The sequence below is a fragment of the Lichenostomus cassidix genome, chromosome 3 (genome assembly GCF_008360975.1).
Source record: "Lichenostomus cassidix isolate B80296 chromosome 3, HeHo_3.0, whole genome shotgun sequence".
NCBI classification, from domain to species: Eukaryota; Metazoa; Chordata; class Aves; order Passeriformes; family Meliphagidae; genus Lichenostomus; species Lichenostomus cassidix.
In genome coordinates this window covers 109753600-109984594 of record NC_139483.1, presented here as the reverse complement: position 1 = coordinate 109984594, position 230995 = coordinate 109753600, and the positions used below count along the sequence as shown (strand labels likewise).

At 47.7% G+C, this 230995-nt stretch overlaps 2 protein-coding genes and 2 long non-coding RNA genes across 5 annotated transcripts; 1 reads left to right on the top strand and 3 right to left on the bottom strand.

Moving 5' to 3' along the window:
• Nucleotides 1-3981: 3981 nt before the first annotated feature.
• On the bottom strand, nt 3982-186459 carry XKR6 (XK related 6). The gene is made up of 3 exons (XM_085057144.1): nt 185647-186459; nt 45046-45242; nt 3982-26444 (listed from the first exon to the last, which is right to left on the bottom strand). Exons 1-3 carry the CDS (start codon nt 186378-186380, stop codon nt 25480-25482), a joined length of 1896 nt encoding a protein of 631 aa, XP_084913270.1. The 5' UTR covers nt 186381-186459; the 3' UTR covers nt 3982-25479.
• Nucleotides 137290-185529, bottom strand: LOC146440471 (uncharacterized). Of its 2 annotated transcripts, none has more exons than XR_014851160.1 (2): nt 168338-185529; nt 137290-140483 (listed from the first exon to the last, which is right to left on the bottom strand). It is a non-coding gene; the product is annotated as an uncharacterized LOC146440471 (long non-coding RNA). The 2 variants fall into 2 exon arrangements; XR_014851159.1 differs by lacking the exon at nt 168338-185529 and adding an exon at nt 142752-144195.
• Nucleotides 186460-192059: 5600 nt separating the features above from the next.
• On the top strand, nt 192060-194997 carry LOC146440469 (uncharacterized). The gene is made up of 3 exons (XR_014851419.1): nt 192060-192756; nt 194198-194322; nt 194754-194997. It is a non-coding gene; the product is annotated as an uncharacterized LOC146440469 (long non-coding RNA).
• Nucleotides 194998-216932: 21935 nt separating this feature from the next.
• On the bottom strand, nt 216933-218536 carry DEFB108B (defensin beta 108B). The gene is made up of 2 exons (XM_085057453.1): nt 218459-218536; nt 216933-217176 (listed from the first exon to the last, which is right to left on the bottom strand). Exons 1-2 carry the CDS (start codon nt 218514-218516, stop codon nt 217043-217045), a joined length of 192 nt encoding a protein of 63 aa, XP_084913579.1. The 5' UTR covers nt 218517-218536; the 3' UTR covers nt 216933-217042.
• Between the last annotated feature and the right edge of the window lie 12459 nt (nt 218537-230995).

The window sequence follows — 230995 nt, the reverse complement described above, 5'->3', positions numbered from 1 at the left end:
GTGATCACAACACAGAGTTGTGCAGCCAAATCTGATTTGCCAAATCTGTGGATTTTAAACCCAATCTGAAGTTTCAAACACCTCCCTAGGCCTCACTTGATGCAAATTCCTTCAGTGCTCTTGGCTATGGGTTTTAAGAAAGCCCAAGGCTGAATTCCTAGAGTGAGCATCGGAGCTGGGGAAAGATTTGGGGATGAAAAGAAAGAATTACATTTTAAATCAGCCTTGGACTGGGGGGGGGAAGCCAGAAAAAATTAGCCAGAAAAACTCCCCCTAGCCTGAAAAATGAGGAATTATTGCAGGAAAATGCAGAGAGCTCTGAAGGTGCTGAATTCTACAGAAATATATTGCTTATCAAAGGGAAATGCTCATAAACACAGCATTATTAAAACACAGGCAGCACTGTGGAGTCGTTATTTTTTTTTAAATGCAAGTGTAACAAGGCCATATGCTGTCCTTGAGGCTCTGCTGGCAGCATAACAAAGGCAAGGCATGGACCAAAAAAATTCTGGGCTCTTCCTGGAACATTCTGATCCCCTCAGCTCCCATGGAAAGCGGGGATGGTATTTTTGGACTTAATAAGCAACCTTTGGCACCTTGCAAACTTGAAGCCTCTTGCTTTGGTGTGTACCATGGGATAAGAACAGGGTGCAAGTCAGAAGGATGAAAAGGGCCACAAAAGTTTGTTAACACTGGGATAAAATCCATTTTTAGACATTTCTGAGCATTTCCTAGTCACATTTTGGGAGCTGGCATAGTCTGAGGTAATACAAGAGGCATGGTTTGAAGGGGGAGGTATTTTAATAATAAAATATATATTTCTTGTAAAAGATATGACCTCTCCCCCAAACCTTGGCTCTCTCTTATTAAGCAGGGACTTGCTTTCAGGTTCAGTCTGATATCACCTCCTCTGGACTATTGCACTGTTGCTTGTCATGACATTGAACCAGCAGCTGACAAGGTTTGTGGTGACTTTATCCACAATAAATAAAAAACTCCACTGTGACAGTGGTTCTTTGTCCCAGTGACAGTGTCCCTGAGCCTCCACAAAAGGGTGTCCACAACCAAAATTGTCTCCAGACCTGCTGCTAAATCCTCACATGGAGGAATCTTTGGGTCAATATTCACTGACTGCAGCCAAAACTGTGCCAAGAACTGAAAAACTTTTGACAGCTGAGTGCCAGATCCTTCCAGTGGAGACAAGGAATGCAACAGGAGAGGGAGAATAATCTGTATGCCTTACAAAGTTTAGAGTTTTGCTGCTTCAAAGCACATCCAAATGTTGCTCAGCCACTCATCCTGCATCTCAGGAATGGCGATGAAAAGACCCCAAGCAGTTCCACCAGCAAAGGAGTTTGGTTGCTCATCTTGAAGACTGAACTTGGCTGGGCAGTGAAAGGCTCATCTGGTGCTCAGGAAGAGCTGTACCAAATTTCCTGCCAAGTGATGTCATTGGTGCTGAGCTAATGATCCAAAGATGGATTGGCACCGGGAAGAGCTGAGTGTCCTCACAGCCAATGCCATTAACACTTCAGAAAAGGAACTCCAGGTGCATATTTGAGACTCAAGCCAGCCTTGGAGATGGGACAGACCCCCTGAGGAGGGGGAAGAGCATCCTTTCAGCTCCTACCAGCCTTACATCTCCTCCTAGCATTATCTAGTCCAGGTCAGGAAGGACTGTGTGGTGATGGCCTGACAGCTTTGGTGAGTCCAGGCTAATTCTCCTCAGGCTTAGGATGATCCAACACTTGTTTGAACAAGTGTCTTTTCCTGACAGAACAGACATAATTCACAGTTGCCCCACAGGGCTAACTGTCCTTAGCCTCCTTTGCTGAGTCCATATTTTGGAGGAGAATTTCAGTGGGCTAAAATTGCAGCACTTTTTCTATGTATTTTAAGTTCTGGAATCTTTTGGATCTTCTGGTGGTGCACTGAGCTCTCCTTCCTCACATGAGCCTGGGCATGTCCTGATGCCCAAGCCTAGAGCCATCAAGGGACCCTCAAACCATGGCTTCACCATCATTCCTTGGACACAATTCTGCTTCTTGACTGGAGCTGGGGAGGGAGTGAGCCAAATCTGACTTTGTGCACAGCTTTGTGCCTCCAAACAGCAGGAATAACATAGAGAGAAAATGAAACCAAGTCCTGCAGCCTCTGTCACTGGTCTGCTGCCTAAAAGATCTCAGGAAACCCTTGATCCAAATCAAATGGGTCTTGGCTTCTGTAAAGGCTCCACAGTCTCAACCTTTTACCCAAACCTTCTCTTTAGCATTTGAGACAGCAGAAGACATTCCCAATGCTGTTATATCCACTTGTTATATCCCATCTGTCATGCAACAGGAAACACAGAGGCAATTCCTGCTCAAACAGCACTCCCTGCTCACTGATGGATGCTCTGCTCCAGGCCAGGATAAAAGCTGGGTCAGCTCCCTGGAAGCTGGTAAAGATTTCTCATTTTTAGCAAGGTGGAATAAGAAGAAAAAATTTGCTGAGAAGCCAGCTTCCAAAACAAAAGGAATCTTTATAGACATGAACAGTCCCAAAACCTGGAGAGGAGCAGGTAGCACAGCAGTGAGCATGAAGAGATGGAAGAGACACTGGAAGATTCTCAAAAAAGCAAAGCTGATGCTCCAGAAGGACTTAGAACCTCAGAGTTGGCATTAGCAAATCACTGCAGTAAGACCACAGCACCAAACCAAGCAGATGTGACAAGAAAATGCTTCCATGACCAAAACCAAAGGCATCCCATTGGCACCAGTGGAAATAATTGTGGGAGAAAGGGAAGAAAACCTGAGCTCCCTTCAAAGAGATGAAGAAAAAGAAATGCTGAAGGTTTTCCCAGTTCATCAAACCACCAGCAGCCCTCTGAACAGCTGAGGACACAGTTAATGCTGCTTCAGACACTGAGTTCATCCAGCCCTGAGGATCCACCAGGTCCCTCATTAACATTAATTAGTGTGACCCAATCAGATCTACCAGGGATTCCATGACCTGCTCCTTCCCTGAGCACATTTCACTGCAGGTGAGAGAAAAACCAAACTGTCTCTTCCTTTTACTGGATAGACTTTTTGCCACTCAATTAAAAGATCTTTTTGACTTCACAGCAGGGATTGAAGACAATAACCACAAAGTACAAAATCCAACCCTATTTCTGAGGCAAATAAAGAACAAATAAGGCCAGGAATTCCATGCGATTTCTGAGCAGAAATGAAACAGCTGCATCTCTCCCTTCTGCCTAATGCAAGATGATTAATGAACAGATTGAAAGGATTGTGTATTTCATGTCAAAATTTGGGGATTACAATAGGCAAAGATTGAAATACCATAATGGACCTTCAATCAAATTATAGCAGTTTAACAATAAATTGTGCTTTTTGGTATCTCAAGCCCCTCTCAAACTTCATAAAGTCTCATTACTTCAACATAAACCTTTCAAAAAAGCTCAGTAGAATGACAAAATGCCCAAATTCAAACACACACTTTGAAAGCATACTTTTCATATAGATATTTTTCTCATTGTTAGATTATTTCTTTTTTCCAATTCAACTCCAACCTGTAATTCCATCTGCTACACAACTTCATGAACACATCTGTATTTCATTCCAGAAAGACAAAATACTACACCATAAAAATAGAAATAGGTGGGAACAGGCAACAAAAATAATCAAACCAAACCAAAGAACAAGCCAGATTTGTACAGACACCAGATCAGAATGAGGAAAAAAAATGCTGTTTGTACTGAACAATTGTGCCAGTTTTAGAGAGAAGACTATGCAGAAGGGGTGTTGTGAAACCCAGTCTAAATCTGTGTTTTGCAGTCCTGTCTTGTGCTTTAAGTGAAACCCAACAGCATCTTCTCCACAGAGATTTATTAATCTTTGGGTTTCATTTCCTGCTTTTTTCTTTCTTTCTTTTTTTTCCTCTTTTTTTTCCTCTTTTTTTTTTTAAATTTTTGATTGTTAATTTTTTTTTTTCATTTCCTAATGGAACAGCTGGATTTATGTTCAGTAACAATTTTTCTCCTTGCTCATAAAAACAAAAATATGTCATAGTCCATTTGTGTCCAATTCCTTCTGGTCACTAATTTTTTCTTTGCTTTGACAAAGCAGTGGGGGAAAATGTTACATTCCCCACAGTCTGGTGGAAAGGAAATGGTGAGGATTCCCCTCATGAGATCCCTGTTAATATTTCCTCACCAAACTAAGAGTCCCAGTATTTGTTTGTTTTTTTTTTTTTTTTAAATTCTGGCCTTTGTGAGCAGTGTGGGGTTTGGAGAAGGATTGCTCTGGACAGATATGGGATTTGTCCCCTCGCATTTCTGGCAGCAGGATCAAGCTGTGAGGCTCCTGGAAAGGCTCTTAATAAACAGATGAGAGGTCCCATCCACCTCAACAGCCCTCCCTGATGCTCCTCCCCACACTGCAGGGATTTCTCTGCCAGATGTTGGTCATTGTGGTGTTCCTGGCTTGTCACAGGGTCCAAGAACATTTTCCACCACATGAGCACAGGGCAAAGTCTTCCTCACTTGGCCACATTCCTCACCCCTTTCATTGCCAGAGCACAAGGAACCGTGTGGCTCAGAATGATGTACATGACCCAAAACCAAGGGGTTTTCACTTGCCAGGATGTTTGTGCTCTGACCATGGGAATTTGGCTTCAGCCCATCAAGGTGAGGAATCCAAGGTAAGCCTCAAATCCTAAATTCCAGTCATACTGAAGGAGATGCATCCCACGTGCATCACTTAGCCAAGTGGTGAATTGTCCTGGGGAACTCTTTTTTCTCACTCCACTCCCACAGAAAGATTAGTGACTCTAGGTCAGTGGCTGCCATTAGATGGACAATTCTCCAATGAATGTGGTCCCAAGGTTCAGGGAAGTGCCACATTCCAGTTATTTCAAAGAATGGACCCCTCTTCACTCAAATGGAAAGAGAAGAACATATTTTCCCTTCATCAGTCCTAACAGCCCTTCTTTGTCTGCTCCCTCTCAGCCTCCTGCCAAATTCAGTGTTGAGATCAGACAAACCAAAATTGAAAGATCAGGACTGCAAATCATTTTCTTTCAATTTTGCTGTTTGATTCCAGTTACAAACAGGCTGTATTTGGGGAAAAGAAAAAAAAAGCAAATTCATGTTTGACAATTCTGGTGTCTATCTCACATCTCAAAAACATCACTTCAGTGGAAAAGGAACAGAAATAATAACCATTCACTCATGAACACAATATCGATTCCAGTGTACAGGAAAATAGGATTCAGACAGGATTTTACAACTAAGAAGGGAACGTTACAATAAAGATTATGACATTTTATGAATATTCGTGTTATAGCTTTGAGCTTTATTGCAAAGCAAAAAATATATATTTGTATATATATATATATATTTTTATCTACATATCACCTCTGACATTGTATACAACACTAAATCACAAGAAATCAAAGAAATCATAGTGAGGTAGATACAAAACAAAGGGATGTTGAAGAATCCAGCTGCTAAATTTGGCTTAACGCAACTGTCATTAACATCTGTATATCCACCACAGCAGTGAGCTTTGATTCACAGCTTGATCAATGGATCCTACTAACATTGATATTGATATTAGAGCCCATTTAGGAATGATGCCATCTGGGGAATGGGGAGGAAAATAAATCAGAAGTTTTTCCTACAAACCAGTCGTCTCCGAGGGAAAATTTTCCATTGATTTTTCATGACTTTTAATGTTGATAAAACAGCTCTGAGAAATAGCCTGTGATCTAGGGGTAGTGCCTGAGGGCAAAAAGGGAGGACTCTCCAGCTGGGGAATGTATTGAGGTTGAAGACAAGAAAAAGCAAAATAAACCATTCCCTGTTCCTTTTAGGTGGCTGAGAGGAAGCAGCACATCCCAGGAATGCTGGAGGCTGCATCCACAAATTTGTACTTGGGAATATCAGCTTGGACTTGTCCATGGTGGCCAACCAAACAAGGCTTCAGCAGAAGGGCAGCCCCTGGACGGATCCTGCTGCTCTTTTCAGGCAACAGCAGATATGTGGCAAGAAAATTGGTAGCACTGAAGTCACCGGGTGCTGGTGGGACCGATGCTGGCACCTGGTGGGGTCTGGCTCCTTGCTCTGCACTCCTACAGGAGACTCGTTAAGGCACCTGCATGGCTGGGGCTCTATGGATAATTCTCAGCACAATATCCCAGGAGGGATTTGGGATAGCCTTGGGATTTTAAATTTAGTCTGTCAACCCAGGACAACATGTACCTTCCACATGTGCTTCCTTCCACAGGCGGAAAGACACGGAGATGAGAAGCTGTGGGTTCAATGTTAGCCAGGGGGAACCAGGCTGGATCCAGGAAAACATTTCCAATGTGTTTCCAGCACAAACATGGTTGGTAAAAGTTCTTTAGGCCATTGGACCACCTTCATCTATGAGTTGGCACGTGCAGCAAAGGATGGACATGGGACCCTCATGGAGCCATGAATTATCAGGGATGTGAAGGATCTTTCAGTTCTTTATATCCAACACAGACAAAAGCAAGTTAGATTTTCTGGACCAGAAGCCTCTTTGCTGCTGCTCAAACATCTCCTAATCTTCTTGCAAAGGTAGGAAGTGGCATCCTGGAAGGAGCATGATTCCCCAGCTGTCCTGCAAACAGTGGCAATCCCAGCTTTGTTCTCCTATCACTTACAATGTCATGGTTGGATTAAAGAAAATGAGGAGAATTGACCAGAGCAAATTGCCAATGAGCAGGAGAAGAAGCCAGTGTGACTGTTACCAGCTCTCTGTGTGAATTGAACAATGTGACTTCACTGTTGGAGAATTGCCTTATCCTTTAGGAAAACACACAGAAGGTTATTGCTTGAGCATTCATTTCCAAAAGACTTTTTGGGAACCCCTAGAGGGACCAGAAGAGAGTCACAGAAAGCGTGTGGCACTTCAGAAAATCAAATTACCCCATTTCTTGAGAGGGTCCCACACTGAATTGCAGCCTGATACCTTTAGTCCTGGGATGTGGATGTGCCACTTTGGCAGGGGCTGCCAAACTCCTCAAATTCCTGACCCCAGAGCTGTGGTGAAGGTGATAATTTTGAATGTTCAGTAGCAGAACACAAAATTCTCATAAGAAGCCATGGGTGGGAAGTGTTTTGGAAGCATGGCAACTCCTGTCCTCTTTAGATGGGTTTCAGCTCACCTAAATGTAACCAAAGGCCACACAACTGGAAACCAACTGGGATGAATCCCTACCTGGGGGTGTCTCTTGAGTGTGGAATGCACTTAAATAACTCATGAGATTCCCAGATATTTGGGCTAAATTAGAGGGTTGGATGCCATGCTCATAGAGCCAAGAACTTTGGACAAACATCCCCACCTGGGGGAATGTGTGTCTAGAAATACACCCTCTCTTAGGGTCTGGAAGCTGGAAGTCTTCATGCATGTCTACAAAGTGAATTTCTCCTGTTCTTTCCCAAAGACATGGTTAAAAATTTCAGTTTTCATGTCACCAAAAAAGCCATTTGGATCTGAAGCACAATTCTGTTTTTATTGTGACTCTAAAGGGTGCCTTGCTTGGCTTTGAAGGGGCTGGGTAACACAGAAAGGAAAAATGTCTTGCCAAGCATCTTCCAAAATTTCTTCCCCCTAACAGATTTTCCTGGTGAGTCATGGAACAAGCAGCCTTTGCAAGTTACTTCCTTTAAGAATTGGAGTGTATGAACTTAAAAGATTTTAGCTGCAGGATTACAGATTGAGTCAAACTTGCCTTCTAGGTTCCTCTGCTCACTGAATTTAGCAATTAAGAAAGTATCCTATTTTTTTTCCTTAAAACTTTAGTAGAAACTGGGGCAGAGGATGACTTGGCCTCTCAGCACTGAATTTTCAGGGATGAAAATTCTGACTTAAAATGGGCCAGGAGGGAAAATACTCTCTTTGAAAAAATACTGATTAATCATGAAATTATTCATTAATAATCATTAACTCAGCCTGCAGATGCTGGCATTCAGTTTTTCCACTACAGTTGTGTTCAGGTAAACGTGGCTGTAACTTCAGCAGGAAGGCTGACATGAATTTCTTGGTGAGGATCCAAATGCAAAGGTTTGGCTGGAAGAAGTACCCATGATACCACAGAATGATGTGGACATATTTGTTCCTACTAACACATGGAAGAGATGCCATAAATCCATTCCCTTCATCCTTCCCACTTTTACCAGCTTCAGAAAGGGCCCTTTTGGTGTCTGCAGCTGTTCCTTAGCCACTTGGAAGAGCTTCACTAAGTTAGGTGTCCAGTGAGTCAGAAATGGGGTTTCATCTGTCCCACCCCACGAAACTCAAGGTCAATCATTGAATCACAGAATATCTCAAGATGGAAGGATCCAGAAGGATAAGATTCTTCATAAGGATCCAGATCATGGGGTTTGTGTGCTGTATATGGGATAAGAATGGGTTGACAGCAGCAATCTAGGATTTTGCCCTTGGCCAAGCTGTGGTTGAAGAGAGCCCAATACAGGGATTTGAAGAATGTCACCACGGTGGGCTGTGGCTCCCAAGGATGGGGAAGCCTTGAGTGGAAGGAAGGAGAAGCACAGCAGAAAGATAAAAATGAGGTGATGAAGATCAAAGGAAGCAGCAGTGAGCTTCCTGAACAGAAGAGAGCTGGAGGACAAGGGGCAGGTTGGTGAAGAACTCACCGTAAACTGGCCCGGAGAGGAACCCCGCGGGATGTGCCGAGGAGGACCGTGAGTGCAAAGTGCTTAAAGGCTTGGTGAGCATTGGAAACCCCCGTGTGACAGGCACAGAGAGGTGGGAGCGATGTCCTCGAAGCCTCAGGGGAGCCCGTGGTGGGCAGGGGACAGGGCAGCCACCTCTGGTGGCCGCGTGGTTTCCTGAGCTCATCACTGGACGACCCTGTTTCCTCACCAACGCTCTCTCTGTGGTTTCATGGGGTGGGGAATGAAAAGTTATAAATCCTGAATTCCCCCAGGAATATGCACTGAGAATAACAGGGCAAAGGGTGAATTTTACCCGGTAGAGCCAGGCTATTTCTGACAGCTTAAAGAACTACAAAACCTCTATTTGGATGGTGTAGATGGGCACGATCCTGGGTTAGGATGTGTGTCTATATTATACACACGCTCACGTGGACACAGGTTATTATATATCTCTATAATATATAATATAGTATATAATACACACACACACACGTGAGATACTCGAACACCTGAACTCCTCTTAAGTCATGGAATCAAAAGGCTCTCCTTTGAGGCTCGGGGGACACTCACTACATTTTCTATATAGACAACTTTGTACATACAAGTCGTAAAGTGCGTTAAAAAGCGCGTAAAATTTTCTATGTAGAAAACTATGTACATATAGCACACACATGTACTAAAACACTTGGAGTTAAGCCAAATTTCACCTTCATCTTCACATCCCCAATACCTACAATACAAAACCGGAACTGAAAAAAAATATACATAAGGAAACAAATTTAAAAAAAAAAAAATCTAAAACCCAAGAGAGAGAGAAATGAATCAAGAAAGAAAACCAAACCCAAAAAACAGTCAACAGAAGCCTGGCACATGTAGAAAACATCAATTCACTTAGAGAACAGAAAGAGGGTCATGTCTGAACCTCCTTTTTCTTAAAAACAAAACCAAACCCCTTTTGTTTGTCTGTTTGTTAGCTCTTATTGTTTGAGAAAAGTCACAGTAGCACTCTCACCTTGAACCAGAGTTTGGAACTTTTTGTGTTTCTTTGTACAAAAGAAAAAACGGTTTAGGTTATGGAAAATAGTTGGGAAATTTGAGGTTGGAGAGAGGAGATAGAGAGAGAAACTGGAAGATTGCATAGTTGTGAACAGTGGCTTCTCATCAAGGTGAAAAAGTGCATCATCTGATAAAATAGCATTTGATTATTATTTTTCTTTTTGTTCGGTTCCATACTTTTTTTTTTCCTCAGTCAACTGTACATGTCACACATGAAAAGGTATTTACAGCACACACACATGCTAACATTTAACGTCTGACACTGAAACAGCCATTCTTTAAAGGTTCCATCAGAGTTTGTTCCATGCAAATTTGTATTCTTTTTAAATACATTTTTTGCTACATCCTAAGACCACAGACTTGTCTAAGCCCATCTCATGTAATTTTGATCATTAGCAACACAAAAAGGGGAAAAGCACCAGAATGGCTCGGTTTGGTCACCAAACCTCTGCTTTGACTTCTTTCTCTTTTTAATTTTCATTCCTTCATTCACTGCTGGTTGTTTGCGTTTTAAATTTTTTTTTTTCTATTGTTGTTGTCATTTGTTTACATTAATTTTCCAGAGATGGGAAAAAACAATTGACTTTTTCTTTTTTTCAATAAGTGTTCTTGAGGTAAGAGTTATGCTCAGCACCTGGGACAGGCAGCAAAGCTTTCAAAAGCATTTGAGAAATGAGATGTGAGGCCAAACACTGCCACCAACATCGTAAACTAATGATGAAACAAATAAAATTGAGATGAATATTCCAGGTTTCTAGGAATTCTAGGTTTTCTATTCCAGCTAAACGTCCCACCCTCATTCAAACTCTCTGTCCTTTCCACAAAAATCACAAATGGAATGAAAAGGAAATAAAAGCAACTTGGCATATTCCCTCTTGCCCCAGCCAAATGAAAAAAGACAGGTGTTGTGCATTAAAAAAGATACTTCAAAAGCTTTTCATGCTTGCTGCCTGTCTCAAGTGCATTTTAATATGTCTGATCATTTACATTTGTATAGGAAAGTCATATTTGTTACACTTTATACAGGATCACTTCATTTTTCTCCTTTTTTAATCTTTTCACTTTTTTTTTTTGTCTTTTGGATAATGAGTTGGTTATAACAATCTACAGTAAGGCTGCACAGGAAGAATACTGTGTGTTTTATTATTTCTTTTTATCTCTAAGAACCAAAGTATATAAAATGAGGTTTGATTCTAGCACCTTTTACAGTATTATTGGTGTTGTTCCCTTTAGGAAAAAAAATACCTTCACTCCACATCTGTTCTATAACCTCTCTCTCTAGTTTCAGCAATACTTCAAAGGTAACAATAAGGGGATGATTGACCCAACCCAGCAGTCCTTTGACAAAAAAACCTCTCCTTCTGAAGTCAGGCAGAAGTGCTCGTGTGAGCAAAGCCTTTGCCAGCTTCCCTCCTGCCCTCCAGCAAGGGCTGGGGCAGCATTTCGCTCGGAGCACCATGGAAAACCGAGCATCCAAAAGAGGAAAAAAATACACCGAGTTGCTGGGGCAGCTGAGATGGAGAGGATTGACAGTGGATGGTTTTGCTCAGGGTGAGGGAAATAACACCAGTTGCCACAAGGTGCAAAGGAAAGGCAAGGATGCTGCCCTGGGATGCTGCCCTGGGATGCCACCCCACTGACTCCATCGTCCTCCTTCCACAGCAAGGGGAGACCTCCCCATCCTGTGTTAGGAGGAAGATGTGGCCCCATGGCATCCACTGGGCAGATTCGGAAAAATTTTGAGAAATTTCTATGATGTGAAACAGCATCTTTCACTGAGAGCATTTCTGGGAGTCAAGAGGGGAGAAGGAAGCCAGAAAAAAAAAATCATGGGAAAGAGAAGCTCCTTGCCAAGGTTGTAATGCTTTACAGGACGTTGAGCTGTTGGTTTCACTCGAGCAGTGTTAATCCTGCTGAGGAATGGTCCATTCCCCAGACAGCGGCATCAGAACCTCAATTATATATATATAATTATAACTATAGCAATATATCTATCTATCTATATTTATATAAGTATACATTAAAGTCTGTTACTGCACTGGCACCTTATACAGAGGAAAAGTACTGGCGTTGCTGCTGGATGCAAGTGGTTGCCTTGATTGAAGTCCTGTGAAGGGTGAGCACCACAAGAAAAGGCACCACGAGGCTTTGAGAGTTGAAATGTTGCTGCCCTATCATAGCCATCATCAACAAAAATAGAGAGCTTGGTGGAGTTAATGAGGGCAGGTGGGGCCAGGCCAAATTCTGGCCCCGCTGATGACAGAAAAAACAGGGTTTTCCCAGAAAAAAATACTGGGGTTTATGCAGGGTGGCTGATGCCTTGGTGAGATTGAGACCAGAATTTGGTCTTTTATGGGGCACGTTGAATTTGCGAGCTCTTAGGTAGCACTTTGGACACTTTTTAACAAAATTCCTTCCTAAATTCCAATGTTCTCATCGTGCTCTGTTCAACACACCTCCATTGATGGAAGAAAAGCAGGACTGAACTTTGAGTACTCAAGGAATAATCTAACACAAAGAGGGCACAGCCTGCCTTGGGCTGCCCCTGGCATGTGCTGGATGCCTTCAGCTCCCACTAAACCAGGGGAAGTCAAAGGCACTCAGTGAGTCTGATCTCATCCCTCTGCAGAGCCCTGCCCTGAATATCTCAAGCTGTCACTCCCCAGGAGCCCAGAGAATAAATTGTCCTGGGCACAGGCAACAATTTTGATGGGTTGACAGAAGTCCTGCCAGGCTGAGGCAGAGATAAAATCTGCACCCGTCTGGTTTTAGCCCATACTTCTCATTCCCTTCTTATTCAATCAACATTTCCGCTGTGCTAAACTTTTGTGTTGGCCCTTGCTCTATTTCTTCTGCTCATAAACTCACACTCAAGCACATTGCCCTCCAAGATGTAAAAAATAGAGGAAGATCTGGGAATAAGCCAGAGCACATCCTGCAAAACAAGAGTTGCTGCAGACACTGCCCATCACCAACAGGCTCCCCGTGCGTAACGCCATTGCTTGGCGATCGAAAAAGAAAACGAAGAGACTCGCAGGCACTCGATGCCAAGTTAAGAGCACAGGTTTTGCATCGTGTTGACACCTGTCAGCCCATCCCATCTGAAAATCCCGAACTCTTCCGACAGCTGCTGACAAGCAGCCTGCCCCCGCTGTCGGCGGCATCGCGCCGAGTCAAGGACAACGCCGATGAGTTTGGCGGAAATTCGCTTGCTGGACATAGAGGAGGGGCAGATCTGCCCTCATCCACTTCTGGCCAGCTCAGAGCAGGGGTTGGTGGCAGCCCTGTGTCACCCAAGCACCATGTGTGGGGTTTGCTGGCAGAAGCCAGGACTGGTGACACCACTGTGGGGGACAGAGTTGCCTGTGGCAGGACTTGGTGTAGTTTTCCTTGTTCATTCAGATTGATTTTTGGGCATCTAATTGGGATCCCAGTCTTTCTAGAATCCCAGGAAGGCTGGCTCAGGTGGAGAAATGACCTATCAAGGAGCCAGCCTGTCCTAGATGAACTGAAAATCCTTGATCCGAGCTTGGATGGATGGGCATCTTCACCTGCAAGCTGTGCTGGGTCAGAACGGCACTGGAAGGACAACTTCAGATGAAGGACCTGGGTTCAGAATGGGCCGAGCTTGGTTTATAAGGCAAATTCAAGGCATGGGCATGACTAAGTTTCAAGCTTAGTTAAAAATAAAAGAGTACTTTTTACTGGGAAAGCTTAGGCCATTATTCCTGCCTGATGTGCCTGATCAAGAGGGTCTAGGGTGAGCAGAATTCTTCTTTGGAATTTTTTCAGCCAGACAGGATTTAGGGTGGGAGAATAAGACACAGGGATGCCTGTGGCATGAATTCTTGGGAATGCACCTGAGGACCCACGTGCTCTTTCCATCTCTGTGCTTAACAACTTCATGGGCTAACAGGACTTTGCTAAATCCCTGGTTTCTCTCTTGACTTCCCTGAATGCTTTCCACAGGGAGAGAGGGGCATTTCAGGGGATGGAGAAAAGCACTTCCCAAAATCTTATTGTGACATTTCAGATCTACCTGCCTGCTTGTGTCTGCAGGGGAAGGTGACACGATGGATTTGTCCTGCTCTGCTTACCACCACCATGGTCCCACAGCATTTTTGATGTTAAAGTCTGGAAGGAGTTCACCAACATTGCCTAAATAATCCTCCCATCGCCCTTGTGAGGGAACCTTGGTCCCTCCCAGTTCAGAGATGAAACACAGAGCAAAACATTCCCCAAACCCCTAGGTGCCCTGCTCTAACAGCTTATTTTTACCACTTTTTAGTGATTGGGGAATTTGTTCTCCTTGAATAAGATTTATGTGAGGAATCAAGTGCAAGAGTGTTTTCCAGGTTTTGAGTGTTGACGAGTTCCAGTAGTGATTAGTCGAATTTCAATGTTTATGGGAAAAGTGGCACTTCTGCAATAGAAGTATTTAAATTGTGCTATTCTCTGTGACTGTGCCAATTTTCCAGTCCTATCAAAATTCACTAATCAAAACAGCTCCTAGGATGACAGCTCATTTGAGAGGTTTCCGTGGACTTTTAGGATTCCTTTCAATCGGAAGAGCTTTGGAAGAAGTAGGATTGACAAAGATCTTTAAATACACATTGCAACACCTGGGGTAAGCGTGGCAGAGATCCAGGGATGGAGGTGGGATTGGCCATGGGAGCCAGGCAGCAGACTGACCATTCCCATATCACACTCCCTGGAAAACAGGACAGTGGCACCTGGGAACATCTTACACCTCCCAGTAGACACAACCCTAAAATCCCATTGGCTTTCCCAACCAACAGCCCATGGCAGAGATGGAAATAGAACGTGGATCTTCAGGCAGCATGATTTTCATAATAAATCCAAAAATATTCACACCACAGGAATGACATTTCCTCGCAATCAGAAAGTCATTCAAAGCCTCCAAAATATGGAGCCTTGCTGTGATAATCCTGGTTTTAGGGGAACATCTCGACCATGGAGCATGCTGTCACATTCCCAAGAACATCCCTATTAGTCTGGAACATGGAACACACAGAAAACCAGGCAAGAACTTCACCCCATCTGTTGTCTCCTACTGGTTTCATACTGGGTGGCCACATCAGTGTTAGTGGAATGATCTGAACTCAGACCAGTGACAGGAGTCACCAGACTGAGTCGTGAAATAGTCCTTCCCTGAGTAAATTAAACACTTTGAAAACTAATTCCCGTTCCTCATTGGAACAAAAGGCTGGAATGGTAAAATTTTGCAAAGCAGAAACAGTAGCTAGAATCATTGTTTTTTTCTGATAGGAAAGTATTTTCCACAAGAAAAAGCCACTCAAGTTTTAGATCCATTTTGGGAGGGGGGTATATTTTGTAGCTAATGGAAAACTTTGATGTTCAAGGTAAAATTTCTTCCCTCTCACTCTCCCTACATGGAAAAGATGGGAGACAAAGAAATTTGGCTGTGATACCTATTTAAACACTGTTTCAGAAAACACACATCACAGCTCTCCTCCAAATGACTGCAATTACATCCAATTTAAGGCTTGTTTAATTTCTTGAGTAGTTCTGGGAAGTCTATGGGTAAGTGCAAACCAGTCCACTTTCCCTACTGCTTATCCATCATGAATTTGTTGACTGATACCCAGATTTCAATAATTACTGAAAAAAAACAAATTATATGGGAATGATGTGAAACTGAAGCAATTTGAGGGAACACTTGCTCTCCAGTTTCTCCCACAGTGTCAGCTCACAGAATCACAGAATATCCTTAGTTGGAAGGGACCCACAAGGATCATAGAAGTCCATCTTCTGGCTCTGCATTGGACAACCACAAGAATCACCCAGCTAAAGTCAAGAATTCAGCCAAGAAGTCAAGAAGCTTCATCTTCAGGCTACTGAAATTCTTTTGGGTGCGTGTCCCTGTGTGTACTCGCGTGCCCTCAGAAACTGAAACCAACCCCTCGAGAGAACAGATTGCAGGTGTAATCAGCTGGCATTTGTCCTGGATCTTCCCTGGTTAGGAAGGAACAGTGTTTTTAGAGTGGAAGGAGGGGAGGAAAGGCGGGGGCGGCGTGCAGGTGGTGTTCAGCTGGGGCTGAGGGGAGGAGGTGCTGGCACTGGCAGCGAGTTTTATTGGTAAATACAGCTAGAAGGGAAAATATGAGCTTCTTGTCCTTGTGACTGATGAACGGGAATGACATCTGGAGGCAAAACAATAATCATTCCCTTCGAGTGGCATTTGGCATTTGAATTTTAAGGGCCTGAAATCAGATTTGGAGGGTTTAATCCCTGCAAAGGAGGCCTCCATTTGCGGTATGTTCTCATTGCAGTGCTGATACTGGCGAAGGGAGAAACCTCTTCCTCAGCTAAAGCCAGGGACTACAAAGTCCCCACAGAGATCAGGGGTAGGCTACACTCAGATGGCTCCTCTTGAAAAGATACTTCTGCTTTTTCCCAAGTTTTGCCTGGGTTTTGAAAAAATTCTACAACCTCAAAAATGAAATCTGTTATCACAGGTTAAGAAAAAGAGCAGTAGGGCCCCATTTGGGCTCCCCACCACCTGTAGAAATGACTATTTTTAGCATAGATAGTGTAAGGAGGCACCTGGCCATCAGTGGAGCTTTACTGAATTATCTTGAAGCTGCGTTTGGCCCTCATGTTTGGTCTGATTTTGGCTTCCAAATTTCTTAAGAAGTGGAAGATCATGTGGGACAGCATTTCCTCAGAAGGACCTTAAGCTTCTGATGGTCTTTTAATTAAAAAAGAAAAAGGCTCTACAAGGAATGTTTATTTCAACCCTGCTTGCAAATCCCAAATTGCTAGCACCTCTCACCAGGAATGACCTTCCTCATCTCGAAAAAGCCCTTTGGAATTCACAATGTGTTCATATATATTAAAACATATATACTGCTGCAGTAACATGGCATGTATGCTCACCTATATTTCCACGGGACTGGGGATATAGACTCAGACATACATGTTGATTAGTCCCTTTAATTCTGAAAATTCATAGTCACCCACTTCACTTCAGGCTTAATTTAGATAGGAGGAGGAATTCTCTCTCTTCCTGGATTTTACTCTCGCTGCTGAAGTGGGTCATACCAAAACAACCAGGTGCAAGTGCAGCCAGGTGGTTTCCCTGTTAAACAGCACAATTTCAGGAGAATTAAAGGGTGATTTATCAATAAAATGAACTTTTTGTCTTTTTTTTTTAAATATATATATATAATGCCCTCAATACCTTATAGGCTATATCCTATTTAATTCCACGAGGTGGGCGACAATGATCTTTGAAAGCAGTCTGCACCTACATCTTTTTGCTCTACCAGACACACATGAGACTTCAATTGCTTTCAAAACCACACTTGCCCTCTCTCAACCCTCTCAGTCCATCCCTGTTCAAGACACAGATGTGTGGTGCTTTTTAGGACAAAGAGGGAATATCTGTTTGTTGGCCAGCATTTGGTTGGGTCAAACAAAGCAGTTAGCATAGCACCGAAGGAGTTACATTGCTGTTTTTTCCCAACTTCAATCATTTTTTTCTTTTTTTTTTCTTTTTTTTTTTTTTTTTTGGAACAGAAGCAGTAAAAAGAACCCAGAAGCACCGAGCTGAATGCTCAAAACAGGGCAAAGAAACAGCTGGGGAGAAGGACGGGGAAGGAGCAGACCCAAAGCCGAAGCGGATGAGCAATGGCTCATCTGCAGGAGTGGGGCCTCTAAATTTGCTCTGCCCCAGCAGGAAGATGTGCAGCTGCCTGGAAATTCAGGTGGAAGAGCCTGGCCCCTGTAGCCAGAAGATTTTGAACTCCCTCCCCATGGTGGGTACAGAGAAGGGACAGGGAAGGTACGTGGCAGACCAAGCCAGAGCTTCCTTCTTGCTCCATGCAAGGCAAGTCTTGGGCTAGAGAAGAGAACAGCCACCTGAAAAACCCCCCAGGGATCCCAAACAGACCAGACTCCACAGTCCTTACTCAGGAGAGAAAAGGAGACCCAAAAAATAAAATGCAGGAGTTTTGCCTGAGTAAGGAGTGCGTGAGCAGACTTCACAAAGCTTCTCTAAAAGGGAGCAGGGAGTCCTGCCTGGCATTGCATTCTCACAAGAGACATCATATAATGGTCAGGACACTTAGACAATAAAAACACTTGGCTCAAAAGCACAAACAAAAACCCCTAAGCCCCAGGCTTTCTATCACATGATTTCCCCTTCTGAATCATCTGACCTCTGGTGACATTTGGAGCAATGGACTGGATCCCTTCCCTCGTTCTAAAGAAAGTTATCCTGGCTTTCCCCCCAGTGGCTTGGGGCTCAACCAGGGATGAATCCACCTCGATGGACACGGAACCAACAGCCAGCACTCCCACAGGTGGCAAGGGAAGCTTTTCCTGTGGGAGGAAGGTGAAGGAAGCCTGGTCTGGTCTCTGTATATGTGGCACAGGTTTTTTCTCCAGGAAAGCAGGGACTTCGGGAAGGTTTGCGCGGGAGCAGTGTTGGGTCTATTTTATCCTTTCACATCCCACCTTCGCCCTTCACATAAGGAAACAGTTCAAAAACAAACAAAAGAAAGAAAGAGCTACTGTACAACCAAGTAAACTGCAATTATTGTGCTGTCTTAGGCAGTCAAGGAACTTAAAAGGCAAAATCAGAAAGAATAAAAAGATATTTTTTCACATGTTTATCAGTTGAGACACTAGTTTTCCCATGCCTACAAGAGTCCTCAGCAATACCAGCCTCCCAAATAAGGTCCAGGCTATTCCAAAACAGCGTGAGCAAATTTTTCACTGTATTCAGATGGAAGCTGATGACTGAAAGATTAGTGCACATTTAACCGTGGCTGATGAGAGCAACTTTTAAAGAAATTCAAGTATTCATCAGTAATCTGTTAGGTTCAGAAATACTTTTGTCATCTTTAGTTTCAAGTTTTCAGTAACAGCAAGGAAAAGGGAAAGGTCACCTGTTGTGTAAGAAAATAATATTGCAAACAGTGCTGTTAACATTTGACCAGGAAAGCAAGGCTGTTCAGTTGGTGCACAACAATTTTCTCCGTTCCTTGCTTTTGGGGAGAGAAAAGACTTCAAATCACTTTCCCAACACGTGCACCATCAAGTTTCCCTTCTGCATGTTGTAACCCACCCTTCACTGCTCATCTCCCACAACAGCACAAACCCAGCAAGAATGAAATTTTCACGGTGCACTTCCAGCACCTCTCACACGCATTAACTTAAGCCTCACAACACCCCTGTGAGGTAGGTAAATATTATTATACCCATGTACAGATGGGTAAACTGTAGGCACAGAAAGGTTAAATCACTTGCCCAAGGTTACACAGCAACTTCGTGGCAGAGCTGGGGTCGAAACCCAGGAGTACTGTCACCCAAAAATCTGCAATGACTTTTAGACCATGGCCACTTTCTACGCTTGCTGTAAGAGACCATCTGACAAACACAGCATTGCACAAATCCAATTAACTCCGCGGATTACAAAGTGCCTGGCTTTCAAACAGTTGCCTTGCTGCATGTGTCCCAAAGGAATGGGGAGGGCAGAGGGAAGTTTACGCTCTCAAATGATTTTTTTTTTTTTCTGTTTGCAGGGCTTGGTTTTGGTTTGGTTTGCTTTTTAGGTTTTGAATATATGACTGGAAATCATAGTCCACATTATGTTATCAACAGCATCACTTTCCAATTGGGTTCTGTGCATGTCTGAATGTACACTGAGGTCCAGATGGTTTATGCAGATTTATTTTAATTGTCACCAATTGCCTCCCTCCTCATCAGCGAAGAGCCAATGGAACATATGCAGCGATCTGTCATCTCATTTTCCCATTTTTCTCATTATCCCACTGTCTGAGCTTCAAGTAAGGAACAAGGGTTGAACACAGGCAATACCCAGCACAGCAGGAAGGCTCCTCCCTTTCTTCACATCCCACCTCAACAGGAAAGAGTCACCACACCATTATTCCCAAGTTCAAACACAACAGAACAATGAAGCGATTCTGAACGTGCTCATGGAGAATTAAGTGGATTGCAACAATCTCTAGCGGTACCCAAAGGTCTGGAAATGCGTTCTGCACACAGTGAAAGGTTTGCCCACGTCTATTTGGGATAGCCTCAAATCTCCTTGTTCAAACCAGGCTGAGATTCTCTGCACCAGAATACACCTGAGCTCCAAGGAAAAATAAAACCAGCAATCATAACCCTGGGAAAGCACCATTCCCAAAGCCCCCAGGGCTTGGGACAACTGCCAAAAGAACAGCATGCAAGCTCCAGCAAGCAAAGGGTTCACAACGGAGTTCACATCATCCCTACCGTCCTACATCAGCTACCTCAGCTTCTGTGGGGATTGGCACAGACCTTATTTTGTCGTGGTTATTCGGGTTTTCGTTTTCTGGTGGGTTTTATTTTGCAGGACCACATTCGGTCTGAACAGAACCCAGAGAAAAGCAAACCCAGTAAAAGAAGGAAATATCCCAGGGAAAGCCTGTCTCCACAATTTTCCGCTGACTCCGGCAGCTTCCAAATTGTCTCCTGCCCAAGCTGCCCAGCAAGCAGGCACTAAAAGGTTTTGCAAATGCACAGTAGTAAGTTTTCCTTTTCAAAGCACCTCTGAGCTTCAATGAAATCGTGCTGGACTAACCTCAGACCACATTTTCTTCAGGAGGTTTAGTCATGCTGCAGGTGTGTGGGTGACAGGTGGGGCATGCAGGGGCCAGGGGTGGGATAAATTGTGAAGTGAATCTTGTGTGTGCAAAAATACATCTGAAGAGCACGGGGTGATTGCAGTCTGAAAGTCAATAGCAATGCTCCCCTCGTGAGCCAGGTTTTAGCAGACCATTCACTAAAGCTTGGAATTAATTTTGCCCTGTTTCATCCTGTCAGCTTTAAATAAAAATACATGCAAATGACTGCTGACTTTTGGCAGGTGCACAAAGGGATGGGGTGAAGCAGAGAATTAGCTCCAATCCCAAACACTGAAAAAATATATATTTACACTTGAAATCGGTGGCTCACTTGCACTTTCCACTGGTAAATATTCACCATTGGCTCCTCTTCTGCAGTTCTGGTTGGATTTGCTGCAGATGAACAATGCCTCATGTGGGTGGCAAAGCATGACAAGGGCATGGGCAGGGACCTTGTAATTCCTGTGTTTCCACTGTTGATTTGGTCTGGTCTGGATGATTCCTGTCTCCGAATTAGCCGCCTATGGATGTGTAACACTATCACAGTAAACATTGCCATCCATCTGACATGGATGGAGGGATGGATGGGTTGACATCCGAGCCGTAAAAGTGACGCTGTTTGCAAAACAACCTCAGCAAAAGGAACAAAGTGAACTGAAAAATAACTTGTCCATTGAATCAGGCAGAAAATAGAAAAATGCCAGATCGGAGCTGACGTACTCCACCACGTCCTGAATCCTGGTCTGTGGCACAGAGTTACATCTTTATCAGGAAATTCAGCACTTCCAGGATCCATTCTGGCCATGAAGCCAACGGAGGAGTGCTGGCCCCATCCTCACTGCTAAATCTTCCACCCCTGATAAGGAGCAGCTGCATCCAAACTGCTGACTGGGGACATTCTCTGGCCAGTGCCAAAGCCTGGGCAAGTTGTGCCTGAGCCCAGGGCCCTTGGAGTGGATCAAAACCATGCCAGGGAAAATTTGAACAATATAACAGTCGGGATGGTGGAGCCCTGGTGCCTCAGCACTGCCCTGGCATGGTACAGTTGGCTGGTTTAGATGATCCCAAGGTGAATCCAGCAGCACAGATGTGCCAGAGAAGGTGCCCACTGATCTTCTGATGTGAATAATAGAGGCTCAACCTTCTCCATGGCAGTTTGAAAAGCTCCTCATGCAGTATCTTCTGGCCAGAAGGTGGGGTATGGTATAAAGAAGGTACCGGGGAAGAGCTGAGGAGTTAAAATCAAAGTGAAACCGAAACAAGTCACTGACCATCCTGCAAAAGTGAGCACCAAAAAATCAGAGGGCAAAAAAATAATACAGGAGGAGAGGACGAGACTCTCAGCACTGGGATTAGTACCAATAAAGAGCCGGGGCAGTTCTCCACCCCAAGCTTTTGGCTTGGCAAAAGGCGCTGTTTGGCAACAAGATCACAGGTAATCCCAAAAGGAAATGGTCACCACCCCAAACAGGAACACGTTGGGAGTAGTGGCAGAGCACGTGCTTTACGTTAAGGCTGTAATGAAGTCCTGGAAAAAGAAATAGTTCTTCAGGGTCGATAACAGGCTGTCCCTGGAAATCCTTTGCTAAATGAAGATGCCGGCAGATATCATTCAAAGAAAGGAGAAGCAGAGGCAGAAAGTTTATGTAAGTAATGGCACAGTCTCAACTCGCAGTGGAGGCACCTGCCTTTGTTGTTATCCACACTACGAGCCACAAAGGAGGAGGACTTTGGAACAGGGATGTGTCAAGCCCTTGGTTAAGCTGGTTTGGTTGTGAGAAGTTAGCACTGCATTGAGAAGTAAGGACACTTCCAGAGTGTTTTGCCCCTCCGCTCCCTGCGCGGGGCGGAGGCGACGGCTGTTGGTGTTGTGGTGTGGAGTAAGATCCCGTTCCTGAGGGAAGGCAGGCTGGAGTTGCTCATGAGAGGCAACACTGAAGGGTCTCCTCCTCCTGGCACCTGGTGATTGTGCCTTGGCTCGTTGTCACCGTCCTGCTGGGAAGGGTCCGGCTGTTCAACGGGGCCGGCGGTCAGCACCACATCTCCAGACCTCAAGGCTGACAAGTTTGGGGAGCAGGACCTTCTTTACGGTGCTTTTGGAAACAAGAATGCCACCTCCTGGAAAAACGGTCCCCGAGGAACAGCGGGGCTGTTTGCCACCCATTCCTTTCTCATGCTTATGCCAAGGAGATGCAGATGTGTGGAGGACAGTTCTTCACGACCAAGGGCAGCTTTTAAAAGGGGAATTGGAGCAAGGTGAGTCTACATTAACATTAAAGGCAAATCAAAAGAAAGTCCTGATGGGAGAAATGCAGGCCTGTCTCTGGAGGATGATAAAAACACCTTTTGGTTTTAGGATTCGGTAGGTGGGGACAGCGAGTTCACTTCACAAATTACCTCTTTTTATGGAGACAGCACACTGGTCAGGGGAGAAACAGGGTGAGATGTTAGTAGGACACTTGAGAAGGGACTGGTTGTGGGGCACAGACAATGGAGAAGGGAAATGAAAGCTTTTCACAAATATATATCAGTTCATGTATATATATATATACATATATATGTATTTATGTGCACAGCAAACAAGGGACTGGGGAGTTAGATAGGGGATGACAAGACCAAATCCCTCCCTTTGCATGAAAATGTGACCATCACATTGGTTGTAATCAGAGCCCAGAAACATCTGCCTGAAATGGAGTTTGACTGGGAATTACAGTACCAGTGACAATTTGGCTTTGTATAAACTTTGCCGTGTGTCTATAGTTTGGCGTGAAGGAGTCCTGCCCTCCTTGAAAGGGACAGACACCAGTTAAAAGTTTCCTTTACAAAACAAAATGAAACAACTGAAGAAACCCCAACGTTTTCTCAGAACACTGCAAAGGATCACTGATTGAAAAAAATGTTTCTCTTCAGGTATATTCAGGCGAAGAAAGCATTCAGCTTCTTTAAACTGTTATATAAAATTGGTACTAGTTTCTTTAAATACTATCATAATTAAAAAAACCAAATGATTCCTCAAATTAAAAAAAAATCATAATCATAATTAAAAAATACCCCCCCATGCTGATCTTCTCTTCAGAATAGGTCAGCATGGGAGTTTTGCACCCTAGACAGTTACAGTATTTCTGGAATAAAAAATTGCAATTACACACAGAAAATACTACAGCATTCACTTAAAAATATCTCATTTTGTTGTTGTTGTTTTTCCCCTCCCAAGTAGAGGGATGGTGGGATTGAAAAGATGCCCTGAAACGGGAATATTCCTTTAAAGGAGCAATACTCTCGAAACGGAAAAAGGGTGTCGGATAGACGCGAACCCGGTGATTTAACTCGGAAAAAAAAACAAAACCAAGAGATTCCAGCACAGAAACAGAATCCGAGAAGAGATGAGAATGTTCAGACACCGAGCGGGTTATTTGGAAATGTCAAGACAACCCCACAGCCCTCGGCAGGACCGTCTGGGCTTTGCCAGCATCGGAGGTGGCAGCATCTCCTGGTGGTGGAAGGCTAAGCTAAACCACGGCGCTCTCGCTACGCTCTTGGATTTCCTCTGGTTGTTGTTTCTCGCCATGTACTTACAGTAGAGGGTGACACGAGACAGTTTTTATCAGCAGTTCCCCACATGTAACCGAGTCGAAGAATTTTCTCAGCTAAATCACAACAACAACATCAACAAAAATACAAAGCACCAAATCATCTCGAGACGTGAGTCAGTTTTACAGGTTATTACCGTTTGAAGAAGTTTTGTTGGTTGTTTTGTTGTTGTTTGTTTTTGTGTTTTTGTGTTTTTTTTATCCCGACTTTTCATGTTTTGTTTTCCTTAAAAACAAAACAGAAACAAAACAAAAAATCAAAACCCAAAAATCCCCAAAATGGAACGAAGGATGCTTTACAATCACTTTAAGGCTCGCACTGAATGAGACATGACAGGTCTTACACGAGATTACAAATAATACATGTATGCCTTTCACAGCCTTAAAATGATACAGTAGGTCAAATTATTTTGCCAGTCACTGATCAAGTATTGTGCCTTTAAATTGACTCGCTTTTTGCTACCATGCTGAGTTTTATTATTACTGAAATAATTATTAGGTATGTGTAAATGTACTTTTGGATCATGTTTTTGGTTTTGCAATTTTGATAGTTTCTCATTTTCCAGAAATCAAGGTGGCAGGCCTTATTCTGGGCTCAGGCTGTTGGTATTGGCTCCACTGGAGACAGTGGGGCTTTAGCACATGTTGGGAACAAGATCAGATCCTGTATTTTCACACTGATCTGGTGCAATCCCACCTTTTTCCAGGGTCCATTTCCACAAGGAAAACGGTTCCAGGGTGGGATCACCTTTATAACACGACTCGGTCAAGGCTTGGCCCAATGGTGTTATAAATTCCTTGCCAAATTATCTTACAGACCTGATTTTGTCTTTCAGCTGTTGGAAAAATCAAACTCCATTGGGGTTGTCTTGGCTTTGCTTTCTTATCTTTGCTTTCTTATCTTTAGACATTTGGAGGGTTTTTTTTCTGTTAAATACAATAAGAGCAACAGGATTTATTTTTTTCATACGTTTCTCTCTTTTTGTTTTTGTTATTAATTTTTTTTTAAATTTTAAGGTTTGCATTTCAGTTGGATGGTTGTTTGTTTTTTTGTTTTTTTCCTGGCATATAATCATCAAAGAGTTTTGCATGAGAAAGGTGACAGTACTTAATGAAACTCAGCACCTAAGGGCATAAGGCAGTTGTAGGTTTGTTTGTTTGTTTTTTTTTTTTTATTTTTCAATCAGCACCAATCCCATAAATAATGTTCTACACTTGGTGTACGGTATAAAACTGATGTGGAGATGCCTCCTTCTCCACCTGTGAATCCTAGGTGTGGAAGTTGAAATACTGTTTCTTGTGTGTAAAAAACAAAAGAAAAGTTTTTCTTTTTGTTTTTACTTACAAAACATAGAGAATATCTTTTTTTTTTTATACATACAGCAACCAGAAAGAAAGCTTATCTGAAGGTTTGTGTTTGTTTCATGATCTGTGTTTACCGTAAACAAAAATAAGGTCCCCTCTTTTACTTTTGCTTTAAGGAGCTTTAAAGTGAAGATTCATATTGTAGCAACTCATATAAGAGAGGTCCATCTCTATACCTAATACCTACAGCTGTGGGGGTGATATATTGGAGGATGTTGATAGTTCTTCTTAACCTCCTGTCTACAAAATGAGCATCCCAGGCAGGATATCTTTTTCTTGGGATGTCAATCTTAATGAGAGGCCCCTCGGGGGGGTAGGGTCGCCCAGATGGAGTAGATGGTACCATTGCTCTCACCTGGAAAACGGGCAAGCAAGTGTCAGCTGTGAGTTCCTCCTGTTGCTCCGTGACCGCTCTGGTGGGCGTAGCCTGGGCCCCCCGGTACCCAGGGGTTTGGGGTGCCATGGGCTCAACATCGGGGGGCAAAGGAATGCCCCAGAGCAGCTCGGCGCAACAGGAGCTGGCAAAGATCTTAGCTCTTGGCCCCATGGGATGCAGCACACCATAATATAACAGCATCAAAGCTATCCCAGCAGCAAAGCTAAGAAAGACACAACACAGTGCTGGCACGGCATAGAAGTCAGTGGTGTCAGGATCTCTGTAAAAATACCAAAGGAGCGTCAAGGCAGCATTCTCCGTCAGGACCACCGTGTAATACGCAAACATTCGGTATCGAGTCCGCCCTTCCTTGACATTAAACCAGCAGAAAATGTACACAATCCCTACCACCATGTTGAAGAGGATCTCCTCCCACTTAGACATGCAGAAATCTGTCCCACCATGGATGATCCAGAAAGCCATGGCACACCAATGGACCACTACAAAGATCCCAAAGTAGAGCTGGAAGATGGAAGCAAAGAGAGCAAAAGAAATAACTCGGGATGAGATGGTGAAGAGGCGCCAGAAGACATGGATGAGGGCCCCTCTGTAGCTCATACTCTTCTTGTCGTCCCTAGAGTCCCGAAGAAGCTTGTGATAGGAGGCTAGCACCCAAGCCAGGGACATCAGGGAGGCCACAGAGGACACACCTGCCGGAAGACACACAGATCCACTGAGTTAGACAGGAGCTTTGGTGGAAAACATCATCTGCTCACTAAATTATTGCATCTGGGGCAGGCTCTGGAGCCTGAAGGTTCAACTCACGTCAGGTTGTCCTTACAGTCTGGAGGAGAGAAATACAGAGATATCAGTGTGGGAATTGGAAATGGTGCTGTATACAGGAGTTCTCTGACTCATTGTCCTTATTTTCCTGAGCTGCTGGATCTGCCACCCCACCCCAGCTCCTCTTACAGGGAACAGGCTCTGTGCTCATCCTGACTGGATTGACATTTCAGAGTTTCAAATCCAGATCCCAACTAAACGCTGCAGCCCAAGTGTGAAAGTTACTTTAAGGAGAGAGGAATCTCTCTTGGAATACACCACGACAAGAGCAGGACACCTGTATTCCCTGCAACTGCACAGATTCTATTTTATTCTAAAATACTTTTATTTAAGCAACAGTCCCATTGATTCTGTCTTACTCAGGAGTCCCCGTTTGCATTTCGCTTTGGGAAAAACAGGCTTTTTGTCCCACACAGATAAATATATAAATCCAGAAAGCAGCAAGACTCATCAATGCCCTCCAAACAGTCCCAAAACAGAGAATCAGATTTCTCCAGCAAATCTCCTGCCTTGTTTCTAGGATAAACCCAAGACCTGTGTTGGAGGTAGCTTATCTCCAGCCTGGTCTCCTGGCTGGAGCACAGATCCAAGTCACAGGCATGCCAGGGAGGGCACAGCCTGCACCAAGGTCACCTTCTGCTCCCAACATGTCCCCCTGGACCCTGGCATGGGCAGACACCCCATAATATTCCAAAGGGGCCTGGTCTTATTCTCCATCCCAACCAACACTTAAACAGTTTATTTCCTCCAGAAGATAAAAGAGTGACCCCAACACACTTCAGAGGCTTTCAAAAATACAATTCCATTGATTATCCCAAGGGTAGATTGAACAACTCATGGAGCAAAGCATCGCAATAAAAATTAATTGAGAGATTCCTGGGAAAAGCAAGAGCCCCTGGAATTTTATTCCTTTGCTCCCACTGCTGCTCACTGGACAGCTGCTCTGCAGGTGAGGAAACAGATGATGGACAAAAATCCATGTTTGGGAAGCTCAGTAATTTGGTAGCTATGGTTGGACAGGGCCTTAGCCAAAGATTTATCTGGGAGCATCACCTTTAAAGTCCAAAGGAAAGACTGCTAATGGTTCCAAGCAAAACAAACAACAAGAAATGCCCCTTCATCTGTGACGTGTGACTGGGAGATTGGTCCAAGTCTCATTTGGATTTTACTGCTTTAGGAAAATCCAAGGAACATCTTGCTGCAGCTGCTCAGAGTTAAAAAGCTAAAATGCATGAAAAAAACTAAATTTCTTCTTGTCCTGTTTTCTTTTCTCTCTGCCCACAGGGATCTGTCTTCCAAGGGAATGCAAATAAGGTCCACTGGCTCTGCAGACCTCACTCTGTAGAATTAATGTTCTTTTTTTTGAGGAGCCCACACCACAGTGTGGCAGGGTTACATTTCCCCCCTTCCAACCTATCCATGTCTGGAGGACAGGTGATGGAGAAGGAAGCCAGGAAGAATGGCAGACTCCAGCTCTGTCCCCATTGGAATTCTCAAAGCTTGCAAAGTCCACCAAAACTATACATTTTGATCAACTCTTAACTCTCCCTCTGAATCCCTTGCCTTTGGTCTCACACGTGCATTGGAATTTCAGACTGAATTTTAAAAAACAATGAACAACAAAGCAGTGAGACCGGTGGCCTTGTCCAACAGAGAAGCTTTAGGCCACCAGCTTTAGGAAAATCACAATTTCCCCCAGGTTATAAGTCCTCTCTAAGAAACACCTGCACATAGGACTTGGGGATTCTAACCACAGACTCACAGGATGGCTGGAGTTGGAAAGAAGCCCTGGAGATCATCCAGTCACTCTGGCAAGGCAGGATCACCTGGAGCAGGTGGCACAGGAACACATCCAGGTGGGTTTGGAATGTCTCCAGAGAGGGAACTCCACACACCCTCCCTGGGCAGCTGTTCCAGTGCTCTGCCTCGCTCAGTGTAAAGATTTTTCTCATCTTGAGATGGAACTTGAGGTTTATTTTATGGCCATTGCTCCTCATCCTGTCTTTGGGCAGGATAAAAAAAGTTTTGCACCCTTCAGAGATACTTATATGGATTATTGAGATCCCCTCTCAGTCCTCTCTTCTCTAGACTGAACAGACAGTGCTCCCTCATCCCATCCTCAAAATGGATGGAAACTTCTGCATGTGAACAGCCTCATACCTGAGCAGATGCAGATTAGATTAATTTTTAACCTACAAGATGCATTACATTTTTGGTAGACTTTATTAACTGTTTTGGAAGGATGAGTAATGCCACAAACTTCTGTTACGTGTACAAGTACTGTTTGCTGCACTATCTTTTACCTATTCACTTTTAAAACTTTCCATGATTAGCAGGGGAAAAAAAAGTCATCTATTGCCTTATTTTAGTGCTGTTTGACTAGAAACTTGTACAGCATTAGCTCTACCTGCACAGGGAAACTCAAGCAGCACCAACCCACAGGAGACAGATGTGTCACCCGGGCTTAAAAATGTTTCTGTTGAGCTCATTTACTCCAGAAAAGAGAGAGGAATAAAATACACCCAAAACAATCCCCCAGTTTGCACATAAAGGCTTTACCTAATGTTTTCAGGGCAGAGCCCTGCACTAATCACAGCCTTTGCTGTAAATTGCACGGAGCTGGCTCAGAGTGCGTGCGTTGAGTCACTCGCACGGGCTGCTGACAGTCATCTGAACGTCTCCTCCAGCCAGCAGAGAGAGGCAGACACCCCCAGAAAGTGATTCAGCCTGTCCTAAGATCCGTGTGTGGGACAGGGAGGGGTTGACTCATGCTCCCAAGGTGTCTGACTCCATCCCTTGCCAGGGGATGTGCGAGCGCCAGCAGTAAGGGGGGATGAGTTTCCCCCTTAAAGAACAGCTCATTGTCTCTTCATCTGCACCAAGATCTGAGGGAGGCAGCGAAGGATCTCTGGACATTTTGACATGTTTTTGCTGTTGTTTAAAAAGTTCACAACTCCGTGTTGAATGTGAATTTTGGCAGCCTGGTGATGAGCAGGATCTGGACCTGGGTGTAAGGAGGGAGATCTGTGGGTGGATGTCAGCAGGAACCACTGAGTGATGTAAAGACTTTTCCTGTACTTCTGCTGTGTTGCCACAGAAATTATTCCCTGGCTATTTCACACAAATGACACAGCACTTTTGTCACCTTGACCACGGTTTTCTCATTCCCAACTTTCCCTGTGAGTTCTAGCCCATGACATCTCCACACAGTTTACAATTCCCACAGACTGTGGGATAAACTGTCCCTGTTTTTACTCCCACCTTCTCCAGACCTTACTTCTCAGCAACTGCAGAGATCTCTTCGATTATAACTAAAACAAAAAGTCCTGGAAAGTTGGATCACATGAGCAGTATTTTAATTTGATTCTGACTTTTGCACATGGTGACTGACGCACCTTCGTGGAGCACGAGTAGGTTTCAACTCCCTCCCAAGTTTTGTTTATCAAAAGGATGAGGTTGGGTAAACACTGAAGTCACTTCAAAAAAAAGCCCACTCCCCCTCCTCCCACTCTGTTCTCAGTCTTGGGAGTGGAACATCCCCAACCTGCACAACTACATCTCAGTTGTCATTCTCAAGCTAGGAGGAAATCAGCTCCTGTGGGGCTGGAAGCCTTGTGGCTGCAGCTCTGGGATCTGCATCCCACCAGCATAGACTGGGATTCTCTTTAAACCTCTCTGCCCCAGAAAGCCATGAGTGACCCACAGGCCAAAGTCAGCACCGTCAAGGAGTCAAATCCCTGTGTTTTGAATGACACAGCACAAGAAATAATCCCCCAGATTCCTTTGGGAGTGAGCCCTGAAGTCCTTACAGTGAGACATCACCTACATCCAGCACGGGGAGGCAGAGCTCTATAATGTCCCATTTGACAGATGAAGCACCAAGACTTGAAGGATTTACCCAAGATCTCATATAAAATCCAAGATAAAGCAGGGAATAGATCTCCTTCACATCTCAGTGTGCTTGATGATGCATTTCTGACAGGATTCAGCTCCTCCTGTAGAGACTCACCCCAGGGTGTCTGTGGTTGAACCATGTCTTTGCTCAAAGGAGAATCAAGGCTTAGTGACACCACCACAGGTGGGAATCCAGCAACTTCTGAGATGTTTTAGGATATTCCAGATCTCCATGTGGAGCTGGCTGATGTGACAAACTTGCATACGAAGCACAAGAACATTTCTGAGCTGGGAGATGGAGAGAGGGAAGGCACTCAGGGCATCACAAATGACACCAGGTGAGACTCAAAAAAAATTCTGCCTTTCTCAGGAAGAGCTCATGATCAGTCCTCAGTGGAAAACCCACATGGCACAGAGGCTGTGCAACAGGAAATGATGAAGAGAGATAAGAAAGCAGTGGGAAAAAAGGCAGGTATATAAAAGTTAAATTTCTGAGAATGGGGAATAGATTGTCTGAGAAGGGAAAACAAGAGCTGTTGCTTTGGATCATGAAAACATGGGTGGACTTGAGTATCATGCAGACAGTGATGTGAAACCAGAGGAGAGGAGCCTGAACCACTTTGAGTACAAGGGAATCTGCTGAAGCTCACAGGGACACTCTGAATTTCATCCTGTGTTGGTTTTCCCTCTCTGGTTCCTACCCATAATCCAGAAAAAGAAAAGGTCACCTCAGATTTGTAATGAGGCTCTTTGGAAAAAAAACCCATCCACATGAAAGAATCAAAGCAATGACTCCCCTTAAATTGCCACTGCTGTTTTTAAAGCCCAGGATCAAAAGCAGTGCAAGGAAAACCATCCCTGTCTATCTGATCTGTTCCTGCTATGCAGTTATGCACGGTTTTGCAACCAGTCTAATAGAAAAATCACACACACACACACGAATATTTAAAATTAACAATATACCCACTTTTGTCTTACTCTCAGTGCTGCCCAGCTGAGGAGAGAGGTTTTTCAGTAGGGTTAGGTGCAGTTTTCAGCACAAATCCAGCTGCAGGTTGTTGGCTGCCCATAATTTGGGTGCAGCTGCTGTAGCACATTCCCTGAGCATTTCCTGTGGTGCCTTTCCCTTTAACGTTGATAACGATGCCTAAACAGTGCTCTATTTCTTTTTTGACATTAATTCTCCTTAAGACTCCACTAAAACAAAATGGGAAGATACCAACATTTCTCCTGGGTGTGCAGGATGGCAAATATTGACTCTGACACAAAACCTCCCCTCAACCCCTGTGCAGAGGCAGCTCTTGCTTCATGCCAAGTGCCACGTTTCAGTTCATCCCCATCCCTTGCTGCCTGCTCAGGCCCCTGTGCTGTGAACCCTGTTATCCTGTTTTCCCCTTTGGGTGGCACGTTCCTCCCTGAAGCTCAGTAGGAGCTGGGGAACAGCCTTTCATTTTGATGCACACAGAGGGAAAATGCATTTATACACAAAAGGGATCAAGCCAGATCCTGATTTTGTAACAAACGTGGCCTGAAAGTCGCTCCCCCTTGTTTTTTAATCTGATTTAATTTGTTTGTGTCAGAGTAAAAGGGGTCAGAATCAGACCTCAGGTCTGATTTTCATTGTTTCCTGATGGATTTTGATGATTGATCTTTCTTTATTCTTCCCCATCAGAGGAGGGAATGACTTGGGTCTTTTTTCCTTCGTTTTCCCTCTTTATTTGTCCCTTTGAACATGGAAAAATATGGAGCACTGCCAATATATAAATAATAAAGGGCTGTACAGATCATTTTGCCATTCATTCTCCTCACTGGATTTCAGGGCACTTCCTTTAACAGTTTCTCCATTGTGCCACCAATCCAGTATGGCAGATGAGCACTATTCCACCCATGGTGAACATAATTCACAAGTCTGACCCAGGAGTGGCCTCCTTGCATCAATGTGACACCTCTGTGCTCTGCTAAGAGCTGGAAAGACCAGGGATGAAAATCCAGAGCTTGACACTGGGGAGACTGGGAAGAGGTGCCACAGCATTGTCTTGTCCTTAAAAAGAAAATATTTTGGTTTTATTGGGCAAGGGGTGAGTTTCACATCCCCAGCACCTGCTCCATTGCTAGGGAGCTCCTCTGGGACTTTCCTCCAAGGAGTACCACATCCCCATTGTCCCCAGGACGGAGCTCCCATGGGACACAGCATCACCACTCCATAAGAAACAGAAAACTGCTGGTGACTGGGAAAGGCAGGAAACAAAGGGAACTCCCTCCAGGGACAAATTTCCAAGTAGGTTTGGATTACAAGAAAGTCTTCTACCACCAAATCCCAGTAGAACCCTACATGAGGCTTGTGCTGAGTTTCTATACAGGACAGTCCACATCCAAGCTGTCACAAGGAGGACTCTTCCACATTAGACCAGAGGCACATCCATGTTCCCAAACCTTTCCTCGCGAGAAAATCCAAAGCAAGGCAGCTCCAGAGCAGCTCACTCACATGGAGAGCTGCCCTCCTACCCCCTGACAGTTAAAAGCTGGCTCATGTCCTGAAACGTTGCCTCCTAAAACCTTTTCCTTCTGCTAATTTAAGATGTCCTCGGTGACCTCAGAAATGCTGAATCCCTCCTTAGTGCCTCCCCCAGCCCACACCTCAGCACTGCCTTGAGGAAGCACCCAGAGGTCAGCAGGGACTGTGTTTCCAAAGGCCTTGCTTTCCTCCCCTTTCATGCTGCAGCTTTCAGCTGTCCCCAGTGCCCCCTTTTCCCTGCTGCAGGAGGAGGTGACCAGCCACACTCGTCTGATCTGTGCTCTCATTATCTCGGCTGCTGCTGTCGTGTCTCCTCCTATCCATGTCCTCTGTGAACTCGGGCACTCCGAACCAGCTCCGACCCTGCAGCCATCCAGTCTTGTAGCTTCTGCTGGATGCAAGCCAGAGACTGATCCTCTGCAGGAGGCACGAGCACCCCGGGCCAAGCAGAGATGGGATAATCCTCCCTCTGTTTTGGATTGTCCTCGAATAACCTCAGTGAAGTGTCAGTCTGCTGTTTGAAATGTTGGCCATCGCCCACCACATCGGGACTGGCAAGCCTTCCCCCCCGATTTAAAACCCTCTGTATGAAGATGTCCCATGTATCAACCCTGGTGCTTATTTCACCCCAGGAATGCTGTCTGAGACATGGGATGAGTTCTCAGGAAATGTCTCTGTCTCTCTGTTGACTCTACCTGGTGAATCATGGAATTGTTTGAGAGGGAAGGGACCTTAGAGTCGTCATCTTGTCACAACCCCCTGCCATGGGCAGGGACACCTTCCACTATTGCTCCAAGCCCTGTCCAACCTGGCCTTGGACACTTCTAGGGTTGGGGTTCAAACTAAAATAACCAAAGAAGGAGTGGAAAAGATGAATAGCAGGTAACAGTGGTTTGGCATCCACCAACTCCCCGTAAGAGCTCAGGGGAGAGACTGAGTCTCAGCAAGGTGAAGAGAGGAGAAAGGAGGATTGATGAAACCTGTTCCTGGCTCTAGGAGGAGCAGAATAACCCACAGTGGCTGCTGCAGAGCAGGAGCTGACAGACTCAACATGGCATATTCAAGTGGCACAACAGAATGAATTTACACCACTGAAGGCCAAGCAGGCATAAAAACCCCCTGACACCCTCCTGATGTAAGAAAGATGCCCTGGTTGGCCACAGGACATCCTAGAACAGCCAGAAAGAGTTACCACCATCCTCGTGTGGTAGGGAAAAGACAACATCCCTCTGTTACATCACTGAGAAGAAGGCTGGTGTCAACAGGCCCTTATCAGCATGAAAATCCTCTATTTGCTTTCCATAACAGCCTTGCCCCTTACCCAGAATGCTGACTGCAGGTATCTCAGCTTTTACCAATTTATTTTACCTAAAAACCTATAAATAGGCTTTTACCTATTTATTTATGTAGGGAAAAAAGCTGCTGATACCTGTTCCAGAGCTGGAACATTTCTGGCAGCACTTGGGGGAAATCCCAGTCTTTGTAGAGGCACAGATCCACAAACAAGCCTCACCTCACTTGGCTAGCTGGGGTCTTTGATCCTGTGTGGTGACTTCTCACCACAGATTTGCTCATGAAAACCAGCAGAGAGGAGGAGGACACATGAGGAGAGAACCTGGTGGTGATAGCTGAACCACAAATGAGAAACAGAGCCCTGTTTGTTGACCCTCAGCCCAGCTGGCAGAACCTGCCATGCCCATCCTGTTAAACTCCCTCAAGGGTTGTATCCAATCTGCCTGATGGGAATGGTTCCTGGACTGTGTGAATTTGCTTTTTTCATGCCTGGGATAGCTTTGGGAAAGGGTTGGCTTACAAAACTGCACCAGAGACCAACTTAACACAACCATCTGAGTGCCAGTGCTTGGGCTCCAGCACAGTTTGTGCTACAAGGATAGATAAAACCTGATCACAGTCCTCTGTTTATCACAAGCAAAGTCACATAATCCCCTTCATCATGTTAAAAATAATGTGGAAGACCTTTGGCTCAACTCCTCAACTCCTGGGGATGAAGCCTCTAATATTATCGGATTTTCCAGGCTGGGCAGAGGAAATGAGTCCAGGTGGCTGCTGTGTCTGGACAGCTCTGGGGAGCCCAGGCATGGCAGGTAGAGCTTAGGTAAAGTGTAATGCAGATGTGGAGACTGATTTCTGACAGAAAAAATGTTATTTTAGCAGGATAGGGTAATCCTTCCAGGAATCTGGTCTCAGCTATGCTCCCAAAATTACGCCTGAGGAACACATGATTCCATTCCTAGAGCTAGAGAAAAATCCTGCCTTCTGGAGAGCAGCCTCCTCTGAAATAACTCCATCCAGCAACCAGAGTCTCTGATGGGAGTCTAATGGTGGAGTTCAAGGAAATGAACTCCACAAACACACTTTTCGGGAGGAACAATGCATGGCAGGTGTCTAAGAATTCCATTCAGGAAGTTGGAGTGAGTTTTGTGATTAGACTCAGTCCCAAAGAAGCCCAAGGAGCAGAGAGACACACACAATCTTACTTTTGGAGCTCCTGTTGGTGTGGCATTAATGAGTAAAATTATTTATTCATAACACAACACTATTTTGTTTGAAATGGCTCTTCCATTTTGAAGCTTCCCTTAAATGTCAAGAAAATGTAAATAAGAGAATTCACTGTTTTCTTTTCACCAAAAGCAGGGTTTTTTCCTCACTGAAAGAAGCCCCATTTCAGCAGATGCTACTTTGAAGGTGTCCATGCAGAACAGTTCTTTCCTTTGTGATTTTCTGAACCAGAATTCTTTTTAACCTTACTGATGGTGTTTTCAATGCCAGTGTGGGGCTGCATGGATGGTGTTTCCAATCAGAAGAGGTGCTGTTATCACTTAAATTGGGGTTCCTGTGGACCAGTGATCCCAGCAGCAAGAACTCAAGTGTCAGTATCTCTCCAGGATCTTCCCACCAAGCCCAAGTGCACCTTTTCCCAGTGCATCCTCCAGAGGACACAAATCCCACAAATCCCTGAATCTCATGTGGGCAGACGTGGCACTGAAGTTGACAGAGACACTCAGAACCAACAGCCGTGCTCATCTCTGTCTTTTAACGACCCAGAGACATGAAGGAGAGATGGTCTGCCCTGAGCCTGGTCTAAATCCCTCCAGGCACCAATCACCTGGGTTAATTCTGCATTAGAAATGTGCTGGGAAAGCAGCAGCCAGGATTTCCCGGGCACAGATTAGCTTGTTTGGAAATAGAGCATGAGAACTGCTCGACGTGTCTATTTTTGTCAAAAGCTGCATGAATTGCCACTCTTTTCAGGCCGAGGTGCCCTCTGCACAGTCATCACTGTAATTATAAAGACTTTTGAGTTAAATCCCTGTTAATCTGAAGCCTTTAAGTGCTGTCTCAGAGTGACACTGGAAAAGAACCCCACCTGAGCCCCTAAAATTGAACAGCCACCGACAAGAGGATGTGAAGCTCCTCGAGAGACCCCAAGAGGTTTCATTGGAAATGCTGCACCAGGGTATTCTGACAACAGTTCCAGCAAGGACAGGATTTAACTCTGTGCAAGCAGAGCAAAATTCCCCTTTGAAGGCAATGTTAGAAGGCAGGAGAGTCACACAAACCTGGCTCAATCTGGCAGGAACATGGCCAGCAGAAGAGTGCACAAACCATCTCTAGAAATTTCCATTGCTATTTCTTGTTGAGATTTAGTTTTTGTCCCTTTGCTAATTAAAATGGTCTTTCGAGAACAACAGGCCCAAAAAAAATCCCACCCCAAACATGATTGCTTCGACTGGGAAGAATAAGGTGGCAAAATCCAAGAAGAGTCATTCTTGGAGGACAAATCATATTGCACATTCATCAGCTGGTTCTTTGTGAAGGGCACTTTACTTACAGCTTTTAGTGGCCAATTCTTTGCTAAGATTTTTGAGTGCATCAAATCCAGAGAGTTCCTTCCTGTTTAAAACCTGAAAATACCAGAAGGAGTCTCCTACACTGTGATTTTTCAGACCTAATGATATTTGAACTCCACTGTTAGGAACCCTTAGAGGAGACACACACCTTGTGGAACTACTGGAATGCACTGAAATGAGGGTGGAAAAAAAACCCTTTTGCTAAGAAAAACAACACATGGCTCCATTTGGAATAAAATCTTTCCTCACCCATTTCTGAGTAGGGATGGTTGGCACGGAACAGCACAACTCCACCAACATATAAAATATATGTACATTTTAACACTATAATTTGACGTCCGTTACAGCACCTCTATCCTGAACCATTCTTTTTTTGTTGTTATTGTTTTAATTCAGATGAGAATTAAAGAATGAGAATTAAAGCCATTGGGAAGAATGTAAACCTGCCTCCCACAAGTCGAAAGGATGTTGTAATCCTGCAAATGGGGGCTAAAATACTCTGAAAAAGAGGGGAGCAGCACCTCAGTGCTGGAAATAAAAGCCCAAGGCATTCTGCTGTCTGCTTGAGAATCCCTTTTCCCTTAGCACAGGTCTGGGGCAGATTTGGACTCTGTGCCCAGAGATCAGCAACTACGCCAAGCCTAATTCTGTTGACTGCTATGTTCTGTCCCAGCCTCCAAAACAGGGTGGCCCAGAGTGCTTGGTGGGAATTGTTCTTGCCATCACCTGAGCCAAACATGGGAATTGTTTGGGTTGGTGTTGGCTGCTGGCAGCTAAAAATGTGCCAAGGACTGTGCTGATAATTGAAGCAGAGGATGAACAAGATCTGGTGGCTGTGCTCGTGTTCTGATGTGTTTTGGTTTGTCAGCAGGGATGAAACCCAACAGACTTGTGCCCAGATTGGGGAAACAACATCTCCTGCCAGGGTTTTGTGAGGGAACTTCCTGCTAAAAACACAGCTCCCACGGGCAGCTCCTTGGAGATGAGACAACATCAAGGCAGTGCTTCAGAGAGGCTGTGACAGCACCAAACAGGGACCCTGCAAACCTCCTCTGGTAGATGGCTTGGCCTGGACACAGAAAGCCTGCAGGCAATTGGAGAAATAAGTTCATCCCACTTCTGGGAATACTTTTGGCCTGATGAGGCCAGAAAAGGAAAGGAAACCCAGCTTGGATCACACTCACTGGTCAAGGAAAGAGGTCTTCATTCAGAGATGTGCCAGCAGAGCACACTTGGTAACCTTATGGTTTACAAACCTTTGATGGTCTGTGTGGGGCCTTTGGTGGAACTGCCTCAGCCTAATCCCAGCAGAGGGGATTGGTTTTTGGAAAAGAAGGAGTGTCTCAACATTCCTGGAGAGTACACAAGGCTGGCATCAATGAGGAGAGTCTGGCAGAGCGTTTCTGTGAGGGGGAGTGACAGAGTGACAAAAATGGATGTGGTGCAGCTGGTGCTGTCTCGCAGTGGGGTAGCTGAAGGCACCAGGGACACTGATTTCCAAGGATAACAGCAGGAACCCTCTTTCTTCCTCTGCTTCCCACGTTTTGTTCACTCTGCAAAGATCTAAGTGATGGGTAGCAGGCCAGAACTCGGTGTCCCCCTGTTTAGTCATGCTCATCCTGGCTCATCCCCTGGGGATTTTGCCTTTTGCAAATGTCTTTGGGACCTTGATGTCCATCAGACAGGGGCTCCTGTGCTGCTGCCATGGCTGTGCCTGGTGGCTGTCCCCTGTCCCCCCTCAGGGACCCTCTGTGTGGAAGATATGAATGTTCTGAGGGCACCGAGAGCATGAGGTTGGTCAAATGCCACTTAGGACAAAAGTCGTTTCAGGACATTTCTCCTGACTCAGTAATTCTGCTGCACGCCCAGCCTTGGGACTGTCATCCCAAGCTAATCATAAAAAAACAATTAATGGTTTCTGAAGCAAGAGAATTCTTTCCTCCAAAACTCAGCGATTTTGAGTTGCATCAACCTGAACTGCTCCACCTCCATTAGGGGTAAAAGCACAGAGTAGTCCCTGTCCTGCAGGGATATAGAAACATCTTTTCCATGTTTGTTTGCACATCCCAGAGGCTATGTGTTCCCTGTTTATCCATCCTCTCCTAGATGCCTGATGAGAACTCCAAACTGGAGCAACCTGAAGCCAAAAAACTTGGATTCCCATGTATTTCACCAACCAATTGCACAGCAGGGTGCAGCCACCTTTCCCTACAACTTAATCCCAAATTTCCCTTGAGAGGTGTATCTCCAGAAAGCCCACAGCATGGAATCACCCCAAAAAAGCCTGAATTTCCTGCCTGGAATCTGCCTGACAAGAACTCAAACCTCTCTCCATGCCTCAGTTTCCTGGCTGGCTCCTGGGAACAGCATGAGCTAATGCTGGTTTATGCTCTGATGATGTAACCCCTTCCCAGTGATTACCACAGTCTGACAAAGCCTAAAATTGGCAGCACTGGCCCCCTGCCAGCACTGTCCCGTGAATGGTGACTCATCTTTCCTGGCTGTGCCGTGTCCTGTGTGTGACGGCGACACGTGGTTCGGAACAGACGGGCTTTTAGCAGCACTCCAAAAATAAGAGCCAGAGACATGGCAAGGTGGTGGACAGAGAAGCTGCAGGTGGGGATGGGAGAAGGGATGACGTCTCTCTTTGGGTTGGCTCCAAATCCCATTGGAAAAATCATTTATAAAAAGCCGTCCCTGGCTCTGAAGGCTCCTGGATCCCACCGCGCCGGGACAATACGGCTGATGATGGGACAAGCTGTCCCATGCCAGCGTGCCTGGGGCTTGGCCTGCTCTCAGCATGCCAGAGCAAGGCGTCCTCAGTGCCACTGCCAACTGTGGAGATGGCTTTTTGATGCTGCTGGGAATTGGCCAAGGACCAGCGGCTCGTTTCCAGCAGGGCACCAAATTGCTCCCTGTCATCCGGCTTTGGTGGGAAGGAGGGGAAGGCAGGAACAGAGCCATATGCCCCAGGCTGGCAGAGCTCTGGAGTCATATGAGTGGCCTCCCAGGCGAGCTGCTTATGAGTTCAGAGCTATCTGGGCCTCCTTGGGCTGCAGGTGAACATTTAAAGGGAAATTGTGGTGGAGTCAGGACAAATTTTAGGGCAGATTATCCCAGATCCTCCCTGCCCAGCGAGAACACAAAAGGGCTCATTCCCTTTCCCACATGGCAATGAACAACTGATTTTCTGCTTGTGTCTCTTCTGTCACAGGAAACCAGGGCTGGGTGATGGATGTCTCACACTTCTTTTACTCCCCAAGGAATAACATGAGAAAAAGGGAAAAAAGAATATGCCTTTGGGCAAAGTTTTAGCATCTCTTTTTCCTCATGATCTGTCTCCAAACCTGAGCCAAAGCCCAAGTGTGACTCTGGTAGATCTTGTCCCTACCCCAATCTCCTGTTGGTGAGGACTTTATAAGGCAAAGACTTCTTTAGTCATACAATTCAGTTTTCTTGGTGCATCTTAGGAAAAAATGCATCAGTCTGGAAGAGGATTTCTGCTTGGGAGAAAAAGGATTTTCCCAAACAGAATTTGCAGATGCCATATTGAATTTTGCACTGATCCTCATGGAATCTGGTGGCTGTGTAGAATGAACCCTGGTGTATTTATGAGGGTAATTCTGATTACAATTTTGTGCTGTGAGGTCACAGAGATTAGGTCTGGAGTTTTGGATTCCTGCTTGAGCATTGCTGGACATACCTGCTTGGCCCAGGCCAGCATGAAGGATCTTGCACTAACTTTTAGTGCTCCTTCAAGTGGTGAAAAGGATGAAATTTCAAATCCAGTGAGTCTCTTCTCCACTTTCATTGGAGACATTGGGACTTTAGTCTCTTCAGTTATGTTCAGTCCAGTGTTGATGTCATTTGAAAATCACATCTTTGAGCACCTAGAGGCTGAAGGTCCCTTCCTAGCTTGGTTTACCAGTTAAGTCTTCTAAACCAAGTGACAAGGAAAATCATCTTTAGTGTGGCCCTGCAAAAAGGGATCATAAATGATCAGAAATGGTCCCATGATCTGGTACAGAAGAGGGAGAACATGACAAAAAAATGGGCTTTGCTTTGGGAGGGACAAGACTATTTGCAAACTCCACCAGGATAACTCTGCAGCCAGCACACATCTGTAGCTCAGATGTCTGAAACACATTTTAATGCCTAATTTGTATCAACCTGCTTAAAAAAGCGACCCCTAAACCCCCTTAAGTTAATGTTGCTTTTCCTTAAATACAAGAGCAGCATCAGCTTGCCTTTGTGGAGAGTGCCGACACCTCCCAAAATCCTGGAGATTCCAGCAGGGCTTTGCAAAAAGAAGGCTTATGCTGCAAATTTCTTTCAGATAACCTGTAGGGTTACAGAGGAGTTGGACACAGCATCTGTGGAGAGATGTGGCTTTTTCTGGAAGGGAGAGACCCTGTGCTGAAAACTGCAGCCTCATGCAGGCAGAAACCTTTGCGTGAAGAATTCGTGACATGAGTGGAAGGATGTTGCAAATTCTGCTAAATCTCATTAAGCCTTAAAGAAGCCACGTGACAAAAAAAATTAAAAGCAAACTTCTTTACGAGGAGATTTATGCCAGAAAACCTGGAATCCCTCTCACCTCCCTGCCTGCCTAGAGGTTGGGTGTCTCCTTTAAGCTGGTTTTATCTGCCCCTTCCCACTCAACGTGGAGGAAGCAGCACCTCTGCAGGGTGAAGTGGGTTAAGGGTGGTTTGTTCTGCAAGGAGTGGGGTGGATTATCTGTTCAGAGTGATTATGGAATGAGGATCTGAGTTGCTGGGCTTTTTCTGTTGTTAATGCTACGTTTCACCCTGCAAATATGTAATTTAAATCCAGGGGAAGTGCTCTGGCCATTGTTGCCCAGGAGTCTGAGAGATGGATACCCTTTTATCCTCCCCCAAACCTCAGACACAGCTGAGTGAGGGATCCTCTCCAGCATCCCATCCTCTCCTTCAGCCTAACCCTAAGGAAAGGTCTAACTGCATCACCCAGCTGCTGTCCAGATTCCCTGGAGAAAGAGGCTGCTGGAGGTAAAGCATCTCATCCTACCTCCTTCAGCTGCTTTGGACAAGGGCTGATCCATATTTTGGATCCATCCTTTCTTCCTCACCTCCTGTTGACTATTTTAGGTCCACCCAGCAGAGGCTGTGGCAGATGAATCCTTCACAGAGACCCTGCCTACCAACACCAGCTCCTTCCACGTGGATATTCAGGAGCTGATGTCAATCCATTTGCTCCACCAGCCAAAGAATTCCAGCTCAGGCTCCTAGTGTGGACTTTGCACTGCTCACCTGGTGGAGTACATGGAGTTCTCACCTCTTTGCTCTCAGTGCTCTTTTCTGCTCTGCCTCAGGCAGGGGCAGCTAAACTGGGATCTGCTCTGCCTTGTGCTGGGGATATGATCAAGGAATGAATCCTGACCTCCCTGAAATCCCAGGGGTCTTGCCCCAAGCTTTACTGAGGTTGGGTCTTGAGCTCAAATTCCAGCCCCAGCACTTCTGCTGCTGGAGATTCTCACTTTTGGATGAAACTGCTCTGTTCTTTGAGTGCTGAAGAGGCAACAGACAGGTTGCCTAATCCTCTCACACAGGTACCTCTCAGGGTCAAATTGTTCTTGCAAGGCATGGTGAGGGTTTTGAAACCCAGGAAATTAGGTATTTTCCTGATTGTATCCATTTCTACTCACTCTTCCAAGATCAGCCCTTCCTGCCACCATGCTGGGTGGCAGAAATGCTTTGGAGGAGATGCTCTGGGTCTGAGTAAAGACTTGCAGTATGTTCACTCTTCTTTCCTCAACAGCTCTCTGAGCACAGGAATTAGAAGACAAAAGCAAAACCTCCTGATAGCCATTCCAGCAACTCCCTTTTTAAAGCTCCTTAAATAGAAGTTGACCTATTTGGGGGAAAAGTGGAGCCTGGGCTTGGCGTTGCAATCTAAAGAGCAGGGAGGGCTGGGGCTTGGAGGAGGGATGTGTGCCACAGGAAACGGTGAACTGACCTTGTCTGGCACTCAATGAATCCAAAAGAGTCTGTGGGGGATTTATGGGAGCAGCTGGAGTCTGGACACATCAGGAGGGGTTGTACCTGGGTTTTTAAGCTTTTCCCCGGGCTGTTTTTGCAGCGTGGCTCCCTCAGGGATGCAGCTGATGCTGTCCCTGTTTAAAGGCAGAACTGGCCCCTTCCTGTGACAAGCCACACTCCCACATCCTCGATGAGCCAGGAGAGACTTGATTTGATTTTTAAACACACTGCCTTCCTAACAGCATCCATCTCCCTTTGCTTCCCACCTGCTTTGAGGCAAAAACCTTTGATGCTCCCTTTCACAACGAGCTCCTCTCAGCATTTAATTTGCTTTTATATAATTACGGACCGGCCGGGGGGGAGAAGGAGGAGGAGGAAGAGAGAAGCACGGAGCGGGCACGGCGGAGCTCTAGGAAACCTTGCGCCGGAGTCAAGGAGCGCTGAGCAAGCTCTGCCGCTCTCATCCATCAGCGCCCGCATCCCTGGCACAGGAGGGGAGGGAGGCAGCGAGAGGATGCTCTGGAGACCCGGAGAGCTCGGCTGCTGGAGCGTGGCAGGCAAAGAGCCCTCCAGGGCTCGGGAAGGCAGGCGGGGACGTGCGCTGCCTTGGAAGAGAGCGCAGCCGGCTCGGCGCGCTGGAGGAGCAGAGGAACTGCAAAGCCGAGGAAGGGAGGGGAGGGGGATGCTGGAAAAATGATGCAGCTCGTTCAGTGGATTAGGCAGCCTGTGCCTGGAAGTGGCAAAGTGGAAGAGCCGCGGATTTGAGAGCCTGGAGGGATTATTCGCCCGCCTTGTCTGAGTTGCAGCACAACAGAGGCCAACAAACTTCACCCGGCGCTTTCTGCGGCGAGGCCAGCAATCTGCAGAACGCCCTGGCAAACCTCCTGGGCTGTGATTTCTGCATTTTTCAGTCGGGTTAATAACGTTGGAAGCAGCAGGAAAAAGGGGGCTGGCAAATGTGAGCCATTCTAGCAGGAGTTGTAGAAAGGCATATTCATCATGTCAGCACTTTGGAGGCCTGGAGAGCTCGTGATGAGAGGTTTCAGGAAAAGACTGCATAAATAGGAGGAGGGAGGACTCTATAAACAACCCTGATGGACATGCTGGAAGTACAGAGGAAAGGGAGAGCAGTTGGACCTCCTGATGCTGTAGATAGTGGTGACCTTGGCAAAGCCAGCAGCATTTAACCCCAAATTTAATTCCAATCTCAGTTCCCACCTCAACTCGAAAAAGTCCTCAGAAATGACAGCGCCCAGCCAGGCTGTCTTTGGGAAGCTGAGTGTCACCCCTGGTGTGTGAATTGAGCAGGGGCTGAATAACCCAGCAGCTCCTCAGCTGGCACCACTGCTGGTCCTTGGAAAGGACGATTGTCCCTCAGGCTGGTCACCCTCAGGCTGCCAGGATGGCCATGGGCTGGGAGAGCTGCTCATGCCAGGGCTGGGACATGGCCATGTCCCTCTCAGCTGGGACAGATGCCTCATGCTCAGCAGAACAGCAGCTACAGGCAATAGAACTGGCAAAATATTCCCTGTGGTGGCTCCCAAGCCTCATCGCATCTGTCTACCTTTGAAACCTCCACTACAGCTCTGTCCCTGCACAGTCCCTTCCGTTGCCTTGCCCCTCTCTTTTCCTGGACTTGGTGAGAACCATGGTACCAATGACAAGACCTTAAATCCTGGGCACTCATCAGAAAAGGTCCTACAGCATTTAGCTATTAAAATAATTCCCTTTTAGTACATTGACACAATCAGAGCATTGCATAGGCATTGAACCATTTGTCCTCACAACACAAACTCAAATCTGGCCAGTTTTATCACCCTACTTATGCAAGGAGGGAAACTGAGGCAGGAAATGGCCATGTTTGCCCAGTGCCAGGTGGCAAACGACACAGCAGCAGAACCTGCCTGCCTCCTCCTTACAACACCATCATTCCTTTAGCCTGGACTGAGCATGGAAGAGCTGAATCCCATCTTTTCCTTGACACTGACTTTTTTTCTCTCAGAGGAACGAGCAGAAATTTCACCCAGCGAACGCGGCAGAGATTTGTCCCAAAGCGGCAACCCCCGACTTCCAGCCAGGGTTGTGGGAAGTGACCAACACATCCATCGGCTGCTGAGCACTGGGATCAGAAGGGAGAGGCTGGAAAGGTGGGGAGAGGGGGGCCACTTACATGGTAATGTTTCTGCACGGTTCTTTTGGATCATTATGCAGAGCTGTAGCACCAGTTGAGGGGCGCTCTCGAGGAACGTTTCCAGGAGGCGCAGCATGTTTACATCTGCATATTCGTACATCATAGCCCAGTAGAAACGCCGCTGGTGTTCCTTCCGCCTCTGGCTCTGGATCCCCAGGTACATAGTTCGGATATACCTGTGGGAAACAGGAGGGAAAAGTTGAGTGTGAGGTGTTGGCGGGCGGCAAAACCTGTTTGGGGGGGAATGGGGATCTGAGGAGACGCCGGGATCTGCATGGTTCTTCCACTCTCTCCTGCGAGATCTGAGGAGCACTTTTAGAATCCAAACAATCATTAATCCATCCAAGGTTTCCAGTTGTTGGAAAAGACCTCCAAGATCATCAAGCCCAATCTTAAACTGGATGCCACCCCGAGAACAAAACGATGTAAGAAAGTGCATTTTGTATTGCACAAGGGGGGAAACTTAAACTGGTGCCATCCAAATGTGAAGCCTGGGGATAGGAAATGCTTGTAAAGCATGAGAAAACAACTCCCTCACTTAATTTTCATGAGAAGAGAAGATGCTTGACAAATACTGGTCCTAACACTTGGCAGTGGCTTGACAGATCATCTAAACCCCTTCAGCACTCTGGGAAGGAGCTTCTCTTACAGACCCCAGAGCTCAAGAAATGTTTGGACAACACTCTCAGGCACATCGTGGAATTCTGGAAGTTGCCTAGGAGTTGGACTTTGATGATCCTTGTGGATCTCTTCCAGCTCAGAATATTCTCTGATTTTATGATTTGACCCTATTTCATCACAGGTGGAGCAATGAAACACCACCTTCACCTCCAGCACGTGTGACCCACGGCTCTGAAAGGCCACAGTTTGTCACTGTCAGCCTGGAGACTTTGGGCAATGAGGGAGCAGAAGGAGGTGTCTCATGCATGGACAGGCACAGCTCTATCACTGCCCCTGTTTCCATATCAGATGGGCAAGGAGACCTGTAAACTTCACCCTGGGGACACAACTTTCCTTCAGGAGACAGTTGGGCAAGCTTTGGAAATGTATTTGATCGAGGCAGGGCAGCACAAGGTACCTCAGGAAAAGAGGTACCTTTAGGAAAAGACTTGCAACAGCATCCTTTCTAATGCTTGTTGATATCACAGAACCCCTGAATGATTTGGGTTGGAAGAGACCTTAAAGATCATCTTCTTCCAGTCCCCTGCCATGGGCAGGGACACCTGCCACAATCCCAGGTTGCTCAGAGCTCCATCCAGCCTGGCTGTGGACACTTCCAGGGATTGACAATCTAATATTAGGTTTTCTTCCTTCGCATCCTGAGCGGCGGCTGTAACCTCATTTGGGATAGGAATCATTTCACCTAATGCCGACCCTAAAGTTGGTCATCTGAGCCAGTGAATTGTTAGAAATGTCCCCTCCCGGGACTGTTCATCTGTCCCAGCTCCGCTGCCAGCACGGCAGCGGGAATAAGCGCCTTCTGGAGGCTCTGGGAGGAGCTCACGGCACAAACTGGGGTTTGGCCAAAACGATTAGATCATTCCCTGCCACTCGGGCGAGACTGCACAGCCGGGGAGAGCAGGAGGGAAGGACGCAAGCCGGGACAGCCTGTGGATCTCCAAATTACCCAGGGATGGGGAGCTGGGAGAGAAGCAGGGGCAGCTCTGCAAGCCTTGCCCTTTCTCCAGCATCTTGTCCTTCCTGCCCGCTCGCAGCTGACAGGCACGGGAGGCGAAAAATCCCGAAAGAAGACTGCAAGGACACCAAAAAATGACGCAGGAAAGCCACCAGATGGGGCTCGGCACTCGAGAAAATGCTACGCCAGTCGCATACGACACTGGTGACACTGGTGTGACATCCACAGCAGACCCCGAGTGGGATGGAGATGGCCGTGGGACACCTGCTGTCCCAAAATTCCCAAATCCACCACCTGCACTTGGAATTTCCATGGAAAACCCCAATCCCAGAAGCTACAGCACCACTCAAGGACTCTGCCTTTCCTTCACCCATGCCAGGAATTAAATAAATGCTGGAAAGGCAAAGTCAGGGAGAGTATCATGGCTCAAGGAGAAAGCAGAGAAAAGGAGAATGCAGCTGGTTTTTATTATGTCAGCGACACAGGACCACCAAAAGCCAAGTGGTGATGCCCATCAGGTGCTGCCCACGGGCAAAGAGAGCATCACCTCTGCCAAATTCCACCAAATCTGTTCTGGAGTCTTGGATGGTCTCCCCACCCCCAGAAGCTCCCATTCCTGCTGGAACACAAAACCTAAATTACTCTTGGGAAGGCTAAACCACTAATTTCTCATCATCTCAGCCATGGACAAGAAGAATGTATTGGTTTTCCCCCTGCAGCAGTCTTTTACCTGTTTGCACATGGTTACCATGTAAACCCTTCTTTTTCTCCAGACTAAAAAAAAAATCCCAGTTCCACAGAATCCTAGAATTATTCAGGTTTGAAGAAAATACCTCTAAGATCATCGACTTCAACTGTTCCCCCAGCACTGCCAAGGCCACCACTGTCCCCAAGTGCCACATCAACATGGCTTTTAAATCCCTCCCAGAATGGGGATTCCATCACCTCCCTGGGCAGCCCTTTCTAGTGCCTGACCACCCTTTCCCCGAAAAAATTCTTCCTGATGTCCAACCTAGACCTTCCCTGGTGCAACTTGAGGCCATTCCCTCTCATCCTGTCCCTTGCTCCTTGGGAACAGTGCTTGACCCCTACCTGGCTGTCCCCTCCTCTCTGGGAGTTGTAGAGGGAAAGAAGGTCCTCCTGAGCCTCCTTTTCTCCAGAAAAAAGTTCTTTCAGTGCCTTCTCACAGCTCACATTTTCTACACCTCTACTCTTCCACACTTCTGCTCCCAACAGCTGTCTTCAGTTTTGGGTTGGTTTTTTTTTTAAGACCATCTTTATTTTTTCAAGCTCTCCAAGTTTACTGAACCAAACTGCAACAATGACAGTGAGCCACTCAAAAAAATTAAGAAGAAATTGCCAGAAGGGACATGAATGCCTGCAGTGATTTCTCCTGGATCTCTGGAGTTAGGGTGAGTTTCCAGGGATTCACCACCATCCACACAGTTTAAGCATAAATGTTTCTTACTGGCCACAGTGGGATGATGTGACACCAATCCACAGAGGCAGAATGCATGGAAAAACATTAAAATACGTGGGATTAACAGAGTGTCCATCCATGGCAATAGCACAAATACTGTTCTCCCTGACTGTTGGCAAGGGTCACCTGCATTGTGCCTGAAAATTGAGGAAAACTGAGTCAGAGAGCACCAAAAAAGGTGCTCTCAAGGTTTTTATGGCATCAAACCCCAAATGTTTTAGTGCTCTCCCCTGTCTCTAAACACCACATGAGTGGAGTACAGCCCTACCTGCTCATGCTCCTCCATCCAGGGTGGACATAATTCCTTCACACCACAAATCCCAGCCCAGGCAGGAATACCCCAAAGGACAAATCTGTTCCTATCCTATGGGACTGTGAGCTCAGGAATCCCATGGCAAATGTTGGGCAGTGGTAGCAAAGCAGCTCCAAGGACCATTCACAGCTGAAAGTGAATTAACTGCCATTTTTACTCTTTTGGCTTCATTAAAAAAAAATGGTGCTCTTTCTTCAGCATCCTTCAGACCAAAATCTGGCAAAGAGGAAAGGAAGGACTAAAATCCCATTCTTTATTGATGATAGTTGATTATGAGGTTAACTGGGAGGTACTGTGAGAATAACTGGGAAAAGTGGTATTTCTATGTCATAGGATTTCACCAATTAATAAATACCTGTTTAATTAATCAGCATAAAATTTCACCCAGCATTGATAATTCTTAACCCTTTTTCCGAGCACCAATGTGCAAAACTGACATAACCAGTTTTAGTCCAGTTTATCTGTTCCATTGTGTTATTTTATTTACTTCTTTGAGGGTCTTTCCAACCTTTCCTAACGCTGGTTAAGTGTAGACAAACTCGGAAGAAAGAAGAAAAAAACCAAAATCAATGTCATTTCACCTGAAATTCGTTGTTCTCGGTCAAGCTGGTGGCAAACAGGTTTCTATAATTAGACTTTCAAATCCATATTCAGGCCTGATCTTCAATCTTTAGCAACACGATGCTTCCTCTTATGTCAGTGAAAGCCATTCACTGCTCTGTGCTTTCGAAAATCAGGCTAATTTATTTATTTAAGAGCTTAATTTTGGATACAGGAGCCTAACTTTGGGCTTTTTTTTTTTTTTTGGAATGCTGGCTATTTTTACATACCAGTGTGTATATTTGTGTGTATTTTTAGTTCTAAGCCTCATCACAGCTTCAAGAGATAGACCTAATTTGGGGTTGGGAGGGGGATTGGGGTGATTTTTTTAAATTTTTTTGGTTTTTTTTAGTGCACAAAGGATTGGCTGTCCCCTCCCTCCTGGCAGGATTCCCAGAATTCCTGTTGGTGTAATTACCCTCACGCTTATTTACTACGTATGTCGCAGCAGCACATGAACTACTCAGGTCAAAGTCACTGCTGTCCCTGAGCCAAAGTGCTTTTTTAGGGAGCCAAATCCATCCAGTGTGGTCAAATAACCTTTGGAAAGAGCCACAGCAGCCCACCAGGAGGGAGAAGAGGAGATGCTCCTGCTGTAAAAACACAACCCACCCTGAGCTCTGTGGAAAAAGCTGCTCTGTGTGGATGACAGGGAATTCACTCTGCAGGCTGAGGCTCTGTTTTTGTATCATTAAACGAAGCAGACCCAAGATGAGCCTTTGTCCTTGGCCAGCTGGCAAGGCTCAGCTCAGTGGGGCTGTGTCCATCTAGTTGGCCTTGGCTGAAATTTCCAGGGATTGTGTTGAGGATTGAACGGGGTGAGCTATGGCAGGGTTGTGGCTGGGCTTTGGCATGGCTGGATTTACAGAGGTGACTCCCAGTGTCACCAGGAAATGCAGGAAGATATCCCTGGCAATGGGCTGGTTGAGGGGAGGAGGTGTGGATGTGTAAAAGGGTTGTGGGAGCACAGAAAGGCACATCAGGCTGTGCTTTGGGGACAGAAGAGTCCTGCTGGCCTGTCCCACACTGACCAAGGGCAGGAATCTCAGGCTGTGACAGTCTGATCACTTCTCCTGAGGCCAGTGGACCAAGAGCACAAGAAATGAGCTCTGTCATCCTCCAGAACCAGGAAACTTTCTCCACATTCAGCACTGGGAATGATCCCTGGCCCCTACAGAGTGCTGAACCCTGCACAGGTTATGATGACCTGGGAGAGTCCCAGTAAGCCTGGACCAATCTAATGATTAAATTCACAATTTGGCATGGAATCACAGAATGTCCTGAGTTGGGAGGGACCCACAAGGATCATTGAGACCAACCCTGGCCCTGTACAGGGCATGGTGAAGCTGCAGTGGCCATGAACAGGTCTGGAAATTACCTGGTTTATTAGTACAGGTATATGGAAAATGGATTTTGCTCACTCCCAGCCTCCTGGGGGGGGTGGAATGTTGGAGAGACAGTTCTGATGCTGTGGGAATGCTGCTGAGTGGTAGCCAAAACATTGGGGTGTTACCAACACCTTCCCAGCTCCAAATGCAAAGCACAGCAGTGTGGGGGCTGTTGTGGGGAAAACAAACTCCATCTCAGCCAGACCCAACCACACAATCACTGAGTCTGTGAGGCTGGGAAATATCTCTAAGATGAAGTCCAACCATCAACCCAGGACTTCTGTGTTCAATGCAACCACGTCCACCAATGCCATGTCCACAGGTTTTGAGCTCTTCCAGGGATGGTCATTCCAAAATGTGATGGTGATGCCACAATACGAGGCTGTTTCCTCTCATCCTGGCCCTTCTTCCCTGGGTCTGACCCCTGCCCTGGCTGTCCCCTCCCGTCAGGGAGCTGTGCAGAGCCAGAAGGTTCCCCCTGAGCCTCCTTTTCTCCAGGCTGAGCCCCTTTCCCAGCTCCCTCAGCCTCTCCTGGTGCTCCAGACCCTTCCCCAGCTCTGTCCCTTCCTTGGACACACTCCAACCCCTGAATGTCTCTCTTGTCAGGAGGGTCTCAGAGCTGTCCCCAGCACTGGAGGTGCCCCAGCAGTGCCAGCACAGGGGACAGGCACTGCCCTGGTCTAGCTGGCCACACTGCTGCTGGATATTTCAGCTAGGAAGCCCTTGGACTTCCTGGTCCCCTGGTCACTCTGCTGGCTCATATTCAGGACCTTGGTGATGAGCACCAACCTTCTCCCTGGTGTTCCCTCCTGGAGGAAGAGGATGGGAATGGGGTGTGTCATTCAGCTTAGGGCTCACCCTCCTGCCACCTCATCCTCTGGCAAGAGGCCTCATGCACTGGAGGTGCTCCCAGATTAAAATCCCACCCCGGGGAGGGGAGGAAAGGAGGAACTGCTGGGCTGGAAGGCTCAGAGCAGAGGCTGCCTGAGCATCCCCTTACGATGAGGTTATGTGAGGCCAGATCTCAGCTGGAGTGAGCTGGCATCCACAGGGCTCTGGCAATTTACACCAGCTGCGGCTTTGGCCCGCTTTTTTTAATTTTAATGAATTATTTTCCTTCTAACAGATATAAAAGGAATAGGAGACGCAGCGCTGGAGCGACAGGGGAGCAGGAAAGTGAAACGCTGTGTATTAAAAAAACAGAAATCAAACTTAGATCTGCCATCACCATTAACGTGTTCAGTATCAATATTTGTTAGTTGTTTTCTTTGTTTTAATGTCACATGTCAGTGATAAGGATTCACAGATGGATTACTGTTGTTGCTAGTTAGAGTATCAAAATAGGAATTACAGAGTCCCATCCAGGTGTTGATGCACCACAATTTTGTCTGGCTGCTTCCATGGCATCAAACTCCTCCAGAACAAGGGTCTGCATCTGAGCTGTCTCTAGGGAATTGTTCCTGGACTGGAATGATCCTCAAAGGGTGTGCAGGACTTATTTACACCACTGCTGGTTGTGTGGGGCCAAAACCATGCTAAACTGGGGAATATCACTTTCCATATCAAAGTCAAGCAAGGGATTCTTATTCCTGCACAAAACCTTCTTCTAATCCAGCCTCCTCACAGGTCATCCCAACCACACACACCTAAATCTCTCATCATTTCATGACCTTCATCAGGGCTCTGAGTTCAGCACTGGGGTTCTCAGAGTTTTCTGACAACTTTTGGGGAATTCCTCATAGGGTTTGTCCCAAAAAGTGAATAAAATGCAACAAAAAGTGTGTTCATCAAGGGGTTTAGTCCTTCTGCCTTGCAGCTTCTGATCTAAGTCTTACCTACTTGTTTCTATCAGATCCTATTAAGCAATTAACAATTTGTGTTAGAAACTCTTGCTTTTTGCCAAATGTGCAACAGAAATTTATATTTAAATTTCATTATTGTCCCAGTCTCCTGCTGCACAGGAGAAACTGCTACAATTTCATATTCTAAGGCAGCCTGAAGCTGTTTTAAAGCACAGATGGCTTTACTACACACCAACCTCAAAAGATGCATCTGATTTATAAAACTTCTGTTGGGAAGGATCATATTGTGGAATCACAGAAGACTTTAGATTGGAAGGAGATTTTAGAGGTCTGTGGACCTCTAGTTTCTCCCATCCAAGTGGGAGTAACTTGGAAGTTAGAGAAGGTTGGTCATGGTCTGGAGTGGTTGAATTTTGAAAACCTCCAAGGATGGAGATTTCTCAGCCCCTCTGAGCAACCTATTCCATCATTTAACTCCAATCCCTGCAGAATCATGGGATTATCTGGCTTGGAAAAGACCTTTTGGATTACTGAGTTCAACCATGGTCACCACCAAACCATGTTTTCAAGTGCCACATCCACACGTTTTTTGAACATTCCCAGGGACAGGAAAATTATTTTCAGCCCAAGATCACTTCCACTACTCGAAGAGAGTCTGCAAATTAGCCCCTCCTTGGATAGAGTCAATTCCATCAAATAGTTGGAGAGAAATAATCAAATCATGACACTGTGGGATTTTTAGGAGCTGCTTCCTGCAGCTTTGGTATTTGCAGGCTGATTTAACTCATGGCTGATCATTTGGGGGCTCTGATACACCAAACAGCACTGTGACTGAGGACTCCAGAGCAATGTCCCCAGCTCCTCTGAAATTATTGCTTTGGTGGCAGTGCCAGGCAAAGGGGACATAAACCTACATCCCCTCCTCTGGGGCATGGCTTGTGCTTTTGGTTCAAATCCCTTTCTCCTGATAGCTGAAGTGGCTATTTGGGACTTTGAGAGCCCAGGCAGGACTGCAGGTGTGATTCCATCCTGCTGACAGACACTGGGGTCACAACCTCCAGCAGATGCACAGGGCAGGAAAGTGGGGCAAGGGCATCACTGCAGATAAAGCTCCAGAGGCCAAAGGTGGGGGAGCTGCTCGTGTTGCTCCATCTGGAAGATGTTTCTGGGATTCTTCACTGTGACTGTTCTCCTTCCCCAGCTGCAGAGTAATTTTCTCTGACTCACAGGCTGGAAGATCACAACCAGAAGAAGAGAAACAAATCCTAAGGAAGTGCCAGCCCAAAACAACCCCACTTTTTGGCACTGATTTGTCAATCTTTCCCCAGTCTGGCTGTCACTGAGCTATCTGTCCTTAGCCAGAGCCTGGTCAGTGTTTATTTGCAAAAATAGTCCTGAAGGTATTGTTGACATATTCACCACAACCCTGATTTTGGAAGCAGCCAGGCAGCCTCTCCTTGCTCCATCCCCATGGGCTGCAGGGCTCCCCTGGATATCCAGGTTGCAGAATCCCCATTTCCAGATCTCTGCTCAGTAAATCAGTACAGAATCAGAGAACAGCTTTGTAGTAGGAGCTACCATTGTTTCAACTCAGGCTTGTAGAAATCATGTTTGTGTTTTCGCTTGTCAATTATTTTACAAGATGTAGAGCTCTAAAACAAACCTCAAGAACTCTCCAGCACCATGGCATGAGTTCCCTTTTATTTTTATTTTAAAGTGGGAACAATCTCCATGCTGCATGAAGGAGGAGGCAGAGTAGCAGGGGCTGCCTGAGAGGGTATCCAAGTGATGGGTGCTGCAGAGACATGTCACAGCATCTATCACACGTGGGATGGCCCTAGCACTGAGCCAAATGCTCTCCTTTATCACGGATTTCCCCCCTAAGTTACTTAGGAATACTCAAACCCCAGTCCCTTCCCTATTTTGCACATGATTATTTCCTTAAAGGATACTCTGACACTCACTGCTATCGCCTCTGGCAAAGCCTTCTGTTTTAAATCAAAGCTGTTAAACAGCTTTACACAGGGACAGGCAAGTTGGACTGAATTTTTGCTTCAAGTGTGTTTGTGGAAATAAAGTTTAGTGTCAGGGCTCTCCTTTTGGAAGTAAAACTGGTCCCAGTCCAGTTAGTCTTGCAGGAACTGCTGAAAGCATTGAAAGTAAGCTGAGGGGGTTTGATTGGCTTGTCTTGGCTCTGAGCAAGGGAATTTTCAGGAAAATTCCCTGAAATGCCAAAGAAAATCCCAAATAAGTGCCTGAGGACTCCCAAAATGTGAGTGTTCAAGCTCAGGATGCTCAGAGCCACACAGGAATAGTCACCTCACCCTTTGAACAGGATGGGGCACATTACAGTGTTTAACCCAGGTGGTCTTGAGAAGTGATTTAGCATCTTGTGGACTCAGCAGAGCCATGGGATACCTCAGGAGAGGAGAGGCTGGCATTGCTCTGGGACATCAGTCAGTGACAGGGACACACCTTCATCTCCTCCCAGAGATCCCCAAGTGGAGGATGCAGAGCAGGAGAGGGGAAGTCCTTGCCTGTTACTGTCAGTGGGTCCCTTGGAGATCTGATCTTGGAGATGGAGACACACTGGGGTTTTCTCTTCTAAGGTTTCTCTCTTCCTGAGGGGTGTAACAAACCATTTTGGGACAGGGGTGCAGACACCTGAACAGACACTGCAGATTGCCTGCAGTCTAAACCCTCAAAAACTGATGTGAATCCCAGGATCACAAAATAAAAACTGGGAGTTTGTTCCCTCACTCAGAAGGAGACATTTCCATTTCCACAGTTAGGCTGTTGGAGAAGACGAGGGGGTCATGTCTGTCACTGGGAGATCAGGGAACTGATCAGGATTCTAGGAGAGCAAATTCACTGAATTTGCAGTATTTGCTCATCAGGGTGACTGATGCCTCAGCAGGACCTGAAATCACCAGACAAGACTTTTCCATGCAGCAAAGCCTCTCCTAACCCCCATGGAGAGTGGCTTTGTAGCACTGAGGAGGTGGATCCTCCAGGATTTTCTTACAGCATGCCAGAAAAACACCAGCCGGTAGGGGTTTGGGGGGAAAGGATTCTGCTTAGGTAAAGAGCAGCTGATTCTTGAGGAGCTGGTGCAGCTGAAAAGAAGCTGCTGCCTGCAGCAGAGCTGCCAGGGTCAGAGCTGTGGCTCTCTGCCAGCTGCAGCGCGCTCTGCCCGCCGCTCGCATCCAGGGCTCCCAGAAAATCCTGGGGATGCTGCTCAGGGATGTCTCATCCCACCCCAGCCTCTCAGGGGACCATCAGGGACCTGGAAATGTGCGTTCAGCAGCACATCCCCAGCTCCTGTGTGCCGCAGGGGTCAGAGCATCCCTGGAGCAAAGCTCTTGATGCGGCGGCTTCGCACGAGGGCTGAGACAGTCGCCTTCGCTTTGCCATCCCTTTGAGGAGAAGGAGCTAAAAATTGGGTGAGCGCCTGTGAAATCCTGGAAGAACAGCCTCAGATCATGGCTATTTTTAGTTCCACAGAAGCTGCGCATATATTAGAGGGCCTGCCTTCCTCTCCGGGCTCGGAGAAATCACACGGTGTCCTCCCAGCCTGCCAGGAAAGAGTTTAACCCTTGTTGTCCCACCGCAGTCAGCCCCAGCCAGCTGCAGCTCAGCATGGACCCTGATGGGGACCAGGACAAGGACAGAGAGGTCTTCATGGGTGTTTTGGCTCTTTCAAAGTGAAGGAAGAATTGGGGGGTGTCTTTGCCCCATTCCTCACATTATCTGCGGTGGGAGGAGCAGGGAATGGAAGAAAATTCCAGCACAGAAATGGCATCTGGCTGCCACCACCATTAGCCCTGGCTGAGGAATTGTCACACTGCAGGCTGAGAGGGGCAGGGAGCAGTTCAGAGTTTGCAGGAGCCAAGAGTTGAGGTCTCAACCCCAATGACCTCTCGTGATGGCCAGGAGAGGTGTCACTCATGGTCTGCCACGTGTCACCTTCAATGCACCCACCACAGAATCACAGAATGATTTGGGCTGGAAGGGAATTTAAATCTCATCTCATTCCACCCCCTGCCATGGGCAGGAACACCTTCCACTCTCCCAGGTTGCTCCAAGCCCAATCCAGCCTAGCCTTGGACACTTCCAGGGATGGGGAAGTTAAGCACCACGAGCTACTTAACCCAAATCTGCAATCTTTGAGCCACGCAATCTCCTGGGGAAAAAAACCTCATCACACCTGGGCTCCTCAGATCCCTGGTGTGGCATCTCCTTCCTCCTACTGGCTGTGCCTCTGCTGCTCCAGACACATCCAGGAAAACCACGGCTGGGACACATAAAGGGAATGAGGCCAGGGATGAGCTCACCACCCCTCTCAAACGTGCCATGCCTTTCAGCGCACAATTAACAAAAAATAATTGCAACACTTATTCCCACACTTTTTTCTCGGAGGGATGAGGAGCAAAGCCTGATCCCTGTGCTTCACACCCACAGTGCCTGTCAGCTCCGCTGCCCGTGCACTTTAACATTTTCCAGCTCTTTAATATTTATTACCTCTGCTGCTTTGTATTACTCATCAGCTATTCCTGGCCAGAGGAAATGTACTGGCGGGTTCTGGAGCGTGCACGTTCCCTGGTTTTTGAGGGGGCTATGAGTACAACAGCTCCTCACAAACACACGCTCTGTGCTCACCCAGTTCAGCCTCCTGATGCTTTAGAGAGACAAGAGACTCAAACAAACCATACCATCCCCTCACAGTGAATTTGCAAAGCCCACCACCAGGGTTTCTTCAGCCATCAGGTGAGGAGACACAGCCTTTTTGGAAGGTATAGGAGCTCTTCCATGGGCATATTCTGCTGATCCCAGCAGAAACATCCCTTAGGAAGTTCACCTGAGCATCCTTCCCTGCTTCACTCACAGTTGTTTTCCAAGTCTCCTCCCAGCCCCGTGATTAACCACAGATCTGCCAGCAGCTTTGCCTACTTGCAGGATTTCTGCCAGCTGCTGGGGGCTCCCAGTAAGGATATATATCATAAAATGCAGCAAGTCAAGCTATGCAGGTGCCTGTGGGTAGCTGCACTTGCAGCTGTTTCATTTAAGAGGTTACTCAGAGTTAAGACTGGTTCTAAACAATATTGCAAAATGAACCACTTTCCACTGGTCACGTTCAGAAGAAGAGCCAGCCCAGGCACAGCACCACCCTGCATCACAGCATTTTTATATTTTCCCTCTTCTCCTACTAATTTAAAAGGTGCTTTCTACTGGAAGCTAAATAAAAGTGAAGCCACCTGACCATGTCCTCACTCCACCACCCTCTGGGTGCAGCTGAGTCTTCTCGTGCCAGCAGCCAGTTTATCCAAGTGACACAAATGGGGTCACAGGAGCTTTCTACCAGCGAGCAGCATCTGGGAGGAGAGGTATGGAATCCTGCAGCTCAGCCCAAGGGAGGGATGTTCATGCACAGTTAGGTGCAGAAACGGAGGCAGAGAGGTTAAGTGACTTCCCCCAAGCGAGTGGTGGCTGGTGGGATTTAATTGAGAATGGAATGGAATGGAATGGAATGGAATAGAATAGAATAGAATAGAATAGAATAGAATAGAATAGAATAATTTCAGTTTTAAGGCAACTGCAATGACCATCAAGTCCAGCTTCCAGCTGGGGATGTCCTTTTCTCCCTGTCACTGCTGGATGGGCTCCTTTTGGAAGTGCTTAACCCAAAGGAAAGAAAGCCTTTCATTTTCACACACATCCTTTCGACCTCCTGCTACTCCAAATGCTTCCCCAGCCCATTTGGATGCCTCTCACACTCCTGCTCCAGCCCAGGCAGCTGCCCTGCCCTGCGTGGAGCATGTTTGCATTAACATTGACTGTCATAGCTGCTTGGACGAGATCTATCCCAGAAGCACCAATAAATTGCTGAACACATTGATCCAGACGTGACTCAGGAGCCACCACTGAATAATCTCCCTCAGCACCTTCCCCTGGCTGAGGCTGGGCACAGTTTCTGCTCCACTCAGCAAAGCAACAGAGGTCTCTTCCATCTTGCACTTCTCCAGGGGCAGGGCAGCTCCAGGGGCACGTGGGGGCTATTGATTTCTGTACTGAATGGATGGATTTTCCCCTCCTGCGCTCACACCTCCTCCCTCTCCCGCGGAATAATTCAGCGCCTCTGTCATTTGCTGCCCAAATGCCTCTCCAAAGTGCAAACATGCAGCCTTTCCCTGCTGGAATTGCGTGCTGCCTGCCCAGCCCTGACCTTGGCTTCCACTGTTTTCTCCTGATCTCCTCTGATCTTGCCTCCAGGAGGGATGATTTAAACCAGTGCAGTGAGGCAAGGATCTCAGGCAATGGAGAACGTGAATGCTTTCCTCCCCAGAAGGAAGGTGTGTGGCCAGAACTGCTGGGACAGCTCAGGCTGTGTGTTGGAGGCTGCAGAATTGGCTGGGAAAGGTGGTGGAGCTTCTTGTTGGGATGGACCTGGAGGAGATTTCCACAATCCAGGGATCTGCTTTCAAACAGCAGATGTTGTGGTTGTTGCAAAATTGAAGGAATTGCAATTGTGGGGGTTGTAGTTGTGGGTTGAAGAAAAATTCTGGTGTCACTGGGGTCAGCTGAGAAGTTGCCCAGAGAAGCTGTGGACTCCCCAACCCTGGAAGTGTTCAAGACCAGGCTGTATGGAGTTTGGAGCAGCCTGGGACAGGGGAAGCTGTCCCTGCCCATGGTAGGGGGTTGGAACTGGATGATCTTTAAAGTCCCTCCCACCCCAAACCATTCTAGGATTCAATAAGGAGTCTCACCCCTAGCCCAAAATACCTTTTCCCAGCCTCCCCCAGCCCCTCCCTGGATAATCCCCTCCCACCACCCCCTTGTCCCCAGCCAGGTCCCTGTAGCTGATGAAGTGCCACAGCCCAGCTCCAGCTTTTGGGACCCTTCTCTTCCCATCACCCCCCCTTCAAGTGACCTGTCCTGCACCCTGCTGCTGGTGGCTCTTGGCCATGGCTGAGGGGACAGCTCTGCAGGGGAGGGACGTGCCAGCTCCCTGTGCAAGTACTCCAAAGATCCCTGCAGCAGTGCCCAGGTGCCTCCTGCCCCTACAAGTCCTGCCTGGCCCTCCACAGCAGTCAGGACCTCAGACATCGTGGGATGTGGCATTTGTCACCTCCTACGTTTGCAGAGATGTTGGAAAGACCTCCCAAACAACAGACCCAGCTGGAAGGAGCCCTGAGAGATGTCCTGTCCATAAACCTGGGATTGCAGAGCATCCCACCTGCCACTGTAGGGAGCTGGGATTTGACAAAACTCCCACATTACAAACTCCCAGTCTGGCTCAGGTTGTCCTTTGCCTCCACAGTGAAGGCCTGACTGGTTAAAAATTTGGAGCTGATTCTGAGCGTGTCAGCCCAGGACACAAATCCTTCAAATCCTAGTCTAAAACTTCAGGTATTTGAGCCCTAAAACTTCAAGTTTTTGAGACCCAATAACGACAGCAGGCAGTCACAGGAAGGCTTGTCCCACACCAATGACTGGCCTAGATTACCAAAATATTAATAATTTCATCTTCCATCCTGCCCTGCCTCCAACAGACCATCTCACATGTTGGCCCAGACCTCAACACCCAACTAGGAACAGTCCCTGTGTTCCCTCTCCTGTCACCCAGTAGAGTGTCCAGGTGGGTTCAGAGCCCTTTTTTTAGCTTCAAACTCCTTCCTGTGGGTTCAAATCCCTCCTTGTGTGTTCAAATCCCTTTTTCATTGGTTCAAACCCCTTCCAATGGGTTCAACCCCCTTCCTGTAGGTTCAAATCCTTTCTTGTGGGTTCAAATCCCTCCTTCTGTGTTCAAATCCCTTCTTGTAGTTTCAAATCTGCTTCCTGTAGATTCAAATCCTTTCTTGTAGGTTAAAACACTTTCTTGTGGGTTCAAAACTCTTCTTTTAGGTTCAAATCCCTTCTTGTGGGTTCAAACCTCTTCCTCTAGGTTCAAACCCATTCCTGTGGGTTCAAATCCCTCCTTGTATGTTCAAATCCCTTCTTGAGGGTTCAAATACCTTCTGGTAGTTTCAAACTCCTTCTTCTAGGTTCAAACTAATTCTTGAGGGTTCGAATCCCTTCTTGTAGGTTTGAATCCCTTCTTGTGGCTTAAACCCCTTTCTTGTGGGTTCAAATCCCATTTTATTAGTTCAAATCCTTTCCTGTAGGTCCAAATCCTTTCCTGTGGGTCCAAATGCTTCCTCTGGGTTCAAATCCCTTCCTGTGGGTTCAAATCCTTTCCTGTGGGTTCAAATCCTGCCTGCAGATTCAAATCCTTCCTGCGGGTTCAAATCCCTTCCTGTGGGTTCAAATCCCTTCCTGTGGGTTCAAATCCCCTTTTATTGGTTCTAATCCCTTCCTGTGGGTTCACACCTCTTCCTGTGGGTTCCAAGCCCTTCTCTGCTACACGTGAAGGCAGAGCTTGACCTTGGCCATGGAACATCCCAGACAAACTCATCAACCCCCCCCGAGTCAGCCGAGGAGACAAAGCTCTCAGGTTCCCGTGTTGGGGCTGCTGGGCAGGATATCCAACCCTGGAACACCTCCTGGGACACAGCAGCGTGTCAGGAAGGCTCTTGTCTGCTGGCTCCAAGGGTGGCCCGGAGAGGATTTTGCCGGGGCTCGATTCCCTGCCGCCGGAATCGCTCCCTCGGCCGCGCGGGGTGGCCGAGTGCCAGCGGGCTGGGTTTCCACCGTGGTCTCATGAGGACACTCTGCTGGAAAGAGGATGCTGCAGGCTTGAGTCATCTCCAGGCTCTGGAGGGAATTAAAGTCTCCACTTCCCACCCCCCTGCCGGCGTGTCCTGCCGCTTGAGGTGACGGATAAAAGCAGGACACGGAGCCTGCGCCTTTTAAAGCAGCTTTGGGATTGAATCCCTATCCCCATGTTTTCCTCATGCAACCTCTTCCCCTGGCATGTGTGGAATATTTTGTGTCATATGTTTCCCCCCCTCCGATACCCCGAGGTCCTGGGGTGGCCCTGGATGCTCCAGTTGGTCACAGCTTTTTTTGGTGGAGCTCAAGCTCATGTGACTGGAAATCTTTCTGGAGCCACCGAGGCTGACCCAGGTCTCCTCAAATGGGATTTCCTCTCTCACTTCGACTGTTCAAAAGTGGGAAAGCTGATCCAAACTCATCATCTTGGCTCCATCTTTTATCAACAGCGAGAAAAAGACAGATTTCCAGAGAGCCACTCATCCCATCTCCAGATAAGTGTCTGCAACACCTCCCACGGATTTCCTGTCTCCTTCCCTTGACTACAGAAGGGTCCAGACGACCGACTGAGAGCTGATGGCTGATACCAGATGTCTCCCATCTCCTTGGCATCACTTCCCTATCAGATGCCTCTCACCTCCTTGCTGTCACTTTGAGGAGTCATTTTGGGGAATCACTTGTACTTCCCCCATGGAAAAGATTTGGGGCACATGGAGGCTGTGGCAGTACCACACCAACAGGTAGGAAAGAAATTTTCCTGCAGGGAGCAAAGGTTATGCTAAAATGGAATGCATTCCCATCTGACAGCTGGAATGGGAGCTCCCAGAGCTGGCTGGGATGGTTTTTTATTCCCTGTCATCTCTTAATTTGGCTTTTTTATTTCCCCTGTGGAGCAAATGCACAGCTTTGGGAAGATGACACATGTCATGAGTCGTTGCTGTCTAGAACAGACCCTATCCCATAGTTTCCATGTCCTTCCTCACCCAGAGGAGTAGCACTGGCTTAGAAGGGAAGTCCCCATGGAGATCAATGCCATACATAATCACAGAATCACGGAATCATTGAGCTTGGAAAAGTTCTTAAAGATTGCCAAGTCAAACTGTTAACCCAGCAGGGTCAAGTCTGCTGCTGAGCCATGTCCCCAAGTGCCACATCCACACATCTTCTAAATCCACCAAGGAATGGTGAATCCACCACTGCCCTGGGCAGCTGTGCCAGGACTTGACAATCTTTTCCATGAAGAATTTTTTTCCTAATATCCAATTTAATTCTCTCCTGGCACAACTTGAGGCTGTTCCCTCTTGTCCTGTCCCTGTTCCCTGGGAGCAGAGCCTGACCCTGCCTGGCTGTCCCCTCCTGTCAGGGAGTTGTGCAGAGCCAGAAGGTTCCCCCTGAGCCTCCTTTTCTCCAGGCTGAGCTCCCCCAGCTCCCTCAGCCACTCTTCATCAGACTCGTGCTCCAGACCCTTCCTCAGCTCCATTTCCATCCTTTGGAAACACTCCAGCATCTCCTGCTGGCTTCTCCAAGGCATCCCTGAAGAAGCAGAAGACCAAGGGCAACACTCACAGGCATCTGGCTCTGTTTCAGAGGATATCAAAGACATCCATGGACAGCTGGAAGGTGGGATACAGGGCATGAAGAAGACCTCTGCCCTTCTAGACCTACATCTGAGGGTGCACTGAGCCTATAAGAGCATTTTGAATGGTTTGGACAAGGGGATGGATCTCCTGGGCTTTAGTCCAGAGGGGGAATCTCTACAGCAACAGGCCATGAAACCAGGCAGGCCAACTCCACCCTCCCACAGACAAGGAAGAGGTGTCTCCTCCTCTTCCTCACTCTGTTCATTGCTCCATCTACATCTTTCCCATGGGAATCTTGTCCTTGCTGCCCAAACCAGCTGGAAGAATCCTTTGCTGTGAGACTGACAGCACAGTCTGCATGTCCCTGCAAGCCACAATTACCAGGACCTTCAGGGCTGCTGGTCCCCCTGTCACCAGCTCAAAGATGTCACTGCTCAGTGCTTGGAGAAGGGGGCAGAACCCAAAGAAGGTTTGGGAGCTCCTTTGGTGGGTTTGTAGCAGAAAAGAGCAGAACTTGGACAGAATAGATCTCCCTGGACAGATTTGCTTACTATGGGAGCAAAGGGAGAAGGCTGGGAAGGGTGAGGGAGCAGGATAACAGTCATGGAGTGGAGCCAAGGCACTGCCCACAAATCCCTTGCTCTGGTGTTGGAGCAGTTTTATGATTAAATGTAACCCCTCCCATTTTTTCCCTTAGGACTTTTTATCAGTTCTGTAGCAAACCAATTCTAATTCATATTAGTCATTCCCAACTGGTCATTCAACTCTTGCACACCATCAGAGTTATCCACAAACAGATCCTGTTTTCCTCACCCATTCAACCTGCTGATCACTATTTTAGACACTCTTCATTTCAGAAATGGGCAAAATAACTCATCCCTGGCTGCAGTGCAGGGTTGAGAGACTCAGGCAAGGAACCCAGGAGTCCTGACTCCCAGGTATCACTGATATTTATATGATGGCAATGTTAAAAGGCTTCTGCTGAGATCAGAGTTGGATTGTGCCGAGTCCGGAGCACACACAGAGCAAGAGACAGCTCTTGCCCTAAAGGATTTACAATCTAAACTGACAAGGACAGAACCACAGCAAAGGAAAGGATGTGTTATTAACAGCAGGGGACTGAGGCACTGAGAGATGCAATAAATTGCCTGCAGTCACACAGGGAGCTTGTGGAGGAGCCAAAACCTGACCCTTGGTTTCCCACCGATGCTGCCTTGTCTCAGCCATCAAGGAAGGAGCACACTGGGAATCTGGGTGAGTTGGGAATTTTGCTCATGGGTCAGGTGAGGTCAGGAACTCTGCCAAAAAGCACAGCCCAGCACAAAGGCGTTCTTGCCCCTGCCCCAGCCTTATTGATGTGTGACTGGGAGGGAGGAGAAAAGCACCTTCTGACACCACCACCCCCAGGATCATCATCATCATCATCATCATCATCATCCCAGTTGGTTTTTGTTCACTCAGACAGGTCCCCTCCAAACCCTCTTAGAGGGGTCAGGGCTGATAAGCCACTGCAGGGACTTTTACAGACTGACAGGAATCACAGAGTCATTGAATCATTAAGGTTGGAAAAGACCTTTAAAGGTTGACAAGCCTAACTATTAACCCAGCCCCACCACCATGGTCACCACTAAACCAAGTGCCACATCCACACCCTTTTTGAACACTTCCAGGGGTAGTGACTCCACCACTTTCCTGGGAAGCCTGTTCCAATGCTTTATGAGCCTTTCTCTGAAGAAATTTTTCATAATATCTAATCCAGGAAGGGTAAACTGAAATCACTTTTTGTCAGGGGAAACCTGCCCAAAAGAGTGGGTTTCAGGGGACACCTGTGTGAAAGAGTGACCCTCAGAAAGTTTGGTCTTTTGGGCATAAAACTGTGTTGAGACTTGATAATTTCTGAGTCTTGTCAGGACATTAAAGTACAATTAGATTGTCTCACTTGTCTGTGCACACCTGAGAGAAAGCATGTGAGGAAAAGTAAATTCCCTTTGCCTACTTATACAGAGGCTCCTACTACATTTGCCATGGCCTCAGGCTTTGCCTGGGGAGGTTCAGGTTGGACATCAAGAAGAGTTTCTTCACTGAAAGGGTTGTCAGGTATTGGAACTGCCCAGGGAGGTGGTGGAGGCTCATCCCTGGAGGTGTCCATGGATGGCCTGGATGTGGCACTCAGTGCTCTGGGCTGGGTGACAATGTGGGGATTGGTCACAGGTTGGAATCGATGATCTTGATGGTGTTTTCCAACTTGAATGACCCTGTGATTCCATGGTTGTTTAGATTTTGCTTCTGACATAATTTCCTGTACCTTTAGCCTACCAAAACTCCTTAGCTCTCAGAGGTGAATTTGAACCAGAGCAATGATGCAAAGGAGATTTCTACCATTCAGTGGAACCCCAAAATCTGAAGAGTTTAAGATTAGGTATGGTAGAGTTTGATTTCAGTTGAAAACAATCCGTAGATTTAGGTTCTTGACTTATCACATCCAGCCCTGTGTCTCACTTGGGTGCTTGTTGTCCATCCCTGGTCCATTCCAGACATTTGTCATGGAGTCATAGAATCATTTAGGTTGGAAAATACCTCCGAGATCACCAAGTCCAACCATCAATCCAGCACCACATGTTCACCACAAAATCAGGTCCCACATCCCTCAGACAAGCACAGTCACGATTTAGGAAATTTGGGTAAATTGCCCATGGTCTTGCACAGCACACCCCGTATTTCTGAGATCATCCTGCCTCCATTTGGACATAGATCCATCTTTTCATGTAACTGCCTCCCTTTCCCCCTTTCCCTAGGATCCAGGCTGGATTAGGAATGGTTTTGATATCAATAAATATCTTAATTCAACATCTGTGTGTGAACCCTCAGATGCAGCCACGGCGACGGGGAATTCAAATGATCTGTCTCATCTCATCCTCCTTGCAGGAACAAACATTCCCATGAATTATTTGTGTCCAATCCCTGAGTCCCTGTGTGCTCCTGAGTGCAAACAGGCACTTTCCTTACACGATATTTATGGAGAAGAAGCACCAGGTGAGGAATGAGCAGTTTTAGGGCTCGTGTCATTTACTGGGCCAAGAGAAAGAATTGTTTGTAGCATCGAGCTTTGTTCCACTCTCTGGGACCTCATATAAAGTAATTAAGTGAGAATTTCAGGGTCATTCTCTGGCCCTGAGGCCACCAGGCAGACTCTGGCCACATCCACACTCTGGAAAGCTCCGAGCCTGGAAAACTGGATGGGCACATCCAGAGCCTGCAGGGAATGGGGTGAGCAGGGGGAAACAGACAGCAGGGAGCTCTTCCATAGCTGTGCTCTCATCAAACAGGAAAGACAGGATGTAATAATGCCTTATGTCGATTTATTGTAAACATTTCATCTTGTCAGTGTTCCATGGGAAAGCATCAACTGTGCTGTGAGCTGAAGGCAGTCTGAGAGAGCTGCTGCCTCCACAAAGCCTTGGTCCTGCACAGGATGCTGTCCCAGGGCACTGAGAGCCTCCTCCTCCCTGGACAGTCCCTGGAGAAGGGTAAAACGTTCAGGATGTGACCCCACAACTCTTTATTTGGGCTTTAGGAAGGTTCTCGGGTCTAATTTCCATCACAACACAGAGGGATTGTTTATGCATTTAGCTCCCTATCCATCCCAGCATCACAGTTTCTCCAGCTCAAGATTTTGTGTTTGGGCTTTGCAATCTGCCCCCCTCCCTCTCCCCTGGCCTCCCTCGGAGAAAGTTAATTTAGGACAGCAGCCTTCCAGTGAAAAATGGTGTTTCTTGGGAAGCACCAACTGAGGGCAGCTGTCCATGCAGGAAGGGGTGATCCTTGCTTTTAGGAATATCAAGGACAAGTCCCCAGGAGGCAAAATCATGCCTGAAATTCCTGCTGTTACCCTGATCCAAATCAGGGAGCTCCTTGGTGATTGCCGCAGCACCATCCCTGCCAGAATAATTTTGAGAAAAAACAATAAATACCCAACAGTAACATGGCTTTTTTTCATGGACCAGCTTGTTCTCAACCAAGAAAATGTTCCTTAATAACAGGATTCCACCAGGATGGTGTTACCAAAGCCTGACAATGCCACTCAAGAGCCCCTGATCTTAAATAAGGTATTTTCCTTCCCAGCAGTGAAAACTGCAGTGCCTTCACCCACTCCTCTGAATAAATGGGAGTGTTTCTGCAAGCTTGCCATGGTAATTTAAAATCAATTTTACTTTGGTTTCCCATTATAACTTTTGCTATAGGAAATTAACACTTTAGTAAATCACCTATTGCCTGCAAAAAACAACAGAGTGCAATAAATGGTAGTGCCTGTGAGGTTTGGTTGGTTTGCAATGAAAAAAAATCCCAATGGATATAATAATGTAATGGTGTGATAACCGAAATATGTATTTTGGTAGAATCAGAGAATGGTTTGGGTTGGAAGGAGCCTTAAAGGCCATCCAGTGCCACACCCCTGCCATGGACAGTGACATCTTCAACCCAGGTTGCTCAGGGCTCTGTCCAACTTGGCCTTGGACAGCTGCAGGATGGGCTGAACCCTTTGGATGTACCCTTTGGAGGAGCCAGCATGCTGAAAGTGTCACCCCTGGGTGTGCAGGATGGTCACCAACCCCATACCCAATGCTGGGGGGGATGATGAAGGTGATAAATAGATCTCACTCCAGCCTGTGGCCCTGCAAACCCTGATGGAGAAGATCTGAACCCAGGTCTTCTGCTGTCTCAGCTGGCTTCACCAACCCCTTACAGGGTACAGCAGAGAATGCTGTTTACCCTCCTGGCTTTGGGAAATGATGCTCAAACCCCCTGGTGATACTTTTGTGAAAGCCAGAGCTGTATCTCCCATGGCAAATAAATAAACTGCTCCATTGCTCCTGGAGTTATGGGGCTGATTTGCCTGTTTTCCCAGCAGTGAGAAGGAATTACAGAATATACCAGTTAACTCCAGCTCTTCCCATGACCACCACTTTAATAAAAGCCATGTAAAAGAGATTATTAATCAAAAAAAATCCCCTGTCTCTGAGTTCCCCCATTTAAATTGGCACAGCCATTCAAAAGCCAGGCGTTTCCTGCCGTCCAAACCTCCAGATTATCCAGCCCAGCTCTTTAAATGCACAGGACAAAAAAAAAAGGTGTTAGGCTGGGCCTTCATCTCCTCTCCTGATGATTCCAGCTTTCAGCCCTTGCTGTCAGCAGTCCCCTCCCAGCACCAGCAGAATCAAAGGTGGAATCAGCTCCGACACGAGGAATGACAAAAGCTCCGGAGCCACGAGTCATTAGGAAGCTCCTGCCTCTCTCCCAGTTGCACGTTAATGAGCACAGGGAGAGCTGGGGATGGCTTGGCTCTGTGTTTGAGAGCCAGCTTGGGAGTTGGAACCTGCCGTTCTGTGGCTTTCACAGGAAAAACGCTTCCTTCCCAGAATCCAAAAATCCTCGTCAGAACTGGTGTGTGCAGGCGGATCTGAAGGATGGGGATGGAGGATGGATGGGGATGGAGGATGGATGGGGATGGAGGATGGATGGGGATGGAGGATGGATGGGGATGGAGGATGGATGGATGGATGGGGATGGGGATGGAGGATGGATGGCTCCTGCAGAGCCCAGTTGCAGAAAACTCCTCTGATCTCTCCATGTATCTTCTCTCATTTCCTCTGAGGCATTTTGGGGTGGATGGGTGAATTTTAAGTGTGAGATGACTTTGGGATGAACACCAAGAGTGCAGGGCGTGAACAACAAATGGACAAGCCAGGGTGGATGTTGAGTGTGGATTTAACAAGAACCTCCTCAAAGGTCTGGAGATCCTGGATGGGATAAAGAGTCTGGTTTGCCTTTCTCAGCTTGGGACTCCTTGTAAAAACAAAAAAAATGTAAAATTGGGACAGAAAGGCTTTGCCTACACCTGCAAATCTGCTTTCCAGCTCCTGATCTCACTCTTCCCTGTACATGCTGAGGTATGGGAGACACACCTCATCCCCGATGGACATCCCCAGCCTTCCACTTCAGAAGATGGAGTATGGAGACAGAAGACTGTCTTGGTCCCAAAATAAAACACTTCTCATGAATTCCAGGATCACAGGATGGGTCAGGTTGGAAGGGACCACAGTGACTCATCTGGTCCCAGCTCTCTGCTCAAGCAGGGCCATCCCAGAGCTCTTGTCATGGGATTGTGTCCAGACAGATCTGGAATATCTCCAGGAGGGAGACTCCACATCCTCTCTGGACAATCTGTTCAGGATAAGTTCTTCCTCCTGTCCAGGAGGAACTTCCTAGGCATCAGCTCCTTGCCTGTTCCTCCTGTGCCATTGCTGGGCCCCATGGAGCAGAGCTTGGTCACTGCTCTGAGCCCTCCCTGCACACAGGGACAGACAGGGATGAGGTCTCCTCTCAGTTGTCACCTCTGGAGGCTCAACAACCCCAGCTCCCTCAGCCTTTCCTGGGCAGGGAGATGCTCCAGGCCCTTCATCAACTTTGCCACCTGCTCTGGACTCACTCCCTGTCCCTCCTGTCCCGAGGAGCCCAGAGCTGGACACAGCACTCCAGATGTGCCTCCCAGGGCTGGGCAGAGGAACAGGATCACTCCCTGACCTGCCAGAAATGCTCTTCCTGGTGCACTCCAGGATCTCATTGGCTTTCTTGGCCCTCAGGTCACTGCTGGCTCATGGACAGCCTGTTGTCCACCAGGACACCCAGATCCTTCTCCACAGAGCTGCTGCAGCAAGTCACTCCCAGCCTGTGCTGGTGCCTGGGGTTGTTCCTCCCCAGGTGCAGGACCTGCATTTCCCTTTGCTGGATTTCAGGCAGTTCTCTGCCCACCTCCCCAACCCACTGAGGTCCCTCTGAAGGGCTGCACAGCCCTCGGGGTGATCAGCCACTTCTCCCAGCTTTGTGCCATCACTGAATTTCTTGAGGAGGCACCTGTCCCTTCATCCAAGTCATCAGTGAACAAATCAAACCATTCTGGGGCCAGTATTGAGCCCTGGGGGACACAGCAAGGACAGGTCTCCAATGAGACCCTGTGCTACTGATCATGACCCTCTGGGCTCTGCTGTTCAGCCAGTTCATGGGATCACAGAATCATTAAGGTTGGAAAAACTCCCAAGATCTGACTCCAACCAGTGAGTTAAGACAGCCAGGTCCAGCACTAAACCATGTCCCTGAGCACCACATCTGTGTTACAGCTCTCAGTCCACCTCATCCACTCCTCCAGTCCACATTTCCTGAGTTTTTCCAACAGATATGATGGGACAGACTGTCAAAAGCCTTGCTGAAGTCCAGGTACACAACAGCCACTGCTCTGCCCTCATCCATCCAGGTGGTTGTCTCATTGCAGAAGGCAGTTGGGTTGGTCAAACATGATTTCCCTTCAGTGAATCCATGCTGACAACTCCTGATTGCCTTTCCCCACACTGGTGTTTTCCCACTTAAAGCCTTGCCTTCTGACAAATGGGAATCTCCCTTCAGGGGACAGCAAACAGAGTCACAGGAAAATGCCTTCCTAGTGTTAATGAGCATTTTGCAGATGTGCAGAGACCCCAGCCCCGTGGGTGAGGGCACAGTGACACACAGAGAGCTCTGCAGAGCCTCCTGGGAGCTAGCAGGGTGTCTCCTAGACTTCCTGGTGCACAACAATTCCTGTGGGATTGATCATGCCATTCCACAACACTACAGAGTTGGATGGACAGGCAGGTGGAGAAGGAAAAGCAGTAATAAATTGAACCTTCCTTGCCCCATCCTCTCTCATCCCAAACCAGTGAGAGGCTGCCTGTGCTGGGGGTGCCACATCCAAGACAATGACAGCTGACAGTGCCTTCGAGGGACACTGTCAAAGACTTTTAGGCTCATCATTCGGCGAGGGAAAGATTTCCTGACTGATTTTGTGGGAAGGAGCCCCTTTGCAGACATGCTGTGAGTGCCACCTGCAGCCAGTGTGGCTTCACCCCTGGTTCCCAGAGCCTGACACAGCTCCAGGATGGTGCCACCACCCCTGAAGGGGAGGTTTGGGTCACAGAGGCAGGAGGAGAGGTGGGATGAGGAGCCAGGGAGGAGGATTTCGGTGTGGAACACTTTTGTTGGGTGGAAGGTGGCAATGCTGTGGTGCAGCCACACCTGGTGGGTTGGGGACATGCCCTTGGCTTCTCCTTCTGGTCCATGGTTTTGTCGTGGTTTGGGTGCTGCAGGAGATACTGGCAGCACCTTGGGGTTGGTGGGAAGGGGATGCTCAGGGCTCCAGGTTATTCCTAACTCCAAGATCAGATGTGTGATGTCAGCTGGGAACCTCTGCAGCCCAGAGAGACCAAGGGGCAACTGCAGAGGGTGACTGCAGAGGGTGACTGATGTCACACAAACAGCCTCCTTCAAAGTCATCCTCTGGAAGAAACACTCTGGGATGGGGAGAGGGAGGATGAAGTGGGACATCTTCCACTATCCCAGGTTGCTCCAAGCCCCAATCCAACCTGGCTTTGGACACTTCTAGGGATCCAGGGGCAGCCACAGCTTCTCTGGGCAACCTGTGCCAGTGCCTCACCACCCTCACAACCAAGAATTCCTTCCCAATATCCCATCTATCCCTGCCCTCTGGCAGTCTGAAGCCATTCCCTGTGTCCTGTCCCTCCATCCCTTGTCCCAAGTCCCTCTCCAGCTCTCCTGGAGCCCCTTTAGGCACTGGCAGGAGCTCTGAGCTCTCCCTGGATCCTTCTCTTCTCCAGGTGAACACTCCCAGCTCTCCCAGCCTGGCTCCAGAGCAGAGGAGCTCCACCCTTGGAGCATCTCCTTAGCCTCCTCTGGTTTTGCTCCAGCAGCTCCACATCCTTGTGCTGTTGTTCCCCAGATCTGGGCAGCTCTGTAGGTGAGGTTTCACCTGAGCTGGGCAGAGGGGTAGAATCTCCTCCTACCCTGCTGCCCATGCTGGAGAACCAGCCCAGGGCTCAGGGGTTTCTGGAGTGGGGCAAGTCCAGCTTCCAAACCCCCTCCTCAGGCTGAGATAAATTATCAGTTAATTTCTATTAAATACCTCATTTGCAAATCTCTCCATTGCCAAAGCACCAAGTGGGGTGAGCACACACTTCTGGTCCAACCATCCTCCTATTCAGAAATTGCCTCCACATTCACCCAAATCCACTTTCCCACACCAGACCTTTGCACCACTTTCATCTTTCCCAGGATTTTGCCCACAAATCTCTTTATGTAACGATTGTGGAACTAATTAATTTTTAAACAGTTTTGATTTAAAAAAAAAATTTATGAGCCACACAGGACAGTGCATTCCAAGGAAAAAATGAATGGTGAACAAACAAACCACGTATATAAATACATACTTTAAACATAGATATGGGTCATATGTGTAAATTTATATGAATCTATGGCTTATTTATTCATTTGAGGTGTATATGCCTGTAAATAGAGAGGTATGTGGCATTTATAAATAAAAGAATAAAATCTGATTGATGAGCTATATATCTATATGAATAAACAATATATGTTTATGTATATCATATATATGACCATATACGTGGTTTATTTATTCACTTCTACATCTGTGGAAACAATTTCCTTCTGGCAGAGAGGTGAAATCAGGAACTGCTGTCTGATGTAAAGATGGGAATTCAGTTTTGAGGTCAAACTGGAGTAAATAAATTAGTATTTTGATAGTTTTGTGTAAAAGATCTTTGGAATTATTTGGGAAAGCTCTTTTTAGAAACTTATGAAATGTCACTTCTCAGCAAAACTCTTCCTGGTTGTATTTAATGCTTCTAAACTTCACATTCAGTGAGTGCCATTTGTAGTGACCCATTGCTGTATGATATAATATCATGGCACAACAAATAATAACAGAAAACAAAGTAAAGTAAAGTAAAATAATAAAATAAAATAAAATAAAATAAAATAAAATAAAATAAAATAAAATAAAATAAAATATAAAATAAAATAAAATAAAATAAAATAAAATAAAATATTTAAGGCAGCTGTAGCTTCATACAGAGAATTATTGTCATTGGAAAGACAAAGGGTTTGCTCACAGATGATGCAAGGAAGCAGCTAAAGATAAGGAGAAAAGTCACTCCATCAAGTTCCTGCTCCACATGGAGGCATCCAGAGACCATGGCCAAACTCTGTCTGTCCTTCCCCGTCCCGACATTCCTTGAGACATTATAAGAGCTGAACTTTGCTCAGGTTCTGGCATCTCCTCAGCCCTGCCATTCCCCCCCTGCCTTTCTCTGGTTTCCCTCCCGAGCTGCAGACGATGGGTCTGGACAGAGTCTCCCCGGAGCCACGGCAGCAGAGATCATATCTCTGCTCCTGGATGCTTGGAAGGGAGGGAGGGAGGGATGGAGGGAGGGAGGGATGGAGGAGCCTCTCCTGATGTGGATGTGATACAGGATCAGCTCAGCCACCCCATCCCCAAATCCCATCCCTCCATCCCCTTTTCCACTACTCCTGTCCCCTGGTCTTCATTCTGGAATGAGGTGTAGCTTTAAATTTGACCTAAATAGAGCGTGGAAATGACTCATTTGATTACAGACAGACTCACACATGCAGCCCAGGCTGAGAGGAAGGAACCTCGTTCATATCAATTCATGAATCCGAGCTCAGACGTGGATCTGACAAACTGTGCTTGCAGAGATGTTCTCCTCCTGCCACTCCTGCTCTGGGATTTAGTTCAGCTCTTGGTGATCTCAAGACTAACAGGCCGGGGGGAGTATTTTATTAATGAATTGCTGTTTGGGGAAGGGGGAAAGCAGCCAGAAATCTCCTCCCTGGACTGAGTGCAAATCAGGGCAAGGAGGAGCAGTTCACCACTGAAGATGTGGCTGAGGCACCCAGGAGAGCTGGGGGATGATGCCACGAGAAGAGGTGAATATCTTGTTGTGCAGGAAAGGGAAACAGCCAGGATCCAGCCCTTTGCCTCTCCTAGAAAATCACTAAAGCAAGCAATAGTAATTGGAGAGCTACTTGTAAGCCAGGCATCTTCTCCCCTGCTAAAAGCTTTGCCTGTAGCGCTGAAGGAGCGGCTTGTGATAAATATATATATATTAAAAATATCTGCTCTGACAAGCGTGAAGCTGGAGAGCAGAGAGGCAGGGGAGGAGGTAAGGCGGGTAGGAAGCATAAATCAAAATGTTTTGCTGCTCCTAATTAAATCCACCAACCTGTTTGTAACAAAACCCACTCTCGGTCAAGGGGAAGAGAGGAGGACGAGGAGCTGCTGCTGCCTGATGGCCAAGGTGGCCAAAAGCTCCCTGAGCCTCACTCAGGAGCACAGCAGCCTGGGAGTCTTCACACTGGGATTTGAGCTTCAGGAAAACCTCCAGCCATCTGTGCCAGAGGAGGCAGAGCAGTGACAGCCAGGCAGGGTGGGAAGGGGGGAAAGCATTGCAGGGAGTGCTGGGAACCTTCTCACTGCTCCACATCCTCTGCAGCCAGACGGCTGCAATGTGCTGCTGCCAGCCCTGCAGCCACCGCGGCTTGTGCAGCTGGGAATGGGTCAGGGAGAGCAAAATCGGATAAAAGGGAGGGCTGGGAAGGAGAGAGAGCAAACAAGGGATCGTGATGCTGCTGCACCGCCCAGGATGCTGCCTGCAGTGTGCTTGTGGTCCTCACTCATCTCCCAGAGGAGATACAGAGAAAGAAAAGGTTCAGAGAAGGAGAGCAGGGGGATGGAAGTTTCTATACGTTCAGAGAATGGTTTGGGTTGGAAGGGATTTTAAAGATCAAACCATTCCACCCCCTGCCATGGGCAGGGACATCTTCCACTGTCCCAGGTTGCTCCAAGTCATGTCCAGCCTGGCCTTGGACACTTCCAGGGATCCAGGGGCAGCCACAGCTTCTCTGGGCAACCTGTGCCAGGGCCTCATCATCCTCACAGGGAACAATTCCTTCCCAATATCCCATCTATCCCTGCCGTCTGGCAGTCTGAAGCCATTCCCTGTGTCCTGTCCCTCCATCCCTTGTCCCAAGTCCCTCTCCAGCTCTCCTGGAGCCCCTTTAGGCACTGGCAGGAGCTCTGAGGTCTCCCTGGATCCTTCTCTTCTCCAGGTGAACACCTCCAGCTCTCCCAGCCTGTCTCCAGAGCAGAGGAGCTCCAGCCCTCAGAGCATCTCCTCCTCTGGACTCATTCCAGTAGCTTCACATCCTTCTTATGCTGAGGATTTCAGGAAAATGTGTCACAGAGACCAAGATTCTTCAGTCCAGAAAAGGGAGAGCTGATGCCATGCAAAATAAAGAGCTGTAAAATTCAGAGTGCTCTGCAATGAAAGATTTCCTAACAAGGGCCAGGAGTTCCATATGGGATGGTCTGGTGGCAGTTCAAAGCTAGCAAAAGGAAGGCTCCTTTTTTTCTAGAAAGCACAGTAAAACTGGGCAACTCCTTTCAATAATGCCGAGAATTTAGACAAAAAAAACTAACAGAGAAACTCAACCTCCAAGGAACATTTTGTTAGTAAATCAACAGCAGCACATCCATCTCAGGATCATCCCCAGAAGCATCCCTGTGTGCTTTCCTTGTTCTTCCACCCTCCTGCTGCTACTCAACCTGCTCTTGGTGGACTTTAAACCAGGCTGGCCCAGCACAACTGTTGTTTTTTTCAGTCCCAAACATGGCTTTTTTCCAAGTTTCCCATCAAATTCCACCCAAAAGTTGAGTTAACACCTGCAGGGGAGCCTGTGCTGAGCCTGATGCTTGTGACTGAAACTCCCCTGACATCCTGGGCAGGGATGGTTTTACCCTGACTTTCCCAGGGCAACCTCAAAACCTAAATCTGCCACAGTTTTAGCCCCAGAGCTGGTCAGGGAGGAGCTGTGTGGGATGATTTGTCCACATCCCACGTCCTGCCTACAAAGGCCATCACACACCTGATGTGTTTTGGGGACACCTGATGGTGGTTGGAGACATCAAAGCCACCTGCTGTGATCTCTTCATCAGGATGAGGTGCAGCTGCTCCAAGATCTTATAAATAACCTCTCTCCCCCCTGTCCTGACCTTGCTCTCTGCTTTACATCCTGGCTATCAGATGGATTAGGGAATCTTTGTGGGAAGTGAGTGTTTTTCTAGAGCTCACATGGATTGTGAGTGGAAATCTGCTGAGCTGTTGGGAAGAGAGGAGGAGGTAAAGGAGAAAGCTCTGGAGAAACACACTGATGCTGCTACTGCTCTTCAATCCAGCCAAAATAAACACTGTGAAGCTCCCACAGGTTGGTGGAAGTGCTAAATATCACTGTGAAGTGGGCAAAGTGAGAGTGACAATTAGATACTTAATAAGTGACTGTTGAAGGGTTGATTTGTTTCTTCGAGGTTGCACAGGGTGGGAGGTGGTGTAACAGGTAAGAATGAGCTTTGGAGGGATTCCCCTTAGCACTTGGGATGGGGAATTTCACTTGAGAATGCCATCAGATCCCTAGCTTTGGCTTCCAGAGCTATTCAGGCTTGACTTATCCACACAAATAATGGAGGAAAAAATACCCACAGTCCCTGCTGGTGATTTGTTCCCATTACTGCCTTCCCACGCTCTTCAAAGACGTGGAACTTGTTCCAAGCTGGAATTTGACTGACATCCCTCTCCAAACACTGGAGCTCCCTGGGTGATTTTATCTCCTCCACAGAGCAGAGATTGCCTGGCTGAGGGTGAGTAACCAATGGTGCCCATTGCAGGAGTGACTGTGCTTTCAGAAATCAAAAGTTCACCCACTGGGCCTCTTCTGACTCGGGAGACAGGAGCCATGGGAACCATTGTTAGCATTTCACAGGAGAGTGGGTTGATATTTTTAATCAACATTTGCATGCTTAAACTTCGCTTCTATTTTATTTTTATCCACCTCCTTTCTCCTTGTACATTTTTCCAGCGCACAAAAGGAAAGAAAGGAAGAGAACTTTTTAATTAAAAACTTTTGAAGACAACTGCAGCACAAAGCCGCTCTTTGTACTGCAGGAGATAAATCACTGCAAACATTTGGAAGAGGCCAGGCTTTGGTGTGTTGTGCCAGTGAAATCACACATCAGGAATGATCTGGAGTCCAAGTTTGGCTCCAGGAGCCACCAGATGAACTTGGTTGTCACTGCTTATCAGGCTAAGGGACCAAACCAGTGTGATGCTGGACATGTCTTGGCCAGGAGCTTGGAAAATTGTGGTTTGGTGGCAGGGGGTGGAACAGGATGAGATTTAAGGTCCCTTTATTGCAAGGCACCTTTAAATAGCAAAATGCTGAAGCTGCAACAGCAGCAAGTAATGAATAATGCAGGGAGCTGAGCTGAACCTCAGGTGAGTAAAATGTGTGCCTGGTTGTGAGGTGCTTGCCCCAGGTCCTTTCTGTGACAAGCTCAGATAAACCTATTTGTGCTCCTTAAGACAAAGGTTTCCTTCCATTAACTGTAAAGGAGAGCAAGGGAACGCTCAGAAATATCTCCAGTTTGTAGATTTTCTTCTGCTTAGGTTCTCTTACCTTGTTTTCCTTCAAGCCCAACCATTAACCCAGCACTGCTGTGTTCACCACTAAGCCATGTCCCTGTGTGACACATCCACACTCCTTCTGAACACTTCCAGGGATGCTGATTCCACCACTTTCCTGGTGGTGGAATCCCTGGGCAGCCAATTCTCATGCCTGACCATTCCCACTGTGGTGTCACAGTGGAGCTCCTGCTGTCTCTGCTCTGCTGGCAGTGATGGAACAACTCTATGTGGGCTCAATCCACACAAGTCCACTGGGATGGAGAGCTGTAACCATCTCAAAGGGAGATTTATTTTCAGGAGAAAACAGAGAGAGGGAAAAAAAAAGCCCTCCAGTCTAGACTAATGATAAGGTTTCCTCAACCCCTCCTCAGCTGGCTCCCTGAACATCATGAACTGTCAAAATTGCAGTGAAGGTCTAGTCCTGCTTGCAGGAACTTTGAAGCAGCATTTTGGTCTCCAGACCCAATTTCCCTGAGCAGTTTGGCAGCAGTCAGTCCATCTCATGGGTGAGGCAGGGAGGGATGCTCCCCTTCCACAGCCTGGCCAGGAAGATCCTTGGATCTGGTGGCTCCTATCCTGGCCTTGACCCCCTGTGGAGGAGCATTTGGCTGTCAGATGAATCACACAGTCAGCTCAGCTTGTCACCATCCGTGAGGTGAACTGTGATAAGCCCAGCATCTGATAAAAGCTGTCCTCAACCAGGGTGATTTCCCACACTGTTGGCAGCAAAGGAACAGAATGGGATGGGACTTTTCCAAAGGATTCCTTGGGCTGGCAGAGAAGGGAAGCAGGCAGGATCAGTAACAGGGTGCAGCAGCCTGAAACCCCCACAGCTGAATCCTCACATCTGCCTTTGCTCAGACACCAGGAGTGGTGGATTAAGGGTGACTGCAAAGGTTTTCTGTCACACATTTGGCCTTGTGTCCTGAAATATTCAGGTGGGAAAGCAGCTCAGCAGATCTCCTGTCTGGTTGGGGTTGCAGAGAATCAGAGAAGCATTGAGAACTCTGGAGGTGTCTGAGCATCTGCTGGGAGCAGAACTGTGTCCACCACCTGATCAGCTCAGCCAGAGCTTCACAACATCCATGGATGGATGGACAACATCCAACAGAGGTTCCACAGAGATGGACATTCCCCACTTCCCTGAGTGCTTCTTCCAGTGCTGCACAATCTCCTGTTGTTCCATCTGAGCATCCCAACATCTTGGAGAAGCAGTCATGGAATAACAGAATGGTTTGGGATGGAAGGGACCTTAAAGACCATCCAGTTCCACCCCCTGCCATGGGCAGGGACACCTTCCACTATCCCAGGTTGCTCCAAGCCCTGTCCAGCCTGGCCTTGGACACTTCCAGGGATCCAGGGGCAGCCACAGCTTCTCTGGACAACATGTGCCAGGGCCTCTCCACCCTCACTGGGAAGAATTCCTTCCCAATATCTAATCTAAATCTCTCCTCTTTTAAAGGAGAAAATGGCTCAACTGAAAAAGGGAAGCAAAGAGTGAATTCTGGTATCAGTTTTGCATTCGAAATAAAATGGCATCAAAGAAAGAGCAGAAAAGGGTAAGAATTTTAGGCTGACATTTCACAAATCAAGTGTTTCAATCTCCCATGTCAGCAGCTAGCTCGAAGGAAAATGGGAAAATCACCCTGAAACAAAGAAATTTTATTTTTTTTCCAATACCCAAAAGCAGAGGGGAAGCTGCACTGGGAAAGGGAGGGTCTGTCTGCTCAACATGGAGAGAGCAGGAGAGCTTAAAATCATGTAGTAAAATCAGGGATGGATGCCTCTTCCTCCAGTTTTACTCCTGAAATTTCCATCCGTGCTTGAATTCAGGCATGAGCAAGATGTGGGTTTGCCTCTCTCCACGCTGCAGCCCAGCAGCAAACCAGGAGTTCAGAGACCACAGCAGGCATTATGTCATCCTGCGAGGAGGAGCTGGGCAATCCTGCAACGACTTCTTTCCAAGCCCTTTTATCCAATCCCTCCTCTAGCAGCACTGCTGAAGAAATGGGGAAAAAAACGGAGCCTGGCCCCAGGGGAAGGGTGTTACAAGAGGAGATCCCACGCCAGGATGTCCCCATCAGCATCCTAAAATGAGGAGAGCTGCGGTGCAGGGTTGAGAGGGGTGGAGGTGCCTCCCTGGCTGTTGTTCACCTGCCAGATCCCTCCTGCTTGCAAAAAAAAAAAAAAAACCTGTGTGCAGCAAAAGGTGATGTCATCCCTTCCCTACTCCTGAAATCCAGCTCCTTGCTGCCTGTGGCTCAGGGCTGGTGTTATTAACAGTCCCTTTTGGCACATCCTGTGTCCTGATGATTTCTTTCTTTCCATTTATTTTATTTTATTTCCCACCCCTCTTTTTCTCCTTTTGCTGCACGGTGACCAGGCTCCTGAGACTCAGGTTGATTAAATTTCAATGCCTCGCAGCTTCCCTGGAGTCCACATAATTTATGTAAATACGAGAGATAAGAAACGAGGGGGAATCACAAGAAAAAAAAAAAAAAATGGAGCATTAAGCCGCCAAGATCCATTAAATTCTCCATCACCCTTTTCAGAATCTCAATGTTCAGCTGCACCGCCCCCGTGTTTTCCCCCTGCCACGGCAGCGTGGATCAAATTAACACTCCTCAGGCTGGGGAAATCCACGGGATCAATCCCACCTCCTGCCTCACATCGGGATTTAGCCCTGCCTGCAGTGCATCAGCGCAGGGAACAGCCCTGTGCGAGAGGCAGGTGATGGAGCTGGTTGCATCCTCCTTGCCTGGCTGCATCCCGGGGCAAAGCCGAGCAGCTGGAGCTCCCTCCGGGCAGGGATGACTCCGGGCACATCCCGAGGGACAGAGGTATTCCTGGGTAATAAGGTGAGCAGGGTTTCTCTGGTTTGGGATACTCAGCAGAGCCTCTGCACTCCCTCCGGGTTTTTCCATGCTGCCAGATAAGGGAGGATTAGTCTGAGCCTACAGGCGTGACCTGAACTTTGCCCCAAAGAAGCCTTTCAACCCCAATTCCTGGAAGGTTGTGTTGGGAAGGAGTAGGAATTGGGTCAGCAGCCTGTTGTCCTGCTCTGTGCAATCTGCCCTTCCTGATCAGCCTGATGGGTGTAACCCCCTTGTCCAGCCTGTCCATCACTCAGTTGGGTAGGTTGGGCTTCAGAGCCAGCAAAGATCTCCCTGGAATAGTGCCAGGGAAATTGGCACTGCAGTTTGGTGGTCTGGCTTGGTAAAATGTCCCCAGGGTTGTGGGATGGTTTGGGATGGAAGGGAATTTTAAAGATCATCCCATTCCACCCCCTGACATGGGCAGAGACACCTTCCACTGTCCCTTGACTGTGATCCAAGCCCTGTCCAGCCTGGCCTTGGACACTTCCAGGGATCCAGGGGCAGCCACAGCTTCTCTGGGAAACCTGTTCCTAGCAGTGTTTTGGCCCCCAGTAAGAGGAAAGCCCAGAAATGATTCTTGAGGTTGTTTTGGGAGGTGGCCTGGAAGAGAGATAATTCCCAGTTGGCAAAGTGGATGGGGACACTGTTTTGGGAAGGATGAAAGGACATGAGGGATGGGAAATGTGGCAGTAAGGGCATGGCCAGGATGTACCAATTGGCCTCAGAGACAGAAAACACATCTGGAAATCTGTTCCTAAGGTGTAAAAGCACTTGGCAAAGCCCATCCTAGGCCTGGGGCAGGCAAATGGACACACCCATGGACCACCTCTGCCTGCTCCCGAGCCAGGCCCGGCTCTGTCACCACTGTCACAACACTCCTGGTCAGCAGCAGGGCTGGGAGGGCACCTGATCCTACAAGTGACAGTTGAGGCCACTTGTGACAGCACCAGGAGCCTTTCTCAGCAAGTGTGACAGACAGAAACACCTCTTTGATGGAAGCAAAGTCTCTCTGATGACAATATGATTTCAGGATGCTGGAGCTTGAGGAAAAACTGCAAATGCTGAGTGGTGAGGACATCCCAGGAGCAGAAGTCACTGGCTGTCACTCAGCCCTGTCCCTAACCTGGATGTTGTGGTATTACCATGGGTGTTTCTGCCTTCAGTGCTTTGCAGAGTCAATCCTTGGTGCCTGTGCCCAGGGCACAATTAACTACTCCAATAATCTAATATCAACTTATAGATCTTTCAATAGTCATCCAGGATCAAGATCTAATTAAGACTACAAATGAATTAATCATGTGTGATGAAGTCTTCTAAGAAAATTACACCCAAGATTTCCATTCTGTCTGAGCTGCAGATACTTCTGACAGAGGCCCAAAGCAGAGACTAAAATAGTGGTGATTAAATGGAGTGATGGGCAGGAAAAAAACAAAGCTTTGTAGGTTTCAAAGAAGGAGGCTACCTATAATCTGCAGCTTGGAGTGCTGAACTTTTTGAGACAAATTTGATTTGACAGATTCTCTTGAAATATCTGATAAATTTACAAACCACTCAGTGACCAGCAATCGAAAGAGACCTATTGAGTCTCTCAATTTGCCTGAGCAAAAAATCTAATTTTGAGCAGTGGGGCAATGAAAGAGACACCAAGACCACCCTTGATCACAGACAAAAAAGGGCCAAGAAGAAGTGACAGTCTTTCTGAACTTCCAAACCAACGGTGGGAACAACCCAGCCCTGTAAATAAAGTGTGCCTGACATTCCACAGGGTTTGAAAGGTCTGTTCCTTGGCTTCATCCAGTGCCATGGATGCATCATTTGCTGTGCTCTCATGCTAAAAATGACTGTGGTCATTAGGAACAATTTATGCTCAGGGAAATAATTACGGTCATTAATGGGGCTGCAAAGCAGAGGCTATCAGAGCAGGAGGAGAGTGGTGGCAGCTGCCCTGTGATGTGACAGTGAGCTGTGATGGACAAGCATGGCAATTACGGTGTTCTCAGGATTGGGGCATCCCAAATAACTCAGCCTCAGGTTCAGGAGGCAGCCAATCACTGATATGTCCAATGGGAAAAGCCAATGGGATCACAAGAGCAGCTACAGCAGTGCTGCACACAGTGGTGTCCCCAGATGTCACCAGTGACCACAGCTGGCAGTTGTAAGTCTGCTGATGACTTTCAGGCATAGGCAGGACTCAGCTGTGTGCAGGAGATGGCTCAGACTCTGGTGTAGCTCTCCCAGTGGAAAACAAAGGTTGAAGGAAATCTTTAAGCATCCAATGGGAATGACATTTTCAGGGCAGGTCACACGCTGTGACCCAGGGAATTCTGATCTGAGAAAATCAATGAGAACAGGAAGAGCTGGACTCCTTGTGGGTCCCTTCCAACTCAGGATATTCTGTGATTCCGGGTGTTATTTCCAGGAAAGTCCTGCCTGGATTTCCTGTTTCTGTGAAAAGCATGGGATTATTGGCAGTTAGCTAATCAAGCTCATTTGGGCTGTCGGGACAGCCTCCTAAAGATTTAATATATTACTTAAAAGAGTGTATTTGGAAAGGACATTGGTCAGTGAAATTGGCCAGTGGTTGATTGATAACACAAATATGTTGATTGATAACACAAATATGTGCTGTTTTCACTGGCACCAGCTAGGAAGGGAAGTTTAATTCAGCCCATGGCTGTTTTTATTTAAGGCAAATCTCTTCCATCCCCTAAACAGGAGTCTGAAATCAGCCTTCCTGGGCACTCTGGCCACAGGCATGAGTTTCAGGCCATGGAGGACCACAGTTTTGCTCCGTGGAGGGCAGCAGGGATGGCCCAGGTGTGATCAGACCACTGAGCAAAGCCCCAGAGCCACCTTCTGCTACAAATCCAGGGACAACCACACTCATCCAGGCACCTCCACTTCGCTGCCACTCCTTGAGTCAAAACTCCTCCCTCTCCCTTCACTAACTCCAAACCCACAGACCTAACCCCTCAGTGACCAAGTTATACCCTTGGTGACCAAATTCCCAGCTGCCCTTAGAGGCAGACTGGAAAATATCTCTTCAGTGGAGAAATGATTGATCCTGTTTGTTCTCCCTTCTGTCCCTGTGTTGCTTGCAAGTCTCTGGTCCTGCATTGACTTCCAGGCTGAATTTTGCCAACTCAGCAGCTGGGATCTTGTTGTGATTGAACTTGATAAATTAAGCAGCCTTTCAGGGCAGGGGATGTCCCTGGTGTTTATTTAGTGAGCCAGACTAAATCAATCCACAGCATTGTACACAAATGGGGAATTTCGCTGTCCTTGCTTGCCTTGGGATTCCCCTTGGTGACAGGCAAGGTGTGACCAGAGGGAAATGCACGTGGGCAGGGAGTTGGTGGGGGAAGAAAGGGCTAAATTATCACAAAAGATTATGTTCTTCCAAACTTCTCGTGTGGTTGAATTAAGCAAAATGAATTAATTGGTTTGGGAATGATGGTGTTATGGCCATTTGTGTCCAAGGGTTCCTTGGGTGGGAACAAAGGACAAACAGCATTGTCCCACCTTCAGTAAATCCCTGAGTGCCAGGAGGATGAACACATTAATATATACAATAATATTACTATAAGTAATATTTTAATCTATATATAATCATATTAAAGATGCAAAGTGCCCAGATGTTACCAAAATACAAGTGGTGATGCTTTTGACTGCAGGATGAGCAAGAGAGGAGGGGAATTACCACACTGTGGTGAAACAGGAGACAAAGGTTAAGTGGCTACTCAGGCCTTGGTTCTGCCTCCCAGGCTGCAGCATTTCTCTAAATAGTTCATTTAATAAATAGGCCTTTTGGTTTTGGAGCTCTTCCCTGCTGCATTCCAGCAGGTAGGACATGGAACATGGTGGCAGGAGGCAGCATGGCCAGACTGGCAGCATGGAAAGGCTTAATTAACAGGGCAACAGCCCAGCAGCCAGGAAGGGAATCTGAAGAGGCAGCATGGAGAGATTAAGGCAGCCAGGAGATTTCCAGGGAGTCAATCCATACAGGCTTGGGAAGAAGAACTGAGGCCAACTGCAGAGATGAACATGGATGGTAATGATCACAGAGTCACAGAGTGGTTGCTGCTGGAAGGGAATTTAAAGATCATCTCGTTCCAACCCCCTTGCCATGGGCAGGGAACCTTCCAACAGGCTATATGTAAGGAAAATATCTGTATTTTTATCACTGCAGTGCTGGGGACAAAGTTATACAAGAAGTGAGTAGGAGTGGTGCCAATGGAAATTCCCAAACCCCACCTAGCTGGTGATTTTTGAAGGAAAAATGGGGGAATTGACTGAACAATCTCCTGAGGGTCTTTCCAAACTGAAATATTCTGTGACTCTGGGAAATGCCTGGAGTGGGGAAGGTTTTGTCCAGTCAAAGCCATGCAGTCCAAATCCAAAGGGGAATGTGGGCTCCAGGAATCCTTACAAAGCAAAGGGCAGGCAGCTCTGCTTGGAAAGACAGTCAAAAGTCTGACAGCAAAGACAAAATGCAAAGAAATTTCACAGACTTTCCACAGGGAACTAGACAACAGCTCAGCAGGAAGACCAAGAAACAAGCCTCTCCTTCCCATCGAGAGCATGGACATTCCACAGGAGCAGGGAACAGAAAGCCAAAGCAGCCAAGTTTGCAGTAACAACCCCCTGGCCCCTCCAAGCCAGGAAAAAATGTGCCAATGGGAAGCTAAAAATACCAAAAACATGAAAAGGAGAGGTGTAATAGCCCACACAGAGCAGAGGAAGCCAAGCTGCAGAAGGACGAAGTATCCTCAGGCTGTTTTCCTGCCCGAGGCAGCAGAGCTGTGCTCACCCTGGCTGCCCTGCAGAGGATGAATTTAGGGCTGAAACTGTTCCATTTTAGAAACATTACAGCCTTTTGCTGTGCTGGTGCCCAGGGCAGAGCAGGCAGTGGCTCTGGGTCTGTTCACACTCGCAGGACCAGGTGGAAGTGGAATCTCCACAATCCCTGCGGGCAGCAGAAAGTGGATGAGGCTCCTTCCCTCTGCACTCTGCTCCTGCCACCATGCAAAGAGAGGGAGGCAGAATGACCTACTTGTGTCATGGCCTGAAAGACTCTTTTTGCTCCAGCCAAGGCATCTCCACGCTCTGAGGCTCCTGCTCTGCCTGTTGGAACTGTCTGGAAGGATTGTGTTACTCCCTTCTTCCGTCCCCTCCTGTCCCCAACCCGTCCCCTTGGCTCAGCTGGAGCTGGGAGGGCTGCAAAAGCATTTTGGGAGATCCAATGGGAATAGAAAGCAGAAGCTGGATCATTGTCACCCCCTGGTTTTGCTGTAGGAGGGGGAGAAGCATCCCTTGACATGAAATTCCTGAGAAACAGGGATCCAGGTGCTCTCCTTGATGAGAGATATGAATGCACTGGTATCATCAGTGCTCCTCCAGGGTTAGGGCAGGAAAATTCACATCATCCTCACCTCTGTCCCCACAAGGAAGGATGGGAGAGCTGGCCTTTTGGGGATATGCCTTTTTTTTTTTGGGGGGGAAGACATTTATTTATTTATTTATTTGTTTGCCTGCTTAGCCAAAAACAGGTGAGGGATGAGCTTTTTTAAAACTCTCAGAATCAGCAACTCTGCTCCTTCACTGATTTTGGAGGTGTAACCCCTGTTGTTCTGTGGGAGCTGAGACAGCCCAGCTCTGCAAAATCCAGCCCTGAAAGCTTAAGTTCTGTTAATCCTTATTTTTAAAAGATTTTTATAAAAGCTGTTACCACACATTATCATGGGCTTTTGGCACAGCCCATGCAAAACCAGACATTTTCACTGCATCTTGTGAGACACTCACAAAGAACCTATTGCCTGTGTTACTGAGCTCTTGTATATATTTCTTGGTCCTTCACCTGCAGCTGCAGCCTCACGGTTGTGACAGATTTAATTTAAGGTCCTTTATTTCCAGCTATGATGTGCTCTCATTTAATCAGCCCTGTCCATCCTGCTTCCCACATTCCATGTGGCTGATGGGACTCTGGGCTGCTGCTGGAGCTGGGAGACACAAGGAGCAAAGCCCACAATTAGACAGACAGTTAATGATGTTTTCCCTCTCCCATGGGTGAAGAGTGGTTGTCATATTGACTTCCCTGAGGAAGAGGCTGAAGGAGCTGGGGTTGTTCAGCCTGGAGAAGAAAAAGCTCCAGGGAGAGCTTAGGGCCACTTCCAGTGCCTAAAGGGCACTTGCAAAAAAAGAGGGAGAGGGACTTTTTACATGGGAAGATGTAGGAAAATGGGGAATGGCTTTAAACTAGAAGAGGAGAGATTTAGGTTGGGTGTTAGAAGGAAATTCATCTGTGGGTTTGAGGCCCTGGCACAGGTTGCCCAGAGAAGCTGTGGCTGCCCCTGGATCCCTGCAAGTGTCCAAGGCCAGGCTGGACAGGGCTTGGAGCAACCTGGGCTAGTGGAAGCTGTCCCTGCCCATGGCAGGAGGGTGGAAAAAGATGATCTTTAAGGTCCTTCCATCCCAAACCATCCTGGGATTCTGTGGTTCCCTACCATTCAGTGTCCCCTGGACAGAAGTAGTTGAACACACTGCACACCTTCTGGAAGCTGCTCTGCCTTAGGTTGGGTCAAAATGGAGATTCTGTTCAACTTTTGTCCACTTCTTGCCCACTGAGACAAGGCCTTGTGAAGTCACATGTGCTGCCCTTCAGGACACATGCTGGGAGAGGGGCCATGCTACTCAGGATTGTGTCCAGGTGGATTTTAAGTCTCCAGGGAAGGAGATTTCACCATGAGAAACACAAGGAATGTGTGGCATTGTGAGCTGGATCACCATCAGTCCATCCCTCCTGTCCACAAACACCTCGAGCTGTGAGGTGCCCAGAAATCCTTGAGAAAGAACTTCCCTGAGTGGTGGATTCTCATCACAGCAGGTCATTTTGCATTTCCTGGGAGAAGAGGAACTTCCCACCACCTCGGGATGCTCCATCCACCACCACCTCCTCACCCAGTGAGCAGAGCTCCTCTCCTCTCTGCAGACCTGGCTGAGAAAGCCTGGCCAGTGCAGTTCCCAAAGCACATTAACATCATCACCATAATCATTCCCGCCGGGAGCACATCAAGAGGAAGTTAATGTGAAGAGAAGGGCCTCCCCATCATCTGTTCCAGAAGTGACAATGATCCCTGGTCAGCCTGATCTCGGGGGGACTGAGTCTCACAGCCACAGGGCAGCTGTGCAGAGGGTCTGACCCTGCTGCACTCGAGGAGGTCACCCCAGGCCTCGTTAGCTCCAGCCTCCCTGGGGACCTCAGCTGTCTCACTTGGTCACATCACAGGGGCAGCAGACAGATGATGTACAGAGAGTTCCCCTCCCTAATTTCATATATTTTGTGTTTCACTAATCCTGGTGCTTTCTGCTGCTCCAGAGCTCCCTGGGTGTCACAGCTCCTGTCATTTCTTACAGCAAAACCTGGATTTGGCTTCAGACCATGTAGAAGCATTTTCCTCTCGGATCTTCCACCTTTAAGGCACCACCCCAGCAGTATCCCTGCCCTGTGCTAATTCCAAAAGTGCCTCTGGGAACCACCTGAGCCAATGCTGCTGCCCCCAAATCACACCCTGGTACTGCCTAATTCATCCATACAGCTGGAGTCTGCAGGTGGCTCAGTGAAAATATGGAGGAGTTGATATCTCAAGCCACTTTCAGGCTCTTTTAAGAATTTTATCTCTTTTTTAATATTTTTTTCCCCAAAACCAGAGTGATTTTCTTTATGCTGCTCCAGGGCTGGAACTCTCTGGGGCAGGGCAGGGGGTCCTGTGCTCAAGCACTCCAGATTAGTCACTGATGGGACCTCTCCTTTCTCCATGAACAAATCATGACTCTACTTTCCATCTCCTTTGGGAATGTTCAAAAAGCCCCTCACTGCACTCAGGCAGGAGTTTTATTTAATTCATGCCAGTGGGGACTTTTCCCAACAAACAAGACCTCAAGCTGAAGAAAGCAACATGAAAGGGGAGACTCCCTCCCCACAGGAGGATGATGGAGAGTACAAGGCCTCTCTGCACAGATCCAAGCTGCAACCTCACTCCTCAGCACATCTGATGGAGGATCAGAGAAAAGAGGGGTTCAGCATTGACATTTCTGGCTCTGCAAGTTCAATATTCCCCAGAAAACATCCATTTATCCCTTAGATTCCCAACCTGTGCTCTCCACGCTTTGGTCTCTGGCATGATGAGGTGAATCACACCAGAGGTGAATCACACCAGAGGTGAATCAGCAGTGACCCAAATAAATCCCCAAATATGGACCACTCCTCTCAGAGCTCTGATAGCCCGGGGTCCTTAGCTAAGGCAGCTTCCACAAGGAATGCATGGACCTGTTGGAATGGGTTCAGAGGAGGCCATGGAGATCTCCAAGGGTGGAGCTCCTCTGCTCTGGAGACAGGCTGGGGGAACTGGGAGTTCACCTGGAGAAGAGAACATCCAGGGAGACCTCAGAGCTCCTGCCAGTGCCTAAAGGGGCTCCAGAAGTGCTGGAGAGGGACGTGGGACAAGGGATGGAGGGACAGGACACAGGGAATGGCTTCAAACTGCCAGAGGACAGGGAGAGATGGGATATTGGGAAGGAATTCCTGGCTGTGAGGGTGGTGAAGCTCTGGCACAGGTTGCCCAGAGAAGCTGTGGCTGCCCCTGGATCCCTGGAAGTGTCCAAGGCCAGGCTGGACAGGGCTTGGAGCAGCCTGGGACAGTGGAAGGCGTCCCTGCCCATGGCAGGGGATGAAATTGGTTGATCTTTTTCCTTCCATCCCAAACTAGCCTGATTCTCTGATTATATAAATCATACAACATCATTACCAAACAGGCTCCTTTCTTGTGAGTGTCTGCTTTGGTTTTTGTTGTTTGGATTTCTCTTAGCATGTTTGGTTTTGCATTTTTCAGTTCTGCTGGTTCTTAGTGTTCATGGTACCTCAGATGAAGTTTCTTGCTTGTTTCAAATTTAAAAGTTCTTCAGCTTTAGGGAAAAAAAAACCCAACAGTAAAAACAAAGGAACACTAACTTACTGATTAGTTAACTTGTGTTCTGAGTGGTAAAAAAATTGATAAACTATCAGCACTGTGCCCAGAACGGAGCTCTCCCACCTCCTTATCCCAGTCAGGCTACTGATCTATGAAATCTTCTCTGCAGATTTATTTTCAGGGGGAAAAAAATCACTCTGGTTACAGCAGGAAGAGAGTTTAGAGTAGAACTGCTATTTCCCAGTGGTGCTGGGGGCTCTTACACTAAATCACATCGCTGCAATTTCAAATACAACCACACACCTGCTGAGACCTGGGCATTGCTCACGTGTGTTGTGTTTTTTTAGTCCGAGGCAGGTATTCTTATGTGAATTTTTTCCTCCTCTCTGAGATGTAAAATTAAGCTGAATTCCTTTGCATTTCCCGTGGATTCTCCTGCCTATCCAGTTGGTTACCAAAGCTCAGCTGCTTTGTGCTAATTTCTTAACCTGGTTTTGTGGCAGGGTCCCGGGTGGATGGAACTAATTTGGGGTAAGGTGTGTCTGATTCTGGAATAGGAGCATCAACACGGGGAATTAATTACGAACCACTAATATCAAGTGCACAGTCCAGAATAAGTCCTTGGATAGATGAAGCTTAAGGCCATCATCTCCAATTTTTCTCAAAAGCAAATTATTTTTTTCCTTGCCTGTCTCTTGATCTGCCTATCAGGAAATAGGTTCCCTGCCTATGCCAGGGGGGTTGGACCTGGAGAATCTTTAAGGTCCTTTCCCACCAAAACCATTCTGTGATTTTATGGCTATGAAATGGTCAGATATGTATTTTGTCCTCACCTCATTCCAACCCCTGACTACTCAAGGCCAGCTCTGTGAATGGAGTGCTCAGTGTGTAAAGTCCTTCCTACACTTAGGGTTTGATCTTGGCCTTGGAGTCATCAAGTTTATTTGTCTAAAAACTTTCTCAGATCACAGTCCCCACCTTACAGAGTTCAGCCAAATACAGATCACGGAATTCCAGAATGGTTGGACTTGAAAAGGACCTTGAAGATCATCTCGTTCCAACACCAACACCTTCCACCATCCCAGGCTGATCCAAGTTCTGTCCAACCTAGCCTGGAACACTTCCTGGAATGGGGCAGCCACAGCTTCTCTGGGCAACCTGTGCCAGGGCCTCCCCACCCTCACAGGGAGCAATTCCTTCCCAATATCCCATCTCTTCCTGCCCTCTGGCAGTGGGAAGCCATTCCCTCTTGTCCCATTTAAAGCCTTGTTTAGCACAGCACCTCCCGTGCAGCAGCTGAAGTGGGTCAAATTAAAATCCCAAAAGCTTTCTCGTCATGAAAACCTTGGATTGTGGGTGTGTTGGCTGACAGAAACTACCCTTTTATCCTGGGAAGTTTCAGGAACCTTGCTAGAGGCCGTGATAGAGACATCCAGAGATCCATCCACTCCTGAGGCGGGAAGAGACGTTTGGTGGGGGAGATTTTGGGTGGATGAACCTGTCTGGAAAAGGACAACTGAAAATCTCCAGCCAATATCAACCAAACTGAGTGGGGATGGGATGATTCTTCCCTGGCTTCCTGGTGGAGCTTGGAGCTCCTGGTACCTAGCAATGGTGAGACTTGGTGGTGGTCACAGCAGAGCTGGAAGTGCCCCCCAGGAGAAGGAGGAGGTCTCCAGGAGCCATCATTTCTCCAAGGAGATGGATGTTGGATGCCCCTGATCCTCAGTCCTGCTGCCAGATGTGTCTCCTCACCTGCCAGAGCCTTTTGGGATCAGCCCTGGGGGTTGTGCACACCAACAAGTTTACATTCCAAACAGTGGCTGATGGTGTGGAGAGCTCAAAAAAAGATTTTTGTATTTTTTTTAAACATAAATACCTCTCATTTGCCAGGGATTTCTGGAAAAATGAAGTCATCTTCAGGCACTGAGTCTGTATTTTTTCTATCAGCCCCTCTGTGCACAGCTCTGGTGCAAATCTGGCACAGCCCAAGTGTGCATGGGGATGATCTGTTTGGTTCCCACTGTGGTGTGGCAGCAAAGACATCTCTGTGAGAGATCAGACTCTGCTCCCAGGACCCCCATGTCCTGGATTTCCAGCAGATTTCCAGATGTCTTCTCCAACCCCTTCAATCCCTTTTCAGAGCAATCATTGTCCTGCAACCTGAAAGGAATTTTCCACCCAGGGACTCCAAAAACCTCCTTGTTCTCCTTGAGAAACTTCACACCTCCAGGTGGCTGCCATGAATACATGAACTTGCTTTTCTCAACCTCCTCTCACCATCCCACCTCAGCCCCCAATGGCTGAAGGACAACAACCCAGGACAAGGCTGTGACCTTCATCAACCCCACCAGGTGCTGCTGCAAAGCTGAGGACACCAGGAATTCATCAATCTTAGCTGAAAATTCCTGGAAAGAGAAAAATCCTGAGTTTGGCTGTGAATTCTCCTGCCCTAGGAAGTCCTCAAACTTTGGATTCTCCTCCTTCCTGTTAACCCCATCTTTTTTTGGGAACAAACAGAGTGGTGGAGCTAAAAAAGATGAATTACCTGATCTGCATATTCAATGAAGCTCAAACGCTCCATAAACGCGACATGAGTTTTAACAGTATTTAATGGTTTGCATTAATTAATAGATCTTTAAAGATGTCAGACATTTGTAGATCTAAAAAATTTTATAACTTACAATAAATTCAGTGGGGCTTAGTGAATTCTTTCAGATTTATACATCTCTGGAAACACGCTCTGTCTCAAAAAACTTCACCAATGTTTGTGATTTTAAGAGAAAGGAAGAAAGAAAAGAAGGAAAAAAGAAAAGAAGGAAAAAAAAAAAAGAAGGAAAAAAGAAAAGAAGTGAGGTGAAAAAGGAGACAATTTATTAAGCTGTGATTTAATAGGAAACAGATGTATTTTGCATTTCATTTCAATATTTTATTTTGTTGCTTGATTGTTTTTTTTCAGGCAGTGCTGTGAAGAACTGTGGATGCAATGAGAGGTGGGGAGCTCTGTTAACCTCTGTGTCTCTGCATAGAGACTCAAAGGATCAATTAGGTTGGAAAAGACTTCTGAGATCATCGAGTCCAACCTGTGGCCAATCCCCACCTTGTCACCAGCCCAGAGCACTGAGTGCCACATCCAGACATGAACACCTCCAGGGATGGGGACTGCATCACCTCCCTGGGTAGCTCCTTCCAATGCCTTACCACCCTTTTCCATGAAGAAATTCCTTCTGATGTCCCAACCTGAACCTTGAGGCCATTTCTTCTCATCCTGTCCCTAGTTCCCTGGGAGCAGAGCCTGACCCTCCTGGCTGTCCCCTCCTGTCAGGAGTTGAGCAGAGCCAGAAGGTTCCCCCTGAGCCTCCTTTTCTCCAGGCTGAGCTCCTTTCCCAGCTCCCTCAGCCTGTCCTGGTGCTCCAGACCCTTCCCCAGCTCTGTTCCCTTCCCTGGACACACTCCAGCCCCTCAATGTCTCTCTTGTCAGGAGGGTCCCAGAAGTGTCCCCATGGCTGGAGGTGTCCCAGCAGTGCCAGCACAGGGGACAGGCACTGTCCTGGCCCTGCTGCCACCCCAGAGCTGGGACAGCCCAGGAGCCATTGGCCTCTTGCCCACCTGGGCTCATGTTCAGGCACTGCTGACCAGCACCACCAGGTCCTTTCCTTTGCTAGGCAGTTTTCCAGCCAAACAGATCCATATCAGTATCTGTACCTGTATTTGGAGCTATACCCACACAGCTGTGCACACACACACATATAAATATATATTTAATATCTACATTTTGCTAGCATCATTCCTGAAATAAAACCACTTCAGAAATCCAATTCTAAGCACGTATGCTAAAGGTCAACCTCTTCCATCCATTTGGGATGAACACAAAGGGTGGATATTCCAATTCCTCCCCACACCTTTGGTAATTACAGATTTCAGAGAAGCTCTTTGCCCAGAGGGAAGCAAAGTGAGAGGCAGGGGCAGGGCTGAAAGCAGAGCAGGGGGAGGAAAGAGAACAGAACTCATCCTCATGGGTGGCATGTGTGTAGGAATTGTCTGGGATTCAGCCTGAAACAACTTCCTGTGCTCACATCAGAAAAAAGACAAGAGGGATCTTAAAAGCAAATATCATTTGTCATGCCACAGGGCCTGTTGGCTGCTCTCAGGTGATGGGGCTGGAGAAGGAACCACAGGGGGGAATCACTGCAGGTTCCAGAGGTTGGTGTTTCGTTTTCTTGTGACATAATCAAAACGGCACCAAAATCACAGCAGAGACCCCACAACGAAATGGGATGATGCCAATGCAGGTCAGGATCTTCCCACAGATTCACGAGCAGGAACATGGACCAGGTTGCCCAGAGAAGCTGTGGCTGCCCCTGGAAGTGTCCAAGGCCAGCTTGGACGAGGCTTGGAGTGACCTGGGATGGTGGAAGATGTCCCTGCCTGGGGCAGAGTGAGCTTTAAGGTCCTTCCCCACCTAAACCATTCTAAAGTTCTATGATTCTTCAACAAGGATTTCTCATTTTCAGTGCTTTGTCCACACTCCCCACCCAGCCATGCCCAGCATCACTTTGGGCCAAAATACACCTGCTTATTTCCAGCACAAAGTGCCTTCCTGCATTCTGAAACCTCCTCCCCTTCAGCTCATCTCACGGGAACAAACAATAATCAAAGTCTCTCCAGAGCCATTATCCCAAACTCCTGCCTGCTCTTTGCCTGTCTGGCTGGGATGCTCTTCCCTCCTCCGCGGCGTTGGCAGGACCCAGTGTCCAGCAGGCAGCGGGAAGCTCGCTGCCCGTGACGGAACTCGCAGGGATGCTGCCCATCCATATGGAGGTTTGGGTACAAGATGCTGACGTTCCGCTGCCTCCTGCCCGATCCCGGCGCTCATTTGCTGACACGGATGGGCTGCTCGCACTCGCAGCATCCCGGGAACTTCCTGGCTATCGGCTTTGCTGGCCGCGCTGAGCTGGGAGACTGACAGAGGAAGCGAGTGTGTAATTGCGACAGAGGGGAAAGCTGCGGGGGAGTTCGTCTCGGGATGACGAACAGGAGCTGGGGAGGCAGGAAGAGGGATGAACAGTCACGAGAGTGGGCTGACCTGCTTTGTGGAACGGGCTAAAGCCAGGAGGAGGGGGGCACAGATCTTCCCCCTCGCCCCCGAGCTTGTGTTGTGTTCACCAACTCGCCAGAGCTGGCCACGCATTTCAGAATGGACTTGAATTGCTGGTGGAAAAGGTCTTGCCAAGGCCAGAGCAGCCTGTTGGACTCTTTGTGGTTTCATAAATAATTATCTGTCACTAATTAATGTCTGAGGCTCGGTGTCTGTGTCAGAGCTGTGCACTCGGAGGTGATGTGACCTGCCCAGTCTAGGAGCACTGGGAAACTGAGGCACAGAGCAGTGACCAATTTGCTCCTTTGGATCACAGAATGGGTCAGGTTGGAAGGGACAACTGCAGGTCCTCTAGACCAATCCTCCTGCTCAGGCAGAGTCCCCTAAGACCACATTATTCAGTGTTGTGTCCAGATTGTCCTGGAATATCCCCAGTGAGGAGACTCCACACCCTCTCTGGTCTCTGTTTCCAATCCCTGCACAGGAAAATTCTTCCTCCTGTCTAGGTGGAACTTCCTAGGCATCAGTTCCTGCCTGTTCCTCCTGTGCCTTTGCTGGGCCCCTGGAGCAGAGCCTGGTCACTGCTCTGAGCCCTCCCTGCACACAGGGACAGACAGGGATGAGCTCTCCTCTCTCAGTTGTCACCTCTTGAGGCTGAACAGCCCCAGCTCAGTCTTTCCTGGACAAGGACATGCTCCATTCCCCTCACCAGCTCCATAGTCCTCCTCTGGTCCCTCTGCAGGAGCTCCATGTCTCCCCCCATGATGATTTCCTGAAGGAAATCAACCTTCCAGGCACAGCAATCTCCCAATGGAAACACAGAAGTGATGCTCCCTAGAAACATCCCAAACTTCATCTGCCAACTGCAGCTGGGCACAGCTGGACACCAGACTGGCTGGTTTGGCTTTGCTCATCTTGCCTAAATCCAAAGGGAACATCCCAAGGCAACACAAGTGCTTGGAAGCACCAAAAGAAAGGAATTTTAAGAGCTTTTGGGAAAGAGATTAAAATTTTCCCTCAGCGCCGCCTTCTGCCCTGTGTCCCTGGTCCTCCTTGAGGGTTTGGGAACTCGCTGTTCTGAAGCCAGGGTGATAAAAAAAAAAAAAGTCTGTGCCCTTTTTGGATAATATAATAAAGACTTAGATGCTTTTCGGACGTCAGCTGCTGCCAGTAATCAGCGCTTCGCAGCTGCTGAGTCACAAATAGCTTGAAAAATATTTCCAGTCCTTGCTCTCCTGAGAGCTAATCCCAGAACGGGCAGTCATAAAAAACCATAAATCCCCAAATTACCAGAATGGCCCCAGAAATCTCTTTTAAGGCGATTAGTTCGATGTCAGTTCTGGATTGTCTTTACCTCGTTGTTTCTCCTCCATGTTCCTCCCTCCTCTCTTTTCCCTGGACATCCCCACATGGCTGGGAAAGGTCATTGCTCTGTCCCTCATTCTCCAAACCAGCTCCATCCCCGATATTTTGGGATCTGCTCTCCTCCTGGCATGGACTCTGTGCTCCCTCCCCACACCTGCCCTGTCCCCTCTCCATGTGTGCTCCTGCCAGAAGATCAGATAAAACATTAAGCACAGAGAGATTATTTTTAGGGGGTTTTTTGGGTTGTTTTTATCATTTACAGGGAGAACAGAGATGTTCCCATGTGGGCTTGTCCACAAATTGTTCAAATCACCATTCAAACCAAGCAAAAACTTTTGCCACAGCTGTCAGGAGGCCTTACCCTGGTGTCCAAGAGCTCCTTGAAGTTTGTATTTAACTTGTTCAAAATTGGTTTATCCATTATTACTAAGAAGAAAAAGAGGAAATAACCAGCTCCTTTACGAGACTTTTTTTAAGGGAATGACAAGCATGCTGCAAGAATCGTCATCATTAATTAAGCAGATGAAAGGCCAGCTGAAGCCCACATGAGCATGTCCATGCAGCTGTTTGCATCATTTTAAATAAGTAAACGTATAAATACATAAGTTAGAGCGTTTGTATATAAATTAATATATATTTACATGATTTTTAAATATATATATTTTAAGTGGATTCCAGAGGAGGTCATGGAAATGCTCTGAGGGCTGGAGTCTCTCTGTTCTGGAGCCAGACTGGGAGAGCTGGGGGTGTTCACCTGGAGAGTTGAAGGATCCAGGGAGACCTCAGAGCTCCTGCCAGTGCCAAAAGGGGTTTATGAAAAAGAGGGAAAGGCACTTTTTACATAGCCAGCTGGTGATAGGAAAAGGGGAATAGTTTTAAACTCAAAGAAGGGAGATTTGGATTAGGTATTAGGAAGAAATTGTTCCCTGTGAGGCTGGTGAGATCCTGGCACAGGTTGCCCAGAGAAGCTGTGGCTGCCCCTGGATCTCTGGAAGTGTCCAAGGACAGGCTGGGCAGGGCTTGGATCAGCCTGGGATAGTGGAATGTATCTCTGCCCATGGCAGGGGTTGGAATGAGATGATCTTCAAGGTCCTTTCCCACCCAAAACATTCCATGATAATATTACAGTGGATCCCACTTTTCTCTGCTGCCAACAATACCGTGGCTGCACTTTGAAATCCTTATTTCCCTTTTGTCATTCCCTTCCCAAGGACTCAGGGCTTTATGTAAGAGTGGAAAGACACGAGCCATCCACACAGCCTAACAGGAGGCAAAAGCCTCTCTCACTCAGCAGAGAATATTTTTAACACCAACAATAATATCCGGGTGGCCTGGCCTACAAAATGCTGCTCCGGGGCATCCATCCCAGTGTGGCAGCTTTCCCGAGTGGCTGCTGGGACTCTCTGAACTAAGTTTAGGCCTGAAATGAGCTCAGACCCCTCGCTGAGGTCTCTGACTCGTGGTCCCCTGGCTGAGCTTTGCTGCTTCCCCTTCCATCCCTTGGCACCGATGACTCCTCTGCCACGGGTGGCTTTGCCTGCGCCAGAGAAGAAGACGTAAATGCACCCGTGGGACGTGGCAGGGACACGTCACCCCCGTGGTGACAGCATGAGGCTCTTCCTGTGCTGAGGGCTCCAAGGGAGCAGTGGCTGCCCTGGGTTGCTCCCTGCTCTGGTTTTGGCTTTGTTCTCCTCCTCGCCGCTCCCCGTGTGAAATAAACCCCAGTGGCCGGAGGCTGGCCGGAGCCATGGACAGCATGGACAGCATGGACCTGGGAGTGTTCTGCCTTCCCCACCAAGCCCTGCAGCATGGCCTGGCAGGACCTTGCCCCAGACCAGCACCCATCCATGGGGAGATGCCCAGGGAAGGGTTTTGGTGTTCCCAAAACCATTCCCAGCATCACCCCGGCTGTGGGTCACCCACACTGTGTTTGTCACCCCATGGCTGCCCTGATTGATTTCCCCCAGGGAGCTCCTCCCAGTCCTTCCCCCGATACAAAGGCAATGGGCAGAGCTGAGTTTGGCCCCCCTGCAAGTGAAGCACAAACCGAGAGGCCTTCAAGGACATTTTTATGGAGTATGATGTGACATGGATAATAAGGAAATAAATAAGGAATAAACTGGGGGGGAAACCACTCTAGGAACCTCACAGCCATCACTAGGACTGTGCACAGCACAGGGGAAGGAGGGGCAGCGAGGAGCTAGCTTGCTATTTTAAGGACAAGCTCCAATAGTAAAGTAATCATCTCCCGAGCAATGCTATTTTCTGGATCCGTGCCCCCAAGTCAGCACGAAGCCACCGTGCTTTCTATTCCGGTCACACCAAACGCTTCCCACCAATCTATCCATCTTAATCCCGGCCCCGGCAGCCGCACAGCCCCACCGGGGCCGAGGGGTGCCCGGATTTTGGGGGTTTGGAGCTGGGAGCATCCGTGCCGGAGCATCCCTGGGAACATCCCGTCCCCGCCATCGCCTTTTCCCCCCGGCGGGATGATCCTTTCATCTGCATCCTCACTGCTGCTGCTGCTGCTGGTGCTGCTGGACAAAATGCCTCCCACGTAATCAGTTCCCAGCCTCCCTCTCCTCCTCCTCCTCCCCCCTCCATGGCTCTGCTCGCTCCATCCCCTGCTCTGGCGCACCGCGGCTACGGATAAAGGGATCGGTCCTGCGGCGCTGGGGTCATTTCAGGAGCTGTCGCCGCTGGAGCGGCGGAGCTTTGCACGCACAGAGTTCCTGTCCTCACTGCAGCACCGGCTGGGCACGGGCAGAGAGGTGCCAGGGTGCTTCACACGGGCTGGGCACCTGCATGCCTGGTGGGGACTCCGTGCCTGCCCTGTCCCCTCCTCATCTGAAAGGGATGTGCTGAGAATGTAGACATAACACAAGAACTCCTTCATCCCCTCCAGGACCACCACATCCCTGCATCCCATCCCTGCATCCCATCTCTTCATCCCATCCCTGCATCCCATCTCTTCATCCCATCCCTGCATCCCATCTCTTCATCCCATCCCTGCATCCCATCCCTTCATCCCATCCCTGCATTCCATCCCTGCATCCCATTTCCTCATCCCATCTCTTCATCCTATCCTGCATCCCATCCCTGCATCCCATCCTGCATCCCATCCCTGCATCCCATTCCCTCATCCCATCCTGCATCCCATCCTGCATCCTATCCTGCATCCCATCCCTGCATCCCATTCCCTCATCCCATCCCTGCATCCCATCCCTGCATCCCATCCTGCATCCCATCCTGCATCCCATCCCTTCATCCCATCCCTGCATCCCTCCCCACACCCAGGGCATCCAGACTACAGGAAAGCTCTTCCTCTATATCTCCCTCTCTCTCTTTTTTTTTTTTTTTTTTAATCGGTGTGATCAGGCAGGAGCTGCACTTCCTGCTGCAAGGATTTCCCTGCGACTTCACCTTCAAAAGCACAAAGTCCCCAGAGCCCCTGAGGCACAAGGTTTCCTTCTGCTGAGTGCCTTACAAGTGGTCAGGAGCTTGGGGTTTTGGTGCTGTTCCCTAAATAGAACATTTCTTCAGAAGCCCAAAAGATTAAAAGCTCAGCTGACTTCCAAAAAAATTGATGTTTGTACAGAGCACAACGGGATCTGGAGTTTAAATATATATATATTTACACAAACACTTACATAAGGACCCTCCTGGACACAAATTAACCTGCAGTTATGCTTTGGGAGGAAACTTTCCCTGGGATTGTGTGATTTCCTACCTACCCTGACAATTCCCAAATACTGATCATTGCAATAAAAATACACTGCATTGTAAAGCCTGAAAATTGACTGATTCTTGTGTGTTTTGCTCCCAGACACCTGGATTTGAATCTCATTTTTTTCCATCAAAGTGCTCAAAAGCCCTGAGCTCCAAGAGGTGCCTCCCTCTGTGCCTCAGTTTCCCCAATTTAGAAACAGTCCCCACACTGGCCAGGTGACACTGAAGTTTGTGACATGTCCAAAACTTGTATCTAACAAAAAAAATCAACTGCAAATCAAAAATCAAAGCTGAGAAAATGCTCAGGGCAGGATGGCTGGAGTTTTTAAGGGAGGCAGAACTTTTTTTGATATTTGTTTTTTCAAGAATTTTCTAAAAAACATACCATGATCTAAAGAAAAAAACCAGAAACAGCCACAAGTGACCTGAAGTTTAAAAATGTGACCTCATAATTCTTCCCTAAACCACAGACCAGCTCACATAGGGGCATTAATCAAATTCCATCACCAAGAGATTTGCAGTCCACAGATGACTCAGATTTGGTCTTTACGTTGATTTCCTCATTCCCATTTCCCCAGTTTGCATCTTTTCCCCCTTCCCACCCCTTTTGTCTCCAGCTCAGCACAGCTTTAGCAGGGCAATGTTCTTTAAATACACTTATAAATAAATATTTATTTGTTTATAGGCTCAGCGAGTGAGTTTGGGTGAGTGAAGCTGAGGAGGAGGAGGAGATGGAGGGATGGGATGGGATGGGATGGGATGGGATGGGATGGGATGGGATGGGATGGGATGGGATGGGATGGGACGGGATGATAAAGGATTGCTGTTTGCAAGGGGATGCACCAGTGTGGGAAATGTACAGATACAATATATAAATTATATATTTAAAACCATATATATCCACAAAACCCAGATTTTTAAGTGTTTTTCCCTGCCTCTGAAAAGGTAAGGAAGGGGAAAAAAAGAAAACAAGGGGAAAAAAAAGGCAGAACAAGCCCAATCTTCTAAAAAATAACAATAGGACCCTGCTAAGGAGTAATTCCAGGTCTCCTGGACTAAATTGGAGCAGTTTCCCAGGAGTCAGCAGAGAAGAGGCAGAGTGCTGTAAGAGCCAGTCACACACCCTGCAGCTGGCAAAATAATAATAATAGTAATAATAATAATCAGCCATGTCCAATCAGCCCTAATATCCATCACCACCATCAGGTTCAATGCAGGATTAAGAACTGGAAGTGAATAAAATATGCCAGTGATTTCCACTGTGTTTAGACTGATTGGAAGTCCCAGTGGAGGGATGTTTTCAGCCACAGATGCATTTTCCAAGCTGGGGCTGCTGTGGTTCTCTCTTGGCTGCACTCTTGATTCCTCACACCCTGGAATCCCAGAATGGTTTGGGGTGGAAGGGACATTAAAGATGATCCAGTGCCACCCCTGTCATGGCAGGGACACCTTCCATTATCCCAGGTTGCTCCAAGCCCTGTCCAGCCTGGCCTTGGACACTTCCAGGGATCCAGAGGCAGTCACAGCTTCTCTGGACAACCTGTGCCAGGGCCTCACCACCCTTGGGGAGGGAACACCCATCCCAAACCTGGATGGGGATTCATTCCTTGAGCTGGCCAAAATTATGAGCTGAACCCACAAATAAGACCTCGTGCTGCTCTTTGTGCAGTAAATCTCCCACTGCTGGGAGGACTTTCAATCTCTCAGTTAAGTCATGGGATCACAAAACTTCATTTCCTCATGGTGTTCTCATCCACTCCCCTAAGAAATGCAATTTCCTTACTTTACCTTCTGCTCCTCACAGACCTACTTCCAGATTTCAGTGCTCTGCCCCCAGAAATTTGTGGAAAATGATGGGAACCTCCTCAGCAAGGCAATGTTGGTGTGGGAAGGTCTGGAGAAGCTGGGCCATGAGGTGGGATCTCTCTGAGGACTCTGGTCCTCCACCACAGCCAGAGGCCAGATGTGGCCTTTGGTGACCTCCCTGGGGTCTCCTTGGGGGAAGCCAAACATTCCAGTGGTCAACAGAGTCACAGAGAAGGATGGAAAAGTGACAGAGGTCCCCACACCAACACCAGGACTGTGCCCTGCCCACCATGGCCATGGTCCTGTGTCACCTCCAGGGTGTCCCTGAGGAGGGGCAAGGAGGGGACCAGGCTGGTTTTTGGGGAAGAAGGGGTGACTGTGTTTGCCTTGGAGCACTCAGGGGGTGACAGATGATGCTGCATTGGTGCTTCCAGTGCCACCCTGCCATGTGGGAATCCCAGGGACAGGCACAGTGGGGATTCACCATTACTCTTCCATACACCTCTGGATCCTCTTTCTTTCCTCACTCTCCTGCTCCTTCTTATTCTTCCTATTCTTTCTTTCCTCACTCTCCTGCTCCTTTCTATTCTTCCTCTTCTTTCTTCCCTCACTCTCCTGCTCCTTTCTATTCCTCCTCTCTTTTCTCGGTGGTACAGGGAGGAAGGGTTTGACTCTGAGAAGGAGCAGTGCAGACAAATCCATCAACTCCAGCGAGGAGGAGCCGAGCCAGCAAGCTCCTGAAAGCAGCAGGGAGATGTCTCTTCCTCGGGGGAATCTCTGCATGGAGGGATGACGGGAGAGCCCCTCAGCCCCCCTGCCTCCCCGAATCCTCCGCACTCTCGGCATCCCCTCTCCGCCTCCGCGCCAACTCTCCGGTTTCCGTGACAACGCTTGGCTCAATTAGCCTCCCCACTGCAGCACTCGCCCACCCCAGCACCACGCACAGCCCGTGGTGCCTCTGCAGCCCACGCGGGGCTCGGCGGGTTCACCGTCAATCCAAAATTTGGGGTTGGGTGCTTGGGGGAAGCTCTGAATCGCAGTTGGATCTCGGAGAGGGGAGAAGGCTGTCGGGTTGGGGATTGTCTTTGATGCAGATGCTGGGAATGGTTATTGCAGGAGGTTGGGATGCAGGAAAAGGCAAAGGGGGAAATCCTCACAGGTCAGAGCTGATCAGAGAATCAAAGAATCCCAGGATGGGTTTGGGAGGGACTTTAAGGCTCAGCTTGTTCCACCCCATACCATGGGCAGGGACATCTTCCACTGTCCCAGGTTGCTCCAAGCCCTGTCCAGCCTGGCCTTGGACACTTCCAGGGATTCAGGGGCATCCACAGCTTCTCTGGGAATTCTATTTCAGGGCCTCCTCACCCTCACAGTCAGGAATTCCTTCCCAACATCCCATCTATCCCTGTCCTCTGGCAGTGGGAAGCCATTCCCTGTGTCCTGTCCCTCCAGATCCTCATTCAAAGTCCCTCTCCAGCTCTCCTGGAGCCCCTTTAGGCACTGGCAGGAGCTCTGAGGTCTCCCTGGAGCCTTTTCTTCTCCAGGTGAACACCCCCAGCTCTCCCAGCCTGATGCTGAAGTTACACCTCCACAATGGAATAAATCCTGATCTCTAGCCCTGAGATCTGGCCATGCTCACACCATTAGCCTTTCCCACCCTCCTAAAGACAGTAGCTGCATCCCAACCACCTGTTGGGGATGCTCCCTGGCCCATGACAACTCCAGAGCTGAGCCAGGGATGGTTTGGGTAAATCTGAGTTGCCCAGGGCTGAAAAGGCTCTGGGGATGGTGGTGGAAACGTAAAGGTGGAGAAGGTTGAACCCCAGCCCTTGTGTCCTGACTCTGTTCCACTCACCACTCACAATAATCAATCTCTCAGCCCTGGCAGGGCCTGGGCAGCCCTGAGTCCATCTGCTGGCAGTGCTCTCAGTCCATCCCTGCCCCAGTGATGTCACAGTGAGTGCCCAGAGCAGCAGCAACAGCAGTGATTCCATCAATGACTGAACTGGGGGTGACTCACAGAACCCTTTCCATTGCCATTTCCCTTGCCTTCTGCCCCAGGGGATAGACTCAGACACCGGCTGGTTTGGCTGAACAGCCACCAAGGACATGAAGCCACCTTGCAGAGACCCAGACTCTGCTGGGAGTGTGTGCAGTGAGCAAGGGCTGTGCCCAGGGAAGTGGCCACAGGGTGGGCATCAAAGGCAGGAGCTACTTAGAATCATAAAATCACAGAACGTCCTGAGCTGGAAGGAACCCACAAAAATCATTGATCCAACTCCTGGCCCTGCACAGAACACCCCAACAATCCCACCCTGTCCCTGGAGCTCTGGCAGCCTTGGGGCTGTGACCATTCTCTGGGGAGGTGGTCAGTGTCTGACCACTCTCTAGGAGGAAGAACCTTCTCCTGATATCCAGCCTACTCCCCAAAATAAGCACAACTGCTTTAGTTGTGTTGATAATGGTTGGTAAAATTGCTATCTCTGTAACCTGGAGCACAGGAGGACAATCAAACAAACATCCAAACTTTTGCAGGTCTTCTCCACATCCCAGTGCTTTGCAGGGCGTAGGGAGGACTTTGTTTCCAGCACAGCAGTGGCACAAACTAACAAGTGCTGCTCCAAATCGTCCCACCCTGCAAATCCCAAAGAGGACCAGCTGCTCCACAGAGCCAACAGTGATCAGAGAATCACCAACAGGTTGGAAGGAACCTTTAAAGGTTTTCCAGGGGAAAACCCTGGAATGAGCAGAGACATCTTCAGCTAGATCAGGTTGCCCAGCTGATAGGTTGTTCCCTTTGATTCTAATCTTACACCCTCACAAATATCACCAAAAAAAATAGGTGCCTGGGTAGAAAAGAGAAGGGTATGATGACTTATTTTCCTCATTCCCATGAATCTGGGCAAAGCTGATCTGCAGGCAAGATTCCTCTGCTTTCCAGGACTTAGGATTGGGCATGAGCAAGGAGGGAGCTCCATACACTGCTGCTTGCCCTGGCCTATGGAAAAAACCCAGTGGAGGGGAAAACACAGCTCAGTGGGAACTCTGGACTATTGGAGTGGGACTTAATCACCCCTCCTGAAAAAAAGGAAAAGGTATTGCACAGTCACTGCTGGAATTTGTTCGCCAGACCCTTTTATCAGTGACAAGAGAAAGGCAGCTCTGCTCACTAAAAGGCAGGTTTCTGTGGGGTGATGTCCTGCTGCTCCCAGCTGAAATTCTTCCTAATGGGGCCCAAAGGTGATGGAAACATTATTTACAGGCAGCCAAATTCCCAAACTTGGCAGGGGCAAGTTCTTGTGTATCCTGTGGAGTCATGTTTTAACTCTTGGGAACAGCGCCCACTCCAAGCTCTGGACTTCTGCTTTTGGTGGGAATTCTGGCACCAGCTGCACGTGGGGTTGTCCTCTTTGACATTGAAGAGCCAGCTGAGATCCCAGCTGCCAGAACAAAGGCTGAGGAGCTGTGTTGAACAGCACGAGGACCCAGCTCTACATTGCACACACAGACGCACACACTGAGCTGTCCCCGGCATTAAAATTTCATTACAAGGAGTGCACCAGGAATAACCATTATCAATTATATATTACACGCTGCTTTAGTCTGAAAGGGAGAGAATGGCTCGGGGGTTGTGCTGGGAGAGGGAGCTTCTCTTGCAAGGTTTGGAGCTGGCTGTGTGTGTGGTGGAGCTTTGTGATTCACCACACAACTCCCACTCTCCCAGCCCCGTGTCCTGATGGTGGGAATATCCATCCCAGGAGGTGCCTGCCTGGCTGTTTGTCCCAATTCCATGCAGGTCATGTCGGGTTATCACAGAATTACAGAATCACAGAATGGTTTGGGTTGGAAGGGAGTTCCAATCACACTTTCCACTGTCCCAGGTTGCTCCAAGCCCTGTCCAGCCTGGCCTTGGACTCTTCCAGGGATCCAGGGGCAGCCACAGCTTCTCTGGGAAATCCTCTGTGGGATGCCCAGGACAGGACAGGGATTGAGGATTGGATCTTGTTCAGAGGGGCTATTGTATAAATATCTGGCCTTACTATCTGGATGATGCCACAGTGCCAGAAGCTCCTTAGATAAATCATTTGGTCACCTGAGATGTCACCTACAGCCATGACCTCCAAAGGTGGCTGTTCCTGTGTGTCTTGGACCCCTCTCATGGGTGGGAGGACTGGAGGTGTCCCCACTGCTGACAGAAGGTTCTTTGGTGGCCTCAATCTTCTCTTTCAGACACTTTGAGCTCACCACATCCCAGAGCTGAGGTGGCTGTGAAGTTGTCCTGCAGCATTTCCCTGGGAAAGCAGTGACAGCCATTCCTTCAGTGTTTACAGCACCCAAATCTCCTTTTTCCCCCCAGTGCACCAGGGCTGAGCAGCTTTTAAAAACCAAATTCGCAAATTCTTCCATGCTCAGCATGTTCCTCATCCCTGCTCCTGCCTCCAGCCATCCAGCCCCAAGCAGCCCTTGCTCTATGAAAAATCCCCTTGGCTTCCACTTGTTCATGCTGAGGAATAAATGCTGGCATTGTCTGAGGTTTTCCTGTGAAATGATCCCCCTCCATGGATGGCAGATAAGGAAGAACCCCAGATCCTGATAGATGATGATGAGAGGGACTCTGAGCTGAGGTGGGGGGGAGGTAGGGGATGTTAAAGGGTGTTAAAGTCTTATCATTCCTATTTTAATCAATTTCATGTCTGTGTGCACCAAGGCACTGGATATTGTGGAAACATCAGCATCTGGGTGGGGAACAGTCAGGCCAGGGAGGTCTGCAGGATTTTGTTCACCACCCCCACAAAGATTCTGGGGGGAAATACACAGGCAGATGGGGATGGAACGTGGAGGAATTGTTTTTAAACTAAAAGGGGAGAAATTTAGGTTAGATATTGGGAAAAAAATTCTTCCCTGTGAGGGTGGTGAGGCCCTGGCACAGGTTTCCCAGAGAAGCTGTGGCTGCCCCTGGATCCCAGGAAGTGTCCAAGGCCAGGCTGGACAGAGCTTGGAGCAATCTGGGATAGTGGAAGGTGGAATGGGATGATCTTTAAGGTCCTTTTTCACCCAAAACATTCCATGATAGCATTACAGTGGATCCCACTTTTCTCTGCTGCCAACAAGCCCATGGCTGCACTTTGAAATCCTTATTTCCCTTTTCCCGTTCAGTGGATCGTGCCTGAGAAAGTGATTTCTCAGGATGCAGATTAAAGCAGAACAGCAGAGAGCCTCCAGTGCAATTATGAAAAGGAAGTCATAAAAAATAGTAATTAAAAGTCATATTTCTGCTGGGTAAATGCCTAGGCAGGGCTGGGAGTTGTTGGAGAGGAAGATGCCTGAAATGTAGAGGATGCAGCAGAGGTAGGGATGGGGCAGAAAGGCATTTTCTGCAGCAGTGAAGGAAAAAGGGACAGGGATTGCACCATTCCTGCTGTCACCTGTTGGCACAGCTCCTTGCACAGTTTTAATCCCACAAAACAGGCCTGTTGGGTACCTGTGACTCAGTTTCCTGCTGGATCAGCCAGGAATGATGAGCCCTTTGGTCATGCTGTCTGCATGGATTGTGGAACACACAGCATTCCAGTCTGGCTGCTGAGCTGGAGAGGGGAAAAGTGAAGCAATTTGGGTTGGGTGGAAGAGGTTTCTCCCACTGAAATGAAAACATGGGCAGAGTTTTATTTGGTTCAGCCCTGAACTGAGCACGTTGGACTTCCTGGAGTGGCAGTCAGGGCACAGCCTGAGGGCATCTCAGGTGGTATTTGTCACCTGGGTAGAAAAAAAATAGGAAAAAACAACCTCTGTATATGTGAATTATCCAGAATCTCTTCTTGGAGGTCCTGAGGTTTTGTCCTTGAGCTGACCAAACTGATCACTCTTCTAGTTCCTGATCCTAGGATCAATCAAGGATTTGCAGCTCAAGGATCTTGTACCTCCTGCACCCCTGAGGGAACATGGGGTCCTTCTGGACCTCCCCACCCCTCTCAGACCTGGCCAGAGCAAGACCTCTGAGCAGAGTGGTTGGCAGGTGATTGCAGCCTCAGCTCTCGGAAACTTCACCCAGGCTCCTGCCATGGATGTTCAGCCAGCAGAAGATGCCAGTGGGACAAAAGGGAGCTTTTCTTTCCAGGAAAATCTTCCTGCACCACCCACCAGCCCATTTCTGCTGCAGGGACACAAGTCCAGCCCCACAGGCAACAAATGAGATGCCAGCCAGGGTGAACCTTTCAGGAAACACTCAAAAAACCCAAAACCCCAAAGGCAAAACCCTAAAGCCCAGAGGGACTCTTTGCCTTCCTGCTGCTGAATCACCAGTGGGGAGCAGGAATTAAACAGGAGAAAATCAGAATGGAGCAGCAGTAAGTGGAGACTGTAAACACGAGGCAGATTAAAAACTTAATGGGTCTAAGCAGGCACCAGGGGAAAGCAGCAGTGGGAGGGAATGGGGCTGGCAGGAAAGGGAGGCTGATGGGCAGAAAGGGCTGTGGGAAGCTCCAGCAATCCCACTGCACCCAGGGAGAGGGAAAAATACCCTGGGAGGGGGAGCTGGAAAGGCAATCACTCGCCCAGATGGGCAGGGCCATTCCCAGAGCTCAGGGGACAAATGTGCCCCCCAGAGCTCAAGGGACAAATGTGTCCCCCAGAGCTCTGGGGACATTTGGAGGGACAAGGTGGAGGTTCAGGATCTCCACCATCCCACCCCTTACTGGGGGTTTGGGGTAGGGATGGGGTGCAGACCGATGGAGGAATTGCAGGGGTGATGGGAATTCATGGGTGTACAGGAAGAAAAGGTTTTTCAGCCCTGTGTAAATAAATGTTCCTGGGACAAAGGGAGATGAGCTCATGGGAATTAGCCTCCTCAGATATTAAATTAGGAGGAAGCTCAGGCCAGCCCAGGATGAGCCTGGTGGCTGAAGATGTGGAAGACTGAGGCTTGAATCCCAGATCTTGCAGTATCCCAGGGTTCAAAAAAGCCTGCTTTTCCCATTTGCCTCCCAAAGTTTTCCTTTCCATGCTCCAACATGAAATCACATCCAGATCTCTCTCTACACCACGAGGCAGCTAAGAAAACAAATTGCTCTGAGTGTAGAAGAGCAAAGCAAGGTTGGTTTTCAAGGGCTGGTGGATTCCTCAGTGTCTAGTAGAGCACAAACTCCAATGAAAGATTTATCCAAGGCTGTGACACTCAAAAAGTCCCTCTAATGGGTGGTTTGGCTGGAATTTAAGATGGAATATGCTCCAGCTGTGCTTTTTCCCTCACTGAGGATACTAACAGGTGCCTGTTGTCTTTCCATGTGCCTGGTTGTGTGAAAGTTGTAGGATTTATCCTCTGCAAAATCAGTTTTAAAAGTTTTGAAGTGTCCACCATCCATCCCTATGTAGGTCTGGCTTCCTTAGGAAATGAATGTAAAGCTGTGGTGAAAGACACTGCACAAACCCAAGCAAAAAAGCTTTGGAAACAGAATTTTGCACCTCTCAGGCAAAGGGAAGCATTTAAAATATCTCTGAGGTGAGGTTTGACTTAAAAATTTTCCCCCAGGCTCTAACACCTCAGGTGAAAAAATAATGATTATAAAATGGAATGCCGATGACTTTTTCTCTATTTGCCTGGATTTAGAATCGTGGAGTGATAGAATCATTGAGGTTGGAAAATACCTTTAAGATCATCATTTTGGTTACTTTCTGAGAGCATCCTGGAGAGCCTGAGATTCACAATGCCTCTCCTGAAGCCAGTGAATTTCAGGACATGGGGAAAGGAGCTGTTTGATCACAGAACTACAGATGGGACAGGAACCCTGCCAGGTGGCTCAGCAACCATGTCCTGGTGCTGGTGAGACAGCCCAGGTTACTCCAAGCCCTGTCCAGCCTGGCCTTGGACACTCCCAGGGATCCAGGGACAGCCACAGCTTCTCTGGACAGCCTGTGCCAGAGCCTCACCACCCTCTCAGCCAGGAATTCCTTCCCAATATCCCATCTAAACCAACTCTCTGTCAATTTAAAGCCATTCCTTGTCCTGTCCCTCCACGTGTGACTGCAAGGGGATGCACAGGCACATCCATGGAAATGTTCCAGAGGCTCCAAGCAAACCCTTTCCAGGCAGATCCCTGATTTTCAGGTTGACCTGCACTACTGCAGGTATTAACCAGCAGTAAGGGGATCTCCCCATGACTCATCCTCACGGATCTGACAAACCCTTGATCCCATTGATAAAAGCCCAGAGGGTTCAGGCTCCTGGCCAAATCCCTCCACTTCATTCATGGAAAAGAGGGCTGGGGAGGGAAACAGGCTGGGCTCAGGTCCAGGGAACAGAAGCACAGGCGGATCTGGCCATTGCACTGAGTCCTCCTATAGCCATGGATGGAGGCCAGGGGCACAGGGAGGAGCTGTAACCATCCCTGCACAATGAGGCTCCGGCCAGGAAACAGCAAGGCAGCAAAGTGCTGGGCCAGAAACTCTCCTTGGGGGTGGGAAGAGGAGCAGACCCTTCAGGAAAGCCCTGTTCCTAGGAAAGGTCATGTCTTTCTGGACGAATCCCTCCATTGATAACCTGAGCAGTGCAGTTTTCCCAGTTGGATCTGGATCCAAGCTCCAGACCTACACACCAGCAAGTCCTCATCAGCAGGACAAGGGAGGGGCAATCCCTGGGTGTTGTGGGATGCAAATATTCCTCATGCAATCCTCATTTATCCACATTTTTGTGTGTGTCCATGGATGCTTCCAGTGCTGGAAATTATTTCTGTTCCTCACAGCTTTTCCTAATTGCTGCTGGAGAGGAAAAGGCAGGCAGGGAGTTGAAACTAGGTGGCCTTTAAAGTCCCTTCCAACCCAAACCATCCAGTGACTTGATGGGATACTGGAGCATTTCACACCCATGGGGACACCAATGACTGGGGAAAACCTGTAAATAGTAACCCCTAAATAATTCCCTGATCACCAGAGTATTAGTTCAGAGGGATCATTCCTGCTGGAATAAGCATACTCCTAGAAAAGGAATTTTTTTGGGGGGCTGAACTGGTATTTTCCATCAGGGAAACAAAAGTTTGCCTTGAGAAATACCTAGACAGCTTTCTCAGGAGATTCACAGAATCATAAAGTCATTAAGGTTGGAAAAGCCCCTTAGGATCATCAGGTCCAACCATTCCCCCAGCACTGCCAAGGCCACCACTGAGCCATGTCCCCAAGTGCCACATCCACAGGGCTTTTAAATCCCTCCAGGCATTGGGAATCCACCACTGCCCTGGGCAGGGAATGAGTTGTGCCTCAGTGCAATCAGCTTGGAAAAGGGCTGAAGAGGCAGGAAACCCTCAGTGGGTTTCAAGTGTGAGACCAGGAGACCTGACAGCCAAGCCCAGAATATTTTAAGCTGTGGGGATAAGAAATGAGCCACAATCCTCTCTCAGAAGGCACATGGAGGAGCCAGGCTTGGACAGGCTGGACACATCCTGGATAGCATCTCCAGGTCTTAGGGATGAACTGCAGGGAGTGACAACCTGTCAAGGACAAAAAGACTTTTCAACACGACCCTACCTGGACTTTGATCCCCAGCCAAACCTCTTGTAAGAGAGAGGTGATGGCTGGTTTGCTTTCAAAGCTGCAGCAGTGGCTTAAGCCAGGGCAGCCCCCAGCCTAGTGCTGGATTAGTCTCACTCCAATGCTTTAATGTGTCTGTAAAGGTTAGCAGCTGATTCCTGGAGGTGTCAACCACGCAGTGAGGGAGGGGAAGCAGAAATGACAGCTTGAAAGCAAGCAAAGGGCAAATTCAGGGAGTTTAAGAGACTTCTGAGGAGAGAGACGTTGGTCTGGGGAGGCAGGGAGGGAAGGAGCTCCATCCCACCTTCCGCTTGGGGCTGATTTTGCCAAACCATTGATCCCACAGAAGGCAGCGAGGAATTTTTGGAAATTTGGCAAACATAAGTCTGACACACAGCAGATGTGCAAGAGCAAGGCCAAAACACTTTGAGAGACCCCAACCCTGCTCCTTGTCCACATCCAGCAAACCCCTGGAGAGGAATCCACCCCATTCCCCCATCCCAGCATTATCTCCAAGCCCTGCTGCAGAACCCAGGGCATCACCTCCTCAATCACCAGAGCCTGACTCCAGCAAGCAGAGAGGAAAATGAACACTTGGGCTGCTTGGTGTAGCATTAGTCACGAGTTGCTGTGCGTGAGGGAAGTCGATCCCAGCGTTGTGCTCTTCCCACACGAGCATTCCCATTGAGATCCAGAGCTACTCAAGCAGGGAGAAGTCAAGCGAAGTGAGGATGTGTGGGTAGCTCTCACAGAGCTTTTAAGGTAACGTTTTGAGGTTGCCATCCGTTTTTTTTTTTCTCCCCCTCTTGAAATTCACTGAGCAATTTTCTCCCTCTTGTAATCTTTTTTCTTTTAATTTTTTTTTTTTTTTTAAAAAACGAATCCACATTGGAGGAAAAAAACCAGCAAGAAAGTGTAATTGTAGAGGAGGGGAGGGAATGCAGAGTAGGGAGAGGAGGCAGCTGTATTGACCATCTGCTATACCACTAAAAACACCCACTTAAGTGTCTGTTTACAAATCAAGTTGCCCGTGTGAGTAGAAACAGAGGCACTTCTTCAGCAGGACCAGAGGATTGGCTGCCAACACGCTGGGTTTATTAGGGAGCAGGCTGGGTCTGGGGGAAAATGTGTGGTAGGAGAGGGACAAACCCAAAAGCTGCTCCCAACAAGGAGATACTGAGAGGCACAAGGCAGGAAAAAACAGTGCCTGAAAAGTGGGTCCACCCCTGAGGCAGCTGCCATGACTAGAGGGATCCCAAAGTGTTCCTAAAAATGAGGTGTAGCTTAAAAAAACCCATAAACATTCAGCTCCAGCTTTGCTTCTATTGTTTACCAAGGATCATATCGTAGAATCACAGAACCATGGAATGGTTTGGGCTGGAAGGGAATTTAAAGATCATCAGTCAGGACAGGGACACCTTCCACTATCCCAGGTTGCTCCAAGCCCTGTCCAGCCTGGCCTTGGACATTTCCAGGGATCCAGGGACAGCCACAGCTTCTCTGGGCAGCCTGTGCCAAGCCCTCACCACCCTCATAGGGAAGAGCTTCTTCCTAACATCTCATCTAAATCTATTCTCTTTTAATTTAAAACAGATCTCCCTTGTCCTATCATGATCTGCCTGTGTAAAAAGTCTCTCTTCACCTTTTTTATAAGCCCCCTTTAAGTCTGGCTGCCCAGAGCGACTGAGGGAGTGACTTCCAGGTGGGACCAACTCCTCTTCCCTTCTTGCCCCTTTGGATAGTGCCATATCCTCCCTCCAGAAGAGCCTGAATGCCCATCAGACAGCATTGCTTGGAATTTCAGCTCCATATCGAGCAGAAATGTTAAACAAAAAGCTGCCAAAAAATGTTAAACAAAAGGCTGCTCTGCTTTTCCAGAGGTGTGTTTAATCCCAGCAGGGATAACGAAGCATCCTGACCCCTGGGATGTCAGGTCATTGCTCCCAAGTGCCTAATGATGCAAACAAAGCTCTAAAGATGAGCTCCAAAGCTCACTGATTCCTGCTTCCATTTCCACCATGGCTGGGAGAGCAGGTGCAGGAGGGATGCAGCTGCATTTTGGGAATCTGCACACACAGCTGAGGCTGCCTCTGCTCCAGAAATCAGGGCTGAGCTTCTGACACAGCCACGGCTCAGGTGATGCCCTTCAGAGAACCTCAGCTGGGTCTCCAGGGGTCCCCTCACCATCCCTTTCCACCCTAAAAAGGGGTGTGACAGGAATTTTGGGATAACCCAGCAGCAATGTCCTGAAGTCAACTGGAGGAAGGAGCTTTCTCTGATTATGGAATTCATGGGGTAGGACTTAAGAAACAGGGAATGGTGCAGGTGGAGCTGCCTCAAGGCTAAAATGCACTCACCTCTGCCAAATTCAGCTTCTGGGATTCTATAAAATCAGAAGGTTTTGGCTGTGTGGCAAACTCATCCAACATAGAGTCCCAGGAGAAGGAAGTTTTAGGTGCCAGACATCAGTCAAGGAACCTCTAAAGGGATTCCCCTCACCAATTCCAATTTAGCCACTGCTGGGCACAAGTGGCAACCTGTGGGAATGAGATATGGAATCACAGTATCCTTGAAGTTGGAAAAACTTCTGAGTCCAAGCATTGCCCAGCACTGCTAAATCCACCACTAACCCATGTCCCCAAGTGCCAAATGTACCCCTAACCCATGTCTCCAAGTGCCAAATGTATCACTAATCCATGTCCCCAAATGCCACATCCACATGGCTTTTAAATCCCTCCAGGGATGGAGACTCCAGCACTGCCCTGAGCAGCCTTGTTCCAATGCCTGACCATCCTTTCCATGAAGAATTTTTTCCCAATGTCCAATCTAACCCTCGCCTGGCACGACTTGAGGCTTTTTCCTCTTCAATCTGAGCATTTCCACAACTGTGACGTTGATGCCCAAAGCAACCACAACTGTTGTAAATCAAAGCTGCCCCACCAAGGTCACTCAATTTGCATTTTTTTCCATCCACAGAAATCCCGGCTTCTCTTCCAGCTCAGGCATGAGCAGGTGTCCAAGTGGGACTATAAAAATAGTGGTAGGGACACTCAGAAATGTTAAGGCAGATGGCACAGCTCCATCCCAACTCCTGCCTGAGGAAAGCCCTGGCAAACTCCTGGGGAGTCCTGGCTGACCTGTCTGCAGCCACTGCCCATCCCAGCCACGTGCCAGTGATCTTCTCCCTGACAAACAGTCCCACCAGAAGCTCAGCACACCTCCTGAGGAAAGCCTTGCCAACTTTTCCACCCTTCTTCTGCCTTATCCAGGAGTTTTCTCTCACTAAGGAGCCCATGGGAAAAGTCCCCCATGCAGGCACAGCAATTTTTAAGCTGTGCAGCATCAGAGAGGCAGCCAGCCCTCTCCTGCAGCCTGTGGCTGGCTGGCAAGGCTGCATGAGAGACAAATCCAGGCAGCTGCCAGCCCTTCATCTCCTGCAGGAGCATTCCCTGTCCCTTTGAACAACTGCATGTTACCAGGGAGTCAATAGAGCAGACACTGCTGATCAGCTGTTAATGCTCACTCCAAAGATGAAAACATTTAACATGAAATCAGATCTTAAGAGGACAGGATTTTTTTTTTATTATTATTCTCTCTCTCTCTTTTTTTTTTTTTTATTCTCTTCCCTTTTAATTCTCTCCTTTATCTCCCAGGCCTTGATAGTGTCAGGAACTGACTGATGACTACGGTGTTAAGTTGCCTCTGGTTAAATCAAACACTGCTTCAAGCAGCGAGTTTCTGGCTAGGAGCAGTTCAGGAGTGACATGGAGCAAGGGAATAAAAATGCCTCTTTGCTGGGTGGAGGGAGCCATGCTCTTGGATTGATGGGCAGAGGAAGGAAATACCCCTGTGCTGGGTTATCGTGTGGCACACGTAGGGAGGGTTTAGGGTAGAGATAATAATTTGGGCAGCTGGGAGGCTGGTGCAGGACAGGAGAGGATGATTGTAGGAATAAAATCTTGTAGAAGTGACAGCAGCTTCCACTCAGAGGGGAGAGAGGATCCTGTGCTTTGTCTTCTCCCAGAGAAGCCACATAAATGCATTAAAAAACCCCCAATGCCTCCTGCTAGGGTGAAGCTCCACAGCCTCTCTCCCTGCAGGAAGAAATCAGTGGAAATGTTAGTCCAGGGACTCATTTTGCTCAGCACCAGCTGCCTCTCAGAGGGTTGTTCAGCCCCTGAACCAACCCCATCCAGTTGTGCATCCAGGTGCACACCGTGCTGCAAAACCATTCCCCTTGTGCCGAGCAGCTCTTCCCAGTGCCTCACAGATGTCCCAAATCTGGGCTGAGTCTCCTTCAAGGTCAGTTTCCTGCCTCTGCTCCCACCAGGTGAAGCTTTTCTGGAAAGCTGGTGAACTCCTCCTGCTCCACTTTGTGCCATTTCGTGTTAAAATCAACGTCACTTGGAGCAGCAAAGCTCTGCTCTTTACTCATTCAGCAGGGCTGCTCATCCCCCTCACGCAGATGAGCATCAAACACATTCTGGGAGCATCCAGGGAATCCATCCTCCACTTAAAAAAGCCATTCTGGTTAACACAGAAAGCTGGAAAGTCTGGAAAAATGGGTGATTTTGATTTTTTTTTTATTTTTTAGGCAACACATTAGGTATGAGCCAGTCTCCCTGTGGTGAAGGCTGCATCCCTATGGATGTGTCCTGGGGATGGAAAACATCACCTTGGTGGCCAGGTGGAGTTTCCAGCATGGCTCTGAAGTCACACAGCAGCTGTGATGTTCTCTCTGGGATATTTTAAGTCCTTTGGAGCTCAAACACTTCTCCTGCCCAGCCTTTTCCATGCTGTGCACTGGAAGTTGGGAGTTGTCCCAACATGAGATGTCCCAAGTGGGGCCACAAACCCAAACTCCCTTGAATTACTCAAATTGCATCAAATCCTGTAAGATCTCATAAACTGCTCTGCTGGGTCAGACTCATCCATTTTCTGCCTCCAACAATGATCAGTAACAGATTCCCATGCAAAGGATAAGAATTGGGTAAGATGAGAATTCCCCACAACTCTCCCAGTCTCCAGCAATCTCCACATTTGGTACATCCAGAGAAGGGACGGAGCTGGGGAAGGGTTTGGAGCACCAGGAGCAGCTGAGGGAGCTGGGGGAGCTCAGTCTGGAGAAAAGGAGGCTCAGGGGGAACCTTCTGGCTCTGCTCAACTCCTGACAGGAGGGGACAGCCAGGGTGGGTCAGGCTCTGCTCCCAGGGAACAGGGACAGGATGAGAGGAAACAGCCTCAAGCTGGGCCAGGGGAGGTTTAAATTGGATATTGGGAACAATTTTTAATGGAAAGGGTTGTCAATCCCTGCCACAATTGCCCAGGGCAGTGGTGGAATACCCATTCCTGGAGGGATCAAAGAGCCATGTGGGTGTGGCACTTGGGGACATGGTCAGTGGTGGCCTTGGCAGTGCTGCGGGAACTGTTGGACTCAGTGATCATAGAGGTTTCTTCCAACCTAAATAATTCTATGATTCTACCTTACAAAGATGAATAGTTGGTATTTTCTTTTACATTTTTCCATATTCTAATGAGTTTTTCCAGTTATATAAACCTCCAGAGTCCACTTCCCTCTTTCAGCAGTGAGTTCCTTGAAGAACTGGATCATAAAACCATAGAATATCCTGAGCTGGAAGAGACCCACAAGGATCATCATTTCCAACTCCTGGTCCTGAACAGACACCCCAACAATCCCACCCTGTGCCTGAGACTGGGATGATCTCAGATGGGATGAGCTCTTCTGAGCCCTGACACACTTTTGCAGCACCCTGGTCCCTGTCAGTGGTTTTGCCTTGATTTCCATTGCCCAAACCATTCACCCACATCCAAACAGCACCTCTTTGGTGATGATTCCTGGAGTAGGAATTCAGTATCTAGATCCTGTGGGATCCTAGCAGCTCAAAGAAGTTCTGTGCCTCAGTTTCTCCTGTGTTTTGACCGCAAATGCTCTGCATCTGGGGCTATTTCTGCCTGGATGCACAGAAAACACTGGAAGCTGGATTACATCACAGGTTTCCCAGGAAAGGGAGGGCAGCCAGTGGGGTTTAATTCTCCCATTAACAGCCCCTAAAACTTCCAGACACCTGGCAAAGGGCAGCTCTGCTCGCAGAGCCTGACAAACCCAACGCCTGCGGGACACACATCCCACATCCCTGCTAGGAAAGAAAATGGGTCAGGGCCAGTTCTCCGAGGGCAGAGCAGCATGGCACAGCTCACATCCATATGGACAAACTCTGCCGTCCTCCAAAGCAGGCTGGCACTGAGCCGGCTGGAAAACATCCCTGCTAAACCCTCAGGCACGCCCGGATATTGTCTGGGAGAGGGCTGGCTGGGCTGGGCCGAGCCTCTGTTTGGGATCGTGGTGTTGATTTAGCGGCAGGGATGATCCCAGAGGAGGATTCAGCCTCGTGCCCTTGCCCTGCTTGGTTTGTTTCACGTGGCTCTGGGGTGCTCTGGGCTTTCCACATGTGGATTTTACCTGCAAGGACCCAACACCTGGGCTGGGTGGCCAGGCTTTCCCATGTGGATTTTACCTGCAAGGACCCAACACCTGGGCTGGGTGGCCTCACCCACACACATCGAAGTGAGGATGGTAAAATTTAGGATTGTGGATAACTCTGCTCCAGAGTCCAAGTCCTGGTTAATTTTGTTGGTAGAGACATATCCATCTGGATACATCCCCCAGGTGCTCCCATCCCTGCCCACAGCTTCCCAGGAAAAATCAGATGGACAGGGACTCTTGTGTCCTGCAAAATGCTGAAGGTGAAAGTAGCCATATGTGGGCAGGGGTTGTTCCCACTTTGAGCCAACTCAATCCCCAGGGAAATGACAGACACAGCTATTGCAAAACAAGGGGAATCAGAGAATCCTAGAATTGGGTTGGAAGGAACCTTAAAACCAATCCTGTTCCACCCCCTGCCATGGGCAGCTTCCACTATTCCAGATTTTCCCAAGCCCCATCCAACCTGGCCTTGAATGTTCCCAGGGATGGAACATCCACAGATCCTCTGGGCAACCTGTGCCAGTGTTTTATCACCCTCATCAGAAAAAATTCATCTTTATATTTAATGTAAATTGACCCTCTGTTAGCTTAAAAGCATCACCCCTTGTCCTGTCACTACAGGCCCTAATAAAGTTTGTCCTTATCCTTCTTGAGTCTCAGCCTTGACCAGGCAGCTATTTATCATTATCCACAGTGCTGTAAAATAGAGTTTTCCTTTGATAGTTTTAACAGTAGGAACCTTCATACAAAACCAGGCTTTACCCAAATTCAAGTTGCACCCCAAACACATTCCTGTGGGAATGAATTATTAAATCCCATAGAAATGTGATGGGGGAAAAGAGTTAACTTATCTGCAGAATGACCCCCTTTGCTTGGGGTCTTTCCAAAATGGTAATATTAATGCCTTTATTGCCAAGAGATTTAGAGGTTTAGTGAGGATTGGGATTTATAGGATAAAATCCCAGAATGGAAGGGATGCTCAAGGACCATCAAGTCCAACTCCTGGCCCTGGGCAGGACAACTCCAAGAGTCACATCATGTTTTCCTGGAAGTCTCAATCCATGCCAGCCTGCCTGGAAGAGGAGGGTGAACAATCACTGCCCAGAAATCAAAAACTCCTCAATTTGTAAGATTCAAAGGGTGAGCATTTTCCACATGGAAAAGAATACCACACTGGAGCAATATTCCCAGGAATATGGAAAAGCCTTTTTTCCTGATGTGTTCAAATGGATGCCCTTCTGAAACCCCCTGCTTGGGCTTGGCTGAAGGTACTTAAAGTGGCTATTTTTGAACTAAAACCTCAGATCCAGCTCATCACAGATATCAGAGAATCACAGAATAGTTTAGGTTGGACAAGAACTCCAAGATCATTGACTCAAACTGTTCCTTCAGCACCACCCCATTCACCTCTAAACCCTGTCCCTGAGTGCCACATCCGTGTGGTTTTGGACACTTCCAAGGGGTGGTGACTCCATAACTTCCCTGGGCAGCCCATTCCAATGCCTGAGCACCCTTCCAGTGAAGATTTTTTCCCCCATAATATCCAGTCTCTGGATCTCAGGCTCTTCCTACCCCCCCTGAGGGTGGCTGGGAACTGTTCTTGGGTCAAATTTACTTGCTTTGAGTTTGTTGTATTCCTTCCCACTAAATAACTCAGTGCACAGATGATCCACTGCTTGTTCTGCAAAGCTCCAAATGGAATCCATGGCAAGGGCTGGAATGAGATGACCTTTAAGGTCCCTTCTGACCCAAACCATGCTATAATTCCATGAATTCTCTTCCAGCTGTGTGTTCTCAACACACAACTTCTTGTCCATGTCCTCTGTGGCTCTGCAAAGAGAGCTTCCCCTGTGTGAGTTCTCCAGCTTTGCTCCATGCCTTGGCTCCTCAAGACATCTGAAAGGCTCCCAGTCAATCCTAAGGGGACATTTATCATTGCAGCTTTCACATTTGTATATTTAACCTCCTTGAAGGCTTCCCAAAGATAGCCAGAGGATGGATCCTGTTTTAGGCAGGCGAAGCTGATGGAAAAACCCACCAAATTAGCACTTAATGCATTTAGTGGGCTGGCAAGTGTTTGATCTGATCCTCAGGTTGGAAAGGGTTGGATTTCCTTGTGCAGAAGCCAAACAGCATCTCCTCCTCCCAAATCAAATTTCAGCCTCCAGCACCATCCCCTCGCAGGCTGTGGTTTCAGGGGATGTTTCCAAGGGCTGGGTTAGGTGGACAAGTCCAGCAGTGAAATTACAAAAACACATTCCCTTAATTCCGAGTGGAGGGGCTAGAAAAGCTCCAGTGCATCCTGAAAAAATGTTAGGAATCCAAAGTTGCAGCATGCAGCTGCTGTGAGGAGCTCAGGGACAGACAAACAGCCTGTGCAGGGAGGTGTTAGGTGCTTTCTGCACGCGATCTTTCCCTGGCAGGGAAGTGCTGTCAACCCTGAAGTGTTGGGAAAAGCAAAAAGAGGTGAGAATTGTCCCCAGAGACAGCCAGGAATTTGGGCACTGAGGTGTTTCTGCAGCAGAGGGCATTGCCCTGTGAGCACTGCAAACCCATGGATACTGAAATGATGGGATCAATCATCCCTATCCAAGCTACCCCAAAACCTGCTGCCAAATTCACGTGTTTTCCCCCAATCCAGCTGTGACAGAGGGAGGGTTCTAAGCCAAGGGACAGGAGGAGATCATTTTTTTGGTGTTTCATTTTGGTTGTTGGTCTCTTCTCCCAAGTAACAAGGACAAGAGGAAACAGCCTTAGGTGGAGGTTTTGGGTATTTGGAGCAATTTCTTCACAGAAAAGGTTGTCAGCAGTGGCACAGATGCCCAGGGCAGTGGTGGAATCACCACCCCTGGAGGGATTTAAAAGTGTGGATGGGGACAGGGAATAGGGAATGGATCTGCCTCAGGAGGAGAACCCATAAAGGAAATTATTGTCTGGGTTGGTATAGAATCATAGAATTGTTTAGGCTGGAAAAGTCCTCCAAGATCGAGCCCAACTGTTAGCCCAGCACTGCCAAGGAGGTGGCAGCTGGCCTGGTGTGGGTTTGGCCATCTCAGGGTGGGATTTTAAAAAGCCATTTGACCCATGGGTTCACCAAGTTGGACCCTTGGGTTCAACCAGTGCCAGGTTTCCTTGACCTCTTCAGGACCCAGCACAGGGTCAAGGCACAGAGGTGTCCCTGCTGGTGGCTCCAAGGATGCTTCCAGCTGAGACCCTAAACTCCTTCTATTATCCCCCCAGCTGATGAATTTGGGGGGATAATAGGATCAAAGAGTCATAGAAAACTTGGGGTTGGAAGGGAATTTTAAAAGTCATTTGGTCCAAATCCTTACTCTGGACCTGCCCTGAACTCTGCCCAGTCCTGGACTCACCATGGAGGTACCAGGAACACCAGAAATGTGTTCCAGCAAGGATTTATTTGCAATCAATCAGGTCTTTGTGCCATCTCTAATTTGAATTTACTTTATAATACAAATGGTTTTTTCAGCATGTGGCAACACCTGAAATAAGATGTGAGAGCAAAGAAAAGCAGCAGCAGCCTCTGGGAAAGTGTCTGTTTTCAGCAGCTTTTTTGGGATTGCACTGGAGCAGGGCTGGAACTTCCTGCTCTTTCTTTTGAGTGAGTCTGAACTTGTGCAAACCCTTTGCATTTCCACTTCTCTCTCCTGGTGAAGCCATGCTCTTCCTTAGCTCCTGGAGCACATGGACTTTCACAGAAAAAATACATTTCCCAAGAAGAGATCCTTAGGAAAATGAGATACTTGATGAAAAGCTATCCCTTTGCCTTCCCTCCCAATTATTTCTTAAGTACTATAGGCATGAAATAAAATATTTTTATTAAAATGCCAGCAGGCAAACAAAAAAAATCTGACAAGATATTCCACAGCAAAGCCAAAATCAACTCTGGAAAATGACTGAGCAGAAGAGTTAACCCCCAGCCTGTAATTTCCTTCCCAGGGAGACAGCAAATCCTCTCGAGTTCTCTGTACAGAGGGACTCCTGCAAAGTCTGGTATTATTTGATTTTATTGTTTTCAGAGTAATAACAGCCCTTCTCTAAGGCTGGGGACTGGATTTGTTCTGATAAAATGACCTTTTTGTAGCCTACAAGTAGTGAGAAAAGGACAAACTGGCAGAAAATGGACAAGATCTGTGGCTTTCTGCTGGTGGAAAGTCAGGTTTTATCCACCCTCAGCTCTGAGCTCCTCCAGAGACAAGAGTGTGGTGATCTCTGTTATCCCTCCAGAGCTCCTGGGAACCACATCCACAACGTGGTTTTGGTTTTTCCTGCAGTGGTTGAGCAATCCCTCCTCACCCTTTAGAGCTGAAGGAGATCTTTCCCTCGCTAGAGCAGTTTTCCTACAGATGCTCCCAGCCTTCCTGCTCTTCTTGTGGCATCATTCCCTCTTCTTCCCTCTTTTTTCTCCAAAAGCAGAAGGAATGATGAGAGGCTGGAACATCCAAGTGTTGCTGTTTGGGTTAATCCACCCAAAGTCTTTCAAATCCTGCACAGTCCCCACCTGAACATCAGTGAAGAGTTTTATTCCTCATTCCCCTGATGGGATTTTGTCTGTCTTCTGGTCAACTGCTTCTTCATCTCCACTGAGAAAAGTCCTGGGAACAGCTCTCTGTCTGTTTGAAAGGTGCAGAAGCAAAGGAAAATGGCTAAACAATCAAAAAGGAAGAATAAATTGCTTCCTTGGGTAAATCAGAGCAGGCTGGTCTGCACAAAACCCACCTCACCACACGGAGCTAAACTGAAGAACTGATGTGAGCCTTCATCACCACTGAGGAAAAAATTCTATTTCCTTTTCAAACCCACATTTTCAACAGAGAGGGAATGAGTCAGATGACAGAAACTGAGTCAGGAAGCATGAACACCATCCCAAGCAAACCATCCTGGCCTGAAATGTCAGGCAGATCCTTCCTGGAGGAATCAATCAGAGCAGTCTTCCTCTCAGCGTGCACATGAGTGAGTGAGCACCTCAATTACGGCTCTGTGTTCCACTGCACATTGACCTTAAGAGTGCAGCGCTTTATAGGAAGGAGATTAATTCAATTAACACACCCAGGGGCTTCCAGCCAGGCTCAAACCGACCTGCTGACAGCAGGCATTGAAAGTAGCACAGGGCACTGCAGTTCAAATGTCTCATCTTCCCCTGCTTTCCATCTGCAGCTGAATAAAGGGGACATCGGTGAGGCCACAAAGGTGGTGTTTGTTTGAAAAACATCCCAGTGGTTTGGGGCTTTGTTGCAGTTTTACAGGCAAGAAATATTAGCTGCTATGCCCTGATATCCTAAAATCACAGAATGGTTTGGGTTGGAAGAGACCTTAAGGATCATCCAGCTCCACCCCTGCCATGGCAGGGACACCTTCTGCTATCTCAGGTTGCTACAAGCCCTGTCCAACCTGGCCTTGGACACTTCCAGGGATCCAGGGGCAGCCACAGCTTCTCTGGGAAACCTGTGCCAGGGCCTCATCACCCTCACAGGGAAGAATTCCTTCCTAACATCTCATTTAAATGTCCCTTCTTTCAGTTTAAAACCATTCCCCCTTGTTCTGTCACTCTCTCCCTGTTTGAAAAGTCTCTTCCCCTTTTTTATAATCCTCCTCTAAGTACTGAATTGAGGTTTCCCCACAGCCTTCTCTTCCCAAGCTGCTCTGCCATCAGCTTTCCCAAGTTTTCTTCTTGATTGTGTGAATTCCAGCATTTTTCCTTGGAAGAGAGAGGGAGACTTGTCACTCATGGGGAAACACAAACAAGGTCACCTGAGCATCTTCACAAGGGACACTTTTTCTCTCCCTCATCCCATCAGAGGATGCCTTGAGGGGGGAAAAAGCATTAATCCTATCCTGGAAACCCAAATTCCACCTCATTTCAAACCAAGTTTTCTGAAAAATCTCCAGGTCTGTGTGCAGGTGTGTTTTCATCTCAAAATGGGAAAAGAATCACAGAATCATGGAATCCTTACAGTTGGAAAACACCATCAAGTCCAACCATCAACTGGCACCACCACCATGTTTATCACTAAACGATGTCCCAAAGTGCCACATCCACAAATTTTTTGAACACTTCCAGGGATGGTGACTCCACCACTGCCCTGAACTGTCTGTTCCAGTGCTTGGCAACCTCTTCTGTGAAGCATTTTTTCCTAATATCCAACTTCTGATCGACAAAGTCAAACTGGGAAGTCCAAAACTTTTGAAACACCAGCGATGCCACAAGCTCTGTCACACCACTGCCTGTGTCCCACTTCTCCTCCAGGCAAGACATGGATAAAGCTGCATCCTTGGACAGAATTTGGTGGCTTTGTCACCAACACCCTGTAGCTCCACCTTTGCACAGCATCCCCTGGCTGTGCAGCAGTGCTGAAAGCACGAGAAGGAGCTAACAGAGATCCCAGAAAGCACCGAGAGAACTCAGGGAAAAGTGGGAATTGCCGAGGTGCACGTGAGCTGAGTACCCAGAGGGATGGGCAGAAGGGGTTAAAACCAGGAAAGCTTTAAAAATTTGGGGTTGGCTCCCAATCCTTTTGCTCCGGGGATAGCGAGGGAGCACGCCTGGAGAAGCAGGAGCACTCAGCTCTTCTCCTTCTCCTGGGTATCTCAGAGCTGCGGGGAAAAAAAAAATAAAAAAGGAGAAAAAAACCATCCAGCGACCTCACTGAAATTAGAAACTTAACAATGAACACGCTCCACATACAACTTGCCCATCCCTGTCGTCATGGAGACGGCTACAAATCTGTGTCAGCCGCGATCCGCTCTCCAGTCCCGAAAATTTAAACGAAAAAGGAGGGAGAGCGGGCTGGGAGGCGGGGAGAGGGAATTCCTCTGCTCTGTTTGGCTTTGATGTGCATCACGTTTAAAGGCACAGGGGATGATCCGAGCCCGGTGCTGGCGTGAAGCGGCGGCCGTGGAGCAGCTGATGTGCGCTGGCCACGTTTGCCTCCGGCAGAGCATCTCTCCGGATCCCAGGACAGCATCTTCCCACATCGCAGCAAAGCATCTTCCCAGATTCCAGCACAGCATCTCCCCAGCCTCCACAGGAGCTGTGTGGAAACGTCTCAGAGCCCAGGATGAACCCAATCCCACGGAATTCCCGGGAGGATGCAGAGCATCAGCATCACCCCGAGCAGCATCCCAGAGGGGATGGAAGGACTGGGATGAGAGCTGGGAAAGGAGCATACCGGCAGTCAGGGGAGGTGTTCAGGGGGGAAACACCCAGGGAGGAGGTTGGTGGTGTCTTCAGGGCAAAAAGGGCAGAGTCAGATGGGAATTCCTGCTGCTGGCATGGCAGGAGGGAGATAAAGCAGGAAGGAGAAGGATGGGACCAGAGAGTTGTTTGGGTTTAGAAGTCACAGCTGGGATTTGGGGCATGAACACCCTCCAAGTTAGGTGACTGTACAGAAAAATCATGGAAAATTGCCCTTTCAGCTAGAGAAGGGCAAAGCCAGGGGATAAAGGATGGTAAAGGTTGGAAGGGAGCATCACTGAAGTCATCTGGTTCCACCTCCCTACTCCAGCAGGGCCATCCCAGAGCACATGGCACAGGATTGAGTCCAGAAGGTTCTGGAATATTTCCCTCTCTGGACAGCCTGCTTGGTCACTGCACAGCAAAGTTCTTCCTGAAGGGAATGAAGAATAGACACTCCCCAGACCTCCCTGGAGAAATTCCCCCCATCTTGGCAAAACACAACCAACAGTCAACAACTAACACCCCCCAGCACTCAACCCCCACCTCTGACAATTCCTGGGATTTGGGTAAATTTTTGTATGCCTGGAGGGAATCATTGGCCAGAAATTCAGGCAAACTGAGCAAAAGCAACCTAATTTCCTCCTGCATTCATTTCCTGCTCCACCATGTTCCCATTGATGTTAAAAGAAGATTTTGGAAGAGATCCAAGAGGGGAAGACTCTTGGAAAAATGTCCCTTGGGCATGGATGAAAAACACACCTCACAGTAACTGCAGTAACAGAGAGACCTGAAATTCTGAATTCATTAATCACTTTTATGGAATAAGACTTATTCCAACAGGGTGGAATTGCCTTGCTCACAGTGATGCACTGCCCAATGCATTACCATTGGATTAAGATCCAAAATGTACAGAGGGGATTTGTTGAAATTGTCTTATTTGCTGCAATGCAATTAATTAGAGATACATTCCCAGCCAGGTATATTTTTATTGCTATCTATAGGATCAGGCTAAAAAAATAAAGTTTAAAATCAGTTAAATCCATAAATCAAACACATCAGTGTAACTCTTCTTTCTAGAGCACAGAAGTTCTGCTTTTCCTGTCTGAGAAAAACCCTGCAGAAGGAATTTTTGCTGAATCTTGGATTTCCCCCATCAGTGAAGTGCAGCTGACTCCAGAATTCAGCTGGAAGGAGGGAATGAAGAGAAGCACTTGTTGAACAGAGCTCCATCAACACCCCACCCTGACTAATTAGCAGGGCTCTCCTCGTTATGTGCACTGCAGCAACTCCCCAATTAATTCCTTCGTATTTGCAGAGCCATTCAAAGAGGCAAAGCATTAAATATAGATGCTAAATAAAAGGGAATAAATAGCAGGCACCACTTGGCTCTCCAGGTTTCCAGGCCCCATCAGTGGGGTTGTTCCCTCCCTGCCCGGAGCAGACTCCTTAACTAAGGCTCAAAAGTGCATTATTAATTTTTCAACAGCATCTACCAGACATAATGAAGACACAGTTACTCTGGGCATAAGGAGTCTCCCCAGAAGAGCTTTAAAATCTCCAGCCTTGTGGCTGGAAGGGTCAGTGCTGCTCTGCATCCCAGGCTGAGGATGGGCCAGGCACGGAGCAGAGGCTCCTTTGCAGCCAGGAGTTCTCCTGATGCTCATTTTTGTGTTCCCAGGACATCTTCCACTATCCCAGGTTGCTCCAAGCTCCATCCAACCTGGCCTTGGACATTTCCAGGGATCCAGGGGCAGCCAGAGCTTCTCTGGGCACTCTGTGCCAGGGTCTCACCACCCTCACAGGGAAGAATTCCTTCCCAAAATCCCATCTAAATCTCCTCTCAGTCTGAAGCTATTCCCCCTCATCCTGTCACTCCATCCATGACACAACTCTGCACATCCTCTGTGGTACCCAAGATCCCAGCTGAAAGCAGGCACTGATGGCCAGCAGGACCCTACAGAGCTCCACTTCCTTGGTGAAGGCTCTTTGATCCTTCTACATCACAACATCCTTGTTCTGATCCCACTGGCACAGATTAAAGAGGAAAAATAATCCTGTCTTCAATAAAAGCCTGAGCAAAGGATTTAAGGCCATTCCAGTGGCTCTGAGACGTGACAAAGGACACCTCTACTATGAGGATATTGGTGGAGAAGGCCTCTGTCACAGAATCCCAAAATTATTTCAGTTGGAAAAGACCTCCCAGACCATCAAGTCCAAGCTGTGACCAATCCCCACCTTGTCACCAGCCCAGAGCACTGAGTGTCACATCCAGGCATTCCCTGGACACCTCCAGGGATGAGGACTGCAACCCTCCCTGGGCAGTTCCAATGCCTGACAGCCCTTTCCATGAAGAAATCCCTCCTGATGTCCAACCTGAACCTCCCCTGGTGCAGACTGAGGCACCTGAGAGCTGGACACCTCTTGGAAAGGATGAAATCCCAGCTTTTATTTTGGTAACTTGGAATTTCAGCCTGAGCCTGCCTTGGCTGCACCTCTAAAAAGAAAACAGCAACAGATGGTTTAAGACAACTTAAATTCAGACAGAGAAGTCAGCTCCTTCCCTGGTGGATGGTTATTGCCCACAGCAGCCCAGAGTTATAGCATGGCCTCCAGAGAAGGTATCAGCATCTTGAAATCCATCCCCAAAGCACCTCTGTATTTCCCAATCTCTCCTTCCACCCCCCAACCACATCACCCACTGCTGGTTCATCACTTGTGATGATCTGCAAGAGAGCATTAAAAAAAAAAAAATCCTCTTTGCATGTCCCCCCAGGGCCTCCAGGTGCTGAGGGGACAAGTTTATAATCTGTGCACTCAGCTGGTGTGTTCCCTCTGCTTAGGATTACATCAATTATCCCTATTTTTAGGCTTGAGGGCACAGTCCTGTCGACCACAACAGAGTCCCAAAGAAAAGGTATTAACATATCTTTATATTCCAGTCTTTGTTAAGCTCCATGAGGGATCCATCAAGAACCAGAAGCCTACCAATTTCCAAAGCCTGGAGTATTTCCAGGAGTCAGTTCTGCTCCAACCCAGCTAGTTTTGATTTTATTTTTTTCCTCTTCTTTTTCTTTCCTTGTTCTCTGCTATCCGTGGGAGTCGATTTGCCTCAGAGCACCTTGTACTTGGTTGAGCTTGTGCCATTATTATCCTCCCTGCAGAAATCCTTGTTTAGGAGGTTTAAAACACGTGAGCCATTCCTTCATTTGGGGCCTCATCCCCATTGCAATCAGCAGCCAGAAAATCCAACATCTTACTGGAATTTTCTCTTCGATTGAGCCCATCCTTGCCAAACTTCACAGAATCACAGAATGGTTTGGGTTGAAAGGGACCTTAAAACTCATCTCATTCCCATCCCTGCCATGGGCAGAGATACCTTCCACTATCCCAGGCTGCTCCAAGCCCTGTCCAACCTCTCTTTGAAGCTTTCTCACTCCAGAAATCCTTGTGCACGTCTGATTTTTTAAGACGTAATTATTTTTGTAATTCACTTGCATGAGTGCTGAGGATTCTGCACCAGACACCACATGGCAGAGGTGATGCACAAGCACCAGGCAGAGCTGAAAAACCTCTGAATGATGCCCTGGACTCTTCCCATCCTCCTTTTTGTCACCAAACCACCACAACACAGGATCTGGGAGTGTGACAAGGCAGATTATGCAATGAACTCCCCAAACTCGGGTGCCAATGTCACGAGGAGCTTTCTCATTTCTCCACCTCTCCTCCATGACATCATTTTGCCTTTCAAGGGCGAGAAGCAAATAAAAGAGGCTTTGGAGCCATTCCACCACCTGGCTGCCCTGGCTTTGTTCCCCCAGCCTGTGTGACAGGGCAGCTCTCAGCAGAGAGGGAACAGCAGCTGCTACAAAGGCGACACTTCAAGAGCTTTTGGACATCCACACTGCAATTCTGCCGGGGTTGGGGACAGTGACAGGCCCTGAGCCACCACAGGGATTGTTATTCCCATTTGGAGACCAGCTGTGAAGTGGGACAGGGGAGCAGGAAGGTCGTGGTTGGAAGTGGAGTGGGAAATCTACCTCAGGGTGGGAGGGGAAACTTCCTGCCAGTCCCTTTCTCTGCTAAAAGTGTGTTCACCAGCAGAGGCATCACCTAATGAAGGTTTCACCTAATGAAGTTCTCATTTAGGACTCTGCTGGATGGAGCCCAGGCCTGTGGGGTTGGAGTAAAATGAGGTTCTCTAGGCTGCAGGGCAGTGGCTGCCCCAACATCCACCTCCACATTTTGGAACTCCACAAGCAGTGAAATGGAGAAGGCTTGGAGGGAACAGATGGTACAAAACACAGCCAGGGTCAAAAACTGGAGTTCTTCAATGTTTTAAAGTTTCCACCTTAGATGTGGAAGTGATGCTGAGGTGGAGAACAGGTGTCAGGTGTCACATCCATTTCAAATATTTTTTTTTATTTAAGAGAAGGGCAACATATCGTGGAGTCCTAGAATGGTTTGGCTTGGAAGGGACTTTACAAATCATTGCATCCCACCCCCTGCCATGGGCAGGGACATCTTCCACTATCCCAGGTTGCTCCAAGCCCCAGTCCAGCCTGGCCTTGGACACTTCCAGGGGCAGCCACAGCTTCTCTGGGAAACCTGGGCCAGGACCTCACCACCCTCATAACCAAGAATTCCTTCCCAATATCCCATCTAATCCTGAGCCCTGGCAGTGGGAAGCCATTCCCTGTGTCCTGTCCCTCCATCCCTTGTCCCAAGTCCCTCTCCAGCTCTCCTGGAGCCCCTTTAGGCTCTGGCAGGAGCTCTGAGGTCTCCCTGATCCTTCTCTTCTCCAGGTGAACACCCCCAGCTCTCACAGCCTGGCTGAGCACTGCCCAACACCAGGACACAGCACAGATGTAGCTCTGGGGGTGGATGAAGCCACACAAGAGGCTGTGGGATCACATCTCCTGTGTTACATGAGCCTGAACACAAATAAACCACCCAGTCACCCTGATAGCCCTTCCCCTCCTACCTCCAAAACCCTGTAGACAGAGTTATTTAACACAGCTACAAAAATAGCACCCAGACTGCCCTGCTGTGCCAGACAGAGCACAAACATCTGGCAGGCAACAGATCTTGTCCCCAAAAACTTAGCAGGAGGTTAGTGGGTAGCTCAATTCCACATCCATATGTCCCAGGACCCAAGGAAGTATTTCATCCTCTATTCAATGCTGATTCTCGCAGCAATGTGGGAAAAACTATTCCTGCCCACAAACCAAGAGAGCAGGAATTCCCAACTCAGGAAAGCACAGTGCCCAGCCTGGCTTGTTGCACTCAGATGTGGAGAATCACCTGCTGCACCCGAGCATCACGAGTGACACTGTTAAACGGGGGATTCAGATGGAACAGAAATGCAAAGCAGCCCTTTGAGAGGAAACAATTCCCGGCATGAAAGGAAAGCGGAGGCTGCGCCGTCGCTCAGCTGTCTCTGCGCTCACGGCTCCTTCTGAATTCACTGTTGGTACAAAAACACACTCCCACCTGGGACTCGCTTCCCCCACGTCTCTCCCTCGCTGGGAGGCTCCCAAAACCCAGGAGAGCCTGCGCAGGTATTGGGTTGGGTGTGGTTTTCGTGGGATGTTCCTGGCTTTGCACTGGAAACCTCATTGCTCTGCCATCTAGATCCGTCATGGAATCATGGAATGGTTTGGGTTGGAAGAGACTTTATAAATCATTTTGTTTCAAACTCTCTGCCATGGGCAGGGACACTTTTCACTATCCCAGGATGCTCCAAGATCTGACCAACCTGGCCTTGGACACTTGCAGGGATCCAGGGGCAGCCACAGCTCCTTGGGGCATGGATGATGCTTTGTGGATGGGGCTTCATCCCAGCCCACCAAAACGCAGGTATCCACATCCAAGCCTCCTCTCCAGCCTCCCACTGCAGCTCATGGAGAAATCTTCAGGCAGCCAGCGGAGGCTGCAGTGGTTTTTCCCTGGAGCAGCTTCCCACGTGTGGGTGTAGGAGGAGCTGAACACAATCCCAGCCTGGCTGAGCCTCTTCCCTATCCTTACTTGACCCCTCAAATCACACATCTCCTGCTCCAGGAGGTCTCCTCAGCTGATCCCTGGCCTGCCTGTCCAGTCTGTGCTGTGGAGATGCCTCATTTGGGACTGCAGCACTTGCAGGGATCACAGCAGGACAGAGGCATGGATGGCGTGCTGGTGGTGAGGGCAGCCAGGGGCTCTCCACATGTGATGGGATTTCCTCACGGAAAACAAACATTTTGGTGCAAGGCAGAGACAGGGATGAACACCTGAGCACAGCAGCTCCCCTTGCAGTAAAAGCAGTGGGATCAGCAAAGGTGGGAGCGAGTCTGTGCTGGATTCCCACAGGGATTCGCTGAGTGATGGCTCTCCAATTGCATCAGCGAGTGACATTGTCCCCAGAGGCCTCAGAATCAGAAAATCCTGGAAGGGAAGGCACAGCAGGGACCAAAATCCACCTGGCAGCTCGCTGACAGCTGCACTTGCTGTGGCACTGGCTGTGGGGCACAGGCTGGGAACTCCTGCAAGCTCAGCTGCAGGCTGCTCAATCCCAACAGAATAATCCAACACCTCTTCCAGCACTGCTGGGAAAGGAGCTCAGCCTGGAGAAAAGGAGGCTCAGGGGGAACCTTCTGGCTCTGCACAGCTCCTGACAGGAGGGGACAGCCAGGCAGGGTCAGGCTCTGCTCCTAGGGAACAAGGGACAAGACAAGAAATGGCCTCAAGCTGTGCCAGGGGAAGTTTTGATTGGATATTAGGGAAAAAATTCTTCATGGAAAGGGCTGTCCAGCCCTGGCACAGCTGCCCAGTGGTGGAGTCCCCATCCCTGGAGGGATTAAAGAGCCACGTGGATGTGGCACTTGGGGACATGGCTCAGTGGTGGCCTTGGCAGGGCTGGGGATGGTTGGACTGGATGATCTAGAACTTTCCCAACCCCAGGAATTCTCTGGTTCTGTGCCCTAATGAAGGAATCAGAGATGTTTCCAGTCTGTGAGGAGCACTCTCCTCCAAGAGGCTGAGCATCCCAGCTCTCTGCTCTCAGCCCACTTTAGTTTTTCTCACCATTTCCAGGTCCCACACACCCTCATGTCTTTATCTGCTCGGCTGGAGCTGTGGAACTGCAATTCCAAGTGGCTGCACGAGGTGATACCTGGAAATTTTCCCTCCTGCCATCCTGGCCAGTAGTGCAGGTTCTCTCAGAAGCCTTTGAGAATTTCATCCCAGGAATTGGTAGTTATTTATTTATTTATTTATTTGAAAAGTCCCCAAGCTGTGGCACAAATCACAAGAAAGCTTCAACCAGGGCCAAGCATCTCTGCAGCTTTGGGCACTGCCAGGTGGAGGCTGAGGATGATATTTTCGGGATCCCTGAACACCAGAAAACACCAAGGCTAAGGAAGTACCATGGAGCTGCTTTGTCAAGCTGTGTCACAGCACTGGTGGCTTCCCATGGCTCAGATAACTCCTCACACCCCCTGAAGGGGTCTGGAGGCTCTGTCAAAGCCCAGAGGGATTTTAGGGAGAGGAGCCTGGCTCTTCTGAGTGGACAGAAATCTTTCTGCCAACACACAGAGAAATAGAGCTGCAGGATGCTTTGAAAGCTGCTGCTTCTAGGAATTCCTCCCCAGGTTTGGGGTTTACCTTCTGGAAATAGAAAGCATGTTTTTTGTGGCCACAGAACCACACAATGGGACTGTCCTCACAGCAAACGGTTTCAAAACTCACATTAAAAACAATAGATTAATTTAATAATCGTATTTGGAATTTTCAAAGCAACTTATTTCTCATAGAATCACGAAATGGTTTGGGTTGGAAGGGACATTAAATCACCTAATTCCATCCCCTGCCATGGGCAGGGACACCTTCTACTGTCCATCCCAGGTTGCTCCAAGCCCTGTCCAGCCTGGTTTTGGACACTTCCAGGGATCCAGGGGCAGCCACAGCTTCTCTGGGCAACCTGTGCCAGAGCCTCACCACCCTCACAGGGAAGAAATATTTCCTAATATCTAATTTAAATAATTTCATACAGAAGATCCAGCCTGACCCCAATGTCTCCATGGGCTTCTTTAAATGCTGTGATTCCCACACAGAGCCTGGAATACACTGAATTTCTGCAGCAATCAGCCTGGGCAGCTCCAAATGTCACAGGTGCTCACCAAGGGAACAACTGCACCTTGAAAGCATCGGAGTAACTACGAGAGTCATTCAGTTCAGAGAAGAGGCTGATATTTAAGCTACAGATGGAGAAAAATTATGTCAAGAGCGTGGTTCAAACCACTGCAGTTTAAATAACCTCCTCCAGGCAGCTTTGGTAAACACAATGCCATAAAGGAGTCCTTGCGCTGCCCACGGAGAGCTCTGAAGGCAGTAAATGATAGTGGTGGCTCACAGGGATTCCTCTGCTCCTGCTGTAAATGGGAGCTGCTCACAGGGAACACAGCCTGACTGGGCTTCCTGAGCCAGGAATATGCTGCTGGAAGGGAAGGATTCCTCCCTGGAGCAAGCTGGGACAGTAGAAGGTGTCCCTGTCTGTGCAGGGAGTTGGGACTGGGTGGGCTTTAGGGGTCTTTCCCACCCAGACCTTTCTGTGGTTCTGTGAATCAAGGCTCAAGCCTCAGATAAAACGTGAAATAACTTTTAAATGGTGCTAACCCTCCTCTCCTCCTCCTCTCCTCTCCTCTCCTCTCCTCTCCTCTCCTCTCCTCTCCTCTCCTCTCCTCTCCTCTCCTCTCCTCTCCATCCCTCTATTTCCCTGCCCTGAGCTGGGAGAACATCCCTGAACAGAAGTTCTGCAAACAGAATCTCAGGATGGTTTAGACTGGAAGGGACCCTACAGATCATCCAGTTCCACCCCCTGCCACAGGCAGGGACACCTTCCACTATCCCAGGTTGCTCCAAGCCCTGTCCAGCCTGGCCTTGGACACTTCCAGGGATCCAGGAGCAGCCACAGCTTCTCTGTGCTAGGGCAGACCTGAATGCACTCCCTGCCCCCCATAAAGCATCACCTCAGCCTCGTTAGCTGCAGCTATCATTATCGTTTTAATTGCCCAAACTCGAGTGCTTGTAACACCTTTATTAGATTGCACTCTTCCCCCAGAGCCAGACACAGCCTGGTTTAAGAGGTCCAGTGCTGCATTTATGAGCAGAGCCTCTTTCATTACTGTCTGAAGGTAATTCCTCTTGATCCAAAACTTTCCATGGCCTGGAGTGATACCCGGGGAGGGAGATGAGGGAAAACTTCCAGGGAGGTTAAAGCATTAAGGTGGATTGAGCATCCCTGGCACTCCTGAGCCCCACATGTGCAGCAAATGTTTGGATCCTCAGGGCAGAGGAACCTCCCTGGTGTGGAGATGTTGCCTGAGGGGATTGGAGGGAGTCTGAGGGGGAGTTTACAGGCAAATGTCTTGGTCATCATTTTATTTTTGTAAAATAGAAGAGGGAAAGGATTTTCTATGCTGGATCCTTCACTTCCAGTGAGGGGCAATGCAGGGGCAGCTCTGATCTCTGCTCTCTGTGACCCAGGGAATGGCTGGAGCTGGGTCAGGGGAGGTTTAGGTTGGATATTAGGAAAAGGTTCTTCCCCAGAGGGTGTTTGGGCACTGAACAGCTCTCCAGGCAGCTTGGAGCAACCTGAGATAGTGGAAGTTGTCCCTGCCCATGGCAGGGGTTGGAATGAGAATTCCCTCCCCACACACACCATTCCAGGATCCTATAACAGCATCCCACTTTTTCAAGGTACTACAACCTCAGCATCTTCAGCATCTGAAGCAAACACCACAGGCAGTGTCTATTTTAGACCATATTATTCAGTTTCAATACTTTCCAGCGCTGGTTTTCTTTCTTTTTAATTGCACCTCCACCTTTGGGATTAGTGATTTTATTTTATGATGGGATATTAAGAGTAGGCAGCCAGCCCTCTTTTTTTTCTTTTTTAGTCCAAGCCAGTATTCAGAAGGAATAGATTAAATCATTAAATACACACAAGCACAGGAAACACAGGAAACTCAGCCATTATCCTATGAAGACAATGCCAATGCAAACACTGTAATAAAATATTCTTCACTGAAATCAACACTAATTTTCCGAGGCAATCAAATCCATCCCTGTGATCCCTCCTCCCAGGGAAAACAGCCAGCACAGCTAAATTCAGATCTCTGTGGCTCCATGCTTAAATTTGGCTCAGACACGTTGCAAATCAATGACTCCAGAAAGGTTTTCTAAGGAAAAAATTCCCAGTGGGCAAAGTTTGCTGCAGCCACGGCACCTCTCCTGACACAGCAGCACAATCTGGGAATCCAGGAAGGCTGAATCTTCCAGGTATGAACTTGTTGAGGCCACCAGTGTTGGGACACAGCTGCTCTGTCTGAGGGGACAGTCCCCAAGGACAGCTCAGCCATGAGGACACCCCCAAAAAATGATGCTCCACCAACAGCCCTGAAACAGCAGCGAGTGTCTCACAACCTCCTTCCTTGGGCACCCACAGTGGGATGGAGAAAGGGATGGAAAAGGTCTGCTCAGAACCTGCTGGCTCAGGAAGAGGTGGACAGGACATGTGACAGGGAACATTTTGGGTTGGAAAAGGCTTTCAAAAGGCTTCCAACTCCCTGCAGTGAGGAGTGACATCTTCAACCAGATGAGGTTGCTCAGAGCTCCACTCAACCTGATCCAGAATGTTTTTAGGGATGGGGGAAGCAGAACTTCCTTCCCCAGCTGTCTGGAATTTGTGGATTGCCCATGCCCAGGGCTGTGCTTGTGCTTCACACAACACACACACACTCTTGTCTTCAGAAAATGTTGGTGCCTCTGATGTCCCTGAATTCTCACACAGTAAGAGGATGAATGAAAGTTCCACTGAGGTATTTCAAGATGGGTGTAAACCCTCCAGGTTTTCTTTAAGGATCTTGCAGCACCTTGGCCTCAAGCCCAACAGCTCTAGAACTGTGGCAATGTAACAGGATTGTGGAAGATCATCGAGTTGAAACATCCCCCAGCACTGCCAAGGCCACCAGGGACCAATGTCCCCAAGTGCCACATCCACACGGTTTCTAAATCTCTGCAGGGATGGGGATTCCAGCACTGCCCTGGGCAGCTGTGCTGGGGCTGGACAACCCTTTTGGTGAAGAAATTATTCCCAATATACAATCTGAACCTACCTTGGTGCAACTTGAGGCTGTTTCCTCTCATCCTGTCCCTGTTCCCTGGGAGCAGAGCCTGACCCATCCTGGCTGTCCCCTCCTGTCAGTTGAGCAGAGCCAGAAGGTTCCCCCTGAGCCTCCTTTTCTCCAGGCTGAGCTCCTTTCCCAGCTCCCTCAGCCTCTCCTGGTGCTCCAGACCCTTCCCCAGCTCTGTTCCCTTCCCAGGACACTCCAGCCTGTCAATGTCTTTCTTTTCAGGAAGGCACCAGAAATGTCCCCAGGCCTAGAGGTTCCCAGCAGTGCCAGCACAGGGGACAGGCACTGCCCTGGCCCTGCTGGACACACTTTTCCTGGGACAACTGAGGGGCCATTGGCCTCTTTGGCCACCTGGGCACACCTGGCTTCTGTCCAGCTGCCTCTTGTCCATGGCATGGACATTCCAGCCCCATCACACCAGTGTTGGAGCCTCTGCCCTGCTTTTCAAACACCCCCAGCCCTGTCCCAGCCTGGCACCCCAAGTCCTGCAGAACAGTGACAGTGACAATGACAGTCCCTTGGCCAGGCAGTGAAAGCTGCATCATCAGGTTCAGAAAGAGCCCAGCACCTCCCTGACAGAGGCTGAACCATTTCTCCTTCCCATATCCACAGCCCAGGATCAATTAATCTCCACCATGGCTCCTCCTGTGAATCACTTAAGAGGGGTAACAGTGAAACCACTTCATAGGAAGCAGTTTTAAAAATGCCCTGCTCTGCATAAGATGAGTTTGCCACAGAGAAGGGGGGGAAAAAAATTCAAGCATGTTCAGCATCTTATAGATTAATCCTAGGCCTAGAGCCAGGATAATTACTGCCAGAAGGAATAAAAGTAACATAAATATAGGTTAACACACAAAGGGTCCCGTTTTGCAAGGTTTTACACATCACCAGCTCACAGGCGGATTTGTAAATTTAATTATAGAAAGACTATAAAAGCAGGTAATACCCGAAGGGTCGTAAAAATAATTTTACTACAGTGACAAGAACAAAATAAAAAATTTAAAAAAAAATTTAAAAACCTCCAAACATTTTAAATTAAGTAGGGCATCTGATGGATCTCCTGAAGCTCTTCCGCAGGATTCAGCCCAGACTGCCGGAGCACCATCCGCCACAGCCTTCCAGAAATGCCATTTCCAGAGGAGAGCAGATAAGTCATTCTGACAGCCTTGCAACCTTCCAGAGCTGATTTGCTTAAGAAACATCTTTTTTTTAATAGAGGGTGCTCCTGGTCTGGTCAAAGTCTTGCTAGGATGGGGGAGGACAATTCCAAATACACCTTTGCTGCAGGAGTGATGTGAAATCCCTGAAAATGCTGGTTCCCACTAGGATAAATGGTGATTTTCTGCCAAGGACAGCTTTGGGGGAGGAGGACGGTTCCCTGTCCATGGCAAGGGGTGGAATATGATTTTTAAGGTCCCTTCCAACCCAAGCCATTCTATGATTCTAAGATTAAATATCACTGGGATGGATTTGGGTTCTGGGTGAGCTGTTGCCAGTGAAGAAAATAGCAGGAGCAGGGACTGTCCAAGCAACTCAGCATGGAAAAACAGGAATTTCCTCAGCCATTCAGGCTCCTAGAGTGTTAAAAACTCTCACCCTTCTATGAATGCTGCATTTTTCTTTATGAGAAATTAAATACTACTAGAAGGTGTGTATGAAAGGTGGGCACAGGGCAGGAACAGAATTCCATTCTGGGATCTCTCAGGCTTCCCATTAACATACAGCCATCCTTAGAAACTTGGAATTGTAACTCTCACCTATAAAACCCCATTTTTGGTGAATAAATCACGTTTCTGGCTTATCCAGTGCTTTCTGCTCCAGAAGGCACTTCCTGAAAGGTCCCTGGGAGTGATGCAGGTGCTGAACCAAGCCTTTGTCAGTCCAGCAAAACATGCTGTCACTTTTAAATGCATCCTTTGGGGACGTCAAATAGCTCCTGGCTGGAATGCTCTGCTGCTCTGTTATCCCCATGCCCAGTGTGTGTGTGAGGAGAAAACATTCAGGATGCTGAGTATCTGTATAAAGGCACTTCAAAGGATCACAAACAAGCATCTTTTTCAGCCTGAAAATACACGTTTATTCGAAAGAAAACTTCTGGGGTTACAAATAAAATAAATAAAATGTAGTGTGATAAAAAACCCCTCAGGACTGAGCATTAAATCTCTGGAAAACAGGAACAGGAGACTCCTGTTTGCCACAATCAGCACCAGTTCTGTCCACGTGGCTCTCGGAATTGCATTTCACACCAGTTGTTTCCGTGCACAGTGATCCAGGCTGGACACTCCAAACCCTTTTTCCATGTCAATCTGTTCCTACAGCTTAAACATCTCCACACAGGACCTCGAAAAAGCCGTTTGCAAGGGTGTGGTTTAAACACACATCCCTCACGTGGAGTGAGCATCCTAAACAGCACGAGGAGGGAGGGTAAGGATCCACCTGCCTGCACAGGGCAGATCCCACGAAGAAACAGCGTTATGGGATGAAATGGGATGCAGTAATGGGAATGCAAATTGAATCTCAGCATCAAGGAAGTGTCACTAAATCAGAGGCTGCAGCTCGGGGAGCAGACAGAGCGAGGTCCCCCGGGATGTGTAAAACTGGATTAGGCGTGAACTTCAAACCCAGTGTGATGCGGAATAATCCTATGCTGGCAGAAAGGGATCAAAGCTAATTTCTCTAACTTCCTTAATCTTCTGCGGAGATGTGTGAACTTGGGAGACACAGCAGGCTGGGAGTTAAAGCCTTGCTGTGCCAGAGGGCTCAGCAGTGGCTGAGGGAGAACAGGGCAAGTTAAGAATACTGAGCGGAGTGATTTCTGATGAGCTTTTATAAAATCAGGGGAGCACAAGATGGACTGGGTTGGAAGGGACCTTAAAAATTATCTCATTCATCCCTGGAAGTGTCCAAGACCAGGTTGATTGGGGTTTGGAGCAACCTGGGATAGTGGAATGTGTTCCTGTCCATGGCAGGGGGGTGGAACAAAATGAGCTTTAAGGTCCTCTCCAACCCAAACCATTCTGGGATTTCATAGTTCTGTTTCTACACCTGGATCATGATGCATAATTCTGATTATATGATGTATAATTCCAGTAATTTAAATTACTGGATGTATAATTCCAGAAATTTAAAATAACCTAAACAAACAACAGGGTAAAAAAAAATAAAATCCACTCCTTCCCACATTAAATGAAACAGATCGATCCAAGCACTGGAACATCTCACCACCCATAAAAACCTTTCATACCTAAAAAACAAACAGAATAAAATAAAATAAATAGCAATGCTCAAATATTAACTAAACCATTACCTATGAATTAAAGCTTAAATGGTGAAATAAAAGGAAGATATTCAGGGATCCCCTGTAGGGGAGTTCACCCTACCACAGGTTCACTGTCTGAGGTGAGTATGCAGCCAAAGCTGGAGCCAAAAGAGGATTTCTAGCAGAGGACACATGGCAATGTCAGTGGCTGAGAGGGAGACAAGACCAGCAGCTCTGACTGGTCACCTCCCTCAGAATCACTGGATCATTAAGGTTGGAAAAATCTTTCAGGTCATCGAGTTCCCCCAGCACTGCCAAGGCCACCAGTGACCCAAGTGCCATATCCACAAGGATTTTTAATCCCTCCAGGGATGGTGATTCCACCATGGGCAGCTTGTTCCAGTGCCTGAGCACTCTTTCAGTGAAGGACCTGATAAATGAAGTCAGCTGGAATAAAAAATTCCAGCGGTGTAAGAAAATAATTGTACAGGTGGGTGCCAATAGATTGGCAACTACACCTTATCCTGGGACAGGAATTGGGATTTTTACTTTGGGATGAGATTTTTGACACTCAGTGCACCCTTTGTGCTGCTAAAGGATGCTGCTAACTGACAAACCCAGTGCTCCAGGAGAAACAGTCTACTTTGAGGTGTAAATCAGCTCTTACACTGCAATCTACAAATGATCCTGCTGGATAAAAAGCACAAAAAAATTAAGTACCAAGAGGTTCAATCACCTCAAATAACGATTAGCCATAAGTGGTTACATTATACCACAGACATGTCTCTGCTCTGTTAAATATTAATTTAAATGGACACATTTTAAAAGACACATAATGTGGATAAGCACTTTTTGTTAGAGGAGTGCAACTTCTGTTAGTGAGTAAGAAAGGAAGTGCTCAGAGGAGAGCAGAATGAAGGATTTCATGCAAGCAAAGTCCAAGGATAAGAACAATATATGGTACTGTAACCTGACACAATTATATGCATATACATATATGCATTCAGTGCAGCTCTTCCAAATTAATTCCTGAAAGTGTTGAATTGCAAGCTAAGGAAGAATTCAGCTTTACAAGATGACTTCAGCATGGAGTAACACTGAGCTAAAACACACATGGAGCTGAAATGAGCCCAGCTTTGGCTGCCACTGCAAAATGTGCACAGAACTCTCTCCAAGCTTCTCACACACCCCCTAAATAAATCCTGTGCCAAAACACAGCAAATACTCTGTCACAGACCAAGCTGTAAAGCTGTTTGGTGGTTTTTTTTGGGGTTTTTTTTCTGCTTAAGTTCCAGCTCGAGGAGTGCTTGGGAATGCTCTGACACGGGAAGGGAAATTCTCAGCCTGAGCACATGCCCACCTTGTTTCCTGCACTGGTGATATTGTTATATTATTTTATATATATTATAAATTATCTGGTGATAATTGGCTGAGAAATTTGGTGTATCTGCCAATTATCTGTCTACACAAAACTTTAATTCTTAGTCCTGGAATTAGAGAATTACAAAATTAAGAGAATCATGGAATGGTTTTGGGTTGGAAGAGAATTTAAAGTTCATCCAGTTCCACCCCCTGCCATGGGCAGGGACACCTTTCACTGTCCCAAGCTGCTCCAAGCCCTGTCCAACCCAGCCCTGAGCATTCCCAGGGACAGCCCAAGCTTCTCAGGCAATTTTTGGCTTGGTTAAAATGCTGCCTAAACTCCCCTCTGCTCCCAAAGCACTTTTGGGGGGAATTACAGGATACCCAGCACTATCTGCAAGAGGAAACCACGGAAAAGGAAAGGGAAACTTTGCAAAGCAGCAGAAGTTGTGTCTGAAGACAAAAACAGGAGAGTGACAGAACAACACAAGCTTTTCTTTGGGTCATTACCATTTTGGTGGAAGTTTTCCAGAGCGCTGGTCTCCTACAGCTCCTTCTATGATGGAATCAGGTGATGTCAAAATAACCCCAATTCTGCCTTAACGCTTCGTTCTCTTTGGTTTAAGCTAAAAACAAAGACACACATGGATGATTATGGAATGGGAAACACAAGAAACTGAAAATAATGCTTTATTTTGTAGGATTCTGAATTGTCATGAATGGTAAAAACAAGTAAATAAATATAAACAAAGGACAAAAAGGATTTATCTGAAACAATGGGCATAATGTATATACATTAAAAATATATATATACATTGGAATAAAGGGATGAAAATAACAGGTAAAAAACCACATTATGTTTGCAACAGATGATAGAAATGAACAAAAAATCTGCTTATAGGAACTTAAAACACGCTGCCACAGTGTATTCCTGATTCTTTTCACTTACCCAGCTGCAATTACCATCACCTCAGCCACAAACAACAGAGCTGGGGAGGGAGGGGGATTATTAAGGGTTTTTTTGTCATCCTGAATTACCTGCCCTGTGTGTGTACACCAGCACTGGCTTAAACATTCAAAGGAATTTGCCTCCAAGAAAAGTCATCTTTATTGTCATTGTCCCCAATTTCACGGCCAGACCAGCAACACAGGCTGGCTGGTGTCAGCACAGCCCCCAGTTTGAGGAATCCACACTGACACGACAAGAACTAATCCTATTATTTCCTTAACGGCATCTGAATAGGCATTTTCCAAGTCCTGCTTCTTATTGTAAGTTTAACCCGTGTGTTAATTCTCTTACTGAGATCTCAAGCTGCTTTCTCTAGAATCGGGGATTTAGGGGAATCAAATCCCTTCTATTCAATTTCCTACTTAAGAGACAAACCTTTCAAAATTAAAACTTGCAGGCTGTTTGCCTTAAAAACATCACTGCTCTTTCCAAGGAAAATATCTCTAAAACCCGTTTTAAGCACAGAGAAGGGAAGTTTTTAGCACATCTCAAGTTTAAACCTGACAGTGGCTGCCTTGAAGTAAGAACCAGGAGGGCAAAAATTCATTGGGAGAAAGATTTTCAGTTTCTTTTACTGCCAATTTGATGAATGAACAACCAAGCAGTGCTTTATTTGAGTAAATTATTTCCTATTTTTGTGATTTTCCTCCGATAAACCACAATCACAGAATGGTTTGGGTTGGATGGGACCTTAAAAGTCATTTTGTTCCAACCTCCTGCAATGGGCAGGGAGACCTTTGACTATCCCAGGTTGTTCCAAATCCCATCCCACCTGCCCTTGAGCATTTCCAGGGATGGGGCAGCCACAGCTCCTCTGGGCAATATTCAAAGCTGATAAAGTGGGAAAAGACTCAGACAAAACCCAACTCCTCACAGACACTTCCCGTGGCTGAAGGGAATTTTGAGCACACAGTGCTCAGGGGAGTTTTCCTTTCTGTAATCAAATATTAAGCCATGAAGCCCCATGAAAACAACCACCTCACTCTACACACACACAGCCACTTTCTGTGCTTTCCTGCAAAGCCACAACAACAGATTTGCTGTGGGTCCGCCGAACTTATAGGCAGCATATTAAATATTGATCGAAAATAAATCCAAATAATTAGGCTTAAATTTTAATACCCGTGTACGTTTCTCTATAATTCATCACAAACGGCGTTTTCTGAGGTTCCACGAGAGGCTCTGGGTTTCATTTTAATTATGCATTTATTACATAATTCACCGAATTCAGTAATGTGCAGTGAGTCTCCCAGCCATTGAAGTGAGTAACGAGATTTATCAGCCCAGTTTGTCACACAACAAACAGGATTCAGAGCCTTATAAAGGCGGGTGATGAAAGATACATGGAGGGAGGGAAGAACCAGCAGCAGCTTTATTTCCATGTAATAATGCTAATAATATGCAAATAATTCCCCATCTTAATGAATACTTCAGATGAACGCCACGTTCCAAGCGGGGATGGCACAGGCAGAGGGAACTCAGCTGCTGGGAGTGTGCAAAGCTGTTTGGAAACACAAGTTACAGCTGTGGGTATCACTGAGCTTCCCTGCTCCCTTCAGAGGGTGTTTGGGCACTGAACAGCTCCCCAGGGAATGGTCAAAGGCTGCTAGAGCTCCTGGAGAGTTTGGACAATGTTTTCAGGGATGCACAGGGTGGGATTGTTGGGGTGTCTGTGCAGGGCCAGGAGCTGGATGAATTATCCTGATGGATCCCTCTGAACTTGGGATATTCTGTGATTCCATGATCCTCACATTCTGTCACACAGCAGAAGGGATCTAAGCTCCTCAAGCTCCTTACATCCTGTTCTTAGACAGTGACAGTCACATCAGAGACATCTCAAAAATGTGGGTAATTTCCAAAACATGCAGGGGATGCACACACACACCTGTAGGGATCTCCAGCCAGAGTCTGGAGCACAAACAGACCCATTTTATATGCCCAAACCTCTAGGGGTCTGAGACTTGCTCTCCCTAAATACTTCTGGTGATTTTTCAAAGCTGCACTTGGAAGTTTCTCCTGAATCCCTGCAATTATTAGAAGAGTCTCATTGTCCTTCAGCAAATATTTTACCTTCAGCAAATATTAATGGATATTTTTTACCATTCCCAAAGCTTTTGCAAACTTCCCCCTTTCAGCAGGAATCATCTCTCCTGGGAACTGGGCATGTGCTCAGAAGCCAGTGGTACCAGGTATTTGCCATGCTGTTCTCTCCCCCTATTATTTTATCCTCAAACATCTTCTGGGAACTCAAATATTTCAGACTTACAACCTCCTCACAAAGCCAAGCCAGCATCCCTTCCCACATTCTCACTTGAAACCCACTTTTTTCAGTCCTTCTTACACATCCCTTTCATTCAGCTTCCCACATCCACACATCCTCTGTGATTTCCAGTCTCTCTCCTCTCTCAGCAAAGTGTTAGTAGAAACAGGAATTTTGGGGTGTCTTTTCCCTCTGCAACAAAGTCCCCCAAGCCTGCTTTTCTCCAGGTTGAGCCCCCCCAGCTCTCTCACCCATTCCTCATATAACTGAAATTTCTAAGACCTGAATTTCCATGGAACCACAAGGCTTAAAATCCATTGGAACCCACAAAATTTGGGGGTGATGGATCCTCCTCTATGCTCATCCTTGGGGAAAAAGGACAGTGGGAACCTCCCCCTCCTTGGGCACAGAAGAGAGCCCTGGAAATGGCAAACAAACCTTCCACCAATTGTCTGCAATTCCCCAGAGCAGCCTGTGTGACACAAACCCTGGCTTTGTCACCAGGCTTCCTTAGGTCTGGCACTCAGCACTGCTCCTAGGATATCCCAGCTGGAAGACAAAACCACCCCCTATGGAATCTGCAGCTCCAATGCTATCATAGAATCAGACTGTGAAATCACAGACCCTTGAAATATTTTGTTTATTTTGACCTGAGACACAGAGGGAAACCTGCTGCTTTCAGTGTGAGGTGAGAGCAGCAGAGAGAGGATTTTTAGAACATCTGATCCAGCAGCAGCAGAGCACATCACTCACTGAGTGCAGAGACACTCTCTGAACTGAAAAATAAACTCAATCCTCACCTCTGCTTAAAGGATGCCCTCAGACACCAGGTGACAGTGGGCTGTGACCAGGTATTTACTGCAAAATATCAAAGCTGCTGCAGGGAAGAGGAAACCCTGAGCCAGAAAAGACACAGAGACAGTGCTGAACCCACTGAAATGCAGCGTTCCCAAAATAAAGGTTTTCACTCTGACACCAGGAACATAGAATGGTTTGGGATGGAAGGGAACTTGGAGATCATTTCCAAACCCCTGCAGAGGGAAGGGATACCACTAACAGTGCTGCTCCAAGCCCCAATCCAACCTGGACACTTCCAGGGATCCAGGGGCAGCCACAGCTTCTCTGGACTACCTGTGCCAGAGCCTCACCACCCTCACAGGGAACAATTGCTTCCCAATATCCCATCTCTCCCTGCCCTCTGGCAGTTTGAAGCCATTCCCTGTGTCCTGTCCCTCCATCCCTTGTCCCAAGTCCCTCTCCAGCTCTCCTGGAGCCCCTTTAGGCACTGGCAAGAGCTCTGAGGTCTCCCTGGATCCTTCTCTTCTCCAGGTGAACACCCCCAGCTCTCCCAGCCTGTCCCCAGAGCAGAGGTCTAGGGGACCATCTGCACCTAAAACAGGACAAATTACACTTCACTTTTCCTTTTCAATGTATTTCATGGGCAACACAAGTGTGAAGAAGACGAAATACTCTTCTGCCTCTGAAACACTCTGCTCCAGTAAAAAAACCACAGCACTGCCAAGTAGGGCACTGTGAAATTATTCAGACTCCAAGTAATATCTCAAATTTCCAATAACCCACAAAGCCCTTAATTCTTCCCCAAATCATTTCTGAGTAGATCCAAGCACACAAAAGAAAACCAGCAGGGAAGGACAGAGAGAGTGACTTTTTACATGGGTTAATTGATAGGACAAAGGGGGAGAAAGAGGAGAGGTTTAGATAGGACATCAGAAGGAATGAGGGTGAGGGTGGTGAGGCCCTGGCACAGGTTGCCCAGAGAAGCTGTGGCTGCTCCTGGATCCCTGGAAATGTCCAAGATCAGGCTGGACAGGGCTTGGAGAATCCTGGGATAGTGGAAACGTCCCTGCCCACTGCAGGGGGTTGGAAGTCTTGCAGCAGAACTCTTTCAACCTGTTCATTGATTACAGAATCCAAATAAAATAAAGGAAGATGGACAAACAAGCAACCAGAGCAGCACATATGAGATCCCAGGTGGGGAAACATCACTTAATAAGGGAATTTTGTGGGCAGCAGCACCAGAGTTGGAAACCTTTATTCCAGCCTCTACAATCAGCACTTGCAGCACTTTGTTGACACAACAGAACATGGCTCAATTTCAAGCACCGTTGAGGTTGAGTAATTTCAAACATCTTTTAATGTTTGTAGAGAGTCCAGAGGGAAGTTGGTCGAAAAGATCTCCAAGGCAGCCACGTGGAAATAAGATACAAACCCCTTCAAATCATTACAGTGCCAGGCAGGAGGCAGAACGGAGACTGAGCAGGGAAAAGGGGAGAGGTGAGGATCCACACTTGCAGCTAAACTGCTTAAAGCATTTATTTATGTCCAGTGGCTCTGTTAGAAGTTCACAGTGTGCCTTGGGGGAGCAGTGACAGACCAATTCCATCAACACAGATTGGTGCTTCAGAAGTAAAATTTCAAGTCTGATCTGTATTCCTATTTCTTCTCACGGCATGAACACTCCTTTTAGAGGGAGGTCATCCTCCTGTTCTCTTCTAGGTACCAAAATTTTGCAAGAGAAATCAGATAAGACATTAATACAGCTGGATTTAACTAGAATATTATACACCAGGGCATTGGTGCTTTTAATGAAAATCTGGGAATGATTGCTGATAAACCTGGGTTGGGAACAATGACAGGGAAAACAGGCAAACACTCATCTACAGAGCTTCCCCTAAACTCACGAGGTCAAGGAAGATCCCTCTGAAAGTCTAAATTAAATTTACAAAGTACAGAATTAGCTGCTCGTTGTTAGCATTGGAGCATTTTTCAGAGCAAGATCCAGCAGCAGCATCCCAGCAAGGAATTTCGGGATAACAGACAGTAAACACAAAACAGCACTTGGTGTTTGTGTCATTTTTTGGTCACTCATATTAAGAGGATTCAGAATAAGGAAATCTGTCCTGAGAACACCCAGAGAGACATATCTATATCTGGATGCCCTATTGGAACAGGGAAAACAGGAACACACCTCCTGCAACAGGACAGCACCTTGAGGATGGAGGATCTGTGGCTAAAAACTGCTCAAATCCTACTGGCAGCTCTGGAATCTTCCTGACCTCCTACTCCAGGCATGGACTGGATTATCCACTGCTCCAGAGGCTGGAGAGTTAAATCTGGCAGCAGGGGAAAACAACCAGGGCCAGAAATGGCCCAGAAATGGCCCAGAAATGGCCCAGAAATGGCCCAGAAACCCTGAGCCAGCCATAGAGATGATGGATGCAGAGTGCTCCATCTTCCTCTGGCTGAGCACAGAGCCTCTGCTTCTGCTTTCCTGAAGCTTTCAGGGAGTGCTCAGCAGGGACACTGCTCTTGGAAATTAAACCAAATGTGAATATTAATGAAGTGGTGCCCACATCACTCCTGTCACATCTGGAATCACGGAATCACAGAATGGTTTGGATAGGAAGGGACCTTAAAGATCAACCAATTCTAACCCCTGCCATGGGCAGGGACACTTTCCACTATCCCAGGTTGCTCCAAGCCCTGTTCAGCCTGGCTTTGGACACTTCCAGGGATCCAGAGGCAGCCACAGCTTTTCTGGGAATCCTGTGCCAGGGCCTCCCCACCCTCAAAGGGAACAATTCCTTCCAATATCCCATCTATCCCTGCCTTCTGGCAATGGGAAGCCATTCCCTGTGTCCTGTCCCTCCATCCCTTGTCCCAAGTCCCTCTCCAGCTCTCCTGGAGCCCCTTTAGGCTCTGTCAGGGTTTCTAAGCTCTCCCTGACTCCTTCTCTTCTCCAGGTGAACACCCCCAGCTCTCCCAGCCTGTCTTCACGGAGATGCTCCTTTTTTATTTTGGGAAAATGAACAGGAGCAGGACTGTCAGATTTGCTGTGGAGCTGGCGATGGGACAGCTGTGCAACTTCACCCTGAGCCACAGGACAGCTGCTGTGCAGCTCTGCCTGCTTCCAACAAATCCTGCTGCATCCACCCCTTCTGAGCATCTCCAGCAGCACCACTTTTAGAGGAAATACAAGTTAAAGCCTTCCTGTCCATTTGCTTTCTTCAGGACATGATTTAACACAGCTATCCCAAACAGCATCAGAATGGTTTCAATTCTTCCTTATGTTTTATGGGTATTCCATGGGTGAAGAATGAAAAAGACCTTTTCCCACATCCTCTCAGAGAGGAGAGAAAGCCTCAGAGGCTGCTGCACCAGCAGCTGCTGAAATTGCTCCTCCTAAGCCTGTCCTGACACCTAAAAACCTGAAACCTTTTCCTGAAGGAAGATTTTCCTCAGTGCAGCACAAGCCACTGCACTAGGCCCCAGTTAATTTGCCATTTGCTCCTACCTAGCAGAGGTAAGGAGGAAATCAGCATCTCTATGGCTCTGTCACAGATGCCCCAGGATTTTCTGGACAGACAGACTGTAAGTGCTGCCCTGCTGGGACACTGCACTCCACCTCACTGGCACATTAAGAGGATCGTGATCCCAGCATTAGCTGTGGGAACACTCCCAATAAACAGCTATTTTTCCAGCCTGAGTTCTCCAGCTTCCATCACTTCACATTTTGATGCAGATTCTTCCTGTGAGCAGACTCATCACTGCCCAGCTATCTCTGTCCATCCGGCCCAGACACCACATTTGTTCACACAAGGCTGTGGCATATGGATTTTTCCTTCAAAAAATGAGGAATGTCAGCATTTTTCTATCATTCTTCTGAAGCAGAAGTGATCTCAACTCCCCCCTCCCAAAAGCTGGAGCACATTTCACGAGAACTCCACTTTGTCAGGCCACGGAGAGGTCACAGATCAGGCTGGCAGGTGGAAAAGGAGGTTTAAATGTGTTTTTAGGGTCGCCAGAGGAGGATCCCTCAGACATTTGGGTTTTTCAGCAGCTCTCTCCTGCCTGAATGCAAAGTAGTCTCAGCTGAATTTCACTAATTCCTTCAAAGGCTCTCTTACACTCATCTGCACAGATTATGCAGTAAATACGCTTTAAGAAAGCACTCTCTAACCCCAACAAGGCTATTCAAAAAGTAAGGCTTAACCAGCTGACCTCTGATTATCTCCAGCAGTTCACCCATCTGTCTCCAATACACAAATTCCAGCCTCAAGGCAATGCTTCCTTTAGGTGTCCAAACCGGGTGTTAGTAATTACAATGCTCTTCAAAGAAATGGTGACATGAAAGGGTCCAAACTGTCCCAAAAAAAGCTCAGTAAGGGCTGTGAAAACTTAAACCCCTTTTGAATGTCACCATGTCCCAAGCACAGGACATTGAAGCAGCATTTCTGCTCTCAAGTGACAGATCAGCACCACCCCATGAGGATCTGACCCTGTGTCTCACACTGCGACAAGATCAGCCCAAATGAGATGAACTCAACTCCCTAAATGTTAATTAACTCCCACACAGTGACTTTGGGAAGAAACCTTTCTGGTAGCTCTGCCTTTTGTAGTGACAGTGTTTACAAAATTTGGAAGCTGTGAAGAAAACTGGGATTTGCTCAATGGCAGCTTTCATGAAGTGCAGCAGCCTGCAAAGTAAGTGGCATTTCAAGCTAAAAATTAATGAATTGTTTGCCTAGAGGTGGAGCAGCTTCAAGGTGCTGGCATCATGCTCCAGATCCTCCATGGCCTCCTCCTTGCTGGACATCTCTATAACCATTCCAGATGGGCTGCAGGAGATACAGAATCCATCAGGATTAACTTAAGGCTTCTCTCAAACCTCCTGGGGTATCAAAAACTTCAATTTTGCCCTTCTGCCTCTGGTTATTTTTAAGTCCCATCCACCTTTAATTTCAGCCAGGAGTTCACTCTGCTACCAATTGTGGAATCACAATTGGGGTGGAAGGGACCTTAAAAAGCATCCAGTTCCACTATCCCAGGTTGCTCCAAGCCCTGTCCAACCTGATCTTGGACACTTCCAGGGACCCAGGGGCAGCCACAGCTTCCAGACTCTCCAGATGCTGCCACCCTCAGAGAGAAATTTCAGCATCTCCAAGCCTCTAAAAGTGATGTTTGACCCTTTCCAGCCTGTAATCCAGGCTCTTTAACATCCAATATGGACATTGTAAACAGTTTTGAAGTGAATCTGAAGGGTTTCCACTGAGTGTAAATTCCAAGTTAGGTCTCTTTAGGTCCAAATCTGTCTCACAGTGCATTTGAAAGACCCAGAGAGATCCTGATCCTGGCAGGGCTTGGAGATTCTTTTGATCACAGAAGAGGAAAAAAATGCACAAATACATCTTAAAGTAAGCGGAAGATGCAACAGGAGCTTTCAAATGGATGCAGCTTTGCTAAAGATAGGAAAAAATCAGAGGAAGAGGAAACCAGGGAGCACCAGTTTGGGACACAAAACACCTGCAAGGGGCTGATTCTGCCCTTGATTAACAATCCTGCTCAGGGCTGGAGCAACAGGAGCAGCAGTGGGCAAAGCCACCCCTGTGAAGAGGTGAAGGAAGGTAGGAGATGCTTTCCAGGAGAGCTACAGGAACTCTTCACACACCCTTTATCCATGAGAGAGAAGTGCAGAGCACTTCCCATGGAAAGGAATCTCGGCTCAGGAGTGAGACAGAGCTGTGAGAGCAGAGGAAGCACCCACACCCAATTCCACTGCCTTAAAGAGCCTCAGAATAGATGAATATTTTATCAACTTTTGCCCTGAATACTTGGAGGGTTTTTCTTTTCAGGAGAAAAGGAGGATGTGAACCCACAGCAACGCACATTGGGGCACCCAGCTGGTTCAAAAAGAGATGTGGATCTGGTCTTGCACCTCCAAATTCCAATGGTGCAGCTGGACCCTGGACAGAGCAAAGCTCATGAGATGTTAACTCTCAGCCAGAGGCCACCAGCAGTGTAAGAGAGACACTGGGTGCACTTGTAATTTGGATTTATGCATCAAAATTCTATGCTCATACCCATGATGTGCCCTCCTGTAAAAAACACTGTAAAGAGTGTAGGTTTAGATGGGATATTGGGAAAAAATCCTTCCCTGTGAGGGTGGTGAGCTCTGGCACAGGTTTCCCAGAGAAGCTGTGGCTGCCCCTGCATCCCTGGAAGTGTCCAAAGCCAGGCTGGACAGGGCTTGGAGCAACCTGAGATAGTGGAAAATGTCCCTGCCATGGCAGGGGGTGGAATGAGATGATTTTTAAGGCCCTTTCCAACCCAACCCATTCTGTGATTCTGTAAAATAACAGAGCAAATTCTCTCCCTTCATCTCGAATTAAATCTAAGCATGAAGCAAAAGCGGCTGCATTTGTGTAGTGATACATGAAAGTGTCTGCAAAGCATTTTAGGATCCTTCAGGAAAAATGCTAAATATCTGTTCTATAATTCAATGAATGTTAATATATTCATCACAGATTTCAACTCTTCAATTGCACGGGAGAAAAACAAGAAAATTGGTGCTTGTTGCAATGTTATGATGCCAAGGGATGGAAGCGGTCCAGGGTGTCGGAATATTCAACCAAGTTTTGTGTGGGATGCAGGGAAATCCCCATCAGAGCACAAGCAGAGCCTGCATGCTGCAGGATGAGGAGTGAGATCACATTTAGGAACGCTGGACCTCCAAAGCCACACCCCAGATGTTGTTTTACCTTTTTGTGGTTGCCAAAATCAAACCCAAAGCTGCCTCCCTTCTCACACAGCAAGGACCATGGTCCTGCTTGCCAGGCAGAGCTGGGTGAATCATTCCCCTTGCTCATTTTTCACTTTGTGCCCTTCTAAAAAGCTGGACCTGAGGTGCCTCTATGTGCCAGCAGCTCTTGCCTGACACGACCTCGTGAGGACAGGGCTCCAGACCACAAAGCAAGAGCACTTGCCCTCTTTTTTCCAGGCACGCCATTCATTGCTACTCCAAGGTATTTTTGTTCGCTGCTTGGAGCGACTCTGAGCACATAACTGCCCTCCTTTGTTCAGGCTCTTCAACAAGAGAACCCACTGCTTTTCCAGTGTGCTCAAACATAAAGGCTCTCAGCAATACCTTGCATTTAACAGGCTCGGGCTATTTTAGCATGTGCTAAATTAGGGGAGTGTTTGTAATGCGCTCACCTGAATGATCAGTGCTCACACACCTCCTGCTTTTACACCTGGGTGGGAAAAAATAAATCCCTGCTGCCATGTGGGAATAAGCTCCTCTGTGGTCCCTGTGCGATTTTCCCAAAGCAGCTGAAAAAGTTCTGCAATTCATTTTCTCCCCCGGCAACCTGGGTGTTTCAGTGACCATTGAAGAAAGTCACTTCAGAGGGCTGGGGCTCCTCTAACAGAGCCAGGCTGGGAGAGCTGGGGGTGTTCACCTGGAGAAGAGAAGGATCCAGGGAGAGCTCAGAGGCCCTGCCAGTGCCTAAAGGGGCTCCAGGAGAGCTGGAGAGGGACTTGGGACAACGGATGGAGGGACAGGACAAGGGGGAATGGTTTTAAGCTGAATGACGGCGGCATTATATGGTATATCAGGAAGGAATTCTTCCCTGTGTGGATGGTGAGGCTCTGGCACAGGCTGTCCAGAGATGCTGTGGCTGCCCCTGGATCCCAGGAAGCATCCAAGGACAGGCTGGATGAGGCTTGGAGCAACCTGGGATAGAGGAAGTGGAACAAACTGGCCTCGGAGGCAAACTCCAGCTCAGATCCACGGAGCCACAGAAACTAAAATATTGAAATAAAATATGGGTGCACAGTGGTGAACCCCTGAGCTGGGAGGTCCCAGGATGGCACAGCACTGCGTGCTGAGCTGACAGGGGCTTGGAACAACCTGGTTTAGTGGAAGGTGTCCCTGCCCATGGCAGGAGGTTGGAATGAGATGATCTTTAAGGTCCCTTCCGACCCAAACTATTCTGTGATTCCAAGAAATACAACAGGGTTGAAACACTTTTAACACCTGGTTACTTTTTGATGTTATTCTCAGAAAAATGTTTGCAAAATGGCTATTCAGGATCTCATCTTTATTATCTCAATGCCATCAAATCCACACAGATTTTGCCTCGTAGTAAATGCAGAGTATAATATTTAGGCATTTTAGAATTTCAAGGCTGAAAAAACCATTTCAATCTTAAGAGCCTCGAGAAGCAATAAATCATAACAGCTCAGACAGGAGTTGTTTTTGACTCTGTATTACTGAGGTAAATTACTTGTAGCATTACAGAAGAGTAATTCTGTGTGTGAGAAACGAGCAGCAGCACTTTGGTGATAAGGTTAGAGAGATATTTGTGCTAACGAGGAAATTTAAGCTCCATTTCAACGCAGACTCACTGCAGCTGTAACTCCAGAGCCAGTCAGCAGTGTCTCCTGCCTTTCTCCAGGGACCAACTCAGTATCACTCTCACATCCTTCTCTGGAGTGATGAAAGCACATTATAGGCTGATAAAAGGCAATCCCTGGTATTTCTTACAGGTCTCCAAAGATCAGCAATTTATTAAAAAGCGCTTTTCAGGAACTCGGCAAAAAACAAAACGTTCTTCATCAACACCTCATTCCCAATCCATCTGCCCTTAAATAAATTCCTAGCGGTGGCAATACAAAGTCACTCTTCCCTAATTGCTGCTGTTCCACATTTGCAAATTCCAAGCGGTGATGCCTCTCTGCTTGTCAGCAGAGATTTATCAACCCTGCTCTGTGTCCAAAGGTCACACGAGTAAATCCAAGTGTGCTCCAAGCACAGATCCCTCTCTCTCTCCCTGAGCTGTCCCATCCCCAGCAGTGCACAAACCCAGGGTGACACAACACACAACAACAGCTTAAATAATTGAAAGCAAAACTATAATTATCAAATGAAAGAACAAAGCAGCTCTGAGACACAACGAGCTTTGCTTTGCTTTGTCCTCCCATGACTTACTCGCAACAGGTCTCGCTGTGAATTAACAGCAGTGAAGGGATGCTCGGGGGGTTGGTTAAAGGCTACTGCATCCAGCTGTTCATCTGTCATCAAAACACAAAGAAACCACCCGAAAATTGAAGGTCTGATTCTCACTTCCCACTTAAAACCACCCTGGCAGTGTAAATACGAGAATAAATTATACTCCTCCAACAGCAGCGTAAATGAGCTGTAGTGGAAAGGCTGATCCAGCTGAAGATTTCAAGTTAAAAACTACAGGAAACACAAGTACAGATGTTTTTTAGTCTCATGCCTTGTGCAAATGCTGCTTTCAGTGCTCAGCTCTCCTCTGAACAGCACCTGGGAACTGCAGTGTCACGTCAGACACTAAAACCAGGCACGGAAATGCCCAATAAATGAACCATCCAAAAATTTCTTTCACTGTGTCTGCACCTTGGCTGGTATCAAAATCTCTCTCCCAGCCCACCTGCTGCCACGGAGCTCTTTGATTCATCCCACAGCTGAGCAAAGCTTAAGCCAAGCCCCTGTGTGTGAAATCAGGGGAAATCAGTTAAATCAGCCAAGTCAAGTGGAATAACCAGGCGAGGAACTGCTCCTTACAGGAATATCCTTATCCATCGTGGGTCACACCACTTGAATGTTTTTCCCTTGGCTTCCCAAGGCACTCTCCACATAGAGTGAGACCTTCAGCTGTCTGCACTGCCAGGGTCACCACCCAAAAATTCACCCCTGGTAGCTCAGTGTCACCCCTAGTAGCCCCACAAGGAGGGACTGCCAGGGATGAAGGAGACTGGGGCAGGAAAAGTCCTGGTGTCTTTCCAAAGGTGTTTGTTCCAGGACCTGGCTGACCCTGACTTCAGTGTTAGTATCATTTTTCCATGCTGTCACTTTTTTAAACAAATAAGATTAAAATTTTAAGAGGTACCTGTGTGGCTCAAACACAACCTGCCCTGATGGGGGGCAAGGTCAAGTCACCCTGTGATTTTTTGACTCTGGGATGTTTGAGTCACAGAATCATAAAATCATGGAATCACAGAACCACAGAGTCAGGCTGGAAAAGACCTCTAAGATCACCATGTCCAACCACTAGCCCAGCATAACCACCATGTTCACCACTGAACCATGCCACATCCACATTTTTTTGAACACTTTTAGGGATGATGATGTGGGCATCCTACTCTGAAAATCACAGTTATCCAGCCTTACAGTCCATAAAACCTTATTCTCCTTTTCCCTCTAAAATTCTGAGGGATTTTGCTTCACTACTGAGACTCCAGACTATATCACCTGAGTCTGTTACAGTGCACTGAAAGCAGAAAAAAACATCAAAATACACATCCCAGGCTGATACTACCAAACTGGATTGGGTGAGGTCAGAATATTTTGGTAGAGAATGATTTCAGCAGCTCGTTTTTCTAAATTACACCGCGCTGCTGAAAGCCAGTGGCGCTCAGTGTTTCTCTCAAAGGCTAATTCAATTTTACTCTGTCTCAGAAAAAGAAAACAGCACATTAATCCCAAATCCTGTAAACACAGAGTTGTAAACACTCCCCAGCACCCTCCCCACCCATGCTGAGGAGGGCTGGCCTGTTTTCCAAGCCTGTGTGAAAGCAGATGGCAGCCACCTAATTCGGATTCGGTGCAATCTGTTGCTGGTGGGGAAAAAAAAAATTACTTGACTGCCTTTCCTTTACAAATGTAAAACCTGGGAAGTTCAACCCACTCCGTAGTTTTGTGAGATGTTTGGTAACAGTTTTGCCAACAGAGCTAGCTCTGCTCAGGGAGAACACATGCTTCTTGTTCTCAGCCTGAACTCTGCAGTGAAAAATCCCCTCGGATCACTCTGGGAAAGGGGCTTAGTCCACAGGCTTAGTTCTCATTCTGGCTTTGCACCCTGCATGTGCACCACTCATGACAACATCATGACACACTGGGACACCTTATCTGCCTCATTTTTTATCATAGCAATGAAGATCTTATTGAAAATACAGATATATTACAGCATATAGAAATTATTTTTGTCTCCAAACACCCCACACAGTCAGCCTGCTGGTGAATCCCCTCTGGTTCAGAGAAATTCTTCTTGTGAGGCACAAAACTGGATGGGGGATTTAATGTATGACCAGCAAAGGGGGTCAGGACACTTCCCTCTTGTGGTTTGGTTAAAGAGCCTGAGATGCTGCTGGCTTCCCCTGTCCAGGGAAGGGAACGGAGCTGGGGAAGAGTCTGGAGCACGAGGAGAGTCTGAGGGAGCTGGGAAAGGAGCTCAGCCTGGAGAAAAGGAGGCTCAGGGGGAACCTTCTGGCTCTGCACAACTCCCTGACAGGAGGGGACAGCCAGGGGGGTTCAGGCTCTGCTCCCAGGGAACAGGATGAGAGGGAACAGCCTCAAGTTGCATCAGGAGAGGTTTAGATTGGATATTAGGAATAATTTCTTCACTGAAAAGGGCTCTCCAGCCCTGTAACATCCCATCCTAGACATGGGAATTCTGCGCGAGGCACTTTTCAAAGCTATGTCACAGTAAATCATAGAATAGAATCACAGAATGGTTTGGGTGGGAAGAGACCTTAAAGCTCCTCTTGTTCCAACCCTCTGCTGTGGGCAGGGACACCTTCCACCATCCCAGGCTGCTGCTATTCACTGCTCTTCCCACTCACAAATACAATCATTTTAACCTACAAGACAATCAGGTTGGTAAGACATGATTTACCCATGGTAAATCTGTGTTCCAAACCCTTTCCTTCCCTGCACTTGTCTATAAATTTTTTCCAGGAGGATTCACTCCATGATCTCCCCAGGGGCCAAAATGGAGCTGACTGCCCTGTAGTTCCTTGGATTGTCCTGTGTAATCCTAGCAAGATGGGGACAATACTTTTCCCATCATCTCCGTGGGTTTTCAGAGTGGCCTTGACACCAGCCACCTCTCAGCACCTGCTGGGACATATCAGGTCTCATGGATTTGCAGGTAATCACTGACTCAACCCTTATCCCCACTCATGTTCCTCTGTGTCTCAAATGCCTTTGCTCACAGCAGAGACCAAAGCACAAGAGTAGAGGATCATGGAATCATTCAGGCTGGAGAAGTCCTCTAAGATCATCAAGTCCAACCATCCCCCAGCACTGCCAAGGCCACCACTAATCCATGTCCCCAAGTGCCACATCCACACAACTTCTAAAAACATCCTGCTCTTCTTGACATCCCCTTGCAATAATCAACTGTAGGTGAGTTCTGGCTTTCCTAACACAAACCCAACACGCCTGGATGATGTTTTAACCTCCACCCTTGTAGCCAGACTCTGCTTCTACCTCCTGCATATTGCTTTTTTTGCACATTGAACGGAAAATGAACCCACTGCTTTGTTCTGCCTCTAGCAGAGGTCATAACATGATGCCTCCAAGTGAAAAACCTCTTTGACCTCGCTCAAAACTCGGGGCTTTGATAGCTCTTCTCTCCAAGCATGGAAAACTGGATAATGCTGCCAGTGATTAGTTAAACCCCTTCACAGCAGCCTGTAAATAACCCTGGCTTGACACAAATGCCAGTGGTCACAAAGCTTCAAAGTCCTTCTTCAAAACTGGCCGATTTTATTTGACTGGGTTTCTCCGCGCAGGAATGAACTCGAGAGGTTGATTCTATGTGATACAATCAGGATGTTTTAGTTCCTGGAGATAAGTTGACACTTCTCCTCCTACCCACAGCTATAGACTTGAGAAGCGTGACACAGATTTCCTACAAACTTACAAATGTTTGCTTCGCTGTTTCAGCAGCCTCAAAGTGCCTTAACCGCATTTTTTTTAAAAAAATAAAAATCACTAAATGCTGAAGTTACAACGTTCCTGTCACCCCTGATGTTTACAAACATTAAATGAAGCTTTCAATGAGCACGTTCATGCTGTCACCAGCGCAGAGCTGCCTTGCTTTGGTTTTTGTCTCCTGAGGAGAAATGCAGCTGTGAATCCCCAAAGCCAAGAGGAACAGCAGAACCTGGACAGCAGCTGGTGAGTTGGGTTGAGCTGGGAACTTTACTGGAATACTGGAAAATGTATCAACACACGAGACCAGAAAGCTCTACTGGTTGTTCTTTCTCTTCACAGAACTATTTACTTAAATTCCTCCAAATTTCTTCCCTGATCTCACTCCAAATGATGCTTTTCAATACTTTGGCCTAAAACCTCCTCCTGTTATTGCCACCTTCACCTAAGTGACATTGGGGATGAGGTGATATGGGAACTTTTCCATCTGATTGATGCTTTTCCTTGGGGCACTAATCCATGTCAGATAAACAAATTGAAAGAGAGTAGGTTTAAATTAGGTATTTTAGGAAGATCTCTCTCAGATCCCTCTGTCTCTTAGCAGTGTAACTTCACAAAATCCATCTCTCCAGAACTACTCCTGCTCACTTTAAAGGTTATAGATGTGGTTTCTCAAGATTTATTTTCATGAAATGAGACTTTTATCTTCCTTGTAATAAATCATCTGACCTCCTAGTATACTTCAACTGTGATATTAATTGTACAAACCCACATGTACCCAGGCAGAAATGCTAAACAGGGAATGCTCAAGAACTGGAGAATTGTATGAGGGATACAGAAGGATTCTCAGTAAGGGCAATCCAGCATCTTGCTTAGAACAGAAGACAGGCACATGCAACCACCTTTCACTAATCATGGGAAAAAAACTTTGGGAAAGATGAATAAATCCAAGGGATAATTAAGAAGGGACTGTTTTTGAGAAGTGGAGCAAGATGTCAACACTTCATTTTAACACCTCCTCCAACAAAGCCTTCCACTTTCAGCCTCTTCCATGCTGTGTAGATCAGTTCTCAAATCTTTTAAAGCAAAGTAGAGCTCTCCAGTCTTACACTACTTCCAGTATATTGATCCCAAGCATGGAAAAACCAGCAGCCATAATTATTATGGGTTTTGGAGTCAGCTGCTTTGTTGTAGCTTGGACAGAAATTACACATCAGTGAGAAGTAGGTGAGATATTCTTGTACCTACTTGGCCTAAATAGTAACAAGTCTGTGTGTCTACAGCAAAATGAGGAAGGCCACAGTTGTCTAATAAGAATGCAATTCACTGCCTCAGAATGAAGTTTCGGCCAGATCTTAATGCTGTGAAAATTACATTTGTTTCAGCAATCAAATCTCTCTCTCATTACTTCACTGCTATCAGGCTTCAGATATAATTGACATGATCAGTTTCAACAGGAAAGTCTGGATTTCAGAACAGCCAATCTTGTCGTCTTTTCCTGTAGTACTTTAGTATCATCCATTTATACGATCAGATTTTTTCCATATAAATACTCCTTTCTAGGAAAATACATTCAAAATACTTCCAATGGCCAGGTAATTAAGATTATAAATAGACTAAAGACACAAGAAGAGTTTCTAAAGGGACAAAACCTTTTCCTTTTTCATTGAAGATGACCAGGCTTCCTAATTATTTCTCTCTGTGTAAGAGCTTGTCCCCACCATGGTGACACAGAGCATTATGTGCCCCTCTGAATGCTCTCATTCACACCTGGCTGTCCCCACCTGCCCCCAGTCCTCTCCTCTGGAGCACAGGTCAGGGATGTGACAGCCCAGGCTGTGACCTGTCCTGCTGAATTCTGCCCTCCACAAGCCCTTCTTGGTGATAAAACTGATTTAGAGATTAACTTCTCCCAGCGGTGAGAACAAGGCTGCCTGGTGTAAAGCTCTGTCCTGCTACCAAACTGTTCTGACCTAAATCATCCTCTGCAGCAACTGAGGAAGGTAAAACTCTCCACACAATCGTGGAACAGGTTGGGTTGGAAAAGAATTTTAAAGCTCACCTAATCCAACCTCCCTGCCATGGGCAGGGACATAAATTTGCTCAGGGCTCCATTCAATCTGACCTTGAATTTTTCCAGGGATGGGGAATCCATGGTGCTGGTGTTTCACCACATTTATCATCAAAAATACCTTCCTTTTACCTACTCTCCTTCTGTCCATAAGTCTTCTGACTCCCAGGTTGTCTCAGCACAAACTCCTCTTCCCTGGGATTCTCTCACTCTTCCAGGAGTTCTCCCACTCCTCCAGGAGTTCTCCCTCCCTCTGTGCTTGCAGACCTCCTCCTGCACTGCTCAAAACCTGGCTGCCTGAAAAGACAGCCAAAAAAAAAAAAAACCTCCTAAAACAAAAGAACCTAAAGCTTAGACGCCCGGAATTTCCTCTTAACACCTCTTCAAGCATTCACTGTTCATTGAGCCTTTCATTTCCTTCTCAAATAACCTCCCACTGAGTTAAACCAACACAATCGAACAAAATCTCCGTAACCAGGCCAACACACGGAGCTCCATAGATCGTGGGAACACGTGGAGATCTCTCACACCCCCTCCTGTAGTGCAGGAGGAAAACCTGAGCCCTGCGCTCAGATTGTGGCATGGCTTCTCCCAAAGATTTGCTTGGAAAAGAGGAATGACCTCGGAGATGGACAAAAATACGAGCAGAGGGGTGATGAAACTCTGTGGAAAATAATCACAAAATCATTTAGATTGGAAAACTCTGAGATCACAGAATCCAAGCTGTGACTGATCCCCACCTTGTCACCTGGAATGATTGGTGTGTCCTGGTTAACTCACTGGTGGATTCTCACAAACATGTAGGAGCTTTTATTTCAAGGGACCTGTAGTAGGTTTTTCTCTCCCCTCTATTTTCAGGGACTCTGCAACCATTCATTATCTGAATAATCTGCACTGAAAACTCTGGTTGAAATGGGTTGAATTCAGAAGTTACCACAGGGACAGGTTCTGTGTCTCCTGCACACATACAAAACACCACAATAAGTATCCAATAATTTCACAGAAACACAGAATCCTTAAATTGGAAGGAACCTAAAAGCTCATCTTATTCCAACCCATGCCATGGGTTCCACTATCCCAGGTTGCTCCAAGCCCTGCCCAACCTGGCCTTGGACACTTCCAGGTATCCAGGGGCAGCCACAGCTTCTCTGGGCAGCCTGTGCCAGTGCTTCCCCACCCCCAAAGAGAAGAATTTCTTCCTAATATTCAATCTAAATCTAAAATTCAAAAGAGCCTAATTATCCAGTGCTTTATGCGATGCTTTTTCATGATTCAGATGCTCTGATTTCGTAATTCACGATATCAAGAAAAGAAGCTAAAGATCACTAAGGAAAACACTAATCATGTTTTCTCCAAAGTTTTTTAAGGAGTAGCATAAATACAACCACTGTTTCTTCTTAACCACCCCGCTGCGCAGAATTTGAAGAAAACCCATTAAAACTGGCACTTCCATTTTGAGCATCTTTTTATTTCTCTTGACCACAACACCCTCCTCTTCTGGCCTCTCTCCCACAGCACAGACACTTTCAGGACTTTCCCATTCCACCTCCCTCTCTGCCCTAAATTTTGGGCTCGGCTCTGTCACGTATCCTTCCCCACGCTCCAACTTGTGATTCCTTCACTGTTTACCTCCTCAGGAACATGATACCTTCCAAGGGCTTATTTTGAGCAACTCAGAAGCTGTTCAGATCCACACAGAACAGCAGATCAACTCTCTGCCACCCCCTGCTTCAGCTTCTCCACCAAACTGGGACATCCTTGGGATCTGTGAAGGGAGCACTGAAGATCCCACCTCCCCCTCCTGGCCTCCATCCTCCTCCTGCACTTCTGGCTTTCTTTAAAGCTCACACTTGCCAAAAAGGACACCTCTACCATGAGAGAAGAGTCTTCTTTCCTCTCCTGGAGTCTTCAGGGTGGCAAAAGCAAAACAGGAAAAATTTTCTTTCTAGTGGAAATTCCCCGACTTTACACGCAGAGCAGAAAAACACAGAAGTTGGAAAAAACTGGTTGTGCCTGAGGAAGAGATACTCCCTCTGTGGGAAGGGATGTGCTGTGAGCCTGCTGCCTTCCCACAGGGATGTTCAGGGATGCAGCACTGTCCTAAGTGATCAGAGACACCCTGAGTCACCCTGTGTCAATCAACACCACCCCTTCAAACACAGCCACCAGACTGTTTTCTCTCAAAGCATCAAAACCACATGGAAAATCAGGTAGCATGGAATTAAACATGGGATTATGGGAAGGGTTTGGATTGGAAAGGACCTTCATAGATCCTCCCATTCCAGCCCCTGCCATGGGCAGGGACATTTCCACTATCCCAGGGTGCTCCAAGCCCTGTCCAGCCTGGCCTTGGACACTTCCAGGGATCCAGGGGCAGCCACAGCTTCTCTGGGCACCCTGTGCCAGAGCCTCACCACCCTCACAGGGAAGAATTTCTCCCTAATATCCATTCTAAACCTTTTCCATTCACTTTGAAACCATTCCTGCTTATCCTGTCTCTTCCTTCTCTTACAGTCTCTTTCTTGTGGGGTCCCTTCAGGTTCTGGAAAGTTGCAATTAGGTCACCCCAGAGCTTTCCTTTCTCCAGAATGAACAATTCCAATCCTCTCATCCCTTCCTCGTGGGAGAGGTGCTCCATCCCCTTCAGGATTTAGCTCTATATACAACTCCACTGCAGCTTTCCTGCTTTCCTCCCACCCCACATATCCACTGTTGATTATAAATTAAAAAACACTAAATCCAAGACAAACCAGCGATGACAAGGGCCCAGCTCTGCTGGAACAACACACTCCTGTTCTGGCTGCAAGGTCAGCACATCTACAGGCTCTGGCCTCTGCCAAGACAACACATGGATATCACAGCGACCCTGACACAGGCTGACAGAGACGTTTTCCTTAGATCCTCTGCCAGGTCTCCTGTGTGCCAAAACATTCAACCACCTCCATCCCCAACCCTGAGCAAACGGCCCCCATCTCTGCCTTACCCTAATCCGTGGATGAGGTCAATCTGCAGGACAGAAAGTGGCACCTCAGGTGACACCAACCAGCGCAAGGTGCTTTTTATTTCAATTTTCCCGTGCTCTGGAGTAGTACCTGATGGCTGCTGAGCCAAACCTGCAGAGCCTGGCATTAGGAGCTGTGTTTGTGCTTCTTCAGAAAGCCAGCAGTTAATGGCATTCAGGCTGCCTCCAGAATCATGAAAATATCTTTATTAAGCATGTCAGGAAACGCAGCAAAATGCTGTGTCAAACAATTGGCCGTAGCAATGCTACTCAGCTCTGCAAAGTGAGTCTGGATCACATCTGATGTGCTACATAAAATATATGTCAGCATTTTCCTGGCAATAACAATAGAGCACTTGCTGAAAAACCTTAACACGCTGCAAATAAAATATTTGGAGCTGTGGTCACTGCAGAGCTTAACACACTCAGCTGGAGACTCACGTCTCAATCGCCTTAGAGGAGCGCTGAATAAGCCCAACTTTTTTTGGTATCTTTAGACACAGTGTTGAGTCTAAGGGCTTCTTATATATTTCAGGTATAAAAGACATTTTTATTTAGCTCTGTCTGTGCTTTCCTGCATATAGGCATATGACCCGAGGGGGGAAAAAAGGAGATGAAAGCAAGAAAGTAAGGCCAGTGTAAGGAAGGAGGCACAGGCAACAAAGTTTTTTTATGAGGCTTGAAAACTCCTGTGATTAGTCTGGGAAGAAATCAGAAATATTAAAAAAGAGGTAGAATAATAAAATATGCTGAGTTGGAAGGGACCTGCCAGGATCATGGAGTCCAACTCCTGGCCCTTCAGACACCCCAGCAATCCCACCCTGAGCCTGAGAGTGTTGTCCAAACACTTTTTGTGACCATTCCCTGGGGAGCCTGTTCAGTGTCCCACCACTCTCTGGAGGAAGAATCTTTTCCTTATATCCAACCTAAACGTCCCTGGGATGATCATAAAATCGAGGAAATTAAAACAAAACCAGAAACAAACAAAAAAATCCAAACAAACCAAAGAAAAGCCCAAAATCAAACAAACAGGCAAAGAAAATCTGACTTTTAAAGAGGTTTTAGTATTGCCTGGGGTCTTAAAAGAGTACCAGGAGCCAGGAAGGTACCCTCAGAGATCATTAAACATGTGATTTCTGCCTGGAACTCTGCCCATTTTGTGATTTTGTGATTATGAGTAAAAATCCATCCCGCACAACAAAAATACAAGAACAAAGAAGAAAAGGCCCACACAGGCACTGATTGAACTGGTTCAGATTAAATTCTTATAATTTAATCTGAATTTCTTGTAAGTGAGGGAACTCCAAGACTTTCCAGCTTCTCAGAATATCCCAGGATCATCACATACTCAGGGCTAGGCTGGAGCAGATAGAAAAGGAAGAGCTGGGATATCCCAGCCCTGGGATGCTCTGAGAGGACAGGGCTGGTGGCTTTGCTGTGTTTCAGGGACCTTTGAAGAGACTGACACCAGCAGAAACAAAGCACTTGCCTTTCTGTGAGTGCAGTCATCCCAGGAGAGCACTTCTGAAAGGTTTAGGAAGCCTTTTGATTAGAAGGGAAATTGGAAATCCTAGCTACAGATCCTAGCACATAATAGGCCAAAACCTGCTGTCACCAAAACTACTCATTTCTTTTTTTTTTTTTTCCCCCACAGCTCTACCAGAAAACGAGTTACACAGAAAACAAGATTAAGGGGAAAGAAGAACAGAGAGGGATGTTAGTGTGGTCTCCCCTTCACCTCCACGGATGATCCCTGCTTCAGGTAATTCCAGCTCTGTCCAAAACTACCACAGAGAAACCCCTGTGCTCACCTATTTTTTCTGTGTTTTCTCTCTAAAGATGGCATGGCTGGGTGTTGATTTTGATGCACCTCAACACCTAACAAGGCTCCTGATCTTACAAGGAGTGCCAAGGTGCCTTTCCCACCCTTTCCAGCCCTTATTCTTCCTCGAAAATCTGCAGCAGACAAGGATTTAGCCCAAAGCCCAGCAGTTTAAATTATTCATTGTCCACTGAAGGATGGCACCCACACGTTTGCTGGTGGAGGGGTTAAACATCACCAACATTCCTTTGCTATTGCTATAAAAAAAGAAAAAAATCCCTAATAATTAGAAACTGGGCTAGTCTTGAGCCAGAATTAAGTGGCTGATCTTTCTCCCTAGGTCCTGTCTGCAGGGATTTGCAGCAGGGGACACAGGACCCACCCCACAAGGATGTTGGGGCATCCCTGTGCAAAGGAGAGAGTGGATTCCAAACCTGGCTGTGACATCCTGGGACCTGAGAGACCAGGTGAGGACAGCAGTGGATTCCAGAGGCAGAGGAAAAAGGCTTGAGGAGGTAAAGCTTTACAGGAGCAGGAGGGTGGGGTTATCTGGCAGGCCTGCTGCGAAGGCAAATTTACTTTTCTTAGATTATTTAGGGTCTCCCCTAAATCTTCCTTGGCCCTGCCTTGTCTAACGCTGGCCCTGCCAGAGACACTAATTCTCCCTGCCCCATCTGTTTGGATTTGCTTACTTCCTAATTTATCCAACGCCTAGCTCCATGGTGGCTAAGCATTTTAATCACAGTGATTAACACACTGAGCAAGAACAAAACAAAAATGGTTAATCAAAGGCTATTAGCAGTGTTTGAATGTCTAGACGCCGTTTTACACGTGAATGCTGGTTAACGATCATCTCCCCAGAACGTTCCCTGATTTATTCCTTCCCTTGCCAGCTCCACAGTTTGCCACCACCACGGCAGAGATTTTGACCCATTTGGCACCAGGAGAACACAACACTCTCCTGCAGGAAACACTCAGGCTTTTCAGGCTGCCTGAAGGGCTTCACGCCACCAGCAATCTCCAGCAAGAGGAAATCCTCAGCTCCATCCCTCATCCAGTGGCATGGAGATGAAACCTAGGATGCTCTGAACTCCATGTGCCTCCAAAATAAAGAGGATCCTTCCCAAATCGAGGAGGAAATGCCAAGAAATGTCATTATTAAATGCAGAATGTGTTAACCAGTGTTTGTCACACTCAGGTATTATTTATGCACAAACACATGAAATTGGGAATTAATATAAGGCTGGAGTTGCTCCTACAACCCTGGGTGTTGCAAAATTGCTCCCAAAAAACAGAACCCAGTGCCCAGCTGGGAATGAGAACTCCCTTGGGTGAAGGAATGTCTGTCCACAAAAAGGCTCAAGGATTGCTCACAGGGATGCACAAGGAAGGGAAGGAATGCCCTAATATCTGGACAAAGCACTAATTCAGGAAGCCCAAACCTCTAAGAATGAGTTACCTGGGCAGGGAAAGTGTCTTATCTGTGTTTGTAAAGCCCTGTGTAAATTAACAGCCTTGCACAAACAGGATTTAAAACAAAAATACAAGTGCAGCAACAGGGTTTATGGCTTTAAATACATCTCCAGTGGTTTAGGCAGTGAGCACAGAGCTGAATGGTTTATTTACGAGTCACAGCAGCTTCAAATAAAGCAGAACTGTAGGTTTGTTGGGTTTTTTTATGGTTGACACAAATAAAAGCAGCCAAAAAAGTTTGGTGACTTTCAGTTCCGCTGTTTTCAACTGGTCCTTCTGTCACTGAGCTTTTTCTGAGGCACCTTTGGCCAAGTAAGTTTTATTTTATTTATAAAATAAGGCCCCACAGCTGCAGTACTGGGCTCTGGGCAGATCCTGGGTTCAAAAGGCTCCAGTAAAAGCTGAGTGCTGGGTGAATTACAGAACCATTACGGTTGGAAAAGATCTGTAAGATCACTGATTCCAACAGTTAACCATGACAGCCATGATAACCAGTGAAGTCAGAAAATGTTACAATCCCATGCCTGCAAACACACATTCATCTCCCTTGGGATAACAAAGGTTTATCTGGTGATAAACTGGAAGGAAATTAAATGAGCAGCACAAGGAACTACCCTTACTCTACTCAAGTTTTTATCTCCCTTTTTCAACCAGTCACCAATTCAGGTGTATTATCATTTTAGCTCAGTCCTTCCTTCCCTAGAATGTATGTTTACAGCAGAATAGCAGTTTTCGGGGGCTTATCTCTGATGAAATCCTGTGGAGACACCTATCCAAAGTCTCAGTGCTGTGTAAAAGAGAACAGACACCCCAAGATGGACCTCAATTAGCTCAGTCAAACCACGTCTCCAGTCACTTAACTCCCTTAAAACAGCATTACCAGCCACAGGAAGCAATAACCACGCTCAATCTGCACATTAGAGATTTAAAAAGCCTGGCTGGTAGATCCTTCCATTGACCATCCCAGCTTTCCACCAGCTCTACTCCACTGTTGACTGTTTATTTATAATTTACTATCCAGGTGTCTCTGGGACAACTTAATACACTGTGATAGTCTCTCATCTCTTCCCTGCTAATGAAAGCAATAAATAACTACAGTAAGCATTCCAATCAATATACTCTCTGCTCACATCCCACAGAACACGAGGTCTGTGGCCTGCAATCCTGCTGGAGATGAAAAGTCTCCCAGGGATCTGCTCAGTGCTCAGGCAGAGCAGGTGGATTAGCAGCACAAGGTTGGGGTCTGTGTGCTCCAAAGGGCTGGGAAGGCATCTGCAGCTCATGGTTTCACATTTCGATGGAGATACAAGAATGGTTTGAAGCTAAAAGAGGGGAGATTTAAGTTAGATGACAGGAAAATTTTCCCTGTGAGGGTGGTGAGGCCCTGGCACAGGTGAAGCTGTGGCTGCCCCTGGATCCCTGGAAGTGACCAAAGCCAGGCGGGACAGGACTTGGAGAAACCTGGGATAGTGGAAGGTGTCCCTGCCCATGGTATGGGGTGGAATGGGATGATCTTTAATGTCCCTTCCAACCCAAACCATTCCATGACTGTAAGAAGAGACATCATAGTTTTATGCACTAAATAACTTCTGTCAACAATCCTAAAGATCCAGTTGTGATTTGAGAAAATAAATTAATTCAGTGGGAAAATGCCATTAACTGCATAACACGAACAGGCTGCAGCTACTTGGAATTTTCCTTCCTACAATGCAGAATCACAGAAAACCCTCATGATCCTGAATTCAACTGCCTTTTCCCTTTGTTTCCTGCTCTTATAAACTCAGACAAACTTCACAGAAGATTTCACACTGCCTCTTGTTGAAGCAATCATATTCCTCAATTCATCCACCAGCTCTTCACCTTCTCCCTCAGCCACTCCTGCACTGCCAGCTCCAAGGCATGAGCCAAACCATGTTATCCAGAGGCTGCAATCAGACATAAGCTGTTCCTTTTAAACCATCACCTCAGAGATCAGTCATTATTACACCACTTGGTAGCCTCCCAGGGCATATTTAGCCAATATATCTTCTTGCAGTGCCCACACTCCTTTCTCAGGGCTTGCCCCTTCCAGGATTTTTCTTCAAATCCCAGAGCTGGGATCACAACCTGCTGCAGAGAAATCTGTGGGGACCTAATTCTCCCCAGAGCCTGAAGAGAGTTAAAGTGGTAAAAGATGAGAAAAAGGGGAGAAAGCACAGCTAATGACTCATCTCAGAGAGGAGCTTTGCTGCTGAAGCTGTTCCTGGTAAAATCACCCTGTTCATCAGCATGTGCATTCCATGGGGGAGATGGGGTTTGATCCAGAGCAAGTCCTGTTTTCCTTGGGTTTCCCTCCTCCTCACAGCTGCTCAGCTCTCTGTGCACCAGCTGTAGACAGCACAGGCGTTTTTAAAATGCAAATTTTCTCAGTTTTACCTTCTCAAGAAGGTGTCCCTGCCTATGGCAGAGGGTTGGAACTAGAGGAGCTTTAAGGTCCCTTGCAACTCAAACCATCCCAGGATTCTACAATTCTGTAAAATCCTTCTCACTAAAACACATTTCAACTGCAGAGTAAATAAGACAGTCACACTAAAAATTCTGAGAGCACAAGAGTATTTTCTCTATACATATTCCCAAAGTACAATACACACAGAATATAATTACCGAATAAAATTATCATTGAATGCAACTGTCAACACTGATACCACAGTGAAGCTGGAAAACTTGGAATATTCAGTACCTTGCTTCACTTAAAAATAAGAGTGTCCACAACTAACTTATGGAAAAGTTTTTGGTGCAAGGGTATTTGCTCTCTCTGCAAGGGGCAGAAACTCACCCCACTGGTTTCAGCTCTTAAGGGTATTTTACTATGTGTATAACTCAAGTAATCCCTATTCCACAGAGGAATTTGCACAAAACCAAAATAAACTAAAAAAAAAAGCCCCAAATAAAACAGCTGTAATTGTCCCATTTTCAATATTTGCAGGAAAACAGTTTCAAGCCCTCAGAATTCACAGAATTGTTTGGTTTGAAAAGGAACTTGAAAACCATTTAGGTCCAAACCCCTGCCCTAAGCAGTGAACCTCTCACTAGAAGATCCTTATGTGTGAATCTCCCTAATGAAAACAGCAAGAAGACACCAAACAGAGCAAAATTTTCCAAAAAAAAGCACTGAAGAAAATTTTGTCAAGCTCCAAAAACCCCTCAAAGGACTAAAGCATCCATCGTGGGCTATTAAACACACACCAGCTCCAGCTTGGGAACTTTCAAAGCCACAAGTGCCAGATGATGGCACTGAACCTGGAGGAAAATCAGGACGTACCTGCCTGCATCCAACACCTTTCCTGGGCCACCTGTGTTATTTTCTGTTCGCCATCAGAAAGACGATAATGAGCTGCACGGTGCTTTGGCCTGAGATCTCTGAAGGTACTTTCCTATACTGCCAGAAAGGCTCTTTCAAGCATTGTGAACTGTTTTCAGTAGCTGGTAGAGTTTAAAAAAAGAAAAAGAAAGGTATTTTATGCTTAAATCAGAACTACTTTAAAAACACCAAACATCGCTGCTGCTTTGTGGTTCCTTCCTTTAATTCCAGCAGCTATTAGGGATCACAGGGAGCTGTGCACAAAAGCTGGTTATCCCCTGTCACCCTGAGTTCTGAACCGTTCAGGACACAGAGTTACTTCTTTAATTCACCAAAGGCATGGCAGAACAACTGCAGGACACCCCAGGAAAGGTTCCCATCAAAGGCAGAGCAGAGTCGGGTCGGGAAGGATGGCACAGCAAACAGCCTCATTTAGATAATCCCACTGGTCTGACCCAAAGAGACACAACTTTATCAGGTGACAGAACTCCTGTAGGGGGGGAAAAAAAGAGTGTGAGATCACAAACTGACAAAAGCTGACTTTGCTGACTGAATCCAGAGGTTTTAGAAGTGTCTGACTCTTCACTGCTGAGGATGGATGGGAAAGTGCATTGAGGGAAATAACGGCTACACCACAGAACTGGGTAAGCAGCCTCGTTTAAAGCAGGAATTTCTGTTACTACTTCTATTCCTGTGATTAGGAAGAGTAACAGATATCCTTTAATGGGCAAATAATTTCAGTGTTATCGTCAGAAGCATCAGTCAAAGGACGTGAGAGCAAATTTTATGTCTGGGATGGTGAATTTCCATGGTCATTCCCTGCTCCTCTGAAGAAGCTGTTCTGAAATCCAGTAACAGCACTTTCAGTAAAACCAGCCTTAGTCTGTCAGGCTTTTAAGCTGCATTTCTACTATGAACCTTGTCTTTTATTAAAAATGCAAAGGTATCAATGCTCCAAGAACTTGAAACTTTCTGAGGTAAATCCAGCAGATGATGCTTGAAGGGCAGGGAGAGCCAGCCTGGGACAGATATCACATTCCTTAGGTGATCCAAGAAAATCAACAGGGATCAAGGAAACTCTGAAACCTGAACGACCTGAAAGGAGGCTGTAGCCTGGTGGAGGTTGGCTTCTTCTCCCAGGTAACAAGGGACAGGATGAGAGGAAATGGCCTCAAGTTGTACCAGGGGAGGTTTAGACTGGAATGAGGAAGAATTTCTTCACCAAAAGGGTTGTCAGGCATTGGAAGGGGCAGCCCAGGGAGGTGGTGGAGTTCCCATCCCTGGAGGTGTCCAAGGAATGCCTGGATGTGGCACTCAGTGCTCTGGGCTGGTGACAAGGTGGAGATCAGCCACAGGTTGGACTCGATGGTCTTGAAAGTCTTTTCCAACCTGAATGACTTTGTAATTCAAAAATTCTATGAAAGGCTGAACACACTCCCACAGAAGGAAAATGGGTAAAGAGCAGGAAACAGATGAGGGGCAATGTCAAGGGAGGAAGACAGGACAATCCTCATCTCAAGGGTTACTGCAAAGTTCCACAAGCCTTACAAACATGAACACAAACTTGCAGTTAAACACAGAGTTAGTGTGCTACTGAAAGATTTCCTCTTGAGAAAGGGACTGGAAGAAAAATAAGTATCATGAAAGGTGTCTGACCAGTAAAAATCTCCAGTTTTATGATGGCGAAATTGCTCCTAAGGATGCAGACTTATTTTGAGTGACTAACAGATGTTTTCACTGAGGATTTAGGACAGGAAGAATCCAAAAGCACTGATAATGACAGCCTAATGAAGCTTAGTCCTCAGTTAATTCACACAACCAATTAATACCATACCCAGTGGAAAGTGGGAGCAAGGCAAAGACCCTTTCACTGGCAGTAAGGATCACTGCTAGGCAAAATATCCTGGCTAAGTATCATGGAATCAGGGAATGGAATGGGTTGGAAGGGAACTTAAAGATCATAAATATGTGCATTTTCATTCTTAATTAGTGCTGTGGTCCTTGATGGGCAGTAATTTCACAGCAACACACAAGGACCCAACACCAGGTCCCAACCAGGCACAATTCCCTAATCCCACCCTGGCTCCTCCAGCAGTCAGGATCCCTAAAATAGCTTTCTGCTCAAGTGACACCCATATTCCATGTGGGAATCATCTCTAAATAATGGCTTTTCAATTAGTACATCCTCATTCATCGATTCCTACTTTAAATTCTTCAGCAGAATTATTCCAAAATAAATATTCCAAGCTAACAGGGTGATTTTCTCACCGTTTCCCCCAAAATGCAGTTTCAGGATGGCAAAAGCAATTCACTCAAAGTAAACGGGGTAGATGTGACCAGCCTAGTGTTAGGAGTGTGGCTTCACAAACAAATCCCCTAATCCCCTGAAAAGAAGGGGGAAATAATCCAGTCCCAGGCAAAGAAGTTGGCAAAGCCACCAAAAACTCAACCCCTGAATTCAAACTCCCCGCCGCAGTTCTGCAGCTCCCGACAATTGCAGGAAATTGGAAAAGTTGTCATTTTTTTCCTCAGACAACACACTTAAATATCAACAAGAAAACTAAAAAGAGTTAGAAATAATTTGCCCTCGCTGCTAAAAAACTGGTCACTTCCCAGGAATTGCAAAGAGCTGGTTCCCGGTGAAAGGAACAGCAGGGAATTACAGGGAGATCTGTGTGTTCAAACAGAAAATTCAGTGGTTTGTTGCAAGCAGAGCTTGAGCACAACCAAGAAAAATAATGAGAGCCTTTAACAAAGCTCTAATTGTGCAACAAGCCATACCAGGGGAAAAAGTACCCAGCAAAACCCCAAATATTTTGATAAATGGAATTATTAAACTCCAGAGCAGTAAAACAAAGACTAAGAACACAAATGGTAATAAAGCATCATTAAAAGTGCTGTTTTGAAGCACTGCTGAAGCACAGGTGAATGTCAGGTTACCCAGGCAGAGTTTTGGTACTACAAAGCAGTGTTTAATCTGATTTTTTGCTCTCCTGAATTTCTGAGTGGAAGATATTCCCCTTACTTAGGGATAATTTTTGTTTTCCTATGAGGATATGTGGGTTTTTTCAGCCCTTTCTGAGACATGGGACACTATGAGAAAGGACCAAGCAGTAAGACCAATCCCACAGGGGTCATTTTTCCCTTGTGTTCACTGCCTGACAAACAGATTTCAAACTGGGTTTTGCATCTCCATTGGAGAAGCCACACCAATTTCAGAGCAAGCCGAGGAAATGCTGGAGAATATTTGAATTTAGGGATGCCAAGATTTTCACACAATCAAACCAGGGCAGATCAACCGTAATTTTTTGCAAAATTATAAATGACACCTGAAGTCCTGGCTGGCTTCACCTACTAAGGGATGATTAAGCTGCAAATCTACAATTATTTCTAATCTTAAATAACTGATAGGATTTGAACTCCCAACATACAGTAGCTCAGATGTGATATTACTGGGAGCTTTTTGAAGCAAATCAATAACTATTAAAGCTGGATCCCATCAGCTACCACCAGGTATTAGCCACTTTCTCAATATTTCAAGGATTCAGTTATTCTTAGCTACAGTTAAAGTAGTAAAATGAAGTGGTCTCATACTGACACTGCGATAAATACGAGATTAAATATAGAACAAATTTATTACTCCCCGAAGTCCTACTGAGTGTCCTGATTTTTTTCTTTTTTCTTTTCTTTTTTTTTTTTTTTCTGTATCCACAACAATCTGGTTTACTTTGATGTTTTATTATCCCAGATCTAAAGCTGACGATTGAGAAGCAAAGCCCTGCGCTGTGGTTCAAAGAACCCAAGCCCAGCCACGCCGGGGGAAGGGAAAGAATTCCAAAGGGAAGGTGCGGATGGCGGTTACAGCCGTCATGCCCCACTTAGAGCAAGTGGCACTCACAGGCGACTGATTTGTGACACTGAGCGTGTGTGACACGGCGCAGCACCCCTGGAGTGCCTTGGGCTGCCAGAGGATCGTGCCTGCAGGAGCTGACTTCTAATACCCCGCGCTTTGAAGAAAGCGGAATAATCAACCCATTTTTTAAGCGCCAGTTTGAAGGGCTCCGAGGAGTTTTAAAGGAAAGCAGTTAATTACTTGGCTGGCTTTAAAAATAAATTAACCCACAAATTGGAGGCTGGATGGGGCTGGGGGATGATGGGTGACCCCAGAAGTGCACGGTTTTGGTTCGCTGCACGTCCTGAGCTCCCAAGGATGATCCCAGTTTAACCCCAGCGGATTCTCCCTGCAGAGCAAAGCACTCTGAGGAATTGCAGGAGCAACGAACCACATCCTCCTCCATCAGCATCTGAGCAGGATGAGTCCACAAGGACACGAGGGTTTGGGTCTCAGCTGAATACCCTGGAAGTGTTCAAGCCCAGGCCGGATGAAGCTTGGAGCAACCTGGTCCAGGGGAAGGTGTCCCTGCCCATGGCAGAGGGTTGGAACTGGATGAGCTTTAAGGTCCCTTCCAACCCAAACCACTTTGTGATTACATGATTTAATGGCGTGTCTTGGTATTTCTCTGTTCTATTCACCTGGGATTCATCCTTAAGCATCAATTCCAAAGTGGCCCACAGAACATAACTCTCCCAAAGGTAATAATGATGATTTAATGCAATGAAGGGATCTGGGCTCCACTACTGGTGCACACATAAGTCATAAATAAATTTAGACCCTAACAGGTAAACCTGATGACCATGTCCAAAAGCTCTAAGTGGATTTTGCTGGAGACTCTGATAGGCTGGATACACCTGCATAAGCTTGGAAAAACAAGCCCATACCCTCATAATAAAAATTAACCAAAGTTATGGGAGTATTTTCCTTGTGATGTTGCATCCTTCTGGGCTCCTCCTTGTCTATTATGGATGCTGTTGCCTTCAAGGCTCAACCACCACAGGATCATCCCCAGTCCTCACCTCAAGCAGCACCACTGGAATCATTCCCAGCTGGCACCCTGAAGGCAAAAGCTGAAAGCCAAGAATGCCAAGAAAGCTTAACACGACAGAAACAGCCACACTATGCCAGCCCATCTCAGAGCCAGAGGACAAATCCTGCCACTACCAAGCTCCCAGGAGGAGATGTGGCCACTGAGGATGAGTTCCTGGCAAGTGAGATGAAGAGGGCTCTATCCTTGATCAGTGCACATGGTTGCATTTTGTGAGTCTCTCATTCAAGGGAGCAACGTGAAGCAAAGGAAAACATGGAACCACAAAAGGGGAAAGGTGTCCCTGCCCATGGCAAGGGGGTGGAACGAGATGATCTTTAAGCTCCCTTCCAGCCCGAACCATTCTGGGATTCTCTGAAGGCCTCTGGTATCATCCCAAAGCGAGCTGCAGCACATTTGGGGCTGGAGCCTTTCCCGGCGTCAGCGGCACGATGCATTTACGTCAGCGTGTGACAAGAGGCCCGGAGTGACAAGGACTAAGGTAAGATTAAGCATTCAGGAGCAAAGCATGTCCTTCACTAGAACAAGGGCGCCGAAGCCTTATCGCGCTGCCTTTCGGCACAGCCACGTGCCCAGGCACAGCCTCAACCTCCAGCTCCGGGTCGGATGCACATGACTTGGCAAGGCACTGCTGCAGCTTTTCCCAAGGAAACCATTCCTTTCCAGCCCAGCTGTAACAAATGCTGGGAAAGAAAGCCCCGAGACAACCTCCCGCTGCACTGCCGACGTGTCGGCGTGACAGACTCGATGTGGTGACTTCACACCCCGACGTGAGCAAATTTCCTTCCTTTTTTTAAGTCTTCCACGAGGGAGGAACTGATGGATTTCTGCAGTTGGTGGTACTCGGAGAGTCGTTGGCGCACACTGTTCCAAATTATTTCCATTTCTAATTAATATTCATAAACGAGCCACAATACTGCGCTTTCCATCAGCCGTCACACGCCACCCACGCTAGATGAAAGGACAACTACACGAGATAAGCAGTTTATTGGATCAAAAGTCCTCTTTAGATGAGGAGACAGCTACTGCAACAGCCTCCAACTGATAGCATCCCATCACATGGAGGGAGTATCAGCAAATCTCCCTCTTTAAACCCCGAGATTCAGCACACAGAATGCACAGCGCAATTATTATGTTAATTTAGCTGCATTTTGCTGCCTGCTTGAGGCTTGAGCTGGAGGGAGGAACTTGGGTTTGAAGAGCTGCCACTGAAAATGGGCTACTTCAAAAAACTCAATTGACACCCAATTATACCAGCAGCGTTTCGAGTTTAATCCCCTGGTGTCCCTGTTGTCAGCACTGCTGCCTCACCTGGCTGGTTTGGGGGCAAGGACTTTGCCCTTCAGCTTTTGCCTTTACCTGCCACTGCCATTTTGCTCCAGCAGGATCCTGGAGAAGCTTTACCTCCCCAAACTTAGTTGAGGTGGCAGAAAACAAGGATCTCATCTGCTTTCACAGATCAGGGCCTGGGAATAACAGACTGGCTGCAGCTGCTGTCCACTTGTCCACTACTCCTGCGTGGACAAGAACTTCATCAAAAAGGCACCTAACACTGACATCAAGCCCGTGGAGGATGACAGAAAACACTGAGACTGTAACATCCCATTCACCCCTCTACACCTGATGGGAAAACAGTGTTTCCCAGCTTTAAACTGAAAGAGAGTAGAGTTAGATTGGATATTAGGAAGAAAGTAGGGTGGGGAGGCTCTGGCACAGGCTGCCCAGAGAAGCTGTGGCTGCCCCTAGATCCCTGGAAGTGTCCAAGGCCAGGCTGGACAGGGCTTGAAGCAACCTGGGATAGTGGAAGATGTCCCTGCCTGTGGCAGGGGGTGGAATGGGATGATCCTTAAGGTCCCTTCCAACCCAAACCATCCCAGAATTCTGTGATTAAAAGGATCAGAAGAAGGTGCATTGCCTGCTGCTCTCCAGAGCTGTTCTGCTGCTCATCCAAGAGGGACCCAAACAGTCTGCCCAAGAAAAAGCATATTTACACCCATTGCCAGAGAGGGAAAGTATAAATATTTCCAAAGCTTTATGAAGGCTGGTACTTACAGTCATGCTTTGAAAGGGAAAGAATAAAGCAAAATATTCAATTAGAAAAAATTACTATAATTGCAGGTTCTATTTTATCCCTCCATTAAAGCAATAAAGTGCCTTGAAATATTGCTGAGCTGGGATACAGAGCTTAGTGCTACTTAACATATTAATATACATCCAGGGGGGTTAATTTAATTTAGATCTGCATGAGGGTCTTCTCTCCTCCCTGGACCCTACAGCCTCTCCCTACACTTCCAGCTGGATATCCATGCATGCTTCTCCCCCATTCCAAGGGATGGACATGCAAAGCTGAGGTTGGACATAAATTCTGACATGTGACACACACCTCCAGAGCCTGAGGACATCAAGCACATCCATGCATAGTTCCACACGCAGATTCCCAGTTTAAACCATGTTTGCCTGCCCCTCAAAAGCTCTGATGCCTGAATATTTGATTTTCTGTTCGAGGAAAACGTCCAATTCCTGCTCTCTGAACATCAAACAAAATCCTCTCGGAAATGTAAAATCATCCCATTTTGCTCTAATAGCACATAAATCCCATGGGAAGGGATTTGCTGTTGAAAGTCACTGAGCAAGGAACTGCTGAGGCTGAAGAAGGAGCTCTTCCTCCCAGCCTTGGCTCTCTCCATGCTTTCTCCACACTATGGTGCCACAAGCTGCAGTTTTCCGAATATAACCTCGCTCTTCCCTGCGACAGAAGATAAGTGAATCTTATTTTAGGGAGCCCTTCATCCTTTTAATTAAACAAATTAATATCACTTCTCCGTATCTCACAGCCTCCATTATCTTTTGTGAACTCCTACAATTCTGTTGTAAAGATATATTGAAAAAGCGCTAATTGAGATAATCTCCGGAATTCAAGAGTTGCTGTATTTTTAGCCATGTTTTAAAACTATTTTCCCTTTGTTTCTGGAATGCCTCCCATCCTTCCTCCCATGCCAGACTGTTTACATTATTTAAATGCCTTCTGCTTATACCACTCTTTACAATTTTTACTTCAACAACATCGGCCTCCGTTGCTCTTTTTTCCCTCGCTTAGACATAACTGGGATGAATTCCAATCCCAAACTCAAAACCACTCCTGGTGCTTTACTGCTGTCTTCTGTGTTTGGTAGATCAGGCAACGTACTCCTGCCAGTCCTGTCATCCAGGGTTGCCTGTGTGGGGGATTCAAGCATGAGGAGTTAAATTGATCTTTTTTTACAAGAGGAAATGGGAGAATGGTGATTTTCCCAAATACTAGAACTTTTTAAATTCACAGGGATACTTGACTTGCCCCTGCTTTAGCAGGTGGTGCTGAGCCACCCCTCTGAAAGGATGGAGGACCCATCTCTCCTGGATTTTTGTGGAGAGTTGTAAAGTCCAGTGTGTCCATCACAGAAGCAAAACATGATCCTGCTCCTACAGAAAACCCCACAGAGCCCCATGAGCTGAGGGAGGCTCCAGCAGCTGGACATGATCCTCCAGCACTGGGGTTTGGGTTTTTCCCACAGGTTTAATTAGAAAAGTGATACAGGCACCTCCAGCTGCCAGAGCCTTCTGCATCGTGGCTCCTGAAGAGTTTTTAATAAGAGTTCTGCCAGAGCAGAACTAAGGAAACTTCTCCCTCATCCAGCAGATCTCCAAAGGTAGAAGATGTGATGCAGCTCAGCAGCTGACAGAGATCTCCTGTGTGAGCTGAAATCTCTGCAGTGTCCATTTAAACTTGTTCACAACAGGCTTGGCTTACCTAGTACCGATTCACAGACCATCTGCAAGGCACTGAGGCAGCATTTAGGACAGATTCCTGTCTTAGTCCAATTTACCATGGGATTTTGGGACAGGGAGAAGATGCCTATTCCCTCAAACCATCCTGTTGAGAAGATGCCTATTCCCTCAAACCATCCCATACAAAAGGAGTACTTAAAGGATGTGTATAAAGAAGAGGGAGAGTGACTTTTTACATGGACAGACAGTGATTGGACAATCAGGACTGGTTTTAAACCAAGAGGAGAGATTTAGGTTAGGTATTGGGAAGGAACTGTTCCCTCACCAGGGGTGGTGAGGCTCTGGCACAGGTTTCCCAGAGAAGCTGTGGCTGCCTCTGGATCCCTGGAAGTGTCCAAGCCCAGGCTGGACAGGGCTTGGAGCAACCTGGGATAGTGGAAGCTGTCCCTGCCCATGGCAGGGGGTGAAACAAGTTGATCTTTAATGTCCTTTTCAACCCAAACCATTCTGTGACATGATTCTATTCTTTGATAACACAGGGATATTTCTTTGGGATGCAAAAATCCTGCTGCAGGTAAACCAAATCAGAGCAGAGGAAGAGGAGGTCACGATAAAGGCTCTGGGCTTGAACACAGAAGGTTTCAGCAAAGCTGCCAATTCTGCAAAAGATCTTCTGTGCAGCTGAAGTCACTTAAGGACAGACTGTGAATATTTCATAGGTGAACCTGAGCTCTCACAGATTTCTGAAGGAAGGAGACGTGAGGAGCAGCACAGTCTTCAGGTCCCATTATAGTTTTGGGGACACATTTGATATGGCCTTTTGCTCTATTTTTTTGTCCCTTGGCCAAGATCTGGTTTTGTTCCTGGTTCAAGACATGGAAGTAAGGAATAAAACACCCATTTATACTGAAATAACAGAAGTCCATCAGTGAAATTTGTCAAGGGATGGACAAACAGCAACTCCTGAGACTCCTCCTGAGCACTGTAAATGTGGTTCCTATGCCACAGCAGTTCCATAGAACCAAACACAGGCTGAAACTGGAATACAAGGTGGTGGGAAATACAAATCCCAAGTGGGGAGAGTGGCAAAAAAAAAAAAAAAATCTGTCCATGGAGAGATGCAATGGACTGCTCCCGGCTATTCTGGGACACAGCCAAATGTTCAGTCCCACAATCCAACAGATTTTGGGAACATCCTTGACACTGCAGCCCAAGGATATGGGATGTGCCTGATGTTCTGCCCTGCAAAGATCAAGCAATTCTGCTCCACAGTGTTAAAAACACAAGGTGCTCCTCCCTCCCTCACACTGCTGCTAGATTTGAGGATCTTCTAAAGATCCTCCTCCCCTGGAAAGCTCTTTCCCCGTTTTCCTGGGATGCTGTTTGGAAAAGCATCTCATTGCCCTAAAGCATCATAGTAGACTTGGCCATCATTCTGAATCCCAGCACATCAGAAGAAGGTGGGTCAATGAAGTGACAATATTTGGCACATGTTCTTTGCTTACGCCTTTAATTACAATTTAATTTTCTCTCCAGCAAAGCTTTACTCTGACTCACAATTCCTCCTGCCTAAAAGCTTCCAGGTGTTAAAACACTGCCTTGTACTACTGCTGATTTTCACTACAGTCAGGTGGTAAAAATCAAGTCAGGATTCAAGGGAAATAAAGCAAAATGAGCACAGAGTGAAGTTGTGTGAGGGATCCAGACTTCTCCACAGGCTCACCTTCGTTCCCCAAGGAAAATTACACGTTTGACGTCCCATTTCTGCTCCTTGCAGTCTCAAGGCAGCGCAAGCAGCTCTCCTCCAAAGAGATGCTTTATCACCATCAGTTCTCCCTCCATCCTTTTCATTAAAAGAAATGCTCCCTGAATAACCTACATTTGTTCGGAGAGGAGAACCACTGCAAGGAATAAAGCTGGCTCAGTGCAGCTGAAAGCAAAATGGAAGTGTCTGGAAAGGTGGAAAATAGAGAGCCTGGAATTTTAACACACAGAAAATGGTAAGCCATCTTTCCTCCTTCCCTTGGCACCCTGCCTCCCCTCCACCAGGAAAGGCATTGCCAGGCTGCCACTGGCATTAGAGATAAAGCCATAGGGAGAGTGGGAAAAATAATAAAAACCAGCTATTTTTCCTGGAGTTCAGCTAGAATAACTGAAAAGGGATGTTGTGGTCAAGGACCATGTGGGTGTGAGCATTTAGGAAAGCAGCCTGCAACACAACTTCAAAGCAGTTGGGTTGCCTTCCAGTTTTTGGACTCCTGGAGATGCTGTCCCAAAAATACCTTGCAACAGTGTCTTCACCTTGAAAGCCACGGAAACTTAATGCTGGTTCTAGTAAGAACTAAGTCAGGTCACCAAAGCAGTTCAGCTTCCCCTTCCTCCTCCCCAAAAACCAGGGCAGGGAGGTGAAGAGCTGCTGCTGCTGCACAGCCACAGGGCACCACATGGCTCTTCTTCAACAGCATCCAAGAGGAAACCAAACTCTAGTTTCTCCTCCAGATCCCACTCCTCCACCTGCCCAAGCCATGCTGTCTCTGCAGAAACGCCGGGTCGCATGGGAAGCAGAGCTCCCAGCAGGTCAGGGCAGGATATTATTCCTCCCAAGGAAAGGTTTGGAGAAATCTCTGCCCTCCCAGGCTGGCCCAGCAGATCTGCTCCAACATCTGTGGTTGAACCCCCTCTAGTGGGAACCACTCAACAAGACACAGAGCATCACCACCAGCTGCCACCCATGGAGACCCCACTCAAGGGATAAAGCTTTTTTCCCATCATTAGTATGGTTATTATTATTATTATTTCCACTCTCTCACAACCTAAGTACATTATAGGTGTCATTGGATCTCTACACCCACAGCCCATCACTTCCTTCTGGAGATCCTGTACCAATGGGAGCAGAATGGATAAGTTTTTTGGGAGAACAACCTCGCTGGAAAAAAATACAAAAAGTTATACCCCAGACCTGATTTCGTAGGGAGAACATATTTATCATCTATCCCAGAATGTCTTCCCTCTGCCAACTTGTCAAAAGCTGACAAAACTCCATACTATAAAAGCAAGCTGTTAAAACTTGGCTAAAAGGAAAAACTCAGCTGCCAGACAAGCTAACCAGAAAAAGCTGAAAAAAATATTCCAACGTGCCAGGGAAGGCAGTGAATTTACAGAAAGGCTCTACAGAGCTGAACATCCCAAACCAAGACAAGAAGTCTGCATTAGGTCAGCAGCTTCTTGTTCATCTGCTGTTTGACAAGCAGATGGCTCCCACTTTGAGGGCCTTGGGCAGGGAATTTAAGAGTTATAGCTGCCTGTATTTCTAAACTATCCAAAATAAGGTGTCTCTAACTCACAGACAAAGTATTTTAGGAGAGCCTGAACCCACTCAACACAAAGTCATTAAATGCCACATATTCCATTTAAACCCATTGATTCATCCGTCCACCTCCGAAGATGAACAGCTCACAGATTTGGTCTTTCCACTAATAAAAAAGATGCCAACTCTCTGCTTAAATGTTAGGAATTTCTCATCATGTACATATACAACACAATTTTTAATGTCACAACAGTGACAAGGGTTGTTGTGGTTTGCTTGGGTTTCTTTCACAGAATGTTTTTCTCCTAGATATGTATTCATATCTGTTTCAATAACAAACCTCACAAATACAGCACATTCAAGCCCAAAACTCACCATTACTGACTGTTTAACAGACACGGAGAGATTTCCAGCTGGTCAGCATTCATTTGAGCTCAAGCTCCACATCCCGTTAATCCAATGGAATCCAATAATGTTTGCTTTAATAGCACGGCGCAATGCGAGGGACTTTCCTCTCTAAACCCCATATTCCAGGGCAGCATCCATGACCCAGTAACCCACTTCCAGCAGAGGTTAACGAAAGGTACATCAGACAGGGAAGTTCACTCCTGTCATTCATACAACCTGTGCAACTACTCAAGATACCAAAACTTCTACTTCTCCTGAATTGACACGGCTGAACAGCTCCAGCACAAGCAACAGCCCTGTCTTCGTCGTGTTTTCAGCAAAACCACAGCATCCCTCCTCGAGGAACAGCCCTTGGCAGCTTGAAGTGCAGCACCTCTATAATGAGCATAACGAGCCCCAACTAGCATCCTTCACTTTTTGGGTAGTCTGGGTGAATTGTTCAAGTTCTCAAAACAATCTAAGATTTCAGAGGAAAGGTAAATATTGTAGGTTTGTTAAGGTGAAAACCCCAGGAGCTGAGCTTTACTGGTGGGAATGGCATTGGAGATCAGACTACTGGAATCTGTTTTAGATCAGACTACTTCCAGGAAGAATTCAAAATATATCTATGTATACACACACACACATATGTTTTTACTATTTTTCCAACAGCCACTGTAGACAGACAGTATTAACACATCCTTCAGATCCCAGAAGAACTAAAAAAAAACCACAAAAACTCTAGGAATATCACTAAGCCCCCCCCTGTACTCTCACTGCCCCCTCAGCCCTCCTGCCTGGTCACGATCCGCCCTCTGAATACGACACAAACAGCAGACAAAGCCCCCATCCAGACTGCTCCAAAACAAGCTCCTTCTCCCACAATCCCGACAAAATGAACAGACAGCCTTGCTAAAATAAGATCCCAATGTATATTTATATTTCTGCCATAAAATGCTATTTATTCACCATCTTATTGGCGAGTCTTCCCAGTATTTACGAGAAGAAGCCGCCACAGGAGTTGTGTCATCCCTCAAAATCCAAACGCAGATTTACCTAACGTATTCAGGATGAGAATCCCTGTACTACTCCAACCTGCCCCCTCTAATTCTCCACGACTTCGCTCCCAGCTGCTGAGCAACACCCACGACATCCCCTACGTAAGGTACGATCCCCATTACGCTCCAAGCAGCGGCAGCGCGGATCTGTGATCCCACAGGAAGCCAGGCTCGGAGCATTACGCACTGAACTTACGCTGTCCTAGGTTTGCCTCCTCCATCCCCACGTCTAAACTTCTGCCCAGCACGCAGCGATTCCGCCGCAGGCAAAGGCGGCCAAACCAGCGCGTTCCAGTATTAGTGCCATCACCACATCCGAGATTAATTTCAATGGCGTTGGCAATAGCTGTAGTGAGAATGCAAAAAGATACCCTCGTGGAGGCTGCTCCACGATCCCAGGAAGTTAATTCTGGCTCTGGTCAGATATTGGGAGTTGGCTCCACGCTGTCCAGCGTGCCTTAAACAGCAGGAGCTGGGAGCTAGTGGGATTAGAGATCAACAGGAGAGAAAGCTTCCTGGTTTCACCTAACATGATCCGGGCTGCAGCGCTTGTCAGTCCCCTTTGGCATTCCCAGCCCTGCACAACCTCTGAAGCAAACGTTTTTCCTCTGCATTAACGTAGCAGGGAAAAGTCTGGGCAACTTGAGCTTCGCATCTTCCTTTTACCCAAAAATCACCACCCCACATTCACCCCCTCTGTCCCTGCCGGCATCACTTCAGCATCCCCCTCCCCACACGCTCACTCGAGCATGGTGTGTTTGTGCACAGCTAAAATACAATCGTTTCTTTTGCCTGACTCCAAGAAAGGAAAAATCCAACTTGCCAGAGGAGCATCTGCATTGAGAACTGCTTTTGCTGATGGGATCAGCACTTGGGAGTACCAGGGGAAGCAGCAGAAAGGGTCGCGGACCAATTCATCATCCTCGCACGCACCACCCGCAGACATCCCCCTCCCGCCACCCCCCAGCCCAAATCTCGGCCATAAAAAACCCATAAAAATAGAATAAACCCCCAAGCAGAAGTTGAGAACAAATGTGCTTTGAACGCTGCACAAATGACATTGAAGATGCATAAGAAATATGTATTTGCTGTTGCACTGCACGATTGCATGGGCTGGTTTCCTACGTACACATCTCACGCACCCTGCCCACGCAGATCCCCTCCCCTCCACCCCCGCGGCTTCTTCAAAAAAAAATTGGGAAAATAAAAATCTTTGATCCCTAAGGATTATTTTAAAAGCTACCAACCCCAACCGACCCCCACGTGGAGTCTCTTGCCTACAGCCTGAGCCATCCATGGGGTGGAGAGGGTGTATTCACCATCCTGTGACACAATCCAGAGTCATCCCTTTGCCCCTTCCCCAAATCTCACAGCCCTTCCAGGTTACCAACCCGCGCCCCAGCTCAGAGGATGCTGGGCCACGCCGGGTCTTTACAGCTGTCCTTACACCACCTCTTTCCGTAAGCCCGACATGTCTGTGGCAGTGTTTGCATCCACAGGCTTTCATCCTGGAGAATCCCTCCCTGCCTCCTCCCACCTCTCTTTTTGGGGAGGATAACGTAATTTCCAGCTTGCGCTGGAGGATGCTTTTTTATTCCTGCCGAGCCCGAGGTCATTTCCCAGACCCGTCCTCCGGCCAGTGTCTCCTCCACCCCAGGACCTCTCCCTCCGGCGGGGAACAGTCCCTTATCCCTGACCTTCAGCCTCACACCGGCAGCCCCACCGCCGCCGTCCCCACCGAGGAGGTTTCTCCTTTCTCCAAAGCCACAGCCGAGGCATCACACTGCGTTTTTCCACTCCCACCATCCGCTCCATCGGTTCGGGGGGAGACAGGGAGCCGGCAGCTCCCGCTCCGCCAGCTGGGGAGAGGCTCTCGGGGATGGATGAGACCCTCACCCCCTCATCCGTATGGGATCCGTGCCAGGAAGACATCAACCCTTTGGAATCAGCACGTCCCAGCGCTCGGCAGCCACGAGTCCCTCCCCCCGCAGCCCCTGCATTCCATGGGGTCTTTTTCTGGCTGCTCCCTGGCTCCAGGAGGGGGGTGGTGGGGTGAGTCCCCTCCAGGGCCACAGCACCTCCCTCTGCAGTGCTCCGAGGGTCACCCCCAGCCCTGGGCCTGTCAGGAGGAGCAGCTTCATGACCCCCTGCCCATCCTGCCCCACGTCTGTGGAGCAGCAAGAGCCCACCCCATCCCTGAGAGGCACCATCCACATTCCCAAGGAGCTAGAATCCCCTCCATCCATACCATGGGGTGCGCAGAGATGTGTCCAATCCAAGCTGTGAGGCGACACCATTCCCTTCTCCCCTGCCCCACACGCTCATTTGGGGGGGACATCTCTCTCTGCTCCCTTTGGGGCTCCTCTGAGTGAAGAAGGGGTCACCCCACATCTCCACGTGAGGAGCACCATTCCATGTCCTGCTTGGATTAACCAACCCCACTCCTCCCACCTCAACCCACAGACACATTTTGGGGGAACTTCTCTTCCCCTCAAATGTCCCCTCAGCACAAGGGGGGGCCTTGACACCTTCTCCATCATGGGGAGCACTGGCAAAGGTCCACCTCAGCCCATGAGGTGACAATGATCCCCATGTCCCCCTCCCCAGCCCTCCAGGTTCATTTTGTGGGAATCTCTCCTTCCTTTGGGCCTCTCCTCACCCAAAGCTGGATAGACCCCCAAATCTCCCCTCCTTCTCCACATGGCAGGCACTGCACCGACCACAACCACCTCAGACCACGAGGTGACACTGACCCATGTCCATCTCAAACCACAAGCTGACAACAACCTCCATCTGCCCCACCTCAGCCAGGGACAGCAACCCATGTCATCCTCAAACCCTGAGGTGACACTGACCCACAGCAGTCCCACAGCAGCCAGGGGACAGTGATCACCCTCACTGCCACGAGGTGACACTGCCTTATGTCTGCCACAACGTAAAAGCAATGGCCATCTGGTCCAGCTCAGCCAGGGGACAATGACCCACCTCAGCCTGTTGAGATGACACTGACCCCCATCTGCCCCACCTTGTCCAGGGAACACTGACCCACATCAAACCCTGAAGTGACATTGATCCACCTCACACCAGGAGGTGACACTGATCCATGTCCACCTTGAATCACGAGGTGACACTGACCCATGTCCAACTCAAACCAGGTGCTGACAACCACCCATATCTGCCCCTCCTCAGCCAGGGGACACTGACCCAGGTCCACCTTGGACCACGAGGTGACACTGACCCACGTCCATCCTGGACCACGAGGTGACACTGACCCACGTCCATCCTGGACCACGAGCTGAGAGCTCCCCACCTCATCCAGAGGACAATGACCCATCTCAAACCAGGAGGTGACACTGACCCATGTCCACCTTGGACCACGAGCTGACAGTGACCCACATCCACCTCAAACCAGGTGCTGACAACCACCCGCACCTGCCCCTCCTCGGCCAGGGGACACTGACCCACCTTGGACCACAGGAGACACTGACCCAGGTCCACCTTGGACCAAGAGGTGACACTGCCCCCCGTCCATCTCAAGCCGGGAGGTGACACTGCCCTCGTCCATCTCCAGCCGGGAGGTGACATTGCCCCCGTCCATCTCAAGCCAGGAGGTGACACTGCCCCCGTCCATCTCCAAGCAGGAGGTGACACTGCCCCACATCCCCGCCGGACCAGGGGCTAACTCTGCCCCGCGTTCCCCCCGCACCGAGCGCTCGCTCCCCCGCTCCCGCCCCTCCGCGGCCGCGCTCCCCGACCCAGCGCGCCGCCCGCCCCGCCGGGGGCCCGGCGGAGTCCCCGGCCGCCCCTTACCTCCAGACCTGCCCCATCTGCAGCAGGTGGATGACGGTCTGCCAGACCCAGACGGAGATCCTGCAGAGGCGCTGCGCCCCGGGGGTGACGGTGCCGGCGGCTCCTCCTACCCCGCCGGCGGGTCCCCCGCGCCGGCCCGCGGTCCCCCCCATCATGGGCGGCCCGCGGCTGGTGAGCCCCTGCACGGCGCCCAGCCCGCCGCCCGTGTAGTCCTGCACGAACCAGCGGAAGCTCAGGATCTGCACCAGCACCGAGGGCAGCAGCACGAAGGCCAGGGTGAGGCCGCACCACAAGTAATCCCGCCGGCCGTAGTGGTGCAGCGCCAGCCACAGGTCCGTGCCCACGTCCCCCAGCAGCACCAGCAGCGCCAGCACGATCCACAGGCAGTCCAGCCACGGCCGCTCGGCCGCCTCGCCGCCCTCCGGCGGCCCCTCGGCGGCGGCGGCGGGGGGGCGCGGGGCCAGCGGCTCGGCGGCGGCGGTGGCGGCGGCCGCCCGCCCGAAGAGGTTCCGCAGGCAGGCGCTCCGGCAGCCCCAGTAGCAAGACGACGTGTTGCAGCAGTGGCAGATGTGCAAGGAGCTGCTCGCGCCCGGCTCCTCCGCCACCTCGGCCGCCGCTGCCCCGACGCCGCCGCCCGTGGCCGCCGCCGCCTCGTCCAGGTTGTGCAGCTGGGCGAAGCCGCCGCCGCCACCGCCGCCGCCGCCGCCGCCGCCGCCATCCGACTTGGCCGCCATCTTGCTGCCGCCGCCGCCGCGTCCCCGGCCCGTTCGCCGGGCGCTCGCTCGCTCTGCCCCCCCCGTGCCCGCTCCCCCCGCCCGCCGCTTCCGGGGGCGGCGCTTCCGCGGCGCGCGGGACGGGCCGGGGCCGCCTGGCGGCGACAGCGACCGGCGGCGGGGCTGGCGGGGCCGGCGGGGAGCGGAGCCTCCCGCAGCCCTGCCGAGGGGAGGGACAGCTCGCACCGGGGCGGGATGCTGCCAGCCCCGTCCCGCCTGGCCTGGGGGACTCGCGGGGATGAGGCCTGGAGGAGGGGAGGCTGAGGGGAGAGCTCACGGCGGGCTGCAACTTCCTCGTGAGGGGAAGAGGAGGGGCGGCGCTGGGCTGTGCTCTGTGGTGGCGAGGGACAGCACCCGGGGGAATGGCCTGGAGTTGTGTCAGGGGAGGCTGAGGTTGGATGTCAGGGAAAGGTTCTGCTCCCAGAGCACTAGAAGAGCTCCCAAGGGAATGGTCACAGCACCAAACCTGGCAGAGCTCAAGAAGCACTTGGACAATGCTCTCCGGCCCAGGTTGGGGTTGTTGGGGATGGTCCTGTGCAGGGCCAGGAGTTGGACTGGATGATCATGGTGGGTTCCTTCCAGTTCCGCTTATTCTGTGGTTCCCTGGACAAGCTGTGCCCTCACAGGTCTGAACACCGTCACAGGGAAGAATTTCTTCCTGAAATCCCATCTAACCTTGCCCTGTTTCAACTTGCAGCCATTCCACCTTGTCCTGTCACTCCATGCCCTTATTCAAAGTCCCTGTCTAGGTCTCTTGGAATCCCTTTACAGAATCACAGAATCATTTAGGTTGGAAGAGATCTCTGAGATCATAGAATCCAACTATTAACCCAGCACTTCCATAATCACCCCTAAATTGTATCCCCAAGTTCTACATGTACACGTGTTTTGAAAACCTGCAGGGATGGAGATTCCACCACTGCCTTGGGCAGCTGTGCCAGTGCCTGACCGCCCTTTCCATGAAGAATTTTTTTCCGCATATCCAATCTAAACCTCCCCTGGCACAACTTGAGGCCTTTTCATTGAACCACAGAATCACAAAGTCAATATGTTTAATATGTTTGAGTCCAACCTATGACCAAACACCACCTTGTCAACCAGAGCATTGAGTTCCACATCCAGTCATTCCTTGAACGCCTCCAGGGATTATGACTCCATGACCTCACTGGGAAGACTGTCCCAATGTCTAATCACCCCTTCTGTGAAGAAATTCTTCCTAATGTCCGACCTGAACCTCCTCTGCTGCCAGTTAAGACCTAGGCTCTAAGATCTCCCCAGGGTTCTCTTCTCCAGGCTGAACAAGCCCAGTTCTCTCAACCTTTCCTCATAGGAGAGGTGTTCCATCTCTTTAATCATCTTCATATCACAAGATCTACACAGCATCATAGAATTTTCTGATTTGGAAGGGACCCACAAGTCCAACCCCTGACCCTGCACAGGATATCCCACCAATCCACCCTGTCCCTGGGAGTATTGTCCAAACACTCCTGGAGCTCTGGAAGCCTTGAGGCCGTGACCATTCCCTGGGGAGCCCAGCCACCCTCTGGGGAAAGAACCTTTTCCTGATATCCACCCCAAACCTCTCCTGACACAGCTCCAGCCATTCCCTGGGTCCTGTCCTTGGTCACAGAGAGGAGAGATCAGAGCTGCCCCGCGTGAGGAAACTTCAGCCCCTGGTGAGGTCTGACCTCAATCTCCTCCAGCTGAACAAACCTAGTTCATCACTTTTCACATGAGACCCTTCACCATCCTCCTGGCCCTCCTCTGGACACTCAAAAAGTTCCATTTGCTGCTGACCCCACCCTGCTCTCAAATCAGTTCCCCAGTATAGTGTCAATCTGTCCCTGTCACCTGCTCAACCTCAAATCCCAGCATCACCTCTCTACTTAGTTCACTCTCAGCCAGGCTGCTTTCCACCTTCCCACCTCCAGCAGCTCCTTGGTCCCTGGCAGATGCAGGACCTCCTCTGGGTTCATTTTTGCCTTTTTCCTTCCCATGGCTGTGCTGGGGAAGGGGAGCTCCTGCCCCACCTCATCCCACAGGTCCTTCCCCTGTACTCAGAGGGTGGTGGAGCACTGAAACAGAGAAGCTGTGGCTGCTCCATCCCTGGAAATGTTCAAAGCCAGGTTTGGAGCAAGCTGGGATAGTGGAAGGTGTCCCTGCCCATGGCAGGGGGTAGAACTGGATGAACTTTAAGGTCCTTTCCCACCCAAAATTTTCTGGGATTCATTCTCTGTTGATAACAGTGTTTTCCAAGCACACCTTGGCACCCTGACCTCACACCACCTTGTTGCCTTCTCAAATCCCCCACCTCAGTGTCTTCCTAACACAGGGATTCTACATCCCCTCCTCTGCTTTTTGTCATTCCTTTACCCACTTTGGGGAGCACTGCTTTTCCCACCCTGTACTCACAGAGTCAGGCAGACTCTCCAAGGGCTCAGCTCTGTGCTGGAGAAACCTCTGGCAGGCAGAGGAAGCAGCTCCTGGCTCTGTTTTCGGGATCTGCCTGGAGCTAAGCTGCACCCCAGGCAGCTGTTTCATCGGAGGAACCACTGGCAGTCTGGGGAAGCCAAATTCCAGGTCCTTTTCCCCCAATCCCATGTTGCACATCTGTTCATTCATCATATCCATCTTTTCTGAGCTGTCTTGTGCTGTCCTCTGTAGGTTACAGTCTCTACTCTTTTCCATTTGTGGTTTTTTTTCCCCCATTCAATAAGAGGACTCCTTCCAGATGCTCCTTCTCCAGCTTCTGCCTCTTTCTGGGGAGTTTGAATTCTACCTTTTCTCCCTTTTTTTTTTTTTGGTCTTTAACTGTGTCAAAATATCAGGGCTGAGAGTTTCAGGGCTCCAGAACTGGCTGCAAAAGTTGCTGCTTTGCAGTCTAAATTTCAACATGTGGAAAAGAAAAGAAACAACTCCAAGAAGGTAGAAAAATGCATATAAAGTGCAGATAAAATGCTTTTTCAGGGAGGAAAAATTAATTTAATCTTGAAGAAAAAATGGGAGGGCTTGCATATATTAAACAGGCTGTCTGGGAAGGGTGTATTTGGTGGTTCTGGGTGATGTCAAAAGAGCTGAAAAGTTTTGTGAAGTCTGAAAAATGCTGCTGGTTTTGAAATGGTTGCATCCTCCTATAGCAGAGAAACAGAAGAAAGGAGAAGAAAGCAAAGCTTTGGGCATGATGCACCTGATGCACACCTGGCTGTAGCCAAATTAAAGTCAGTTGGAGTGAAAATCTGGCACAAAGTTCTCCAAAGGGAGAAAAATTGTATAATATTATACAGTGGGATCAGAGACAAGAGGATCCCCATCATAAAGAATTCAAATGTTGCAGATATTCCCTTATTTTCTGTCAACTACAGCTCTTGCAAGGACATGGAAATAAATAAGACCAAAAACAGCCCTCGACCAAAATTACTTCATGTGCATAAGATATATATAACATCAAATCCGTCTCCTGATGGATACTTTCAAACCTAAATATGGATGGCAATTCTCACAGCAGTAAGAAATAAGGACTCTGGGACCCATATTTTTGGGTGAGAATCACCCAGATTAAGCTTCAACTTCTGATTTGCAGTACGAGGAGATATAAATGGAAGCTTCCCTCATTCCTTCAAACTTTTCTGTGTAGCAGATTTGCTACATATGATTGGAAAGAGACAAAAAAAAAGAAACAAACCCCCAAAACAACAGAGAAGTAAACAAACTATTTGGTTTTATCACTTAAATAGAAGTGTGGGTGAACCAATAAGGGGGCAGACGAGTCATCTGTTTTGATACAAAACTAACCCAAACTGGTGCGATGAGACATTCGGGTGGGAGAAGGCAGCAGTTGAGGAATGCAGCGTTGGCACATGGAGTGAGAGAAGCAGCTGCTTGGGCAAGGGATGACACGATGACAATACCCTGCTGGCACTGCCCCCGAATTCCTCCGTGCAGTTGTGACCACCTGTGTCCAAGAAGGGTAAATTCCAGCTGCAGGGAAGAGCCAGGTGGTGATCAGAGGTCAGGACAGTCCGTCCTTGCTCCTGTGGACTGAAAGAATTTGGCTTGTTTAGTTTAGCTAAAAAAATGAGGCTGGAGAAGGAATATGTTTTCCTGCCTATAAATACATCCTGGAAAGTAAATGCAAGCAAAGGGAAAGGCGTTGGGACACTGAAGGGCAATGGTGGAAAAGTAAATGAGTAGGAACTGGCCATGAATATTTTTAGCCAGGAAATCGGAAGATCTTTCTAGTAGGAGTATTGAAGACTGAAATAAAAAAGTAACTCATTTAACACATAACTCCCTGATTTTAGCAAGGAAAATGCATGCCAGTGTGGAGCAATAAACAGCTGGGATGAAAGCCCTTTAAAGGTCTTCCATCCCAGATCATCTCCCCTTGGAAAGATCCTGTCCATTTTGATGCATGGTACACTACGTTCCTTCCTGCATCAGGGGATGAGTCATGGCTACATGACTCCGTGGGTGGCCAGAAGTGATATCTCCACCACTTACATCTTAATTCCTGATTATCCCATGATGTTCTCCAGCTCCTGCTCGCTCACTTAGCACAGTGAGGTACCCATGTCCAAATCTCCCCACAACCTCCTGATTTCCCTGTTTTCCCTGTTTTTCACAGCTGCTGCTGTTGTGTTGCTTTGGCCAAGGACATGGGGGTGATGCTTTGCCCCTTCAGTCCACAAGAGTTCCTGTTTCCTTGTAGTCCTGGCCCTCACAGAGAAACAGAAGTCATTACTCAGAGCCTGTTTCTTTTATTAGCCAGCACTCTGTATTTTTAGGGATTTTTTGGAAGTTGTGAGTGTCAATCACACCCATGTTGAGATCTCTCAACTCATATTTTTGAGAGGAGAATGCTTTTCTCGGCACTCAGCAGCATCCCACACTTCCATCGCTCTGGAGGCGCTTGTGTCCGGAGGTCTGGATAAACTCTGGGTGACCCTGAGATCTGCAAGTATTTATAAAACACGATCAGCCAGGGTTTTTCCCTCACAGCACTGGGAGCTGATCTGTCTGTGCCTTGCATTTCACGTTCCTTCTGTTCTCCAGGAGCACCAGGGAGGCAGTGGGAAGGGGAGGCGTGTTCGGTGCTCCAGCAGCACCCCAGCATGGGATCACAACCTCCTTGTGCTGCTTGGTCAAAGGCTTTTTTCATCCTGATCAATACCCTAATTGAGCTGTGTGGTCTTCCATCTTCCAGGCATTTATTCAGATCAGGGGAACAAACACTATATATAGAGAGATATGTAAGCCAGAATCAGAGTTGTGTAAATCTGGAACTACCTCATTTAAATAACTGGGGGATGGATCCAGCTGAGTGTTTGGTGTACGTGGAGTACAGATAATTACAATTAATGGGGATTTACTTTAAGCAAAGTAGGTCAGAAAAAAATGACATCTTATTGTGTCATTAGTTTCCATCAATTACTTCCATGTTGTTTGCTCACTTCCCAAGTCAAACGAGTGTGGGCTGACAGCCTCGCAAGCTCAACTTGGTATTGTCTCTAAAAATCAAACTGCATTATTTCTGCCTCATGCATCATCACTAACAATAAAGCATCCACTGCTGGAATATAGCAGGTGGCTTTGTTATTCATGCATGAGGCAGAGAAAGCTCCAGCTTCCATTGCCACGATGTTCATGTCTCTGCAGGATGAAAAGTTGGATGTTTTGGTGAACTTTGTGGTTATTGTGTGAGCTTGACTTAGAAGTCCCACTTAGGCCAGTCCTTCTGTTGATTAACTTTGTTAATTTCTATTAACCTCTTTGAATGCTATGTGTTTGTACCAGGGGAGGATCAGCAGGATGCTGCTTTTGCTGCTACTTGTCTCCCTCTGGCAGCACTGTCATAGAATTGTGGAATCATGGAATGGTTTGGGTTGGAAGTGATTTCTTAAAACTCATCCTGTTCCAAACTCTCTGCCGTGGGCAGGGACATCTTCCACTATCCCAGGGCACTCAGATCCCTGTCCAGCCTGGCCTTGGACACTTCCAGGGATCCAGGGGCAGCCACAGCTTCTCTGGGAAACCTGTGTCAGGGCCTCACCACCCTCATTGTAAAACCTCATTATCTAATCTAAATTTACTCTCCTTCTGTTTAAAACCATCACTCCTTGTCCCTGTCTTTCTTGTAGGCCCCTTCAAGTACTAAAAGGCTGCAATAAGTTCTTCCTGGATCCTTCTCTTCTCCAGGTGAACACCCCCAGCTCTCCCATTCTGGCACCAGAGCAGAGGAGCTCTAGCCTTGGAGCATCTCCATGGCTTCCTCTGGACTCTCTCCAGCAACTCCACATCCTTCTGCTGTTGGATCCCAAATCTGGGGGCAGCTCTGCAGGTGAGGTCTCACCTGAGCAGGGCAGAGGAGCAGAATTCCCCCCTCCCCTGCTGCTCACACTAGGGGATCAGCCCAGCACAGAGGGAGTTTCTGGGATGTGAGAGCACATGGCCAGGGCATGTCCAGCTCTCACCAATCACTTTGTGACATTGGGGTCTCTAGGAAAAGTGCAGAAGGTCCCAAATGTTCTGTATTGAAAAGCCAGCTCACAGCCATCTGAAGAGCTGCCTCTAAGAGAGAATGAGGAATGTTTGGTGAACCTTTCCAGTTCCATCCCTTCCTTTTTATTTGTGGGATTCATTTTTGAGTTTGCATTTTAGCAATGCAATTGACTGGTAAGTGCTATCAGTGACTGTCAATAGTGTTAGTCCTTACTGATCATGGAATTATGGAATCACAGAATGGTTTGGGTGGGAAGGGATCTTAAAGACTATCTTGATGTGCTCCGTGCCATGGGTTGGGAATCTCCCACTAGGCCAGATTGTTCAGAGCCTCATTCAGCCTTTAAACAACTGAATGTGGTTTATTCTCACAGCTGGACCAGGTTCTTCACTTCCACTCTCAGTTCCTTATGAACATGTTCAGGTCCTCAGGTGTTATGTGATAAAAACTGGATAAAAATTCCTCACTAAATATGAAATTAAATTAATCCCAAACTTGTGCCTATTGGACAGAAATGTTACATTGAAATCACTTTACACCTCCTGACAAATTTAAGAATTGGTATGGTCTTGAGATGTGTGCATTAGCAAACTTCATCGTTCCTGTTATCTAGATCTTACCTGCAGTGACAGGGTTTATTCAGCTCTCCTCAGGCTCCCTTTCATCTCCTGAGAGCTGCAACTGTTTTCATTTATTACTGTGCATCAAAAGGAACCTGTCTGCTCTCTCTGCTTCCCCAAAAATGCCTCTGTGGAACACCTCTTTGATGCCACCAGCTAAACCAATGACATCAAATGCCTGGTCCTGGGGCCACCTGGGGACTGGGGCTGGGCTGCAGAGGGTGACTGCAAGAACATTTCCATCCTGCCTGCCTTTTCTGGAAGTACTTGGAGTTTTCCCATTAAACCAAACACAGGATAATCCCCTCAGTTCTGCTCCTCAAGGAACTGGTTACCCAGAAGGAAGGAACAATGTGACTTCATCAGCCAAAGAAGGTGGTGAGCAGTGCAGGGAACTGTGTTTCTCCCCTTGGAAAAGCGTTAACAGCTCAGGCCTCCAGTTTGATGGACTTGCTCGGTGCTTTTCCAAGCTGGGATTTAGGAAAAGCGACTACACAGCATTTCCTACTTCCCCCCATGGGATTCCAATGATTTAATTGGCTCTGAAGGGCAGGGATGTATCTCATAGAGTAGCTGGCTGCTGTTGTCAGTGTGCCATGCTGCTCCTCAGAGCTCAGTGAAAAATAAACTTATCAGGCAATGCTTCCCCCTCCAAACAGGGTGAAGGTTGGCCCCAGTGCCAATGGGAAGTGTGTGTAACATCCAGGTTTTCTGTTCTTCTGGTCACTGGAAAAGCTAATGGACCATGGGAGGAAATGGAGCTGGAATTCACACCTTGACTAAGGTAAGGCATATTCCCTGTACAATTATTCCCCTTCCCACAGTTCCTGATGCTTATTTTTTTTTAACTGATAATCATTGAATGACAAAGTGGTTTGGGCTGGAAGGGACCTTAAAGATCGTGTTTCACCCTATGGAAGGGACACCTTCCACTGTCCCAGGTTACTTCAAGCCCTGTCCAACCTGGCCTTGGACACTTCCAGGAATCCAGGAGCAGCCACAGCTTCTCTGAGCAACCTGTGCCAGGACCTCAGCATCCTCAAAGGGAAGAATTCCTTCCCAATATCTCATCTCTCCCTGCCCTCTGGCAGTCTGAAGCCATTCCCTGTGTCCTGTCCCTCCATCCATTGTCCCAAGTCCCTCTCCAGCTCTCCTGGAGCCCCTTTAGGCACTGGCAGGAGCTCTGAGCTCTCCCTGGATCCTTCTCTTCTCCAGCTGAACACCCTCAGCTCTCCAGCCTGGCTCCAGAGCAGAGGAGTTCCAGCCTTCACAGCATCTCCATAGCATCCTCTGGACTCAGTCCAACAGGTCCTTGTCCTTTTTATGCTGGAGGCTCCAGAGCTGGAAGCAGCACTTTAAGTGGGGTCTCATGATGCTGTAAACTTCCCCCAAACCTGTGAATGTAAAAGAATATTTTCTTGTATTTGATTCTGTCACTACAGAATTGTTAATTAAATGCATGACCTTTTATATAAAACCAAATAAATACAGGATGGTGCACAAATCCAAACATACCTGGGTTTCCCCTTGGGAAAAAAGTCAAGGACAAGGTAACAGAGCTTCTTCCATCTCCCTCTGGCTGAAACATCAGCCCAAGTATTGCCTGTTTCCAATATGGGATGTTGCACCTTGTTGTCTCTACTTCTTCTCTTCTTGGTCATTCCTCTAGACAAGGTAGTGTAGAGAAATCACCTTTCCCTGATTCCCTGCTGATCTTCTGAGATCCTTCATGGACCTAAAGCTTTGTCCACACCTATTCTGCTTGTTTTTCTTTCTTTTTTCATCCTAAGGATGGAATTTCCATTTCCTTTTTATTCCTGTTGTTTATGGTGTGAATCTTGGAGCTCTCCTGTGCAGGGCCAGAAGCTGGATTTTGGTGAACCTTGTGGGTCCCTTTCTTCTTCAGATATTTCTATGTTTGCTACACCTTTTCAGCCCTTCTCTTCTCCCCATGAACCACACAGGATTTCTTATTTTCGTGTCCTTTTGCACTCAGCAAATCTTCTCTTCCTGCCTTGGCTCTACTTCAACCACCATTTGTACCACTTTGGTCCTGAGTGGGAATGTAGAGTCCCAGGATGGTTTGGTTTGGAAATTACTTTAAAAATCATCTAGTTCCAGTCCGCTGTCAGGGCTCTTCCCATCCTATCACTTTGTCCTCTCCTTACTCAGCTTCTCTTGGCAGGAACAGGCTCCAGTTTCAGGCAGCAACGTGGAATTTTTACCTGTTTTGGGGAGATCCATTTACCTGTGTTTGGCACTTGGCATTAAGTGTAAGGAGATGGGGCATAAACACTGTTTATTTCATAATGGAGCAAAACTCTTTTTTTTAGTATAACAAACATTCTATTTCTTTCTTCCTTTTATTCTCCCACCTTATTAAAAGCATCACCAATTCCCCTTCCCTATTTTTAAATGCTTTTAATTAATTTGGCTTGGCACAGGTCATTTAATAACTCAGGGGACAGATGAGATTTGCCCAGCTTGAAATGGACGCTGAAAGTCTCTCATCTCTGTGGCAGAAATTATCACGTGGCTCTTTCAGACAACATCTCAAAATTAGGTCTGGCTATTCTGAAGTCCTAGTTCAGGCACACTCTGTGCTTTCTGATATGTGCAATCACCAGCATTTCCAGCTTTGCCAAGTGCTCTTATCGTTTCTTCCATCTGCCAGCGCGCACAATATTTCTGAATCTGTTAATTAAGGAACTGAAGTTTTGCCCTAAGACACCAGAGCAACTGGTTCAGTTTCTCTGCAGAGAAAACTGATGCCTGCCTTGTCCATAATTACCTAAATTGTTGAGAAAAAAAAATGGTTCTGCTTTCATGTTGATTCACTTTTGTAATTTCATTGCTGGGGCTAAGTGTGGCGCCCATTTAAATTATCTTCCTGCTCTCATTTTACTCAAGACATGTTATTTGCTAACAAAGATTCAATATGGAAAAACTGGAAGGTGACAACTACCTCCTTCATCAATGCAAATGACAATAATCTCCTCTCCTCCACCGTGTAAATATAAACACTGAATCATCCCAGACAGAAATACCCTTCTGCATTTAGAAATATGGGTGTGCAAAGGAGACACCTGCTGTCATTTATGGAGTCATAAAACTCAAGTTTATCTGATGATCCCAGGGCAGATCCTTCAGGAGATCAGCAGCAGCATGGACACAGACCAAAAGTGTCCCCAGTGTTAATTCCAACAATGTGGATGTTCTTCATACTTTGGTTGTACTTGCACATAGAAAGAGAAGATTAATTTTCCTTCTTGTCAAGTTATTGGAATTCTTTATATTAAAAATCAGTCCAAACAATTCCATTGTAATTTATTTTTTAGAATAGCTTTTTGATATCATTAATAGCTTCTTTATAGCTTCTACAGCAACATCAAACCTTCCACAAGTGATCACCTCTTGGAATAAGTGCTGTTGGGTGGGCAGAGGCTTCTGCTGAGGGTGGATCTCAGGGTGATGCTCCTTTTTGTCAGAAACTCAACTGATGGAAGAGCACATGGAAGTCTTTGCCATTAGACTTTCAGATGTGCAGCTGTATAGTTGACAGCACTTGAGTTCAACCACAGAATCCCAGAATGGTTTGAGTTGGAGGGGAACATAAAGATCATCCCATTCCACTCCCTTGCCATGAGCAGGGACATCTTCCACTATCCCAGGTTGCTCCAAGCCCTGAACAACCTGGCCTTGGACACTTCCAGGGATCCAGGGGCAGCCACAGCTTCTCTGGGAAACCTGTGCCAGGACCTCACCACCCTCACATGGAAGAATTTCTTCCCAATATCCCATCTAGCTCTGCTCTCTGTCAGCTTAAAGCCATTCCCTGTTGACCAAGTTTTGAAGGAGAATGTGAAACTCTGTGACTTCCAGAGGATCTGTTGACTGCAGTGACCTCTTTGCCTCCTGGATCCCCATGGATCCTCTCACTGGCACTGGGCAAACTTCACCCAAATGTGTATTTAACAGGAGTGTTGCAGATCTACAACCCCCTACCCCCTGTGACAGACCCGGCCCAAGAGGAGCAAAGCTTGAGCTCAAACTTTGCTCAGCCCCACTTGGGGCTGTTGGAAAACCCTGCAGGAGTGGGCAGCTTTGTGGGGTCTGGGTCTGAAAGGTATTTTGGTAGATAGGAGGGTCCAGCTGCGGTGTGAAACATCTCTGAGGAGCTGAGAATGCAAAAACTTTGTCAAAATTCTCAAACAAGAGGGGAAAACCCTGTCAGAAAATCCCCCTGGGGTGGATTTGGCTGCATTGTGCCATAATCTAGCAAAGCAGAACACAGGGGCAGCTCCTGTGTTCTGCCAAGTTACTCCCTTTTGGAAGGGCCAACAGATTTTGCATAAGACTATTAAACATGAATGCATAAAAAACCACCATCCTTCTTCTCTGATATTGTATCACAGAATCACAAAATGCTTTGTTTGAAACAAACTTTGAAAATCATCTCATTCCAGCTCCCTGCCGTGGGCAGGGACACCTTCCCCAGACCAGGTTGCTCCAAGCCACTCTTCCCTAAAGAAATTTAGCAAATAATCCTGCACATGGGTCCATGAATCTTGCAGAGAAAACAGAAGTGAACATCTCCAAAGGCAGCCCTTCTCTCACCCTGCTGAAATTCCAAGTTCTCTAGGCTCTGCTGGCTTCTCTTCTCATTCCTCCTCGTGCTTTGAGCCATTCTTGTCTCCACAAGGATGGGTGTTTAGATGCTTTCCTTCTAACCAGCCAAAATTGCAGCCTTTTCCAGGATCTTCTGCTGCCAAATTGGAGGGGGGGGAAAGAGAAAAGGTTTTAAAAAATAAGAGAGAGAGGCTAATGCTTGCAAAGACATATGTGTTTAGTGTTGTTGGCAGATTTGTAAACTTATTAGTGCCTCCACACACCATGTAATTAAGATCTACTGGTAATTAGTCAATAGTTAAAAATAGGGGTTGATATTGTGCTGCCGAAAACGCCTACAAAATAATGTGTTCTCCACTCTGAAGATGCAGTTAGCGTCTCCAAAAAATGTTAATTTTAAAAATATGTATTCGTTTCAGAGGCAGATTTTTAGCAGAGATTTCAGCGAGCGCGTGTTTGCATGTGTACATCCAACCCATTTATCTTCCAACGTTTATGGGTGTTTGTGTGGTGTCCAAAGAGCCTGACTGCATGTTTTGTCTTGGATAAAAATGGTGAGCTACGAAACTGCAGACTCGGCACAGCCGTGGAGAGGGAACGGGAGCAGCTCTCGTTTGTCGATTTCCATTGGAATAAACCTGCTCATCAAAGGAAATTGTTCAGAAATCCACGGGAATGGCAGATGTGCAGCACCATGGGGCAGATGTCTGGCGTTTGGAGCGTCGTGCATGTATTTTCTAAATATTCAGGGATTACCACAGTCTATGGATATAATCCTTTAGTAACCTGGAATGTCAAAGACAATACGAAAGCTCTAATGCCTTGTAGCAAACAATTTGGCCAAACTGCCCTGGAAGAGCAGGTTAGAAGTCACTTGTCCTATGAAAGAAGACCCGGAAGAGGTGATGTGGTGCTTTTTTAGATTTCTTAACTCCTGCTGTATAATGTGCTCCAGAGCTGTGAGAGTTGCTGGTGATGTTCTGAAAGGACGTCTCATTTGGCTGTCATAAGCAATCTGCAGTGATTTGTTGTGCAGACAGGCATTTGTCTCAAGTAATCCAAAGGGCTTATTGTGATTGCTTGCTAGATCCAAGGAACGTAGAGTCGACTCGATGGGGGATTCATTTATTATGCTCCCAAACCTCTCCTAAATCTTTCTTTATGTCATGTCAATGGATTTGTCAGGCCACCCTCAGACAGCAGCGAGGCACTGGTGGGGGAGATTTACCTTTGCCAAGCAGAGTTGGTCGCTGTGTTGATAGAGCTGCCCCTGAAGTGCCTGTGGAGAGGGAAATTCTGCTCCAGGAAAGAAACTGGACTTTGTTTTGTGCTCTGGAGAGAAGCACTTTTTGTTGACCTTAGGAGGAAAAAACCCTACTCCAAATGCAGGGCAAAGCAGAAAAGACTAAGCCTGGACTGTCCTGCTAAGGACAACAAAGTTACTTCATGGGTTGTTCGTGACACAGCATGAGTTCATACAGTCATAGAATAATGGAATGGGTTGGTTCAGAAGGGACCTTAAAAACCATCCCATTCCAATCCCCTGCCACGGGCAGGGACACCTTCCAATAGATCAGGCTGCTCCAAGCCCTGTCCAGCCTGGCTCTGGACACTTCCAGGGATCCAGGGGCAGCCACAGCTTCTTTGGGCACCCTGTGCCAGGGCCTTACCACCCTCACAGGGAAGAATTGCTTCCTAATATCCCACCTAAACCTCCTCTGTCTCAGTGTGAAACCTTGTCCTGTCTCTCCAGGTCTTTGTAAATGATCTCTCTCCATCTTTGCTGTAGGCTCCTTTAAGGTACTGGAAGGCCACAACTAGATCACCCCAAAGTCTTCTCTTTTCCAGGCTGAACAATCCCTACTCCCTCAACCTTTCCTCTTAGGAGAGATGTCCCATCCCTCTGATCATCTTGGTGCCTCCTCTGGACTCACTCCAATCCACATCCTTGCTGTGCTGGGGAACCCAGCTGGGGTCTCACCTGAGCAGGGCAGAATCCCCCCTCCCCTGCTGCCCATGCTGGGGGATCAGCCCAGGACACGGCGGGTTTCAGGGCCAGAGTAGGTCCAGCCTCTCACCAGCATCCCCAAGTCCTTCTCCCAGGGCTGCACTTGACAGATGACACCTGGAAATCCCTCTGATCAGCCCTGCTACTCAGACACCTGACATTGCTACCTTTGAGTTCATTGAGTTATAGCAGTGTTTCTTTGATGCTGAAAGCGAATTTCGATTTCATTGTGTTCAACTGTGGCATTTTTAGAGTGAGTTTTCTACACAAAAACCTCAATAGCCATTGAAACTTATTTTCAAATAGCTTTTTCAGGTATGAATGTGTCCTTTCTCTCACCCTTTGCAAAGCCTTCTTCCCCTGGTTAAGTGTAGCAGTTAACTAGCACATGGAAAATACTTTGGAAATGTCATAAAGTTCATTACACAGAGCCCATGAGCAGAGCAATGTTATATGATGATAATTAAAATGTATAGATGTGTATTGGGGATGCAGTTTGTTTTTAATCAAACAAAATTACTGATTGGAAAACAAAAAGAATCCAAACAGTTTATAGAATCACAGAATGGTTTGGATTGGAAAGGACCTTAAAGATCACCTCACTCCATGAGCAGGGACACCTTCCACTAGGTGAGTTTGCTCAAAGCCTTGTCCTCAAAGCCCATCCCCAAATAAAGTGGAGACAGCAATGTCTGAACAAGGAGTGGTTTTAAGAATTCCCTTCTTTGGCAGCTGTGCCTGTCATCTGCAGCTTTACCTGGAAGATGACATTGATAGGATGTCTTTTGTCTCCTTGGGGTCTACTAGAAGCTGTTGGAGGGATGAAGTTGTTGGAAAAGATAGGAATGATAAAGACACAGAAAATCAGAGATGGACACTCTAAGGGTGTGATCTCCCCAGCCTTGTTTCCTCAAGAAACCAGAAAGACATAAAAAACCCCCTTTATTCCCTTGTCCCTTTACTGCTTCACTTCCTCCAGCTCTTTTCTAAACCACCATTCCCAAATCTCACTGTCCAGCTTGGGCTCCCTCGGGACTCAAGCCCAGCCTGCAGCATCACCTTGGGTTAAGTGCACATTTCTCCTGGAGCAAATCTCCATTTATCAGCTCATCAGCCACCACTGGGGAGCACCAGTTGATCCCCACTCAAGCCAGAGCTTGGGAACTGCTGGGGCATGAGGACCTCTGGGACACACAGCTGCCAAGGCTGGACAGTGACAAACCTCTCCAGAGGGACTCTGAACATCTCCTGCACAGCCTGCAAAATCCTGGAGGACTCGAGGACTGGGAATAGGAAACAACTGCTGGTCTCTTCCAGAATGTGAACTAGGAAGAAAAGCCCATTTGAGGTAAATGGCAACGAGTTCAAGGAGTCCTTTGGGGTGGGAATGTGTGGAAAGTGGAATTATTAAGGATAACTAAGGGTTTTCCCTGTTCTTACCTTTCTTATAGGACCTTGCTAATGGTGCACAGCGGGGAGAAAATATGAGGTGAATCCTTGGTTTCACAGGATCATACAGGTTGGAAAAGACCTCAAAGATCATCAAGTCCAAACTTTGACCACCTTGTCACCCAGACCAGAGCATTCAGTGTCACTTCCAGCTGTTCCTTGAACACCTTCAGGGATGGTGACTCCACCGCCTCCCTGGGCAGCCTGTCCCAATATTTAACAACCTATTTTGTAAAGAAATTCCTCCTGAAGTGCCAAATTTTCAACAGCATTCCTGTTCTAATGCTCCTGGGGCACTCTGCTCCCCGGGAAGATGCACAGGAGCAGTTTGGCCCATGGTGAGGAGAGGCTGGAGCAGCTCCTGTCCCTGCAATACACAACCCGTCGGGGTTTGCTTCACAGCAATGCCTTTTCTTCTCAGTTTAGGAGTTTTGCTTTGAAAGGCAGTTCTGGTGACTCTGATTTGTGATGACAGCAACTTCAGTGGCATTTAAAGAGACTGGAAGGAAGAGATAAATAAGCTTGAAGATTGCTTAATAAAGCAGTGGAAGAATTGTTCTTCCCTCTGAGGTTCCTAAGCACGAAGCCAGGCGTGGGAATTCATCTCACCTTGTTTTAGCCATCTAGAAGTTGGACATCTTCCTTGTTCAAGCTGATCCTTCAGAGTTTCTCTGGAGAATTTGGAGAGCATGGCAGCACAACTGGAAGGCAATTCCTCTGCCTGTTCTAGGCATGTACTTTGGGACAGGAGAAACCATGCACTGGAGGTGCCCATCTTTTTTCTGCTGACTGCACAGACAGTGCATGAGAAATTTAACTTTTAGAGGGGTGAAATTTGGTGAAGGCAGACCAGAGCAGAGATAGAGAGAAGAGCCTTGTTCAGAGATAGATCCTTTTATTAGGTGACACTTTTGAATCTTGCTTCTTGGGTTGCCAGAGAGCCAGGAAGGGTGACTTTGGTCTTTGGGAAGTGTCACAAAGTGCTCCTTGCGGCATCTCCCATGGGAAACCCAGCCAGAACCAGAGAAACTTCCTGCTGTGCTCAGGGGGTGGGCAGTGCAGGGCAGAGGGAATCCCCTGGAGGTCAAGAAAAGCTGGAGGACAGCAATGACTCCTCAAAGAGAAGTGTAAGGAACTCAGTTCTCTGCTGGTTAGGCTGATCAGAAGGGGCACGAGGGAGTCTGCAGCACTAATGCTCAGGTTGAATCTCGGAGAGGATAACAAGCTCTGGCATTTTTAGGGCAGAATGGAAAGAAGATTAAAAAAAAAAAAAGAAAAAAGAAGCTGAAACAGCAGCAAACAATAACTCTTGATCTAAGTCTTACAGATCACTGTACTTGCAATGGGGCAACTGTCCAGGTGAAGACTGCAAAACTGGGCCTGTTGAATGAGACCTACCTTGACCCAAAAAGGTCTTGATTGTCCTTCCACCTCCAGCAGACATTGGGCAGGTTGACTCTCCAGCTCCTGTAATATTTCACCTTAAGAGAGGAAGGAATTCCCATTCCTATGAGACATTCCCATTCCTGTCCTGTTGCCCAGAGAGGTTGTGGACTCCCCATCCCTGGAGATGTTTAGTATGAGGCTGGATGGAGATCTGATCAACCTCCTCTTGTGGAAGGTATCCCTGCCCATGGCAAGGGGTTGGAACTGGATGTTCTTTAAGGTCCCCTCCAACAGAAAACATTCCATGATTCTATGATTCAATAAAGAGAGACTTAATTCATAGACTTGAACATGAAGAGCATTCTTGAGAATGGCAGGGGGAATAGTTTTAAATTAAGAGAGATTTAGTTTAGAGATTAGGAGGAAATTCTTGGCTGTGAGGATGGTGAGGCCCTGGCACAGGCTGTCCAGAGAAGCTGTGGCTGCCCCTGGATCCCTGGAAGTGTCCAAGGCCAGGCTGGACAGGGCTTGGAGCAACCTGGGATAGTGGAAGATGTCCCTGGCCATGGCAGCAGTCAGACTAGATAAGCTTTTAAATCCCTTCCACCCCAAACCATTCTGAGATTCTATGATCCTGCTGATGCTGCTTAGGACAGGTCAGAAATGCTCTCAAGAAATCTCTAGATGAGAATGGCACTCATTGCTCTTTCAAGTCAGCACTGCACGAGGTGCTGTGAGGATGCAGCTCACCTGGAGTGTGGCTGTTCATTAATTAACATTCCAGGGAGAAGCCGTTGGTTCCACCCCCATGAGCAAGTTTCCCTCCTCAGTGTAGCTGCAGCTCCTGGCTGCCAGGAGGATTTGGTGTATGATGGTTGGGCCAGCAGGGTGAGAGGCAGCAAACTCCTGTTTTCAGTGTGGTGACACACCAGGGACAAGCAAACACCCCATTCCTCGCTCCGAGTTTCTCACAGGGAATCCAACACTCTTGGATTGCTCATATGTGCTTTCAGGATATCATGTACACCACTGCTTCCACCTCCTTGTCAGCAGCTCTTTTACCACTTCTTGATTAAACAAAACACTTAAATCCTTATCCCTTATCATGTCTCGATCCTGAGACGTGTCTGTGTGGCAGAATATTCAAACCAGCTCTCGGTGCCACTTGTTTCAAGGAGCACAGATGGGCTTCAGATTAATTTTGAGTGTAATGTTTGCTGAATCAGGATCTTCCCCTGCAAAGGACAACTTCCTAGGTACAGAGAGGGCAGTGCAAGGAGACATCCATTTTGCTGCAGGAGACACAAGCCAACACTGCTTTTGCAGGAAAAAATGTGTGTGGAAGGACCTCACAGCTTCCTCCTGAGCCTTCAAGTCTACCTTGAATTGCTTCATAGGGGTGACAGTAGAGGGTGACTTGGTAGCTAAACCTCACCTGAGGGTCGAAGCCATGAGGGCCATTCAGCTTTAGGAAACATCTCAGTGTTTTCGATGTATTTTCTGTCCCTGTTGTTCATTCATCCATCCAGGCTGTGCGTTGGCCTCAGTGCATCCACTCCTCGGATTTTTCCTGACAGATGGGGATGTATTCACCTCTGAATTTCCCATCTAAAGCCCTTCAACCACAGCTTGGGTCGTAACAGGTGAGTTGTGCCACAAACTCCTTTGGGGGCATCATTGCAGGGAAACAGAATCATAGACTCATGGAATGGTTTGGGATGGAAGGGACCTTAAAGATCATCTTGTTACAACCCCATGCCATGGGCAGGGACACCTTCCACTATCCCAGGTTGCTCCAAGCCCCATCCAACCTGGCCTTGGACACTTCCAGGGATCCAGGGGCAGCCACAGCTTCTCTGGACAACCTGTGCCAGAGCCTTACCACCTTCTGACCAGTTTCGTCCTAATTCTTCCCTCCATGAGTTTGAAGCCTCTCCACTTGTCCTATGACTCCATACCCTTGCCAAAAGCCCCTCTCCCTCTTTTTTACAAGCTCCCTTTAATTACTGGAAGGTCACAATGAAGTCTCACTTTCCAAATTGAGCAACCCCTGCTTTTTCCACCTGTTTTCCTAGGCTATATGCTCCAGCCCTCAGATCATCTTTGTGGCCTCCTCTGCACCAGCTTCCCAGGACCTCTCCTTTCATCATCAGAAGAGCCTGGATGTGGCCACTAAACACTTTCCCTGAGTGGGCTGTGTGGGCTCCATGGACAGAGATGCTCGATGGCTCTTACAGCCAGCACTGCAGCAAAGCCTGTTTTCCTTGGATCCCTGTGTACTTCCTCCAGAGCTCGGGGAATTGCAGATCCGGATGCGTTTGACAGTGTGAAGGCAGAGTAACAGTCTGGCAGCTAAGCCCCACTGGGAAATCTGTGCCTGCCTTGTGCTGGCTCCCGACGTCAGGGAGCTGCAATCATGGCCAGAGGTGATACCTTCATTTCCAGGTGCTTCTGCTCTTTCAGCTCTATGCCTCCCAAAATCACTCTTTATTGCTACGTGTGAAAACCTCCACCACTGTGCGAAATTACTGTGGATCAGATGGGAGCAGATCCCCGGCGCTGGCTTTCAATAGGATATTTCACAGCTCTCTGCTTGCTGGGAAACATCCATTTCTGCTCCAGCCTGTGCTGACCCACAGAAATCACAGCTTTCACAGCCTCCTGATGCAGAGCTTGGGCCCTGTAATCAAAGATGCAGCCACTTGGATGTTTAGGTTTAATTTGGGGTTCCCCATACCCCCACATTGGGTATTTTTGTCTGAGTAATTTTCACACTATAGCTTGATGCTCTTTTCTCACAGATGCTGCTTGTTTGTGCCTTCTTCTTCTCTTAAACATCCCAAAAAAGAAATTGTTCCCTGTGAGGGTGCTGAGGCTCTGGCACAGGTTGCCCAGAGAAGCTGTGGCTACCCCTGGATCCCTGGAAGTGTCCAAGGCCAGGCTGGACAGGGCTTGGAGCAACCTGGGATGGTGGAAGGTGTCCCTGCCCATGGTCAGGAGGGTGGATTGATCCTAAAGGTCCCTTCCCGCCCAAACCATTCTGTGATTCTTGAAACTCTGCAGTACCTGGTTTATGCTGCAATGTTGAAGAGTTGCCTTATTGCCACATTACCTTTTTCTCTTGCGTATGTTGGAAACCTTAGTTAGGGTAGGACTACACAGGTTCTGATTTCCATGATTTATGCACATAAATACATGTAGATCCCAATCCTTGACCTTCAATTATGCACCCATCAGGGTGTTATGTTTCCTCTCTGGTTTGCAGTAGAATCACAGAATATCCTGAGCTGGAAGACACCCACAAGGATCATTAAATCCAACTCCTGGCCCTGCACAGAACACCCCAAGCAGTGATAGCACCGTGTCTGGGCTTTTCATTGACATGGACACCAATGGCTTGTCATGGGACAGAGGTCAGTGTTTCAGTGTTTGCTGAGGATGGAATTATAGAATCACAAAATGGTTTGGGTTGGAAGGACCTTAAAGATCATCTCATTCCATCCCCTGCCATGGGAAGGAACACTTTCCATAGACCGAGTTGGTCCAACAAGCCCTGTCCAACCTGGCCTAGGACACTTCCAGGGATCCAGGGGCAGCCACAGCTTCTCTGGGCATCTCTGAGGGTTCCTTCATCACTCGTCACTCCTGAACTGGGCAAAGTGTCACCTGCAGTCTCCCAGGATATTTCAGACTCCATCACATCAGTGCCCTGTGGTGCTTTGCCGACGTTCCAGGCTGGGGTTTGCTGCTGGGGTGATCTGAGCCGCAGATTTCCCCACGCACAGTGACTCACTGCAGCACACTAATCACACCCAGCCCCTCCCGTGATCTCCCCAGCTCCTGCCCAGCAATTGCCATTCCCACTTAGACCACCAGCTCATCAAACCCTCCTTCCTGCCTGAGGCAATGGCCAAAACCTGAGGCTCCCGAGGTTGCCTCCACTGCTCTCCAAAGTGACTGCACAGTTCTGGGTGTGTGAGTGGAAAAGCTCTTCCCCGGCTGCCGCCGAAGATCCACTTATGCGCTGGAGCATGAGATTTGATTACCTTTATTACAGGATCTTCGCATGCAGAGCTGCAAATGTTCATGGTCATGCAATTATCCAGTCACAGCAGTTGACTCAGTGACCTTCTTTGGCAGTGAAGTCCATAAATTGGCTTTACACAGTGGAGGGACCTCTGATTTCCTGCTCCTCCATTGAACTTCATCTTCACCGGGTGACATCCAGTGACTTGTATTATACAGGGCAGGGGAAAAGGGAAAGAGAGTTGCAGACCTGTTGTTTCCTTCTCTTTTTCCACTTGAATATCCTCAAACCCTTCTGTTCTCTTTTAAAAATATTCTTGGATTTTTGACTGTTTTCTTTCCTGATACAAGATAAACTTATGCAGCTCCTCAGGGTGTTCTGGCATCCTGGAGCACAGGTGAACATCACCCATGAAATTTCTAACACATCCTTTGGCTTCTCTGGGCAAGATCTCAGGTATGTTTAGGAAAATACAAATAATCATGAAATCCCACAGTGGTTTGGGTTGGAAGGGATCTTAAAAATCGTCCGGTTTCAACCCCTGCCATGGGCAGGGACACCTTCCACCATCCCAGGTTGCTCCAAGCCCTCTCCAGCCTGGCCTTGGACACTTCCAGGGATCCAGGAGCAGCCACAGCTTCTCTGGGCAACCTGTGCCAGAGCCTCACCACCCTCACAGGGAGAAATTCCTTCCCAGTATCCCATCTCTCCCTGCCCTCTGTCAGTGGGAAGCTATTCCCTGTGTCCTGTCCCTCCATCCCTTGTCCCCAGTCCCTCTCCAGCTCTCCTGGAGCCCCTTTAGGCACTGGCAGGAGCTCTGAGGTCTCCCTGGATCCTTCTCTTCTCCAGCTGAACACCCCCAGCCTGGCTTCAGAGCTGAGGGGTTTCACCCTTGGAGCATCTCTGTGGACTTTCTCCAGCAGTTCCACATCTTCCTGATGTTGGATCCCAAATCTGGAGGCAGCTCTGCAGGTGGGGTCTCACCTGAGTAGGGCAGAGGGGCAGAATCCCTTTTTCCCCTGTTGCCCACACTGGGGGATCAGCCCAAGACATGATCATGGCTGGGTCCTGTCCAGCTCTCACCCACCAGCACCCCCAAGTCCTCCCCAGGAGAAGTCCCATTCTCCTCCCAACCTATTCTTGTGCTTGGGATTGCCCAGACCAAAGTGTGGGACCTTGCAGTTGGCCTTGTTGAGCTTCATGACGTTCACATGGACTCACCTGAACTCAGGGATTCCAGGTATAATTTGATCAGAGCACGTATTTCTCAGTGAAAATGCACCAGGTATCACAAGAAACAGGAGAAAGAGCTACTCAGGGAAAAGGAAGAAACCTCACTTTCGGGGAAAACAACACCACAAAATAACATTTAGCATCTCTTCAAGCACATGCTGCTGCAGCCTGGAGTGCAAGGAGCTGTAAAAGTGACTAAAGCAAGAGTCTCTGGAGCGGATTGCTCAAGTGAAAGGAAGCTGGGATGAAATGCCAGCCAGCCCCGTCGGTCCCTCATCCAGCACTGCTCAGAAATGCCTGATGCTTTCTGACTGGATAGCCAGGCCTGGAGTAATTACTCAGTTCCAGCCTTTTCACTTTTAAAGTGAAAAAGAGGCTTCTTATCTTTGCATGAGTTACAATTTGGCGTCATTTTTTATGAGCTGACACTGCTGGTGAAGGTCTTTGCTTCTGGTTTGCTCCACTTCTGGTTCTTGTGGCCACTGTCCTGCTCCACCACACTGGAATTAAAATCCCTGGGGCTGTGGCTACAGCTGGGAATGAAACAATTTGGGGCATGGATAGTCAGCCCTCCTGCTGAACTGCTTGTTTCAGCTCAGATGGAACACTGGCTGGAATGACCTGGGAAGGGAACATTCCCAATGGACCATCTGGAGGGATCATCCTGTTTTGGAGACTGAGAAAGTTTAATAGCAGACACAGCCTGAGTGACACTCTGTCTTGGCTTTGGGGAATGCATGAGATCATGTTCAAATTGTAAATATCTTAAGAGATTTATAAATCTCTGGAGAGAGGCTGGTGAGGTGCTTTGGTCCTACACAGTAATTACGACTGGGGTCATTAATCCCATTTAGCCTGAATCCACTCTGCAGGGAAATAGCAGGAGCTGGGTGCCTGACTGGTGGGTGATCCAAGGCAAAAATGCTGGAAGAGGCTTTCCAAGGATTCTGGAAGGGCTGTTTGGCCACATCTTGGGCTGGGAGTTGCCCCAAGGCATGTGGGGTGTAACTCTTCCCTTCCAGTGACACCCCAGACTGGACCAGGTGTTTCCCAGGACTCTAAATCCTCTGGATCATACAGGCACTGCCTCAATTGCCTTTATTTCCTGACATAATTTCTCCCTTTCATTTTTCCCCTCTTCAAGCCACATCTTCAGCACCTCCCCAGCCCTTCCCAGTGCCAAATCCTGGGATACTGTTGAAGCCACTACATCACCCTGGTTAATGTAACCATTCCCATCCTGTCTTTTGTTTGTGTTTTCCACACCTCCCTCGTACCACCGTGCTGCTTCCCGAGGACTTTTCCTGCTCTCTCCAAGGCCTTGCAGCCCCGTGGATGGTGGGAGCTGAAGGACTGACCTCCAAAACCTTGGGATTCCCTGCACCAGGGGCAACCCCACATTCCAGCTAAAAAGCAGAACATTTTTTTGGGCAATAGCATCACTTTGCTTCTTTTTCACCTTTCCATGCAGCCCATGAGTCCTTCCCCCATACCAGACCATCCCTTCCCAAGGGGAATCACAGTCACCATCCCCCATGATACCCTAAAACCTGGCATTGCTAAGCCTTTTCCTATTTCTCCATCCCAGCCACCTCCCCTACACACTTTCCTTCTCTAACATCCAAGGAGCCACAGCTTAGGAGCCCCAGCTTAGCATCACCTCCTCTAATAGCATAAGCCCTGGATGAATCCCCCTGATTTTAGGGCACAGGGTGTTGCTGGAATTCCTTGCCTTGTTCCAAGTGCTCAAGTCTTTTCTGTTATTTCTGTGTTGGATATTCAGAGCCTGGGAAGATGTGTTAATATTGGGATTTTAGAGTCAGTATTTGCTTACAGATGGGCAAATGGGTGCAGCAGAGGGGTCTGTGTCATACATCCTCAGGAGGCAAAAACTGAGTGACAAGTTAAAGTCATCACAATAAAAACTTCCATTTGAAAAAACCCCATAATTCTTACTGTTTGGGGCAGATAGTCCCAGCATTGGCCAGCTTGATCCTCCTCCCAGTCCTGCCAAAAATAAAAACAGCTTTAGGACAGTCATTTTATTTTTTTTGAGGCTTTTTTGGTGTCTGGGTTAAAGGTCAGAGGTGGCAGGGAGGACAAACAATGGAGATGCAGAGCTGACAGGCATGTGGGGGTGGAAAATCCTGGAAGCGCTGGATGTGTTGGCTCTGATTTTATTTGGGTTTTGTCAGGCTAATTAGAAAGTGCTGCACACTCATGCATTGGCAGATCCTAAACATTGTGGTGTTGGCTTGCTGGGTGAACACATGTGGGATTGGAGGGAGGGGAATGCTTTGGGATATCCTGGAGAGATGGAGCAGGATGGAAAAGGGATGCAGGATTGGGGATTTCCTTTGGCAGTGTAACACAGGCCATTTCCCTTTGTCCACTACGGGGTAAATTCCTCACTCCTTCCTGCCTGTGGAAAGGGGATGAGCAGCCTGGAGGCACAAAAGGGAAGGAAAACAGATGAGGCATCCATAAGAAATGCTCTGGAGTGGGGGCATAGCAGTGGTCCCAGCAGGAAGCCATTTATTCTTGGGATACTCACAAAGGGGCTTTGCCCAAGACATGGTTAAGCAGCTTATGGCCATTAGACAAATGTTTAATCTGCAGGAAAGTGGGGCACCAGGCAGGCAGGTGCTTGGATGCCTTTTGAGCCATGGAGAAGCTCAAAAAGCATCTAGGTCTGGGGGAGAGGGCAGTGGAGGGGACCCTGGGGACAGGGAACCAGAGGAATATGGGACCAAGTGTCGGGTTTGCACTTGAGGGCTTGGCAGAGCTGGTGTGGCAACTGCAAACGCCAAAAGGGCTCCTGTGGGAAGGTGAAAAGAGCCCCTGAAATCACCTCAATGCAGCGGGGATAGGCAAAAAGAGCCTAAAAAGGCTGTCCCGAGTCTAGTGGCACTTTTCCCAGCCGTGTGGGACCTGCAGGACCTGAGCCAGCCCGGTGGAAATAAAGCTCTCCAGATGTGCAGCTCCAGCCTGGCAGAGGCAGCCACCGCCGGAGGGCACGGAAAGCCAGACAGAAAATCAGCTCATTCCCAGCTCTGATCCCAGCCTGCCCTAAATAAAGACAGGGATCGTCCTGCGGGGGGCACGAGCAGAGCAGGAATAACTTCATCCCGCACTTCTCCAAGAGCAGGGCTGGAGCTGGCATCCCTCGGGTGCCTGAGCAGCATTTCCCAGGCAGGTGCCGTCGTTTTGCAGTTATCCAAGAGATGGCAGCCTTCCCTAAATCTTCTCCCGGGCTCTGACCACGAGGAACTCGTGTCACCTTGAGCGCTGCCACCGCGGCTGGCACAGCCCGTGGGACACGGAGCTGTGAGAGCTGCTAAAAGCTGTATTTTCCGCCTTGCTGCCGGGATTTTCCTGGTTCTTGCCTGGAACACTGATCATGGAGAAGGGGTCTGGGTTTGCTCTTGGTCGTACATCACCCAGTTTTTGCTGGTAGCCCCGGCAGCCTGGGCTGCTCCTGTGGCATTCCTCACCATCCGTGGTGCCTGGAGCAGCTTCTGTGGGAGAGGGTGTTTGGATTGGGAATCCAGGGGGAAGTGTAGGAGCCAGTAGTGCACTGGCCTGAGCTCTCAGCTCTCTGTGATCCTTCTTCCCAAATTGTCCTTCCTGGCAGAAGGACACAATGAAGTGGTGGGATGAGCTCTAAGGCCATTGTTGTGTGACAGAGCCACCCAAACACAAATTACTGCTGTGCCCACTCAGAGCACAGAGTTACAGCGTGGTTTGTTTGGAAAAGACCTTAAAAACCTTCTCATTCCTCCTCCTGACATGGGCAGGGACACCTTCCACTATCCCAGGTTGCTCCAAGCCCTGTCCAGCCTGGCCTTGGACACTTCCAGGGATCCAGGGGCAGCCACAGCTTCTCTGGGCAACCTGTGCCAGCTGCAGCTCTGCTGTCACCAGTGGGTTGGGAATCACTTCCACACTAACCACATATTTTTCCTTCAAGTGTCCCCAGTGATGCCCAGAGATGCCCCAAGAAGACAGATGAAGGGACAAAACTGAAGTCCTTCTGGGGGCAAAACTTAATTATTGGTGGCAATTTGCAGATTCAGAAGCCACAGCACAGTTTTTAGGCTGCCCCAGCCCTGGCTGGGTCCAGTCTGTTATCTGAGATGTGACAGATTGTGCCTCTCCCCTCCTGCTTCACCCTCCAGCAGCTCAATCCTGAGGATCCTGTGCCTTCCAAGTGTTCCTGCAGCACCCCATGGAGCTGCTCACATAGCCCTGGTCATTCCCAAATTATTGGCAGTGCAGGGGGTGAGAATTGGAGCTCCTCTGCTCTGGAGCCAGGCTGGGAAAGCTGGGGGTGTTCACCTGGAGAAGAGAAGGATCCAGGTAGAGCTCAGAGCTCCTGCCAGTGCTTAAAGGGGCTCCAGGAGAGCTGGAGAGCGACTTGGGACAAGGGATGGAGGGACAGGACACAGGGAATGGCTTCAACTGGCAATATTTGCATTTAACTGTATCATCTCCTTGAACAAGAACCTCTCTGGCAACACTGACCAGATGTTCCCTGGTCCTCTGCACCCAACTTTTTAGAAGACAACGAACCACACAGCACATTTCAGGGGGAGAACTGGTCTTTTTTATTGAAAGGACCAAAATCCATTTCCATCAAGGAAAAAAACAAAGAAAGAAGAAAAGAAAGACGAAACAAAATTTCTTCCAAGGACCAACAAACTACTTCAAACATCACTTTCCATCCTCCTCTCTACTTCCTTTTCCTGTGTGTCAGGCAGCAGTGCATCCTCCCACAGTCCTCGGTGTGCTCCTCCCTCTCTCCTTTGCCACAGGTCCTGGAGCAGTGCCCTCTGCAGCTCCTTTTGGGCTGGCTCTTGGCTGGGGAAAGAAGGAAAGATCTACATCTACATGGACTAATTCCTCATGGCCACCAGCACGGTCCAGTGACCATGACAGGGCCCAGTTCCCACAGACACCCCACGTGCTGGATATCTGAATTTAGGATGGGGGGATTCTGGAGCTGGGCTCCACTCCAAAAAATCTTGTGAGCCAAACTCACCATAATTCTCCATGCAAGACCCACCAACCCCACCTGCTTTCCTGGAAAACCTTTTTTTTATACAATACCAGGATGGTTTGGGTCAGGAGGGACTTTAAAAATCATCCAGTTTCAACCCTTGCCATGGGCAGGGACACCTCCCACTATCCCAGGTTGCTCCAAGCCCTGTCCAACTTGATCTTGGACACTTCCAGGGACACTTTCACCTTAATTCCTTTATGGTTCACTCTTCCCTCTCATTTCCTTTCCACCTTACCTGGGGTGGCCATCAAGGCCATTAGGAAAACAGCAAAGACAACATAGATGATCCTCATGGCTGGATGTCCACCAGGGTCACAGTGGCTCTGGGATTTCCTGCAGGGAGATCTTGGATCAGTTGCTAAGAAAAAGGCTGGAGACCCTGATATTTATAGACATTTCCTGACAGAAAGGACAGTGTTTAGAGGAGCGTGACTTTGCTGGTGTCCAAGGACACATTGTTTGCTGCTTAATGGGACTTTATGTCACTCCAACCCAGTGGCCATCTGACAATGAGACATCCACTCTGTGCCCATTTGGCTCTTTGAAGGCCTCTTGTGTAGCCTGTGCAGGTTTCCCTCCCATGGGAGCTGGGCTGCTCTCAGTCTGGCTGAGCCAAAACTTTTAGCTCAGGCAATTGGGAATATCCCCCTGGGCAGGGGACTTGATGTTGGTTTGTAGGAATGGTTGTGGTGATCAGTGTTAAAGCAGCGAGTTTGAGAGCCCTTTTTCCTTCTTTCCAAAACAGAGGCCTGAGAGTGATGCCTTAGAAGCTGGTAAAAATATGAAGCAGACACAGCAGTAAAGGGAAAAAGGGTATTACCTTGGTTTTAATAGGATCCTAGGTGCTCAACTTATCAAAGGTGAAACACACTGAGCAGCACACCCTGTGCAACGTATATACAATTTTATGGACTTCACAAATCAGCATATCTACCTAAAATCCCCCAATAAGAAACTTAACAAATGAGGTAATTGTCCCCCTATTCTAATTACCCCCCTAAATGAGAGTACAGCCTAGTTTACAAAAACATGTTCCAGAGAGGAGGCTTTGTCCGAGGTTGGAGCCTCTAGTTTTGAGATAGTTATGAATGTTTCATGTTCCCCCCCAGAGAATCCCCAAACTAAGCTAAATATCAGACTACATGAGTTATAAACATGCAGGGCTAAGGTACAAGGAGTGTTTGTGAAGGGTACAAGGAAGGGGAAAGGGTATAAAAATGTATAAAAAGGGTATAAAAAGGAAGGACAAAAATCCATCAGGCATCGAGAGCACTGGTACTACCCTGGCCAATCCCACCCTGGGCATTCCCAGCTGCCTGTCAAGATCCAGACCCTCTACCAGAGTCCCAAATGCTGTGCCAAAGGATGTGAAAGTTTTATCAAGTTGAAATGTCTTTCCCATCAAAAGAACCCTCTGGCTACCTGAAGGTAAACTTTACACATAAATTAATAGAACATAGCAAATTGCCAAGGGCACAGATGATCAGAGTGGCTCATGCCTCTACTGCCCATCCAAAGTGTCCTTCAAACAAGCTGGGAAGAGTCACAGAATAACAGAATTATTTGGGTTGGGTATTAATAAGCTCATCTATTTCCATGCCCTTACCAAGGGACAGTTTCATTAGAGCAGCTTACTGGCAGAAAAAAAAGAACTCCTGGAATTTATATTTATATCATATCATGATTGATGTGTTCCTTCCCACATTTTCCTCTTCCTTGTGGAGAAGCACAGAAATTCCTCAGCACCTCCAGTCTAAGAAGAGGCTGAGCCCAAGCAAAGACTGTAGGTTGTGTTCCTGGCAAGGAATGACTGTTTGAGCCTGAACAATATTGGCACTGCAGGGTGCTGTTCCCTCTGGAATGGCCTGACAGCAGGCTGGGGCTCCCTGCCCTGGGGAGCAAAAACTGGGAAAGCAATTGCTCCAGGTGTGTCCACGGGAAGGGACTGGGAACAAGGGGATCCTTTCCACATCCACCTGGATATCATCATTTTTAGATGCTAAACAGATCCCAGGCCCTGTGGATTTGCTGTTCTCTCTCTCTGCACTGAGTGCATCCATTGTATTGCAAGGTAAAAGCAGGAGAGAAGCAGAGAAGATAAAGCAGAGGAACAAATTGCTCCAAATTTTCCCAGTGTTCCTCTCTAGATGTTCTCTCTCCAGAAGGCAAATGATCCCTCAGTCCCTATAGCTCTTATGGTTCCTGGCTCCTCCACAAATTCCAGCTGGCTCCAAGATGGACCTGCAGCTGGATCAGGCTGGATCAGTAGCAGTGGCAACACCTCTGGGATTACAGAGGTAAGAAAAGAGGGAGAAAAATGTGAAACAGCGCCTGGAGAGAGGAGTGAGAATATATGAGAACAGCCCAGCAGAGCCTCAGGGCAGTGCAGGAGGGGCAGGAGCTGCTCCAGGTGTCAGAGCTGAGATTCCCAGCCCATGGTGCAGCCCAGGGAGAGGCAACTGTGCCCCTGCAGCCCATGGGGGTCCAGGGGGGTGCAGAAATCCACCTGGAGACCCCACACTGGAGCAGGGGGATGCCTAAAGGAGGCTGTGACCCCATGGGAAACCCGTGCTGGAAGAGGGTCCTGGCAGGACTTGTGACCCCATGGGGGACCCACATGGAGCAGCCTGTTCCTACAGGACTGACCCCATGGAAAGGGACCCATGTGGAGCAGCCTTTTCCCAAATCACTGATCCCATGGAAAAGGATCCACATGGAGCAGCCTGTTTCTACAGGACTGACCCCATGGAAAGAGCCCACATGGAGCAGCCTGTTCCCAAATCACTGACCCCATGGAAAGGGATCCACATGGAGCAGCTTTCCTGTTCCTAAAGGACTGATCCCATGGAAAGAACCCACATGGAGCAGCCTGTTCCTGAAGGACTGATCCCATGGAAAGGACCCACATGGAGCAGAGGAAGAGTCCAACCCCTGAGGAAGAAGGAGCAGCAGAGACAGCTGACCACAGCCCCCATTGCCCTGCTGAAGGGAGGAGGGAGAGAATTCAGGAGTGACTCCCAGCTTGGGAAAAAATAGCAAACAGGGAGGAAGGAATTTTAAGATTTGTTTTCCTTCCTCATTTCTCTCTTCTGACTTTGATTTTCAATAAATTGGATTAATTTCCCCAAGCTGAGTCTGCTTTGCCCATGGTGGCAATTGCTGAGGGATCTCTCCAATCCATCACATGGGCTCTGTGAGGGTCTTGTTCCCTCTGTTTCCCACCCCTGTGGATTTGCTGAAATTTTCACAGAAAAGAGAACTGTCTTATGCTTGGGGGAGACATTGCTGAGCCACACACATTTTTAAAGCCATCTGCAGATAACCTGTGACCTGAAAAGCAGCAAGGAGCTAAAAGGTTCTCTTGTCTCCAGAGGGCCTCCTGTGTTGAGGGCCGTGGAGAAGTCAAGAGGAAAAATAGCACCTTATTCCCAAATGCCCACCCCGCCAGCCCACTGAAACTTTTGCAGCTTGTCGTCAGTGGATGTTCAGGCTTTTCTGGTGCTGCTGAGCCTTTGGGGAACCTGTTTTAATGCTTTAATGGGATCATGGGGACACCAGTGACCACAACACACACACCAGAGTTACATCTCCTTTTGTCCCTTTGTTTTATTTATTAAGAGGAGGGGATGACCGTTGGGTCAGACAGCTGGGCATCTGCCCCCAAAGCCATTGTGGTGCCTCCTCTTCCTCAGGTTCTTCCTTTTCAGCTCCTATTTCCCCTTCCAGGAGGGTGGCACACAGCACAAGTACTTGCAGTCGCCGGAGGTGTATCTCACATCCATCACACGGCACTGAGGGGAGCAGTACCCCGCAGGAGCACAGGTCTTCCTGAACTTCCCATAGCCTGGAAGAGGGATGGAGAGAGGTTTTTCCTCATTTCTGTTCCCCATTTCCCCATTATTTCCCCATTTCCCCAGCTCTTTTTCCCATCCCCTCCTGGCTGCAGTGCTCAGCAGGATCAGACTCTGCTTTTATGGAGGTCCTGCTCCTTTCCCCACATGTCCAACACTCCTGCCCAATCCCAGCCCCAAAGCTGGAAGGAACCTTGGAGGACACAAGCCTGAGCAGCTCCTTGTGCACCTCCCTCCTCTCATCTTTGGAAAAAATGCTCCCAAGAGAAGCAGATTTATTTCCCTCCTGAGAGACACCCCAAAAGCAAAGTCCCTAAAGATGTTCCCCTGTGCATGTGGAGGTTTCCTTGTCGTGTACCCCTCCTGAAAGGATCAGTGTTCTCAGAGCAGAGCAGGAAAAGCCCCATCAAGGATGCTGAAATGGTCTTAAAATTGGCTCCACAGCAGCCTGGCACCAAATATTTGCTGTTTAAAGGTTAAAAGTGGGCCAAGGGAAAGACTTGCCCCAGGTGGGTGAGAACTGATATCTGAGGGGGGATGTTCTGATGGCTCTTTGGGAGATCTCAGCCCCCAAATCCCCTCTTTACTCCTGTAAAGTGACCAGAGAGCTTTAGAGTCTCAGAAACAGGAAATAACCTCAATAGTTGTGTCACATCAAGAAATGAAACACAGAAAGAGAATCAAGAGTGGTTTAGGTTAGAAAAGGCCTTAAAGATCATCTCATTTCCACCCCTGCCATGGGCAGGGACATCTTCCACTATCCCAGGTTGCTCCAAGCCCTGTCCAGCCTGGCCCTGGACACCTCCAGGGATCCAGGGGCAGCCACAGCTTCTCTGGGCAGCCTGTACCAGGGCCTCACCACCCTCACAGGGAAGAATTCCTCCCAATATCCAGACTAAATCTACCCTTTTTCACCTTAAACCATTAAACACACCCAGAACTGAGCCTTGACACACTGAGTTGCCAGAAAACTCCCATCCAGCACTGTGAAACTCTCCAAATCCCTGGGAGAAGTAGCCACATCCAGACTCTGGTTTGGAATGTCTGTCCCGGGCTCCCTCCCAAAGTGGACACTGAAGTTTTAATCTCAATCATTCCTACAGAAATCTCCCCGAGGTAGTTCTTATTTTATTGTCCTGTGAAAGAAGTAATTGAAATACCTGCCCAGGTTATAGCAGCCACTCAGAGGGTAAGAATTGTCTTTTCAAGAGCTGAAGTTACTTTAGAAGAATCCCAGCCAGTACAAAAGTCATCCCATCCCATTTCCCATCTTACCTGGAGTAGCCAGGGAGAAGAGGAAGAAAAGAGCGAAGACAAGGTAGAGGAACTTCATGGCTGCAGTTGAGCTGGGATCTCAGCAAGGCTGGAGAGAGGAGAGCTGGAGACCTCAGAGGGAGGAGGTGATGTCCAGGCAGGCTGGAGCTGCTGGGTTTTATAGAGAATTTCCCTGCAGAGCAGAGGATGCTGGGGACTCACGGGAACTCATCCAAGTCGTGCTGTTCAGGGCTGGACGTGCAGTGATGGCACCAGAAATCCCCAACTGCGCTGGCAGGCAACCCCAGCTGTGATTGCTCAACATCAGATAGGATCCCAGCACCGATGGGAACACAAAGGAATAGGGGAATTTGATATCTGAGTCCTTAGGACGGGGCTGTGGGTCAGGGGGACCTGATGGAGATCTGTGGGTGCAGCGATGAGGGGAGGACAAGATCAGTATCACAGAATTCCTGGCCTTTCCCAGCTTCTGGCAGGGATGCAGAGGGATGCAACAAGGCCATGATGCACTGATAACTCTCCCTGCATTGTCTAGGCTGATCCCATTGTGGGACTGATGGCCTGGAAAGGATCCCTGTTCCCATCTCTGAACCGTGTCTGTGAAATCTCCCTGATAAATTTCACAAATGCCACATTCAGGGAGGTCCCTTTGGTTGTCCCCGCTGATGGATGGATGGGTGGGAGCTCTGGGCTTGGCAGCACCAAGGAGCCTGCAGGAGACACTTTGATCATCACCTCATCCTCACAGACCCTCTAGATAATCCTGGGGTTTCAAAGAAGATCTGAGCTCTCCGAGGGAGATTTTCCAGCCCCAGCTCACTGGGCTGTTTAATAACTTGATAAACAGCCAGGAGGAGAAAGAGGCTGAAGGGACAAGAAGCTGCAGCAGAATTACCCATTAATATCAAACCTAAATCCTCAAAGGGCAGCAGATGAATCTTACAACACAACAGGGCAGCAAAACGGCAAATGCTGAATTTGTGTTAGTTTAAGGGTGAAAATTTGGAAAAATCTATAAGCCCTGTGCAAATGGTGGGGCTGAACTACCTAAAGCCAGTTGGGAAGGAAGTTTGGGAGTCCTGAATCACTCTGTGGAATGTGCACTGCTCATCTCCCCATCCCTGGGGGCCTTTGGTAGGGAAAGAAGAGGCTAAAAGAAAGGTGGCAGGGCTGGGGACTTGTTTTAACAAAATTAAATATACTGGAACTCGTCATCTCAGGGGAGAAACCCTTAGTGGAGGTGTAATCACAAGCTGCAAACATTTTAGAGGCCTAAGGAGGACAGAACTACAGTTCTTCAATTTTTGTAACTCAAGAAATAGGTGGGATATGGGGGTAAATTATGTATGTATCCAAAAATTAAAAAAAAATTCCAAAACAAAACAAAAAACCTCTTTTAAATTGAGCACAGTTCAAAATATGGAACTTGAACAAGAAATCCAAGAAGTTAAAATGCGCTGAAAGGACAAATGTATTGAAAAAGCAATTTATAAATTAATGTAGCCTGTGCAAATGTAAAAATTTGTATAAAACCTTCTTGGGGAATTTGCCAAAGTTCACAGTGCTGATTTCCAATCCAGGCCACCAAGGGCAAACCATTCCTTATTCAGTGGATCCCCTTTTCTGGATCTGAGTGCTGCCACCTTTCTATGTCTTCTCTTTCTTGATCATAACCATTCCACTGGATTCTTCTCTTTTCTGACAACTCACATCTTAATCACAGAATTACAGAATCATTTAGGTTGGAAAAGACTTGTAAGATGGAGTTCAAGTGTTTCTCCAGCACTGCCAAGGCCACCATTGACCCATGTCCCCAAGTGCCACATCCACATGGCTTTTAAATCCCTGCAGGAATGGGGATTCCAGCACTGCCCTGGGCAGCCAATTCCAATGCTTGACCACACTTTGGGTGAATAAATTGTTCCAAATATCCAATCTAAACTTCCTTGGTGCAACTTGAGGCTGTTTCCTCTCATCCTGTCCCTGTTCCCTGGGAGCAGAGCCTGACCCCCCTGGCTGTCCCCTCCTGTCAGGAGTTGTGCAGAGCCAGAAGGTTCCCCTGAGCCTCCTTTTCTCCAGGCTGAGCTCCCCCAGCTCCCTCAGCCTCTCCTGGTGCTCCAGACTCTTTCCCACCTCCATTCCCTTTCCTGGACTCTCTCCAGCCCCTCCAGGTCTCTCTTGTCAGGAGGGTCCCAGAGCTGTCCCCAGCACTGGAGGTGCCCCAGCAGTGCCAGCACAGGGGACAGGCACTGCCCTGGCCCTGCTTGGTGACCTTGTGCCATTTTCTGAGCTCCCCTGAGCCCCTTCCCTGCTTCCCTGGGGCGTGGAGCTCACAGCTGCATGGCTGCACTTTCCAAGGGCTGTGCTGTGGGTACATCCTGTGTTTTCTTTTGTTTGCACTTGTAGGACAATTGGTGCTGCTTTCCCAACAGCCTGACTCGGCTCTTTGGTGCCTACCTGTGATCTACTGCAACATAAATTATCCCTGCAGAGCTAACTGCCCACAGCCAGAAACTCCTTGTTCTGTGTTTTCCAGCTCATTATCCTTGTCTGTATAGACAAGGTAGCTTTCCCTATTACTTTTCTTTTTTTTTTTTTTTCATTATCGTTTTAGCAAAGGAAGATCCACTGGAGTGCTAATCCTGGCCCCTAAAGCTTTGCAGTGCCTTTCAACTCCTTATTTGTGAATTTTTGAAAACATTCTTGCCAGACAACCATGAAAATTATTAGGCAGGATAACTCTAGAATCACAACAGATTTCTGATCAGACGTGATGTGGCAATTCATTTCCTTAGCTTCATTTACATATTTGCCTACATCACTTTTAATCAGAGTCATGGTCCTTTTGGAAAGATTTCATGGAAAAAAACCTAAATGGGCTTGTTTTCCCAATCAATGGGAAAGGGGCTCAGCCTGGAGAAAAGGAGGCTCAGGGGGAACCTTCTGGCTCTGCACAGCTCCTGACAGGAGGGGGAAAACAGGGAGGTCTGCTCTGCTCCCAGGGAACAGGGACAGGACAAGGGAAAACAGCATCAAGTTGCAGTAGGGGAGGCTTAGATTGGTTATTAAGGAAAGTTTCTTCACTGAAAAAGTGATCAGGCACTGGCACAGACTGCCCAGGGCTGTGGTGGTGTCCCCATCCCTGGAATGTTCCAAAGAGATGTGGATATGACATGTGGGGACATGGTTTGGTGGTGAACACAGTGGTGCTGGGTTAACAACTGCACTCAAGGATCTCAGAGGTGTTTTCCCACCTTAATGATTCTTTGATTCAATTAGAAGGATGTGGAACTGTTGGACTGAGCCTAGAGAAGAGGCATTAAATTGATGAGAGAGCTGGAGCTCCTCTGCTCTGGAGCCAGGCTGGGAGAGCTGAGGGTGTTCACCTGGAGAGGAGAAGGATCCAGGGAGACCTCAGAGCTCCTGCCAGTGCCTAAAGGGGCTCCAGGAGAGGTGGAGAGGGACTTGGGACAAGGGATGGAGGGACAGGACAAGGGGGAATGTCCTGAAGTGGAAGGAGGGAAGATGTAGATGGGATTTGGGAAGGAATTCTGCCCTGTGAGGGTGGTGAGGCCCTGGCACAGGTTGCCCAGAGAAGCTGTGGCTGCCCCTGGATCCCTGGAAGTGTCCAAGGGCAGGTTGGACAGGGCTTGGAGCAGCCTGGGATAGTGGAAGGTGTCCCTGCCCATGGCAGGGGTGGCACTGGATGGTCTTTAAGATCCCTTCCAACCCAAACCATTCTGGGATTCTGTTCCATGATTCTTTGATCCTCAGTGCCAGAGCCCTGCTCAGGCTTGGATGCTCCATGAAACAATTCCCCATCATGGATCTCATCCCCCATTGTGTCCATCATGTCCCTGCCTTGCAGACAGTGCCCAGAGCTTATCAGGAACAATCCCAGACTGAATTCCTGCCGCCCTGGGAGCAGCTCTGCCTCTCCCTGCTGGAGCACAACAGGATCTGGAGAGCAGCAATGTCCCCATGGAGCACAGAGCTGCTGCCAGGTGCCTTTGTGAGGGGGAGCAGCAGGTCAGGGTGACACTGCACAGCCTGGAGAGCAAACAGCAGCCCTCTGGAGATGGTTGTGCCCAAGGTTCTCCTCTGGCCGTGCTGCCCATGGCCGTGGTCCCTCTATAAAACCTCTGCCCTCGGCCACCTCACACACGATTTTCTCCCTCATTGCCAAGATCCCCCCTGGCCTGCAGCCATGAGGGTGCTCTGTGTGGTCTTTGCCATGCTCCTGCTTTTCTCCCTGGCCGCCCCAGGTAAGACAGGAAGGTGTGGAGGTGGAGAAGTCGGGGTGAGCTGAGTCCTTCCAGCCTCTGTGCCTCGGGGTGAGGGAGGGGGTTCATCCCAGTGGCCGTGGGGATCAGGATGCTGGGGATTTACCATGGATCTGGGATGGGATGAATCTCTCATGGCACCTCTCATGCTCAGCCAGAGAGATCCAACGTGTGCAGAGGGATGGTTTGTAAGAGCCCAGCTGTCCCCCAACTCAGTGAGGACAGAAAATAAATGTCCCATGTGGCTCTAACCCCAGAGGTGCCCAGAGCATCAGCACCACCCCAGAGCCAGCAAGGAGACAATTCCTGCCGCTCTGCCCTCCCACCTATCCCTGATTTCCTCCATAACCCCTCTGTCTCTCCCACGGCAGGGCACGGGCAGCCCAAGGGGTTTTGTGACGGATATTGTGCCCATGCATGCGGTGAAACCGAGGAATGGTCCTTCAGCCCCTACTGCGAGGAGCTGCACTGCTGCATCCCCTCTCCCAAAAAGGGGAAATGACTCTGCAGCAGTTCAGCCACGGAGGAAGAGCATCGCTCGCCGTGGAGCTGCCGGCGCTGCCCGCAGGGTGTGCCCCAGGCGGTGCGCAGCGCTTTGAAGTAAAGATGGGCAGATAAGATGATTTCTGTGTGCTGTGAGGTTCATTCGGGAGGGAGGGGACAGCCGGGACAGGTTGGCAGCCAGATCTTCTCGGAGAGTGGTCAGACACACCCCGGACAGCTCCAGCTGCTCCTGGCAGCTCCTGGCACCAAAATGCCACACAGGAAAAGCGAAGGCTTTGGGGTTTTCTGAGCAGAGTGGGGGCAAAGGCTGATTGCCTAAGTTGTGCCTTCCTCCTCCACAAGCTGACCCCCAGTTTAATTTTAGGGGACACAACAGCCCTGTCAGTCCCATTCAGCTCTGCTCTGGGGCTCTCAGTCCCGTGGAGAGGTAAAAACAGGAGACAACAGGCACCTTGCACCCCAAAATCCCACTGCTGGGGTGCCCTTAGAGCAACCAGTGCAGCCACTGAGGCTTTGGGGTCCCGTGGTTGTCCTGGACACCCTCATTAGTGCCTTCTCAGAGCCTGTGACCAGATTGTTCCATGGGGCTCACCAAGGACAGGAGAACAGATGAGGATTTATTCAGTGTTCCCTTCCCTATCCCCTCCACTGTGGGATAACTCAATCCTTCCAGGTGTTCTGCAAGGGGACATGGATTGATCCGGTGTGGTTGGCTCAGAACATCCCACAAACACTCCAGCAACGCTGGAGAGTGAGATATTTGTGTCTTAAAGGGTTACAGGACAGAAATCAGTTCTGTTTCCCTGAAACCCTCCAGGAAATAGAGGAATTTCCCAGGCCTAGGGCCTTGGAAACACAGGAAAAGGCTTTGCACTGGTGTTTGTAGGACTGAAAAGAAGAGAGAGGGGTACAGACCTCTCCCTCTTGGGGGATGACTCCAAATTTCTGCAGGAGGAAGGGCTGTGTCTCCTCAGCAGCATCCTCTGTGTCCAGCAGAGATCTTGACACATGGAGCTGGAGGAAAAAGTAATTCTTTCCTCAGGATAATTTATGTATTTGTCCAAAACTCCCATTTTTCCAGGAAACAAAGGGCCTGCTGGTGTGTCTGTACATGCAACATTAGGTGCTCCAAGGGTTTGGTGACCACCCTGTTCTGAATGACTGTCCCTGGAAATTCTGGGGACAAAAATAAAATAATAACAGGGGGGGGAAAAAAGAAAAAGACCAGGTTTGTGCTTCTTTGTTTTGTCCTTAGGATAAAATTCTTATTGTTAGGATAAACATGAAATCTGTTAACTTGAAACACTTTATCACTTTAAAGACTGACCAGGGATACAAGAAACCTGATAAGGCTGTGAAAATTCTTGGGATAGAGACAAGAGGACTGAGTTTCTTCCCAAACAGGGTGAGATGCTGAGTGTGAGTGGGTTAAAATCCAATTTACACAGGCTGAGGGTTGGCCAGCAGGTAAATATCACATTTGATACAGGATGGCCCATCAAGAACCATTGACTTTGTCAAGATTCACCAGACAAGTGGACATGAAAGACAGAAAATTCACCTAAATCAGTCCTCTGATTAAAGTCTTTTGATTAAAGAATAAAAAATCCAGAAGGAAACACTGAACAAAAATAAAAATCTCTTTTGCTGTTTCTTTCTTATTTTTTCCCTGGGAACTGTGAGAGGAGAGTGAAAAGAAAAGCCAAGTGAAAGTGAATGAACTTCAAAATGGGATTTTGAGCAACTGGGATGGTGAAAGTTGTCCCTTCCCATGGCAGGGGTGGAATGAATGACCTATAAATGTCACTTACAACCCAAATTATGCTGTAATTCCATGATGCTATAAATTCCAACTCTGCCAAAAAGCAGATTTATATCCTGGAAAGGACCTTTAATGGGAGAAATAGTTGAATATCTATACTTTATACTGATGAATTATTGGATTATAGGGATTTCTTATATTTACTGGGAGAAAACATCAGTTCCTGGGCTGGGGGAGCCTCTGCAACTTGGATCACACAGAACTTACACTCCACACCTTTTCAGGAGCAACAAGGGTGGAAAGGCCACTGCTTTTGCACTTAATTTCAATAAAAAAGTGATATAAAAATGAGGAAATTGTTAAAAAGCAGTCAAAGTGTACAACTAAAAGAGTTAAATGCTTTCAAATAGATTCTTTGCAAGCACTGGGGAGAGGTTTAAGGCCACTGTGAGGGAGACTGGGGGAAAATATATGACAGGTTTTAAAGAAAAAAGCCCTGAGAAGGAGCAAAAGGAAAAGGTCACAGCAGAACAGTGAGATGAGGGAGGTTGTTAAAAAGGAAAAGCTGAAATTGTGTCTAAACATGGAAAATAGAAAAGATAATAAACTGGGCCTGACAAAGTATAAAACACAATAAGGCAGCTCAGCAGAGAATTGCAGGAATAGCTTCAAAACGTGAGGAAAACTCTTCAAATAAGTATTTTTTTTCTTTTTCCAAACACACCAGGAACTTGAAGCCTGACAAAGAGTGTGGTCAGAGCAATAAAGTTAATTAAAAATGAGGCCACTTCACAGGAGCTGTGAAACATCTGAAGGGAATTCAAAGATCCAACAGTCACCACCTAACTGCAGAGTGTGATCCAGAGAAAGATCCAGGGAGACTCAGAGCTCCTGCCAGTGCCTAAAGGGGCTCCAGGAGAGCTGGAGAGGGACTTGGGACAAGGGATGGAGGGACAGGACACAGGGAATGTCCTGAAGCTGAAGGAGGGAAGATTCAGATGAGATATTAGAAAGAAATTCCTGGCTGTGAGGGTGGTGAGGCCCTGGCACAGGTTGTTCAGAGAAGCTGTGGCTGCCCCTGGATCCCTGGAAGTGTCCAAGGCCAGGCTGGACAGGGCTTGGAGCAACCTGGGACAGTGGAAGGTGTGCCTGACCATGGCAGGGGTTGAACTAATGATGCTTAAGGTTCTTCCAACCCAAACCATTCCATGATTCCATGATCTGTTGCTTCAGAAAGTTTTGCTGTGCAAAGATGGGAGATGGTAGTTTTATGGGGGAAAATGTCTTAAAAGTCCTATGGGATTTCAAGCCAGGATTGTACCAGTTTTAAATATAATAACATGGGGAAAAAATGGGAAAATCCTGTCCTAAAACCAAGGGACAGAGCCCAGCACTTTGGGGCTGAGAAGCAGGAGAGGAGGTTAGGAGAACCATTGAGGGGGATCTCTGGTGGGGCTACAGTAGGAAATTTGGTGATGAAAAGATCTGGAAAAGGGATGGAATGGGAAGATGGCAAAATTTATTACTAATGCTGCACTGTTGAGGGTAATAAAGGTGAGGGCTGAGGAAGGATTTGGCTGGTTTGGGGCTCTAAATCCTCACCTAGCTGGTGAAATCCAGAGCAGATGGATGTGAGGAAAAGTCCAAGGCACTTTAAATGTCAGATTGATGGCTGCATGTTGGGTATTTGGTTGTAGAGAATGCAGGAGAAAGAGAGAGCAGGGAGCAGAATCTTTGCACTGAGCTGCTTGAGAAACCTCAGGAATTCCAGCCAGAAACTTTGGGACTCTTTATTTGCTCTCCTTTTTTTGTTTTGGTGGTTCTTTGGGAAGGTTTTTGGGGTTTGGGGTGGTTTTTTTTGTGTGGGACTTTTTTTTTTTTTGGTTGGTTGGTTTGGTTTGGTTTTTTGTTTGTTGTTTTTGGTTGTTTTGTTGTTGTTTGGTGGTTTTTTTGTTGTTTTGGTTTTGGGGTTTTTTTTTTGTTTGTTTGGGGTTTTTTGTTTGTTTGGGTTTTTTGGTGTGATTTTTTTGGTTTGGTGGTGGTGGTGGTGTTTTGGTTTTGTTTTTGTTTTTTTTTTGTTTGGTTTGGTTTGGTTTTCTGATTTTTTTTTTATAATTTTTTTTCATTTTCCCATGTGTTCCCCCTCCCCATGACAGTGAATATATCCCCATGAAATCAGACAGAACAGCTGGAAGCTCCTCATGACCACCCAGAGAGTGAAACCTGGGATCTGTGAACCTTCATCCTCTGCCTCACCGAGGAAGGATCAACTGGAAAAAACCCTGCTGGGCCATTTCTTTGCTGTTCACACAAACTGCACTCAGCCAGGAAGGTCCCAAAGCACAAAAAGAGGCATTTCAGGCTCTGCTCTGCTCCCTGTGGGTGTGTGACAGTGACAGGGGAGCAGATGGGGACATTGACAGGAATCCCTGGGACAGACATCCCCATCCTGCCTGGCATTCCTCTCTCTCCCAGGGCAGATGCTCTCAGTGTCACTGCAGTGAAAAACACATCTTTAAAATGTAGAGCTCCAGGCAATATGGTGACTCCAGATTTGTGGGGAAAGTGGGGGATTTTTGGGGTTTTTTTGCTGCTCTGTGTGGTTTGTTCCTTTTGAAATGTTTCTGTTGAAGTCTAATTTCACTGAAAATAAAATATAGAGGGAAACAGAAGGAAAAAGAGAATTTTTGGAGCTGTAATTCATGGGGCTGTTTTAATTGATATTCATCACATCCCAGGCATATGGTAGGATTTTTTGGCGTGTCCTGTGATACTTTTGGAGTGATACTTGTGGGTCTCTTCCAGCTCAGGATATTCTGTGATTTTATGATCACATCTTAAGTCCCTCTGTGTGTGTCAGATAGGAAAGACAAAGAAAGTTTGGGGTTTTATTTTTTTTTCCAAATGCCTCTCCTTTCAAGATGTGGAGAACCATGGAATCTTGACATGAGAGGGGTGAATAAATCCCTGCTTTAGAGTGGTGTGGTTTTAGCTGAAAGCTCACAGCAATTCAGGGTCATTTGATTATTCTACTCCTGCATTTGCTCCATTGCTCTGCACAACTCCCTGACAGGAGGGGACAGCCAGGGGTGGTCAGGCTCTGCTCCCAGGGAACAAGGGACAGGATGAGAGAAAATGGCCTCAAGTTCCTCAGGAGAGGCTTAGATTGGATATTGGGAACATTTCTTCACCAAAAGGTTGTCTTAAGGCTTTTTTTAAAAATTTTTTTCAACTTTTTTTACCTTTCTTACCAAATTCAGTGGTCAAAGGAAATATGTTAGAAGGGAAATACAGGTGATGACTGAGGAAGGTCCCTCTGCTGACATTTCTGCAGTGACTTCAGGGTCCCCAGACTCACAGATGGTTCAAGGCTTGTAAAACACAAGGGCTCAAACACACCAAACCCACTCCTGCATACAGAACATCCCAAAAGAGTTTGCTAACAGTGCCCTGATTCTACAGTTCTAAAATTCCTCCAGAGCTGGTGAGAAGGGATTTTGACAACACCAGAATCACTGGGAGGGCAGAGCTGCTGCTGCCAGAGATGTGTTACATTCCCCAAATTGTGTCTTTTTCAGGAATGACCCAGTGGGAAACCCAAACTGTCAGGTTTCAGCTCCTTTCCTTGTCTGCTGTGGAGATTTTGGTTCTGTGTTTCTCTCCACCTTTCCCACTATCCATTCCCCATCCAAGGCCAGCAGAGGGACTGGAAATGGCATTGGAAAAAATCCATGTATTTACTGGAGGACAATGAGGTGGAATCTGCCCCATGGCCAGTGTGGTTTAATCCCATTTTCAGGAGCTCCCTGAGCACCTTCTGGTCATCACTGGGTGCTCTCTCCATGCTGCCTTTTAGTTCCCCCTATCTGCATTTTTCCCTTTCACCAATCCTGCTTTATTTCATTGTGTTTCCTTACAATTCTCACGTTTCTCCAACCCTGTGGCTCTTTTTTTTCCCCTTCTAAATGAGGAAGATGCTGAAGGGAGTGTGAGACACTGCCTCCATCCATTCCCTCTCATTCCCCAGCCTTGGTAGCCAAATTTTTGCCAGGATCTCTGGTGAACACTGATTTTTTGAGCCCCAAGCCTGAGCCAGGCTCCCTCCCATCCACAGGATTTTCTGGGATGCTCAGTGGGCAAAGGGACAGCCAGGAGGGTGTTGTTCTAACCTGACCTCTGTCACCCAGCAGTGCCTGAATCCCCTGTGGGAAACAGAGAGGAAAAATCCATCTCTTTAGCACTTTCACTATGAAATTTGTGGAAAAAAAACCAAAGAGACCTGATGCCAACAGGCCTTTTGGGATGGGGGAAGTTTTCCTAATGATTTAAATGAGATCATGAGGACACAAGGAATGACATCTCCTTTTTTATTTTGTGTTATTTATTAAGGAGGGGATGACAGTTGGGTCAGACAGCTGGGGATCTGCTCCCAAGGCCATTATGGTGCCTCCTCTTCCTCAGGTTCTCCCTTTTCAGCTCCTATTTCCCCTTCCAGGAGGGTGGCACACAGCAGGAGTACTTGCAGTCGCCGGAGGTGTATCTCACATCCATCACACGGCACTGAGGGGAGCAGTACCCCACACCAGCACAGCTCTTCAGCATCTTCCCATAGCCTGCAAGAGGGGAGGGAGAGAGGTTGTTCCTCATTTCTGCTCCTCATTTCCCCATTTTCCCATCTCTGTTCCCCGTTTCCCCATTTCCCCATCTCTGTTCCCCATTTCCCATTTTCCCATCTCTGTTCCTCATTCCCCATCTCTGTTCCTCATTCCCCATCTGTGTTCCCCAGTTTCTCATCTCAGTTCCCCATTTCCCCATCTCTGTTCCCCATTTCCCCATTTCCTCCTCTCTGTTCCCCATTTCCCCATTTCTGTTCCCCAGTTCCCCATTTCTGTTCCCCATTTCTGTTCCCCATTTCTGTTCCCCATTTCCCCATTTCCTCATCTCTGTTCCCCATTTCCCCCTCTCTGTTCCCCATTCCCCATGTCTGTTCCCCATTCCCCATCTCTGTTCCCCATTCCTCATCTCTTTTCCCCATTTCCCATCTCTGTTCCCCATTTCCCCATCTGTGTTCCCCATTTCCCCATCTCTGTTCCCCATTTCCTCCTCTCTGTTCCCCATTTCCCCATTTCTGTTCCCCAGTTCCCCATTTCTGTTCCCCATTTTCCCATCTCTGTTCCCCATTTCCCCATTTCCCATCTCTATTCCCCATTTCCCATCTCTGTTCCCCATTTCCCATCCCCTCTCTGTCACAGTGCTCAGCAGGATCAGACTCTGCTCTTAAGGAGGTCCTGCTCCTTTCCCCACATGTCCAACACTGCAATCCCAACCCCAAAGCTGGAAGGAACCTTGAAGGACACAAGCCTGAGCAGCTCCCTGTGCCCCTCTGTCCCCCCAGCTGGTGGCTGCAGGGCCACTGAGTGACACTGGTGACACTTGGGAAAGATGGGAGAGCTTCTCAGAACACCCCAAAACCAAAGCTCATAAAGATGTTCCTCAGTTCAAGACTTCACCAGGTGTGAGGCAGCAGGGTGAGAAGCTGCTGGCCTGAAATAGCTGGGAAATGATGTCCTGGGAGAAGGGATATCAGACTGGGAACCTTTCTGAGCCCCAAATCTCCCTTTCATTCATTGAAGAAGGTGAGAAGCAGAATAGAAGGGATGTCTGAGCACTGCACATTAAAAATGTGAGGGAGCTTGACCCTGGAGGTGTTGCCAGAATTAATCAGGCACAAAAGGTGGCGTCACACAAGCTGAGGAAACTTCTCAAAAAAACCCTCCAGCACTCCCTTGTGCTTCATGGTTAAAATAATTGCAGCAGGGCCCAGCTCACCTTCACTTAGAAGGTGTTGAAAATACCTAAAGCATCCTAAATGTGCCTCTTAGAGTATTTTAAAGTGATTTTTTTTTAAAGACTCATTTGTATAAAAATAGATCCCCAGGCAGAACAAGCTGAGGTAACCAAGACTTACAGAATTGTAGAGTCAGGAAA

What these genes read in the sequence shown, in the direction of transcription:
- XKR6 (XM_085057144.1), bottom strand. Translation starts at nt 186,380, where the DNA reads ATGGCGGCCAAGTCGGATGGCGGCGGCGGCGGCGGCGGCGGCGGTGGC. An exon ending in CAGATGGGGCAGGTCTGGAG is followed by an intron (nt 45,243 to 185,646) that starts GTAAGGGGCGGC and finishes TGTTTCCCACAG; the next exon opens with GTATATCCGAACTATGTACC. An exon ending in CCGTGCAGAAACATTACCAT is followed by an intron (nt 26,445 to 45,045) that starts GTAAGTGGCCCC and finishes GTCTTCCGGCAG; the next exon opens with GTGTGTCCTCTGTGGCCTCC.
- DEFB108B (XM_085057453.1), bottom strand. Translation starts at nt 218,516, where the DNA reads ATGAAGTTCCTCTACCTTGTCTTCGCTCTTTTCTTCCTCTTCTCCCTG. An exon ending in CTTCTCCCTGGCTACTCCAG is followed by an intron (nt 217,177 to 218,458) that starts GTAAGATGGGAA and finishes TCCCTCTTCCAG; the next exon opens with GCTATGGGAAGTTCAGGAAG.